Source organism: Schistocerca americana, chromosome 3, assembly GCF_021461395.2.
Source record: "Schistocerca americana isolate TAMUIC-IGC-003095 chromosome 3, iqSchAmer2.1, whole genome shotgun sequence".
In the NCBI taxonomy this organism is placed as follows: Eukaryota; Metazoa; Arthropoda; class Insecta; order Orthoptera; family Acrididae; genus Schistocerca; species Schistocerca americana.
Window position 1 is genome coordinate 839,925,066 of NC_060121.1, and position 288,358 is coordinate 840,213,423.

The 288,358-nt window shown below is 39.6% G+C and overlaps 1 protein-coding gene across 3 annotated transcripts; it reads left to right on the forward strand.

Annotated features, from left to right (window-relative positions):
- Window positions 1-64,337: 64,337 nt before the first annotated feature.
- LOC124605477 (nuclear pore complex protein Nup98-Nup96) lies at window positions 64,338-199,940 on the forward strand. 3 transcript variants are annotated; one of them, XM_047137194.1, is made up of 17 exons: window positions 64,338-64,430; window positions 85,329-85,379; window positions 89,512-89,727; window positions 89,952-90,185; window positions 91,925-92,272; window positions 93,290-93,457; window positions 106,977-107,092; window positions 109,627-109,912; window positions 136,843-137,017; window positions 144,492-144,600; window positions 147,932-148,057; window positions 162,275-162,531; window positions 169,384-169,449; window positions 176,535-176,662; window positions 182,656-182,886; window positions 187,982-188,235; window positions 196,851-199,940. In XM_047137194.1, exons 2-17 carry the CDS (start codon window positions 85,352-85,354, stop codon window positions 196,863-196,865), a joined length of 2,757 nt encoding a protein of 918 aa, XP_046993150.1. In that variant the 5' UTR covers window positions 64,338-64,430; window positions 85,329-85,351; the 3' UTR covers window positions 196,866-199,940. The 3 variants fall into 3 exon arrangements, with proteins under 3 accessions (XP_046993150.1, XP_046993152.1, XP_046993151.1); XM_047137196.1 differs by lacking the exon at window positions 169,384-169,449; XM_047137195.1 differs by lacking the exon at window positions 85,329-85,379.
- The last annotated feature ends 88,418 nt before the right edge of the window (window positions 199,941-288,358 follow it).

Consider the following 288,358-nt stretch of genomic DNA (forward strand, 5'->3'; position numbering starts at 1 on the left):
TGCAAGCTCTCTATACCACACGACAAAGTTAAGACCTTTAGTGGATACCTTCTCAATTACATGTGTACGTGGTCTGCAACCAGTGTACTACACTCCTTGACCATGATGGCGCTTTGTATGGGCTCCATTGGACCCATGGATGCCCACGTGAACGTTCCCCAGAACGTAATGGAGCCGCCACCAGCTTGTCTCCGTCCCGCAGTACACGTATCAGGGACCTGTCCGCTGGAAGACGACGGATTCGCGTCCTTCCATCGACATGGTGAACAAGGTACCAGGATTCGTCAGACCATGCAAGGCTCTGCTACTATGCCAACGTCCAGCGTAGATGGTCACGTGCCCAAAATGGTTCAAATGGCTCTGAGCACTATGGGACTTAACTTCTGAGGTCATCAGGCTCCTAGAAATTAGAAATACTTAAACCTAACTAACCTAAGGACATCACACACATCCATGCCCGAGGCAGGATTCGAACCTGCGACTGTAGTGGTCGCGCGGTTCCAGATTGTAGCGCCTAGAACCGTCACGTGCCCATTTCAATCGCAGTAGCCGATGTCATCATGTTAACACTGGCACATGCATGGGTCATTGGCTGCGGGGTCTGATCGTTAGGAGCATTCGGTGCACTGTTTGTTCTGACGTACTTGTACTCTGCTCAGCATTAAAGTCTGACGTTAGTTCCGCCACAGTTCGCCGTCTGCCGTGTTTTACCAGTCTGCCCAGCATATGACGTCCGACATCCGTAATCAGGGGTGGCTGCCCAACCCTATGATGTCTGGACGTGGTTTCGCCTCGAGTGGAAGACACTCAACACAGCACTCCTTGAACTCCCGATAAGTTGTCCAGTTTCTGAAATGCTCCTGCTGCGCCTCCAGGCCATCACAACCTGTCCTTGGTCAAACTCAAATAGATGCGTCTTCCCCATTCTACACGTGAACAGCATGCTAACTGATACTACATTCACCTTTGCCTGTGTCAGACTATAAGTTATTGCTCGCATGGTGACGCTGCTATCTCCTGGATGGGTTTATATCGAAATAGTTCGGTGGCCATAATGTTGTGGCTTATCAGTGTAAGCTAAATTTTGAATGCTATTAAATGTTTCCCATTTTGTACGGTTGGTTGTAAAATACTGTATATAGGAAATAAAACCAGCCTGCCAGCGGCCGCCATTTTGATCCCATTGCAGTTCTGCTCATATGGTGTATTTAGCTATTCAAATGTGTGTGAAATCTTATGGGACTTAACTGCTAAGGTCATCAGTCCCTAAACTGACACACTACTTAACCTAAATTATCCTAAGGACAAACACACACACACCCATTCCCGAGGGAGGACTCGAACCTCCGCCGGGACTAGCCGCACAGTCCATGATTGCAGCGCCTAAGACCGCTCGGCTAATCCCGCGCGGCATTTCTGTTAAAGAAGGACCTCAACTACCTCCTGTATTATTAAGATAGGGCACTAGCTTCAAGCTGAACAAATTATCAGCAACAAAAAATTTGAGCAAAATATGTCAAGAAATATAAGTGGCGATGAAGAAGTTTCCATTCAAAGGCCGCACAGTCCAGAATCGGTATCCCAATCAGGCAAAATCGCCGTGAGCGTTGAGGCAATCATTCCACTAATGCGCCATGTTGAAGATACCCTTTTGGTAAAACACCAAGTCCTGCTGTATGAAGAAGTCTGTAATTTCCTGCTGCACATCCTCATATGACGGAAATCGTCCATCCTCCAAGGCCTTTTTTTAAGGGACCGAAGGTATGGGGAAAGGCTTGGACTGTAGAATGGCTGCTCGGTGGCTGGGGACGTGCATTATCATGGAGCAGCAGTACGGAACTTGGCGCCTCATTCCATAATGGTGATTTTTGACAAACATGCTGCCCCATACACATTCCTCACACTCTGATGGATGTTTACTGATATTTGTACATTGGCAGCCAAGAAAAGAATAACACCACGGTAGTCCTGTTTAGACGCATCTGGTAACAATAATGTCGCCATTAGTTCAGGTTTCCGTATTTACAGAAAGTACATTGGAAAGGCACAAATGCTACACTAATCCCTTGCTTTACATGTCGGTGCTTATATAGACACACCAGAGTCGCGCTTCATTTCATACAAGCCCCAGCATGGCCCAGAAGCGGAAACTTTTGATCGCACTTACATCTTTTTGATGATTTCAAGCATCAGTTTTCATGCCATTTAATAACATCAGTGGTAGTCACATCAGTTCCTGTTACGGTAGCGAGACCAAGTAGACGTAACCAAAATTGGGTCACAAAATATTGTTTTTACAAGTAAAAATCCAAGTTATAGGGCAAGCACCAGAATTGTGGAACAGTTTTCACTAACAAAAAAAATATAAAATAAATTTACTATAACAGACTATTTACCAGAAAAAAACACCGCTTCTCTGGCAGCAAGGTTTATTTACGAAATCAGATTAAAAGCTGTTCTCCAGCGCAGCCTCTTATTGCAGTGTTTTCATTTGCCCTCACTTATTACTGAGGCATTTACGCAGCATGTTATACGCAGGGTGGGCGAAAAAAATTGGTCCGGAAAATATTTCATGCACGTCAAGTAGAAAACTCAAATGTACACAATCTGTTCCATGTGTGAATGGTGTAATTTGAGTTGTCTGCTTAAGGTGCATGAAGTTTGAGGTCGAGTTTTATTTTGCTCAACCTGTACTACATGTGTAGTAATATTGTTGCAGTTTTGCCACAGAATTTTTACTGGAGCAAATTATTGTGCAAAACATAAATGCCTTAGGGGCAATAGGCGTGCAATGAACAATGTCTTCTGTACAGATGCATTACCTCAGAATGAAGCATTGATAATATACTTACTTAACAGGAAGCATCGCACAGATGCATATCTCGACTACATGTTATGTACAGATCACTGTATTTCAATTCTGAACGTGCTGCAAAATGTATACAACAAACATTACTTGACACACATACTGTACATAGTAACTTAATTTGAAATTGTTTAGTGTGATACAGAAACAGCTGTAAAACACTGTGGATTAAAAAAACTAGACAGCCCTGTCCCGATTTCATTTGCATGCCTTTAATGGTCAATATCTTATTGTACTTCTTTGCTCGCTGTAATGATACGCTCAAAGATTATAGAGTAGAAGTCGTAAAGAAAAGGCAAGAAACCGAACGAGAAAAGCGTGCAGCTGTGTTCAAGTCTTTAACATTAAGTGCTGTACGAGTCGAAACAAAACCACATGGCCAGAACTGCCATTTGACAAGATCTTAGCCATTCGCTAATTTCAAACGCTGGCAAGCGTAGAGGAAAAGAACCGCCATATTTACTTTCCCTAACAGAGCTTTACACAATTGTACAATGCAGCACACTCTCCGCCATAGACTGATAGTTTCATGTTCAGGTGCGCTTTTCGTTTTCAAAACAAACTTCCCACGGGCGCTCACCCGCTAAGTAAACAGAATGTGACGTAGCACATCTATGAGTCACTTCTCTACTCGCGTCACAACAAAGAGTGTTCCGGTCCCGCGGCCCGCTACGGTTACGCAAGGCGCATACATGAGGTACCATACGGGAGGTCTGCTGCACTCGAGTGGCCTCTAGCGGCTGTGTAAAAAATGCAAGGTGCGCGTAGCTTGGTTCACTGTTAGCCGCTCTTAATAATGATAACTCGCAAGTAATTTTTCTGAGAATCCTCCTATTCAGAAAGACAAAATTGTCGTTGCAGTATCACACAAACGTTTTTGTAATGTGGGCCACTGTCATTAAGTTTTATTCCATTGTTTCTGCATTCAGCTTCGAAACTTTGGCACAGCGTAAACGCGTTATAATTCATCAAAGAATATTTTATTTCATTTTTCCTCCCTTTCTCGCTGTGTTTGTAGAATTTCTTTTTGTTTGTCGGAAACTAGTACACTCACTGCCTTTTGCTGTTTGGTGATACTTTTCCATTTCTATGATGTTATGCTGTTTACTGAGGTGACAGATGTAATAATACCTCCTAATATCGTGTCGGACAGTTGCGAAAGTGTTGCCGAAGCAGGATTTTGTGCACGAACTGACCTCTCCATTATGTCCCACAAATTTTCTATGGGATTCATGTCGGGCGATCTGGGTGGCAAAATCATTCTCTCGAACTGTCCTGAGTGGTTTTCAAACCAATCGTGAGCATTTGTGGCGCAGTGAAATGGCGCATTGTCATCCATAAAAATCCCATCATTGTTTGGGAACATGAAGTCCATGGATCGCTGCAGATCTTCTCCAAGTAGCGGAACGTAAATAGATCAGAGAACCTCGGCCATTCCATGGAAACACAGCCACACCATTATGGAACCACCACAGCTTACACAGTGCCTTGTTGACAACCTGAGTCCATGGTATCGTGCAGTCTGCGCCATACTCGAACCCTTACCATCAGCTCTTACCAGCTGAAATTTGGACACATCTGATCAGTTCGCGGTTTTCCAGTCGTCTAGAGTCCAACCGATATGTTCACGAGCCCAGGGAAGAGGCTGCAGGCGATGTCGTGCTATTAGCAGAGGCGCTCGTGTTGGTTGTCTGCTGCCATAGCCCGTTAACGCTCAATTTCATATCACTGTCTTAGCGGATACGTTCGTCGTACGTCTCACATTGATTTCTGCGATTATTTCACGTAGTGTTGCTTGTCTATTAGCAGTGACAGCTCTGCGCAAAAGCCATTGTTCTCGGTCATTAAGTGAAGGGCGTCGGTCACTGCCTTGTCCATGGTGAGAGGTAATGCCTGAAATTTGGCATTGTCGACACTCTCTTGGCGCTGTGGACTTCGGAATGTTGAATTGCCAAATGGTTTCCAAAATGGAATGTCCCAGACATCTAGCTACAACTACCATTCCGCGTTCAAACTCTGTTAGTTTCCATCATGCGGTCATAATCACGTCGCATACCTGAGTACAAATGACAGAATGTCTTGCTTAGGCGCTGATCAACAGCATGTACAAGTTTTAAAAAATGTATGACACTGTGCTGTCTGTAAAAATATAATTTTATTTTGCTATCGGTTTCGGTTCTGAACCATCATCAATGGCAGGAAATTTATCACATATGTATTACACGTCATACAAACTTTAAAATAAGTTATCGCAAGAAACTATAATTGTCAAGATAATATAAAATAGAGAATTGCAACAAGATAAAATTCTGATTACACATTGAGACAATGACAAAAAGTGATGAACAGCAAAATAAGTAAAAGAACTTCAAGGTCAAAGATGACAGTAATCTTTGACTTCGAAGTTCCTTGTCTTATTTTGCTACACATCACTTGTTGTCCTTGTCTCAGTGTGCCATCATATTTTTATCTTGTTACAGTTCTCGGTTTTATGTATCTGGACAATTATGGTATCCTGTGATAGCTTACTTTAAAGCATGTATGACATGTAAAAGAGATGGGGCCCCTCCACGCCCGCACCAACGTGGTGACCAAACCAAAAGTTCTACTGTCACCTCCGTAAACATGTTAGTTGTCTAGTAAGTGGATCACAGGATGCTGGGCTGTGATGTTGTCCGTGCGTCTGGGTAAGGCTACGCATTAACACGGTCCATCAGGTGATAGATAGTGGATGAAACGCGAGTGAGGGTAGCGATTTGAAGAGCAGAGGGAAAAAAGTGTCATGGCTCGTGCCGTGGGAAAAAAACCTCTGCGAGAGTGGGATGGGTAGTAAGAGCAATAGTGGCTTACTAGCTGCGATAGCTCATGCAAGGTTGGATTTGTTAGTATAGGTATCATGCATCATTACCGTGACAAGCGATGGCGATGTGTCCCAGCTGCTGCAGCTGCTACATTCCTGGAACAATCAAGATCGTTATACAGTAGTGGGAGATCGGCCATAGATCATCTCACTGTGTGGGGGATGTGTGGAGCTTGTTTGCATGCAGTGTACGGTACGGCTTCCCTGTGTGGTGCCAGTTATTCGACAGTGTATTTCAGCTGGATATCCAGTAATGGCGTCTGATTAACAGGGGCTCGCCTGTGCCGTTATGTTTGCGTATGCTTGGCCATAGATGTTATGTCCTTACAAGTATGTCTTTTGGTCTTTTATGTTTCCATCTATGGTTGAGGTCGTAGTTCCCCAGATTCAGAATAAACGGGTTCTGCGAATGTCTGGAGTTTCTGTATAGTCTTGTGGTGAGTTTGTGGATTACCTCCGTGAGAGTCTCAAGTCGGTATTCCCGGTGAAGGTCCGCGATGCGTGTGTATCGTGGAGCATTGCTTATGATTTTGAGTACTTTGTTTTGTATGAGCTGCAGACGGCGCAGGCGTGTAGGCGCAGCGTATCCCCAGACAGGAGCTGCGTAAGTCATCAGGGGTCGGATAAGTGTCATGTACATGGACCTCGACACCCTTCTGTTCAGTGTGCTACGCCTGTTGAGCATAGGATAGAGCTGTTTGAGCCTCGCGCTAGTTCGGTTGGTCATGTGTTGTATTTGGTCCCCCCAGAGTAATTTCCGGTCCAGCCAGACACCGAGGTATTTGACTTTCTCGCGGAAACGTATTGGACGTGCATGTAGAGTTATTGGTCTGCAGTAACGGTGTTTGCGCAGTTGCTTCGGTCTTCTAGTGAACAGAACGGCTTCGCACTTGTCGACGTTTACTGTAACACGCCATTTCTCCAACTAAGGCTCGGCCACTCTGAGTGCAGTCTGTAGGCGTGACGTAATGTTTGATGGTTTCCAATCTTGCGCAAGGATGGCTGTGTCATCCGCGTAGATTGCCATCATTGTGTTGTGTGTGGTTGGGAGATCGTTTATGTAGAGGTTAAACAGTAGGGGCCCTAGGATGCTTCCCTGGGGTACTCCCGCGTGTATACCGTGTCGTGTTGATTGTTTTCCCTGCACGTCAGTGTTGAAACTCCTGACTGTGAGGTATGAGTGTATTAGACGCAGCAGCCCGTCGGGGAATCCCGCGTCGCTGAGTTTGCGGATGAGGCCGTTGTGCCATAGACGGTCGAAAGCCTTTTCGATGTCCAGGAACACTGGCCCTGTAGCTTTGTTTATGTTGACGCCATGTGTTATATGTTCAACGACCCGTAGGAGTTGTTGTGTTGTGGAGTGGTGATTCCTAAAGCCGAATTGCTCCGGTCTCAGGATGTCATTTGTTATGCAGTGCCTAGTGATGCGTTTGAGAATCACCTTCTCAACAATCTTACTGAGCGAGCTCAGAAGGCTGATGGGTCGGCAATTTTGTGGGAGGCTGTGGTCTTTCCCCGGCTTCCTGAACATCAGGACCTTGGCCGTCTTCCAAAAGGCGGGGAAGTGTTGGTGTTTTAGTATGGCATTTGTTATGTGTGTTAGGTACTCAGTTGCTTTATCCGTGAACTCCTGGAGGACACGGTTTTGAATGCCATCATGACCAGGGGCTTTCCTAGCAGCGGAATGCATTATAGCCCAGGAGACTTCGGCTGTGCTAGCATGTCGAATGTCGTCGCGCGATGGTTGGGCTAGAATGCGTGTAACCTCTTGGTCAGTACCAAGTGTGAACACTGGATCTGATGGTACCAGGTTCGGTGTGAATGACGCTGCGAGTGTTCGAGCCATTAGTTCTGCTTTCTCTTCCGCTGAGTATGCAGGTCCGTCAGGCCCTTGAAGCGTTGGGGTGTATATTTTCTCCCTGGTGAAGTGTCGGGCTAGCTGCCACACGCCAGGTCGTGCGGTGTCCAGCCCTTCGAGTTTTTGATTCCACTGTTGTGTTCTGTGTATTTGTATTTTATCGTGTATGATGCCCTGTAATCTGTTAATGTGCCGTTTGAAGTACGGACGCCTGGTGCGCTGCCATTGTCTCCTGAGGCGATTTCTCATTGAGATTAGGTCCAGGATTTCCTGGGGCAGGGCCGCACTGCGTTCTTGTGAGGTGCGATCAGGTATGGTGCCTGCCATTGCGTCCCGGACGGCGTTAGTGAGGGTTTCTACTGCCTCGTCAATTTGTGCTGTTTCGTTAATTTCGTGTATAGGTGGGATGTGGCTATCAAGCGTTTGCTTGAACAATGTCCAATTCGCACGCCCGTAGTCCAACATCTTGCGTTGTTCCGTGTGCTGCAGTGTTTCCTCAATGTATAGTATTACAGGTTGGTGGTTTGAGGGCAGATCGTTTTCAACGGCAACGTTGAGTGTCGCTGTAATGCCCTTGATGAGGGCCATGTCTATCACGTCTGGCCTGTGTACCCTCTGATAGGGAATGTGCGTCGGTTCAGTCGGCGCTAGTATAATGTAGTTTCTGCCTAGCGAATGTTCGTACAGTTTTTTGCCGTTGGGATTTCGTATGCGTGAATTCCATTCTGGGTGTTTTGCGTTCAGATCTCCAGCGACTATTACTCGCGGTGAAATGTCGAGTAATGTGCTGATATCGCGTGTTGAGATGCCTACAGGGCTGTTGTATACCGATATCAGTGTGGTGTAGGCTCCGTTGAACTTGACTCTGACGGCCGTAGCCTCGATTTTTTCCAGTTCAGGGAGCTCTATGTTTGTTTGCTCAATGTCTTTGCAGTTCCACCTGCCACGGCGTCGCCCGGTCGGTCGGTACGATAGACACAATAGCCAGGAAAGTTTAATTGTTTGTGCGGTTTAAGTTTAGTCTCGCTCAGTAGCGCGACAAGGATTCCCTTGCGCTCCATGGACGCGGCAAATTCTGCCCTTTTGTTGTGGATCGAGTCTGCATTCCAGAACAGGATCTGTGATAGTGTATGCGGGTCTGCGTTATGGGCCGGGTGTGGCATGTTATTCATGTAAGAGTGTGAAAGAGTGTTGTGATGGCAGTGTGTATGACAGCCCAGTATTGCCCGGGTTCGGCGCTCATGAGCTGGGTGATGAGTGTAGTGACGGCCGTCAGCACCTTGGTAAGGATTTGAACGGTCGTGTGTCGGGGGAATAGTGTTTCCAGTATTCCGCCAGGTGGTGTGTTGGTGTTGGGTGTAGCAGTCTAAGGTGCTGTTGTGGTGTTAGCGACCGCTTGTGCGGGTATTGGTGTGTTGTTAGGAGCGGCATTTGTGCTTTGTGACAGAGGTTGTGGCGCCTGTGTTACTTCCGTGGTGAGGGGGATGGTAGTGTGAGTTACAGTCTCGGTGTCTTGTTGACTGTTTTCTTGTGTGTTGCTGTTCTGTTGCTGCTGTGTGGCTTGTTGTGGTGATTTCGTGTTCCCCGCCCTGTGTTTGCGTGTACGTCTATTCCTCCTCTGGGCTTGGGGTTCTGAGGGTTCTTGTGTGGGTGTGTTTTCCTGTATATGGTGCGTTTCTTCGGAGCACGTGATTTCCGGGAGTGGGGTCGTGTTGTTTGGGGGCATAGGTGTTGGTACCGATGCTTGTTGGGTTTCAGGTGTTGCCTGTGGCTGTTGTGTGGCTGTTGCAGCGGTTGTTTCACGTGTGTGTGTAGGGCGCTGAGGTTCCGCAGCCTGTGCCGTTCCGCCAGGGCGTGCAACCGTGGCAAACGTTACGCCGTTCCTTACTGGGTTCGGCGCTGACCTTGGACGTGGTATGTCGTACAGTACCCTACTTTTGTCTTGTTTTCGCTTCAGCGCCTGTTTGTATGAGTTGCACTGTCTGAAGTTCGCCGCATGGGGCCCACCGCAGTTGGCACAGCGTCGCTGGTTTGGCTGTGTTTGTGTGCAAGTGTTGGATCTGTGATTGCCAGCGCATCCGCGGCAGCGAGTTGCCAGGCCGCAGCGGAGGGCCGAGTGGCCGAACCGCTGGCAGTTGTTGCATTGTTGGGGGACGTTGGGTGGTTCGTAAAGTTCTACACGTACGTCCATCCGCAGAAAGCTCTTTATCTGCAGGATGGCGCGGGAATCAGCCGAGTCGGCTAACTCAACCATGTGGTGTGGTAACGGTGCGTGTGTACGGCACCCTGTCATCCGGGAGGCACTTTTACAGTCGAATCCCAGATAACGAAGGGCCGCATGCACTGTCTCGTTGGGGGTACTGGGATCCACTCCCTTGATCGCGTACTGCTGCGTTCTCTCGTCCAGCGTTCTGTACGTGTAATGTTCGATCTTCCGATCTTCGAGGAAGGTCAGAAGATCTTTATATTCGTTGTCTGTGGCAACATACAGTGAGGCCCTATCCCCCGAGCACTTTGCATGTAATGTGCTGTTTATGTGCCTTGCCGCGAATGCAGTGTTAAGGGCACTAAGGTTCCCATAGTTTTGTATAACAACTGGGGGGAAACCAGTCTTGTGTTGTGTATGACATGTGATACATCTGTGATAAATTTCCTGCCAGTGATGATGGTTCAGAAACGAAACCAGCAACAAAATAAAACAACAGACAGCACGGCGTTATACATTATAAAAATACAAAGGACAGCTCCACGAATGCACAGTCTTTTGTATATTGTGTACGCCATGTTACCGGCATTTGTATATGTGCATGTCGCTATCCCGTGACATTTTTCATCTCATTGTATGTTCAGAATAGTGTGGCTTGGTGGTTCAGTGGTACTAGATCTCTTCTGTGACGCCTCATTTCTCACCTCGAGACTTCGTGTTACCCGGACATAAACACGGAGTTCAGGCATTTGCAGATGACGTCAGTGTCATCCTTGCTGGCAGAGATCTTTGTCTCAAACAACCGCTGATACAGGAATGTGAAGAGTATAGTGGCGCCACCCTCAGTAGGCAAAAACTCAGCCCTACTCCAGGTGGATCATGAACGAGTCATGCACCAATCGCACTGGCTCCAAAATGTCACTGTCTGTAAACATCTGGCTTTATACATCTCAGCCAGACACAAGGATATGTTACATAACAACTGTATGAGCAAAATGCAGACCGTTTGGTTAACCTTACGTGAGCACCATCTGAGTCATTTTGACAGATTGTAAATGGCCCATGTCATTAACACCTATTCTTTACTTGAGCTGACTCCGTCTCATCAGTATATCCCATCCTGATCAACATGAGGAAACAAATTGCGGCAGCCACTGCTTGGGCAGTGTGGTCGTCTAACATCTATGAGTTACCCTATCTAACGACCACCACACCCATATCCGAAGGCGGTTGGGCTGCACAATCCTCTAATCCATTTCAATATTATTTACTCCAGCTACTAGAAATTCTGTAACTAAAATCTCGTCCGGTGCTTCTAGGCCAGTCGACATGCCTCCGTCAGTACTCATGCCTGAAGCAGAATCCCCACTGTGTTATGTGCAGTCGTATTTCATTATGGCAAGTCACATGGAGGAGGAATTCTTGCACCGTTCCACAGATTTATTATACCATCACGGATTTCAGCATCCTCCAGTACACCCACTTTACAGAAGACACCCATCGACAGACTAGAGCAAAATCTGGCGAAACATTCCTCAAAAATTCCCACCGTTAGATGTCAAATCTATATGGTTGTATGTAATCTATGGGAAGGTTCCAACTAGAGTGAAGTTGCCCAACATCAATCTAACACCAAATCATCCCTGCAGAAAGTGTCAGTTGTAGGATATCCTCTCACATAGATTCATTTGTTCAGATCAAAATGCAGTTTGGTCTTGGACAAAGAATAAACTGGCTTTAGAAACCAGAACGAGCCCAGCACCACTGACTTGAATGTCATTCTCCAAGCGAATCGGCACATGTTCCCAGAGACAAAACAGCGGTTGTATATTTGGTACGTACCTCCTCATTTCACGCACCACTCGGTTACCATAGTTACTTCGGACATATTGTACTGCCACTATTATCTGCAATAGCAACTTTGTGTCATACGACAAAGGTGTGACATAAAATATTTTGAGCAGTTCCATAAGTTTTTTATCATCTATTTTGGTCTGCATTGACGAAGAATACAAGTTGGAATTCCCGACTACGCTCTTGGAGTGCTAATGGTCGGTTCTGGTCCAGAACGAATATCAGAACGCCGGAGAAGGTACTTTTCTGTTTAATTTTTTTTTTCCATTTTCAACATGAAGAATTTTAATTTCCAGAGTTAGGATGAAATAAAGAAAAAGAAGAGGAGAAAAAACGTAAAAATACCATGGAAGAATATGGCGTGACAAACTAACAAAAGAAGACAATTTTGGAAGAGACAGGATGAGCTATAAGGGGAGATGGGAGGCCCAATCAAAGAAATAAATGGTTAAGTTGCACACATGGAATTGAAAGATTCGATCCTCAGTCACGATTATGTTTTTTACACGTCACTTATCGTTTCGTTTACCTCGGGTACCCTTTGTTAAAGTGATAAACGGCGAGTTCCACCACGGTTCGGAATCCAAATCAAATTGTAGGAAGCAATGGTACATCACCTCCAATAGAACCATGCAAAACATAGACGTGCTCTGAAATTTATTCAGAAGGAGGGGGGGGGGGGGGGGAGGGAGGGCGAAGGCAGCACTCTAAAATTACCATGTTTTTATGTAAATGCGGTGGTCAGTTTAGGGATGCGTCATACCACAATAACTAAATTTAATAGTTGACATAAAAAACTTCTTATGTCCCCGAGAAATGTTCATTATCCGTGATATATAAGACTTATGCCATGAATAAAAATTCTGCATTCCGAATCTAGACGCTGGGGAGGCAACTAACCCCTCTTGCTCCATACCTCCCTTCCTTACAGACGCCTACGATGCTTAGTCAAATACTGTACTGTTTAAGTTTATGGCTTCACCTTTACGTTCATAATATAAAAACTTGTTCTTACTGCATCTTCAATTGTCATGGTCAAGCTATATGATAGTCTTATCTGCAGCAATATCTAATCTATGAAATGTTTCGCTGTTAACGTTAGAAAGCACTCACTGATCAAAATGTTAACGAGATCAGACAGGACATTACACGTGAGCTAGAGATTAGCTTTTAATTCTGTCTGATATCATATCAAATATTTTCAGATTTATCATGCAATGGCACATGCTACACAGGTGCTATGTAGTTCTTACCTTCATAAGTCAAAACATGAAAGAACAATTTTTACACCAGTATACTAGCTCACAAACAGAAAAAGGAATAATAATTAATTGCTCTTAACACAGTGTGCTTGCCTTGAACGGGAAACTTTACTTCTCCGATGTGTCACCTGGATACAGCAACATTAGAAAAGAGTTTTGGAAAAAAAAAATTTGCCTCTCTCAAGAAGAAGATTGTCCACCTGTGAAACAGTCGCAGGAGGAGAATATTTGAAGTGAATCGCAAATATGTTCAAGAGAATTCGACAAGGCATTAGACTGTCCAACGCTGTGGCGGAGTACATCCATGTTGTACTATTTCAAGGAACCGAGGTGTTAGGAGCATTATAGTCCATAAAAGGGAAGGAAAAGAACCACAGTTTCCACCACCACGTTGGGTGACAAAACATTGACAGTCTCGTACCTGTACTTTGAAAGACTATTTTACATTTCCATGAAGGTGTAGATGTCACCGTCAAACCATTAGCAGAATATTCGCATGTTTCAGGTTCTTTTCTGTCTCAATTGCCCGAATGAGAGATGTACAATGAGGCACCTTTAGAGCTACGTCAGGTGCTGATAACGCTGCCTAATACGAATGCACTGCACCTTCGTGTCTTTCACAATGGTCACTCAGTATCTGACAATATTCGCGCCTCTTGTACATCCTGCCAGGCCTGGCAATAACACTAAACACAAAAAACACTAAAGCACTCCAGTGTCAGTTCTGCCTGTCTCAGAGAATTCCAATTCTTCTCATTTGCATACGCATGGATGGTGTCTACCATGTACTTACATGAAGTTGCATTGACATCAGATCATGTCTTCTAGGTGCTTTACTTTTTTTGTCAGACATTATGTAATGACAGTACCTTGCATACGGTATATATCTAAAGCTACCTTGCCTTTGTCAAAAAGGTATGTAAGACCTAAGTAGGACAATTCATGACCATGAGACAAGAAGTGTGCACATAATTAATGTGTCATATGCTAGGCTGGCAAAGACCCATAACAGTTACTAATATCTTTGTCTTGTTTACCCCACCAAATTATGTGAAAAGTCTACACAATACTAATAAATAATTTAAAATTAGTTTTGCCAATTAGATGAAAAGTAAAGGATTTTACACTGTTCAAGAGCTCCTAAGTGTGTGACAGATGACACATTTCTTGTGAGAATGATCTACACTGACGAAAAAAAATCACATTACCAAGAAGGCATTGTGCGACATAAATGAAAGTTGGTAGGCGTGTTTCTGGAAGATGACGTCTTTTCACATTTCGCGCCAATCGCATAAGAGAGGCACTAATAGCGCCACTGTGAAGGTGCAAGTCAGGTTTGTTTAGCTATCCGCTGTAACAGTCGTGAAGGTTTGTTACCATTGACATTGGATATGGTGAGTTGCAAGAATGCCTTTAAGGTGACAAAGACGTCAATGTCGACACCTGATTGAGTTTGAACGATGTCGTGTAATAGGGCTACAAGGAACTCAATGTGCCTTCTGCGATATTGCAGAAAGACTCGGCAGGAATGTACCGACTGGACATGATACTGGCAACGGTTGTCACAAGACCATGCTATCCCAAGAAGACTGGGCTTCGGACGCCACTTGGCACTACCGAGAGGGAAGACCGTCGTCGTGTTCAGCGTACGGATGTGGCGCACCGTACTGCTTCTGCAGCAGCAGCTGGAGCGGCAGTTGGCACCACACTGACACAACGAACTATTACAAACCGGTTACTCCTAGGAACTCCGAGCCAGTCGCCCTGAAGCGTGCCTTTCACTGACCCCGAACCACCGCCATTTGCGACTTCGGTGGTGTCAAGCGAAAGCTCATTGGATGGCAGGGTTGTGTTTTCTGACAGAAGCTAGTTCTGTCTCTGTGCCAGTGATGGCCGTGTGTTGGTTAGGGGGAAGCCAATTGAGTGCCTGCAAACAACCTGTCTGCGTGCTGGACACACTGGACCTACATCTGGAGTTACAGTCTGGGGTGCAATTTTGTATGACAGCAAGAGCACTCTCGTGGTTACACCACGCACCCTGCCTCCAAATTTGTTCGTCAGTCTGATGATTCGACCTGTTGTGCTGTCATTCATGAACAGCATTCCAGGGAGTGTTGTTGTAACCCAGCATGCTGTACAGGGTATCAGCATCTTATTTTGGCCCATTCGATCACCAGATCTGCCTCCAATCGAGCACATATGGGACATCAATGGTGGTTAACTCCAGAGTCACCCACAAACAGCATTAACCGCCTCTGTATTGACAGACCAAGTGCAACTGGCATGGAACTCCATCCCACAAACTGATATCCAACATCTGTACTACACAGTTCATGCACGTTTGCATGCTTGCTCAAATGGTTCAAATGGCTCTGAGCACTATGGAAATTAACATCTGAGATCATCAGTCCCCTAGAACTTAGAACTACTTAAACCTAACTAACCTAAGGATATCACACACATCCATGCCTGAGGCATGATTCGAACCTGCGACCGTAGCGGTGGCGCGGTTCCAGACTGAAGAGCCTAGAACCGCTCGGCCACAGCGGCCGGCTTGCATGCTTGCGTTCAACATACTGGCTGTTACAGTGGTTATTAAAGTACCAGCATTTCACATTTGCACTGGCTTTTCTCGCGCTTACATTATTGTGTGATCCTGCAATGTTAATCACTTAAATGTGTGTTCCCGAAATTTCATTACTGTGTATTAATTATGTTTTGGTGTTGCGATTTTTTTTCCATTAGTATATAAATAACCAACAGACTTTAATTTATAAACAAATATGTCACGCTCTGTAACGATTTTATTACTGTCTTGTACTTATTGTCATTTACCTGTATAATTCTTTGTTTTCGTCATTCACCCAACTTTGTGCACTTATATTATAATTGCTCTACTCTTTAATTATTTACTGTTATTGTCATTTTCGTAATAATGCCATGTATCTATCTATCTTTGATTATTTTCTTGTACTTAGAGACAGTCACCTAAGTCTTTTTGTTTAACTTTTGACGACACCGACTGCATGTTAAGATGCTCAAAAATGAATAAAGCATTTGTATTTATACACTCCTGGAAATTGAAATAAGAACACCGTGAATTCATTGTCCCAGGAAGGGGAAACTTTATTGACACATTCCTGGGGTCAGATACATCACATGATCACACTGACAGAACCACAGGCACATAGACACAGGCAACAGAGCATGTACAATGTCGGCACTAGTACAGTGTATATCCACCTTTCGCAGCAATGCAGGCTGCTATTCTCCCATGGAGACGATCGTAGAGATGCTGGATGTAGTCCTGTGGAACGGCTTGCCATGCCATTTCCACCTGGCGCCTCAGTTGGACCAGCGTTCGTGCTGGACGTGCAGACCGCGTGAGACGACGCTTCATCCAGTCCCAAACATGCTCAATGGGGGACAGATCCGGATATCTTGCTGGCCAGGGTAGTTGACTTACACCTTCTAGAGCACGTTGGGTGGCACGGGATACATGCGGACGTGCATTGTCCTGTTGGAACAGCAAGTTCCCTTGCCGGTCTAGGAATGGTAGAACGATGGGTTCGATGACGGTTTGGATGTACCGTGCACTATTCAGTGTCCCCTCGACGATCACCAGTGGTGTACGGCCAGTGTAGGAGATCGCTCCCCACACCATGATGCCGGGTGTTGGCCCTGTGTGCCTCGGTCGTATGCAGTCCTGATTGTGGCGCTCACCTGCACGGCGCCAAACACGCATACGACCATCATTGGCACCAAGGCAGAAGCGACTCTCATCGCTGAAGACGACACGTCTCCATTCGTCCCTCCATTCACGCCTGTCGCGACACCACTGGAGGCGGGCTGCACGATGTTGGGGCGTGAGCGGAAGACGGCCTAACGGTGTGCGGGACCGTAGCCCAGCTTCATGGAGACGGTTGCGAATGGTCCTCGCCGATACCCCAGGAGCAACAGTGTCCCTAATTTGCTGGGAAGTGGCGGTGCGGTCCCCTACGGCACTGCGTAGGATCCTACGGTCTTGGCGTGCATCCGTGCGTCGCTGTGGTCCGGTCCCAGGTCGACGGGCACGTGCACCTTCCGCCGACCACTGGCGACAACATCGATGTACTGTGGAGACCTCACGCCCCACGTGTTGAGCAATTCGGCGGTACGTCCACCCGGCCTCCCGCATGCCCACTATACGCCCTCGCTCAAAGTCCGTCAACTGCACATACGGTTCACGTCCACGCTGTCGCGGCATGCTACCAGTGTTAAAGACTGCGATGGAGCTCCGTATGCCACGGCAAACTGGCTGACACTGACGGCGGCGGTGTACAAATGCAGCGCAGCTAGCGCCATTCGACGGCCAACACCGCGGTTCCTGGTGTGTCCGCTGTTCCGTGCGTGTGATCATTGCTTGTACAGCCCTCTCACAGTGTCCGGAGCAAGTATGGTGGGTCTGACACACCGGTGTCGATGTGTTCTTTTTTCCATTTCCAGGAGTGTATTTGGATCTTTCAAGCGATGGCGAACCTTCAGTCGAGAATTCTAGAAGCACACCAGCTTTAAAAAATTCCATTGATGTTAATCCTTTGTAAGGGTACATATACAGACTGAAGCGATGGATGAAAATTTGTACCAAGGTCGGGATTCGAACACAAATCTCCTCTTCACTAGGCAGACGTACTAACCTCTTCGCCAGCTTCGCACAGTAGCTTGGCACAACTTCACGACTTACCCTGGCATGCCTCATTCCAAATTCCCATTCTCACCTCACACCACTTGGTATTCCCCCTTAACTCAAACAGCATTGCAGAGGCTCCCCAACAACATTGAACGAAATGGGAGATACCGATTGAAACAAATTTTCATTTGTTGCTTCAGTCTGCATATATTAATTATAGATGTTAGGGACCTGAAAAGGCCTCTAGAACCACGTACTTTCATTTGACCATTGTGTAGGGACCGTCAGCACTATTGTTCAGTGACTGTGTGGAATAATTCCTTGATGGTGTGACTGTAGTCGGTTATAACTTCATAATCATCGTATTCCAGCAGCCGTCCACACATAGAGAAATTGACTGTGATTGGAGGCTGCAAAGATTCTTTTAATAACTTCATATCTCAACGTTACTGCTTCTAAGTAAATTAAATGCAAATATCTTCAATTTTAAATTTACTTTAATAACCTTTCCTAGTTACTTATATCCCTTGAAGACAAAAGAAACCGATGTCTTACAGCCGTTAACATACCTCTCGCGTCGTGTATTTTCTTCATTCACTCATAACGTTATCACTATCACGCAAGGGACCTTATTGGCATCAGAGTTCACATCACAAACCATTTGCATATGATTTTACAATTTCTGTCGGTGTGATCACTCCCAAGTGAAACATCACATTGATAGTACAGAAATCATATCCAATTACACTGTTGCAGTTATGAGGGTACATTATCAGTCCCATACTTAAACTACACTTGCGTGGAGCATTAAAATAATGGGGAATAATAACAACACACGTAACGTCTCACTAAATCATTGTGATGCCTTTTGTTACCATTTTATTATACTACATCCATTCAAATGTGGTGCCATTAGTTCTGCTTTTATTACACTAAATCCATTTCTCGAAAATCTCTCTCGGAAAGCTAATAGGTGTGATTCAATTACGGTACTGGAAATACACTTTGACGCAAAACGAACGTGAACTGTACGCAAGGAGAAACTTTATACTAAGCTGTCAGTTTCCTCATTACACCCCCAGTCAGTAACCAGTAACACCTTTCCTGCTGCCATGTCTTCTTTCATTTTCATTTAGCAAACGAAATTATACTGTGGGGCAGCTCTTCTGGTGCGCAACCTTCATATGGCAAGTAATAGTTGTTAAGACAATTTCAGAACTAAAGATACTAACAATTTCTTTCCTGTTTTTCGAAGCCTGTCTCCTGGAATAGAAGTTTTGCCTTGCAGAAGCACTGTGATGGCATGAACCCAAACAAAAATTACCAATACTTGCTAATTAACGTTTGTATGTATAACGTAGAAGAATTTTCTGACAGTATGGATTAAATTTACTTGTATTGTAATCTAACTTTTGACGTCTAGCTTAAAAGTCTGCTTGCAAAACTAACGACGTCCATTCCAATAATCGTTGACAGAGTACTAATTAAGATAATCTTTTCTATTGATTGTCGTGAAAATACAATGGCGATCAACAATGACGCCGCAGAAAGACTGGTACTTTATCTGTGATACTTTGGAAAAGTGTCTAACGGAAGAGGAGAAAGATTGTTCAAATCAGATAGGGACACCAACCAATGACATGGTTCGCAAGTGTCACAATGCTCAAGTAAATGAAGGTCCAGGAATCGCCGGTGTTGGGAAATAGAGCTCACTTCGATAAGAACGAGACAGAAGGGACGCTGTCACTGTGCTAGATAGCAAATGCCATTGAGGCATCTCAAAAAGTGATTTTATTACTGTGGTATCGTTTCAAAACTAAGATATATATTTGAATATTCTAAGAAGTATGCGGCAAAGTATTATTCGGACAACAACAGCCTGAGACGATTGCTGTCTCTCGCTCACATTCCCTCGAAACAGATAGGAACCTTAAATGTAGTCAGATTTGCACAAATCAACACCTGGTAGAATATAAATGCAAACCGTCTGCAATTTTCCTCATGAAGGTAGCTTCTATGCGTTTAGGCCTATAACACATCTGGCTAGCAACTTCAAAACTTTGCCCAGAGCAAAATGGCGTATGAATTCATAAAGAAGACAGCTGTATTGCTCTCGACCGAACGTCTCAAAACCGCTATGCTTACATCTGCATGAAGCGAGGAAGGACCTGAATCATGCAGTATCCCAATTTGTAGGTCATTTCGATGCGATAGAAGTCCGATGTTGGACTGCACGAGAATACTCGTCGGTCATGGTCTAAGTCGACTACGTCTGAGCACCACTAGGAAGGATCACCGTTTTGCGCTCCAAGTACATCGTAATCCTGTCACATCTGCGCCGGCCATCTGAGAACAAGTAATGGACAATATTCTGTGTCATCTCACACCATTGATCGGAGACAAGCAGGAGCAGGACTGCAAAATTACCGTTCTTGCATAAGCTGACATTAACACCACAACACTAACGGCTGTGTTTGGAGTGTTGCCATGACTGGGAAGCATGGACTACTGCTGAATGGCGTCGCACTGCGTTCAGCGATGAATCGCGATTCTGCACACTCTGGACGACCGCCGTCAGCGAGTATGGTGGCGGCCTGAGGAGACATCTGGTTATGACAATATTTTAGAGAGGCACAGTGGTGTTAACTGCTGGCGTCATGGTGTGGGGAGCCGTTGGATGCGACTTCAGGTCATGCTGGCGGTAAAACGGTACGTCGTGGACATTCTGCGTCTCCATGTGACAGTTTCGTGGTGCCAATTTTCAACAGGACAATGCTCTTCCACAATGGCACTTGCCTCTATGAAGCGCCTGCGTGAAGTTAAGGTACTCCCATGAGCAGGAATACCTTCAGGGCTGTTCCCAATAAAACATATGTGGGGCCATCATGGATGTAAACTCTGTCCCAGTAGCAGTATCCAAGATAGCAAGGGCCAATTACAGCAGTTGTGTGCCAGCAAGCCTTGGGAGATGATAGTGTCCTTATGAACCCTTTCCAACAAAACTAGTCCATGCATCCAGGCCAGAGGTGGTCCAACGTCGTAATGATAAGTAGGCTCATAGTACTAACTACTCTCTAAATTTGACTGCGGTAACATCATAAAAACTCTACCTTTGAAGTTTCATTCGGAGACGACATGCTGATGTGACGATATTCCTTTACTCTCATAACATGACATACAGCACATCCGCACAGGACAATCTTCTAAACGGACTTTTCTGGAGTCCACCCACATATTCCACTCTCGTCAGAGGCGTTATTCGTACTGGTGTCCCCACAAGACGTTATTCAGAGAAAACAACTTTTTTCTGAAGTGATTCTTGAGTTTCTCCCGGCGTATTTGATAGTCAAAATATCCACGGGTGTGCTGCCGGTCTATAGTGTCCAACGGGCACGGTAAAATATAGACGCTCTGTCGACATTGCCCCATATTCGTCTGGCCATATTAATCCACTTAGACATCATGGTGGAGAGTAGACGTCACTGGCTTTGCTGATGCTCGAAAAGTTACAAAACCTATGTTAAAAGACGCATCAGAAAAAGGACATTTTGCTTACATTATAGTTATTACCGTTGAAAACTTCAATTTAAGAATATACCGAAAGCAACATAAAAATTCACTGAAAATTAGTTTTAGCATGACAGTAAGACTGTCGTTTACAAGCACTCGTCGCCTATGCACCCCACTTCTGCCATCATCCGCTTTGCTGCAGCATTATCTTCTACTGGCTACAGCGCAAGTCAACTGAGAAAACGGTCGTGTCGGTATTGCTTGGTAAGTCGGTATTCCCATCGTGCCTCGTCCGAAATGTTAATCCTGTTTAGGACTGGGCAACACAGTTGGTAGGGAAGGAAATAGCCGGTTGGCCTCTGTGAGAGGCAGTCCTGACCTACTTTCCCTCACTACGAAAGGCAGCAACTGGAAGTGACTGAAATGATTTCAACAAGGAATGCTTAACACCCAACATTATGCAGAACCTGTCTCAAATATTACTCTGCTGGCCCATAGCGAATTGCACTCACAAAGAGGCCAATTCTTAGGACAGAGACTGAGAAAGGGTGACACTGTTCGTCTGCTTTGAAATGAAACTATAAATATTTACAAATCTCGTGCCCACGCTACGACACAAATAGTCCCTCAACAATACACTTATGAATTCGTCAACAGTGCCACTAAGGCAACGACTACTAGCCCTGCCTGGCTTCTTCTAACTAATTCCGACTTCTTCTTACTTCTGCCCATTATTGCACTTCGTTCACTCGTCACTCTTCTATACTACTCTGGGAGCGTTCTGCTCCTCAGGATTGTTCGGACTTCCAATTCGCCTCTGCCATCCCGTACATGATGTGATGCCGAAGACATGTCGCCACCTGATTGACTCTGATTGTGCACTATCCTCGATATTTTTCCAGATGCTGAGTGGAGGGAGAGAGGTATATTTCATTACATGGTCACGCTCTGCATCCTAATCCTGTCACTGGCTTCTCGTGACGTAAAAATGTCCCTTCCAAAGATTGAAAAACCATGCTGGCAACGGCAACAGTCGAGCATCTTCTGTACTGAGATAAATCAGGACAACACAGGCAACATGATATCTTGCGTTATCTTGATTACAGAAAACGTCAAGTAGACCTGGAAGGTAGGGCACAGCCACTGGCCTTAACACGTCAGAAATGTAACTGCTGCGGCCCTGATCAATGGCTATACTACGCAAAGACGACTGTGTTGTGTACCCAGAGAAATCAGATACCATCACGCTGCGTGTTGGGTCTGTTTGATGATGACAAACGCAGTCTGGCAACACAGAGCGTGACGGTGCGGTGGCTAGGCCAATGGAGTCGCATTCGGAAGGAAATGTTCCTTTACAAACGTAAATCCAGGAGAACTGCCCTAATTTAATCCTCATACCATTGAAAAGGTGAGTGAAATAAGTGTTAGTGTCAATGGTGCTGAGAAACAACTGAAATCGTTAAAATTGTACAAAGCTCCAGGGCCCAATAGAATCCCTGTCAGATTCTATACTGAATTTTCGGCTGAATTAGCCCTTTTTTAAAACTGTAGTTAGGAGAAAGCACAGGTCACACCTGTTTGCAAGAAGGTTTGTGGATGTGGTCCACAAAACTGCCGTCCAGTATCCTTGACTGATTTGTTGTAGACTCTTAGAATATACTCTGAGCTCAAACACACAGAGATGTCACGAACAGAATGACTTCCTCCATGCCAGCCAACATGGATTCCGAAAACATCGCTCATATGAACGAATTCGCACTTTTCTCACATGGCATATTGAAAGCTGTGGATCAAAGAAGTCAAGTGGATGCAGTATTTCTTGATTTCCGAAAAGCATTTGCCTCAGTACCACATCAGTCCTTATTATCAAAAGTGTGATCATATGGGCATCAAGCGAAATTTGTGACTGGATTGAGGACCTTTTGGCAGGGAGGACACAGCAAGTTATGTTGGATGGAGAGCCACCGTGAGATGTAGAAGTAACTTAGGGTGTACCTCAAGGAAGTGTGTTAAGACCCTTGCTGTTCAGCTTTCGACTAGTTGCTGACGCGCTTCTTTGACAGAATCGAGGCAAGCACCCTGCTATTTTTTTCAGAAGATTTTACAGAAACTATTAGGTAAATAAATTTCGTTTTTGAATTACCTGTAGCTCGACATATCAGATTCATGATAAAGTGTCCATCATTTCGTTAGTGGTCATAGTTATTGTAATATTTGCTTTTAAGCAAGACACCATAAAAAATTCAAAGAAGTTCACAAAGAAAAATGGGAATCGCTATGATTTTGTGTTTGGTGTATTGATTATTGTTTTACACTCAGGTTGAGGTCTCCATCTGTCACCAGTCGAGAAAATTGATTTTATGTAGCGCACTCATTTCCGATTGCGAGCACCAGGGATAAAGTCAGAATTAAATTTCCATAACATTCCTCATAGCTCAAAAACAGTTTGATATATCAAAAAGAGATTTAGGCAAATGATAGTATGCAAAGAAGAGAGTGTTTTGACATATGGATCATATGCAGGACTTATCTACTACGGTATTTAACTAACTACAGATTTTTTCAATGAAACAATTTAATTTTTAAGGGCCATCGAAATCTTGTGAAACTAGAATTGCTGTGGATTTTGGGACAATGTGAAACGTCCCCTTTGAACAATTATACATGACTGTGCTTAACCTGACACACAATATTTTTAGCGCAACGCAATCTGACTTTCAAAATTCTCTACAAAAGAATGGCCCTGACTAACATTAAACTATACCTTTCACAAATCACTTACCTCACAAAAATCTTCGCTGCTCAAGCTACTGCAATACAGCGAGTGCCACTACTGCCAGCTAAATAAAAGATTCAAACTACGGAAGGCACTAACTACTGATAGGGATAGTTAGCAAATGAAAGATGTTAATAGAAAACAAACAATGTATTTACCTTGATATCATCATATATAAATATAGCAGTTCATGACAAATTTCAAAACTCCGCCATCTCTCTCCCCACATCCACCACTGCTGGCGGCTCACCTCCAACTGCGCAACGCTACGCGCTGTTCACATCCAGCTGCCGCTGCCCAACACTACAATGGCAGACAACAATGCAAACTACCCACAGACTGCACACAGCACAGCCAGTGATTTTTCATACAGAGGTGGCGTTACCAATAAAAAAAACCTAAACAGCCTACTTACATAGCCCCCATGCTCCCCACAAAAAATTTTACAAATTGGATTGGGCAGTGGCCAATACAGATTTGAAAAAAATTTTTCATAATTACAATAACAAAGAAATCAAATGCACACACTTATTGATACAATGTTGGTCAAAAGCTAAAATTTTTTCACAGTCTATAAAGACAGTCCTGATTCATCACAGTAAAATTACAGTGTTTTTCCTTTTTTTTCAAAGTCTGAACAGTAAAAGATAATGCACACAGAAGTAGTGGATTTCCATGCAGTCTTGAAGAAGTAGTGTCCTTCCATCAGAAAGACAGTGCTGACTCTTGACATGCTGACAGGTAATGGGCCACAACAGAGCAAACCCACAGCAGAGTCAGTCGAAATTTTGAAGAGTATTGGTAGGTAGGTCATCACAGAGCAGACCCACTGTAGTCCTGGTAGAGATTACGGTATTGGTGGTCCATCAGAGTCGCAGACCCACTGCAGTCCTTGCAGAAATAATGGTACTGGTGAGTCAGCAAAGGTGTAGACCCACTGTAGTCCTAGTAGAAATAATGGTATTGGTGGGCCACCAGAGGTGCAGACCCACTGTAGTCCTTGTAGAAATGTCCAGCAGCCATCTGTTGCGATTGTGCAGGTGCACATTCACCATCGAAGAGTCTTGCGGAGAACATAGCAAGTCCATAAACCACCACTTGTGCACTCACAAAGTTTTTGGAATTGTCCTTAGAACCAGCAATGCTGTTATCCAGTCCCTTGCTGAATTAGTAACACACGTGCAAACACTAACAGTCCCAACTTCTCACATATTGTCCATATACTATGACCAACAGAAACGTGTGCAGTGAAATGTAACTCACAAGTTACTTAATTTGATGAACTGGTGTCAAGTACAATTTTATAACATGAGAATAAAATTACAAAGATACAGAAAACATCATTGAAACATAATAATACAGATAACATTTGTAGATAATAGGGGCTTTACAAAAGAATAGAAATAAACATATACATCAATGTTACCGGAATTATGACAGGAGTACATACATAAAAGATCGGAATAACTTTCGAAACATCAACTTCACACATGAGCATTAACACAAAACAGAATAAATAATGTCTAACATCTTTACAAAGTAAATAACATATTATTAATGCCAATTATATTCGAGGATAACAGTATTCCTCATCATAGTGAATGTAGCTTAGTATTAGAAAAATTCTACAATATAAGTCTTATCAGATAAACATATAAATACAGGAAAAACATAAATACCCAAGGGTACACAAACATATAGCGGAATAATACAAGGAAAGGACAGGGTTTGTTTTACTGCAGTATTTTGCAAACAAAACTTTCTTTACTTCTCGGAGATCTCCCTTCGTTCTTCATTATTTCCAAAAGTCCTATCTATACCTGCTTTGTGTACTTTTCTCGTATAGCCTCTCAGTGCATTTCTTCAAATTCATCGCAACTCATTCTCTTATAGGCTACCCCCTCTTAAGCTAACTTAAATCTACTGAGCTCAGATGCTAAACTAAGGGACGAGGCAATGCAGCAGCACAAAACAAGTAACACAAACAGCAATGACCAAAAAAATGGAAAATTGCAAATCAAGCTACAGTAAATCTAAATTAACAGAAAAAATGCAAAATTACAACTAATATGAGCCAATGTGCAGCAACAAGAAAAGCTTAACAGAGTAATACAAAGTCAAATTCAGTAACACTATGCCTGGCAAACAGCAGCAGTAAATGCTATGACGTATACCTAAGCATGACAAAGCTCAAGCATAAAAAATATTACAGTAAAAACAACAATGCAGATAAGGGAAATGTATATTCACATCTTAATGTCTATGTAATTAAAGTGGTGCACCACAACAACTTATTGTAAAAGAAATATTACCATGTACTTGAAAAGAATATTATGTGTGCAGTTACTGTTACTAGTCCCTTCTTATTGTTCTTTCCTTTCCAAGTGCTCCTTTTTTGAAGAATGTGGATCACAAAATTATTATTTAACAGATCTGTTGACAGAAAGTGTTCACATTAGCAAATGCATTTAATTTTATTTTATGAAACCAATGCTGCAACACAGCTGGAAAACAGATGTCAAATGAAATAAGCAATTACGCAAACCAAAGCATAAAAACATCATTCAATAGCTATGTGGCATTTCGTAAGTCAGTAGCTCTCAACTCTCGTAGAAAGACACTTGTCATTATTGGGTTTGCAGGTGTAAGAATATTTCCCATCAATTCATAAGCATTTCAGTAAATATCATAAATTAAGAGCACAGTGTAATCATATGTTTTCAAGTTCGACCGTGTCGTTTTTGCGATGTTTTCTACAAAGGAATGTCAGAAGCGAGGTTAATGGCCTCCCTTTTTTTTCTACCTGTGCCGCTGAAAGGCTAATGGCTTTTTTTCAGGCGGCTGTCGCCCAGGTGGGTGCCCGCGACGCATTACGTGCAGGTGGTCACTTAACTTTCTTACGGAAATATTTACGACAGCAGTTTCCGCTACAGTGACATAAAAATATTTCACAGGTCAAGAATTAGCGTTGCAAATCTGTAGAAAGAAAATCCTATAAATATAAGTGTCCAAATAAAATATTCGTCAGCATTGTGATACAGTCACACATTTACACACATTTCATAACTCTTAAAGTACGATTCTTGGTTTCCAACATACTTCTTATTCCTCATATACGGTAGCATCATCTTATTGATCATAAACATATCTCAACAGCATAATACACATTGTCGTCGTAATAATAACATCATAACACCTCAGTCAACTCTCAAAATCGTTGTAGCTTCCTCCAATAATTTCAAAACCTAAAAAAATTCTCTGCTCATTTCAATAGTGTCATCTACCTCAAACGTACTTTAAAAATCATGATCTCATACCAAATACATCATTCAAAGCTCTCATAGCATCACAATGGGTCCGAAAAAATATGAACAGTTTACAAAGTACAGACAAAATACAGTTTCATAAGTGTGAAGTTACCCAACTGTGTAATTGCGTAAACATGTGTCACTGATGTAATAAAAAAAAGTTTATCTCTCAGTTAAATGATCAGATAGCTGTGTAATTTATGTTTCAGAGAAATATGGTACCGATGTGTAAAGTTGTATAAGCAAATACCATATTAGCTAGGGTTCCTTGTGGTTGCCACACACATGGTACACAAAGTAAGCGTGTACCCCCCTGAGGATTAATGTAATTATACCCTCAGGTGTTACAGATTACAGCAATGGAATGAAATGTATCACGGAAAACTTTCTTTGTAATTAAAAAAATCTTTAAAAATAAATGTTTTAAGTACAAAATTAATCACTCAAATACGTGTACTGTAGCGCTAAATGTGCGTCTTGTTGCAACATAATCTGTGTGGAAGTGTCGTAGTTATCGTCCTCCGAAAGCTAAGTTCTGCAGAAGTCAATGTACTTACCTCATAATACACAAAAGTGAAATGCTTTGCGTATAAATGTCTTAGTTATTACGCTTATTGCCGTGATGAAGAAAGTACTGTACTGTAACGTATTGTTGTGCTACGGAAAAGGCAGTCTCATTGTAGCTATACTACAAAAGTTACTACTAAAACCTGTTTTACTTTCCAGAATAAAACAGAAAACTGTGCAGATATAAAACAGAAACACTGCAAAAGCAACATTGTAAATTTTCACTCATTAGTAGCGTCGTGATAAAACCGTGTAGTTGTCACATAAACTAACCACTGTGTCGTCTGGTATCTCACAGAAAGTACTTTAAACCCAGAATGTATTTTCAAGTAAACCAAAATGTTGCATTAAAATCTCATTAGCAGTACTGGTAAATGTTCTAAGTATGTGAGCCTTATAGTCGTTACGTAATCGTGCAACTAACAAGCAAGAATGTACAAATACAACACTGTGTCGTCTGTTCACTATAACAATGCATTCGTAATTTCTGTTTAAAAATGTTCCCTAGGTTCTAGACTGGATATTTAACTTCAAACATAGTTGTATGTTAACAGTTTCTTAAGTCTGACACAGCATACTAGTAATGTAAAGTGAAAAGTTATATGGCAAAGACAAAGTTAAAAAGCAGATTATCTTTCAATAAACGGTTTTACATGTGAAATGTGGTGTAAACCTTTACTCTTCCTAGTACGCAGAGTTTCAACTTTAACGCAATTATCATGTGGTATACGTCGGATTCTGTAAGGTCCATTGTAAACTAGAAATAATTTGTGACTCAAGTGCTTCTTCTTATGTGACAATGAATGAGCTTTAATGAGAACTTTCTGACCAATATACAATTTCTTTACATTTGCTTTACCGTGTAGTTTTCTCCTTTTGTCTGCTGCAGATTTTATATTTTTAAGAGCCAAATCAATTATGTCTTTGTGTCGAAGTTTACGTGTATTTGGGAAAGGTACAAGCTCTCTGATTCTGTTCGGTGGTTCTTCATTCTTTAGTACAAGAGTAGGTGGTAAAGCAGTGGAATCATGAGGCATTTCATTCAGCACATTTTGAAATAAGTGTAAATATCTGTCCCAATGCTGATGCTTTCTGTGACAATAAAGTCTGCAAAGCTTATTGATTTCTTTCATAATCCGTTCAGACGGGTTACAATGTGGTGAGTACAATGAAATAAAAACAGGTTTGATTTTATGATTCCGAAGCATGCGTGACCAAACAGCAGATCTGAATTGAGGTCCGTTATCTGAAATGACTTTGCTAACGTGTCCAACTTCACGTAAGAAATTTTTAACAAAGGCGTTGGATACAGATCGTCCAGTGGCTTTTACGTAACGGAGTGAAAGAAACAAATTTTGAAGTAAGTTCAACGGCGACTAAAACGTACGAAAATCCATTAGATGTTCTGACAAGCGGTCCCAAGAGATCAACAGCAGCAAATTCTTTTAATTTAGAAGGAATAATAGGAAATAACGGAGCATGATGTGAGACAGTAGATGGTTTCGCCTTTTGACAAAGTTTACAAATAGACAAGACTCTTCGAATTCTCTTTTCCATATTGTTAAAATAACAAGTCGTTCGAAGAATATGATAACATTTTCGTGGACCAAAATGTGCGTAGCTGAAATGAATGTACCAAATGAGCTTATTAACAAAATCGTCTGGAATGCAAAGTACCCATAGCTTGTCATCAACACTGCAGCGTTTGAAGAGTATGTTGTTTCTAACCAGGTAATAATGCTGAATCTGTGTGTGTGTCTTTTCATGCCATTTGCTCTTGATGTCTTTCCAAATCGGATCTTTATCTTGTTCATGAGCAATGTCCTTTAAAGATGTGGTGATGAAGTTTTCAAAGGCGACTTTCTGAATGTAAAGAATACTGAAATTTTTCTCGAGGTTGCCTTCTGTGTTACTTTTCTCAAGCCCAGCCGGTGCGCGTGACAGTGCGTCCGCAACAATGTTCTCCTTGCCGGGAATGTAGACTATTGTGAAGCGGAATTCTTGCAGAAACAATGCCCAACGTTTTAACCTGTCATGATTTAATTTTGAAGACATAAGAAATTGTAATGCACGATGACCACTGTATACTTTTACGTGCTTACCAGAAAGAAAGAAACGGAATTTGTTAAATGCCCAAACGATAGCCAAAGCTTCTAATTCAGTAACGGAATAATTTTTTTCAGATTTTGTTAGCACTCGGCTAGCAAAAGCAATGGTTTTCTGAACGGTAGTGTCATTTTCTATGGCTTCTTGAAATAAATGGGCACCAAGACCGACTTTAGAAGAATCCGTGCTAAGGCAGAAATCTTGTGACAGATCGGGATGAGCTAGTATTGGCGCGTTAAGTAGCGATTCTTTCAAAGAATTGAATTCCAACTGTGCTTGTTCGTCCCAGTTCCAAATAGTATTTTTTCCAGTGAGAGAACAAAGTTTTGGTGTAACAAGAATTTGCATATTCAGAAAACGACGGTAAAAATTTACGAGACCTAGAAAACTGCGGACTTGTCTTTTTGTAGATGGAACTGGAATGGCTCTGATTGCTTCTAACTTTTCAGGATCCGGCTGAATGCCTTCAGAAGAAATAATATGTCCCAAAAACTTCACTTTTGTCCTACCGAATTCAGACTTTTCCAAGTTAACTGTAATTCCAGATTCTGCAAAAATATGTAACACGCTGTTGAGGATGCGATTGTGTTGTTCCCATGAGGCTTCTGCTACCAGAATATCGCCTACATATAAGGTGATATGACGTTTTAAGAATTCAGGTAATATGGAATTTAGCCCGCGAATGAATGCTGCTGAAGAAATGTTCAAACCAAAAGGAAGTTTCCGAAACTGATAACAAACGCCGAAACAAAGGAAAGCTGTGTATTTTCTACATTCTGGATGAAGTTCGATCTGATAAAAGCTGGATCTGAGATCAATGGAAGACAACACTTTTACACCATTAAAATTTTGAAGAAGTTCTTCCATCGTCTGCGGCCTGTCTGTTTCAGGAATAATGATAGTATTGATTTGTCTCGAATCTAAGACAAGCCTGATCGATCCATTTTTCTTCTCAACAACATGTAACGGATTGTTGTATGAGCTTACTGCAGGCTCAATAATGCCCTCGTCAAGCATAGATTGTATTTCTGTTCTAACACGGTCCCTATAATGTGCTGGAATTACGTATGGTCTAACACAAAATTTAGTATGCTCATGAACAAGAAATTGGTATTGAAATCCCTTGATTGTTCCTGTTTTGTGAGTAAAAACTGTGGAATGTGCTTGTAAAATCTCAAAAAGGTCCTGCCTATCAGTGTCATTACAATTCTCAATTGTTTGAATTTTATTCTGAATTAACGTATTAGTGTCAAATGCGCCGTCGATATCATCCCTGTCAGTACTTGCAGAATGATTGTTAGCGTCAAGTTCCGTCGAAAATTCCGAACTGTTGTCTAACAGGAGGTAAAGCCGATTAATTTCTTCGTCATGGTTTGAGAGCCAATCTTCAAATTTCAAAGCTACTGACTTACCTTCTTTTTCTAAAGTTATTTCAGCATCGTGAAAGTTTAAGATTGCTTTGTATTCATTCAAAAAGTCTACTCCCAGTATAATTTCCGTCGACAATAATGGAACAATAAGAAAGTTCATAGAGAAGCTGTGGCTTTGACAAAAGAATTCTAAGTTGGTTTGTTGGCGTACATCTACACTTTTTCCAAAGATTGCACCTTGTAATTTAATCTTACGTAACGGAAGTGTGGGGCAATCGTTCGATTTGTTGCATTTGCTAAAGGCTGTTTCACTGATTACTGAAATGGGACTGCCAGAGTCAAGTACTGCCGTAATTTTTACGTCATTTACTGTAATGTGAATCACAGGATATGCAATGTTGTTATGTTTTACGTCGTGTTCTTGGAGTAAGATGTCCCTAATGTCTTCCATTTTTACGTAATTACTAGCTACGGCAGCTGCGTCGTCAGTTTCATAAGTACGTTTTGTGGCAGCCAGCGGTGTGAGTCATTGCCTATGGTCTCTTTGTTGGCGCGCGTCGTTATTGGGATTTGGAGACCTAACTTCTACAAATTCACCGTGACGAGAAGGCCCTGCTCTGTTTGAATCCCGCCAGTTCTGATGCAATTCAGGTCTGTCGTTACGATCACATCGTCTGTCGTCATGTCGGTAGTTCCTGTAGTTTCTTTCTTGTCGGTTAAGTGGTGGAGAATTTCTCCCTGAATCGTAACTGCGCGCTGGACCGTTGCGTCTAAAGTTATTCTGTCTCCCGTAATAATAATTATTTTCGTTCCCATATTGTCTGTTTCTCTGATTGTCTCTGTGATAGTCACTACCGCGGAGAGGTGATCTTTCCCTGTAATTATTACTACTCTGCCAACGGTTGTCGTACGGGTGGTGTCTATTTTGGTCACGATTTGCGTTGTAAGAATAGACCTGTCGTATCCAGTTATTGTTTCTGTCGTCACGGAATTGTGACGGAAGTGACCTGTAGTGATTGTTTTCCTGTTTTCGCATCCCGCGACTGTCTGTGTCAATTTCCAGTTCTTGTAACAGTCCCTGAAAAGCCTCAATGTCTTCTTTACAACGTCCTGCTAAAATAATATGTCGTAAATGTTCAGGCAATTTGAGTAAGCAAATGCGGATGAGTTCTGAGGGGCTGTATGGGTTTGAAAGATACTGATTCTTATGCAACATGTCTTCAAAATATTTCACAAGACTGGAAAATTCAGATTGTTCGAAATGTTTCATCATTATGATGCCATGTTTTACTCGGTCTTGTGTGGCTTGAGACCAATATGCTGAGAGGAAGGCATGGTAAAACTCTCCTTCACTGTGGCAATCGTGAATTACCGATCGCATTCTTACAGCTGGTTCATTCTCCAAGTAGCCACACATAAATTCTAATCTGTGTTCTAACGACCAGTTGGGAGGAAAACAATGAGAGAATTGATGGAGCCATGCTTGTGGATGAATGTCGTTGCCAGAATTCTTAAATGTTTTGAATTTACGTGTAGTAATGAACAGCTTATAGTCAAAATCGTCATGTCGGCGAGTCGCATGTCGGTCATTGTTACTTCGTTTCGGCGGTTCCATCTCAAAATCCAATGCGCCTTGCCAATTTCTTTCATAATTTCCGAAGTGTCCTGTGTTATTATTTTGTGGTTGTTCCGTATTTCTATGTCCCTCTTCCCGTATTGGAGCGCGAGTGTCCTCTGAAATACGTAATTCTTGTATTACCTGCGTCAACTGATCTTGTACTTCCCGGATTTCTCTTTTGTACTGTGTATTGATTTGATTTTGATTTTGTTTGAATTTTCTTATTTGTTCATACTCTTCTTGTCAGTGAAGGCTACGGGTCTTGTGTCATTCAGATCATCATCTACCTTTGTAGATAAGTTAGTGACCTGATCCGAAAGTTCGGCTACTTTCTCCGATAGTGTACTTATTTCCTCCATGTGTCTTTCTGAACCAATTTTCAGGGTATCTACTGTGTCCTTTAAGTTTTCCTGAGTTCTTGCAAGTTGCGTAACCGAATCGGTAGATGTAACTGAGTCAATTTTAGCTTGCAAGGTCTCATGATTTTCATGAACAATAGTTTGCAGTTCTTTTATGGCTGCTTCGTGATTCTGTAATACATTTTCATGACGCGAAAAAATAGGTTGGAAATGCTCACAAATTTGTGTTTTTACGTCATTACAGACCTTTTGACATTTCGATTCGATGTTATGTAACTCAGTGGTTAAATCTTCACGTGTTTGTTCAAGTGTAGTGTCTAACTTTTGAAGATTTTGTTCCATTGTGTCTAACTTTTTGAGATTTTGTTCCACTGTGTCTAACTTTTTGAGATTTTGTTCCACTGTGTTTAACTTTTTAAGATTTTGTCCCATTTGTCTCTGATTTTGTTCCATTTGTTGCATTAATTGCAATAATAATGTATTAGTGTCTGGAATCTGTTTCTCTACGCTTTTCGGCAGTGCATTTGCACCGGCAACATTCACATTTTGACAAGCAGAAAATGCGTCTTGACTTATTTGAGAAAACGGTGATAACCCAAAACCTGAATCTAGAGTATTTGCGAAATTGTGTCCTGTCATTTCGGATTCCTGAGGCGAGCTGTTGCCGACCGATCGATCGATAATATTTCCCTGTTCACTACCTGTTTCACTGTCTACACCATTGTTTGCAGCCCGCTCCATTTCCCTATGCACAATTACCAAATTACTACTTTGAACATCAGTTAATTCATTACTCGGTGGCGCTAACACACTGCTTTCATTTTCACTGTCATTTCTCAGTTTACTTTGGAGCCTAGTATTACGTTTTTAACACGCCATTATTGTCACAATATTTCACACGACAACACAGAAAAGCACAATTTGAAGAGCAAAAATAAGAGAACACATTAACATAACACTGAAAATAATATCTAGTTAATTGCAGCTGCGAAATACTTGGTGCAAATCTACATGCATGCTACAACTGTTTTACTGTACAACAATGAAAGACTGCAACTACAAAGGAGAATTTCTCTACAATTACGCGCTAGCAATAAACAAAATCTACACTAATTACACAAACTACAACAAAAAATCAGAAGATTCCAGTGAGGTATCCTCGGCTAAGGGTCGACATATGAAACGTCCCCTTTGAACAATTATACATGACTGTGCTTAACCTGACACACAATATTTTTAGCGCAACGCAATCTGACTTTCAAAATTCCCTACAAAAGAATGGCCCTGACTAACATTAAACTATACCTTTCACAAATCACTTACCTCACAAAAATCTTCGCTGCTCAAGCTACTGCAATACAGCGAGTGCCACTACTGCCAGCTAAATAAAAGATTCAAACTACGGAAGGCACTAACTACTGATAGGGATAGTTAGCAAATGAAAGATGTTAATAGAAAACAAACAATGTATTTACCTTGATATCATCATATATAAATATAGCAGTTCATGACAAATTTCAAAACTCCGCCATCTCTCTCCCCACATCCACCACTGCTGGCGGCTCACCTCCAACTGCGCAACGCTACGCGCTGTTCACATCCAGCTGCCGCTGCCCAACACTACAATGGCAGACAACAATGCAAACTACCCACAGACTGCACACAGCACAGCCAGTGATTTTTCATACAGAGGTGGCGTTACCAATAAAAAAACCTAAACAGCCTACTTACAAATGTAAGTGGAGGCATTACACATTTATTTTAGTACCAAGGATGTGCTTTTTCATGAGCTATTGACCCTACTCGTCCCCAGTTTCTCACTTAATAAATTCAATAAACCACTGTCTCTGGATTATGTCGCGATTCCGTTTGCGCAATATATCAGTGAGGTGGCAGCATGTAAACTCCAATGCTTTTTGACGAAATAAGCAGATTTTAACTTGGTAACAAGAGAAACACAGGTTTTACTAAAAATTCGCCACTCATGGTGCATCTCGGAAAATTACATGTGTTTAACAAGTCAGGCGATAATAAATTAATGCTTTTATTGCGTTTTTAGCGGAATTCTTTTTAGATACTAACCAAAGCAAAAGTGACAATAGATCTTTGTGGATGGTCATCATGCAAGTGCGGGCGTGGGAGGGTCTTCACATAATATTTACAGAAAAATTTGAGCATAGGCTTCATTTTAGAACGGCACTTCCCTCCAGCACTCAGCATTTCCCCCACAGTGCGTTGACAGCCCACCCTCAATCCCCCACCACTACCACTCTCCCCGCAATTGCTCAGTTGCTGCCGGCCGTGTGGCCGAGCGGTTCTAGGCGCTTCAGTCCGGAACCGCGCTGCTGCTGCGGTCGCAGGTTCGAATCCTCCCTGCCTCGGGCATGCATGTGTGTGATGTCCTTAGGTTAGTTAGGTTTAAGTAGTTGTAAGTCTAGGGGACAGATGATAAGTTCCATAGTGCTTAGAGCCATTTAGAGCTCAGTTGCTGTACACATTGTTCCGAAATCTGCAATGCTTACAGTTGATACTATTAAAATTTATAACTGGGACATTCTTTCATGAACACCTTGTATGTATTTCATCTCAGGCTCCAATCACTCAGGTCATGGCGTTGTGTAGCTCTTCTGAACCACTTGATTCAGTATTTGCATGGCAGTCATGGGACCCGCTCAACATGAGAAGTAATTTCGGAGAACGACGAAATGCAGCCTTGAGCTCGCTACTGTCGTATTTCGACCTGTGCTTGTAGAAATTTTTCTTTCTCACCCAACGCTTAATGCCATCTTCTCACAAACAAACATTATTCAAAGGAAATGGAAATGAAGTCCCAGAGCATAGGGGAATGATGCGGGAGACCCGCACCGCCGTACTAGGCAAGGTGCTAGAGGAGGTGGCTTGCCGTTGCGTTCCTCCAACCATAATGGAGATGAATGATGAAGACGACACAACACCACCCAGTCATCTCGAGGCGGGAGAAAATCACTGACCCCACCGGGAATCAAACCCAGGACCCCGTGCTCGGGAAGCGAGAACGCTACCGCGAGACCACGAGCGGCGGACCATTATTCAAATGCGACTTCTGAATGAGGAACAAGCCATGTAATCTTTTCTCACAGAGAGAATGTGGACAACTTCTAACTACCTTGTGCGGTTGCACTGAAATGCTAATCATTCGCACTTCCGTTTTGACAAATGTCACCAGCACTTTCATGGTGTAGCAGTTTTAATGGCCAGTAGCGTATAATGGTCTTGTAGTGACATGTTAAAACATTCAGACACATTAGAAAAATAAAAGAATCCAGGACAAAACTGTAGATAGTTTCCTTCATACAGTGGAAGCGGATGTACCAGTAACACGCAAACACAGACGTTTCGATATTAAACATTAATTTGGAAATTTGTGGTGAGGTTCTATGGGACCAAAATGCTGAGGTCATCGCTCGCTAGACTTTCACACTACTTAATCTAACTTAAACTAACTTACGCTAAACAACATACACACCCATGCCCGAAGGAGGTCTCGAACCACCGACGGGGGGAGCCGCGCGAACCGTGACAAATCGCCCCTAGACCGCGCGGCTACCCGACGCGGGTAAACATTAATCTGAGATTGCAAATACAAAAGTGTCCGTCACATTGCATTAATCAGGAGGAACCACCAGATCGAGGCACTGGCGCTCCACTCCGCTCCTCAGCTGTGTTTGTCAGCAATGTTACACTGCGCAAAAAAAAAAAAATATCATTTTTTCTAAAACCCGTAATTGCCCCCCATTCCGACGTAAAAGTTTGAAATCTGGCTCAAAGATGCCTGTAGCCTTCCTCCGTAATGGTGCAAAAGCGTGGAGCCCTGCAACGTTACCCTCAGGTGCGGGGACGCTTCAGACAGCAAGGTGTAGACAAGTACGAAGAAAAGAGAAAAGCACACAAGTTCAGGGGAGCTGTAAGGTGGTCAGTGGTGTCACACTGGCACCAATTCTCATCACAATTCTGCCCAAAGCCACTGTATACGTGTCACATGACAAGGTCCTCACATCCCACTTACCTCCATTTATCTCCTTTTTTTACGTCGCTGAAATGGGGGTCAGAACTCATCACACACCATTCAAATCATGCGGTTTTATTATAAGTGACCTAGGAAAACATTTCAGACACACTGCCGCTCAGAATCTCTGCTGACTGTACCTGTCAGAAACTTTGACACCAGGTTAGCCTGCAGGCTGGTTTGACGCCTGAAGGTAGTCAAACCGCACACAAGTGTGTCAAAGGGGTTGCCTAACCCTCAGGTGCTAGAGCAGCCACCAGGCTGATTTGGTGGCGAAGTTTCTAGCAGATACATTGGTAATGTGTACAATAAAGTTTGGTGGGGGGATCGATGATGTTGCTGAAGAGAGGGGGGGGGGGGGGTCTAAGAGGGACGCTTTGCCATTTTATTCATGCACATATTGATATTACGCCTCCGCGTGATCAGACCACAGAAGGGTGGAAAACAGGAGATTTGAAAAACGCAAGTACGAGGTTTGTCCGGAAAATACGTATAAAAGTTGAATAATAACTTTATTTTACAATTATTCAGGTATTACAATATGGTCTCCTTCAAAGTACTCGCCCTGAGACGCGATACACTTCTGCCAACGCCGTTTGAACTGTTGATAACATTGCTGAAAGTCTTCAGTTGTGATGTTGTTCAGTTACCGTGTCGTTTCTGCCTTGATGCCTTCCACATCTCCCAAATGCCGCCCCCAATGCACCATTTTGCATATCGGGAACATGAAGAAGTCACACGGGGCTAAATCGAGTGAATAAGGCGGGTGGTCTGTCACGGTGATTGAGCTTCGGGCCAAAAACTCGCGCACAACGAGCGACGTGTGAGCGGGCGCATTGTCGTGATGAAGGATCCACCTACCCCCTTTTACCAACTCCGGTCGAACTGGGGCCACACGAGCTCTGATACGTGTCAGAACTTCAACGTAAAAATTTCCGTTCACTCTCTGGCCGGGAGGGACAAATTCCTTGTGAACAATGCCCCTAGAATCAAAGAAAACAATCAACATTGTCTTCACATTGGACCTTGATTTTCGCGACTTTTTTGCTCTCGGTTCTCCTGCTAGTTTCCATTCCTTGCTTTGAGATTTGAGCTCCACATCGAATTCGTAAAACCAGGACTCGTCTCCAGTGATGACTCGGTTGAGAAAGTCCCCCCGTTCCTCTGCTTCCAACCAATCCTCACAGCACTCAACCATCTTTGCTTTCTGTTCTGGCGTCAAGAGCTTCGGTACGATTTTCGCACACAATTTCTTCATTTCAAGTTTTTGTGTCAGGATTTCGTGAACGATTGTTTTGGGGATTGACAGCTAGTCAGCAATCATTCTGACTGTCAATCTACGGTCTTTAAGAACACAAGCCCGAATTCGTTCAACATTTGCATCGGAACGCGATATCGACGGGCGTCCTGGGCGAGGGTCATCGTTCACATCTTCTCGGCCATCCCGGAACCTTTTTAACCACTTGTTCACGGTTGGTTCATTCAGAGAATTGTCTCCGTAAACCTGTTTCAAACACTCAAAAATCTCACGGCCATTCTTGCCTAGCTTTGCAAGAAACTTGATGTTGACGTGCTGTTCCTCAATCAGAGAGAGCTCCATGCCGACGGCAGGTGAAAAAGGGTAACTGTCAACAAGCTGCCGCACACTCCCACCTTCACGCAGAGTGCTCTGTCTCGAACTGAGCGTTGATGGGATTGATTACAGCAGTAGTCCCACCTGGCGGTGACTGCAACTTGTAACATAAAGACATTATTCAACTTTTATACGTATTTTCCGGGCAAACCTCGTACCATGTAATCACGTTCACATTTCGACGAATGGTTTTGAACGGTCTCAAGAGGTTCCAACCTGTCAACGAGAGCAAAAACTGCAGTCACACTGCAGTCGAAAGTGGTGCGATCATGTCAAATGGGGATGTGGCCTCACAATGCCCTTAGAGAAGTGTTGAAACATCTGGGGGTGTTAGCAGTGTCAGAGGATGTCAAGAACATCTTCCTGTTGCTCATCACACTGCGAACTGTCGTTTTCGACCAGGAAATGTGTCGGAATCAACGAGCCAGGGGCCTTTTATGCCGCCACCTGAGGCCTTTTCGTGTCGATTCTGAAGGGCAGTGTGGCTGGAACGTTTTCCATGACCAACCATTAGAAAACCGAGTGATTTCAAGGCTGGGTGTCGCGGTTCTGACCTCAACGCAGAGATGTCAAAAGAAGGGGTGAAATGTGGTTAAAAGGGGCTGTGACGGCCTTCTCATCGTGTGACACGTCCATGGTGGAGTTGAGCAGAGTTGTGGTGAGATTTGGTGCCATTGTGATATCATAAGCCCAACTTACAGTTGGGGCCTTTTTTTCGCATGTGTAGCCACCTTGCTGTTTGAAGCGTCCTTGAGCCCGAGGATGACACCACAGGGCGCCACATTTTTCCACAGTTAAGGAAGGCTGCAAACATCGTTGACCCAAATTTCAAATGAATGTGTCGCAATTGGATGCAATTATAGTGTTTCGAAATATTGATACTTTAATACTGTTGTGTACTGTATTTTACGCGATATTCCCATTGAGACCCCTTCTCGCCTCTTACCCCAGAGTGTGGAGCACTGGAAGACGTGGTAGGAGGTCGACATCTTCGAGGAATGGGGGTGCTGGTCGTCGTCATTGACTGTTGCCTGGATATCACGTACAGGTGGTATAGCGAGTTGTGGTGGGAGGCGATTTCGTCGGTCGTAGCGTGAGGTAGTGGTGGCTGGAGGTAACCCCCAAACGGAGTGGTGACTTCTTAGTATCATAAATGGTGTTGTGGGGTCCAAAAGGATACCGCTCAATTTTATCCATGAAATATTTATTTATAAACTCCTTATTTGCCTCTGTTACAACACAAAACTTCAGTTAAACTAAAAAAAATCTCTATAAAAATCACAAAAGGAAAAAACGTTTATGCAACACCACTTAACATTGAAATGAAATGCATGTGAACATATGTTGTAAGATGCCTGAGAATTGTGAACCATTCTATCGAAAATCCAAGAAATCGCTGCTGCAGGGTCATTTTTCTTCCTCTCAACTCTGCTAGTTACGTCATCAAATCTTAGGCAGTAAAGCAATATCAGCACTCTCTTCATGGATAGTGTGGTGCGGAAAATATCTCTTCCAGTGCCGTCTGTTGCAAACATAGACTCCAGATTTTCATGATTAGATTTGAAAATGGCACTGAAGTATAATAATCCAAATAGTGCCCTAAGTTCATTGACATTCATGTCTCGTAGTTGTGTGCGCTGATGATCAGAAAATTTTAATCGATATGAAGAAATTTTCACATTGGTATGACTCACAATTTCTTCTAACATATCTCTGGTAAACAAATACTCCCACGCTTCCAATGGATTGCATAAGTCTCCCAATCGGCTTGCGGGGCCTTTCAGTGTAGGAACTTTTATTATCAAGTTGTGGGCTGGTGTTCTCACATTCCTTTGAGGTTCTAGAGTGGACCACTTACACCTATTTCTGCCATAGAAACTACACTCCTGGAAATTGAAATAAGAACACCGTGAATTCATTGTCCCAGGAAGGGGAAACTTTATTGACACATTCCTGGGGTCAGATACATCACATGATCACACTGACAGAACCACAGGCACATAGACACAGGCAACAGAGCATGCACAATGTCGGCACTAGTACAGTGTATATCCACCTTTCGCAGCAATGCAGGCTGCTATTCTCCCATGGAGACGATCGTAGAGATGCTGGATGTAGTCCTGTGGAACGGCTTGCCATGCCATTTCCACCTGACGCCTCAGTTGGACCAGCGTTCGTGCTGGACGTGCAGACCGCGTGAGACGACGCTTCATCCAGTCCCAAACATCCTCAATGGGGGACAGATCCGGAGATCTTGCTGGCCAGGGTAGTTGACTTACACCTTCTAGAGCACGTTGGGTGGCACGGGATACATGTGGACGTGCATTGTCCTGTTGGAACAGCAAGTTCCCTTGCCGGTCTAGGAATGGTAGAACGATGGGTTCGATGACGGTTTGGATGTACCGTGCACTATTCAGTGTCCCCTCGACGATCACCAGTGGTGTACGGCCAGTGTAGGAGATCGCTCCCCACACCATGATGCCGGGTGTTGGCCCTGTGTGCCTCGGTCGTGTGCAGTCCTGATTGTGGCGCTCACCTGCACGGCGCCAAACACGCATACGACCATCATTGGCACCAAGGCAGAAGCGACTTTCATCGCTGAAGACGACACGTCTCCATTCGTCCCTCCATTCACGCCTGTCGCGACACCACTGGAGGCGGGCTGCACGATGTTGGGGCGTGAGCGGGAGACGGCCTAACGGTGTGCGGGACCGTAGCCCAGCTTCATGGAGACGGTTGCGAATGGTCCTCGCCGATACCCCAGGAGCAACAGTGTCCCTAATTTGCTGGGAAGTGGCGGTGCGGTCCCCTATGGCACTGCGTAGGATCCTAAGGTCTTGGCGTGCATCCGTGCGTCGCTGCGGTCCGGTCCCAGGTCGACGGGCACGTGCACCTTCCGCCGACCACTGGCGACAACATCGATGTACTGTGAAGACCTCACGCCCCACGTGTTGAGCAATTCGGCGGTACGTCCACCCGGCCTCCAGCATGCCCACTATACGCCCTCGCTCAAAGTCCGTCAACTGCACATACGGTTCACGTCCACGCTGTCGCGGCATGCTACCAGTGTTAAAGACTGCGATGAAGCTCCGTATGCCACGGCAAACTGGCTGACACTGACGGCGGCGGTGTACAAACGCTGCGCAGCTAGCGCCATTCGACGGCCAACACCGCGGTTCCTGGTGTGTCCGCTGTGCCGTGCGTGTGATCATTGCTTGTACAGCCCTCTCGCAGTGTCCGGAGCAAGTATGGTGGGTCTGACACACCGGTGTCAATGTGTTCTTTTTTCCATTTCCAGGAGTGTAGATAATTCCCCTCTATGTTTATTTTCCTCTAATTTATCTGATTCACTAGAGTCGCGACTTTGTTCTGAAGCAGTCTCATGTTCACTGTTGTAAGAAGGGTCATTTTCATCGTCCAGATCATTTGCATCACTACCCTCTTCTCCTTCTTCTAATTCTTCTACGTTTTTTCTCACGAAGCCTGGAAAACATGGATCGAGCACTGACATACGTGAATGAGAGCTCGAAGCCATAGTAACACTGCAAATAAATGAAAACACTCACTAAGCCTAAAAATAAAATGACATTTCGTTGATAAGTAAACTTTTGACATAGGGCAAACAGAAGCACTTACGGTGTCGTGGGGTCATTAATGGCACCACCCAAACTTTACAGCTGTGCACTGAGAAAGAGAACAACTCGACAATGCTGCTAGTTCGTCAGGAGATTCACTATCAACTGCCGAGAAGGTATGTAGAACCGCCAACAATAGAATGACCAACAGAGGAAATTGCACGTGTGTACAGTTTGACTGTTATCAAAAAGGACCCCACATCTCCGTTTGAGGGTTAATACTGAATCTACTGTTGACAGTGATGGATTGTTTGTGGACGGTGGTGAGGTGGTGGTGTAGCTGCAGCTGATGAGCTGCTTAGAGACGTAGCTGTCATGCAGTGCTTAATTTCTAAACTTTTAGGTGCTGGAACGCGCCTCATTCAACCACTCCCCCCCCCCCCCCCCTCCCTCCCCCCGCCGGCCACAGAGAGAGACTTGTGTTAAGACTTACAAGAGAAATAATTTTTTAGAAAATACTGTTCTGACATTCAGGTTTTTTAAACATAATATCTTACAATCAAAAACATAACACCACAAGGTTCCAATATAAACAACAGCAGCCACCGCCTGCCGCCGTACCAGTGTCACTTTGCTCCATAGTTCTGCTTCATACGTATTGGCGCAAGTCGGTAGTCTTCGTGACTATGACATCATGTTTTCAAATGCTGCCAGCCGCAACGTTCGAACAGTTGCTTTGTAGCTGCTATATGAACGTGTGTTCAGTATTAATCAATAAGGCATTGTCCGCCCCCGGTACGCCGTCACGGTAGCTCAGCGTGTTTGGTCAGAGGGCTGGTTCGCCGCTGTGAAGGAAAAAAAAAAAAAAAAAAAAAAACCAACAGAGTGAAAGGATCAACAACGAACTTAGACGGATGTCATGTGACGTCCGCAACGACCAAACACAACGATCAACAACGAACCGGCACGGTAACTCAGCGTGTTTGGTCAGAGGGCTAGCTGCCCTCTGTAATAAAAAGACGGAGTTAATGGATCAACAACGAACTGACATGGGTGTCTTTCGACGTCCGCCCCGAGCTGATACAACGAACGAAAACGAACAAAATGAGATTAAAGCCGGCATGGTAGCTCAGCGTGTTCGGTCAGAGAGCTGGTTGGTCTCTGTAATAAAAAAACTGAGTGAAACGATCAACAAACGACGCAAAAAAAAGGTAGCTGAGTGGTCAGCGCTACAGACTGTCAATCCTAAGGGCCCGGGATCGATTCCCGGCTGGGTCGGGGATTTTCTCCGCTCAGTGACTAGGTGTTGTGTTGTCCTAATCACCATCATTTCATCCCCATCGACGCGCCGGTCACCGAAGTGGCGTCAAATCGAAAGACTTGCACCAGGCGAGCGGTCTACCCGACGGGAGGCCTTCGTCACACACCATTATTATAATAAGGCATTTAGCGGTTAATGACGATGAAGATATTCCTGCTCCATCTGGGTCTCGTACAATTCCGATTTCCTGCGTCTTCACGAAACGTTAATTCCATGTGCATTTTGTACCATAGCAGCTGATCGTTGCGTCGCGCCTGAGTTGATAACAATGCAAGATAAAGATAAACATTCCCCCCTCCTCACCTCGAGGCTGCCGTAATCTTCTTCAGTCAGATTTTGTCATTTGAAACTTTCACGATAGTGAGTGAAAAAGAAATCACAAGTTTTATTTATACAGGTATTAAATAAATTCGCTTCTAAATGTAAAATGTAACTAATAGAATAAAAGATGTCTAAGACTTACTTTTACACTCGTAAAATAATTAAGTAGTTTCTATGTTACTAACCAAAGAGAAAGGTCTTTACCATTTAATTAACATGAGAGACTACGTGTAAAAATTGAACAGAAAAACCACTATTGTTGTTTGTAACTTTTGGCGGCGTTGACACAACTCTACTCCACGGCGCCGCTGACCGGGCCAAGCAGTGGGTCGCCGCATATGAACAATCGGCACGTAACTTTAGCATAGTGGTAACAATGGCGGCAGCATCAAAGCTGGTCGCGGCGGCGTTCAAACCGCTCACAGGAACAGCAGCACACGTTGCCAGTGCTGGCACACTGATCCGTGCCTTTTGAATGCTCGGGCGCGCACAGAACCTCTTCTCGGTGGTGTCGTGGAGAGGCGTTTTGCACTTAACTCAGGAAGTCAGTTCCGTCTCATTCTTCCTGCACCTACTGATTACTTCTCTGTAATCGAACTAAAATATGAGGCGCGCTTGAAAACGCCAGTGAAACTTGTTTAGCATTGTAATTTGGAAAGTAATTCTGAATCTATACGGAATGTATGCCTAACTGCTGTTGTGACGCTGCTCGACGCCAAAACATGGTAATCAACTATTGTCAGTACTGTCTACCAAATGGCTCAATAAACATTACCTTTTGTTCTGCTCGCGCTATTGAGTATACATTATTGTAAACACAGAACACAGGCTATTATGACCCCGCAGCAATTAGTTTAGATAAAATTATTTCTTTAACAAAAGTGTAATGCAGTTACGTTAAAGTATGCCTGACCATAAAATACGCACCAACGGGTATTGTTTCTAAACGAAAACAATAGTTGTGGAAAATGCCATGTAATTTAAATACTTCAATATCTTGCTTCCCGCAGTGAGCATAAACAGAGAAATGCTTTCTCTGTCTATAGCACAGATTCACACAAAAATAATGTACTCAAATATATACAGAAATTAATTGCTGGAAATCAATTATGAAAATTCAAGGATCGTGGATTTTGTTGTTAGCAACAGCAATTAAAGACCAGTTTTATTCAGAACTAACCACTAAACTGGGAAATTCTGTGACGCTATACATTACGTTATAATAATCAGAAAATGATATAACTCGTCATAGAGACGAAAGATTTGTTCTTTGCTATAAGCCCATACTGTCTTTTAACAGAGAAAAACGTATTTCATGAGTAGCCGCTGCAAACTGATTATTTATTTATTAAACACAAACAATCAAAAGGGACCTGTTGTCATAAATGTTAACAGGTAGAATATATCTTGTAGGAAATGCAATCAACGCATTTGCGACCTTGATTGAAATGGTCGACTTCGGTGTGAAGCTGATTTTAATTTAACTGAGGCTCAACTTGTCTTGGGTATACTGTACGTGCGCACACACACACATAAAAACACACACACACACACACGCAGTACCTCCTGCCTGTCACATCACGTTGGCGACCCATTGTCACGTTCACTTGTGCTGGCGCAGCGGCATATTATAGTTACGTTGTGATTTAATACACGTGGGGGGAGGTCGCTGGGAGGTGCTGGAACGCGTTCCGGCCAAAATTAAGCCCTGCTGTCAGGATGATTGCGGGTTCACCTACCAGGGAATACATGAGAACACCACTGCAAAATCCAGAATTGTCAGTAGGCAGAACTTTCGGACGAGGCTCGTATCGATTGTCGTGGTCACCGAGTTCGGGGTCTCACGTGTGGTTTCCACCCAGAGGTTCATGTCAACCAGTTTGACCGCGACTTCGTCTGGTTGAAAGTTGTGTCGGAAAAGTCTTTTGTGATAAGGTTACGCCCCATCCCCCACACTTTCATGTTGGCCATTCAACTGTCACCCCTGCTTTGGTTAGTATCTAAAAAGAAATTCGCCGAAAATGCGGTGATTTATTTTCGCCTGGCTTCTTGATCGTGTGCAACTTTCAGAGAAACAGCATGAGAGGCGAATTTTGAGTAAAACCTACACATTTCTCTGGTTGCCATGTTAAAATTTGCTTCTTTTGCCAAAACACAGCAGAGTTTACACAGTGTCCCCTCGCTAACATGTGCAGATGCAGTAGCAAAATAATTCGGAAAAAGTGGTTAAGTTTATTAAGTGAGGAACTGAGGAAAGGTAAGGTTAGTAACATCAGACGCAAAATCATAGCTAACTATATTTTTCGTTGCAAACTTTTTCGAACGCGCAGTGTCACTTCTACGTAAATATCACAATAACTGTGACCATTAGCAAAATGATGGAGGCGTCATCATCAACTTGACATATCAAGCTATAAGTAAAGCCAAACTGTTTTTTCCGAATAGTTTCTGTAAAATCGGCTGAGAAGGATTGCGTGCCCCTCGATTATGTCATGGCCGACCAGCCGACACACACCTCCCCTTCCGAACAATGAACCATGCAGACTATGAATGAACTCGCCCAGCGCTTCGGACGAAAACTGGTCACTGCACATTGGCCACAATGTCCCGTGTGGGCTTTGCTTATGTATTCGCACTTCCTGCTATGGTGAACTAGCAACAAACATTTTAGATTGTGTATTAGCATCAAGAGCTATGCTATGAAATTGAAGAGGAAGAATTAATGATAGATGGTGCTTCATCAATAATGCTTGACGAAATTAACAGACAAAGAAAGCATCGTACTTGTCACTGGTTGACCGAAACATTCTATAGAACACGTGGCGGGAATGACATGTAGTGCGAGCTGAATTTGGAAGATGGTTCTGGCTTTCATAACTTTACTAGGATGTCGCTGTCAGATTTTGAAATGTTAAGGAATATTATAGGGCCAGCTGTATCAAAGAAAGACACACATTTTAGAAAATCAATTCCTGTGAAGATGTTGCTGTTACTCTTTGGCTTTCGGCGACAGGAGAGTCCTAGCAAAGTCTTCCATATTTATTCCACTTTCAAAGCCAGCCAAATCTCAAATAGTTCCTGCAGTCTGTGAAGTAATTGTTGAAGGGCTGAAGGATTGTGTATAGGTAATTCAGTTAGGTTAACAGCACTGAGAAATATATGTGATTATATACTTATTTTCATTTTCATATTAAAACTAATTTACGTTCTTATTTTAAATAAAGATAATTTTTTCAGCCTCAGCGTCTTTAAGACATCCATCGTATGTGACAGGGGAATATGAAGTTCGTAACCTTACGAGTAAGTGGGCGAGTTATTCACCCACCTAGGCCTGCTATTGAGGAGAGATGATTTTGTTGCACGGCTGAATGCTGGTGAGCCCAGGGCACAAGGTACGCCACGGCCACCCTGGCCAGTTGACCGTTTCCACCCCAGCCAAGGTCAGGTGCAGAGACAATCAATGAGTCGCAGCAGACAGGTAAATCCCAGAGCAGGGAATTTAAGTAGTTGATGTTCACATTGCCTTTGTGCTGAATACGCTCCAAGAAATGTTGGAGTGTCAGATACTCTTAAAGATATCAATAACTCCATCAAATATTAGCATATTGTGCTATAGCTATCATCCCTGAAAGCTACTACCTGTATCTATTTTATTTATTGATTTATGACGTCTTATACAACTTTTTCATTATGCAAATCTTTGTCAGCACATCAAATTCTCTACTTTTGCACAGCAAATGAATGCAGCATGAATACCTCATATTTTGTCATACTTTGTAGTTATTTAATTCGTAGTTTACTATTTTGCCAGTAACGTTATTTAAATGTCAATGCAAGTGCGACTAAGAAACTGTGCTAATTTAGAAGTGGTCAATCGCATATGTTAATGGAAACCACCTTTGTAAAGGAATGCCAAAAGACACTTCTGACAAGCAGGCCAAATAATTGTTTACACTATATTTAACGACAATTCGTTGTCATTTAACACGAGCACTCGTGCTCAAGAATGCTGGCTTATTTATTTATGAACCAACTATTACTTATATTTATTGTAAATGGTCTAAATATAGCTGAATGTTTATAACATTTATTTTATTTAAATATCGTACTAATATATTAGTTTAGTGTGGGAAAGTGGTCAAGTGAGTCAAATCATGTCTGTAGAGCTTGAGAACGATATACTTTGGATGGGGATGGCCTTCAGCCAACGATAGTTCGATAGTGGTGGAAAACTGCTGGTGTTGAGTGTAGATTTAGTCAGTTAGTTAGTTACTTATGTGTTCCATTGATCAATCTCATGGTAACAGTTATGATGTGAAGCGTTTCAAGTGCATAAGAAATGCACACATTAATGAAGGTTTTTTTTTAAAAAAAAAGCTTAAATTTTTAGTTACCTGCCCCATGCCCTTAAATGCCATCATGTAAAATACATATATTATATCTATAGATTTATTAACTCCTATTCAAAAATTCATCTATGGTATAGAAGGAGTTGTCAAGGAGATATGGTTTCAATTTATTGTTCCATCTGGTACTTTATCAAAGAGTTTTACAGCAGCATATTTTACCCCTTTCTGGGCCAAAGATAGGTTAAGTAGAGAACAGCGCAAGTCTTTCTTTCTTCTGGCATTGTAATCATGAATGTCACTGTTCTTTTTAAACTGATCCATGTTGTTGAGAACAAATTTCATTACTGAGTAAATGTACTGTGAGGCTGTTGTAAGAATTCCTAACCTTTTAAAGAGATGCCTACAAGATGTGCGACTACTAGCCACACACATTATTCTAAGTACTTTCTTTTGAGCAGTGAATTCTTTTTGCCTAAGAGTTGAGTTATCCCAAAATATTATTCTGTATGACATCAGAGAGTGAAAATATGCAAAGTATGTTAGGTTGTTAATTTCTATGTCCTCAAAATTAGCAATTATTTTGATTGCAAAAGTTTCTGAACCTAGTCGCTTTAGGAGATCCAAAATATGAATTTTCCAATTAAGATTCTCATCTATATTTACACCTAAAAACTTAGTCATCTCTACTCTGGCTATTTACTTCTGTTGATATGTTATATTTATTGATGGAACTGTACTCCTTGTGGTAGAAAATTGGAAGAACTGTGTTTTTTCAAAGTTCAGAGAGAGCCCATTCGCAGAAAACCAAAGACATTATTTGCATCACTCTCTATTGCAGTTTCTTTCACTGGATTAATAATTATGCTTGTATCTCAGCAAACAGTGTCAGTTTATCTTCTTGTTTCAGATAAGAAGGGAAGTCATTCACATATATCAAGAACAGAAGGGGACCTGTGATCAAATCCTGTGGAACACCTAATGTAATTTCATCCCAGTTAGATGAAGTGGAAAACTTCGTTAAATCACTTAAACCATGTAAAGGAACTTTTTGATTCCTGTTCTGTAGATATGACTTAAACCACTCATATGCTGTTCTATTTATACCATAGAATTGTAATTTCTGTAACATAATGTCAAGGTTCACACAATCAAACACTTTGGGTAAGTCACAGAAAATTCCTATTGGTGACATTTTACTGTCTAAAGATTCTGTTATGTGGGCTGTGAAATTGTATATTGCTGTCTCAGTGGAACAGCATTTTTGAAATTCAAGCTGTGATTTGCTAAGTATCCCATTACTGTTGAGTTGACTAACTACTCTTGAGTACATTACCCTCCCGGCAATTTTTGAAAATGCTGCGAGCAAGGATACTGGCCAGTAATTATTGACATCTGTGGTGTCCCCTCTTTTGTAGAGAGGCTTGACAAAAGCATATTTTAACCTATCTGGAAAATACCTTGAGTTAGTGATATATTACAGATGTGACTCAGAACAACAGCTGTAGCTGCTCCATATTGTTTTAATATCTCGTTGGGGATGTCATCTACTCCAACAGAATATTTATTTTTCAAAGATTTAATGATTGTCCTTATTTCACAAGAGGTTGTTAGAGGAAAATTAATCTGATTAGGATTTATCAAAACTGACTCTTCCATGTACTGCATGGCTTTTTCTTTTGAACTACTCTCACCAATTTTTTCACCTGTACTTAAGGAAGGGCTGTTAAATACGTTAGCTACTTGTGTACTTTTGGTTAAGATAGTTTCATTATCTTTAATAGGAATACTATCTACCCCAGTGGTTGCTTTTCCCGTCTCTCTTCTAACGCCATTCCACACTGATTTGATTTTATTGCCTGAGGTGTTAATTTTATCTCTAACATACATAATTTTTGACTTTCTGACAATTTTTCTCAGTAGGATACAATAATTTTTGTAGTGTAAAATTACTTCTGGGTCTTTACTTATTCTTTGTGCCTCATATAATTTTCTTTTCCTTTCTGAAGACACTTTAATACCTTTAGTGATCCGAGGTTTCTTTGAAAACTGTTTGTTGTTACATTTAGTAATTTTTTAGGGCAACAGTGTTTAAAAAGGGATATAAATTTATCATGAAATATGCTACATTTATCATTGGCATTTGGTTCATTATAATATATATCACCCCAATTAACATTTCTTAAACTTTCTCTCAAGTGCTCTACAGATACTGGGTTGACCAGCCTTACACTTTCACTTAATGGTTTCTGAACTGTACACCCTGCTAAGCTTTGTTAAGTTAATCAGTTGTGCATTATGGTCTGATAATCCATTTATCACAGGGAAAGCATGTGTTAGTTTTACATCCTCATGCTGCATAAATACATTATCTATTACAGGGCTACTGTCTTGAGCTATACATGTATGGATATTGATCACTGATTCTAAGTTATATGACATCAATAATACTTCTAACTCACTTTTCCTACCAAAATTGCTTTGAAAGTTTACATTGAAATCACCACAGATTAATAACTTGTTCTGGGATTTTTTGAGAGAAGAGCTCTAGGGAGCGATTCTGGACATTTTTATGCAAGTTCTAGAAGGAGGCAGGCCTGACTGTGGTAATGAGTGGTATTCGATTGTCCTGAATTGTTCCAGTTTAGGACTATTAACTTTGGCTGCTTGATTTTTGGAACTGAGAATAGACACAGTATGAGTTACTATTCTGTGAATCGCATGAATATCTATTATCTAATAACTGTTTTGAACTCATGAATATTTCGTGTATTGTGAGCACGAAATGGACTTAGTTTTAGCGTATCTTTGATGACTACTTAGTATGGGAATTTTGCTACCATTCTCGTAACGCTCTGAACGTAACTCTACTGCATTTGAAAAGCGTTTTTTCTGTCTGTATTTTAACTGAATATTGTAGAACCACTTGCCATTTATTTGAGATGCTTTTCTTGAATAAACTGTGGTATCGATAGCTGCAATGCCATGGCGTAGGTACAAGTTATTAGGTTGGCACTACAACACAGACACCGATGACAGCGCCCTCTAGCCGGCGCTGGTGCAGCTCTATGAGCGCCGCTCCAGATTCTGCCCATTTGATTCCAAGTAGACGACCAAGTAACATCGTTTCTATTTCATAGTGGGCGAGCCACTACAGATTTTGCCTTTGTAACTTCTGGCCAATGTTAAGAGTTGATTGATGTACGGGTTTGCACCTGCGTGCTCATCTCAGCCAAAGTTAAGTATTATCAGTTGTATATATTCATACACCAATAAAAGAGCTATAACCTACACACAGTACCGAAGCATTTCACCTTTTCCTGCTCCTACTCACTTCCTACATTCGGCCTACCCTTCAGTTTACAGGTGCAGACCCACGTGCCACCTTCCAAGTGGGATACAAAATAAACATTATTCAGAATAATCCTCTGTTGTCATCATCAATTACAGACGTTAGAATAGAACCCTTTTTATTAAATTATTCATTTATCTTTTATTTTATATATCTGTGTACTTTATTAACTCACAATTCTAGCAAACACATAGACTATTTGACTGCAGGATCACAGCTACAGGTTATTATTTGCAGCGAATTAGCTGTGGAGCATGACAGGAGATGTGCGCGGCTCGACTCTATGACTACATCGAGCTATTTTTTTTTTTTTTTAAACAGAGCCTTGCATAGCGCCAGTCAGTATTAGGCAAAGTGGTGAGTGATTTGCTCGTTTGGGATGCTGTTTGGAAGAACAGACACTGAGCAATAACCGTTAGGTACTGTCGCAGGTTAAAGTTGATGATCCCCCTGCCCCATCCACATTTACTGCTCCCTGTTGCCTCCTAAGAGCATTCAGTTTGGTCTCATATAGTGTATCACAATTTTTTTCCGACCACCGCTCTTTCGTAGTTTAGAAGCTCCCATAGTTTGGTGGCAACAAATTGTCCAAACTCACATGCTGAGACTTGTTGTTGTTGTTGCTCAGCACATACTGCAACATTTCTGAGGTCTTGTTTAATAAACAGGGTCTTACACCCCCTCCTCCCTCGTGGCCCGTTTTTGTGAAGGTGGCGTACTTTCCCTTTCATCTTTATTTGCAGCTCTTCTACATCTTCTGCAGGTTGTGGTATCTCTTGTGGAACCTGAAGTCAAATTTACTTTTTTCACATGTCAGCGACTGAAGATGAATGACATGCAGAAAAAAGTGTGTCCAGCCATGTAGTCCACTTCCTCCACTGACAGTAGCAATTGATGGGAAACATGTTGTCCTACAGCGCCCTGTTGCTAGTAGGAGAGAATTTTAGGATTGCAAAGGGCTATTATCATTGTGTTGCTGTTGCTGATGTTAACTACAGCTTCTTATATGCTGATGTCGATTGTCGAAGATGGATTTCAGATGGAGCAGTTTCTAAGAATGCCTAGAGGCGCATAGAGCTATAAGTGAACCTAATTCACAAAAACACACAATTTGCCGCTACCCTATGTATTTCGGGCAGATGATGGTTTTCTGTTACAGAAAAACATAATCAAGCCATATCCAGGGAGGCACACAAAAAAGAATTTTTAATTACCAACTGTGAAGGGCAAGGATGATAGTGAAAAATACTTTTAGAGTTACGGCCTCATTGTTTTGTGTGTTACAAAGACAATTTTTTTGAGGAGAAATGCCGAATCAATGATCTATTACAGCCAACAAGGGAGCTTCGATTATTACTGGCAACATACAGGTGAAGTGATCTCAGGTGCATGGAGACGACAATATGCTGCTGCATCACCTATTTCTGCACTCGCAAATACACCATGGAGAACTTCAAACACATACAAAAAAATATGTGACGAATTTGCAAAATAGTTTGTAAATCCATCTCGATCTACACCATTGCAAAATAAATACAGCTAAAAACTGTTGTAGAGGACTGCATAAAAATAAACATAAGCAAGCAAAACCTTATTTATCACTTCAACTGTGTCTCTTGTTTCGTTTGGCTCCTGAATATCGTTCAGGAAACTCATACTTCGAAAAGCAAATCACTTCGACTTGCAAACAAAATCTCTGCCACTCCCAGATCTCTTAGTTTCGTCAGTTTTACGTTTCTCGTGTCTATGCTGCGAGGTTTCACAATATCCCCACTTGATAGGTATCAGTGCACACAAGAATATCTGGACTATATGTCATGTAAACATCGCCGTACTTATTTTCTGAACTTCCTGAAAAGTATACAACAAACATTGTTTGACACATACATTATACATAGTAACTCCATTGGAAATTGTTTAGTGTGGCATAGAAATAGCTATAAAATATTGTGGATTAAAAAAGTCTTCAGTACTGTTCTGATTACTTTTGCGTGCCTTTTCTGTGTTTTATCTTATTTTATTTCCTTGTTCATTGTAATGAGACGCTAACTGTCCATAGAATACACTATATGCAAGCGTATCAACGAAAAACTCGAGCATCTAAGTTAACAACAATATTATCTATGTGTCGAAATAAAACAATGTGGCGAAAAGTGCCACTTGGCGAAACTTCAGCCAATCACTAACTACAAAAGACGGCAAATGTGGAGGATAAGAACCACTATTCTTTCCATACACAGTGCTTCAACACAGTTTACAACTAAAACTAACAGTCGTGAAACACTATAAGGCAAACAAATGCAACTTTTTGGCAGCAGTAGTAATGCTAAAACTCCAAGCAACTATCCTGCAGTAACAGAAGAATGACTCAACACATAATGAGAAATTTATATTTTTAATACTGTTATTTGCAGATTTCCTAGACAATAAACGTGGCAGAGATTTTTGTGATACTGGAACATAGCTGACTTTCTTTCGACAATGAAATTTATATGGTTTAGCAGTATGATATTAATTAGAATAAAATCTGCCAAAAACAAACCTTCATGAATAATTAAACAGACGTGTTTCGAGTGCTGCAGTCGCAGGACACTGAAACATCTTAAATACATTAATTTATTAGTATGCTCATGGAATATGCTACAAAACTTAATAGTTCCACTTTCTGCCACAATGTGAAAATATGACACTGTAAGCAGTCAGAATGTGGTGTAGGTGTATGAAAAGGGGAGATACGATCAAACACATGATGTGGTACTGGTGCGTTCATTAGGATACGATCACAAGTTACAACATGTGTTCCATATGGTTTCCTGCCTCAGCAACAGGCTGCGTCCGTAACACGGCACGATCGACTGGTGCTTGCAGCATATCCAGTGTAATCAGAGCGAAGACCAAACATCACGAAATTTCCCAAACATCACGAAATTGCCTAGAGATGACGCAGCCGTTTCCAAATTTTTCTGGAATCAAATCTTTCACCTGTCAAGCGGTGTTGTCCCATCTTGTATGAAAATATTGGTCTGGAAGCAGCTGCATTCTTGCAAAGCTGGAATCATGTGTTGCACAGGGAGATCCTTATAACATGCAGAGAATGTAGACGGTCGTGAAATCACACCACACAGCCACATAAACTGAATGCAGTGTATGTTCCTGCGCAATATGTGGTGGAGCTGAAGCCCATATGCAACAGTTCTGTGCACTCGCGGCACTGTGTGTAGTAAAATGTGTCGTGTTTGTCCAAAGAGTATTCCCCAGCCACATGTCATCCATTTCCAGGTGTTGCAACAAATGAATGGCCAAGTCATGGGATTGTAGCCTATCTTGGGGCATAATTTGGTGCACAATGTGATTCTTATAGGGATACCAGTATAATATGTGCCGCAAGTCCTTTTGAACTGTTGACTATGAAAGAGACAATTGCCATAACACAGCCTGAGCACTGGCTGCAGATTTTGAGGTATGTATTGCATTGTCGTCTACACCTACAGCAACTTCATCATCAGGTACCATGGAAATGGGCTACCTCTCTTTCCTTGCTGCACTTGTTTCTTCAAATTTCTTGATAATATTCTTTAGCTCATTTATTAACATGGGGCCTCTTCTCCTCAGCTGTTTCTGTTGGTGAGATTTCCACAGTGAAGCACTGCTACTGCTGCTGTTCTCATACAAGAACTTTCAAGTAGTGTACAGTGTTTATTCTCAATAGCTATTGCATTTCACTCTTTAACCAACAGTCATTTCACACAAACAATCAACATGTGACATCAAGTGACAAACATCATATTGACATCAAAACAGGACACTTTACATTCTGAGTGCTTATAGCGCCATATCTTCGTCTGGTGGCAGAAAATGGAACTATTAATTTTTTCAGCATATTCTGTGAGTGCACAAGTAATGTACATACCTATGACATTTCAGCATCGTGTGATGTGTACAGCCCCACACTGCACCACTCAGAACACCATCAGATCAGTTATAATCACATGGTACATCGGTTTACACCATGAGGAATAACCAATCAGAAACTCAGTTCTGCAACGTAATGTCAAATAAACTGCTTAGGACAGTAAGCAGTGATCTAACAGAGGTTCATAACTTAGCTACAGCACAGGCCTACCTCCAAATGCTGTGCACTTGAAGTATAGCAACACATTCTAGACCTCTTAGACCTATTTGTCCTTACATATGATGCAGTTGTGCTTATGATACACTCCCATATGTGTTTCTAATTGAACCCTGCATGACTACAATGACACTTAAAAAGGAGTCAATGTACCATTCAAGAAAGAACAAACTGATGTGGTAAAATGAAATATATTGTCTGTACATACGTTACAAGATTTATGCAAAGTTGACTATAGCACCTACCAGAACTCAGGAAGCTTAGAAGACTGTAACTAATTCCAACTGCCAAGACAAATCCGCCCTACCAAATTAGCTACTCACACATAACCTTACAATCATTTTGTTGCTCTGCCTTGTGGAACTTTAATACAAACTGTCAGAATGGTTTTGGAATTTGCCGGCAGTAAGACACTTGATTTCTGCGAGACACAAGCTACGCTAACCCCACAGTGACGACTAGATGGCAATCATCAATAATCTATAGCAATGCGGTGCCAGAATACAAATGTATATTTAGCCTCATTCACCTTACCAACATTTGGATGAGTCATGACATATGACATGCCACAAGCATTGTGCAGTTAATCTATCTTTTTTAAGTCTGTAGATATTGTCATATCTATTATATTGCCACATTTCAGTACAAATAAGAAAATACAATTAAACCAATATCCCACCTGCTGCTTGTGTTAACATACAATAATAAAATCTGAGAAATGACCTTTTACCAGACGTGTTTAAGCCCAAACGGAACTGATTTCAAGTATATTTGTGTGCTAGTTATGTACTTTATGATACTTTTCGCTGATTATACTTCGTTTCGTGAGTTCCTTTACAGATTTCAGATGAACCCATTCAAAACTAGGTTTACTCTTTACATTCTTGGACTGTAGCTGCTCTTTATTGTTATAAAAACCCTTTTATCCTTCTTCTTCATTATACGCCTTGTGTGTACCTTTGATGTTTTATCTATCCTGTTTCCCAGGTATCAAAATGTGTACATCTCTTAAAATTTACCTTTCATGGTTGTAACATTTAGTCCTCCAACAAGTCCACCAGTGACACTTTTTTCTTATTTATGTTCACATCTTAGCCTACAGGTAGGGCACGTTCCATTTCATTTAGCACAAAACCAAGTTCCTGTTCACTTTCAGCTGACACCCTGCATCATCAATGAATCAATGCTAATTTTCTGTCTCTGACAAACTTCTGTCATTTTCTTTTCAAAGTACAATATAAACATCAGCAGTGACAACGAAATTGCCTATAATACTTTTCCAGATTTTGACTTCTTACACAAATCACTCAATACAGACTATTCTAATTCGCTTTGAAGAAAGAGGGTGGGTTTCATCTCTCTATGTTATACAGGGTGTTACAAAAAGGTACAGCCAAACTTTCAGGAAACATTCCCCACACACAAATAAAGAAAAGATGTTATGTGGACATGTGTCCGGAAACGCTTAATTTCTATGTTAGAGCTCAATTTAGTTTCGTCAGTACGTACTGTACTTCTTCGATTCATCGCCAGTTGACCCAATTGAAGGAAGGTAATGTTGACTTCGGTGCTTGTGTTGACATGCGACTCATTGCTCTACAGTTCTAGCATCAAGCACATCAGTACGTAGCATCAACAGGTTAGTGTTCATCACGAACGTGGTTTTGCAGTCAGTGCAATGTTTACAAATGCGGAGTTGGCAGATGCCCATTTGATGTATGGATTATCACGGGGCAATAGCCATGGCGCGGTACGTTTGCATCGAGACAGATTTCCAGAACGAAGGTGTCCCGACAGGAAGACGTTCGAAGCAATTGATCAGCGTCTTAGGGAGCTCGGAACATTCCAGCCTATGACTCGCGACTGGGGAAGACCTAGAACGACGAGGATACCTGCAATGGGTGAGGCAATTCTTCGTGCAGTTGACGATAACCCTAATGTCAGCGTCAGAGAAGTTGCTGTTGTACAAGGTAACGTTGACCACGTCACTGTATGGAGAGTGCTACGGGAGAACCAGTTGTTTCCGTGCCATGTACAGCGTGTGCAGGCACTATCAGCAGAGGATTGGTCTCCACAGGTACACTTCTGCGAATGGTTCATCCAACAATGTGTCAATCCTCATTTCGGTGCAAATGTTGTCTTTACAGATGAGGCTTCATTCCAAAGTGATCAAATTGTAAATTTTCACAATCAACATGTGTGGGCTGACGAGAATCCGCATGCAATTGTGCAATCACGTCATCAACACAGATTTTCTGTGAACGTTTGGGCAGGCATTGTTGGTGATGCCTTGATTGGGCCCCATGTTCTTTCACCTACACTCAATGGCCTCAATGGAGCACGTTATTATGGTTTCATATGGGATACTCTACCTGTGCTGCTAGAACACGTGCCTTTACAAGTACGACACAACATGTGGTTCATGCACGATGGAGCTCCTGCACATTTCAGTTGAAGTGTTCGTATGCTTCTCAGCAACAGATTCGGTGACCGATGGATTGGTAGAGGCGGACCAATTCCATGGCCTCCACGCTCTCCTGACCTCAACCTTCTTGACTTTCATTTATGGGGGCATTTGAAAGCTGTTGTCTGTGAAACCCCGGTACCAAATGTAGAGACTTTTCGTGCTCGTATGGTGGACGGCTGTGATACAATACGCCATTCTCCAGGGCTGCATCAGCGCATCAGGGATTCCATGCGACGGAGGGTGGATGCATGTATCCTCGTTAACGGAGGACGTTTTGAACATTTCCTGTAAGAAAGTGTTTGAAGTCACGCTGGTACGTTCTGCCGCTGTGTGTTTCCATGCCATGATTAATGTGATTTGAAGAGAAGTAATAAAACGAGCTCTAACATGGAAAGTAAGCGTTTCCGGACACATGTCCACTTAACATACTTTCTTTCTTTGTGTGTGAGGAATGTTTCCTGAAAGTTTGGCTGTACCTTTTTGTAACACTCTGTAGATACCACAATGGTTAAAAAAGGTATTTCATCTCATATTATAATACGAGTTTACAAATTTATAGCGCCACAATAAGATCGGGAATACTGGTACTTCATTTGCATTTTGAATGTGCTTCTCCACTCAGTATACACAATTGTTTTGCAGCGTTTTTATAAATGACAGCCGCTTGGCGGTATTGCAGTAGCGAAGTTGCAGGAAAGCAGTGGGTGTTTCATGACTCTTTGCCTTGAGCTTCGTCATAAGCCAGTTATATACAGGAGAGTGAAACTCATACATAGACTTTCTGTAACACGACCTTGGTTCGTTGTTAGACCACCTGGAGCACTGCAAGTTTATCCTTTCTCACGTCGTTTTGTTATTAGGGTGATTTAAAGTCTCGTATATTTGTTTTCGTTTCGTTGATGGGAGGAGCTGGTTTCATCGTACCATGTTCCTGATTCCGACTTCTTGTGTGTATTCTTTCTGAATTGCATTTTGTAATGTTGCTCAGTTTCTGCTTGATTTTTGCTCACATTCGTAATATTGAGTGTAGTAAATGATTTCATATTTGTTTTTGTTTCATATAAAACAGAAGCTGGTTTCGTCACATGGTGCTTTGTTCTTGTTTATGAATCCATGTGTGATCTGCTCGATTTAAATACATTGTAAGTATATTGTCTGTACTCTATGTTTTTGCATGTTTTCCGACTTTCTCGAATTTTATGGAGAACCCTATGTTAACAGCTTCTGCAGATTTGGTATGCAACTTTGACCATTGTAACTGTGCTTAGAACGATGTTGCTCCTTGCCACTGAGTATGCTTTATAGTCTTAGTGACTAGAGCGTTCTTTCTTGCAAATACTAAAAATATAACAGGAGTTACCAAATTGTGTTTCACATCATTACAGGTACTGCAAACAATACATTTTAGCAGAAATCAATGTGCTCATCCTCCTACACCAGTGAAAATCAAAGTTCTCCATTAAATGAGAGAAAGTACGGAAAACAAGTGCGAACAAAAATAAAGTAGAATGTGGGCAATATACTTACACCATATTTAAATCAAACTGGATTCATAATCAGGGACATATATTCGTTAAGTCCACAGAACACCATGTGATGAAACCAGTTTCTGTTTTCTGTGAAACAAAAACAAATACAGACCAATGTACTTCACTCAATATTGCAGATGCGAGCAAAAATAGAACAGAATATGAGCAACATACTGACAGTCCAATGCAGGGACTGACATACACGCAAATGGTCTTAAACTGGAACACTAATGCGAAGAAACCAGCTACTGCATCATGTAATGTCAGATGTTTCTAGTTTGGAGATGTATTAAAATGCAACTATTTCACTTGATAATGATCACAACGTCGAAATTGCAGTATTGGGTTTTACAAATAAACTATTTTATAGTCTAAAGGCGATCACGATGTCATTTATAAAACTCCACATGAATGTGAACCCCAGCTATTCTTAGTTTTTGATTGAGATTTCTAGATTATCTTACTTTGCAGGGTCACAAAAACGATTCCAGCCATATACAGGGTTATTACAAATGATTGAAGCGATTTCACAGCTCTACAATAACTTTATTATTTGAGATATTTTCACAATGCTTTGCACACACATACAAAAACTCAAAAAGTTTTTTTAGGCATTCACAAATGTTCGATATGTGCCCCTTTAGTGATTCGGCAGACATCAAGCCGATAATCAAGTTCCTCCCACACTCGGCGCAGCATGTCCCCATCAATGAGTTCGAAAGCATTGTTGATGCGAGCTCGCAGTTCTGGCACGTTTCTTGGTAGAGGAGGTTAAAACACTGAATCTTTCACATAACCCCACAGAAAGAAATCGCATGGGGTTAAGTTGGGAGAGCGTGGAGGCCATGACATGAATTGCTGATCATGATCTCCACCACGACCGATCCATCGGTTTTCCAATCTCCTGTTTAAGAAATGCCGAACATCATGATGGAAGTGCGGTGGAGCACCATCTTGTTGCAAGATGAAGTCGGCGCTGTCGGTCTCCAGTTGTGGCATGAGCCAATTTTCCAGCATGTCCAGATACACATGTCCTGTAACGTTTTTTTTGCAGAAGAAAAAGGGGCCATAAACTTTAAACTGTGAGATTGCACAAAACACGTTAACTTTTGGTGAATTGCGAATTTGCTGCCCGAATGCGTGAGGATTCTCTACCGCCCAGATTCGCACATTGTGTCTGTTCACTTCACCATTATGCAAAAATGTTGCTTCATCACTGAAAACAAGTTTCGCACTGAATGCATCCTCTTCCATGAGCTGTTGCAACCGCGCCGAAAATTCAAAGCGTTTGACTTTGTCATCGGGTGTCAGGGCTTGTAGCAATTGTAAACGGTAAGGCTTCTGCTTTAGCCTTTTCCGTAAGATTTTCCAAACCGTCGGCTGTGGTACGTTTAGCTCCCTGCTTGCTTTATTCGTCTACTTCCGCGGGCTACGCGTGAAACTTGCCCGCACGCGCTCAACCGTTTCTTCGCTCACTGCAGGCCGACCCGTTGATTTCCCCTTACAGAGGCATCAAGAAGCTTTAAACTGCGCATATAATCGCCGAATGGAGTTAGCAGTTGGTGGATCTTTGTTGAACTTCGTCCTGAAGTGTCGTTGCACTGTTATGACTGACTGATGTGACTGCATTTCAAGCACGACATACGCTTTCTCGGCTCCTGTCGCCATTTTGTCTCACTGCGCTCTCGACCGCTCTGGCGGCAGAAACCTGAAGTGCGGCTTCAGCCTAACAAAACTTTATGAGTTTTTCTACGTATCTGTAATGTGTCGTGACCATATGTCAATAAATGGAGCTACAGTGAATTTATGAAATCGCTTCAATCATTTGTAATAGCCCTGTACTTTACCACTAGCCTGTAAGGCCCACCTGTAAAGTACAAACGGAAAATGTTATCTAATACTCGAATTTCGCAACGCAAGAATATTGATTTTCGCGCCATATTTGCTGCACTCGGAATTTAATGTCAGGCAACTAGAAGCGCTACTGTATTTCTCTGCTCCCATTAACACCAACAGTGCAGTACTTATATTTTGGTGTTCTGTGGTTGAACAATGCAGCGCACTCTGCGTCGCAGAGTGGAAGTTTGATTCTCATAACGATTTCTGTTTACAAAACAAAGTTTCTCCGTAACACGGGCACGTTACGTAAACACGATGTGACGCACCACGTCGACGTGTCACTTCTATTCGCGTCACAAGAAAGGTGCTTCCGGTTCCGCGGGCCGCCGCGCTTGCGCAAGACGACGTGTCCTGATCTCGCCCCGTTGAAGGGCTGTGTGAATGCTGCCATTTGAAATACATTGTGGAATGTTTTGACATTACATTCCGTTCCGTCAAGTGTGAATAGATCGATATAGCAAAAAATATTCAAGTCGTCGTTTGATCATAGTAACGTGTCACGGAAACAAATCAATCAATAAAATAAAGATTAAGAAGAAAAAAGCGCAAAATCCAGTGCTATACATGAGTGAGTGCGGCAAAATTAGTTTTAAGTTCCGGTATAGGTGGCACTCCATCAACATCAACGTCAGAAATTTTGTCTCGTTAAACACTGACGTCCGGTTCTTTTAATGGTCTTTGTGAATTCCGCTGTTTGTAGTGCACTATGAAAGTTTTTGACGTTCCGTTCGGTTATGTAGGAATCGCCCTTTGTTACCGAAAACGATGAGGTTGCCTAATAGGTGGATGGAATGCTAAGCGATCTGAAGATGTATATTAAATTTTATTTGTTTTTAATTTTTCTCGTCTTTCGAAATATTGTAAGTTATGTTGACGGCAAGTAAAATATATGTTGTTTTGTTTCACCGATGAACAGTCATGTTTCATTGTTAAAAATTTATTCCTGGTCATAAGTGACAGAAGTGTGAACTAAATTGTTTCAGTGGAGTCATGCGTGCTTTTGTTAACGATGCACGATGAAGACGATAGATATTCGAAATATGAAAGTATAAGAAGTGAATCTAACTGCGAGGTTCGGAACTGAAGACTACTAAAACCAGTGACATGGTATGGAGTAGGCTTATTCAGTAACTTTTTTCTATTTTTGTAATACTTATGAAAGGGAATGGAAACAGCACTCTGGAAATAATATCAATCGCTTTGTTATAATACTACAGTCGAATAGTTTAATGTAGAAAGAACCCGAACGAGCCTTTGGTAATAATGTTTAATCATTGCTTCTGATAATGAAGAACATTGTATCAGAAGTTTCATAAGCAGCTTCATTTTTGTAGCAATTTGATAGTATGGTAAAAATGAAAAATAATAGACTTTATTTCATGGAACCACGCTTGGACAAACAATGAATTATTTAACAATATTCCTTTTCCTTCTCATCGTACGTTTACCTGTTAATGAAATTACAGTGTACCGGCCTTAAACTATTATCTACAATACTTTTTTCGTATAGATTTCGGTTTTGAGACTGGAAATTTGAATTTGTGACTAGCCCTGTATTTGCGTTCCAATAATGCCGGAATCACGGTACTTAGATGAATTACTAGAAAGTTTTATGCACCAAATGCATAGTCACTTCTCATTTTTTAATGTAGTAGCTTAATTACTGATAGTGTTCTAAGTTGCCGTACTTTGTAATGAACATAGCAACTAATACTGTCGATTGTTGAGTTGAATTCATGAACAATGTCTTTTGGTATCAGTTATTAATTTAACATATTGTTGGAACGACTTAACTTCCAAACGAAAGACTATTTTTATTTGAGAATCCAGAACCAGAAGTTATTTTTTCAAGAAAATTAGTAGTAACATAGAATGTATATGATGAATAAAACTGCCCATGAAATCATTTACAACATACATTTAGATAACACTGTAGCACTGCTTATTTTTGTTGGTATATAGGCATCGGGCGTTTCAGTAATAACGGATCGAATCATAACGGCTATCTTTGAGGTGCTGTCACTGAGGTGTTGTGCACCATCCCCTATTTGGCATTTTGCGATTAGAGGGAGTTGTATAGTATAATTATTCTAATCAGTCAATGCCAAGGGTTCACATCCGCGAAATATCGTTTTGGAGGGCTTGAATATATTGTACACAAAATACTTAGTGATACAGCTTTCAAGAGGTCATTTATTCTGCAGGTAGCGTGCTTCCGAAATCATTTGTTGTATTATATCCATGTGCCTTTGACACAGCGTCAGCAATATCATGGCTCGTGGGCCGCGAGACGTACTGATATGAGCTTTCCCGAGCTGCTGCAGGAGGGGGCAATTGAGAAAGTCAAACTCCCTAGAGAACTATTGTTAAGATAAGTAAATACTTGCCGAAGGTACCATAACACTTGACGTATTGCTATTAAATGCATATTATATTGTGGTAGTGCAGAATGACACAATAGTATGTAATTTCCTGTATTTATGGTGCAAGACCGAGCGTTCGTTTTATAAGGTTGGCAGTACTGTGCGTTTCGCATATAGCCTTGACTGTTTACTGACTCTACGCAGTGGATTGAAAGGTTTTGTGTTTACGTTGGTGGAGAAGTAAATCGATTTCAATGTTTGGTGAGTACCGAATTATTTTTTTTATGTGGTACTTTGTTTACGTCATTTAATAACATATCGAACACGGAGTTACCGTTTTAACCCTCGCCACATTCGAATTGTTTTCTGACCTCCAGTTAACATGTCTAGAAGACATTTGAAGTGGCGTGTGCATAAATGCTATTGCGGTTGATTCAGTGTTTAAACTTCTTACTTACCCTGAATTGGCATTATATGTGTAGTTACGCCCCACTGAAGACTTACGGCCCTACGTTGCACGTATTAAAAATGTCCAGTTAAGTATTAGTTGTCGGGTAACTCGTGTCCTACAATTTTAGGGGTTGTGGAAGTATGTTTTTGGAGCAAGGCACAAATAATTTAGCACTACCAATATATTACTACTTTGCCGTGCCCAGCATATATGTGATGCAAATGAACCGAAAATGCCTGAATTCTTTCACGGACGCCAGGTTTCAAAATATGATCCAGTGCAAGAGTATCTTAGTTTCCGTTTGTAATATCAGTTGAGTTGCCCATTATCGAAAACACACACACGCGGTTAAATCATTAACATTGAATTGCAAGATCTTTCATATGAATACCTGGTTGCTGTGTTACCTTGTTTGCGTTGTTTCTCTCTACATTTCATCTCTAATTTTAAAAGCGACGGCCCCCTCTAAACTGCTAGTGCGGAATTGTGAGGGCAGTATCTATTTATTTTAAGTAAATTGTCGAACTGCCTAGTTGAGTTTTACAACACCATCAACAAAAAATTGCTTGTCACTGTGCACTATTTCACATTTAACCATATATTGAATTCAAAGCTTCAACATTGAACACTGTCCATTCTTACTGATGAAGGGTCACCAATGTGCTATCGCTTTTGTGTATTTTTACATGTGCATGTTGTAAGTTCAGGTGGTCCCATTGAGCACAGGCAACAAAAGATTTACAGTATTTGCTCTAGTTTTCCTCTATATTGTTTGTAATGATATTGCACAGGTACTTTTTTACTGGCTGGAATATGATTTCCAGAATCCTTCCTACTTTTGCTTCTTGCCAGAGAGCTATTCGTTTCTGGACCTATCACATTGGCTTCTGATGTTCCTAATATCTCTGTTTATTCAAATTTGTGATATGGAACCACTGACTTGGCCGAGGTGGGATTATTTATGTGCCTTTATGGTATAGATAGCCATATTGTGTGTACATCCACAACAGAGGGGTATCTGCAGAGTGGCAAGACAAACATCAGGTTCCTGAAGAGGGGCAGCAGCTTTTTTGATAGTTGCAGGGGCAACAGTGTGGCTGATAGACTGATTTGGCCTTGGAACATAAGCCAATGGGGCCGTCCTGTTCTGGTACGGGTGATTGCTGAAACAAGGGGAAACTACAGCTCTTATTTTTCCTTAGGGCATGCAGGTTTACTATATGGCTAAATCATGGTGACATGCTCATGGGGAAAAAATATTCTGGAGGTAAAATAGCCCCACATTCTGATATCCAGGCTGGAACTACCCAGGAGTATGTGTCACCAGGAAAAATAAAACGGCATTCTACAGGTCTGAAAGTGGAATGATAGATCCCTTATTTGGGGAAGCAGAATGGAAAAGTTAATAAGAGAAATGGGTAGGTTCAAGTTAGTTATAAGGGAATTAATGGTTTTTTTTTTTTTTTTTTTTTTTTTTTTTTTTTTTTTTTTTTGGTGGCAGGAGGAACAGGTAGGTGCAGGGTAATAACTACAAAATCAGATGGGGGTAATTGAATTTTATTTGATTCTTTAGGATGACATGGTCTACAGTAAATGTAACATAGAACATGTCAAAAACAGAAAGCATTTATTATCATGTACTTCCTTGCCATATCTCTTATGTTTGATCATAATTGACTATGAATAATAATATATAAAAATTTAATGCAATAAGTACTTTTCAAAAGTGTAAAATTCCTTTTCCACCAGGTAGTATTTGAGGCTCTTTGGAAAATGGGTGTCATATACACTCATGCATGTTTTTAGGCAGACTTCTTAGTAATTTGATATCTGAGTACTGAGGTTCTTTTTCAGGCGTTGTCAATCGGTGGAGTATGCTTTGTATGTCAGTCTTCCTCTGTGTGTTGTGAGTGTGTACACTCTAGCTTTGTAATCCACTCTGCGGTGTATTTTGTGATGTGTATTATTGTTTTATGTATGTCCCAAGTTCTAAAAGTTAAGATGCTTAGATTTTTGAAGCAGTTTCTGTATGTTTTAAAAGTCTTTCTTCTTAAAATGATCATGATTGCTTATTTTGTAATGTGAAAAATATATATATATTTTTTTGAATATGAATTTCCGCACACTCTCTCTCCATACTGCAGGTATGGTTCAAAGAGTATGTACAGAAGCTGTTTGTCTGCATACTGTGATAGCTGAATCATTATGAATGTTGTTGTTGTGGTCTTCAGTCCAGAGACTGGTTTAATGCAGCTCTCCATGCTACTCTATCCTGTGCAAGCTTCTTCATCTCCTAGTACCTACTGCAACCTACATCCTTTTGAATCTGTTTAGTGTATTCATCTCTTGGTCTCCCTCTACAATTTTTACCCTCTACACTGCCCTCCAATACTAAATTGGTGATCCCTTGATGCCTCAGAATATGCCCTACCAGCCAGTCCCTTCTTATTGTCAAATTGTGCCACAAATTTCTCCTTTCTCCAGTTCCGTTCAATACCCCCACATTAGTTATGTGATCTACCCATCTAATCTTCAGTATTCTTCTGTTGCACCACATTTCGAAAGCTCCTATTCTCTTCTTGTCCAAACTATTTATCGTCCACGTGTCACTTCCATACATGGTTACACGCCATACAAATACTTTCAGAAACGGCTTCCTGATACTTAAATCTATACTCGGTGTTAACAAATGTATCTTCTTCAGAAACGCTTTCCTTGCCATTGCCAGTCTACATTTTATATCCTCTCTACTTCGACCATCATCAGTTATTTTGCTCCCCAAATAGCAAAACTCCTTTACTACTTTAAGTGTCTCATTTTCTAATCTAATTCCGGCAGCATCACCTGATTTAATTCAACTACATTCCATTATCATCGTTTTGCTTTTGTTGATGTTCATCTTATATCATCCTTTCAAGACACTGTCCATTCCATTCAACTGCTGTTCCAAGTCCTTTCTACATCTACATCTACATTGATACTCCGCAAGCCATCCAACGGTGTGTGGCGGAGGGCACTTTACGTGCCACTGTCATTACCTCCCTTTCCTGTTCCAGTCGCGTATGGTTCGCGGGAAGAACGACTGTCTGAAAGCCTCCGTGCGCGCTCTAATCTCTCTAATTTTACATTCGTGATCTCCTCGGGAAGCATAAGTAGGGGGAAGCAATATATTCGATACCTCATCCAGAAACGCACCCTCTCGAAACCTGGCGAGCAAGCTACACCGCGATGCAGAGCGCCTCTCTTGCAGAGTCTGCCACTTGAGTTTATTAAACATCTCCGTAACGCTATCACGGTTACCAAATAACCCAGTGACGAAACGCGCCGCTCTTCTTTGGATCTTCTCTATCTCCTCCGTCAACCCGACCTGGTACGGATCCCACACTGATGAGCAATACTCAAGTATAGGTCGAACGAGTGTTTTGTAAGCCACCTCCTTTGTTGATGGACTACATTTTCTAAGCACTCTCCCAATGAATCTCAACCTGGTACCCGCCTTACCAACAATTAGTTTTATATGATCATTCCACTTCAAATCGTTCCGTACGCATACTCCCAGATATTTTACAGAAGTAACTGCTACCAGTGTTTGTTCCGCTATCATATAATCATACAATAAAGGATCCTTCTTTCTATGTATTCGCAATACATTACATTTGTCTATGTTAAGGGTCAGTTGCCACTCCCTGCACCAAGTGCCTATCCGCTGCAGATCTTCCTGTATTTCGCTACAATTTTCTAATGCAGCAACTTCTCTGTATACTACAGCATCATCCGCGAAAAGCCGCATGGAACTTCCGACACTATCTACTAAGTCATTTATATATATTGTGAAAAGCAATGGTCCCATAACACTCCCCTGTGGCACGCCTTTGCTGTCTCTGACAGAATTACAATGTCATCGGTGAACCTCAAAGTTTTTATTTCTTCTCCCTGGATTTTAATACCTACTCCAAATTTTTCTTTTGTTTCCTTTACTGCTTTGTCAATATACAGATTGAATAACATTGGGGATAGGCTACAACTCTGTTCACTCCCTTCCCAACCACTGCTTCCCTTTCATGCCCCTCGACTCTTGGCACTAGGAGCAGGCAAAGTCATTAAAATGTATGCATAAAGTATCCAGCAAACATCAGTGTGAAGTGGCCATGAATAAGTTGAGGAAGGGCCACTTGGACTCATGAACTTAACTTTTGCATCTCTGTGTTCTTCACTTATCTCTAGAATTTTTCCAAGCCACTACTGGTTATCGTAGATGGCTGTGACAAATGTTTCTTCTTTAATTGTGTTAGAGGCAGAGTTTTGAATTCCAAGAGGAATTTGGATGAGTTTAGTAGATAATGAAACACGCTATATCAGCAACTTGTTTTCATTCAGTGGTTTGAAAAAATGATTCACTCTTGCCGCTGGGATGCTAGAACCAGTCTCATATCGTTTTTGTGACATGTATGTGAACTTTGTTATCTCCTCTGTTGTGACATAAAAGGTTCCTATTCCTGGAACATGAGTTTTGGCAAATGTAAACAGATCTTTGGGACTTAAGTGTGACTGTCATATGGACACTGTAAACTTGCTCTTATTGCTAAACGTTTAATAGTACCACCAACTCCATCACGTGCATTTTTGTCTTGACTAGTAGAAAAAAAATTCCAATCTGCAGTTACTCCATGATCTTGCTTGTGATGGCACAAATTTAAAAAGTTATTAATGTTTTTATATTGTGCAGAACTGCAATCACTGAAGTACGTAACATGCTGGATGTGTGTTAATTGTTCCAGTATATAAGTGAGAGCAGTTTTCTGGAAAACATAGAATGTGTTTGTATCATGCTGCAAACAGTCACTTATACAACACGGTGACATTGACTTGATGCAGTCATCTGTTTTAAAGTACACCACAAAAAGATGAAGGGTGACTTGAATGTTCTGTCAGTGAAATCCTTGTGCAGCATCCTGAAGCAAACAGATACGGTTCTCTGCTAAATCCACTATGATGATGCATGTAGCATCAGGGAGGGTTTCTTTGCTTGATTTGAAGTAGTGACTGAGATTTTGATACATAATGACGTATTAAGTTTTGAAGTTTTTGCATGAGATGCTCAACAAATTCATTGGTTGTCTTCATTAATGTCTCCAGTGTAGGTCGATCAGTTTGGATCCATTGTTTGAATACAAAATTTTCACAGTATTGTAAGGACTCCATCTCCATTTAAAAATTGCGCAGTTCATGTTTTTCAGGACACCGAGAACAGCGATGAAGCATGCACTCCTCGTTTTCCAGATTGCACACAAGTTTCTGTAGAAGTTCAATGTATGGTTCTTTCACATGTGCAGCATGCATTAACAGTTTTACGTTTTGGTGATATGTGCTTAAACATACGTTATGCATTCCACGACTGCTTACAGTAACAAATTCTTTTGGCCTAAGTTCACAATATTTAGTGAAACCAATTTTATCTTCAGGGTATTTTTCTGTGAAAGCTAAGTATCTGTGAAAGCTAAGTATACATCTTTCAGATTTCGTAAAATTAGTCTTTTTGTCTTATAAACTCTTCTGCCATTCTGTGAAGGGGCAGACAGACAGTCTTTTTTATTAGCAGAAATGCGACTTATACATCTTCACAGTAAAAATTCTGGACACGTTTTTCCCCATCCTTATCTATTCTATTTCCCACTTTATAACTCCCTTTTGACAAAATACCATCTTCTTTTAGCAATACCCTCGATTTCTTTACAATGTATTCGCTAGTGTTAAAAAATATTTGTATTGTTTCTTTACTCCATGAAGCTGGTGCTAAGGTAAGTATTTGCATTAAAATATTAGTCTGTACATTCAGCACTGCCAGTTTCTTCCGACACATTTTTCACTGGAACATGTAGCACTTCTGATGCTGTTCGCTGGAATTTTAAAGCTAAGCGACGAGACTTGGATCTAATGTACTCCGGAAGCCTGTCTTCTGCTCTCTTGGTAACATAAAATGGTGAAATTTCAAGTAATTCACAACTTTCATTAAGTTTTTGAAGATCTGTATATGGATCTGGTGTATATTCTTGATCTTCAACTTCACATTCATCCATCTGCCATAGGGATACAATGTCCTTACGGCATGTTATGCACAGCTTGGTACCTGGGATAAGTCCAAGGGTTTTATATTTCCTTGCCATAATTAAAGAAATAGGTTTCAAAGATTTCTTTGCAGTCTTTTTACCATGCTTCTTGAAAGGGTCACAGCAAATTCTTTGTCTATCTTCAAATGTTCCCAAATAGAGCCTTTTGTGAGAAAAACAAACATGCTCAATATTTTCACAGGTGCTTCTTAGCTTCAATAATTCAATATCAGCTTGATTCAGGCTTGACATGGCCTATCTATTAAATCTAGCTCTTCAGTGTTATTGCTTTTCTTCTGACACAAAAACTTAACATTTGTTTTCCATTGTTATTTTTTAATCAGCTGTGTATGTTGCAGAAAACAACTGAATGGTTTGAAATGTTTTCTTGTTCTCTAATTATTCAAAAATGTACTATGAAGAATTGTAAGGGGGAAATGAGGAGTTGATGACCACTTAATTAAGTGATCCCTAATATTCACATTATGGAACAACTTTGTATTACAGTCGGACCCCTCGATATGTAAAACCCCTCAATATGATATTCTAAAACCCCTCAACTTGATAGTGTGAGGTATTTTATGACGGTCAATCAGATGCTACTATAGGAGCGTAGTAAGATTCATAATACATAAAACCCCCTATTGTGGAATTGAATTCTGTTTATTATAATTTGTTTTATTTGAGTTATCGTATGTAAGTAATAAATTTTATGTAAATAAAGAAAATATTTTTTTTGTTTAAATGCTGTGAAAATGTGTAAAACACTTATAACCTTAAAATGTTGTATTGATAATGTCTTAACAGCCTTTAAAATGAAATACCTTAAAATTAATTTTCAACTGTCAATAACAAAATCAATGACAAAAGTAATTAATAATTATTTATTTATTGCTTGGTTATATATTGTTAAAATTGAGTGGATTAATGATTGGTTTGAAGGTAATATATATTTCAAGTATACAAATTACGTTTAAAAATAAATTAATATACAAATCTTGATTTTTTTTTTTTTTAAATTTATAATTAAATTGATGATATCATACAGTGAATAAATAATAATTTAAAGAGTAATAACTAATTATAAAAAACCTTTAAAATGGAGTTATAAATATGACTAAATTTTAATGTAATGTATTTTTTAATGAATTATCATTGATCATAATATATTCTCGTATGCAACAAAATTATTTATTATTAATAAATAATAATAATATTTATATGAATATCATTTCTAATGATAATTGATATAAAAAACATGTGAAAAAATGTTTTTCACTCATTATAATATTTGATTAATAAAAATCACGAAAACATCTGATAACAAGCCACAATTAAACAAAGCATATACTGCAACAAGCATCTAGGTTATAATATGATTGGGTGGTCAAGTGTCACTTCATAAAAATTACACAACATCAGAGGGCACTGTAATATGTTGAAAAAATTCAACCCATTGCGCTTATGGAAGTTAAATTAAGTCTCCCTGGTTATAAGTTACTGCACAACTATGCATGGATTGGATGAATTCTTTATCTTTTTAATTTCAGTCGTTCCTTTTCACCATCTCATAGAGAGGATCTATTTCCCGAACGTTATCATATTGAGAGGTTCGACTATACTTTCATATAACTTACCAGACAGAATGTAAGAAGCACAAAATCAAGACAAAACATTCCTTCAGATATATAAAGTGCATAGGCACACACAAACATCACACACACACAGCCTTTGTTGCATTTGAGTGTTGCTGCTAGACTGAATTTTTCATTGTTGTTTCATGTATTGTTGATTAGCTATTTGAAGCAACTAATTATTACAGCATTATTGAAAAGTATAAGATCTAACAATAAAGGAAAAACACCCTTTTGATTTATTTTTATGTTGAAAAGTATGGCAGTAGTAATTATTTGAAACAAAATTTGAGATGGTGAAACTTGTGATTCTGCAGAAAAAATTCCTGAAATTTGGAAAAAAAGGTGAGAAATTACATTAATTACAAATTTTCAAACATGTGTTGCTTAGACACAGCACTTTAATGATTTTTATATTATGGCTCAATTCTTTTACTTTCCAGTGACACCAAATGAAATAAAATTGATTCATAAATAAAAATGGTTACGAACTTACACGGCACTTTGTGTCTCAACACCAGTTGGTAGAAGGGGCCCACATTTCAGAATGGTCTCCTAATTGCAATTTTGGTCAAAAAATTCCACAAAACAATATTTTAACCCTAACTCATTATGTACATTCTTACACCAAATTTTCAGAAAAATCTGTGACATAAGGGCAATGGCCTCTGGGTGATTTCACTTGAAATTACTCTGTTGCATAAATATGATTGCCAACTCCTCTGTTTTGCCTTGAGTACAATAGTTTCCCAATTTTAGTATCAGTACTTCTTGGTCTGTGGTGTCAAATGCTCTGGAGAGGTCCAGAAACATTGCAGTTAAAACTTCTTTTTCATCTAAGGACTGTGTAATGTATTCTGTCAGATTGGCAGTTGCTGAGTCTGTAGATTTATCCTTTCTGAAACCATGCTGTTATGGTACAAGAATGTTCTCTTTGTGTTGGAAAATCAACAAATGTATTACATGTAAGCATTTCCAGGATTTTTGAGAAACCTGATATCAAATGGGTCTGTAGCTGTTAGGGCCATCCTTATCCCCTTTCTTGTACATTGGCACCACCCAGCTTATCTTCAGATTTTCAGGAAAAATTCTGTTTGTGAAAGAGCTGTTGGCTGTGTCCAGCAATGGTCTGATTATTTGCTCCCTTGCTAGTTTTATTATGTGATTCAATATTGCATCACCACCACCTGATTTTTTGGACTTCAGTTGGTGCACAGTTTTTCTCAGGTTATCTTCTGTTTTAGTATCAAGAATATGGTTCAGCTTTTTTAAATACATCAATAACCTTCTTTTTAGTATGATTTCATTCCAGTTTTAAGTTCTATACCACGTTTCTATAGTTACCATTGAGTACTTTAGCTATTTCTATACCATGTGTAACCCTATTTTCATTGACATGATCTGTTTTTTTTCTTTCACCAGTTACATTCCAGTCTGACTGTATGTTGTTTTTTGAGTTTATTATGGTGGTAATTGCCCCTTGCTTAGTCCTCTCTTCTGATCTTTCTGTACTTCTTTTTACTATTGTATGATTTTCCACTTTGCCCCTCTGCCTCAGAACCTGCAACTTCGTATGCAGTTTGGTTATTTCACTGGTAATCCTCTGTATTTGATCCTGCAGCTGTGTTATGTCATTCCTTTGGGAAAGTGCTATATTAAACTCATATTTAATTGTTGCAATAAATGAATCATACTTTTTGTTTACATTCTGCACCTGTAAGGTTTCATTCCAGGTTTCCCTACTTAACCCATGCAATATCAATGAGGAGGTGGGTTACTTTATGCCCACCTTTTGAAAATATTGCAATATTGTTAGATACTTCATATTTTAAAATGTCAAAAAAACTGTTTTTAAAGAGTTCTTTGACCAGATTCCAGAATTTTTTTAAATTTTAACCAAAAAATTTTAGTCTCAGTGAATGTCATTTTTTGCAGTAAATGTTGTATTCAGTATTTTCAGTTTCAGGACCATACTAACACGTCAATATTTTTTTAAAAAGTATGTTGTGAGTAAATGTTAACAACAATTGAAATTTTTTGAGGTCGCAAAGTACCTGCCCCCTCCTCGCCACTTGGTAATGCGCATTAAGGAAAAGGTGTTGGTATTGGTAAGGTTAATATTGTTCTAAATATGTTAATATTTTGCCCTCTGATGGTCCTGATTTCTTTGGTTGTTCATTTTGAGTCTAATACTATGTCATTACTTCTGCAGAAGCAATCAGCTGTCCATGATGATCAGATATGTCCGTTTAGGCTACATGTGACTCATACTTACACCTACTATCATCAGTAATGATGTTATTAATAACTGTTTTTAAGAAGTCACTGTTGTTGGTGCAGATATTGTTGCCTTCACGTTATATTCTAATGAAAATTCTTCAAAATCTTGTCTTACTTTTGAGAATTTTCACACGTCAATATTGGAGTCTTCACATGTAACAATCATTTTTTCTTCATATTCATTTTCAGTAAGGTACCAACTTTTTTTTTCAGAATGATTCCATTCTTGCCACATGATGATTTGTACACCCAAAACACTAACACACTCTAAAGTCATCAGTCTTTTTGTCTAGCTTTGGGTAATCTGACATGTTTATTGTTTACAGCCTTTGGTTTAGATATACAGAAGTAACCTTTGGTTTCAAGTAGTGCAGTTCATGACATAAGTTCATGGCTTGTAGAAAATAAACTAATGCTCAATCACAGTAAGACTCAGTTTTTACAGTTTCTTACACCAATTCAACAAAACCCGACATTTTAATTTCGCGGAATGGGTAGGCCTATATGATTTGTGAAACTGAACAGTTCAAATTTCTTGGTGCTCAGATAGACAGTAAACTGTCTTGGAAAGCCCACATTCAGGATATTTTTAAAGACTTAATGCTGCCACTTTTACTATTCAAACGGTTTCTGGAGTAAGTGATCGTTTGACACGAAAATTAGTGTACTTTGCTTATTTTCATTTGTATGTGTCTTACGGTATTTTATTGTGGGGTAACACTTCCCATTGTCAAAGGATATTTTTGGCTCGGAAACAGGCAGTTCAGGCAATAAGTGGTATGAATTTGTGAACCTCTTGTTGACCCCTGTAGACTAGTCTGGGTATTCTGACATTGGCCTCTATGTATATATATTCTTTCCTGTCATTTCTTGTTAACAATACCACCTTATTCCCAAGAATTAACAGCTTTCACTCATCTGGTAGAATTTTGCACAGAGCATCATGTGTAACACTGGGGCTAAGAATTGTGAAAGAAAGAGCCCTGTATGTGGAACAGACCTGGAGACCACAATTTGTAGGCTGTGAACTTTAGATTAAAACTGAAGAAACTGCTGAAAGATGTGGTTAGTTAAAGGAACCAGTCATTGTCGAGAGTTTAAAAGTGAGCATGAGACAATGATTGAATAGGTAAAGAGACAAGGCATAGTAGAAATCGTTTGATATTACTGGAGGTACTGAATTTAATTGGTAAAGCATGTATAATTAGGGAAAAGATAGATACTGCCTATAAAAAAAAAAGGCCTTCGGAGGAAAGAGAAGCAGTTGTATGAATATCAGCATCTCAGACAGAAAACCACTACTAAGCAAACAAGAGAAATGAAAGGTGGAAGGAATATATAGAGGGGCTTTGCAAGGAAACAAACTTGAAGGCAATATTATAGAAAAGGAAAAGGATGTAGATGCAGGTGAGATGGAAGATATAATACTGCAAGAAGAATTTCACAGAACACTGAAAGTCCTATGTCGAAATAAGGCACCTGCAACAGATGACATTCCCTCCGAACTATGTATCCTTCGGAGAGTTAGCCATGATGAAACTGTTACACCCATTGCACACTATGTGACGCATGTGAAGTACCATTAGACTTAAAGTAAAATGTAATAATTTCAGTTTCTGAGAAAGCAGATGCTGCCAGTTGTGAATATTATTGAAATATCTGTTTAATAACTCATGGTTGCAAAATAGTGACGTGAATTATTTGCAGAAGAATGGAAAAACTGGTAGAAGCCGACTTCGGGAAAGGTCGTGCAGCAATGATGAAACTGCGACTTCTTAAAAAATAGGTTACAGAAAGGCAAATCTGCATTTATAGCATTTGTACACTTAGAGAAAGCTAGTAATGATGTTCACTGGTTCCACTCTTTGAAATTCTGAAAGTATCTGGGTAAAAAACAAGAAGCGAAAGATTATTTAAAACTTGTACAGAAACCAGATGGTAGTTACATATGTTAAATGATATGAAAGGGAACTAGTGGTTTAGAAGAGTGAGAAAGGGTTGGAGCGTATTCCTGATTATGTTCATTGTGTACATTGAGTGGGCAGTAATGGAAACCAGACAAAAATTTGGAGATTGTAATAAAGTTTGGGGAGCAGGAATAAGGCTTTGATCTTTGCTGATGACATTGTAATTCTGTCAGAGACAATGAAGGACTTGGAAGACCAGTTGAATGGAATGAACAGTGTCTTGAAAGTAGGATATAAGATGAACACCAATAAAAGCAAAGAAAGGTTAATGGAATGTTTTTGAACTAATTTGGGTGATGCTTTGGGAATTAGATTATGAAATGTAACATTAAAAGTAGTAGATGAGTTTTGCTATTTAGGCAGTAGAATAACTTACGGTTACTGAAGTAGATAGGATATAAAATGTAGACTGGCAGTGCTAGAAGAGAGTTTCTGAAGAAGTGAAATTTGTTAACATTGATTATATTCTATATGTTAGGAAGTCTCTTCTGAAGGTATTTGTATGGAGCATAGCATACGTTTGTATGTGAAACGTGGATGATAAGCAGTTCAGACAAGAAGAGGAAACAAACTTTTGAAATGTGGTGCTACAGAATAATACCGAAGAGCAGATGGATGTAACTAATGATGAGGTACTGAATAGAACTGTGGAGAAAAGGAATTTATGGCACAGTGTGACTAAAAGAAGGTGTTGGTTGATAAGACATGTCCTGAGACATCAAAGAATCATAATTTAGTATTAGAGGAAAGTGTGGCGGATAAAAATTGTAGATTGAGAAGAAGAGATGAATACAGTAAATAGGTTCAAATGGGTGTAGGATATAAAAGTTATTTTGGAGATGATGAGGCTTCCACAGGATAGAGTAGAGTGGAGAGGTTCCCCAGAAAAGTCTTTAGACTGAAGACAGCAATGATACACATGTTAGGCTTCTGAATCACTTTGATAGTTTTCACTTAAAATGAGTGAAACTATGGTTGAGTGAGACTAGTGGACACTGGAATGTGTCAGCTATGTTAGAAGAATACTTCAGGAACCATATGCTAGACAGAAAATCATATAACCAAAATGCCATCTGAAAAATGCTTTTCTTTTAACTCATCTTTGTTTATTTTCTGTCCACAACTTTCCATTGACATTCTCTCTCTCTCTCTCTCTCTCTCTCTCTCTCTCTCTCTCTCTCTCTCTTTCTCTTTCTCCTCGCCCTCCCCCCCCCCCCCTTTTTTTTAATTTTTCTTTTTACGCAGATATTAACTTGTTTATTTTGTGTCAGTATGACAGATACATGGATTCATCTGTTTCCTTTTTGGAAAAAACTTTTATATGGTTAGTCATGTGGTAGCTCCCCTATGTGTTTTATGAAATTAACATACTGTATATGTGGATAATATGCACAAAAATATTCATCAGTGATTTGTCCCTGTAACATAGCTTTCCTTTCCCTTCCCTTCCCTTCCCTTCCCTTGAAATCTGGATTGTGATGGCGGAGTAATCTATTACATAGTCAGAGATTTAGGGTAGGTAAAAAAGTGGTAGTGCGATGTGTGTTTGCAAAACCAACAAATGTGCATAAGAAATATGGATAATGGTATCTGATTGACCTGTGGCATAGGCAAAGGTCTACATTGGCTCAATATTTTAATGCATTTTCTCTTAAAATTACCAAATACTGTGAGGGAATGGGCTGTCAGAAAAGTATTATTATACCCAAGTTTCTGATGAGGGTTTTGGTGCACATTGTGTAGATACATTACACATTGACTGTGAAGGACTTAGAGTGGGCAAATGTGCTGCGGAATTCTTACTTCCAAAGTGCACATTAACTTCTTGTGGTTGGGGTTCACAACCATGCAGAATATTGTAAAGTTTGTCATATTCTTCAGCATTTGGGCCATTTTTAAATGGTACTGCCAAATCTTTTGCAGTACCACTTGAAAATGGCCCAAAGGCTGTAACTGCAATTGTGAATTACATAATCTCTTCAGTCAATGGTGAATACGAAATTAAAAAAAAATAAATACATTTTGTACAACAGCCTTAACATGTCAGAATTTGTGGGAGCTGTTTTGGATAACTTGATTTAAGACCTTCTTTCATCTGCAGATTATTCACAAGGGTCTGTTATCAGATATGTAAAATATCTTTTGGGTTATTCCACTGTTGTGGTTGTGACATTTTGTCACATTTTTCACATGTAACATTATATTTATTTGTACTTCAGGTGTCAGAGTAAGGCTAACTTTAATTTAGTGAATAGAATAGTATGTAATTAAGTTCCTGTAAAAATTTTAGCTCTTAATTTTACACTCAACCTGCTAAAAAAATCGTGAAGTGAAGTGTTGCGGGTATGACGAAACTTTACCCTTCATTTGCACATAGCCATGTTCTTTAATTATTTTGTCTTCCACTTCTGAATCATGATGGTTGATAATTTTTCACACAGTGAAGAAAGGAGTAATAAAATACAAGATATGAACATTTCTTTCCTCCATGTTGCGGGTGTGACACACAGATACATCAATATTATTGAGTGAGACTTTAAAACAAAACAGCAAGAAAATTCTTTAATTATTATGTTAAAATGATAAAAACTCAAACAAGAGAGTACTAGACCTATTTCAATACTGCTGACAAACAAATTGTCCCCTGTTATGCAACAGCTGGGGTGGATTTACTTTCTGGGAGATGTAACGTGTGCGTGGGGCACACAATACTCATTAAAGCCTGTACTATGGTAAGTGAGTGGGGTTCACCTTACGAGACAGGATTTTTGTATAGATATTGACCGCGTGTACCTGAATGGTGGCAAATCAGACTTACACCCACTCTGTAATAACAATGATACGTCAAATAAGTCCGAAATGCAACTGCACGTCAGGACGGACAAGAAATGACACAGAAGATGCTACCAATTTGTTAATAATACGGTCGCCAGCCTAATTAGGCATTAACTGAGTTTCTTTCCTGTACGAGTTGGTGTATATTCATGCAAACCAACACGTAGTAACACTGCATAATATAGCAAATTTTAGAACCAGAAAATCTATTGAACTGATAGTTTCACGTTCTGTACTGATATGGAAAAACCATAAATACATAACACTACACTATAATGTATACTACAAAACTTCGTACTGTCTATTGATCTGATTAAAATCGGGCATAGGTTACCCTAGAAGCAGCACTTTCGAGTCACACACACAATGTCAATTTTGTTAAAGATAAAAACACTGATAAATCTTGGATTTTATATTGACTTTAACTTTTGCTGGTCAAATCAATTTAGAGCACTTCAGAATTCAAATGAATAAAAAAGGGGGGGGGAGGGGACCCTGAAACTGTTATGATTACTGTATCAAAAAAATTGATTATTGAAACCATTATGCGCTCAAGATTTCCAGTATATGAGTTACTACTCTTTTTATCTTATTTCCTGCTTATTTAAATACCTTTTTATCTGTCTCGAAGTAATTAAACTTCATTACTAAATCAATATTAAAGTTATCTTCCAACTTTGTCAGACCTTCGTTATTCATTTACTGGTTCATTAACAAAACAGTTCTTTAAACACCATTCTTACATAGTTAGGTCTGCAAGTAATTATTATTAACACAAAATTTAATTTTTCATTTCGGGACACTTGGATTGCACAACATTTGGAAAGGACCCTATCTAGGTTAGTTGTGAGGATAATTAAATAATAGGAAAGTTCTGGTAAAATTTAAGTTGTTATTGAACAGTATGGAACAAAAGTAACACTGGTCCATACAAATACAGTACCAAAAGTTTCAACCTGTTTGTATCGATGCGGCGGTTGGCGGGCGGCGAGATGGCGAGGCATAGAGCACACATACAACCACAGCTATGGCTCTTGACGTACCGGCACTTTATTTCTTCATAGCGTCGCAGTACTTTTCCGTTTTGTGCCTATGGAATTTTGCCATGCTGTATGGGCGTTGGAACGGCATACCCGAGGCTCAATGAAACTATGTCTTCCAGGAGAGCCTCCTCAATCCAGAACGTGTTGCTCAGACCAATGCCAAACTCCAACTACAACTGCTGAGCCCGTTGTGCCGTGCAGTGCCCGTGCGCATTTTCCCGCGCTCGCCTGCCATCCACCTTTTACCGCTCCCTTACAGACAGGGTATTCACCCAAGGTTTTGCATTCTACATATCCTAACACATTGCCTACGTATGGACCAGACGCACAGTTACAATTTCAAACATGTTACAACAGTTTCAACATTTGTTACCTTTCAATTCTATTACAATATTGCTTGACATTTGACATAAACATTAATATTCACATTGAAAATTGTTTACAGTTTTCTTAACACAATGGCATGAAACAAGAAAACAAATGAAATCAGAACATCAATTACTCAAGTTTAACGAACAATCAGATGGAAAAAAATATTATTTATATGTACAATAGTACAACGTCGTCGTTGTTACAGAGATTACTGAAATATTTTCCGAAGATATGTCTTCTTTTGTGGGCCAAATCCAGCATTTCCCACTGGGTTGTATACTTCAGCAAGACCTGCTCAGCTTGTTCATCAACTTGAATAACTTCAGCAAAGTATTTCTTCTTCAAACACAACTTTCCAGTGACAGTCAACTCCGACAGTACAAAATCTCCTATAGTAAGTTTCAAAGATTCTTCATTATCAATTGTGTGCATTTTCATGGTTATGAAGTGATATCACTGTTGTAATCTCTTGGGCAGATGTAGCAGAAACCCTTATAACTCTCTCTTTAACTGCTATAATGCAATGGAGTTTGTGCAATCCTGGGGAATAGGCTGTACGCCTTTCCAACGATTATCCAACCTAGCCATTGCTGGATTAATTTCTTCAGATGATAAGTAGAAGGTTGTAATCCCTTTCAGTTTCTCCTTGACGCATTTGTAAAATCATAAGGAGTGTTAATAGTAATCCTCCATGATTTTTACAGTTCTCCACACTGTTCTTTTCACGGTACCACCAATGCCATCAACTGCACCTTTACTGTGAGAACTGGAAAAAAAAAAAAAAAAAAAAAAAAAACCCAGTCACCAGTAATGCCAAAGTCAGCTTGTAAATATGTAACATTTAATAATGTGAAGCGATTCTTGAATTGTGCTGTGCAACCATCGGAGAAAATCTTGACTCTTTGAAGATAAGGAAATTCTCTCTTTAGGTCCTGAAAAAGCAGCTTAAGCATTGTCCAAACTGAATATTTATTGTGGGACAAGTCATCCCTAACAATGGCATAGCTGCGTATGGTGCCATATTTAATCCAGGCCACAGCTGTAAATATAGTTGTCTATTGTTGGTGCCAGTGAGCACTCTGGATCTCTTCCTGACAAAGAGAAGTATAATTTTCAACATAGTCAACCTGCAAAACCAAATTGTGGTTACTGAAGTTTACTTTTGCATCCTCAAAGTACTTTGATTGCTTCTTCTTAACACAACAGTGCAGTTTGAATCCCAGAAGCTGTTTTTCTATTTCTTTAATTGCATTCAAAGCTGTCCCAACTGTTTCTATACACTGAGGGCGACCTTCAACATCTTTCCATTGAGTCCATTCAAGCTCATTGTTCAGTTCTTCTTCATCAACAAGGCTCTGCGCATTTAAAGTGTTACACTTTTCGCCGTCACTGGACATACACCTATAATTTTCTGTGTCACAAACAAGAATGCTAACTAAATCTCGTGTTCTACTTGGAAATGTACTGGTTTCTCTTGCAACGCTTTCAACCAAATACTGTATGTTTGTGTGGTATCGACAAATACACACATTATGTGGCATAAATGATACAGGGTATACAAAAGGTGGGCGAAGAGAGAAGAATTTTGATTTTTTTTAAATCTAACACTCTGGATATTCAAGAATAAATTGTTCATATGCTTCAGATATTGTCATCATCATATAGCACTTCTGTTTCAGTTCTCATTCTCCAATTTCAGGATTCTTGACACTAACCACATTTTTTCTTCCGGGTTCTTTTCGGCTTATGTCGTCACAAAGGTAGAAGTTCTTAATTTTATTTTCTGTATCTGCACTGAGAAACTTACTCCCTTTCTTGTACATATCTTTTTTTAATTTATTTGAAACTTCAGGCAGCTCATCGTTAAACAGCTTTGCCACTACATCCTTTAGTTTCCTTGGGGTGCATGGTAAGCTTTTATTCACCTAGTTTACCGCCTTCCCAAGTGATCTTTTGGAACTACATGGTTTATAGGGCGACAAAATGCAAGATGAAGTGGGAGTTTAAGCAGAAATTTTATTCTTTTCTCGATGCCTCCGTTGTCTTTCCCTATCTTGCATATGTTTAAGTTTTTTTGATCATCCTGCAAGGCAGCTTTATTTTTTTTTCTCTCCGTAACTTACTTCTTTTGCGTTCATTTTCTAACATTGCCTGATACTGAATTGGAGATTGCTTCAGTTTTTCTCTAAAGTTGCGGCACCTTTCAGTGGATGACTTGCTTGTCCTATAATAAATTACAAGAATAATACTTTCAGATGGTTGATAATAATAACAACAATCACAACAATAATATCAACAATAACAATAACTATGTCTGTTGTTACAGTAAAATTTCCTGTCACAAAGTTCTGGTATCACGGTAACAGCTCTAACAGTTTGATATATCAAACCCGAAACACGTTTCTTGACATGATAGTGTTCCTACAAAAAAATATTATAATTCATAGTTGTAGCCCATGTAACTAACCTCACTTTTACAAACTTTCAACTTTACATAACATGAAACTAAACTGATTAACAAATAAATGTCTATTTCTGTGTTGCGGGTGTGACAGAAATTTCGTTTTTTTTTTTTTTTTTTAAGATTCAGAGCTTATTTTCCTGTATTATAAATGTAAAACCACAGTTACAGCTTCACAATTATCCAGAGAGTATATGCACAACACATGGACATTCAACTTCAAAGACACTAGTCTGTAGGGCTGCCAACATTTCACATTAAATTTTACAATTTTTTCCTTGACACTAAGAGTAAGTTTGTAACTGTTTTACACCTTTCAGGCCAGGATATAATGAAAACTGGGATTAGTTTCTGCTTCCTTGACCTTTTGGCTACGGAAAGATATGCCACACTTTAAGATCTTTTAAACTTTATTTTTTATTATGAAGGCTCCTTTCACATGGAATGACTCTCTTGTATTAATGAGAGATACTGTGAATGTACAGGTTAGGCAGATGTGCATGTTGACATACTGGATTCAGATTTGGTTAAATAATCTAAATTGCTTCTTTTACATCTACCCATCTCAAGACAAGCAAATGTATAGTACACTGCCTACCATAATGCAGTTTTCATTCCTTCAGTGTTATAGCAAATGCAAGATTCAGTGTGGTGTTCATCATCCTTATGACCTCATAAAGCCATTGCATGTCAGAATAAAGGTGTTAAAATGGAAGAAAACTCTACTGAAATTATGGTTGCCAATACTGATGTAGACAACCTTTATTGCTCACTACATGCATAAATATGTCTTCTATGTAAGACATTACAGGAATTTTAGCTCACCATTTTGTTAACTAATTCAATGAATTTCCATCCTTCCTGAAGCAGAAAGTAGTTTCGAAACGAAAACTGCGCAGAAATTAAAGTGTAGCACTGCTGCTCTGAATGAGAGAAAAGGTGAAAAATGAGAGTTACTTGATGTTAAAACAATTTTATTTGAGTTCCCATCTGTGAAGTTCAGACCTCGAAAGTACCAATCATATTGAAATATAAAGATGTCTTCATGAGAGACTAGTGAGTCAAATGAAAGGGAGCTTTAGTGTTGACTGCTGACATATATACTAATAGTTTTTAATGATGTATGCAATTTGTTGGGAGGAAGTGTTGAAACTGCTGAAGGCAGACAGAAGAAAGACCAGTGTTTGGAATACACTGCAATAAGAGAATTTTAATTCAAACAATCTCATGATTAAAAGAATATATTTTCCTTGGATGGGAGAAGAAAAATAATGAATAAAGACAGGTATTTCCAATGGATCATGTGTTGCAGACTTGTGCAAAATGAAGAGAAAGTAACCAGATCAAAACTGAAGGTTGTATTAAACCAGAGTAAAAACCAGAAGGTGACAGTCTTAGTCTTGGCCTTGTAGTACTCTGGCTTGAAGAAATTGTTTGCAGATGCTAATTCGTATGCCAGTGTTAATAGTTACCAGAATCATTATTATGTATTAGTCAAATCAGAAGGGCAGATGCTGAGGCGACCATTACTTTCATAGGGAGCAGGGAGGGAAAAATTATAGAATTCTTAAGCCCATTAATTTCTTAAAAAAAAGAACATATCTGTTGTCATCTTTTGTGTTATTGCCATTCTATAGATTCAGTATGTGGCCAAGTCTGATTTGCATCTCTCAGCTCTTACTTTTAGCAGGCTGTTTTCAGATTTAATTGTTAGTAACCATGGAAAACATTGTTTCATTAATCAAAATTTCGGGCATTTGCAAGTGCTTGAAAGTATGTCTGCAAAAGTGAAAGATCCAGCATATCATGAAAATGTGTTAGTGATTCTGATACAGCTTTGTGCAATAATATATCTTAGAATGAGATGCTGTGGATGTAGTTACAAGGAAATTAATTTATTTTCTACAAAAGCTTCACAAGATGTTGAGAACATTTATGATCCTCAGTATCTGCCAGGTTAGGATGTTTTACTTTCTATTGGTCTTTCAAACTGTGATCTCTCTTTTTAGGATATTGATAAGAAGAAGAAGAAATGTTCCAGAATATAAAACCAACTTTTGGTGAGTCTATTATTTGCATTTTGTAGTGGGATCAGTTCTTAGTGAATAGCACTTGGGTGCAATGAGTTTGTTTATCTCATGTGATTTTGTAACTCTCCTGAACCATGTATATATACCTTTATGATGCACATTATTTTACTATGGACGAATGTCTTGTGATATAGTGTGGACTGTCTTACTTGTTGAAATAGCTGTACTTATATACATTAAAGAGGGATAAGTGAAGTGCCAGGAATTCATTGGGTTGGTGAATTGCAATTTCCAGGTAGACACAAATTGAAAGATGTGCAGCCAGGGAAAAGATCCATAAAATTATAGGAATAAGTGGCAGGCTAATGCGACCTCAGGTTAAGACTAGAAAAAGCGCACTGTTAAGGTGTAAATTAATAGTGCATTGCGTTTGCAGCAAGAGTGATTATAATTCTTGAGAGCTTAACGAAGTTCTGCAGAGAAAGCATTTGTTACGTCAAAAAATTAAGACCTGTATTATGACAAGAAGTGAGCACAGAACATGAGTGCAAGGTATGTAAGTGAAATTAGAGGTAATGTTTAGCCCTCTCATGTGAAAGTTGATATATGAAGTGTAGCAGCGCACAGTCCCTTTAAACTTCATTACATCATAAGCCATGAAAGCTATTGTCAGTTGTTTGTATCACAAAAGAGCTGGACCATGCTGTGGATGATTAACCGGTATGCAGATAGTCACGTGTGGCTATGGTGTCCGTGGTTGCTAAATAGTTCCTTGAAGTATTTCAAATCGTCTTTGTAATATGTTTTACTTTATTATACATGTTTTGTTTTATTCATTTAAAACACCAAAAAAATGTTTTAAATGAATAAAATGAAATGCATGCAGTAAACTGCATAGTAGTTGCAGAGGCAGATTTGAAATACAATATCTTATTTTTACGTAACATTGTTATTGTCTCCATTGAGCTGATTGAAGCAGTGATGAAAATTAGATCATCGTATTGCTTATCTGGAAGGAGTCTCCAGAATAAGCCACCAGCAGCTACACACGTACATAAACTGATTCACTGTGCCACGCAGAGTGAAGAATACTTCTTAGTTATGCTTTTCTCTGGTCCATTTATGAATGGATAATTTGAAGAACAACTATATGATTTCTCAGGTGACGTGGTCTCTTCTTATTTTGCTCTCATGGTTCTTAGTGAAATGCGTAGTTGAGACAGTAGACACAAAATTTGTACCTGTTGTCTTCTTTGTTTTATGATCTCTTTCATTTCTACAGTTGTAGTTATACAAGTTATATGGTTTATTGCCGTCTTTTGTGACTGTAACAAAAGTCTTATTAAGACCAGACACATTTTTAGTGGTCACTGTAACAATGTGGCTTTCCTTAAACTTTTTTGTGCTAAGATCATGAACAGTTCTCATGCTTTCACTTGCAGGGTGAAAGCATGCAAACTGTTCATGATACTAGCAAACAAAATTGTAAGAAAAGCCATTTTGTTATAGTGGCCATTGGAGATACTTTAAAATAGGAGCAATCTGATGAATTCCAGACCCCGTACCACTGATATCGATTTGTATTAGTATTTTGGAACATATACTGTGTACTGATATTATGAATTACCTTACAGGTAATTTTCTATTGACACATAATTAGCACTTATTCTTATTACTAAGAATGAAAGGAAAGGAGAGAGGCATGGTTTTGTTTTACTAGCATTCCAACTTGCTGTGCCAAAGAATGACATGTGTTGCTGACAGCTGCTTATCATTTATAATATAACATTATAAATGATAAGCAGCTGTCAGCAACACACGTCCTTCTTTGCCACATCATGCCCCCCCCCCCTCTCTCTCTCTCTCTCTCTCTCTCTCTCTCTCTCTCTCTCTCTCTCACACACACACACACACACACACACACACACACACACACACACAAGTATAAATAATATCATCGCTTTGTAATCTAACACTCTGTAATCCACATCAAATCTCTAAATATTATTGAAGAAAGATAACAAAATTATCACTGAATGTGTTTCTTGACGATAAATGTATTAAATGTTCAAGCTTTTTCAGTGGAAAAAGAGAGAACGAAAGCTTTATTGTCAGTGTAGTACCATTTGAGAGGCAGGCTATGGTTTTCTGTTCTGCTCCTTTCTTTATCTACTTGCGTATGACTGCATTGCTATGAACATAAAATTGACTTCATTAAAGATGTAAGAAGTTATATTTACAATCAAATTGATTCCTTCCCCGATAACTCTCCCCTAACTCTCAAGCAGCTTTTTCATTCTGGTTACCCAACCACTAAAGAAGCAGTGTTGCAATACATCTTTTCTAGTACAAAATATCAACTTAAAATATATATATAAATGCCTGGACATTTATGAATCTTGGCCATTTGCCCAGGCATCTATTTTGCCCATTTGCCTTGACTTATAAATGCCCTGGCATTTTACACCACTAGATGACTATCAGATAGGGTTGATGGAGGACATTCAAAAAGTCTAAAGAAGGGAAGCTTGTTTCATATTATTGCGAAATAGGAGAAACAATGATGGATTTGATAAGCAAGTTTGGGGTGGTAGTCGATTAAAACAAAGGCCTTTTTCGTTGGGGTGAGATCTTTTCACAAAATTTCTGTGGTATCGTGTATCGATACCACCCCATTGCCATTCTACAGTAAGTAATGGAATAGCAAGTTTCCGTTTGATGGTGATAGACATCTTGTGGGAGCTGGCAGATCCAGTGGAGCATGCCTGCCGAGCCGCAGCTCTGCAGTTAAAGTGTCCTCTGCTGCCACAATATAGGATAGCCAGAGGCAGTGGCTCATCCCCACTCACACTCAAGAGCCACGTCGCTGCACAAAGATACACAGATGCCGCATAGTTGTGGCTCCATCTTCACTGTTGTTGCTGTTGTATGAGCTGTACTTTAGTTCTTGCTGCTATTTGTATTATGTCTTTGTTTGTTTGGAGAAGTACAAGTTAAGTAAATCTTCTATTTTCTGTGTTACTTGTTCACTAATCATTTCTGCTCCTGTCCACCTTTTCTAAGATGCCAGTTGCTGCATCACTCTGTAGCCCACCTCTTCTTACCGTTAATATGAAGTCGTACACAGCAATTTTGATCACTAAATTTCTCCCCTGAATGCGAAAATATTTTGTTGCAGCTGGCCTATATAGGGGTGTTCATTCTTCCCACACGCTGTTAGAGAGTGGAACACTAGAGAAGTAGTCTGAAGGTGGTTTGAAGAATCATCTCACAGGCATTTAAGTTCAAATTGCAGAATAGTCATGAATATGAAGTGAAATGAGTTTAGTCTTAATAAGACTAACTACAGATGCAAAAGATGTTATTAACGTATATAATTTGTCAAAATTTCTTTCTCCCCGTGATTATTATTCAGAATCCATGACCGTCTATGTAAAACCAAAGTTAGGTCTTGTCTACATGTTCAAAATTACTGCAGCCTTTCTTATTGAATTCTTGTACTGGTAACTGAATGGTTTACTGCGACAAATTGTGAAACCTCTGAACAATGTGTACTTCGTTATTTATACAGATATTTGATGCATTGCTGGTTTCTATGCCTGATCGTCTTTCTTTCTCACAACCATTATTTTTGTACTAGAAGCTGATCAGTTCACACTGACACCAAAGCTTAGGAAGTCGATCACCACTTGCTGAAGTAAATTTTTACAATTGTATGAGACAAAGAAAAAAAATAAATATATTGTTTTGTGGGAGATACATGCTGTGTATTCGTGGGAAAGTTTTTATCAAGGAATATGAAGTACTGGAAAACACAACTAATGTTAACCAAGCAGCTGATAAATATATGGAACTACATAGCAGTTTATAATGGCTCACTTTGTGACTGAAAGAGCACAAAGACTTATCAAAGTGCTTAGCTTGAAAAGAGCGCAGCTGAACTGTAGAATTGATATTGTTTTGTGGATTTGTTTTGAATCTTCTCCTTGACTCTTTATTGAGTGTTTATTGAGTGTGGGTGATGGAACATTTTCTTGTAAAATTTTTCCTTTGGCCACAAAATACCAAATGAAAAGGTTGTATGGTAAGCTGTGTAAAATAAGGGACCAAGATGATTTGTGAGAGTCATGCTGAGCTGAAATGCTTCAATTTTGTTCCATAGGCAGTGGTGGCTTCAGCAGCGGCACAACGGCGACGCCTTTTGGGCAGTCCCCGTTTGGCAAACCAGCTGGCGGTGGGTTTGCCACCCCTGCATTTGGTTCTACGCCATCCTCATTGTTTGGCAGTACTGCAACATCTGCTGGAGGTGGTGTGTTTGGTGCTGCAACAACTACCCCTGTATTTGGCCAGGCTGCTACCACACAGTCCACAGGATTTGGTAAGTTGGTGAAATTATCTCGGGTCCATACATTATTATAATTTGGAAGCTGTATATTTAATACTTAGTACAATACAGACAAGTATTTCTTTTCTTTTCGTGGTTATTTTGTGGCTGTGAAGATGATTTTTGTGTTATAATGTATAAAATTTGTCTGCCTGACTAAAATTTCCAAGTTTTAAATAGATGAAAAAGAGAAAAATGTGCTGTTGCTTTCACTTTAGGTTTTGGAGCAAATACTACAGGTACTACAAACCTCTTTGGCAGTCCACAAACATCTGTGGGTGGGACTGGTCTTTTCGGTTCCACATCATCTTCTGCATTTGGTCAGAATAAACCAACAGCATTTGGTGGCTTTGGTACATCAACAGGCACCACAGGGGGTGGGTTGTTCGGACAGACACAACCCAGCCTCTTTTCACAGCCTGCGTCTACTGGGAACACCCTCTTCAGTTCAGGTAAATAAGGAATGGTCGAAGACTGATATTGTTTGCCTTCTTGTTGTTTTGTCCTCTCTCACTGAGCCTTGATTATTCATACATCTGTTCTCTTATCTATCATGCTGGTAGTAGTTGTGAAATTGTGAATATCTTGGTACCATCAGTGTGCATTAAAATATTTCTTAGATCTGAAACTCATAGCCAAAATTTGAATCAAAAGTTCAAGGATAAACGAGGCAGCTGTGCCCGTAGAAATTATAGTGTTTTAAATAGAATAATTTGTGCAATCTTGTCATGTTATACAAAGTTCCCACTTAGGACAATCGAGGAGAAAGTGGAGATTGCCAGTACAGTAATCGGCAAAAAAGGAGGAGGTGGAAAATAAATTAATAAATCATGTGGCTAGCTAAAGAAATGCACAAGCTAAAGGTTGAAACAAATGTCATTATTCTATGCTAATTTTTTTGCTTATGCTTTGTTTCTTTGTATTGACCTGAGGTTCTGAATGATATCATCTTTGTGCTTCATCCCTAAATACTTCAATCTGTCATGATTCACTTTCTTACGAGCATAGTGAACCAATTTTTAGTTCCAAACTTGGATCAGTATTTAACTGTTCTTGGATTAATACTTAATTACTTTCCATTGTTTGTAGTCTTATTTCAGTATGTAAAACCTTCATGTTCAGTTAGTATAAACTTTAGGACATTATCTTGTTTAGATTTTCATAGATTACAAATGCTTGGAAGGAATTGTTTCCGGCTTTCATACACCATGTGTCCTATGAATTAGGAAAGTAAGGATAGTGGTGTTATTTTTCTGCATTCCCCATTGCATTTCATTCTCTTCTGATTGATTCTTTACAGAGTATAAGATTTCTTTTCTTTTTTTATACTCACATGTCATTATTTGTTCATGTGTATCATTCACATATTAGTCATCTGAATTTTACTGACTTTTGATTGTGCATTCTATTCACTCCATTAAAAAGGCCCTTCCCCAGTTTAAGTTTTCTTTGTTCAAGAAACATGCCTTCTCTTCTTGTCTCATTTTATTTGTTGGGCACATTTTGCCATTGGTGCTATGTTTGCTTCATTCCCTCAACACCTCAAGTATTCTAGTCTCTTGCTTCTTAGCTCAGGAACATCCTCAGTTTCTGTTTTAATGTTGCAGTTATAGGAATTATCAAAGCCCTTTGATTCGCTTTCACGAGATTATACATGCATTTTATCTCCGGAACCTGTGACTTTTTTTTACAGTTGTGGATTAGCTATATTGATTTTCATAGATTACATTTTTGTGTTTATTTGTGGTGTGCAGGGATAAATATCAACAAGAAATGGTAATCCCATGTCTAAATTTCATTGGAATGATTGCTTTATATTTACTTCAGTTAAGTTAACTATTTTAGCATACCTAATTTGTCTTCACAATTATAGTATGCCAGTCTTTGTGGAACTTGATTCATGCTTTCTGTAGTCTCCCAAAACTCCTTTTTGAAGAAATTTATCAATTATAAAATTTAATGATACTTTAGCTCTTATACCGACAAATTTGTCTTCTTTACAGGCTTCACATTCAGCATGGTGTAACAAACAGAAAATATATGGTGATAATAAGCAAAATCATCTGTTGCCGTAATATTAATTTAAATGTCGGCTAAGTGTTTTAACAAGACAGTCCCATGTTTTCTTTATTGTGTTCTAATTACTGTTGTAGATGCCTCATTTTTTTTCATTATGAACTGTAATTTGCAGGGTTTGGCAGTTCAACTTCAAATACTGGAACTGCCATGGTGAAGTTTACTCCTGTTACTGGTTCTGATACCATGATGAAAGGTGGAGTAACTCAAACCATCAACACGAGGCATCATTGTATCACATTTATGAAGGAGTATGAGAACAAAAGCTTGGAGGAACTGCGTTATGAAGATTACATAGCAGGTCGTAAAGGTCCTCAAGGCACTGGAACAGGTGTAGCAACTGGCGGTGGGCTCTTCCAGCAGCCAGGAACAGCCTGGGGAAATGCCGGCGCAACAGCTGCAGGAACAGGCATATTTGGGTCCCAGACTGACAAGCCATCCCTCTTCTCTGCTCCGTCTACAGGTACCTTTTTGATCAGACACCCATCAGCTGATGACTGTTGTGCTTCTGCAGTCACAGATTTTGTAACTTGAAGAGACACGCTCTTGATGTTCTGTTCTAATTCCAGTGTAGTGTACAAGATTTTTCCTTAGGCCAAGTGTCATAATTGTAGCAATTTGTGACATCTTGTCTCTCACATGTGTACTTGCGTGTCCCACTCTGAAATTAAAGTAGTTAGTAAGAGGGAGGTAAGTCTTAATGAGATTTAATCAGGCAGGGACCACGCTACATTGTGGGTGAATTGTTATATAAATACGTATACACTCAGAAGGCCACTTAACATTGCACAGTGGAATACATTTTGTACCAGTATTAGTGATTTTCTGCCTTTATTCATTATCATATGGAGAGGAGGGAAAAAATCTCTATTGTGTTTTTTGTCTCCGAATATATGTTACCTACCTATCAAGATTTCTGCATAGAACATACAATGAAAGCTGCAGAATTGTCTTAGGTCTTCCTTGGCTATCGTTTCACAGATTTACCCAGCAAGGTTTCACTAGAACAATATCACCTTTTTGAAAAGAATATTTTCTCACCATTTCGTCAGGGCTATACTCGCCCTTTTTATGAGTCTATCAGTCTATGCCTGAATTCATTTGATGTCTGTTTTCGTACCTTATTCATAAGTGTGCTAAATACTGAGCAGTACAGGAGAATTGCACACTTCAACCTCCTGTGTGTGGTTTCATTTACAGATACATGCACTTTCTTAGAACCCTCCCACTGAATTAGTCTTTTGTTTGCCTTCCCCTACTACTGGTTTTAAATGTTTATTTTATTTCATATTGCTTTTTAGTGATTGTGAGACCCACAATTAAAGACAGCTGCTATTTATTATACCAAGTGGAAGCAGTGTAAAATTTCTCTCTCTCTCACTCACTCACACACACACACACACACACACACACACACACACACACACACACACACACATTTTTAGTATTGCTGATCACAATATCTTCCTTTCGTTTGCAGGTTTCGGTACTGGTACAGGTATTTTTGGTGCCCAACCAGCACAGCAGACTGGACTCTTCGGCAAACCAACAGGTTTTGGTGCTGCTACTACTAGCTCGGGAACAGGTTTTGGATTTAATACCACCACCAGCTCAAATCCATTTGTATCCCAGTCAAAACCATTTGGCTGTGAGTATATTTAATTTTTTGCAGATATCTTGCAATGTAAGAACTGATGGGCAGTGACATATTTGTAATCTGGCCAAATGTATTTTTTTCTTACTATGTATTCATGTAGATACCTCTAGACAGATTTAATTTTAACAACACTTACTACAGGACTGGCTGTTCATAATTGCCATTCCTATGTGTGCCTCCAAAGTATTTTTCTGACTCTCAGGCTCTGGTAGCTCCTGTCCTTATGCTGCCTTTGTGTGTCATTGAGACACTCTGCCCACATTCGTGTACTAGTCTTACTACATATTAAATTATAAATGGCTAGTAGCATATATAAATCATATTTCCTGTCTGACTATGTAAACATATTTGGTGATTCTCATAACAGACTGACTTGAGACATCTTGAAGTATAAAACAATTTGTAAGGCTCTTTGCTGTTTGTCAGTGGTAACAAGATACACTAGCTCCAATTTGGAATGGCTTTTTTTTAAACATCTTTGTTTGGCAGTGAATGCTTTGTTTACAGTTCATAAAGGCTTACATGACTGAGGGCCATAGGCTCTTTCACTTATATGTGGTTAGGCTGTACACTGAATTTCATAAGTTGCCACATACCTGTTGGGAATAAATTGTTGTTTTATTATTGACCATGTCCGTTCATCATTGCATACATTCCACAAATCTTTCCTCTGGTAGGACACATGCATAAGTAATGGGCTGGCATAGTGGTGTTATTTGTGCCAGAAATTTAAATTCCCATCTGATCTGTTGCACGGTACTAGTATAATTTTTTAAGAGAACGATACATCCTGTAGATGTCTTAAGATTGCAAGGATAGCTTTACTCATTGTTATTGTAAATATATCCATGTTTTATGCATCCATGTAAAAATTTCCTGGTCACTCAGCTCCCTGATTTTAAATATTTAGCAGTTTGTGAAGACTTTGGGCTGCTAATATTTTAAGCCTGCCATCATTAAATACAGTGAGCATTAACACTGTAGGGCTATTGTTAAATGCAGTGTTTTATTTTACTCTGTTGTGTTTGGGCTGGTTGTACTAGAATGAGTGGTTTAGCAGGTACTGGTCTTGCAAATCCTTCAAAAGAGAGATTACAATCCACAGGAACAATAGATGTTAGGTGCAAAACTTGATACATGTATTTGTAGCTACCTTACATGATGGGGCAGGGTTTGTTTGTGTGCTCTTATCATCCACAAAGCAGTCAATATGATAAGCATATTTGCTACTATTACCTGCAGCCCCTGTCTTTGTATACATTGTTTTAGGAAGTCATTTCTGGGGTTCAGGATGGGTGTGTAGCTCTTGTGGAAGACATATATTGTGAACTCCCATTGCTATTAAACTACTCTTTTACTACCAGAGTATTCTCTAGCTCTTTCACTACAATAGAATGGGTTTACTTTGGATAGTTCCATTTTTTTAAGTCGCATGGTGCAACCTAGTTTTGGCACAAAAGATATTTCACATTCAAAAGTGAGCCATTCACAACGTGTTGTTTTAATTTACAAATATCATGTGAACAACTATTTAAAAAGCTCATGATTGCTTGTCACACAGCATTTCTACTTGAACAGCACATGTGATCTGCCAGTAGATTTGCTGATTTGACAACATTCCCTTGTTTGAAAGGGTTAGCTGCATAAATCGAACCACTCAGAAAAACAGGTTTTTGCTTTGTAGTGTGCATATTCAATCAGCTTTTACTAGTATTTTGGTGGTAAGGGAGCAAACGATTTATTTACAAGCTCAAACCGAGGTTTTCTCTCTTTGCAAACTTCGTACTGTTGATAAGAATACCTAACGTGTATTAAGACAATGGGAAGTCCAGGATGGAATAACAATATTACGAAAATATAGATTGCTACACACCACTAAGAGGAAACATTGAGTAACAGACAGGGACAACAAAAAGACTGCTGCACGTGCCCGAGACACTGGTCGTGGAAGAAGGCCCTTGGCCTACAACTTAAATGTGTAGCAGTCATTTCGGTGTGCCTATTTGAAAATCTAGTCTCCTTTATATGATGAATAGCAGTCAATACTTTATAGTATTATTGTTAAGATCTATTAAACAGGCATTGTTACCAAGAAGAGTGAACTATAGAGAAATGTAGGGTTTGTGATGAAAACTCAGGATTACCTGGTTCTTAATCCTCCATTGCTTGTGTGGAGATGTTTGTCACTATTTTGTCTGACTGGGCTGGAGTGAATTGGTGCCATTTTCAGTACCTTTCCGTTAACTCTCCTTCCATTAAATTCAGTCATCATTGGCTTTCAGTTACGCAGGGTTTCATCATTTATAAAATGTTATTATAGCTTGGAGGACTCTGCTCATCTGCACAAGCACTACTGTTGGAATCTGAAACAAAGTAGATGTGAGTGTTACTTTACTGCTTTCCTATGTTCGGACTAACTTTCATGTGCATGATTTTAGGCTTATTGAAACTACTTGCAATTAATTTGCTTTGTACCTAGAACGTTTACCTACAAGAAGCTAATATTACCTGCACTTTAGTTATGGAATAAATGTCAAAGGTGAAAAAAACTTAGATCAAAATTTAGCAGAGCTCCTGATGTATGCTGGAATGGTTCCATGAGCTGAGAACAAGAATTTTGTACATGAAAGTGGTCATGATTTGGGAACGAAACAAGAAGTGTCAGAAAATCATGAATGTCAGCCACAGGAAGAAGTAATTTAAGAGGATGTGTTTCTCGTAGGAAAAATAGAATAGCTAAATGGAGGAAAAGTACGAGGCATGTTTTTTTAAGGAAGGTCCATTTGAACATAAGTACACAATGATAGGTTATTTTCAAAAAGTAAATTTATTTCCAGAAACTACATACTTCACTCTATTTTTCGACATAGTTGCCAAGTTTGTTGAAACACGTATCGTACCTCTCAACCAATTTTAAAATACCCTCTTCATAAAAACTTGCCGCCCGCTCTGATAACCTAGAGTTCACTGCCATTTTTCATGTTGTTATCATTGTAACGGTTACTACTGAGGTGTTGTTTGAGGTGGAGGAACAGATGGTAATCGTTTGGCGCAAGATCAGGACTGTAGGGTGGGTGGTCTAAAACTTCCCAGCCAAAACTGTCCAGTAAATCACGGGTCTGATCTGCCGTGTGAGGTCTTGCATTGTCGTGCAAAAGGACAATTCCCTTTGCCAGCATGCCACGTCTTTTGTTTTGAATCGCTCTGCGTAGCTTTCTCAGGGTTTGGCAGTAGGCTTCTGCATTGATAGTGGTTCCTCACTGCATGAAGTCGACCAACCATGCCTATCCCAAAACACCGACGCCACGATTTTGTGCTGGGACGGAGTCTGTTTGGCCTTCCCCTTTACAGGCAAGTGTGTGTGTGTGTGTGTGTGTGTCTTCATTCCATGCTCTGTTGCTTTGATACGGGCATGATATGCAAAACTCGTTTTGTGAAACCCATGTTTCGTCTCCAGTTACGATCTGACTCAAGAAGCCATCACCTTCTTCGTGATAATGAGTCAAGAACTTCATCGCACACACAAATCTTTGGTTTTTGTGGTCCTCTGTTAGGAGTTTTGGGACCCAACGGGAGCACAGTTTCCTAAACTTTAGGTGTTCAGAAACAACATTGTAAAGCACTGATTTCGACACGTTAGGGAATTCGTTTGAGATACCTGTTATTGTGAAGTGCCTCTTCTAACGAATCCTCGCTTCAACTGAAGCCACCAAATAGTCTGTAACCAATGAAGGGCGAAGGGAGCAGTCCTCATCATGCACGTTGTCATGGCCATGTTTGGATTTCGTACCCACTTACGTACATGGCTTTTACTCATAACAGTATCACTGTACACTTCACAGTGAATTTCTGCAGCAGACTGGTTCCTTGCTGACAAAAACCATATCACTGAGTGAACCTCACACGCAAAGGGCGAGTTGATTGTCTTAGATATTTTGAAAGCACAGAACAAAGCTGTACAGGTTAGCTACAGAGCTGAAACTGAGCACAGTTGTTCCGAGGCATGCCGGTACCCGATGCACGAGCTCGTTGCTGTATGCGTGTGAACTATTAGTGTCTACAACAGAAAGGATCTTGCATAAAAAACACGCCTCATAAATGTCCTGTCAATGTTAGAACAAGGTCTTCTGATATTATTAGGCATTTTCCTGTATCCAAAAATGAAGAAGGTGTAACAAGACAGAAATAGATACTATGAAGTTACTTTTGGTTGAAAATGTGAGATCCGTTTATTGCAACATGTACTAATACTGACATCAATGAAGTTCATTGTAACTTTTCTAAGGAAAGGAATATTAAAGAAACAGATGTTAAAGAGGTCAGAGTAAACTGTGGTATCTGAACCGGGTGGCAATTTCGTGGAGAGGGGCCAAATTCATATTCTTGAGGAAAAAACCTTTTACAAAGCACCTAGCATCCAGCGCACGTCGGTCTATCGATTATTCATATTATTTTGAAACGTGCCCCTACCGGTTATTCGACATTTTTGAACACATTCTAACTTGATTTCTGAACGAATTATAAGTTTATTTTTGAATGCGTGCGTGGTGCATGTGATGTCTGCCAGGGGAATCCTCTTCACATCTAGACATGGACTTTCCTGCAGACAAAACAGGACGGGGCTATACGAGCTGAGCGGAATAAAGCCAAACCGGTGAATGCCAACTGCTGCTTGTTTATGTGGTTGATTCGGTTTGCAAATGTGCAGCATTGTTATAATTACTAGCAAAATCCATAGTCAGACTACCAGAGTGGAAATAAACGACTAACAGGAATAACAAGTAAGAAAGATTACGTATTATCTTCTCGGTGTATCCAAGAAAGTGAAATTCAGACAGAAAATTTTTAGCCAGCTACACTTGACAGGACCAGTTGTAGTCCCTGGCTAGCAGCCGCTTAAGTTCCATTCTGGGAGTAGCACGGAAAACGCATTGTATGAACACGTAATAATGCCTAACCAGAGAATAACCACTTGATAACTTAACCGGTGATTGTGGCAGGGTTAGTAAAGTTAACAGGAGAATGAGTTTAGACAGTGGTAGGAATAGTTACAGAATTAGTGATGACAAGACTGTTAGAACGAGGAAGGAGAAGAAACAGGGACATCACACAAATTATTGAAGTATATGACAATTCCAAATTTATACAAGAATTTCATACTACTACTTTTCAGTCTCGTGCATGAGAAACTGGATTGTATGAATGAAATGTGAAACTATTTCCTAACATAAAGCTTTTTGATTGTAGTAGGCCAAATAGGTAGTTCGTATTGGTACTTCGTGAATTATATTGTCATACTATAAAAATGATCATTATTGCCGAAACAGTCTCGCTTATTTGGTGTGTGTTACAGTTGTTGCAATATTAGAAATGCCTATTTTGTTTTATCCAGCACACAGTGACAAAATAGACGTAATCAGATTGAGAAACCACACCTGTCTTGGGTACTATTTGTATTAACACCTTTTTCAGTATTAGACGACGATATTTTGATTTTTCATGTAGCAAAACGTTTGGCGAACTTTGATCTGGTGATAGTCCTTTCGCAGATAGGAAAGCACGCCATGTAAAGCTCTAGCAAGATTAGAGAGAGAAATCGCTAGGACCTAAGAATTGAAAAAATGCATACTGTCTTGCCTGTCTCTTGTCTTTCCTGGTTTTGGGTACCCTATATTTAATTTTATGTCACACAGAAGATCAAGCTATTAGCTAATAGGCAATAAAGAGTCCAAATTTTATGGAGTTCTTGTTCTCCCGGTTACAAATAATCACATCCAGTATTAATTGTGATTTTATTTTTAAGTGGGGGCAAGATGTCAAACCGGCCGACTGGGGGCAGGAGGGGCTCTACAAGACATTTTAATTTCCACTTTCCTGAAATAGTTTGATGGAATCCGTTACACGTTTGAGTTCAACAGAGCAAAGGAATGTTGTTTGAAGAGGCGTGGGACTGCATTGCGGCACACTTAAAACCAAATAACATCTCTTACATTTCCTCGAAAATATATGTTTTATGTATCAGACTCTTCAGAAAGATGTGCGCTACAAAATTAGTTATTTTTGAAAAGTCGTTTTTTAATTTTTGACGTTCTGGTGTGCAGAGCAGTCGTGAGTTATAGTCGGGGGAAGGGGGGGGGGGGGTTGTAGTCTCCATGTGACCAGTGTTTACATTTAGTGATTTTTCTGTTTGCTCTTCATTTAGTGCTCTCACGTCAAATGAAAACAAGATGGATTTCTGTGGCTGGGAGCCATCAAGTGAATTAAAATACATTAACATAATTACGGAAGGCTAAAATATTTTACTAGTTTCAGATTTTATTTTATTTCCACCTTTCTGACAATCGAGCATTAATCGCCGTGCAGAACAATAAAGTTATTTTTGTCGGTTTGCTAAAGAAATTGGGCTTTTATTAACCTTTACTGCTAAGTAAATTTATTTGAAACGAAGTATTTAATTCCACACCATTGGCTAGTTTCAACTTTTCGCTGCATTTGAAGTGCACATTTTCATCTTCCAGCATATATGGCATTATGCCATAATAAAGAACCAAACATGAGATAATACAGTACTGGTACTCCAAGAAAATTTATGTCCCAAAAACCACACTGAAAAGCTTAATATCAGGTCGAGGCCTACGTCATTGGGAATGTGGACATACGAATGTGCGCTTTAAGGCAAACTGTGCATTTTAGTATGGTTCATGAAATTCCGACACTCTTGGACTATCCTCTTATGTCTTGTTTCTTTTATGACATAATTAAGATCTTTTAATGTTTTACACATACGAACATACAGGCTTCCTACATCACTGTAGCTGCGCAAGGGGTTGTGACACCTCTTATCCAGGTAGTGGGAAAATATTGGGAATTGTTGTTCGAAAAGTGTTATTTTCAAAGTAAATTTCCGTTTACACAAGATGAAGTACGTGCAACAATGTATGATGAATTTCTTAAATTGCAGAGCGCTTGTTCTCATTTAAAAATCAACTCTTTGGTGACAAACCATTTAGAAGAATTTAGAGCCCAGAAGATCAGAGATTTAAGTTGGTATTAAAAATTTTACTTGCATATTTGTGTGACGTATCTTAAAGTGTAACATGCGCTAAACAGATCAACATTATATGTGAAAGATTAGCTTCTGTTGTAGCTTATAAATCTCGGAGACAAATATTATATGCAAAAGCTTTTGTTTTCTTGTAGCAACACTATGTATATTAACTTAAACCATTAACTTTTCCTGTTGGTGGAATTCGAATTTATAATTTCGTAATACGAAAATATTCAGCGTACATGTTGCTGCACATCAAAGATCTTTCCAAAACGTGTTTTCCCCCCCTGAGTTTTGTTTTCTAAAGTGCCGAGAAATTCTACGCTGCTGTATAAAACAATATCTGTTCAAAGGATTGATAAGCTTTACAGTTCTGACAGAAAGAATACTGTCACTTAACATGGAAAAAGTGTATTTTCATCTGGGAGAAAATGTATTTTTAACCTGGAGGTCTGGGAAAAATCCAGAAATTTTTTTTCTTTCTTCGTGTATACACCCTGATATGTCAAATATACATTGCAAATAAGGCTAAAAAGTAATATCCACCACATGCTATTAGGAAACCTGTTAAATACCGCATAGCAAAAATTGCTGAAGAAGAGGCTTGCCTAAATGCACACGAAGTTTAGGCTCATATCCTGAAACAACATGTTGCGCTGTATAAGAGAGAGCGTCGTACCGGTTAAGCTTATCTCCCATTGCTGACTTTGAGGACAGATTTCTTGCCATGTGCTAGGCAGCTCTCAAAGTGTTCCCAAAAATGGACACTTTTCGAAATGTCTCCTCATTGAGCAATGTGCAATTAAGAGATTTCAAATTGCAGAAAGTCTCAATTTCCTCAAGGAGATTGAGATATCTGCCTTTTTCTTCCTGTGCCGCAATTTAAACTGCGATGTCAAGTGAGGAGGAGCATGACCCGTATCAATCAAATATGCCGCAAAGTTGAATCTGTTGGTAATATCTTTCCCATCCAGTGCAACATGCTCACGATATCCTACTTAAAGTTTTCTACCTGTCTGCCCCACATAAATTACATTATAATTGGCACACTGTAATGTGTAACCATCTGACTCTTGGAAAAAATTAAATTTATGAATATTATTAATTAACTATTTACAGAGCGTATCTTCAGTTGAAAATGACACCCACACCTAATTTTTCGAAAATCATAACAATTCTAGTACTAAAAATCCCAGGGTAAATTAAAGTAAAAATTTTTTTCCTGTGCATTACTGTTTGTAACTGGGACACGTTTCCTGCTCAGTGGTCTTCATTGTTTTGTTATAAATATTTCTCACAATATCATCATGGTACTTATTCACTCTAGCTATGTACAATATAGCTTGAAATCCAGTTCTGAAATTGGATTCTGACAATGGTAATCTAAGCATTATGATGAGACATCTAAAAATTTAGGCAGTCATTTGTTTGTAGTACTTATATCTTAACGTGCTTTGTGTCCCTCTTTGTCTTTTTCTTGTGCCTTTGTCCCACACCAGTGCAGGAACGGCATGGTTATGAACAGATTTGGCATGGTTAGTTAAAGGGGTGGCTGAATGCACTTTTCACCACCTTATTACCCCGGACTGGAATAAGTGCACCCCAGCTGTAAGTGTGTGTGTGTGTGTGTGTGTGTGTGTGTGTGTGTGTGTTGTTACTCATGTGGAAGTGAGTGAAAGTTTTCTAAATGTTTGCGAATTGTGTAACTGATGTGGGACATGGGTTCCATCCTTTGTATTCAGCAAGTGGGGTGTGTGAAAAGTGCCTGAAAACCACATTCAGGCAAGATGGCAAACAGACCCTCATCGTTAATCTGCTGGGTGGATATATCCAGGGCCAGCATGCGCCCCCCCCCCCCCCCCTTTCCCCTCAATCCTGGAAGTGGCACTTGCAACACCCATGACTATCTGAATGGGTGTGCTTTGTCTTCCTCACATCTCAGAAAATGATGTGAAGTATTGTTATAGGAGTAAAATAAAAAAGAGTATCAAGACTTCAAGGAATTATTGTTAAATGCAGAAAGGAATCGCAGGTGAGTATACATAAATCCATAAGTTTTCTAGTGCATATTTTCTTGTGGGAAATATATTGAAATAGAACTGGAGGTAACAAGCCTATTGGCCATCTCATTCCACTTTCTTCATCTTTATCCTTGCAGGAATTTTTGCAACTAATGTTTCTGCTTTTAATATATTAGTAATTTGATATTGTAATGTTCCATAACACCACCACTTTGCGGTACTGTACTTTCAGCAAATTGTATTTATTTAATATCTTTAGATATCACAACACCTCCTGTCCTTGAGATCTAAGGGGTAAAATTCATGTGATGACATACATTTGATTTTGTTCATGAGATCTATCATTGTGTCTTATTAAACAGTGGAAAGTCCAGGTTGAAACAACAATATGAAAAGGAGTAGATTGCTACTCACATCGTAGAGGAGGCCATTGAGTTGCAGACAGATACAGTCAAGATTAGGTTGCTGCTGCGCATCTACGTCATGCATTCTCCGACAACCAGTGAGCATTCAGTACTGTTCTCAGCATACCGCAGTGAATGTTGTAGCCATCATTAAGAGTTGTCATGAGTGACGGTGGTGGTAATTGACAATCAAATGACAGACATAATGTGCAGTATACGCATTTCCTTCAAGTGCTTAGTGCATTTATGTGCTTACTGCACCTGTCACCTAAAACTGGCAACAATATAATCCCTGCCCATGTCTCGAGCTGTGCGATCCGCCATCATTCGTGGATTGGTCTATAGTAAATTCTCAAATCCATAACTCTTCCGGATCTACATACCTTGTGGTCATTGATTTGTCCAGTCTTTCAGAACTGTGGCTTCATGTAACATTTTATATGATTTTTTTTCAACATTATAAAGAACAAACAAAGTTTGCATGATATTTATTTTTTTTATTATTCAGCACAAAATAAAAACTTTTACACCACTTCAGTACTATGTTGTCAGTGTTGTCATCATACCACTGTGTTTTTTTTAGAATTAAATTGCTCTGCAATTGTTTCTCTCATCAATTTGCTAGTATCTACCCTAATTCACTGAAAAATCTTCAGAACTGGCCACTACAGCTGCTTCCAGTTGAAGCTGCCGGTTTTGTTATTGTGGCTTTTGACATCATTCTTAGAGCATCAACCAACCCTTCATCAGAATTACAGAATACTTTATGACTCGTAATTTGTACAATTGACATACATAGGCGCACAGTTAACATGTCATATAGTCTTTGACCAAAATTTGGTCACTTGCTATCCATTTTCTGCTGCTTGATGGAGGTCTTCTGCGCTACAGACGGCTGGAATGTTTAACACTGAAGCATTTGCTGGACAGTCTGGACTTCTCCACAATCACACTTAATATTGTTTTCTCTGCTGTAGCCCCACCTTGCCAGATTAAGCCTTGATACACCCTCTCCTGATCTCAGCCTATTCAGAGATTTCCAGGTCATCCATTCCTCATCATGCCCTGGAGCCAGAGTTTCAGAAACATTTTTTCCAACCAGAGGGAAAGGAGGTCTTCTTCCTTCAAAGCTGACACTTATGTTTCCAGCAGTAGTAGTAAGTATTGTTGATGTTCTAAGGAACACTTCCTTGATCTCAATTGCTGTGAATGCGATTTTTGCCCTTACAGGGGATGGGTTTGTTCTTGTTCAACTTTCTTTCATTCCTAATTCGCTGCAGTTTCTCTTTGAATAGGAGGTGATGCTACACCTACAAGGTGGTAAATCCATTTGACATGAGTAGATTTCAGACAACCTGGTATAATTGTGCAGGTGTTATTGAAGAGTTATTCTACCTGTTCGGCATGTGATGAACTATACCAAACAGGACAAGTGTACTCTGCTTCAGAATAGACTAATGAAAGTGCAGAGATTTGAATGGTTTCAGGGTGACTCTCCTACTGTGATCCAGCCAATTTTCTTAACAGATTGTTTTTGGACGGAACTTTCAACTCGTGATTCATGTAGTTTCTCTTGGAAGTGAGAGGTATGTCCAGCATCACTCCTAGGTATTTTGGAGTGTAGCAGTGTTGTAATTCAACTCCTGACCATAGTTTCATCAACTAATGACTAGCTTTCTTAGGTCTCAAATGAAAAGCACACACTTGAGTCTTTAGGTGTTTGCTTTAAGCTGATTTGTGGTATAATATCTTGATCTTCAAGCAGATCAAAATGAAATTGGAAGATGTTTACGGACTATGGGTTCTTTTGCGTGCAAATCATGGATAGAAGGGCTAAAAAAGAAAATCGCTGTAAAAAGCTTGAATATCACCTAAAGAGGTAAAGGAAATAATCAACTCTTTGAAGAACAAGAAGTCTCTGGGGAAAGACGGAATCATAGGAGAAGTATGGAAATTAAATAACAGTAATCTCCCACAAGCAACCCACAGAATTATATCAAATATTTTGGAAACTGAACAAATACCTGCAGAATGGAAATGCGCATTAATTCACCCTCTCCACGAAAAAGGTGCAAAAACTGATCCAAATAATTACAGGGAAATTGCATTGCCCCCTGTAATATACAAAATTCTTTCAAACGCTCTGTTGAACAGGCTAGAGGAACAAGTGGACGAGTTAATAGCGGAGTATCAGGCAGGGTTTTGCAAAGGTCGATCTTGCATCGAACAGATATGGAACTTAAAAACAATTTTGCAAATTAGAAGATGTAGAAATACTGTGGTAACTTTTGTCGATTTTAAAAAGGCTTATGATTCAATAGATGGACAAACGTTATTTCACACCTTAGAGTAGTTCAGGATTGACAGGAAAACAAGGTCAATTATTCAACAGGCATTAACAGATACAGCCTCCAAAGTTAAATTCGTGGGAGAAACATCAGAAGCATTTCATATTCATATTGGTGTTCGCCAGGGAGATGGAATGTCCCCCCCTTCTGTTTAACATGGTGCTGGAAAAAATTACGAGGACATGGGAAAAGGAAATAAAAGGAATTCAGCTTGGGATTAAAAAAGAGCAGAGAATTAGGGTGAAGTGTCTGGCTTTTGCGGATGATCTTACCATTCTAATGAACAAGAGAGGGGAAGCCAGACTTGCATTGGAAAAACTGCACAAAATCTCACAGAAAACCGGGCTACAAATCTCCTACGAGAAAACACAGTATATGGAAAACAAACCTATAGATAATCTCCCCATTATTACTCAATACGGAAAAGTGCCACAAGTTGCCCACTTCAGATATCTGGGAGAGATAAGCCAACCATCAGGACTGAACTCAACAGACAAGAAAGATAGAATCTCCAGATTACAAAAAGCGTATAAGTTTACTTGGAATCACTGTAATAAGAAATCTATTTCTGTCAGTGCGAAACTAAGGCATTACAGCACAGTAGTCCTACCAGGAGCACTTTATGCTGCAGAAACTACAGTGATTCTTGGTCATACTAAGATCAGAGAGATTGAAAAGCAGGAAAGAAAAATTCTGAGGAAAATATATGGACCAGTGTTCTGGGAAGGAATTTGGATGAAGAGGCCAACTAGAGAGATTTACAAAGACATAGAAACAATAACAGACACCATTAGAAAGAGAAGGATGAAATTTTATGGACGTATCAGCAGGATGAATAAAAGCAGGCTCATAAGACAAATCTTTTAGATAGTAAACAAGAGCAAAAACAAGACAAAGTGGATGACTGAAGCAGAAGAAGACATTAAAGAACTGGGGATCACACAAGACAACATAAACAACAGAGAACAGTTTAGAAATATCATACAGAAACACACACTTAAACAAGAACATACCGAGAACAGAACGGGGAAAAGATGGTTGGAAGAACGTGAGAGAGAACACAGTGAACGTATGAAGAGAATTTGGGAAGAACGAAGAAAGAAGAAGAAATCATGGCTACTCAAGTTCAATCAGTTAATATTGATTAAAAAATTGTCTTGTAACTGAAGCAAGTTAAGTGTACCAAGGTTGAGCAGTGCTATTATTTGTGGGGTTAGTTCGCAGAAGCTATCCACCATAAAACCCATTGTGTCAGTACAGTTGTTCCAATGGACAATAAATGTCAATAATACTGAGGATAATTTCTAAAGGGGAATCCAAATGCAAAAATCTGAATCTCGCGAAGAATGCTGATCAGTAGATAGAAGTGAAAAGGTTGATATGGAAGAGATGGGAAACTTTGTTATAGCCAAAAGTGTCTGTTGTGGTACAGCAGCAACAATGTTTATTGCACAAAAAATTAGGTTATGATGCACAAAGAGTTTTCCTTTTGGAACAGTCAATTAGGTATAGGTGTATTGCTAGTGCTTTCAGTAAGTCTCTCTCTCTCTCTCTCTCTCTCTCTCTCCGTCTCTCTCTCTCGTGTGTGTGTGTGTGTGTGTGTGTGTGTGTGTGTGTGTGTCTACAAGCATGTATTTTTCATGCAAATGTTTGCCATCTTATAGACAAATTGGAAATTTGTTATTACAGCTGTTGCTCCACAAACTGGTTTATTTGGCACTGCTACCTCACAGCCATCCACAGGATTTGGAACTCCAGCAGCTACTGGTTTTGGAGCCTTCGGAACACAGCAGAATCAAGGACAGGTAATACTTGAAGTTAACGGAAGAGTGTATGAAGTTTAGTAAATAAATTGTTACAACTTGACAATACACTATGAAATAAATGGTGTCTACCAACTTCCATCTACGTTTATAGACAGAATTATAAATTGTTAAGTACAGAGGGTTATAATATAGGCAGTTCTTATTCGCATATGTCTTTACAAAAAATATTCATGCTTTATATCGGAGATTTACCATTGCCTTTGTGCACAGTCCAGCAGAATAAACAGAATAAAGTCCAGTGTGCATGGTGCTCTGTTTGGCATCTCCTCTATTGTCAATGCAGTAAATGCAGTAGATATAGTCTTATACACTGTGGGTGTAGTGGGGTGAGGCATCATTGAACATGAACAACGAGTCCTATGTTGTCCAGTTCGTTTATCAGTCACTCACTCAGCAGTATCAGATTATCAGATACTTTATATATACCACCCATACCCTATTATAAAAAGTACAGAAGAATGATATGGTTATTTCACATACTGCACTGCAACCTAACTTGCTGAGGGCTTCTGTAGTAAATTCATAGTAGTGGAGGCTATCTTTGGCCCAATAATGCAAATTCTTTCCATTGGCCTTACAGCCTCATCACAAAACAGTATATTGGATAAAATGTACAACCGCTTTGCATCTTCTTGCAGAGTGAAGCAGATAGTATTTATTGAAGTACAAGAATCTTATTTCTTTCCACAAAATGTTAAATTTACAATAAAACAGGTACATAAAGATAAGGCACTTGCAATCAGCAGCAGCAGCACCAGCAGTGGCAAAAAGATTTAGTATTTGCAAGAATAAAAGTACCGTTTACCTTAAACAGCACTGGTAATCTGGTCACTATACATGAAATGATGTCCATTGTGTAAATTTTAGTAAAGCACGTTCACTAATGTTTACTCCGACGTACTTATTACGTGGTCACTCAGGCAGCAGAAGCTTACTAATGTTTACTCCGACATTTTTATTATGTGATCACTCAGGCAGCAGAAGCTTGGGAACTCGCACCTCTCAGATAGCCAGTTTCCAGGGTTGTCATCCAGAATGTGCTTCACAGACTGAATGAAAGATTGGGCCACTGGCATCGCAAAGTCACTAAGTGCGGGTCCATTGAATCCAACTAAGCGGTCTTAGCCAGATGGTAAAGACAGAGTCAGACTTTCTATTTTCCCGGGCTGCAGACTTCGTTTTCAGCTAACATTACAACAGACATGAAGTGAAGTGCCAATTCATTGCAATCTCATTTACTGCACACAGATAACAACAATTTGATGAAAAGCATATAATAAGACTGTTATTGTCCTGTAAGTTTCAATTACAAACACATTATTATTGCAGATATTGGCAGATAACTTGTGTATATCCACAACGGCACGTGATTTTATCCACAAAGTAACAAGTACTGCTGATATCTGCATTCACATAGACCACTAGTCACAGGGCTGTTTTGATCATTAACACACTGGATTTTCCTAGACTTCCCTGTGCTAATGTTTAAAAAAATTGAATGCTCTGAAGGCTGAGTTGCATTAAGTTACCTGCTTATTTTTTTCTTTACCTGAGTAGAATAATGTTACAAAAATAATTCTTGCCAGGGCCATTGAGGTAAACTCCACGGCATGTGTGAAATCATCTTCCAATATTAGAAGTTAGAATTGTCTTGTGATTCACAGTGTGAAAGCTACAACTTTAATTGATGAAATTTGTCTTCCTACATGGAACTTGTACCAAACACCAATATGCTCAATTGACTTTTTTTTTAAATTTTCAGTCATACTCGACACTTTTAAATTTCTACAGCCTTTCGAAATGAGATTGGTTGGGTTTGGTGGCAATATTTCACTGTAAGTAATATTAACCACCAAATATTCGCCCTGGAAAGTAACGTCTATTCCTGGCATGCTGCCCTCCCCTTCCCTCCCACACTTAAGTGATGAGTGGATGTGTACTTTCACTTTATTCAGTTGCATGATAAGCTTTTGTAATTCAACAATATCATGAAAAGGATAGTTGCTACCTATCCTATAGTGGAGATGTCAGGCTGCAGATAGACACAACAAAAAGACTGACAGAAAATGAGCTTTCGCCCAACAAGGCCTTCGTTGGAGATAGAACACGCCCCCCCCCCCCCACGCGCGCGCACACGCGCACACGCGCACACGCACACACACACACACACACACACACACACACACACACACACACACACACGGTAGTGTCAATCTTCTTAAAAATATTAGGAACTGTGTGTGCCTTTCTTTTGTGTCAAATTTTGATGATTAAAACAATTTTTCCTGTCACCATTCAGACAGGCTAGTTTTGGTATAAGCATCACTTCACTTTTACTGCTAGCCTCATAACAGATGTTTGTTGTGTGTGATGAAAAATATTTGCTACAAAACTAATGATTTTAGATTGAATTGTGATTGAATTCGTAGCAGGTTCCATGTATTTATTAGTGAATTTTTCTGCCGTAAGTATCAGTTTTTAAAATAGTTCAATTTACTTTTGTTTTCTTTTAGGGTATTGGCATCTTCAGTCAGAACAAGGCTCCATTTAATACTGCTCCTACAAGCACTGGCTTTTCATTTGGTCAAAATACAACTCAGTCAAATCTCTTTGCAAAACCTGCTGTGCAAACTTTCGGGGGGTTTGGCACATCAACATCCAATTTTGGTAATGCTGGCAGTACAGGACTTTTTAACAACACCAGCACTACGGGATCTACACCTCTATTTGGCCAGGGCAACACTTTCAAGCCCAGTACAACAGGATTTGGATTTCCAACATCTACAAGTAACACACTAGGTGAGTTTGGTGTGAATAATATGCATGCAGTAATTGCTTGGAAATGAAACTGCTGATGTTTATTAACTGACAGTATCACCGTCTATTATTTGTGAGTTGTAATCCAAACTGGACTTGTATGTTGCCTTATTAAAATGTGGAAACCTGCCAACTTTTATGGTTTATCTGTAAAATTTCTAGAAATTGCAGCATTTTATGGGTTTACAGATGGACGGTGTCATTTTACGACTTTTTGGACAAAAATTTTAAACATTTTCATTCGATTATCACCCCACTTCCGTACAGTCGATTGTTTGTGTGGGCCAAAGGCAAGTCTACTATAGTCAATAACTCGTTCTGTGATATGATTGGCACTTTTAACTGTCTGATATTTGTGTCGTCATTGGAATTGAATTTAAAGCTGGGTTGACAGTTCTTCCATATGAATCTTACGTGTCGACAGGTTCTGCATCACAAATTCTTTGTTCCGCTCTGTTCACTTGTGATTTAACCCATATTCTTTGACCACATGTGTACTAACTGCTTTTGTTCCACGTGTGTGTGTGTGTGTGTGTGTGTGTGTGTGTGTGTTTTACTATGTGCATATTCTTTGATCAGAAGGTTGACATTGTGTTCATTCAGTCGTTTAAGACTTTGTGTGCTTTGACATTTTTCAATGAAGTGTTTGATTGCCTTGCATATTTCTGTAACAATTTTATGAGACGTTCAGTGATCCAGGTTCCTTTCAGTGTTTAAATATGTATCGAGATATTTGTTCTTGGACATTGTCATACACTGTATTCCTATTGTAAGTTTCATGAATAAATCCAACAAGAAACAGTACTTCCAGACATTTAAAGAATCCTATTCTGTTGATTTTCCATGCATTCTAAAATCCAGAAAGGAAGAAACATTTGCCTTTTGCGGGGTATGTGAGTGCGATATTAATATTGCACATGGTGGAAGACACAATTTAAATGATGATGTTAAGTGCATAAGTTATGTTAAATCAAAGGAAGATAACAAGAAAATCACTGCTTTTGCCAAGTTTGGAGACATTGGCAGTTATGTAATTAGGGCCGAGTCTTCTGTTTACATCCATTTTGGTAGAATACAATGTGCCCGTAAGTGTTGGTGATCATGTTGGTGCTTTATTTAAGAAGATATTTCCCACATCAGAAGTTGCAAAGAAATATAGCTGTTGTCGCAGGAAAATGACATGCATTGTAAATAAAATGCAAAAAAATGCATGATATGAAGTTGTCAAGTGCCTTCAGAACGGACCATTTTCTTTGGCAACAGATGGAATTAATGATATGAGTGCCATGTTGTAACCTGTTGTTACATTCTATGACATTCTGCAGGAAAATGTAGTGAGCACTATGCTATCCATACCAGCATTAGATGGGGACTCAACAGGGCGAAACATAGGTAACTTGATGTTATCTCAGCTTAATTCTCATAACATACCAATTGAAAACTGTGTGTCTTTCTGCTCTGACAGTGCTCCTATTATGATAGGACACACAAATGAGATTTCAGCAGTTCTGAAGCAAGTTCAACCAGATATTGCCATCATAGGTTGCAGTTGCCATCTGATTAATCTAGCAGCTGAGGAAGGTGCTGGAAGATTAATACTTAAAGTGGATGAGATCCTATTGATATGTTTTATTTTTTAGAGAAGAGTGTGAAAAGAAAAGAACTCAGAAATTTCAGAACTTTCACAATAAAGGGGCAAAGAAAATTCTTAGGCATGTATGTATTAAGTCGTTATCTTTAGGCAGATGTTTGAATAGACTATTGGAGCAGTGGAATCCATTTCCTTCTTCCTTCAAGGAGGAAGTAATATTGTGTAACCAAAACATTTCCACAATCATTCAGAATACCTTGAGTTGAACAAAGTGGATCCAAAGAGTATCAGAAGGAGAGAATTCTTGATTTTGCTTCTACACATGCCCATAAAAGAATAGCATAGTCTTTCAAACGTAGCAAACCCATTGTAAGAAGTAAGACTTCTGCTACAACACGGGAGGAAAAATGGTTCGTGTTCCTGTCTTCAAACTTGAACAATGCCTTTTGCACTTTTCTTCATCTGACTATACCCGTGTTTGACAAATTAAATGTTACCTTACCTGTGTTTGTCAAATTGAATGTTGCCCTTCAGACTTCTTCCCCACAAGTTCACTGTTTATGAGAACTTCTAATGGATTTGCTAAAGCAGTTGTTCGCCAAGTTTTTTAAGTTCAAAATCGAGAAAAGCTTCTCATTGATTGAAGTTGAGCACAACATGATTCAAAATCAAAGAAGTGATGATGGATTAGTTGTTGGCATTCAGAGTTCGAACATAGTAAATGATCTCCAGGATACAGATAAATCCCTTTTCTTTTCTTCAGTGAGAAACTTTGTTTGTACTGCCTGTGACTAACACATCATCCTTGAGTGGAAACTTGTTGATGATGCAAAGCATGCTCAGGTTGCTAGGTTAGACAAAATGAAAGATGCACAGTTTCCTTCCATTCATTTTTTCTTGGAAAAGTGTTCTATCATGTTATGCAAGGAAGAGAATCAAATTATAGATGAGGTGGTGAATGAGCTTCAGAGCTCTTCAGGTAAATGATACTTTGGCTGCAAATGATTCCAGTTGGACACAAATATCAAGAATTCTTGGAACCGATCTCTAGAGCAATGCTGTCTATTCTCACCATACCCCCATACCAATGCAGAATGTAAACGTGTTTTCAGAAAAGAAAAAGGGAACAGAGTTCAGATCATCCATGTCCAATTAATCTCTGGAGTCTACTTCTATTTTGAAGACCAGGAGTTCTGGTCCCTGTCATGACAAACCATTTTCTCAAGACTTTTTATAGGAAGCTAAAAAGGCTACAACAATGACTTTGAAATCAAACTAGACAGTAATTTGCAGTGTGTATTATATTATTTCTTGCCCGTGTTAAATTAAACAAGTTTTATTGTGTAAAGCCTTTTTCAATTATTGTATATCTGCTTATTTTGTCAAGGAAGTCATGTTATGTACACTCAAAACCAATATTCACAACACCTGCTGCTATTTAACGTGGATTTCTTCTTGATTATTATGTTCTTCTACAAATCATTGGCCTATGATGCAAGGAGATGGAATTCCATTGAAGTATCCTGTTTAAAGGATTAATTATTGTATTTTGTAGCCCAGAAGTATTATTATTTTCATCAAGTCTGGGTATGTTGAAAATCATTAGATTTCTTGGCGTGCATGAGTTTGACTGATAGACCTTATCAAAAGTTGGCAGGTATGCATGTGATACTAGATACCTTGCCACAGTTTTACCACATCTGATAAGCTTACATATCTGATGACAGTTAAATCATTTAGATCCAAAGAACATCAAACTTCATCTGATATTGCATAAAATGCAGCCATAACATTTTATACCGACAATGTGTCACCATGTATACTATTGAAATTTGAAATTGCCAATTTCTGCTGAGATTTTAAGATTATGTTATAGTTTGAGGTTACAATATTTCTCAGATATATTATTATTTCATCCATATCCATACCGTCAAAGTGTATGGCAGAAGGTAACAAAACCAGATTACCGTATTTACCTGGCTGTAAGACAAGATCTTTTTCTGCAAATTCGCCATCAGAAAATATAGGATCGTCTTACATTCGCAGATTAGATTATTGCTGCCGAGGTCACTTTTATGTTGCGTAATAGGATTAATATAGTGGTCATCTTACACTTAAAGATGAAGCTTTGGCAATTGAATTGTTGTGTAGATTCAGTTTGAAGAATTTGGAGTGATTGGAGGAGGTTCGGTGAAATCAGCTTAGCCGAACAGTATGACAAACATGGGGAGAGGCATTGTGAGGGGCAGCAAATTTCATTGTGCTGCCAGCCATGGGAGTGTATAGCACATCATGAATGTCAGCCACATTTAAACTGCAGTTTTCTTGAATCTGTATCTACTCGAACTGAATTGACTTTAAAAATGGACAAATACTTGACAGTAGGGCACATTTCTACAGGATTATAATTATTTTCGCTTTGGATTATAATTATTCACGTATGGGGTCAATAGGACCACGTGAGGTACAATCTATCAATTTTGCTTTTGATGGTTGGCCTTCCTTTGTGTCCAAATTTGTTTCATGCTTTCGGAATGAAGTCCTTTTCTTTCATCAGACCATGGTGTTTCAGTCTGTTTGCTAATTTCCCTCTGACCAGCTTTGGAAGCAAATATCTTTTGCCTGAATAATTTCTCTATCTGTAACATATGCCTGAGTTATAGTGGATTTGTTAAGATTCTCCTTAATCGCAGTGATACATTTAATTGGCTCTGTTTTCACCTTACTTATGTTTTCATAGAATTCTGCTATTTCTTTTGTCAGCCTAGTGGGTGCCATTCCTTTAATGTGCCCGTAAAATTTAAGTATTCGTTTTCTCATGTCACCATGTATGTCCGTATATTCTTCTATTTCCTTATTACTTCTCGGCCTGTAAGTTTCTCAATCAGTAATTTTGGGGCCTAAAATTTTCCAAATCATCTTTCTATCTTTCTTTTCAATTTCTTCAGTATCCCTCTTTCTATTTAAAATTAAAGTTTTTGCTCCATAAAGACTTTCAGGTTTGATTACAGAGCTATAATGCCTAAGTTGACTGAATTTAGGAAGTGATTTTTTATTGTAAATACTGTGTGTTAATCTGGATGCAGTTGTAATTTTTTGACAGCAGTCTTTGTTTGCAGCCTTTTCCAGACCGTTTTCTTGTATGATTTCCCCCAAATATTTAAGCTGAGGAACCCTTTTTATTTTTCCATGTTTTGTGTTCAGAAACTTTGGTGCTTGTTTGTTGCATGTCATATATTCCGTTTCTTCGAATGATATTTGCAGTCCTACTTTGGCCGCAACTTCTTTAAGAATTTCAGTTTGTTTTTTGAGCTGTGGTAATATCCCTAGTTAAAATTGCCATATCATCTGCAAAGGCGAGAAAATTTTTTCCAATATTACCGCTGCTTGATTGATTGATCTGTATTTTGACTTGACTCTCGCCATTCTTAATCACCTTTTCCAAAACACAGTTAAACATTAATGGGAAGAGTCCGTCTCCCTGTCATAACGCCAATCATTATATCGAATGGTTCAGAAATTCCTTCTTAGAATTAACTTTAGAACCAGTGTCAGTTAATGTTTCCTTAATCAGTGTTAGAATTATATTATCTAGCCCTTGCTTCTTTAAAATTTGGAAAAGAGATTCATGTTCGTCTGAGTTGTAGGCCTTTTTAAAATCCGCAGATGTCCACACAACATGTTGTTGTTGTGGTCTTCAGTCCTGAGACTGGTTTGATGCAGCTCTCCATGGTACTCTATTCTGTGCAAGCTTCTTCATCACCCAGTACCTACTGCAACCTACATCCTTCTGAATCTGCTTAGTGTATTCATCTCTTGGTCTCCCTCTACGATTTTTACCCTCCATGCTGCCCTCCAATGCTAAATTTGTGAGCCCTTGATGCCTCAAAACATGTCCTACCAACCGATCCCTTCTTCTAGTCAAACTGTGCCACAAACTTCTCTTCTCCCCAATCCTATTCAATACCTCCTCATTAGTTACGTGATCTACCCACCTTATCTTCAGCATTCATCTGTAGCACCACATTTCGAAAGCTTCTATTCTCTTCTTGTCCAAACTAGTTATCGTCCATGTTTCACTTCCATACATGGCTACACTCCATACAAATACTTTCAGAAACGACTTCCTGACACTTAAATCTATGTTTGATGTTAACAAATTTCTCTTCTTCAGGAACGATTTCCTTGCCATTGCCAGTCTACATTTTATATCCTCTCTACTTCGACCATCATCAGTTATTTTACTACCTAAATAGCAAAACTCCTTTACTACTTTAAGTGTCTCATTTCCTAATCTAATTCCCTCAGCATCACCCGATTTAATTTGACTACATTCCATTATCCTCGTTTTGCTTTTGTTGATGTTCATCTTATATCCTCCTTTCAAGACACTGTCCATTCCGTTCAACTGCTCTTCCAAGTCCTTTGCTGTCTCTGACAGAATTACAATGTCATCGGCGAACCTCAAAGTTTTTATTTCTTCTCCATGGATTTTAATACCTACTCCAAATTTTTCTTTTGTTTCCTTTACTGCTTGCTCAATATACAGGTTGAATAACATCGGGGAGAGGCTACAACCCTGTCTCACTCCTTTCCCAACCACTGCTTCCCTTTCATGCCCCTCGACTCTTATAACTGCCATCTGATTTCTGTACAAATTGTAAATAGCCTTTCGCTCCCTGTATTTTATACCTGCCACCTTCAGAATTTGAAAGAGAGTATTCCAGTTAACATTGTCAAAAGCTTTCCCTAAGTCTACAAATGCTAGAAACGTAGGTTTGCCTTTTCTTAATCTTTCTTCTAAGATAAGTCGTAAGGTTAGTATTGCCTCACGTGTTCCAACATTTCTACGGAATCCAAACTGATCTTCCTCGAGGTCCGTTTCTACCAGTTTCTCCATTCATCTGTAAAGAATCCGCGTTAGTATTTTGCAGCTGTGACTTATTAAACTGATAGTTCGGTAATTTTCACATCTGTCAACACCTGCTTTCTTTGGGATTGGAATTATTATATTCTTCTTGAAGTCTGAGGGTATTTCACCTGTCTCATACATCTTGCTCACCAGATGGTAGAGTTTTGTCATGACTGGCTCTCCCAAGGCCGTCAGTAGTTCTAATGGAATGTTGTCTACACCTGGGGCCTTGTTTCGACTCAGGTCTTTCAGTGCTCTGTCAAACTCTTCACGCAGTATCTTATCTCCCATTTCGTCTTCATCTACATCCTCTTCCATTTCAATAATATTGTCCTCAAGTACATCGCCCTTGTATAAACCCTCTATATACTCCTTCCACCTTTCTGCCTTCCCTTCTTTGCTTAGAACTGGGTTGCCATCTGAGCTCTTGATATTCATACAAGTGGTTCTCTTCTCTCCAAAGGTCTCTTTAATTTTCCTGTAGGCAGTATCTATCTTACCCCTAGTGAGACAAGCCTCTACATCCTTACATTTGTCCTCTAGCCATCCCTGCTTAGCCATTTTGCACTTCCTGTCGATCTCATTTTAGAGACGTTTGTATTTCTTTTTGCCTGCTACATTTACTGCATTTTTATATTTTCTCCTTTCATCAATTAAATTCAATATTTCTTCTGTTACCCAAGGATTTCTACTAGCCCTCGTCTTTTTACCTACTTGATCCTCTGCTGCCTTCGCTACTTCACCCCTCAAAGCTACCCATTCTTCTTCTACTGTATTTCTTTCCCCCATTCCTGTCAATTGTTCCCTTATGCTCTCCCTGAAACTCTGTACAACCTCTGGTTCTTTCAGTTTATCCAGGTCCCATCTCCTTAGATTCCCACCTTTTTGCAGTTTCTTCAGTTTCAATCTGCAGTTCATAACCAATAGATTGTGGTCAGAATCCACATCTGCCCCTGGAAATGTCTTACAATTTAAAAGCTGGTTCCTAAATCTCTGTCTTACCATTATATAATCTATCTGATACCTACTAGTATCTCCAGGATTCTTCCAGGTATACAACCTTCTTTTATGACTCTTGAACCAAGTGTTAGCTATGATTAAGTTATGCTCTGTGCAAAATTCTACAAGGCGGCTTCCTCTTTCATTTCTTCCCCCCAATCCATATTCACCTACTATGTTTCCTTCTCTCCCTTTTCCTACTGACGAATTCCAGTCACCCATGACTATTAAATTTTCGTCTCCCTTCACTACCTGAATAATTTCTTTTATCTCGTCATACATTTCATCTATTTCTTCATCATCTGCAGAGCTAGTTGGCATATAAACTTGTACTACTGTAGTAGGCATGGGCTTTGTGTCTATCTTGGCCACAATAATGCGTTCACTATGCTGTTTGTAGTAGCTAACCCGCACTCCTATTTTTTTTATTCATTATTAAACCCACTCCTGCATTACCCCTATTTGATTTTGTATTTATAACCCTGTAATCACCTGACCAAAAGTCTTGTTCCTCCTGCCACCGAACTTCACTAATTCCCACTATATCTAACTTTAACCTATCCATTTCCCTTTTTAAATTTTCTAACCTACCTGCCCGATTAAGGGATCTGACATTCCACGCTCCGATCCGTAGAACACCAGTTTTCTTTCTCCTGATAACGACGTCCTCTTGAGTAGTCCCCGCCCGGAGATCCGAATGGGGGACTATTTTACCTCCGAAATATTTTACCCAAGAGGACGCCATCATCATTTAATCATACAGTAAAGCTGCATGTCCTCGGGAAAAATTACGGCTGTAGTTTCCCCTTGCTTTCAGCCGTTCGCAGTACCAGCACAGCAAGGCCGTTTTGGTTATTGTTACAAGGCCAGATCAGTCAATCATCCAGACTGTTGCCCCTGCAACTACTGAAAAGGCTGCTGCCCCTCTTCAGGAACCACATGTTTGTCTGGCCTCTCAACAGATACCCCTCCGTTGTGGTTGCACCTACGGTACGGCCATCTGTATCCTTGAGGCACGCAAGCCTCCCCACCAGTGGCAAGGTCCATGGTTCATGGGGGGGCATACAACATTGTTACCAGAAATATTTTGGTGTGTAAGGATTAGTTTTACATTAAGGATTTGTTCTGGACAGGATCGTTTTGGTCCAAGTCTGCTTGGTATTTTCCAATTTTAGGTTCTAACTGTTCTTGGGGTCGATCAAGTAAACACTACGAGAGAATTTTGTATGTGACCGGGAGAAGAGAGATTCCTTGGTAATTAACATCAGTTCTATCCCCTTTTTTATGCAACGGATGAATTAAGGCAGTTTTCCAGTCCTCGTGTATTTTCTCAGTTTACCATGTATGTCCTCTTGGTTGAGTGATCTCTTTGATAGCATTTGGACCAGCTGATTTTAGTAATTCTGCAGTTATACCATCTTCTCCGAATGCTCTACTGTTTTTAAGTGTCTTAACTTGTTTAATTAATTCAATTTTGTCAGGTTCTTTAGAGTTAGGGTTGGTGTTACCAGTTTGCTGTGGTTGGAATTTATTTGCTGGTTCTGGGCAGTTCAGTAGTTTTTCAAAATAAATAGCAAATACCTTACAATTTTCCTGGTTGTTAAGATCCAAACAGCCATTTTGATTTTGGAAGCAGAGACTTTGAGGTTGATAACCAGTTAGTTTTGTTTTGAATGCTTTATAAAAGTTTATTGTATTGTTCTTTTGGAAGTCTTTTTCGGTTTCTAAAAGTTGGGCGTTTTCAGTTTCTTTTAGTCTCTCGGATTAATTTAGATGTTTCTTTTCTTACTGTTATGTATTCTTACTGTTGTACGTATTTTCAGTTTTGTTGCTATTCCAATTATTGAATGCCTCACGTCTAGACTTAACTGCTGTTTCACAATCCCCTTTCCACCTAGGGTGTTTTTGTTTCTCTTGAAGCGGAATTAAATTTTATGCTGTTGTAATGAACTTTTCATTTAGGCTTTGCCAATTGTTGGATTGTTTCTTATCAGGTTCACTTGTTAGAGTTGGGGTTATTTCAGCAGTGTCAAATTTTGGTATAACATTTTTTATTTTGAAGAGTTTTTGATGTTGAAGTTTTACTTTTATTCACATTAAATAATGGTCAGAATCTTTATTAGCCATGTTCCTAACTTTGGCATTTAAAATTTCTTTGTAGTTAGGGTATGAAATTGCTACATGATCGATTTCAAATTGCCAGCCGCGGAGGCCGTGCGGTTCTAGGCGCTGCAGTCCGGAACCGCGGGACTGCTACGGTCGCAGGTTCGAATCCTGCCTCGGGCATGGATGTTTGTGATGTCCTTAGGTTAGTTAGGTTTAAGTAGTTCTAAGTTCTAGGGGACTGATGACCTAAGATGTTAAGTCCCATAGTGCTCAGAGCCATTTGAACCATTTTTCAATTTGAAATTCCCAATAAATGTATTGGGTGCCCGCCAAGTTTTTTGTTTTGAAGGATTCTTTTTAAAATGTATTGGCATGATTTTAAGATTAAAATTTTTGCATGTTTCAGCAAGTTTTTGGACATTTTAGTTTGTTGATTTATGTGCAGGAAATCCACCCACCATTTTCTTATACTTTTTCTCTTTACCTAATTGAGCATTAAAATAACCCATTAAAATTTTAACATTGTTTGAGGGAATTTTCAAGGTGATGCTTTCTAACGTTTCCCACGCTTCATTAACTATTTCAGTTTTTTTATGTTTATCCTTTTTGATTGATTAAAGTGTATACCTTATTTGCACATTTAAGAGAAGTTGTCATTAGTCTGTTATTAATGGGTTTTACCTCAGTTACTGAATTTAAAATATTTTTAGACTGCAAAAGCAGCTCCCAGATGTGGTGTATTATTAAGTATCCTTTTATCAGTTTTATTTTTAACAAGATGATAATTGCAGTGATTGATGGTGTTATTGTCCGTCATTCATGTTTCTTGAAGTGCCAAAATTTGAATCTTCTGTTCTTTTAATGTATCTCCCAATTTATGAAGTTTACTTGGTTGCAAAAATGTTTGATGTTAAGTGTTGCAAAAAATGAATTTGTTTTGGTTTTAAGTTGACCAGAGGACTCAAGACTTCCTTTGTTGAATCACACTGCATTTTAACCTGGCTGCCCCAGAATCTGAAAGACCAGTTCCACCAGTAATATTGGTGGTAGATTGGCTACCTTATATTATTATAATATTGCGATTATCAAAATGGTCCATGATGATTGCTCCTGGAATCAGATGGGGTTGAGTAGGCTCATTTAGTGAACTCGAGTGTTAAGACTGGAAGGGTTAGTTTCAGAATATAAACTTCAGCCGCACCAGTGATGAACACACACTGACCACTTCGCCGCTTGCTACAAGAGAGAGGCAAAGTGGATTTGGTTTTATTTTTCCTTGGTCTGGGACCGCTTATTCTGTATTCGCCACCTGTGACCCATCCAATACCCTTGGCTAGGTCATCTTCTTAGACATTTAGTTACAATGTCTTGAAGCCTGGAGGAGAAGAATTAATACTAACAAGATACATTCTCATGAAACACTTGAAACACAGCACAACAAAGGAAATTGGAGCTTCAACTATGATGCTAAAGCTGCTACTGCTCCTACAGCATTGTTGATTTTCAAGATTGGCTTCAGTGTCAACCTGAAGTGGTAAGATTTCTGCCAGTTCATATGTAGAGAACTTCGAGGACAATGTCTTTTCATTCAGTTAGTGACCCTCCCACAACATTTGGTACTTGTAGTCAACATTGTTAAGTGTACCTAATTATTGGAAAAGGCATGAGTTCAGACGAACATAAACTGCAGTATTTTGAAAAGTGTTCAACAAAATCGTAGGACAACACGTGGATATGTTGCCCTAATAACAATTTGGTGCAACATGAGTAATTCCAAACATTAATTTTGATCAGGTAGTTGAATTTGTTACTCATTAAGAAACTGCAATTTTAGTGAAGTTTAGTCATATAAGTAAATGTCACCATACCTAAAATGGGCAATAGTTTTTTATACTAATTTGGTCAGTTTGAATTTTAACTTGTGTAACAGTTAATGATATGTGTATGGATGATAATGGTCATTACTTATGTGGGAGCTCAGTTGAATATGCAAGCTGTCACAAAACTTGATTGCTAAATTACCATTATATTTAACATATTACGAATATTTAAATTGAAAAGAGATTAATTTATTATTTCACACAATATGGTGATAATTACATAGCTTGACCTCGTGGAAATATTCAGTGTTCCTGAGTTTAATAACCACTTTTTTCCAAATAGCCACAATTCATCACCAAAAACATAATATTTAAGTATAAAAGACATCAGAAGTAACTACAATATACTAAGGCAACACGGAAATACAATAGCTTAGAAAGTAATACATGAAATTACTGAACATACAGAACGAGTAATATATTTAACTGAAATGATAAATCACTATAGTTTGCCAGATTCAGTAATTTCAAAAGTTAATAAACCTTATTTTCAGAAGTTAATGAAGATCAGTGTTGTAAAAAAGTGCATAAGGACTTCGATGAAGCAGCCGGAATGGCTTGTGCTGACTCCTTACATTCGCCTCCACTGGTGTCAGTAGACGACAGACTGCACTCACCAAAAACCAGTGATCAGTGAAGTGCCTGCCGGACAAGGTACCACTGTATTCTCCTAGCACTCTGCTGATTACTTCTGCCAGAGGTAGAGCTTAGATTGCCACACTTTATGGCCACCACACACACCAAACCATCGATCGAGCAGTCTCTTCTTCTGCTCCAACATCTTCTTCCATCTCCCAGCTGCGCTCTTGGCAGCTCGTCTTGCACTACACCACGTGGCTCGTGTCTTCATGTGCTGCACTTTGCTAGAGTAGCCTACGTGTGGACAGCAGGATTTTGTCCTGCGTCCAGTGTAAGTGTCTTGTCATGGTACAGTTAGCGAGAGGAGTGCTATCGTGTCTTCTGCGCTGACTTGCCGAGCTATGTTCCCTCGAGGGGCTTCCCTTGACTGCAGCTGTACCAAGCCTGATATTGGATGCCTGGTACATCCCCCCAGTATCAGCACCCAGAGTACTGTGTGCAATGTGTTGTGAATAGTGTGGTGAAGTGCAGCGTACCCAAGGAGTACCAGGCGGGTTTATTACTGTTCCATCCCCAGCCATTTTGGCAGCTCTTTCGCACCAAGCACACCACAGAAGTTAGTCTCCCTGCCCTGCCCGACGCTGCTGAACAAAATATTATGAACCATTGATTGTCCACCCCATTCAAAGACTCCACCATGAGCAAGGACCCCCTTGATTAAGAGGTAATAACTCATTAAACTTTATTGTAATTGCTAGCTTTTAGGAATAATATCTCCAAACCAGCTCATATGCCTCTACCAGCATGCCCCATTATTTATTGTTGTCTTTATTAATTAGCATGTCTCTATTGACATGTATGACCATTAGGAGCATAGAAGGGAACGTAAATCATTCCTCCACTGGTGACCACCTCTTAACCAAAGTGCCGAGTCTCATAACCAAAACATACTGGTTTTTCTTTTTTATTATTCTAATTAGCCCACCGCCATGTGATCACAAAATCAGTTCCTGTTAGCTGGGCTCGACGCATCCTGCTTGCGCCTCCACTAGCCCCGTGCCTCCTCAATTCCCATCCCACATTGCTCCATGTGTGCCCTCCCTCCACATGCACCACTGCTCTGTCCTCACATGCGTTCCACCTTGTGCACCCATACCCCCAACCCATGCCATCTCTCCATGCGCAGCACTGCTCACCTCCACACATGCTCTCCCTTTGTGTTCACCACCATGTACCTTCGCGCCCCACCTGCAGCTGACAGCCATGTGCCCCGACAAGTCATAGTTTTACCATGTGGCATGCTGAGTCCTCCTATCCACAGCAACACACAGCAGAGATTATATTGTAGGCCTGACTATCAGCACTACAGAACTGCTTGACCCGGCTGACCACTGAAATACAATGCTCAGCAAGCAGGCCCCTAACTTATACCAGATTCTGTTGTGCTTGAGCTCTGAGATTGCAGCACTTACCACCAGCTTCACCCGCTTGCACGTCACACATCTGCCGCCAGGTGCTGACCACCCTCACCCATATGAAAACAGTCACCCCTGCTGGCACATTTCTAACTGCCCCCCCCCCCCCCCCACACCCCCGCACCCTCGATGACAACTGTGAAATAGGCACGGCTTGTTGGTACCACCAGAGGTTTGGTAAGAATACCACCAACTGCAGAACTCTTGTGTTCCTGGTACCAAAAGCCTGACAGTCATTACCAGTAGGTGTGTTCAGTTTCTGTACCACTTCACAGTGCCAACTCATATGGGATTTGAATGATACTAGTTCCCCTGTCCACTACCTCATTGACATCAGCTTTGATTTATCCATATTTCCCCCTCCCCCTCTCTCCTCATCACCGCTGCCAACAACTCGGCCATCCCTACTTATGGGGTGCAATACCTGCTTGCTTGATTTAGGCTTTCAGTGCAAACTTCTGTGGACCTTCGTGGTTACAGAAATTATTGACCCTATTCTGGATGCCAACTTCCTTGTTTATTACTGTCTACTGGCTGACGTAGTGAAGTATCGTTTAGTTGATGGCACCTCCAGTAGGTCATTTGCTGCAGCACACATCCTGCCGTGTGTTTTTCTGTGAAACAGCTGGTCTTTTCAGGCCCAAATGCTCAGCTCCTTGCAGGACTCCCGCTCATCATCCAGCCATCTTGCACTCCCTGGAATTTTCAGTATGGCACTCTGCATTACATCGCAGCTACCCCTATGCCCCTGGTTTTCTGCTGTGCCAGCCCCCTCACAAGCACAAAATCACAAAGGAGTTCGAAGAGCTGGTCATTGCCGACATATTTGCCCTTCCAAAACCCCTGGGCTCCAGCTCTTCACCTCACCCCCAAGAAGGATGGTTCTCGGCACCCGTGCAGCGATTACTGTAAACTCAATGCCTGCACCATCCCTGATCAGTGTCCTGTCCCACTAACCTGCTCTTCAGTAAGATTGATTATGCCAAAGCCTGCACACAAATCCCAGTCACCCTATAGGACATTGAGCAAAACAGCCATCCTGCAACAATGCGTGCATGTCTGGCAACTGCTCACCTTCTTTTCATCCAAGCTATCAGATGCACGACACCACTGGGGCGCAGATGATTGCGAGCTGCTTGTGTGCCATGGAGTTGTCCTTTCTTCCTGACCTTTACAGATGACTGCACCCTTGCCTCTGGTTTTTGCAGGAAAGATAGACCAGATCTCATCCCGACAGCTTAAGCTACAGGAATAGATTACACAATTGACTACTGCCATCCGGCGTGTTGCTGGCATCGATAACATTGTGGCAGATTGTGTTGGCTGCTGCTAAAGAGGGTGATCCGGATATAGTCCACATCCTTCAGAATGCTAACTTTGGTCTCAATCTCCAGCTAAGATCTCTACCCTGCTCTGACCGTAAGGTCTGATGTGATGTCCTTCACAACCTGATGGTTCCAATGATCGCCCCCACCCCGTTCTCCCTCCTGTCTTCCGAAAACCGGCATTTAACTGCATCTGCGGCTATGCACACCTAAGCATCCATGCTAACGCCACCCTAATGAAACAGCACTTTGTTTGGCCAGGCATTCAATGTGATTGCAGAAACTGGGTCCAGTCCTGTGTTTGGTGGCAGTGCTCCAAGGTTGGACAGCACAATCACTCTCTTGCCCCTTCGGCCACCTTCACTCCAACCCCCACAACTCTGGCTCAGGCATGAACACTTTGACATTTTTGGTTCACTACCCTCCTCCAATGGATGTCAATACCTGCTGACAATTACCGACAGATTTATGCACTGGCCAGAGGCCACTCGTATCATCTACATTATACCCTGCAAGCCACCTTATGGAGTGTGGCAGAGGATACCTTGGACCAATAACTGAGCTTTGCAACCCTTTTCTACTAGCGAATAGTGCAAGGAAAAATGATTGTTGGTAAGCCTCTGTATTGGCTCCAACTTCTTGAATTTTCTCGTTTTGGTCATTAAGCGAGATGTATGTGGGGGGGAAATAATATGTTGTCTGATGCCTCCTGGAAAGTGTTCTCTTGAAATTTCAAAAGTAAATGTCTCCATATTGCACAGTGCCTCTCTTGTAATGTGTGCCAATTGGGCATTTCTATAACACTCTCCCACCAGCTAAACAATCCCGTTACGAAACACGCCACTCTTTGTTGGATCTTTCCTATCTCTTTTATCAGTCTTACCTCTTAGGGATCCCAGATAGATAAAAGTACTCAAGAATCGGTCAGGCAAGCGCCTTATAAGCCACTTCCTTCATGGATTAGTTACTGTTCCTGAAGATTCTTCCTATGAATCTGAGTCTGGCATCTGCTTTCCCTGCTATTACTTTTATGCAGTCATTCCACTTCAGTTACTCGTAGATATTTTACGTTACATACTGTTTCCAACAGTTTGTTATCAATAGTGTAGCTATACAATAGTGGATTTCTTTTCCCATATATGCACAGTATGTTAAATTTATTTACGTTCAGGATCAACTGCCAGAGCCTGCACCATTCATTGATTCTCTGGAGGTCATTCTGCAAATCGTTATTATCTTCTGGCAACCACATCATCTGCGAACAGCCTTAAAGAACAACCAACTCTATTAAATTGTTTATATATATTGTGGGCACTAATATTCCTATTGCACTTCCTTGGGGTACTCCATGAATCACTTTTACATCTGTCGACTGATCGACCTCCTGTACGTTGTCATCGTGACCCGGGTGCGATAACCTTCTACCCTCTCCTTGCACATGTGCAGTAATTTTCGGACAAGACATCCAGAACAGTGTCACACAAATCCCTGTCTCTGGCATCAGTTTTGATAGCATGATACTTCTGATATATACCTGGCAAGTTGAAGTCCTCCTCTATTACAACATCGTGATCAGGAAAACTATTAACAGTATTCTGCAAATTCCGTCTGAAGCCCATTACCACAAGAGCTCCTGACCCAGGCAGTCTATAAATGCATCAGATTACTATTTTTGACCTATCTTTGATACTTTGACTTCACCCAGATTAATTCACAATTGGAATCCGTGATAACGTCACTAGATTTTATCGAATTCTTTCTCCAATAAGCACGCCACTACTATTGGTGACTAACCCATCATTATAATAAGTATTCCAATCTGAACTTAGGATTTTTCATTAACATCTGGTTTCAACCCTTACAGCCATTACAGCCATTACTGCATTACAAACTTCTGTAAGCGATGCTAATTCTGGGACCTTTTCTCGGATGCTCCTGCAATTTACTAAAATCATGTTAGCCTTTTCTATTTCTGATCTGTGATAATGAACATTCTCTGAGGACATTGTGTCTTATTTATGAAGCAAATCGTCTTTGATCCCAAGGTAGGGTTTCAAATGCCTGACACTTCAATCGAAACTGTGGCGGCAGCCTTCAGACGGACCTGGGTGTCCTGCTTTGGATGCCCCTGTGACATCGCCACAGATCATGGGTGCCAGTTTCCCTCGGCTCTCTTCCGATCTGTGACAGCCAGCCGTGGCTCCAGCTTCCACTATGCCACCAGCTACCTTCCTGCAGCTAATGGCATGGTGGAGCAATTCCACTCCACATTTCAAGCTGCCATTACATGCCATTCTTCCAAATGGTCTGCTGCCCTACCCCCAGTACTTCTAGGCCTGCGGATCACACGCGAAACCGACCTGCTAGCCGACTGCTAGCTCTCTAGTCACATGACGTGCACGTGTGCCCTCTTGTGACGGGCTATGAACTTCCACAATCTGGTCGGAACCACATATCATTACACAGGCAATGATATTACCCTCCTGTCACTGGTTTGTGCAGTCCAGACGCCAGCTCGTTTCTTTTTGAATGCCCCTTATAGTTGTAAAAGGCACCCTCTGTCATATACCATATTGGGGCTGGTGGAGTATGTATGTAGATGTAGAGACATGAGTGGCCAGCACCACACATGAAACTGACTGTGCTATGAGCATGAAACGTATCTCCTTGTTTTCGTTTGTTGTGTAAAGGTGCCCCCCCCCCCCCCCCACACACACACACACATCCCATATGGCCTCATCCCATCACTTACACCTGTTGCCTTGACTAAATTTATTACAGTTTGAAAAATCAGGACCTTAATAATGAAAAATCCAGTATAGAATAATCACATTAGGAAAACAGTAGATTCATACTCACCATATAACAGAGATGTTGAGTCGCAGACAGGCACAACAAAAATACTATTAAACACACAAAGTTTCAGCCAGAAGACCTTCTTTAGAAAGAGACAACATACACCCACACATTCACGCAAAAACAGCTCACAGATACATGACCACTGTCTCTGGCTGTTGAGGCGAGACTGCAAGCAACTGTACATGCTGGGAGAAGCAATCTGGAGCAGTGACAGTAAGGAGGCGGCTGGGGCAGGTAGGAAGAGGGAGAGCAGAGTATGGGTGAGAGATGGTAGAGTGCTGTTTGTGGGAGCATTTGGGGACTAAGTTAAGAGGGTATTGCAGCTAGGTGCAATCATTAGGTTAGGCGGAGGGCAGGGTGGCGGTGGTAAAGGAGAGAAGTAAAAAGACTGTGGGTGTGTTTATGGAACAGAAGGCTGTGGAGTGGGAGCAGGAATAGGTGGGTGAAGGAGTATGACTAACAAAGGTTGAGGCCAGGAGAGTTAAGAGAAAGTAGCATAAATTGCAGGGAGAGTTCCCACCTGTGCAGTTCAGAAAGGTTGGTGTTGGTAGGAAGGATACAAATGGCACAGTCAGTGAAGCAGTTATTAGACTGAAGAACGTTGTGATGGGCTTAGCAACTGGGTGGTCCGGTTGTGTCTTGGCTACAATTTGTCAATGGTCATTCATGTGGACAGACAGCTTCCTGGGTGTCATGCTCATACAGAACAAAGCACAGTGGTTGCAGCTTAGCTTGTAGACACGTGACTGATTTCACTGGTAGCCCTGCCTTTGATGGGATGGATGACACTTGTGACCAGACTGGAGCAGATGGTGGTGGTAGGATCTATGGGACCAGTCCTGCATCTAGGTCTATTACAGTGCTATGAGCCATGAGGCAAGGGGTTGGGAGCAAGGGTTTTAGGGATGGATGAGGATATTGTGTATGCCCAGTGGGCGGCAAAATACCACTATGGGGGAGGGGGGGAAGGATGGTGGGTAGTGGTATTCCGCCACTCACCGAACCTACACAATATCTTCATCCGTCCCTACACAACACTTGCTCCCAACCCCTGGCCTCATGGCTCATATTGCTGTAATAGACGTAGATGCAAGACCTGTCCCATCAATGCTACCACCACCACCACCTACTCCAGTCCAGTCACAAGTGTCACCTATCCCAGCAAAGGCAGGGCTATCTGTGAAACCATACATGTGATCTACAAGCTAAGGTGCAGCCACTGTGCTTTGTTCTGTGTGGGCATAACAAACAATCAGCAAGCTGTCTGCCTGCGTGAATGGCCATCGACAAACTGTGGCGCAAGAAGCACCTGGACCACACAGTTGCTGAGCATGCTGCCCATCACATTCTTCATTTTAATCATTGCTTCACATCCTGTGCCATCTGGATTCTTCCTACCAACACCAGCAGTTCTGAATTGTGCAGGTGGGAACCCTCCTTGCAATTTATTCTACTTTCTATAACCTTCCTGGTAATAACCTTCATTAGTCATTGTCCTTCACTCACCAATTTCCTTCCCTGTTCCCACTGCACAGCCTTCTATTCCACAAGCTCACCCACAGTCGTTTTACTTCTCTCCTTTTTTACCGCCACCCCGCCCTCTGTCTAACCTCCTGATTGCACCTAGCTGCCCTACCCTGTCTCAGCCTAGTCCCTGTTTGCTCCCACAAACAACACTCCACCATCCACCATCTGTACTCTGATCTCTCTGCCTCTTCCTGCCTCAGCCTTCTCCTTGCTCCCACCAGTCAGATTGCGTCTCCCATCATGCGCAGTTGCTCGCAGTCTGGCCTTGGCAGTCATAGACAGTGGCCATGTGTGTGTGTGTGTGTGTGTGTGTGTGTGTGTGTGTGTGTGTGTGTGTGTGTGTTTGCGTGAATCTGGCTGAAAACTTGCATAGTCTCTTTGTTGTCCCGTCTGTGACTCAACATCTCCACTATATGCTGAGTAGCAACATATCCTTTTTATGATATTGTAATTAAATTATAATAATTTAAGTGCTATTAATCAGGCATTGAAAGTGCAGCACAATCAGTAGCATTGGCCCAACATTTGTCTTTCAACTATTGTTACCATGTAGTGAAGCTGTTTGCTTATTAACAGCATTGCTGCCGTGGATGTTGTTCTGGCATTGTTAATGGGGTCTTTTGATGGTAGGTTTTAGGTGGAGGACCCTTATTAAACATTTTCATTTTGGGTAAGAAGTGCATCATATTCACATTAATCCTGTGGGTTTGTGGAGGTGTGCTGATCACAATTGAATCAGCTTGGCAGATTAACGAAGGAGGCCAATGTGCTGGCCAGCCTGGATGTGGTTTTTAAGCGGTTTCACACATCTGACTAAGTGAATATCAGGGGGTCCTCAGTTGCACGATACGCTAACATTTTGAAAACTTTCTCACACTCACATGTAGAGCAGTAGACACTAAACAGATAGGGTACACATTTGATCCTGTGAAGATGTGGGATAAAGGCTGGGAAGAAGAACAATAAATGTTATGCGTGTTCCCCTTGTCACTTTCAGAGAAGGGAAATGGGGAGTGGTGCAAAATGGGATCAGAATACTATTATTTGTACTTGTAGCTTAATTTAAATTTGTGTTGAGCTCAAATATTAAAAGTTCCTTCCTTGTAGAAGGCACATACTGATACCTGAGGTAGACCAGAAATCACTAAATACTATTTTTTCACACAGTGCTCAATATTCAGCTCTACAGGTGGAACACAATATTTAATAACAGAACTAAATCTTTATTTGATTGCAAAGATTAGGAGAAAGTTGAAGAAAACATATTGTTGGTCTGATTTCTTTGCTTGGGGGTGGGTTATTATTCCTTATGCTCGTGACCAAGGAGCTGCAAAGGAAAATAAAAGTGTGAGAATGGCAGTGGCAGATAGAAGCTCTGCTCCGTGTAGCAGGGTTTACCCTATGTGAAAGGTGTTCTACCTATCAGGAAATCTGAAAACGAGTCTTAAGTCAGGCCTACCAAGTAAAAGGTTTTCCACTCCATGGCATGATGCTGTAGCAACCAATATGTACAGTGAGGAGGAGAAAACAGTCTAGGTTGTGTTGAAATTACGGTTTATTTAATCACCAATGATATGTGCTTCGCCTAATTCAAGACATCTTCAGATTGGCTTACATTTAAAAAAAAATCGAATTAGAAAGGCTTGACCCTACCTTGAGATTGGATGCAGTTAGAAAAATTAAAAATAGGACTACTGACAAATGTTGATAACTAAGTATATCAATGATAAAACACCTGCAAAAAATTGCCCTCATCATGTGCAAGAAAGTTGATTGAGGCAAATATATGATCCTGTCATGTATTAAAAGCATAACATAACCTTGACATAAACAGAATGAATTTAAAAAGAGGCAAAAACAGCAGCTGGTGATTCTCATGAAATTGTGGTGCGCAGAGTGAAGGCCTGTACAGTCTGTCAGATGGTAAACATGCTGGAAGCATCGTTTTACATCCTGTGACCACATACACAATACTGAATGTCAAGGCACTTCAGGCCTGTGGTGAGTGTGCTTTGACCACAGTACCGTATTTACTCGAATCTGAGCTCCCCTTGAATCTAAGCCGCACCAGAAAAATGAGACTCTAAATGAAGGGAAAAAAAATTTCCCGAATCTAAGCTGCACCTGAAATTTGAGACTCGAAATTCGAGGGGAGAGAAAAGTTTTAGGCCGCATCTCCAAATCGAAACAAAGTTGGTCCATTGTAATATGAGACACAATTTAGGTCGAATGAATGACGATACAGCTACAGTAGTTTGGTTCGAGTCGTAAGCTTAGCAGTTAAGCTTTACCAGGTAGCCGTTGCTATGCGTCAGGCGCTCAGTCCGTATTTATACGGATACCCTTCCTTTTTCACGTGCTTCGTCTGGTTTGAATTGATTGCTTATTTTTCTTCATCTGATAAGCGCCGTTTTCTTTGTTATAGGTGTTTACGTCACTCTAAGCTGAAAATTCATTACTGTACTATGTCATGCATTGTTTGTTGCATTCTGATAGTGCGTGTTTACTGCCTGTCACCGCTCGCGGCATGGCTTGCTTTTGTGCGCGCTACTGCCGCTTAAAAGAAAAAAGAAAGAGAGGAATCGTCTCATTAACGAAGCAATGGCAAGAGACTGTTATTTGTTGTTACTTACACTGCTGCTTTCTTTGATAATGAACAACAAGAACCAAATAATAGACTGCATATGATAGAAGATGTTCTGAACGAGAGTTTAGCGAAAATTTTTCTCCGTTTGAAAATCTTTGCAGACGCGTCTTTTAGTACATTACATTCTGCACAGAAATTAGTCATTTTAGATTTCATAATCTAGTCAGTTGTCGTGCTTCATTTCTGACTGTATCACTATTAGGCATAAGAATAATATGAATATAAACATGACATGATATGTATATTCTTCCGCGTTTGCTGTTGTGTCACTCTAGTTTCGTAGTTTATTAGGCAGACAGGATTTAACTGAGATAGCAGCAAACACGAAACAATACATGGCAAAATGTTTATATTTGTATTATTCTTATGGTGAAGAGAATACTACATGTGATTCATAATTCATAAAAGTTCCTATTAGCAACCATATCTTCTCACAGGTAGGAAAAAATTCAGAATGTAGAGTTGGCCATATTGACAAGTAGAGTTGGCCATATTGACAAACATCCCAAACAGTCTTGCAAGTTGCTGTCGGATTTTCGTAGTACATTGAAATGCTGCTACATTCGAAGATGAACAATACGGAATTTGTATTTACTTCGTTAGATAATGTATGAAAATGCAGTGTTCGAAACTCGGGGTGGAGAAAAAAGCTCATCTTCCACATTTTTCTTAATTTATTTAGTGAAGCAGACGATTTGGTGCCAGTATTTATCTTTGTGCCTACAAAGCATGCCTGTGTAGCGCTACATATATTCGACGGCAGAAGTTAGTAGTGGCGGCACCCACCAACATTTTTCAGAACTTCCGCTTGCTTTGTAATCGATTCTAAGCCGCAGGCGGTTTTTTGGATTACAAAATCCGGAAAAAAAGTGCGGCTTAGATTCGAGTAAATACGGGATAGTGTTAGCTCACTGTGAGTTATGAAGTGTTATTTTTAAGAAAACTATTTACAAATTTTTACTAATAACTAGCCACATCATGTTGAAATAAAGAGTTTGGAGAACATACGTTATTTACAGCAAGAATTTTATTTGTAAACATGTGTAAAAGTGGAAATACAGTAAGTTAAAATTATGTGAAGGTAACTAAGGACATAGTCATTGGGAATTTCTCACCAAAAAACAGACACTAGATAAAAACAGAAGATAAATACTAGGTGCAAATGGTCATATAGTATAGAAGCTGGTCCTTATGTTAAATGTGTTAAATTATAGTGCTGAAACAAGGGCACACAATTTAAAATCTTTCATAAAGTTATGGTAAAAACAAACTACTATATAATAAATTAATGAAATTGAGAGATGTAGCCTAGGGACATTTATATCATGAATGCTTTTTCTATCAAAACAGCAGAAGAATGGATACAAAGTACAGTTAGAATGGGTACACAGTACAGTTAGAATTGTGTATGGAAGGGCACACACCATAGAAACTAGTCCATGAATAAAACTATTTAAATGCGCACATAGATTTAGATATAGATTCATGGGGCTGTCTTCTAGCGCTGATAAACAGGCACACAGAATTAATCCTGGATTACTCTGAAATAGTGTAATTGGTGCTAGAGGCCAGACGTGTATAATTGATGCTAGGGTCCTGACATATGCAGAACATAAGATTGACAGGACTTGCATAGTGCAGTATGAGAGAATGAGAACTAGTCAAGTAAGTGGCAGAACTAATCAAATGGAAGTGAGAATGGATGAACACTGAGTAAGCTAACAATGCTGCTTTTGTGCACACATTATTAAGCAAGTATCTTGTAGCATCAAGCAGTACAAACTTAGCTTTTTTAAATGTGTGATTCACTGAAGAGCCAAAGAAACTGGTACACTTGCCTAATATCGTGTAGGACTGCCACGGGCATGCAGAGGTGCTGCAACATGACGTGTCACGGTCTCAACTAATGCCTGAAGTGCTGGAGGGAATTGACACCATGAACCCTGTAGCGAAACCCAGAGATGTGTTCCTGGAGCCCCTCTGTAGCAGTTCTGGATTTGTTGGGTGTTGCATTGCTCTGCTGGAATTGCCCAAGTCCATCAGAATGCATAATGGACATGAGTGGATGCAGGTGATTAGACAGGGTGCTTACATTTCACCTGGCAGAGTCATATTCAGACTTATCAGGGATCACATATCACTCCAACTGCACACACCCCATACCATTACAGAGCCTCCACCAGCTTGGACAGTCCCCTGCTGACATGCAGGGTCCTTGGATTGATGAGGTTTACTCCATACCTGTACACGTCCATCCGCTCGATACAATTTGAAATGATATTCGTCCAACCAGGCAACCTGTTTCCAGTCATCACTAGTCCAATGTCAGTGTTGATGGGCTCAGGCAAGGTATAAAGCTTTGTGTCATGCAGTCATCACGGGTACACAAGTGGGCCTTCAGCTCCGAAAGCTCATGTCAATGGTATTTTGTTGAATGGTTCACATACTGACACTTGTTGATGGCCCATCATTGAAATCTGTTGCAGTTTGTGGAAGGGTAGTGCTTCTGTCACATTGAACAATTCTCTTCAGTTGTCATTGGTCCCGTTCTTGCAATATCTTTTTCTGGCCAGAGCAATTTCAGAGATTTGATGTTTTACCGGATTCCTGATATTCACGGTACATTTGTGAAATGGTCATACTGAAAAATCCACATTTCATTGCTATCTCTGAGATGCTGTGTCCCATTACTCGTCCGCTGACTATGACACCACATTCAGACTTGCTTAAATCTTGATAAACCACCATTGTAGCAGCAATAATGGATCTACCAACTGTGCCAGACAGTTGTTGTCTTACAAAGGCGTTGCTGACTGCAGCACCATATATCCGTATTTGAATACACAAGCCTATACCAGTTTCTTTGGCACTTCAGTGTAGCTAGAATGTTTGAGATACCACTGAGTGAGCAGCCATCACCACTGAACAGGAGTATCTTAAATACATAGCCATGAAAAATGGCTATAGTAGCTTTGGTGTAACAAAGATTTATGAAGCTAAAATGTCCAAAGTCCATACAAGATCCCTGCCAGATTCTTCAATAATGGATGCAAACTACATATGTTTGCCATATTTGGGGAATTTTTCGTATGATACAGCCAAATTATTTCATGAGAGAAACACATGGATACTCTTCTCAGCAGATACTATCATTGAGGCCAAATATTTGTGGAATCAGCAGCTGAAAAGAGACAGATACTTCAGATTTGGTGCATATTTGCTTGAGTTTGGTAAATGTAATGTTGTGTATATTGGCTAAACTGGCTGGACTTTTAAGGCCTGATTTCAAGAGCACTTGCTAAATAAAGGAGGCCAAGTAAAACATAATTCAGCATTCGTCTATCATTTAAAAACAACTACTCACCACACTCCAGTTCTACAGAATTTGAAAATCCTACATAAACTTAATATGCTCAAGGAAAAAGATCGTAAAGCATGCAGGAGGAACAAACAAATGTCTCCTAAATGATCGGCTTTTTAGTACAAACAAAGTGTCTTTTGATGCTGTAAGATCCTTGCTTAATAATGTGGAACAAAATTTATGATGCCACGTTATCCGATAGTATTGTCCTGTACCAGCAGAGAAACACTAATTGCCCCAAAGCAGCGTTGTTAGCTTACTCAGTGTTCATCCATTGTCAGTTCCATAAAAATTACCCTTATACGTATTTGACTAGTATCCATTCTCTCATATTGTACTATGCAAGTCCTGTCAATCTTTTGTTTTATATATGTCTGCCTCTAGTGCCTCTTATACCATTTCAGCGTAAACCAGGATTTAATTTGTGAGCCTCCGTATCAGCACTACAAGTCGTCCGGATGAATCTATATCTAGATCTGTGTGCTCCTGTCTTTATATTGCCAATTATCTGGCATTTAAATACTGTAGTTTGTTTTTAGCATAACTTTATTCAGGATTTTAATTTATGTGCCTTTGCATCGGCACTGTCATTAGACGTACAGACCATTTGCATTTAGTATTTATCTTCTGTTTTTATCTATTTTCTGTTTTTTTGATAAGAAATTCCCAATGACTTTATGCCCTTAGTTAGCTTTACATAATTTTAGCTTACTGTATTTCAGCTTTAAAAACATTTTTACTATGTAAACTCTTGCTGTGAATAACATACATTCTCCAGACACTGTTTCAATGTGATGTTGTTAGTTATTTACAAAAGTATCTAAATAATATTCTTAAAAATAACACTTCATGTTTTGTGTATGTTGTCGCAGGATTTAGAATAATGCTTCTGGCATGTTTACTCTTTGACCGATTGTATGGATCTGATCCTCCCTGGACCACATTGTGTGGTAATTACTTCACATCACTTTCCATGTTTTTTTTCCCCTCCTTCATTTTATGGACTATAACTTTCATGGAAATGACCAATTGCAATTCTTGCCCTTTCTTAAATTCACGCCATTCATCATTCATTTTAAGATTATCATATGCTATGCTTTTAATACATGACAGGAGCGTATACATGCCTAACCTAATTTTATTGCACATAATGTGGGCAATTTATTTTTGCTGGTGTTCCATCACTGATATCAACATCTGGAACTGCAATTTTTAATTTTGCTAATTTCATCCAGTCCCAAGGTAGGGTTTGTATTTTAATGTAGGCCAGTCTGAAGATTGCCGAATTAGGTGAAACATGCATCATTCATAATTAAATAAACAGTAATTTAACATCACAAATAAGCCAGTTTTCTTCTCCTCAAGCTTACCAGGTAGTTCTAAACAGTAATAAATTTTTTTACCTAGCAAATATAACAATATAAAATAATATGACACACACACACACACACACACACACACACACACACACACACACACCTCTCTCTCTCTCTCTGTCTGTGTGTGTGTGTGTGTGTGTGTGTGTGTGTGTGTGTGGGGGGGGGGGGGGGTGGGGGGGTGGGGGGGGTGTTCGGCAAAGGCCTTTTGTGTGTTGCCTTGTTGGCCGATCTTGTTTAGGATTTGAGAGATGTGTATAATTTTTGTGTTGCAGGTACTGGTCTAGGTCTTGGGACGGGACAGTCTCTATTTGGACAGTCAACCAAACCGACAGGTCTGTTTGGTTCTGGCACAGGCACATTTGGATCTTCTGGTTTTGGCAGCAACACTGGCATTGGACTTGGATCAGCATTGTCTAATCCTCTGCTTGGTGGTGCCAACAATACAAAGTAAGTAGCATTGTGAGTTACTTCTAATTCACGGGTTAGTTGACTCCTGTATTTGTCAAAATATGAAAGATCTTTAACACAGCCACTGAAATGCCAAGTGCAACTTTTTTCCCGATATGCTGAAGATCTGTTTGATGCAACTGAAGAAATTGTGTAGAAATAAAAAGTATTAGCTTCTGTCCCAGAATAATGTTAAAGGGGAATGTGTGTGTAAGTATGTTAAATATAAACTATGTGATCAAAAGTATCCAGATACCCCCAAAAACATATGCTTTTCATATTAGGTGTATTGCACTGCCAGGTACTCCATATCAGCGACCTTAGTAGCCATTAGACATTGTGAGAGAGCAGAATGGGGCACTCCGCGGAACTCAACGGACTTCGAACATGGTTAGGTGATTGGGTGTCACTTGGGTCATACATCTGTATGAGCGATTTCCACACTCGTAAACATCCATAGGTACCAGAATGAGATTTTCACTCTGCAGCAGTGTGTGCACTGATATGAACCTTCCTGGCAGATTAAAACTGTGTGCCGGACCGAGACTCTAACTCAGGACCTTTGCCTTTCATGGTCAAGTGCTCTAGAGCACTTGCCCGTGAAAGGCAAAGGTCCCAAATTCGAGTCTCAGTCCGACAAGCAATTTTAATCTGCCACGAAGTTTCATCCATAGGTCCACTGTGTCCGATGTGGTAGTGAAGTGGAAACGTGAAGGGACACGTACAGCACAAAAGCGTACAGGCTGACCTCGTCTGTTGAGTGACAGAGACCGCTGTCAGTTGAGGAGGATCATAATGTGTAATAGGCAGACATGTATCCAGATCATCACACAGGAATTCCAAACTGCATCAGGATCCACTGCAAGTACTATTACAATTAGGTGGGAGGTGAGAAAACTTGGATTTCATGGTCGAGCGGCTGCTCATAAGCCACACATCACACCGGTAAATGCCAAATGACGCCTTGCTTGTTGTAGGGAGCATAAACATTTGAAGATTGAACAGTGGAAAAATGTTGTGCGGAGTGATGAATCACGGTGCACAAAGTGGTGATCCTATGGCAGAGTGTGGGTATAGTGAATGTCCGGTGAAAGTCATCTGCCAGCCTGTGTAGTGCTCACAGTAAAATTTGGAGGCAGTAGTGTTATGGTGTCATTGCACTACACGATTGTGTTGTTAAAAAAAGTTGTATTGCATGTAACTGATACCCTCCAGTGGTACATTGAATTGAATTTTACAAAAGCACATTCAGTGTGTGGTATACATAGTGCACCACTGTTGTTGGTCCAGTTTCTTCTTATGCTCTTGGGTGAGATCCTAGGAGAACTGCATTATTTAAGCCTGAATGAGTCTTTGTTTTACTCTCGTTATTATGTGACCTGTGTGTGTGTGTGTGTGTGTGTGTTGTGGAAGGGGGATAGTCATGTCTTTTCCCTCTTGAAAAGTGTATCTGTGTCTTCTGAGAGTCCATATTTGAACTCATCCCTTTTTTTAAGCTTCAGGTAATACCATTTTTTAAGGATCTAAGACCAAGGGATCATATTCAACAATGAGTTTGATGGCAGCTTTGTAAGAATCTTTCTTAAGATATATTAATAAGAGAATGTGAAGATGTGCTCCCTGCCCCCACCCCACCTTCCCTCCCACACACAGACTTTGTAACTTTTGACCCAGCTAATTCATTACCACGTGGACGTAATAGAGTATGAAACTATCTCACATTTGTGTGTTAAATAACTTGATATATTTCTTTGCCACAGAGATGCTCAATTCTAACGTACTATTCATTTTTCCTAGTGACATTGTACGGCCAGAAATAAGTGCTGGTGGGTATATTTACCTCCATGGAATCCAAAAGTGTTCTTTTAAGACTTGAGATACTCTCATCTCTTATTTTGTTTTGTGAGGTGTTATTGCCAGTTTTTTCTCTACAGAACCACCTCATTTGCGATCTTATCAGTTCACCTAGTTTTCAGCATCCCTTTGTAACAGTACATCTTAAAATTGTAGATTTGTTCTTTTTATGGGTTTTGCCAGTAGTGTAAAGTTAAATGGGTGAACAAAATTGAAGGGCTGAGAGCCAGAGGGGGCCAATGCCACTTAAGAAACTGGGAAAAAATGACCTAAAGTTAAGTACATCAGATAATGTATTGAATCCAAATTATTTAAAACTATTAACATTATTATGTAAAGTAAACATTGGTGTATTAATATGTGCAGCGCAAAAAAAACCAAATGTCTTATCCTGCAAATAGTAGTAAAAAAATAGTACATATTTCAGAATCTTGGAGTTGGTCCACTATGGTTCTAAGCTTTTCTTGTCAAACAAGAAAATGCATAAGTGGGCCCTCTCCAAACTACCTCTTGCTGCTTAATTTTTAGTCTACGCATTCTGGAAAAAAATTAGGTGAAATTGTTGGAATATAAGGTAACAAAGACACCAGATCTTCATATTTAGTTTTACTTATTTTAATTGTTCCTTATAAGCTGGCGGTAGATCTTAAGTGGAAGGAACAGCAGATATAATCTTCAGTGTTTCAGCCCCTCTTCACTGGCAAAATGTCAAGAATTTTCCAGTATTCTGTTTCATTTAGTGAATAGCGGAATTTAATTTTCCTGGGATCCATATGCTTCAAATCTCATCTATTTAATTTTAAACCATTGCATGTTTTCACCATCTACAGTTTCCTTGTGGAATGAAAATTTTCATTTTGTATTACCTTTGATCATGTAGCCCTAGATTGTACATCCGGAATTTTATTTGTAAAAATGAACATTATTAGGAAGAAGAGGAAGCAGTAATGTGTGTTCATGTCAAAAGTTATAGCACACACAACACCAATATTTTTAGGATTTTAAAGGTCTAATGCATGTCCCTTTGTGCTTTCTCTGCACACCACTTAGGCTGCTCTGATTCAACCTTTAAACGAGAAGCCTCTCCCCTCCTCCCTGACTTCATTAACTCTAATTCGAATATAAACAGAGCATATACCACCTTCTTCTTCTTATTCTTCTTCTTCTTTAAATAAATTGAACTTAGTATGAAATAAACTCTTGGAACACAAATAATTAACAGGATTAACTTTTTTCCTTGCACATAAGATTCATACATTTTGTTCATGGATAGTTCATGTGATAAATACCAGCATTTATTGTTATCTACATGACTGTAATGACTTGTCTCACTTGGGAAACATTTGATATGTTCACCACAAATTCAATGCTGCTATCAGATATCTTGTTTTTTGACTTGTGTTTACCATGTTTATCCTGCAGAGCAACTGGAGGAATAGAACTCTGCTGCTTTGATAGTATTCTTGAAAATAAAATACCTGCATAACTAAATAACATATTGGTAATACCATTTAATATAATCACAGATGAAACTTGACTGTAAGCCAGTGTCTGGCTTTTGAAGCAGTTGTTAAATTCCATGACAGATATTCCATATTGAAATAATTGTTGTTTATAAATTTTTAGTCATCAAAATATTTGTAAATTTATGGTATTTGCCTTTAATTTGAGGTAATAAACATGTGGCTTTTGTTTATGATATTCTTCTGAATTAGTAATTCCATAAGCTCTCTTTTGTATTCGTTACATGAACTATTCCTGAAAAATGTGCATTTTGCTGGTCAAAATTACCAGTGGACCAGAATGTACCGTGCACATTTCATTCGCATTGCCCAAACATTCTAAATATTGCAAGCCGCATTGACGGTCTTGTCTGTGTGTGTTTTGACTTACTTTTGACTCTAATTTCTTTTCCTTTTTCTAGTATTTTTTGTCCACTGGTTACTGTTTCGCAGAAGTTTCCTTGTTTTCATAGCTATTTCACTATTTTCTTATACATCTGTCATATTGAATGTTTACATCGTGTGGTATGTGATTGGCTGCTTGTATATGGCCCACTACAGCTCTAAAGGAAACTGTAATTTAATTGATAGTTGTGTTACTCTTTTGTTTTATCACATTATGAGGGATTTTGACCAAACCAACCTTTTTGTGAAGTACGTAATTCAGATACTGTCCACAGGCGGACTCTGCTCCAAAAAACACGAAAACTGAATTTGGCCACTGTGGCTCTCAGCCCTAGTTCATTCTAAGTGACAGTCACAGTCAAATGCTGTAAGCAGAAAACTCCTCAAGTTTTAATCCTGTTGAAATTAAGTGGGGTTGACTTAGAAAACATATAGAGCTAGGTCATTACCTCTCATGACTGCCACAGTCAGAGATCCTATTTTGAGGAGTGGCAGTATGTAACTTAGGTACTTCTCAGTAATCTCATTGAACTTATCCTGAACAGATGATAGTAGTAGTGATTGTTAAAATGAATGTATAATAGTGCAGTTGTCCCTCTTGGTGGGAATTACGGAATCAAGAAATACCAAGAATCTGAATTGACACATCCCAGCATCTTACATTAAATTTCTAATACTTACAGTCTGTTACTATACAACAGAGTGAATTACAGCGTTATCTCCACATATTGGTCTCCCTAATCTTTTGATCAGTGTATATTACTTGTCATGATTATCGAGGTGGCTGTAGCTGTTCAAAGACTGGGTTGTTGCAGTTCTCCACCCTACTCTGTTCTGTGTAAACACTTAATCTTGGTGTAACTGCTGTGACCATCACCAAGTCGATCATTACTTGATGGTTTAGGATGTATCTTGTCAACTGATCCCTTCATTTAGTGAAGTTGAACCATAAATTTTATTTTTTTCATTGGTTTGTTTCAGTACCTATTCATTAATTATCTGATCTGTCCACATAATCACTAGCATTCCCTCTGTGCTATTCTAGTCTATTATATTCTTGTTGCAACTGTTTGTTGTCTACCTTTCATTTTCGTACAAGGCTGCACTCCAGTCTAGACATGTCAAAAAAATTTTAACATTTGAATTTATATTCAATGTTAATGAAATTCCTGTCTTTCAGAAATACATTTCATGCTGTGGGCAGTTTGCATTTTATATCCCTTCTCCTTCAGCCATTGTAAGTTATTTTATTCCCCAAATAAGAAAACTGCTGTACCGCTTTTAGTGTCTCATTTTGTTTTTTAGATGTTGCCAACTGATATTTTCTGTGACTTATCAAAACCATTTGATTGCGCAGTTCACAGTATTCTAGAGAAGCTAAAATATTATGCTATCAGAGACATTGCTGGTAGTTGGTTTTTATCCTTCCTAACTTACAGCGTGCAGAGTGTTGCATTAAGAAAGTAAGTGTAGAAAATTAAACAGCATATTCAGAATGAGTAGTAATCATCTATTATGTACCATGGGCATCAATATTTCGTCTGCTTTTGTTCCTGTTACTGATAAATGATCTTCTATCAATATTCAAGAAGCATAAATAGTTCTTTTGTGTACAAAAATTAAATTGTTTATGAGTGAAGTTCACAATATTTCCAAAACCACCAACTGCTAGTCACCGATATTTTGTGCCTGATGCTACCTTTGATTCTTCAGCTAATGTGCACTTTATTGGCAGTGCAATGGTAGCTGTTGCAGTTGTAGAGGTAAGAGTGTTTGAAGTGGTCGCCACTGCATCTTCTTTTTCTTTCAAATCAGTGTGTTTTTCCAAGGAAAAAAATTAAAGACTGTTCTATCAGTATTATGGAAAGGATAGATGCTACTCACCATATATAGCGGAGATGCAGAGGCGCAGATACACACAACAAAAAGACTGCCAGAAAGTGAGTTTTTGGCCAACAAGACATTGGTCAGATATGCCCCCCCCCCCCCACCACCACCACCCCTCCCTGCAAGCACGGTCTCTGGCTGCTGAGGCTGGTCTGGCCTCAGCAGCCAGAGACTGTGGTTGTGTGTGTGTATGTGTGTGTGTGTGTGTGTGTGTGTGTGTGTGTGTTTATTTCCTACTAAGGCCTTGTTGGCCGAAAGCTCACTATCTGACAGTCTTTTCATTGTGCGTATCTGCAACTCTGCATTTCCGCTATATGATGAGTAGCAGCTATCCTCTTTAGAATATTGTTACATTCCATCCTGGCTTTTCCATTGTTCATGACTGGTATATAATATTTTCAAGCTTCTGCAAACAATTTTCTTGAATGTTAATGGATGTTTTTGGATATTCTATAATATTTTTGATGTTCTAGAAAGCAGCTTACAAATGGCATGTATCACATTGATCAGCACTGTCTGCAAATAGACTATCACTGAATATAGGTAAAATGCAATACATTCTTTCTGGTACTACTTGAGGCCTGACCACACCGTTAGAAATAATGCACGAGGGTAAATTAATAAATAAAAAAATATTAAAATTTATTAAAAGATGGAAAATCCGGGATGGAATAATGACAGTGTTATGAAAAGGGTAAATCGCTACTCACCGTATAGAGGAGATATTGAGTCACAGACAAGTACAACAAAAAGGCTGCTATTCACTCCAGCTTTCTGCCAAAATGTTTCCTTTGAAAATAGAAAACAACACACACACACACACACACACACACATACATACACACACATTCATGCAGTCACAACTCTCACACACATGAGCACTGTCTCTGGGCAATGAGTCTGGCTACAGTGACTGGAGACATTGGTCATGTGTGTGAGCTGTGCTTGCATGAATGAATGTGTGTGTGTGTGTGTGTGTGTGTGTGTGTGTGTGTGTGTGTGTTTGTTGTTGTTGTTGTTGTTGTTTTTTTTATTTTTTTATTTAGAAGATGGTCTTTTGGCTGGAAGCTCACATGTATTTGTCTGTGACTCAATGTCTCCTCTACATGGTGAGTAGCAATCTATCCTTTTCATAATATTGTTGTTATTCCATTCTGAATTTTTTTAATTGTTTCATTTTAGTTTTCCTTCTTAGTATTGTAGATGCTAGAAGTTGTAGTATTGGGTAGTAGACTCTTTTAGCATTTTGGATTCTCATTTTCACTTGTATGCGTCTTGGATTTTGTTTGCCAGTCATTGCACCCAGAAATTTGAACTGTTCGGTGCTTTTGGACTTGTGTTTGCCGATTATTATTAGATGCAATTAGTTGTCTTGTTTTGTCCTTATTTGTGAATTATCATGCCTTTTGTTTCCTAAATGTTACTTTTAGGCTACATATTTTGTATTATGGATAATATTGTTTTTACTATTTTAATTCACTAATACCTTGTAGTATCATATTCTGGGGTTACTCATCATTGATGGAAAAAACTGTTTGTTGCACAGAAGCGTGTAATAAAGATAATATGTAGTTTCCACTGTAGAATCTCATTCAACTGGTTTTCCAAGTGCTTTGCTTTCTCTGACAGAATTAGTGTCATTGCAAACCTCAAAGTATTAACTTTTCCTCCCTAAGAATTAATACATTTTCCAACTTTCTCCTTAGTTTCCTTCACAGCTTACTCAATGTAGTGATTGAACTACATTAGGAATAGGCTACAACTGTTTTGGGGTAAGAGTGTGGAAAGGGGTTTTGCTGTACTGTTAATTTACAATTTTATTGCAGTTTCGGGCAAACACCAGCTGCACGGGAGTTTCCAGATCTTCAGGATAAGATACTGGCTTTAACACAGATGCCGTATGGTAATCAGCCACTGTTCAGAAACACAATGCCGGTAAGTATTATTGCTTATGTTGTTGTTATTGTTTTCTGTAGTGTTGTGTTGGAAAGGGTGGAAGGAAATTAACTAATAAAGTCTGCAAGTGTGACATACAGGGTGTCCAGAAAAGGACTCCCTGATTTCAAAATTAAATATCTCGAAAACAAAGATTGATAGAGGAATGCAGTAAACGGTTTGTTTATTTTGAAAGCTGTAAGAAGTTTATACAGAAGTTTGAAATAATAGTTACAAAAGCTGCTTTACCTTTGAGGGGCAGACTTGCAAACAGATAAGGGTATAGCCATGGGAGCCAGGATGGCTTTGTTGTGTGCCAACCTTTTAGTGGGTCGCTTGAAAGAAGCCTTTCTGGGATCCATAAGCCGTCAGCGCCTGCTTTAGTTTAGATACCTTGATGACATCTGTGCCGTATAAGTCATGATGAGGCTGACCTGTTAAATTGGGATCTCTTAACGGGTTCTTCCAATTAAATTTCCCATGGTCCTATTCTGAAATCATGCCACTTTCCTTGATGTTGACTTCATCCTGACTGAGGATCAACTACACACTTCTCTTCATATTAAACCTACTAACAAACAACAGTACTTACATTTTGACAGTTTCCATCCTTTCCATGTTAAACAATCCTTCCTGTACAGCCTTGGCATTTGAGGCAAATGTATTTGTTGAGGTGCAAACTATATGCAGCAATACACCATCATTCTCATCTCTGCCTGTACTGGTCATAATTACCCCGCCAGTCTAGTTTAAAAGCAGATTTCCCAGACTATCACATCCAATTCATGTATTGCTGATCCCTCCAAAAAACAATTTAGGAGTACACCTCTTGTCACTCAGTTTTATCCTTGTCTTGAGTATATTAATCAGCTACTTAGACAAGGCTATGACTTTCTAAAATTGTGCCCTGAAATCAGTCCCACTGTGTCAGACATTTTGCCTTCCTCACCAAGAATAGATTTTTGCCCCCCCACCCACCCTCAAGAAAATCAAAAGGAGAGCCAAGTGTGAAACAATACGTGTCCTGTACCAGCTTTTATGTAAACACTGTTTGGCCTCTTACATTGTCATGACTACCACCAAGATAATGGGCATAGACAAAAGGAGTATATGGGCAGCACACACTATCTTGTTGCAGAGCATGCTGTACAACATGATAGTCACGACCTTGGTGCTTGTTTCACCACACACGCCATCTGGATTCTTCCTCCAGACACCAGTTTCTCATACTTGGCAGGTGGGAACTGGCGTTACATGTCCTTGGATGTCGCCATCTACTGTACTGGCCGTAGTTTGTTAATTTGTTCCGTCTCAGCATTTATTCTTAGCAGTAACAATTCCTTTCTTCCCTATTCTTTAATTTTCTATATCTTGTACTTTCTGACCTGTCTCTTTCTCTCCTCCCCAGCTCTACCACATACAGTGCACTTAACTTTAAACTCTTAAAACTCGTGCATGATGTTTTGTCAGTAATCACTGTCTTGTGTATCACCATATGTTCTAGCTTTTAAGCTCTCAGGTTTTGAAACCTCATTTGGTGCAGTCCCCTACAATCAGTCTTTCCATTTCATCCCATCCCATCCCATCCCGTGACTTGGGGTTCTGGGCGACTCTTCCGAACTCTGCTCATTTCCTAAATCTCACCAGTCCTTTTCCTTCAGCCTTCATCCTTCCCCCTCAGCCCTTCTGCCAGAAGGAGCCAGTACCTTTGTGTGCTTTCTCCTGCCGCTGCTTGCTGAGTAGATTTTTTGTCAAGCCAGTTACATTATATTTTCAAAAATTCATTATTTTCGTTGATAAGTTTAATAATTTTGATATTCTGGGGCAATTCCTTGGTGAGAAAGATAGCATTTGTTTTTACAGAACTTTGTAGTAAGCATGACTTACGGTGTCCATTGTAGAGCTCTTGTAGACACTTCTATAAACAGTTGGATATATTGACAACAGGTGCAATGTACATTTACTCCATTGTAAAGTTTGTTGTTAGCTATGAATTACAAGTCAAATTCAATAACATTTGTAAATATAATATCGCCCTGAGCTGCTGGAGTTTGAGGTCATGTGTGCACGACGTGTGCTTGCTTGTGTGTATGGATGGTGTGTGTTCCTCTGCTTCTCTTTTGCTGATGAAGGCTGCGGCCGAAAGCTTTGGGTAAGTGTCTTTTAATTGTGCCTGTCCACAATTTCAAGTGTCGTCTTTATGGTAAGTAGCAATTTATCTTTTCCTACATTGTTAATACTAGATGGAGATAGAAGTTACAATATCCATCGCTCAATCTTAAGTGTGCCACAGAAACAAGTGAGGTATTCAACCATAAAAAATTCTGACCATGTACTCTGGGATGTGAAGAATCTAACTGATCGTAAAATTAATTTCCAACACAAACTGAATACACGGCTTAAGACTGATTTACATAATCATCTCGATTATGTAAATGGGCGGCATATTGCCATATTTTTTGCTGAGAATGTGTGTTACTTATGTAAGCTTATTCATTCCACATCATAATGAGAAGTGCAGTTATCATCCAAGGGACGTGCAAATAATCAGTTAACCAAAGACATTTTTCTTAATTGTTTCATGAACCAGTGGGTAATTCAGTTGGTGGATCATGACCTGTATAAGGTATAGCTGTGTGTAGGAGGTATAGATAACAATAAACATTAAAAATTGAAGTGCTGTAAGAAAAAAATTCAGTAGTAGTGAACTGGAAATGTGTTGTTTCTTAATAGATGCCAATTTTACTGAAACAAAAAAGAGAACAAATTGTGCTCTTCAGCTCTCAATGTGAACACAGTTATTCAGAGCAAAATGGAGTTCATTTTGCTCTTTGCAAAATAAACTTTGTGTTGTTATGTAAATATTTATTCAGAATGTTATGTGGGGGTTAAGATTCCAGAAAAACGGACTTTTTTAAGGACAGGTTGAACTATCTTAATTTGCGAACGAGGTAAATGGTGGTGACTTCAAACCTCAGCCGTATTAAGAAAATTGTCTCCAACTTCTTCCTGAATAACTCTCATACGCGCAAATTGTCATTTGGTTCTAGGTGCTTTTATCATCATTTCTGTGCCCAGACTAAAAATTATGTTTTACCTATTCTGTGTGTATGCACTTCTGAAAGGGTGAACAAAAGATATTCATCTAGCAGCTGATCTGCTAAAAGAAAAAACGGTGGAGAGAAACTGCACAGTTTCAAACCTTAGAGAAGCTGTATTTTTCTACTGTAACTCTGTTTCCCCGATTTATGTTTGGTAAAGGAATCCATTATATTGTTAACATTTGTGTTGCTCTATAGTGAAATGTCATTATTTGATTTTTGTTTTGCAGGCCACTGGAAAAGCTGATGAAATTTTGAAGCCTATAAAGCACAACCCAGAACGTGAGGCACAGTTTAATCAATTCAAGGTTGGAGGAGCAAACAAAATACGTGTTAGACCTTGGGGCCAGGCTAAGGTAAGCCATGTGTTTGTTTAAAGAAGTCATTTGTTTGTTTCTGACCCCTGTTGACCTACCCCACAGTACCGTGTGCATGTGCGTGCATGCTTACGTGTGTGTGTGTGTGTGTGTGTGTGTGTGTGTGTGTGTGTGTGTGGTGATAGCTTTAGCTGTAGTGCAAAGGACAAACGGAAAAATTTCAAATTCAAGAATCAGTTAGAAAAGTCAATGTGAGTAAATGATGAAAGTCTGGAACTTTTTGTGGCCATTGTCATTGAAGGTAAAATCTGAGTTGTTAGGCCACAACATATATCTTCTACATGATCGATATTTCAACACCTCAGTCGGGGATTTTTTTTCAGGATCTTGTGGTGTTCACAGTTAACTGATCCTTGGATCACTTTCTTCATCATCATCATCATCATCATCATCATCTTCTTCTTCTTCTTCTTCTTCTTCTTCTCTGTTCAACTAATGGTGAACACCACAAGATCCTGATGAAGATCCCAGCAGAGAGGTCAAAATGTCGATTATGTAAATGAAATATAACACTACCTAATAACCTAGAAGGTTTTACCTTTAGTAAATAATTCTTTTACCTTTAGTAAATAATTTGTTGTTATTGTTTTGTAGAAGTTTTGTGGTTGGTTGTTTATATTGGGGAATTTATGTTCACATCAGCAAACTAATGTGGCCATTTATGTTTAAAGCTTGCAGACTTTCACTGTTTTGACTGGTAAGAGTATTAAGAGGAGCCGGAGGTGCCTATGCTGCCCATGTTAAAATCACTAAGTTTGAGGAACATTTATGAATAAACTACCAAAGAGAAAAATTTGAATTTTTTTTTTACATATAGAGTGGTTTAGTATTGCAGTTATGACAGAGGGATTTTGGAGTATCTATTCTAGTTTCCTTCCAATTATTTTTTTTATTAATGACCCAAATTTTTTTTACAACTAATTGCTTTATAATTAAACTGAAATGAAACTACTGAACATATTGCCAAATGGCTGTGTTACAATGTAAGTTTGACCACTAGGAGTGCTGTATAAAAATTTCATCTCTTTAGCTTGAGTGGATTTTGAGGAAATGTTCCTTATATTCGAAAAATTCTAATTTACGGGAAATGGCTATCAAAGTTTCTCAATACATTCCTGCACTACAGGATGGATTATCAGGGTCTTCTTCATGCTCCAAAAGCTTCCTCTTCTGTCTTCTTTTCTGGCCTGTTGTTCCATCATACTTCATATGCCTTTCTCTTCTTTCTGCTCCTCTTATCCTTTCTCTGTCAATATTTCTTAGTGCTCGTACAGTGTTCACCCCAGCTGTAAATCCTAATGCCTTCAGAACTTCACACTGTTCCCTTGGTTGTAGGTTGCTATTGCATCATAAATGCCAAAGTGCAGTGTTTTTATGCTTACAAACACCCTTTTAGGAATCACTTTCCAAATCAAATTGTTTACGCTCTCATTAGGATTCTGCGTCTTTCCATGTAGACATTTGTGTAACAATTCTGGCTGTGCTAAGTCATGAAAAATTGGTTTTTTTGCGTTTATCACAGCTACTGGCAAACCATGTTTGTGATCATAGTCCTATTTTGCATTATATTTGCACCAGGAATCTTTTGGGCACAGGCTGTGTTGAGGGTATTCATTGGAAGAGGCAGTATGAAGGAACAATGCCCACACTGCTTTTCGCATGTCACTAACATTACTAGTATTTTGCCTTATAGCATACCCATAGTATCTCTGTAGACGTTCAATCACCTCATCAGTAAGCCTGCCTCTCCCTCCTATTGTCTTTCCATCACAGAGCTTACTTGAACCCAAAGTTTGTTTGAGCCTTCGAAGCCGTGCACCCATACGCTTTTGCACATGCCCAGTGCATTCCAACTTTTCAACTACAAATTCATTTCCATATGGTTTCAGTTCCTCTATAGTCTTGAAACCTTTGGAGTCACCATCCCCAAGGTAGTATTTGTACCTAAAGTTGTATCTGGGAACTGAACGTTCAAAAATTCGTTTAACTCCATCCACTTCCATTGCTCCACTTGATCCACTAAAATTTGCCTCACAGGTCCCACTGTGCTCTCCTTCGATTTTATTTTTGCACCTACAATGTTTTGATAATATTGCAACATCTATCACTTTTGCACTATCACCACAAGTAGCAGTTACAACCCCATTCAGGGATTTATGACCCCTCTTTTGCCAGGAACCATCTAATGCCACTACCAAATCCCTAGAACCACAGTTCATTTCTACAGATTCCTCCACTGCTTCCTTCATGGTTTTCAAAGCCACATCTTCAACAGAGGATCCTACCAGTTCACAGTAGTACCCAAATTTGCTTGGAGGCGATGGCAAGTTCATAATACCACAAAACAGTTTACCAGCAGCAGACCCTTTTCCAATGGATCAAAGACCATACACAAGTCGAACATTCACATCAAACACTCTAGATCGTCCATTTTCACCAAAGAGACTGGCATGTGAATTGTAGAAAGTCACTTGATACTTGCAACATGCATAGATTATCTTCATCTCACAAGCTAAACCAAAGTGCTTTGTTATCTCTAGTCCCACTCCTACACTTGAACACATTTTGCACAGAACACTTTCTTTCTGCACAGAAGATAATAATCCAATATTCAGTACTTCGTTAATATCATCACTGTGACTAACATATTCACGAAATCTGTCATTTCCACCAGTCAGCTTCTTGCTAGAAGATGTCACACGGCTATGGCCGCCCATGTGTTGCTTAGCAGAAGAACGCACTGTTTCAGTAATTGTAGTATCGCAACTTGGTATAAGTGTTAAGTTTCTTTTCTCTACGTTCTTCCTCTTCTTATATACACGGTTACTAAAACGTGGCATCGTAACCAGAACAACGCTTTACACAAGAAGTATAATACTACCAACAACAGGCGCAACACTGAACTAATTAGAAACGGTAAACAGCAAAGAGACGATGTTCCACGCTCTTAGCGCTTCAGTTGTCACAGAAAACAATGTAGCCAACCCTTGCACACTCGCTGTATGCGTAACATAAGGCGTTGTATGCGTAACAGGCCGAGAAAATCCCAAGCAGTTCGCCAGGAAGTCACGAGAGGGTGTTAGAGGCATTCAGCGGCCGCCCATTTCCTCTGCAGGCGTGGGGGAAAATGGTAATAACTCCACTTCTAGGGCGAATAGAACAATAATTCGAAGTTTACATTAAAGAGGAATGTTCCAATTAATTTTCGGTAGGGGGGGGGGGGGGGGGAAATCGTAATTTTTTTGGATTTGACCACCTCCGGCTCCCCTTAAATGTCATCGTCCTAATTTATGTTCTGCTTTCTAATTACACTGTTTCTGCTTTTACGAAATATAACACATTTCTGTTATGTAACTTTCGTGTTGTTTAAATGCATATATATTTTTAAATTAATTGAAGAGGATGAATATGCCTCGGGAAGGGGGAAGGGAGGGAGGGAGGCGTGTGTGTGGGTGTTTTTTCCTGTAAAAACTAATGCTTGTGGGATTTGATAAAGAGCAAATACACTCCTGGAAATGGAAAAAAGAACACATCGACACCTGTGTGTCAGACCCACCATACTTGCTCCGGACACTGCGAGAGGGCTGTACAAGCAATGATCACACGCACGGCACAGCGAACACACCAGGAACCGCGGTGTTGGCCGTCGAATGGCGCTAGCTGCGCAGCATTTGTGCACCGCCGCCGTCAGTGTCAGCCAGTTTGCCGTGGCATACGGAGCTCCATCGCAGTCTTTAACACTGGTAGCATGCCACGACAGCGTGGACGTGAACCGTATGTGCAGTTGACGGACTTTGAGTGAGGGCGTATAGTGGGCATGCGGGAGGCCGGGTGGACGTACCGCCGAATTGCTCAACACGTGGGGCGTGAGGTCTCCACAGTACATCGATGTTGTCGCCAGTGATCGGCGGAAGGTGCACGTGCCCGTCGACCTGGGACCGGACCGCAGCGACGCACGGATGCACGCCAAGACCGTAGGATCCTACGCAGTGCCGTAGGGGACCGCACCGCCACTTCCCAGCAAATTAGGGACACTGTTGCTCCTGGGGTATCGGCGAGGACCATTCGCAACCGTCTCCATGAAGCTGGGCTACGGTCCCGCACACCGTTAGGCCGTCTTCCGCTCACGCCCCAACATCGTGCAGCCCGCCTCCAGTGGTGTCGCGACAGGCGTGAATGGAGGGACGAATGGAGACGTGTCGTCTTCAGCGATGAGAGTCGCTTCTGCCTTGGTGCCAATGATGGTCGTATGCGTGTTTGGCGCCGTGCAGGTGAGCGCCACAATCAGGACTGCATACGACCGAGGCACACAGGGCCAACACCCGGCATCATGGTGTGGGGAGCCATCTCCTACACTGGCCGTACACCACTGGTGATCGTCGAGGGGACACTGAATAGTGCACGGTACATCCAAACCGTCATCGAACTCATCGTTCTACCATTCCTAGACCGGCAAGGGAACTTGCTGTTCCAACAGGACAATGCACGTCGGCATGTATCCCGTGCCACCCAACGTGGTCTAGAAGGTGTAAGTCAACTACCCTGGCCAGCAAGATCTCCGGATCTGTCCCCCATTGAGCATGTTTGGGACTGGATGAAGCGTCGTCTCACGCGGTCTGCACGTCCAGCACGAACGCTGGTCCAACTGAGGCGCCAGGTGGAAATGGCATGGCAAGCCGTTCCACAGGACTACATCCAGCATCTCTACGATCGTCTCCATGGGAGAATAGCAGCCTGCATTGCTGCGAAAGGTGGATATACACTGTACTAGTGCCGACATTGTGCATGCTCTGTTGCCTGTGTCTATGTGCCTGTGGTTCTGTCAGTGTGATCATGTGATGTATCTGACCCCAGGAATGTGTCAATAAAGTTTCCCCTTCCTGGGACAATGAATTCACGGTGTTCTTATTTCAATTTCCAGGAGTGTAGTTAAAACAGTGTAACATAGGATAAAGGTTCTGAACTCCTTCAGGTTTGTTCAACTGCCTAACGTCTGATAAAACAGTGAAATCCCACGTTTACACTTTCCAAGGTAATTTAAAAAAATGGTGTGAAACGTGGGGAAAATGTAAAATGTGTAAAATAATGTTAAGCTGTAAAAGTTACATGTAGGATACCACCTTGCGCTTTATGTATATGCACATAACAGACATCAAAAGGCTTGTCAGAGACTTTTTTATTATCTAATAAAACTGCTGATGTGGGGAGTAGGAATGTTTGACTCAATTTCATATGTCATAATCGATGTTTTGAAAGTCTGCAGCTGTCATTCATTATTTAAATAATGAAATACTGCATTAGTTACCTAGTTTTTCAGGCTTAGCATGAACATTTTGAGAATTTTTTCTCATTGTCAAGTGCAAATATGTAAATAAGTATTTTGTATATGGTGTTTGAATAAGTGTTATTCTATGAGTCGTCTTTTGAGGTTATCAAGTACTGTGCCTCGTCAGTTATGTAGAAAACCACACGTATGCAAACTGTCACTCACATTGTTTGTTTGTGTAACAGCACAAAAAATACATAGCTACATAAATATTGCACTTGACAGTGAGAATAAATTCTCGAAACACGTTTTGCTCAGCATGAATAAAACACGTAATCGACACTATGTTTAACCCTTTTAGTGCCAAATACGATCTGATCGTGATCCAGATTTTCGGCGAAAAATGTCAGTAACGATCTGATCGTGATGCCCTTCTCATTCATTTTTTCCGCACTTGAAGGCAAAGTTGTTAGTATTTCCTAGCCAAGACGCAGAAGGAAGGTCGAAGGCACAGCATATTGATCTTCTTTCCGATTGTCAGTGCGATATTTTGAGTAAAATAAACTTCTCTGCTGTTGTTTATTTACCGAGTATTTCACGACAGCATGGCGTCATCAAGTAAGAAGTTGCGGTTCGATACGAGTGATTTAGACAATCATATGATAAGTAGTGGAAGTGAAGATGGATTTGCAGAAAGTGAATCAGATTATGAGATGTCCAGTGGAGAAGAGGACTCGTCGTTTTCTTCTTCAAGTGATGATTGTGCGTCAGCAAATGACGACATCGACGACCCCACACAACTGAATTATAGTGCAAATACTTTTGTTGAAATAACGGATGAGGCATCAGATAATCTGCCCCCTCCAAGTTTTGTGTATGCAGAAGTACCAGGCCCTAAACATATACCAGGAAACGCCACACCAATTGATTTTTTTCAATTTGTTCTTCTCGCAGCAGCTTCTTACGATTATGGTGACTGAGACTAACAGATATGCTCACCAGGTGATTCAGTCAACGCATTTATTGCCAAATTCGAGAATCAAACAGTGGCAACCAACAACCGTAACAGAAATGAGGGCTTTTATAGCTGTGATTTTTAATATGGGCCTGATAAAAAAACCGACGATTTTTAGTTATTGGTCAACTGATGCAAACCTGTTGACACTGTGGTTTTCACAAATGTTTTCACGCAACAGGTTTCAGTTGTTGCTGCGCTGCTTACATTTTGTAGACAATTCGAAACTTCACCCTCCTGGTCACCCATTATATGATCCAACAGCCAAATTTCAAGTGTTGGTGGATATTGCCAACAATGTTTTCTGTCGCTACTAAACTCCACACCAGCAACTGAGTGTTGATGAAAGTCTTGTTGGGACAAAGGCACACTCACAGCTAATCCAGTACCTTCCCAATAAACATCATCACAGATGGGGAGTCAAATTTTGGACGCTGTGTGATTCAGTAGTAAATTACTGCCTAGGGTTTTATCCATACCGTGGTGCAAAAAGTGATGATTGCGAAAACGAAATAAAAGAGAATGGCCTGGGATACGTAGTCATCATGAAACTACTAGTTCTTGGGAGCTACATGCAAAAAGGTTACCATGTGTTTTGCGATAACTTTTTTACATCTATTCCTCTGGTGGAAAAGCTGTATTCAGTCGGCACTTATCTAACGGGAACAATTAGAAGAAATAGAAAATTCCTGCCACATGATCTTCTGTCGAATTATGCTGTAGGTCAGCTAAAGTTTTTCAAGAAATCTTTTATACTTCTCTGTGGCTTCAGACAGAAGAAATCACAGAGAAATCCAGTCCTCCTTGTGAGTGCATCATCCTGTGCTACATCATCAGAAAAGACAGTTCGCAATAGACAGTCAGTCAAGAAACCAGATGTACCGTATTTACTCGAGTCTAAGCCGCACTCGAATCTAAGCTGCACCTGAAAAATGAGACTCGAAATCAAGGAAAAAAAAAAAAATTCCCGAATCTAAGCCGCACCTGAAATTTGAGACTCGAAATTCAAGGGGAGAGAAAAGCTTTAGGCAGCGTCTCCAAATCAAAACAAAGTTGGTCCACTGTAATATGAGACAATGTAGGTCGAATGAATGACGATACAGCTACAGTAGTTTGGTTCGAGTCGTAAGCTTAGCAGTTAAGCTTTACCAGGTAGCCATTGCTATGCATCAGGCGCTCCGTCCGTATTTATACGGGTACCCTTCCTTTTTCACATGCTTCGTCTGGTTTGAATTGATTGCTTATTTTTCTTTGATCTGATAAGTGCAGTTTTCTTTGTTATAGGTGTTTACGTCACTCTACGCTGAAAATGCATTACTGTACTGTGTCATGCATTGTTTGTCGTACTCTGATACTGCGTATTTACGGCCTGTCGCCGATCGCGGCATGGCTTGCTTTTGAGCGCGCTACCGCCGCTTACAAATAAAAAAAAGGAAAAGAGAGAGAGAGAGAGAGAGAGAGAGAGGAATCATCTCATTAGCGAAACAATGGCAAGAGACTGCTACTTGTTGTTACTCACACTGCTGCTTTCTTTGATAATGATTAACAAGAACCAAATAATAGACTGCGTATGATAGAAGATGTTCTGAACGAGAGTTTAGCGAAAATTTTTCTCCGTTTGAAAATCTTTACAGGCGCCTCTTTAGTACATTGCATTCTGCACAGAAATTAGTCATCTTAGATTTAAAAATCTAGCCAATTGCCTCGCTTCATTTCTGACTGTATCACTGTTTAGCATAAGAATAATACGAATATAAACATGACATGATATGTTCATTCTTCCGCGTTTGCTGTTGTCTCACTCTAGTTTTGTGGTTTATTACACAGACAGGATTTAAATGAGATAGTAGCAAACACGAAACAATACATGGCAAAATGTTTATATTCGTATTATTCTTATGGTGAAGAGAATACTGCATGTGATTCACAATTTATAAAAGTTCGTATTAGCAACCATCTCTTCTCACAGATACGAAAAAATTCAGAACGTAGAGTTGGCCATATTGACAAACATCCTAAACATTCTTGCCAGTCGGGTTTTCGTAGTACATTGAAATGCTGCTACATTCGAAGATGAACAATACGGAATTAGTATTTACTTCGTTGGATAATGTATGAAAATGCAGTGGTCGAAACTCGGCGCGGAGAAAAAAAAGCTTGTCTTCCACATCATTATTATTATTATTATTATTATTATTATTATTATATATATATATTTTTTTTTTTACTGACGCAGAGGTTTTGACGCCAGTATTTATCTTTGTGCCTACAAAGCATGCTTGTGTAGCGCTACATATATTCGACGGCAGAACTAAGTTGTGGCGGCACCCACCGACATTTTTAAGAACTTCCGCTTGCTTTGCACTTGATTCTAAGCCGCAGGCGGTTTTTTTGGATTACAAAAACCGGAAAAAAAGTGCGGCTTAGATTCGAGTAAATACGGTAATTTTTGAATATAATAAGTATATGGGTGGCATTGACTCATCTGATATGATGGCATACTGCTATTTAGATGAGAGGAGGACTGTTAAGATGTGGAAGAAGGTAGTGTTCAGCATAATTGCCAGGATGTTGCTGAATGCATATGTTTTGTATAAGGAAAGCCTAAACCCCAGTGACAAACCACTGACACCGCTGAAGTTTAACTGCATAGTCATTTGCAAACTTTCTCAATAGCGGTTTCAGGAAGGACTGCAACCACAAGTGCAATAGATATAAATGTACCTGCTCCAACAGTATATGGTGTAGAGACTCTTCTGGGGAGAAAGGAACGCTACTGTAGTGTTTGTTCTACAAAGGATAAGAAGCGGCGTTCACGAACTGTATGTGTTTGTTGCAAGAAAGGACTGCATCCTTCAAGTGTTGGTCAGCATGTGTGCAAGTAGTTGTCATAACTGCAACCTCACATTGTCAGTGATTTATGACTGAAGAACTGAGAACACGTTCAGAGCAACACAATTTTTTTTGTAATGTTATGTTCTTTTTAATTTTTTCCTTAGTGAAATAAAAATTTTTGTATTCCTTTATGATGATTTTGTTAAGGAAATTACAGAGATTCCATATATACCTGAAGTGTCTCAGAGTAAACTGAAATCAAAGTTTTGATTTTTTTCGATAAACCTCATCATTAAAATAATTTTTTCTCCAAAAATATGTTCTTTGACAATTTGTATTGCACATATTACTGCAGCCAGCAGTACTCCCTAAAGATTAAAAAAAATTGCATTCCTTTAGGCATTAGTTTAGGTTTTATTGCAAGTATGGCAGAGGTCTGCATTTTACTGTAAAATCGCATGGCACTTTTAACATGATCTTTTGAGAAAACGTCTGGCACTAAAAAGGTTAAACTAAAAAACATTTGAGCAACGCAAAGTGAATGACTGTGTCAATTAGCTCTCCAAGTGGCCATGCTAAATATGGTTTGATGAAGGTGTCACGATGATCACAACAATCATGAAACTGTGTTTGTGCAATGGAGACAGTTTGGAAATGGTTGTGATTGGTCATGATATCTTCATTCAAATGAACCTAGTTACTCACATCAGCCACCATGCCAAGTAGAGCTTGGCAGCGGCGGGAGATATGGCACGAATTGTTCCAACTTTGACACGTTTACCAGTTCAAATCTGCTGGGTAGAGTGTCCTGGTGTCAAGAAACTTAACCACGTAATATTTATAAACACTACTGGACGGCCAACATAATGGCAGCGTCATTTTTTCTCCACAAACATTTTTTTTGTAATGCATAAATCACAGGAAAATTATAAATATATTGAGGCAAAATCAGGTGCAAATTAACATTGTGGGCATAGGAAATTGTAAATGGTGGGAAAGCATTGTTTCCGGGAATGTAAAAGCGAGGTTATACTATGTGAAGTGGGATGTCCTTATCACTGGAATTTTTCCATTTGAGTAGAAATGTTTTACAGAAGTTATTTTACCCTAAGGACTAGAAATGGTACAGACATTCTCTTCATAGCACCTACTTCTTCAAGCACTTCATCCATAAGTTCACTGGGCACATCACCCTTTGCTAAACCCTTTTTGGCTCCCTCACCTGTTCATAGTGTAGGCCTAGCCAATGTAATAGTTCCATCCATACAGCAAGATGATATCTTGGATTCAAGGACAGAATTGCATGCCATACGTCAAAAGCAGCCTTTCAAAGACAAGTCCATTTACACTCCTAGAAGTCTTGTAGATTTGTTACACAAAACTGTTCAAAGTGCCACAAAATCAACTTTCACTCACACTGCAAGAAAAGTCAGTCTTCATTTGAGACAGCTTTATTTTGGAGAAGTGTTAATAAATGAAACGATTGCCTGTTGGCTGAAGGAAGCCAAACAGAAGAAACAGGGAAAAAAGGGGTACAAGGCCAGCAAGAAGAGAAATGAAGATGAGGAGCAATTGCAGTGCACGATGACTATGAACTTATGACCAGGATCAGATTATTCTGTCCCAACTCAATCTTCAATTAAAGCTGGAGCATATGTACCAGTCAGTTAGCTCTCAAAATGGAAATCTGTCAGCTACTGTGGTGTGAGAGGTGAAGCACCAGGAAATCAAAGTTATGGTCTGCAAATCTGTGGACAGAATTGAGCACAGCCAGAGGATGTATTTGATGTTAATATGAACAACATTTTAGCAATTTTGCCGGAAGTAGCTCTCCAAAAATGAGGATACTGAATGAAATACTTTTTCAAAACTCCATTGATGTCTCTGAGGCTATGCCATATATTTTTGTGTGTATGTGAACTAACAAGGAACATTTTACCTACTTCTTCCATTTTAATATTATTTGATAGATTCCTTACATAACTTGCTTATTTTATGATTTTCCTACACATTGATTGGGGATAGCTGTAAACACTGTTACAATCACTCAGGAAAATGTTTATGGTTTACTGTTATCTCTGCTGACAAACTGTTACCCAGTCCACACTTTGAGATTGCAGTTTCCGTTTACACCTGACCTAAAAGGGTAAATATAAACGCATGGGTAAATGCGAACTTGATGTCAGGTAGAATCAATATATTAATTAATCCAGGAGCAGAGTTTGTATTTTAGTCATATTAGGTTGTAAAATTACAAAAATAACTGATTTAAATTAAGCAAGCTAGTAATTGCTGAAAGTCACAGTCAGAACTTTTTAGACTGTTTCCAATTATCCCACTTGACCAACCCTGTTACCGTATTTGCTCGAATCTAAGCTGCACTTTTTTTCCGGTGTTTGTAACCCAAAAAACTGCCTGCGGCTTAGAATCAAGTGCAGAGTAAGCGAAAGTTCTGTAAAATGTTGGTAGGTGCCACCACAATTAAGTTCTGCCTTCGAATATATGTAGCGCTACAGAGGCATGCCTTGCAGGCACAGAGATAAATACTGGCACCAAAACCTCTGCATCAGTAAATAAATTTAAAAAAAAAAGGTGGAAGAAGAGATTTTTTTTCCGCCCCGAGTTTCGACCACTGCATTTTCATACATTATCCAACGAAGTAAATACAAATTCCGTATTGTTCATCTTCGAATGTAGCAGCCTTTCAATGTACTACGAAAATACGACTGGCAAGACTGTTTGTGATGTTTGTCAGTATGGCCAACTCTACATTCTGAATTTTTTCCTACTTGTGACGAGATGGTTGCTAATAGGAACTTTTATGAATTGTGAGTCACATGCAGTATTCTTTTCACCATAAGAATAATACGAATATAAACATTTTGCCATGTATTTTTTCGTGTTTGCTGCTATCTCATTTAAATCCTGTCTGCCTAATAAACTACGAAACTAGAGTGAGAAGAATATATATATAATGCCATGTTTATATTCGTATTATTCTTATGCTGAATAGTGATACAGTCAGAAATGAAGCACGACAACTGACTATATTTTTAAATCTAAGATGACTAATTTCTGTGCAGAATATAAAGTATTAAAGAGGCGTCTGCAAAGATTTTCAAACGGAGAAAAGTTTTCGCTAAACTCTCCTTCACAACATCTTCTATCACTCGCAGTCTATTATTTGGTTCATGTTGATTATTCTCAAAGAAAGCAGCAGTGTAAGTAACAACAAATAGCAGTCTCTTGCCATTGTTTCGCTAATGAGACGATTCCCCTCTCTCTCTCTCTCTCTCTCTCTCTCTCTCTCTCTCTCTCTCTCTCTCTCTTTGTCCTTCTTCTTCTCTCTCTTTTTTTTTTTAAAAAAGATTGCGAAGCGGCGGTAGCGCACACAAAAGTAAGCCATGCCGCGAGCGGTGACAGGTCGTAAACACTCATTATCAAAATGCGACAAACAATGCATGACACAGTACAATAATGCATTTTCAGCTTAGAGTGATGTAAACACCTATAACAAAGAGAACGGCACTTATCAGATCAAAGAAAAATAAGCAGTCAATTCAAACCAGACAAAGCTCGTGATAAAGGAAGGGTACCCGTATAAATACGGCCGGAGCGCCTGACGCATAGCAATGGCTACCTGGTAAAGCTTAACTGCTAAGCTTAAGACTCAAACCAAACTACTGTAGCTGTATCGTCATTCTTTCGACCTAAATTGTGTCTCATATTACAATGGACCAACTTTGTTTCGATTTGGAGGTGCGGCCTAAAACTTCTCTCTCCCCTTGAATTTAGAGTCTCAAATTTCAGGTGCGGCTTAGATTTGGGAAATATTTTTTCCCTTGATTTCGAGTCTCATTTTCCAGGTGCAGCTTAGATTCGAGTGCAGCTTAGATTGGAGTAAATACGGTATGTACTGACTTCCACCTAACGATACCTCAGTCTGCACACACCTTGTTCATTGTCTTTATAAAATTATTTTCTTTAAGAACAATTACTGCTGCTTATAATGTGCATGCAATTGTTAATCTTAAATGCTTAAGCAGTTTGAACCCAACGCAATTACAATACACAGTGAATGTCCATCTGGCAAAAACTGGGCACTCTGATTGTTGTGGTATCCTTACAGTACATTATTACACAAACTCCCTCTAGGCCTTTTTCTGTGTAAATCATTAATAAATTTCAGTCCATATTGCAACTCTTCATTGTTTACAACTGTTCTGGAGATAAATTTCCATCCTTTTTTTCTTGTCGTGTTCAGACCCATACAAAACTACAGTATGAACACTACGTTTGCTGTCCCTTCAGTTGATGCAATGTGTGTAATTGTGGATTCTGATTGAATCTCTTTAGGTGAAATTATTATTAGTGACATGTCTTTAACATTTTACCTGTATTATTAACACAGAGAAGTAGTTCCACAGTGTGCAGACAAATATTCAACATGAGAAAAATTGAATTTTGACAACCAATGAGAAGTCATTGTACACCAGTGATATGTGTTGTATTTGAAGACTATGATGCAAGGTGTGTTAAATGTGCAGTTGCTGAAGTATAGCAGGTTAGCCCAAATCTTTATGGTGTGCGGTGCTCTTGGTATTTTTAACCATTTTTAACGCAATTTGAAGTTATTTTTTCCTCAGCATTGATGAATTTTCAGTTTCTGTATCAGAAAAAGTAACTAGATTACACTATTATTTTGTGACTTGCCTCAATGGCTTTCTTATGCTCTCCACATGGGAGGCTATAAAGAGTACAGGGTTCATCATCATTGAAAATTGAGTAGTCATAGCACAGCCAACTGCAAAACATTTAAATAAGATAATTTTTCTTTTTTGTTTCAGGCACTACTACAATTAGTAATTAATTAGCAACAGACATTCACCACTCACTCACTCATACCCTCCCCAACATTTCACTGCAGTTTTAATCCATAAGTTTTGTTTGATACATAATGTCTTTCCCCCACCCTCCTTCCCCCCACATTTTACTGCAACTTTAGTCCATAAGTGTTGTTTGATCCATAACGTTACATGATACGTGTTCTTAACAGTAATATGTTTTGAACTTTTTACAGAAGTCACTTTTTGAAGGACTGGATGATGATTCTGGAAACTTGTCATTTACACTTCGACCATCACCAAAAAGATTGTTGCTGAGTGAGAAATTGCTTGAGACACAAGTGACGTCCACAACAGAGCATGGACCTCTTTTTGACAGATCAGGAAATGATAATGTTGGTAACAGATCAGACAGACATTCTGATGTTGGCTCACCTATTATCACTGCGGGAAATCGTGATAGTTCCAGTTCAGACAAGGAAAATGTACCCCGGTAATTATAATTTTTAATTTTAATTAAAGCTTATGCACTTAAGTAGCTATCATTTCTGCAGTCCATGAGTGATCACTCATCCAAATTCAGCAAACGTTGTTACACAAAACAAACCTAGTTTGGAATTTACCATCTATTTGCTCAAGTGCTATTATTTTTCTGAAGCTATGCTCTGAAAGGAGGCCTTTCCACCTGATACAATTCTGGAACTGGAAAGAGTCACTTTTCATCACCTTTCCAGGTTGGACAATATTGACCAGATTCTATACCATTAATGATAATCCTTTCTTCCAAATGTGATTTGCATTTTCTTGCCTGACGTTGCAAAACTTGTTATAAGCACCCTACTGCTGCAGTCCCACCACTGGTAAACTGTTTCATCTCCTGTGAGGCAGTCCACAAACAGCTATGTTCTTGGATCTCACAGTAACCCCACAACCTCAATATTCAGAAGAAACAACCAAATATTTGTGATAACAAAGATGATGATTCCACACCTGTGCCATCAGGATGATGGCGATGATTAAAAATAATGATGCTATAGACAGGCTTAGTAAACTAATGTAAACCTGAATGAGATTTTCACTCTGCAGCGGAGTGTGCGCTGATATGAAACTTCCTGGCAGATTAAAACTGTGTGCCCGACGGAGACTCGAACTCGGGACCTTTGCCTTTCGCGGGCAAGTGCTCTACCATCTGAGCTACCGAAGCACGACTCACGCCCGGTACTCACAGCTTTACTTCTGCTAGTATCTCGTCTCCTACCTTCCAAACTTTACAGAAGCTCTGCTGCGAAACTTGCAGACCTAGTACTCCTGAAAGAAAGGATATTGCGGAGACACGGCTTAGCCACAGCCTGGGGGATGTTTCCAGAATGTGAGTCGTGCTTCGGTAGCTCAGATGGTAGAGCACTTGCCCACGAAAGGCAAAGGTCCCGAGTTCGAGTCTCGGTCGGGCACACAGTTTTAATCTGCCAGGAAGTTTCATAACAGCGCACACTCCGCTGCAGAGTAAAAATCTCATTCTGGAAACATCCCCCAGGCTGTGGCTAAGCCATGTCTCCGCAATATCCTTTCTTTCAGGAGTGCTAGTTCTGCAAGGTTCGCAGGAGAGCTGTAAAGTTTGGAAGGTAGGAGACGAGATACTGGCAGAAATAAAGCTGTGAGTACCGGGCGTGAGTCGTGCTTCGGTAGCTCAGATGGTAGAGCACTTGCCCGCGAAAGGCAAAGGTCCCGAGTTCGAGTCTCGGTCGGGCACACAGTTTTAATCTGCCAGGAAGTTTCATTAGTGTAAACCTTTTCTTTTGGTTTATTTTGTTTCTCTTTGCATTATCAAAATGTTCACAATCAATAAATGGTACAAAATTTACAATAGGTGCAATGTTAACATTTTAGACATATCCTTTACACCAATAAAAGTTTATGATTTTAGCTAGTCAGAATGTGTTAACAAATAAAAAAAATATGGGGTCATCTTATATCCAGAACATACTAAGGCAAAGATGGTAGTAAGGATGAAGGGTCATGGTTTTTGCTGTTATTTCATAATAATCTGTTGAAAAGTCTGGAATTAGTTGTGGCTCAGAACTTTGTAGATGGAAACTTGCTTTAGAGTGAGTGCTTGCTTGTTGTCACCCATCTGGGCTCAACATGCATTCATATCTCCTATTTTGGACACCTAGTGATTGAGACAGGGAAGGTTTTGTCGCTCGTGACATTGAGTTTAATTAGCTTATAAAGTTTGTTTGATTTGTTTAATCTGCATATTTAAACACTGCTGCCAGGTGAGAATGATAATGGTAAACAAAATTGCTGGTTACTAGACTAGATACAGAATTATTGGTGCATGTGCTGAGCAGTGAACTGAATCAAGACACAATCTGATTGTTTTGTTTCCAAAATTATTTACTTGCACTTTTGTGAAATTTTTATTTATTTATTTATTTATTTTTTAATTGTGATTCATGCTATCTCCCAAATCATCTGCAACATAATCTTTCTCATTGTCATGAGAACTCGTCAATTTCACATCACCTGGATGCTATTGAGCCTGCAGAAATTTCCCATTGAAAAGATCCTCAAAAAGGACAAAATACACGTTTCCAGCATATGCACACATGTAGTGAAGAATGCTAAGATCACATTTTTCATGGTATAATTCAGAAATGCTTTAACTAGTAGATCTTATAAAAGAACAAATTATGCAGGCCAGGTTGTAACTTTCAGGAAGGCCAACAGTGCCCAAGTTTTTCAGATGATGTACCCAAAGTGTTAATGGCGAAAGCAAGGAGGATTGCTGAGACACAAAATTTCTAGCTTTATTGTAATATCTGCTTCTAAATTATTGGCATTCCTCAGTTTCCAATCAACCAGATAAGGCCAGAGCAGGGTAGGAGACCATAGTATGTTGAAAAGTAGAGGACATCGAAATAAGCAAAATTTACTGGATATCCCTGGATTGGAAATGCAACATTATGGAGCTATGACCATAAAACAGAAGCCAATAGTGGCAAGCATATGGAAGTATGTGCATTTAAACCAACTTACCCAGCTAATAACTGTTAGTAATAAGGACGGTTGTTTCAGCTAAATAGTCGAAGCCAGGCAATCTTTGAATTCCCATCTAGGCTGATTGTTAGGTGCAAATTTTCTGTGATAAAGCTCAATTATTAAATCAACTACTCTATTATCTTATTAATAGAATTTGCTTTACTTTGGGAACAGCACTGCGGTAAGACAGTACACACATGATACTGTAAGGAGCAATATTATTAATAATTGAATGACCCAAGTTTTAATGAACTTCTATGCTAACAAGTATAGTACATCAATAAGTGTGAAGAAAGACAGTAGTAAAAAAGAAAACAAATTTTAAACCATCATTGACAAATGCTCAAAATTGCGTCACAGAATTGTCATTGTTGAAGAAATGATTGGCATACCCCGTTGAAAATTGCTGGCATGTTGCACATGATTATCGTGACCTCAAAAATTTTTGCAGCCAGCTCTTCATGTGTGTTGATCCATGCCTGGTAGATGTGGATTTTCAAAAAAAACCTCACAACGGAACCTCCCCATCACATCCTGTGAGATTTAATGGTAAGATGACCCATTGAATAGCTCATCTAAAGCTGAACACTGGTAAAGCATGAAAGCAGGAAGAAGGCGTACTGAACTACAAAAAAGCAAAATACAGACAATGGACGATCCAAGCTTAAGCAGTGCAACATTGAGGAGACTTATAGGAGCTATGGTTAAGTGGTGATGGTGTTGGACTATGAAGCAGTCGAGCCAGGTTCTAAATACCTTGTGCCACTTATTTTTATTATTATTTTTTCACAACTTTATTAACTGTTCGTCCAGTCATTGACATGTTTGATCTCCTTCTGTAGTCTTGGAAGTTGTCATACTATACATTGGTAATAAAATATAACTCATGTGGTAAGAAGACATTACCGTCGCAAGTAAATGTGATGAATAGTAAGAGCAGGTGAGATACCACATAGATGTCTCTCAGAAATGAAAACAACAAATAAACGGATGTGAACTGTGTTACAACAAAGGAATTCAAGAGCTAAATCTTCCAAAATGGAATGCAACTTCAAAAACATTAAAAACATATGTTTTGACAGAGCATAGAGGAACTATGTGATTTTGAAGCTGTTAAATTCGTTGTTGCAGCTTATGTAACAAATTATTTTGTATTCATCATTTCCTTGAGTGACCACATTCACATTTGTATGAACACCTAAACCAGGTGAGAAGACATATCTCACTCACTCACTCACTCACCAGGTGTACGAATTAGGTGTGTCGATAATCGATAAGAGATTCCTATGTTATGACACACACATTGTCATGAATGCTGTGTTTGACACACCAGATATGTTTTCTGGTGAAGGATTTGGTTGGCTTGTCACCTTGTCATCAAACGTTTGCGGTTCCTATTAGAAAGCCACTTTCTTTTGGCTGCTAATAAATAAAACAGTTGTGCACTATCAACTTTCATTATACCTCTCCCTTACCTACACCTCGCTGTTGCAAACGGTCACTACACCACAACACAGACACAAGTGTGAATTTAAAAAAAAAAAAAAAAGAGAGAGAGAGAGAGAGAGAGAGAGAGAGAGAGAGAGAGAGAGAGAGAGAGAGAGAGCTTTGAACACGGCTTGCCAGTTTTGCAATCCAAATCCAATACCATGACCACTTAACCACGACATTGTCACTTCTCTTCTTAGCTCAATGTTGCACTTGGTAAGCTTGGACCGTTCACTGTTTCTATTTTGGTTATTTTCGCAGTTCAGTATACCTTCCTCCTGTTCATGCTTGATCTGTGTTCACTTTTCGACAAGTTGTCCACTGGGCCCTCTTATCACTAAATCTGAGAGGGGTGCGATAGGGAGTTTCCCTTGTCAGTAAAAAAGCTATATCTGGTAATCAGGGTGGCCACTGTTGGGATGTGTCGTCCCCAAACCTGCCTCCAAACATCTTATTGAAATGTTACTTACCGTATTTACTCGAATCTAAGCCGCACCTGAAAAATGAGACTCGAAATCAAGGGAAAAAAAAATTTCCTGAATCTAAGCCGCACCTGAAATTTGTGACTCGCAATTCAAGGGGAGAGGGAAGTTTTAGATTGCACCTCCAAATCGAAACAAAGTTGGTCCATTGTAACATGAGAGACAATTTAGGTCGAATGGATGAAGATACAGTTACAGTAGTTTGGTTCTAGTCATAAGCTTAGCAGTTCAGCTTTACCAGGTAGCCATTGCTATGCGTCAGGTGCTCAGTCTGTATTTATACGGGTACCCTTCCTTTTTCACGTGCTTCGTCTGGTTTCAATCTATTGCTTATTTTGCTTTGATCTGATATGTGCCGTTCTCTTTGTTATAGGTGTTTACATCACTCTAAGCTGAAAATGCATTATTGTACTGTGTCATGCATTGTTTGTCGCATTCTAATAGTGAGTGTTAACGACCTGTCGCTGCTCGTGGCATGGCTTGCTTTTGTGCGTGCTACCGCCGCTTACAATAAAAAAAGAAAGGAATTGTCTCAGTGAAACAATGGCAAGAAACTGCTATTTGTTGTTACTTACACTACTGATTTCTTTGATAATGATCAACAAGAACCAAATAATAGACTGCGTATGATAGAAGATGTTCTGAACGAGAGTTTAGCGAAAAATTTTCTCCGTTTGAAAATCTTTGCAGGTGCCTCTTTTAGTACATTACATTCTGCACAGAAATTAGGATCATCTTAGATTTCAAAATCTAGTCAGTTGTCGTGCTTCATTTCTGACTGTATCACTATTAGGCATAAGAATAATACGAATATAAACATGGCATTATATGTATATTCTTCCGCGTTTGCTGTTGTCTCACTCTAGTTTCGTAGTTTATTAGGCAGACATAATTTAAATGAGATAGCAGCAAACACAAAAGAATACGTGACGTAATGTTTACATTCTTCTATCTTTTCTTTTAATTTATTTACTGACGCAGAGGTTTTGGTGTCAGTATTTATTTTTGTGCCTGCAAAGCATGCCTGTGTAGCGCTACATATATTCGATGGCAGAAGTCAGTTGTGGCGGCACCTACCAACATTTTCCAGAACTTCCGCTTACTTTGCACTCGATTCTAAGCCGCAGGCAGTTTTTTGGATAGCAAAAATTGGAAAAAAAGTGTGGCTTAGCTTCGAGTAAATACGGTAACTGCCAGAGCAATTCCACTTGCAAAAATTGTACAAATTTTGTTTTGAGTTGCCCAAAGTCTTGGAATTTTTTCTCATGCCTTCTCCCTGGGGTATGGAACATTTTCTGGTTTGAATATGGAACTGATGTTTTTAAACAAAAATTAAATCTAGGAAGAATCATGTATGCAGTATATGTGATTGAATTCTCTTGCATTGAGGAGTTTAGGGAACTGAAATACCAGAGCCAGTGATCACCGTGTATCATGGAAATACTTCTCTTCTGTCAATCTGCTGGAGCCTTCCAACCCTGTCAGAAGAAAAGTGCATCGTTTCTCTTTGTGGCAGGTATTCTCATGAGATTCCAGTCATCGTGTTTTTCCCAGTACGTAATTCTAGTGACATATTAAGCACTTTTTATGGCCCTCAAAAGATATGAAAAAATAAAGCAACTCTTGCTCTGCATCAAACAGTATGGTTTCTTCATTTCTTTGCTTTTCGATTAGTGCGTACACAATATAGTGTATCTAATGCAGAATGTAAATCTTCAGTAACACAATTCATATTCTGGCCAAACTAGTGTCTGTGATAAGGCTGGTAAGTCTCATTTGTCAGACTGACACTTTGAATGTGCTACTCTTGCCAGAACCAGCTGAAACCTGCCTTTTCCTCTTAGCTGCTACGCCCCACTCTCCTCTGCTTTTGATACATTAGCAGGAGTACGCTGACAGTACATGTATCCACAGAGGGCTGTTTGGACAGGTTTCCTATAACATGTAACATTCCTAATCTCATGATGTTACAGCTTTCTGTTCCTCACGTGTATCTCTCATTCTGCCCTTAATGTGACAGCTCAGGGCCCTTACCAGTTTCTTTTGTATGGAAATCTGTTTGAGATACTTAACGTGCACTGATGTGTAAACATTGTAGTTCGTCAATATGTAAGTCATTTCTCTTCAAAACTTTTGGTTATTTTTCAGATAATGTGCATCTTGCCTGGTGTATATGTTCAGCATGATTATAGATCAGCCAAAAGAATTGTCTGCATTTAAGTGAACGATTAATACTCATTCCCATGTGTTATAATGGTATTTGAAATGTTAGGTTTTTTCGTGTTTGTTAGTGTATGATGTAGTACTAACAATAACACACATTTTTCTTTCAGATTAATTAATACCAATGTGAATGTTGCTGAAACTCCCAATAGAAGCAGTTCATTGGATAGAGAAAGGTAATGAGCTGTAGATTCACAAGAAAATTATTACATTGAAGTCATCAGTTTTACATGCATTTTTACTTTTGTCTTTCATCTTAAAAAGTTAAAATTTTGAAAGTTTTGCTCCCTTAGAACATGTAGCTGTCATAGCAGCATCTGAAGAACTTCTGTACTTTGTGAAACAGAAGCGAACTTACTTTATATAGTAATGGGTGAAGAATATGCTATTTCAGAAAGGCTATAAAAATATATTATAGAACTTATATTGTAGACATGCTGTTAATATCCAATAGCCAAACAACTTTGTGCAGGGGGTGTTATTGGAAGGTAATCTGCTGATCTACAACTTCCACTTGTAAAGACTTTAGGCATAATGTCTTGAGAACTTAAGTGACAGAACATCAGACACTAATCTCGATATAGTCCAGGTCACTTTGTCATTATTGGCATAATCCGTATCACTTCAGGCAGGGGCATAGTCTCGGATGTTATTGAATTAAACATATGTTAAAATTCAGGAGTAAGTAAGAAACACACATTTTTGTGTTTTCTCCAAAAAATTCCTGCCCCAAGATACAGGCCTCCAAAGATGACACTGCGAACACCATTTTGAAGATGTAAATTTTGGAAAAAAATTTAAAACGCTGTATCTCTGGAACAGTTCTAGATATTTTTTTTTATTTTTTTTATTTGAAAGATACTTTCTTTATGATTACAATGGCATCCTTCGTTTGGACATATCCGTCAAAGTTCCTTTACTGTCGCCTTTTGAATTTTTTAAATAATTTACAGCAATTTTTTTTTTCAAAAATGCCATTGCAGGAAAGTTTGATTTCTTTTCTGTTGATTAGTACCATGTGGTACTATATTGTCTGTAAAGGAGAGCTTCCACTGTTAAGTTGGACAGGTTTTGTTTTATAAAAATCATTTTTTTTAAAACTTTAAAGGGTAATGTGTGTCTTCACTGAAGTTGTTTCGTACTAATTTCTTTGTTACAATGTTTATTTGTATTGTCTTTGTTGTTGCAGTTATTTCTTTTCACTTTCATTGTTGCAGATATTTCTTTTCACTTTGTTGTAGTTTCTTGTCAGTTTCTTTGTCATGGTTGTTTATTTCACGTTTCTGTATTGTAGTTGTTCAGTGCTAATTTTTGTACTGAAGAGGCTTCTAAGCACTCTGAGACCATCCACCGAGTTCTGTGCTTTCATAAGGAATTTGCCAGCTGACACAGTTGCAGTGTGTTTTGTGAAAAGGATTGTTTGAAATGTCTTGTGAACTATTTGCATATCCATAAAAGAGTGATATATAAGACAAAAACTGACTTTGTTCAGGTTGGGAATAAGTGTTCTCATTTAAAGACTCTGAAAGTGAAGATGTTTCCAGTACGACTTTTTGTGTTTTAAATTTTTTGACTGCATAACAACGATGATAGTATGTGAACAAGGTGAAGCCTCCCATGGTGCAGATGTTGCAGATTTTGCATCTACAGAGGAAGAATTAAATACCCTGAACCAGTCAACTACAGAGGTAGGTGTTAGTCCGGTTAAGAAACTGTGGTCAGTGAAGTCAAGTCATAAGCTCTATGCATCAAGAAAGAACAGAGAAATTGCTAAAGCTATGGATGAATAAACTGCAGCAAAACTGACCAAAATTCCAACTTCAGAAGAAAATGAACCAAAGCACTCTTGCACCTCTTGCCAGGAATTTTTCACAAATATCAATTCAGCTGTTGAATATTTGCATCCTACAGTGAAAAGGTGCAAGTCTTAACTATTATTCCAGAGACATTTACAAAGAAAGCAATATTGAACCACATTCCATCGGTATCATAGTACATGGTAGACAAATCAAGAAATGTGAGGTCTGTAAAAGAAGTCCTTGGAAGGTCAGATCCCTATTATAGTCATCCTGTAGGAGCAGCTCAAGTTCAAATAGTGCAGTCGTTTTATCTGGAAGATAAATGGGACTGTTCTTGCCACAGTGCCAACAAAAAAAGACACTATAACTAACAGTTGAAGGTCAAAAAGTTGTGAAAGTGAAGAAGTACAGGACTCACAGTAGTAAAGAAACTTCCGCAATTTATAAGTGCAACTATACAACTTCACATATTGGAAGATTAAAATTTTATGCACTATGACCTAAGTGGGTAGTTCCACACCCACCTAGAGATGTCTGTTCGTGTATGTACTGCGCGAATTTTTAACTTTGTGTGGTAACTTCGTGTGGTAACTTCGAAGAACTTACTGGGGCACTTGACATATGACACCTTGGTTGGGTGTAAGAAGTCATTGGTCCTCTGTGACGTAAAGTGAGATACTTGTTTGTTTCAAGAATATAGTGACTGCCCTGGAAAGGGAGGACTGTATTTACAGACACTTGGCCCGGAAGACATAGCAGATAACTCTTCAGAAATTACATATGTGACATGGGAGGAAAATAAACTAATTAAGAAAACTGTTGCCTTTGACAGTTTCATTGATGACCTTGTTAAATGCTCAGGGAAAGCAGTAACACACCAGCATCTGAAGAAATTGCAACAACCCATTTCAGAAGTGAAAGGGTGTGTACAGGCTGAAGAATTATGTTTAGTGCTTCCCTGTGATTTTGTTGAGAACTGGTCTGCAATTCTCCCATGAGAAGTACAAGGGTATCATTGGAGTAATGACCAGGTTTCAATTTTTGCAGGAGTGACATTTTCAAAACAAGACCACAAGTGTTGCAGTTGTAAGTGATGACACAGGACCTGACTCAGCACATGCTTTGCTAGCAATGTGCAAAATTCTTCAACTGCAAACGGGTAGAAAGATCATCATTATTTTTGATGGTGCTCCTAGTCATTTTAAAATTCGTCACAGCTGTTTGAATTGAGTAAGTTGCTTGTGCCAACTGACTGGGTATACAGTGCTACTGGTCACAGGAAGGAGCCTTGTGATGGTTTAGGGGCCTGCTGAAGCACCACGCTACAAAACATAATCTTTCCAGACCAAATACAGCTGCAATGCAGAATGCTGAGGATTTTATGAGAGTTGTGAAATCTTACATATCCACAGCCCTCATTCTTTTGTCCAAAGATGAAATCGAAGAAATCCGTGAGCAGAAAAAAGAAGACTGGTGCAAACGAACTACTCCTGTGAAAGAAATTCGGAAGACGCATTTGTGGACTCAAAGTGGTGGGTGAACTCATATTGCACACACTTTAAAGAGCCAGAAAGAAGAAATTTTGTTCGTTCGGCCAACACCTCGGTAACAGTAGGATAATATTCAGATTCATAACCTGAGAAGATAGATTGTAGCGTGTGTTTATGACTGTGACTGGTGGATTGCAAAGATTATAGACACCAGTTATGAGTTAAACGAAATTGTAGTAAACCTTTTGCTACCACATGGACCAGCTGCTGGATATAGGTTTCCAGCTAAAGGACAGCAACAATGTCATCAGTGCTTACTTCCTGTTCACAGTGTTTGAAGATTGTACGTGCTCCAGTCCCTATTGGTTCAACAGGATGGCATCACTCTATATCAAAGGAAGATACTGAAGCAGTGGAACACATTTTTAGTCCATTGAGTGGCTAATTTGAGCACAAAACAGAGTGCACAGAAGTTGTATAAATTGATACCTTTAAGTCTTTGGACCTTTCACATACATTTTGGAATCATTTAAATGCTTGAAAAATGAGTCTCTTACTCATCTTCAAAACCAAAATTATGGTAAATAAGGCTAGGTTTTGATTCTTATGTGACTGTTACATGTGATGATAAAACAGGTTTTATGTATTGCAAAAATTTCAATTTTTTATAAAACCCATTCAACCTTAAAGTGGAAGCTCTCCTTTTCAGGGAATGTAGAACTATATGGTACCAATAAAAAATATATATATTTTATGGATTGGCATTTTTGAAAAATTTTTTTTCATGAATTATAAAGTAAGTTCAGAACACTATAGTAAAAGAACTTTGACAGATAAGTCCAAATGGAGGATTTCTTTGTAATTATAAAGCAGTTATCTTTCAAATGAAAAAAGAGTATGCGCGGTGTCATCTTTGGAGGGTTATATCTCAGAACAGAAACTTTTTGGAGAAAACAAAACGTGTGTTCCTTACTTCATTTTAACATATGCTAAATCCCTAGCCTGTGTGAGTTGGTATGGACTATGCCTATTTAATATTTTATTTTCTGGTAACCAGTTGAAGATATGCCGTCTTCAGACAAGTTTGTTGTTGCAGTGATAGTGCAGATGACATTGAAGTAGCAATGCCCAGTATAGGGCATTTCTGCCTGAATGTTGCCTGCACTATCACTGCAATAATAGTGTTGTGTAAAAGTGGCATAACTTAAAACTGGTTACCGCAAAATAATAAAATAATGAAAAATTGTTTTAGACTTTGTCATTGTTAGTGCCTCCCCATTAAGTTTGGAAGGGAAATAAATATTCGATTTTGACATTTACCCTCTTAGCTTAACTAAACACAATAGTTTGCACAGCAGTACTGTAATTCCCTGGTCTGGCTGCTGCTAGTCCCTCTCCAATGGTTTGAGGCAACACACAGTGTTGCAGGGAGTCTTACTATTTGTTCTCAGATGACACGTGCAGATAAGAAGGGGTTACAATGTACTTAGTGCACAATATGGCAACCGTCCCATGTGGTGGTCTTAGGTGGTAGCCGGAACCTAGACAATCTTTTTATGAGCCATGTGGAGGAAACCTTCACAGCCTCCCAAAACCCGAAACCAAGGTTCGTTGATGATACCTTTATGACCTGTACTCACGGCTAAGCCATACTACCCTCATTCTTCTACAACTTCAACACTTATACTTCCACCAGCTTCATCTGGTCCTCATAAACCCAACTTCCCATCTTCCTGGACATTGACCTGGACCTCTCTGATGGCTCCATTTACACCTCCGAACTTACACTATGTGATCAAAATCATACGGACACCCCCAAAAACATAATTTTTTTTTAATATTAGGTGCATTGTGCAGGTACTCCATATCAGTGACCTCAGGAGTCATTAGACATCATGAGACAGCAGTATGGGGTACTCCGCGGAACTCGTGGACTTCGAACGTGGTCAGGTGATTGGGTGTCACTTGCGTCGTACATCTGGATGCAAGATTTCCACACTCTTAACATCCCTAGGTCCACTGTTTCTGATGTGACAGTGAAGTGGAAACGTGCAGGGGCACATATAGGCCGATCTTGTCTGTTGACTGACAGAGACTGCTGACAAAGGAATTCCAAACTGTGTGAGGATCCACTGCAAGTATTATGACACGTAGGCGGGAGGTGAGAAAACTCGGATTGCATGGTACAGCGGCTGCTCATAAGCCACACATCACACCGGTAAATGCCAAACGATGCCTCGCTTTGTGTAAGAGTGTAAACATCGGACAATTGAACAGTGGAAAAACGTTGTGTGGAGTGATGCATCAGGACACACAATGTGCTGATCCGATGGCAGGGTCTGGGTACGACGAATGCCTGGTGAACGTCATCTGCCAGTCTGTATAGTGCCCACAGTAAAATTCGGGGGCTGTGGTGTTATGGTGTGGTTGTGTTTTTCATGGAGGGGGCCTTGCACCCCGTGTTGTTTTGCGTGGCACGTTCACAGCACAGGCCTACATTGATGTTGAGCACCTTCTTGCTCCCACTGTTAAATAGCAATTTGGGGATGGCGATTGCATCTTTCAACACGATCAAGCAGCTGTTCGTAATGCATGCCCTGTGGCGGAGTGGTTACATGACAATAACGTCCGTGTAATGGACTGGCTTGCACAGACTCCTGACCTGAATCCTATAGAACACCTTAGGGATGTTTTGGAACGCCAACTTCGTGCCAGTCCTCACCGACCAACATTGATACCCTTCCTAATTGCAGCACTCTATGTAGAACGGGCTGCCATTCCCCAAGAAACCTTCCAGCACCTGATTGATCATATGCCTGCGAGAGTGGAAGCTGTCATCAGGGTTAAGGGTGGGCCAACACCATATTGAATTCCAGCATTACCAAAGGAGGGCGCCATGAACTTGTTAGTCATTTTAAGCCAGGTGTCCCGATACTTTTGATCTCACAGTTTATTAAACCCACTAACCACCAACAATAACTGTATTTTGACAACTATCATCCTTTCCACATCAAAAAAATCCCTAGAGTATGATCTTGCCATCAGTAGAGGTTATATCTATAGTGATGAGAACTACGCAGAGGCAGTCACTACCATCCCCTCCGAAACCTAATCTGCAAACAGATTTCCTGTGCCGTACACTCATACACTCCTTATCCTCCCAGCATCCCCAAGAATCAACTACACAGGAGTGCCCCCACTAGCCACCCAATATCACCCTGGACTAGAACAAATTAACCATGTTATTAGTTGGGTTTTAATTGTCTATCATTGTTTCCTGAAATGAGGGACATTCAATGCAAGATTATTCCCACCCCTCCTAGAGTGATATTCTGTCACCCAACTAATCTACACAACATCCTAGTCCATCCCTATGCCACTCCAACTCCCATCTTATTGCCTTGGGGATTCATATCCCTGTAGAAGACCCGGATACAAGACCTGCCCAATCCATCCATCCAGCACTTCGTTCTCTACGTCTATAAATGTACTCTGCAAGCCACTTTACAATTCATGGGCAGGGTTCAAATCTCCGAGTGACTTTGGAGAATTGGATTGGTTTTTGTGATAAGCTTATGGTGAATGCTGGTATTATTCCTTTAAAAAGGTGACTGGCAGTTTCTGTCCCCTCCTTGGCCAGTCCGAGCTGGTGCTCAGTCTCTGTTGACCTCATCATCAGCTAGACTAACATTTCATTCCTTATTTCCTCTCCAAACTAAAATCCAGATCTGATGATTCACTACTATGTAAACTTGTATGTGCAGTACTCAAAATCAATACATTATATTTGGTGTGGTAATGTTACTTCTTTACAACATTTTGGAATAGAAAATATCAGTCAACAAAATTGCCCCCCCCCGGTATATTGTACATTTCTCCCTAAATCGCCTTAAGTGTTAACGTGCCGTTTGGAGATACTGTTTTACACAACTGTGTAAAAAGAAATAAATAACTTGGAATCTTGTTATTTAGCACTCCTGTTCGGCCACGGAATAGTGCAGAAATGGAAGCAAGAGAACAACAGCCAGTGGAGCCATTGAGTGATAGGTTGCAACAGTCTTCTATATCTGCAGGGACTGGAGCTAATGAAGAATTACCTGGTATGTATTATGCTTGTAATGATTAACATTAAGTGTTTCATAGTTGTTAATTCCTCGTGTACTGGTTAAGAACTAGTAATTTTTAAGAGCTGTAAATAAGTGCTATATGGTCTTTCCTGTATTGAAGTGTTTGTTTAGAGCATTTTTGTAAAGTATGTTGATTTATGTTAATTAATTTGCTAAAAATAATAGTGATGTATAGCAGGGCAACCGAAACATGTCACTTAAAGGTAATTCGACAGACACCATAATGTTGGCAGTATGATTGATAAACAAATGAGGAATGTGAGATGTGGCAGCTTCTGAACCATTCCAACATTAATTATCCCCTGTAGCTATTCGTGTGTATGCATTGTGAGCAAGTGTGTGACCATTTGCTTCTGTATAGTTGTGTTATGTCACTGCTTGACTAAAGTCTTTGTTTATTGAAAAATGGCATCAAAGAGACGTCATTTACCTAGTGATAATCTATTGTGTTGTGGATTTCCTTTAAATAGTCAGGCTACGAAGGACGTGTGAGTTTCACCAACAAGAAAAAGAATTTTTTGTTGTTCATGAGCATCCATCAGTTCCTGCTGATAAAGTTTTAGGGCATACCTTGACAACTCTAGGACTCAATAAAAGTACTGTAATAAAGAAAGGGGTGCTGTTTCAAGACTTAAGAGACACTGTAGTAAATCATGTGTAGCAAAACCCCTGTGGGCAAAACTGTATTTTTCAGTACCTGTGGGGGAGGAGCCTTGCCTGTTTGCAGACCCCAATTTATCCAAAACCGATGCAATTTGTTGGCATGTTTATGGACATTATAGTAGGAAAGAATACCCCTCAATAACAGAGGTGTTACCAGGTATAGGCTTCCACTTTAAAAAGTTAGATGGACAAAAACTGTTGTGTGAAAAAGCTCATGTTGTTGTGGTTCATTATATCCTCTTACATAAAATTGTAGGTACGGATTTCCTTTCAATTATATGATTAAGGAAATGTGGTTAAGCTCTGCAGAAGCAGTTGATAAGTTGTGGACAGTTGATACACCGAATAGCAACAGTCATCAGCCAACATGAAGAGGAGCCTGGTTGATTGCTGCTGATGTAGGTTCTTCAAACGAGTATGTGCATGAAGAACTTTTAGTTTTTCAGTCAAGAAAACATGTGACTATGATGAGGGCCTGGACCACCCACGATTTCTGCAGTGGTTAAAAATTTTTTGCTCCAGTTCAGTGTTCAGGCAATATTTGTAATGGATAATGCATGTTACCTTTCAGTGATATCAGATAAAACTCCTACAAATAATGACAACAGGGTAACTGTTGCAGTGGTTGCTGGTGCAAGACGTTGCTGTGGATGTGGGTCTGACAGAGCTGCTGTTATATTCACTTGTGAGGCAAAGTAAGCCTGTGATGCCTACGTATGTTGTGGATGAAGTTACAAGGGAACAGGGTCAAATAGTTATTAGTCTACCACCTTATCACTCCCATTTCAACCCAATAGAATTGGTTGGGAGTGATGTTAAGACCTACATTAGAAATAATAAGAAGTCTTTTACCATAACAGAGGCAGAAAGCCTATCACGTGAAGGTCTTACAGTTGTAGATGCCACCTGATGGAGGAAGAAAGTAGACCATATTGATAAGCTTATGAGATAAGCAAGGACTACAGATGATGATATAAATGACAATGAACAATTAATGATTTGCGGTTCTGGCGCTGCAGTCCGGAACCGCGGGACTGCTACGGTCGCAGGTTCGAATCCTGCCTCGGGCATGGGTGTGTGTGATGTCCTTAGGTTAGTTAGGTTTAAGTAGTTCTAAGTTCTAGGGGACTTATGACCTAAGATGTTGAGTCCCATAGTGCTCAGAGCCATTTGAAGCAATTAATGATTTCTCATGATGATGATGACTGTTTTCTCACCAATTCAGATGATGGTAGAGAACTGGATGAACTTGCACCATTGACTTTGTAAATTGGATAATGTAAATGTTTCCAGAATTAATTATTTCACTCTGCAGCAGAGTATGTACCTGTTTTATAATTGTTGATAGTGTGTTCTTTGTTATGCTTAGGTTTATATTATTATGTGACATATACAATAACAATTTGGAACAACTTCTCATGGACACTGTCATTAACTTCGGTTTTTATGTATTTATTTCACAGTTTCATCTGTTATCAAACTCTTTTTCTTGTTAGCTATTTTCTCCATAATCCAAAATAGGCTCTTTGTTATACGTACATATACATTATTATGTGATGGCTTATACACAGGTGATTGCAATATACATTTACAAAATATATTTGGGGGATATCAGTGCTGCTGTGTGCGGAGGCTATTGATTGTAACCATGCAAATGCAGTACAGCCAACTACACACGCACTGTCAGTTGACATGTTTCAGCGGTTGACATGTTTCAGCGGCCCAGGTATACCTACTGGCATGAACTAAATGTTTAATTTAGGTGAAAGGTACATCATCTTAAAATCCTTTTTGCTATAGTTTACAGTTCCAACAAATGTTATTAATTCACATGCTTTGAGACACATACATTGTGTGTATAAAGAACAGTATTATGAAAAGGATAGATTGCTACCCACCATATAGAGGAGACATTGAGTCACAGGCAGGCACAATGAAAATACTGCTGTAGAATAAAGCTTTCAGACAAAAGGCGTCCTTTTGAAGTAGAAAAACGCACTCCTTCCCACGAGCACAACTTACGCCCGCACACACACACACACACACACACACACACACACACACACACACACACACACACGCACGCACGTCCATGACCACTTTCTCTGTATCTACATCTATGTTGTTGTTGTTGTCATCGGTCTTCCGTCCTGAGAGTGATTTGCTGCAGCTCTCCATGCTACTCTATCCTGTGCAAGCTTCTTCATCTTCCAGTACTTACTGCAACCTACATCCTTTTGAATCTGCTTAGTGTATTCATCTCTTGGTCTCCCTCTACGATTTTTACCCTCCACACTGCCCTCCAATCTATGTATAGATAGTTAAATGCTGTACATAAGTTACATTTTCCTGTTGTAAGGAGACTGTGATTGCCTTGCCAATCATGGTTTTTTGTTTAGCATTGAGTAAATCAATTTCCTTCCTTCATGTGCTGCCAGGTGGAGACTGCTTAGCTCTTGAACTGATTAGTTACTTTAGTCACAAGGATATGTCTTAGGAAGGAGTTGTTGTTCCGAAACTGGTTATACTTGAAAAAACTTCTCTATTCCTGACTGCTTAAAAAAGAGAGAGAGAGAGAGGGGTTATGGGTACGTTGGTTGGTAGTTTTAAAATTTTGAGCTCCAAATATGTTATATTTAAAAGATTATTGTAAATTATCTTCCAGATTTACACTTCATCAACCTTGTTTTTAAGATAAAATTAAACAATGGAAGCTCTATGTAGGAAAAGCTAGATTGCTACTTACTATAAAGAAGACACATTAAGCTGCAGACAGGCACAATTAAGACACGTAAACAAAGCAAGAGACACAAACATTAATTGGTATTGGAACACTAAATTTGCACTAATAAAGTAGATAATCTAAGGCATTAAATAATAATTCTAATTGAAATACTACTTCGGGAGCACACTCATTCCACGAATAAAACAGCATTTGGCGTGCTTATTACTTCAGAAAAGTGTTTTCAGAAAAGCAGCTGATGGAGGGTAGGATCCAGACGGCTCAAGTTGTGAAACAGCCACTAAAATCAAACGTGTTATGTTCAGCTGGATGTTGTGCCACAGGGTGGTCCACTCTGCACTTGGCCACAGTGCGGCGGCAGCCGTTCATCCTGGTGGGCAACTGGTTGGTAGTCATACCAATTAAAAAGCTGTGCAGTGAAAGGAGCAGAGCTGGTATATGACATATGCTTGTGCAGATGGCCTGGCCTCTGGGGTGGGATAAGTCTGTGACAGGACTGGGATAGCAAGTGCTATGTGTGGGGGGGGGGGGGGGGGGGAGATTGGGCAAGTGGGTCTTCCACAGGGATGGGCTAGGATGTTGTGAAGGTTAAGTGGGTGACAGAACACCACTTTAGAAAGGGTGCGAAGGATCTTGGGTGGGATGTCCCTCATTTCGGGGCATTATGATAGATTATCAAGGCCCTGATGAATTATGTAATTTAGTTGTTCCAGTCCAGACAGGTATTGGGTGACAAAGGGGGCACTTCTTTAAAGCTGGTTTTTGGGGATGTGTGGGGCTTGGCTCCAAAAATTATTCCCATCATCATCATATGATAACCTACTGCCCCACACCCTCCACCCAACAGTTTTCGCCCCCCCTCTGTCCTATAACCTGCTCTCAATTTATGTCCCCTTGCCCTCATTGTGCTTGCTCTCTGCCAGTGCACCCACCGGAGTCTTCTCCTCTCTGATCCTCTCCTTATCCACATCCTCCTCTCCCCCCCCCCCCCCCCCCCCCCCAAAAAAAAAGAAAAAAAAAAAAACCACACACACACACACACACACACACACACACACACACACACACACAGTGTCCTGACACTGCCCCTGGCAGCCTTGTCCCATTGTCTTCAGGTCCCTGCATGCTGTGTGATCTTCTTCCCCCCCCCACCCCCCACCCCCCCCCCCCCCCCCCCCCTTCACTGTCCCACAATCAGAAGTGGGATTGCTGCTTTCATACAACACAACAGTTACAGTCCAACTGGAGTGGTGTGAGGTGTGTCTGCTTGTGTGAATGTGTGTGCTTTTTTTTCCTTTGCCTTCTGAAAAAGGCTTTGGCTGAAATCTTAGTGTGTAACAGTCTTTCCATTGTGCCTGTCTGTAACTAGTGTCATCTTTATATTGAGTAGCAGCCTATCCTTTTCATAGCTGTCAATGTTAATATTAGAGTGCAGCACTGTACTTTTCAGTTTTTATTTATTCAAAAGACCGAAACTACGTTTCTTGGTTTAATCTTTGTTTTAACTAGCTATCATCTGATAATTAGTTTCTGTCTTGACACAGTTTTTGTGAATTTTATATTTATATTGGGAATACCAATTTAATATACATGTATGTATGTGTCTCCATAACTTTACAAGTGTCATTGTAACGTTAATTCTTTTTTCTGTTTGTTTCTCAAGATTACAACTGTTTGTCCTTGCTTGTCTTGTGTGAATTGTAACTGGCAAACTGTGTTGCGGGCCAGCACACACAACAGTTATTCTCCTAGGGTTCATACTTTGTCTAGCCTTTGGATATTAATGAGTTAAACTTTGTAATGATGTTGTTGTGGTTAACACTGCCCTTAGATACCAATTAAAGTGTAAACATGGTAGGTTTTTAATTCATTTTGTGATTTAATACTTTTATCAAAATGTATATTTAAATTTTGTCAGGTGATTTTCACATTAACTGAAGGATAGTTTTTAAATTTGCTACAGCAGATCTGAAAACTGTTGTTAGTCAACTGAAACTAGTTATTGTGTAGTATTACATTTTATTCTGATGAAGACTATTAAAATTTTTAATGTGTAAAATAATACTTACGATGTTCATATAGTCACCCTTCTACATTGTTTGAACAGTTGAATGGCATAAAGCCACTTCATCTACCAAGGAATACCTAATGTAATGTAGGAATGATATAGTGACAAATATTTGAAATTGTTTCCAAAATATGGGACTTCATTAGACTATAAGCTCCATCAAATAACTGTAGATTAATTCAGAATGTGTAAATCATAATAATATCTGCTTTGAAAAACTGTATTTACAGCAATCAGCATAAATGTGGAACAGTGCAACTTCTGATCTCCCTTCGCTGTCTTTGCTCAGGTCTTTGTAATAATGTGGCATGGTTTTTGCACGAACTTGGACATTTGTTAAAGAGAAATTGTGGTACAACCTAGGAGAGTTTGTCTGCTGGGGAATGGTTGCTTGTTCTTGTATGAGTTTCAAGGGAATGGTTGCCTACCTCATATGATTTATAGGGGAGTGGTTCTTTCTGTTTGATTTAATACTTCACAAACTTGTTACAGGAGAGAGGAATAATGATGCAGAAACAGGTGGTCCTGTGGAACAGCACCCTGCAAGAATTGTCTTGACACGTGCTGGATATTATACAATTCCCTCACTAGATGAACTGGCAAGTTGTGTTGAGTCTGATGGTAGCTGTATTGTTGATAACTTTACTGTTGGGCGAGAAGGTTATGGGAACGTCTTCTTCCCAGATCAGATGGATGTTGCGGGTCTCAATTTAGATGAAATAGGTAAGTATTTCATTGGAAAAGTTGACTTATTCTTCATGAGGCTGTGTTTGCTTCAGCATTAAGAAACTCTTCTTTTAAGTGACCTGCTGCTGGAAAAGTTTGGAATGGCCTTTTATTTCCATTGGTAAAAATAAATGTTGCATATTGCTTCATTATCAATACTGAATGTAACAGGAAACAGAACTGATTTTGTTCAGCCAGGTACAGTCATAAGAAAACAAAAGTAAAGAAGATAAACACTTTCCCACTTGATGGACACCAAAAAACCGTACAAAAGATTCCATTGCAAATACTACAGTTCCCTCTCATTGTCAGCTTGCATGATGCATTGTTTATGAATCTGTTGGCCCTCATAACAGTGGCCAACAGTGAAAATGTAACTGGTATGAAGTGTGTGTTTGTTTATTATATTGACGACACTGGTAATGAAAATGGCAGCTTCCACAGTAAAGGGTGGGCATTTAATTGTATTTATATTTTATTAGCATTCATTGTCAAACCCTTCCCACATAGGTTTGAAAATCCCAATAATGGCAGACAGAGTGATGAAGTTTCACGCAACAACAGCTGTGTCTTTTTGGTACTATTTTTAGGCTGGGCTCCTAGCAAGAAGAGAAGGAGAAGGGGAAGGGGAAGAGAGGAACAGAACATGTTTCATTTAAGCATAGATTCAATCTGTACAAGCTGTGTTCTGTTTGTGTGCTGGGTGAACATTTTACTGAAGTGTAGTTAGTGCGTGTGAGCACTGCAATTCCTGTGGTTCAATTTGCGTCACAAATGCTTAAATAGTGCTGACAACTTTCACTTCGTTTGCAGACAGGCTACATGGAAATCGCAATGGAGGCCAGTCACGCCATGTATTAGGAAGGCATACAGACTGTACTTTGGCTGTGAAATTGGGGACAAGGACAAGTTTTATTCGTGTTTGAATTGTAAAAGATCTTCCATGGGCTTTTTAACCCATGCTCTGGGGAGAACCATCAAACCATGTGAATGAGAAAAGAACTTAGTATTTTATAGTGATGTACAGGGACTAAAGGCAGCTATGGGCATTGATTAAAAAAGTGATTAGTGGAGATCATTCATCGACTCCTCCATTGTAAGTCTCAAGTGTGTACTACTGCATAATGGCAATGTGTTACCATTGATTCCGATTGCGTATGCACATTACATGAAAGAAAGAAATGATAAGATGAAACAATTGGCATTGCTATTGAACTGTGATGTGTTTGAATGATAGATTTCTGAGGGTCTGAACGTAATAGGCGTATTATGTGGACTACAACATGGCTACACCAAATTCTGTTGCATCCCGCATCTCTGGGACAGCCATGCCAAAACACTTCATTATAAAGAGAAAGATTTGTCTAAGATGCAGTCTCTTGAACCAGAATCCCTCAATATTATGCATGAAACACTTGTCAAATCCAGTAACATAATTCTCCTTGCCCTTCATGTAAAATTGGGCCTAGTGAAAAAAATTAAGGCCATGGACAAAACTGGAAAAGCATTTGTCTGTGCAAGAAATTTCCATATGTCAGCGAGGCTAGAATAAAAGAGGGAATTTTCATGGGTCTCCAGATAAGCAAACTGTACAAAAATGAGCATTCCAACACCATCTTGACAGATGTTAAAAAGTTAGTATGGGATACCTTTGTTCAAGTGTAACAAACTTGGGGCATAACTTCAAAACAAGAGCTAATCTTGCATTTTCATTATCAGTGCACCCAAAAACATAAAGATCATCTTTTTTCATGCCAGTTATAGAAAAAAGTAAAATTTTGTTGACTAATGGTCCCTCATGGGAAAGGATGATCGCAAACCACTGGTTTTAGCATGGCCTATGCATTCTCAGTGCAGTTAAGATGTGGAGTGTGTGGAGGCCATTCCTTCCACCTGATTCTGTGCTTTATCAGTAAAGTATTTGCAAGATTGTGACGGTGGTGGCACACATTGCCATCCATCAGCTTGAATTGCAATCCAATACACCCACCAAATGGAGCCACAATGCACACAAGGATGTGATCCTAGTTCTTTACACTCCAAAACATGGCTGAACCGTCTTGATATGTGTGGCGGTCTACAATACAGTTAGGTTGTAAAAGTAGCTCTTGTTGCCCCACCACACATGAATATCAGTATTGTCAGGGTTGAGAGTGATGCAGATCTCATCAGAAAAGAGTACTTTATCACACTGCTGCCTAGTCCACTGCAAGTGGTTTCATGCACATGTGACAGAAAGGCACCCCCCCCCCCTCCTCCTCCTCCTCCTCCTCCTCCTCCTCCTCCTCCTCCTCACCTTCCAGTCTTGATATACAGGAAGAGCTGCGAGTGGAGTCTGTTTCATATCATTTGTGTTAACATCTGCACTTCTGTGGCTGTTTGCACTGCTGCCGTGTAGAGGGTTTCTGCTTGCTGTTAAATGCACATATCGGTCCTTAAAACCTATTCCATTTTCGTCCACAGCCATTTCTGTGATGATCTTCAGCCAATCGTGTCACTAGAAACTTGTTCCAGATGGTGGAGACATCACTTTGATTCACGGCAACATTCACTGCATTGTCCACTAGTCTCATTCCCTTCACCATTAGAGCGTCTATAAATAGTTTCTGATCATACATTGTTGTTATCTGAACCATTCTAAAGCAACACAACCATTGTAATGACACACGGCATTAGCACTACAGTCTTTACAGGTGAAACAGTTGCCGTAGATTGCATGTACTGCACCCTCGTGGTAGAGAAAAGGACTGTTTCTGATAGAATTACATTACAAACAAACTAATGTATTGATACAGTGGCGGTCGAAATAATAGAGCCACCTCTATTGACGAGATTAAGAACTAGGATATCTATTAGTTCGCGAAATCGCCACGAGTGCCGTGTTGTCAGTCCCTTGTAGACAACATCAGGGAAGACGTTGCTGTTATCTTTAGTCGTCCGAAAGGAAGCGTTTGAGCTAGACGTGTGAAAAGAGGCATAAAGGTAAGAATCTTATGGGTCAAAATAATAGAGCCGCTTTACACATGTGCCTTTAAATTGATTTTTATGCAGTTGTTTTGTATGTAAATTGACGTGTGGTTTTGTTTACATTCGTCTAGATGGGCAGAGCAAAGCATACCAGTGAAGATGAGCGTATAGTAATGTTCCGGATGTTCAAAAGTGGGATGTCCATGAATAAAATAGCCAATGTCTTGCACGTTTCGCGAAAACGAGTCCAGAACGCCATGAGACGGTCAAAACAAACAAAGCCGCAGGTGGAGAACAGGGGGCGACCTCGTGTAACTACTCCTCGCGTAGACAGACTCATCACTAGGGAAGTGAAGAAAGACCCATTTTTGTCAACACCACGACTGAAAGCCATTTTGTTTAGCGACGAACATGATGTTCAACCATTAACCTCAACGATTCAAAGACGACTGAGATCTGCAAAATTGAATGGGCGCATTGCAAGAAAGAAGCCACATGTTTCACAAGCTAATGTTCGGAAAAGGTTAGCCTTTGCCCGGAGAAATGAACAAAAACCTAATACTTGGTGGAGGAACATCCTTTGGTCCGATGAATCCAAGTTTAATAGGTTTGCCTCAGACGGAAAAGTCTATGTGCGCCGCCCACCAAACCAGGAATTTAATCCCAAGTACACTTTAAAAACTGTGAAATACGGTGGCGGAAGTGTTATGGTATGGGGATGTTTTTCGTGGTACGGCATTGGTCCAATACACCGTATCAACGGCATAATGAACGCAGAAATGTACAAAGACATCTTGGCAAATGTGATGCTGCCTTATGCTGAAGAGGAAATGCCGCTGAAATGGAAATTTCAGCACGATAACGATCCAAAGCATACTGCAAGGATCATAAGGCAGTTTGTTCAAGAGCACAATATCGAAGTATTAGAGTGGCCACCTCAGTCCCCTGACGCATCACCCATTGAGAACTTATGGGAGATCTTAGACAAGAGAATTGACCGCTCAAAAGCTACATCGTCAGAAAAACTGTGGGAAGAAATCCAGAGAGCCTGGTATGCGATCAGTAGTGACGAATGCAGGCGTTTAGTAGACTCTATGGGTAAGAGGTGCAGGGCAATCCTCAAAAATAAGGGTTACCCCACGAAGTACTAATGCAGTCCTATGCAAAAAAGACTGTTCCTGTACGTTTCATAAGACTGAGATCAAGTACAATATATTTGTTTCAATTGGCTCTATTTTTTTGACCCTGTGGTCTGGTATTCTTTTGAATATTATCGATTATTACTGATTATTTTGTGTTGTGTTATCGATATAACTGACTATAGTACAATGTGACTCGGTTGTAATGGTTTCCATCATAGTTCAAACATGTCAAGTAATAAATGTGCACTTTATTCCAAACCTTTGCCAGGTGGCTCTATTATTTTGACCGCCACTGTATATTTCTGAATCAGAACAGCATTCAATATTAAAATTTCCTCAGTATGCAGCATTTATTTTGGCCACTGTATTTCCAGGTAAAGGTTGTAATAATTGTGTAATATGAGTCCAAGAAATGTGTTGTTTCTGTAATGACACCAAAGCTAAAGCTTTGGTTGCTAGTTATCTAATAGCGAAATAATTCTGCTGCAAAAATGTTTGCAGCCTTTTGGCTGAACGAAACACACATATTTAGTTCAGGAAATGCTTTCTGAGGATGACCTTTTGATGACCAGAATTTAAATACAATTAGGAAAAAAATACTGTTAATGTAGTGCAGTGTTTGAACATATTCCAGGAATTTGTACAGAATGAAAGGAAACAGTTGCATTGGGCACTTTACTGTATACCTAATTTTCATTATTTGAAAGCATGAGGCAGTAATTTCTAAAAATGGCTTCTTCACTCATTGGCTTAAGAAGTAAGAAATAATGAAGGGAATGCATTCTCTTGGATTAAATACGTTGTTCTAGACTAATGAATACCACATTTAACAGAAAATTCATTAACGTTGGAGTATTCTGTGAGCGTCATTTCTGTGAATCAAATGAATCTCCAGATTTAGTTTTGTGCGAGATTGAAAGAGATGTTCAAAATATATTTTTGAGTTCGCTTTATGTGATGATTGCCTTTACTGAATATTTCAGTACATTTTCGCCATAAGGAAGTACTGCTTTACCCTGATGATAATGTCAAGCCGCCTTTTGGTGAGGGACTGAACCGGCGTGCTCAAGTGACTTTGGATCGTGTGTGGCCTCAAGACAAGTCCAGCCATGAGCTAATACGTGATCCAGACACTCTTGTTGCTCTTGGGTTCGAAGAGAAACTAAGGCGTGTTTGCTCTCGCATGGGCGCTAGATTTGTCGAATATCGTCCACAAACTGGGTCTTGGGTGTTCAAGGTATGTATAAATATTGATTCTAGGAAGTGTTCGTGTTTTTTTTACTTCTCATGATTGTGTATCATTGTATCATATAAATGTAGTGTTGCTTGTTTATAGTTATTTTTGTGACATCAGAATGAATTAATTTATTGTTTCTGTGTACATATTAATTACATATTGTTTACTTTACAATACGAGGATTGTAAAATTTTACAGAACTTCAAATTTTGCTTCTTTTCATGTCATATATCTTACTGACGACTGTTAATTAAAAAATTTGTTAAACTCATTACATTTCTAATAGATGAATCTGCACTGGTTATTGTTCATAAATTATTGCAAAGTTCAGATATGAGCCATTAAAATTCAACAACACTATGTAAAGGATAGATTGCTCCTCACCACATAGAGGAGGTGCTGAATCACAGACAAGCCCAAAAAATGTTGTCTGTACACACATTATAGTATTCTTTTTCTGTTTGTCTGTCTTTGACTTGATGCCCCCAGTTTGTGATGAGTAGCGATCTTTCCTCTTTCTATTGCTGTTATTCCATCCAGGATTTTCCATTGTTTAGTCATTAGAATTCTGTACACTAGTGTCACTGAAGCTTAATGTTTTGTGTTGATCCATCAAACATGGAAGTATTTGGTTCTGTTGTCATACCATAAGACTATAATGCAAATTACTGACTGCGGAAAGTCAGTATCGCTATAACTTATACAGAAGAGGAAGATTAAATGTGAAAGAGCCTTTTTGTAGAAACATTTTATTTTTTATACTGGATTGAAACTTAGATTTGGCTCGAGAAGTTAGTATAAGCTCCAAGTTTGACAATGTGACAAATAAGGGAAATTAAACTTTGGAAACCACTCACCAACTGCATTTCTTCAGATGTGAAGACATTTCTTTGATGGGCTAAATCTCACTATGCCAATATCTTTTACTTTCCAGTGTTGCTGTGATACTGTTATTCCCCGTACTTTCATTTTTATTTCTTTTAAAATCCATAATTCCTTCATAGCATATCTACAATTCTTGAAAGTAATTTTAATCAATTTATTTTATCCTTGAAATGAATACCTTGGCAAGTCTGTAAACAGTCATTGTTGATATTGCCACTTATTGTAATCTTTCTTTGAAGAGACCTGGTTCCTCATAGGAGATGTCAGCTGCATTTTCTCTCTTGTTTCAGCAGGTACTTCAAATATCATTTTTGCAGTGTATGGCTGGAGCTAGCCCATACAAATACTGCTTATCGTGTCACTCATGCCATGGCCGGAGTCAACGGAAAGTGACGATTTGTTTCCAGTTACAAATAAAATGATTTTTTAAAGTGGAATTTTACGTAACAGTGTGATAGAGCAGTCCCAAATAAGTTGAGTGTGATATTTCTTTTATCGATATGTATTAAGAGTGACAGTAAAATTAGAATAACCAGTGTTCCAGTAGCAACTGAACAGTGCTGCATGGTAGTAACAATCAATGCAGGCCAGGATGGTACTGTTGCTGCTGGAGCACTGGTTATTCTTAATGTTTTACTGCCCCTGTTAATACGTATTAATACCACACTTATTACACTAGGGACTGCTCTATCAAAAGGGTGTGTAAAATTCCACTTTCAAAACCATTTTGTTTGTAATGGGTAAACAGATGCTTTCTATTGACACTGCACGTTGCTTGAAAGACATAACCGAGCAGTATTTGTTTGGGCAGGCTCCAGTTACACACTGTCAAAATGAAATTGGAAATATTTGCCAAAACACCAGAGAAAATGTGTATGACGACTCGTAGGAGGGACACACTGTATATCGTACTCCTGTAATTTACCTTATTATCTGTCCACTATTGTCATTTTAATAGGTGAACCTACTCACTGACTTTATTACATAAATTGAGAGGAAATTCTACTGTAGGATTCAATGTATTTAATTTCAAATTCTTGCCAAATTTTGAGAGAATGGCATAGTTCAGATACAATTTTACGTTGTTTTATTCTGCTCTCACATTGATGACATCTGTCTCCTCTGCATGGAAGAAGACAACTACTGATCATATTGTGAGTATACATGCTAAGAGTACTGATGCTTCGGCTTAGGTATGTGTATGTGTAGGTGCTTTGATATAAATATTCTTAGTAGGAAGTGCAAAGTTTGTCACATCAAACTGCAGTAAAATTGCCTTCATTGTACCTCATCAACAGAAATGAGAAGCAATTTAAACCCTGAAATATGTTTCCCATTATGTGGGAGAAGAAAAATGTACTGATGGACAGGAACAGACAAACAAAACAATAAGAACAGATGATTCCCTTATGATTATTTGACTTGAGCAGCAGCTTCCCCAGCAACAACCAAAATAAATTGCCAAAATTTGTCATTGGCTTTGTCATTCAGTCAACTACATTTGAGTAGTGTATATGTGTGTCACTACCTACCACAATAGTACTCATATATATGCCTGCTAACTCTACGGATGAAGAAGGAATTGGACAAATATGTAATGACGTAAAAGAAATTATTCAATATTTTCAGACAGAAATTTAGTAGGAAATGGAATTTGATAGTAGGGACAAGAGGAGAAGGAAAAGTAGTAGAACACGGACTAGGAGAAAAGAATAAGAAGGAAAACTAACAAGTAGAAGTTTGTCCAGAACACAAGTTGATGCTTGCTATCACACTTAGTTTAGATATCGTGAAAGAGACATGGAGACACTGGAAGGTTCCACACAGATAGAGATTTTGAAGTGAAAAATATTTCAGTGGGCAAATATGCGCTCTGATCATAATTTACTAGTTATGAACTGCAGGACAAAGTCTGAGAAGTAGCAGAAAGTCAGCAAATTTTGGAAATTGGATCTGGATAAGTTCAAACGACCAGAAGTTGTTGAGAGTTTCAAAGAGAGCATTAGGTAACAATTGACTGAAATACGTGAAAGAAATATAAGAAAAGATAAATAGGTAGCTTTGAAAGATCAAAGAGCGAAGGCATCAGAGGAACAATAGGCATATCTTAGTACACTGTCTACATTCAGGTTGCATCTTCTTGTGTGGAGTCAATTCTGCATACTGCTGGAATATCATCAGAATTAAGAGAAGGGTAATAGACTGCAGTTGAATTCAGTTTTGTGATACTGAGGGAGTTAATTCAGGAAATGAGACACTGGAAATAGTAAAGTTTTGCTATTTGAGCAGCAAAATAACTGACATTAGCAGAAGTAAGGAGTGTATAAAATCCAGACTTGAAATAGCAAGAAAACCTTCCCTGAAAAAGAAAAATGTTTGGGTGACAGGTATAAATTTTAAATGTTCAGAAGCATTTGTTTTTGAAAGCATTTGTCTGGAGTGTAGCCTTAACAGTAGTGAAACTAGGATGTTTACTGAAAATGCAAGAGAAAAATAGAAAGGATTTGAAATATGGTGCTACTGAAGAATGCTGAATATTAAGTGATTAGATTGGATAACTAATTATGAGGGAGGACATTAATTTATTTCACAACTAGACTGAAATAAGAAATTGGTTGATAGGACATGTTGTGAGGCATCAACGGATAGTAAATTAGGTATTGGGGAGGCTGTGTGTGTGTGTGTGTGTGTGTGTGTGTGTGTGTGTGTGTGTGTGTGTGTGTGTGTGTGTTAGGGGGTATTGACTGCAGTAAGCCAGTTCTAATGGATGCAGTTTGTAGTATTTACATAGAGATGAAGAGGCATACAAGGTGTAGACAGATGTGGAGAGCTGTGTGAAACCAGTCTTTGGATTGGAGAAGATGTCGACAAAAGCAACAACATATTTTTGAGGAGTGGATGATTCATATTATTGCTGTGAGCCCACCAAGCAACAGCTGCCAACATGACAGACAAATTCCCCCAAAACACTGTTAAGTTACGTTGCTTGATGATAAGGGAAAAGAGAGTAGTGACCTGAAGGTTTAAAACTGTTATGTAGGTAAGCTACCTACTTATTGCACTACAAAAGGAAGAGCTATAAAAGGCCAAGGAGAATTTATGAAATTCATTAATTGCTTCATTCTGTATGAAAAAATAGGGCAGTTTCAAATTTGTTTCTGTCTTTGAAAAATTATACAGTAGTAGTGTTCACATGACCACCCATGAAAGTACTGACTATAGCTGAGTAATTTTCTAAGATATCATCTCTTTGAAAGATAGGACACTGCATTTCAGCTCCACTGCAAAGATGACAGCTGCATTTTGAATGTGTGTACTCCTTAATGTGTAGACATACACACATCAAAGAAAGTTTTGCATCACCTCGGTTCCGAGAGTTACAGAACCTGTACAGAAAATTGGAATAGAGATCAACATAAACATCATTTCCGCCCTTTTTATTGCTCATGAAAACCACACATTGCATATTGTACCCCCATAAAGCGAGACCTTCAGGCGCGACTGCTACGGTCGCAGGTTTGAATCCTGCCTCGGGCATGGATGTGTGTGTGATGTCCTTAGGTTAGTTAGGTTTAAGTAGTTCTAAGTTCTAGGGGACTGATGACCTCAGATGTTAAGTCCCATAGTGCTCAGAGCCATCTGAACCATTTTTTGAGACCTTCAGAGGTGGTGGTCCAGATTGCTGTATAGACCAGTACCACTAACACCCAGTAGAATGCCCTCTTGCATAGATGCATGCCTGTATTCATCATGGCATACTATTCGCAAGTTCATCAAGGCACTGCTGGTCCAGATTGTCCCACTCCTCAGCAGCGACTCGTCGTAGATCCCTCAGAGTGGTTGGTGGGTCACGTCATCCATAAACAGCCCTTTTGAATCTATCCCAGGTATGTTCGATAGGCTTCATGTCGGGAGAACATGCTGGCCACTCTAGTCAAGCGATGTCGTTATTGTGAAGGAAGTCGTCCACAAGATGTGCACGATGGGGGCATGAATTGTCATCCATGAAGACTAATGCCTCACCAATATACTGCCGATATAGTTGCACTGTTGGTCGGAGGATGGCATTCATGTATCGTACAGCCATTACGGCGCCTTCGTTGACCATCAGCGGCGAATGTTGGCCCCCACATAATGCCACCCCTAAATAGCAGAGAACCTGGCTGGTCAGTGTGTCTAAGGCGTTTAGCCTGACCGGGTTGCCTCCAAACATGTCTCCGACAATTGTCTGGTTGAAGGCATATGCGACACTCATCGGTGAAGAGAACGTGATGCCAATCCTGAGCGATCCATTTGGCATGTTGTTGGGCCCATCTGTACAGCACTGCATGGTGTCGTTGCAAAGATGGACCTCGCCATGGACGTCGGGAGTGAAGTTGCACATCATGCTGCCAATTGCGCACAGTTTGAATTGTAACATGACGTCGTGTGGCTGCACGAAAAGCATTATTCAACATGGTGGTGTTGCTGTCAGGGTTGTGTGAAGTATTTCAACAGTTTGGAACCAATCTTCGAATAAGACTTGACTGAACCATCCAGACTTCGACCTGTTATATCTGGTTCCTGGAAGCTGTCCTTGTGTCCAGTATCCCATAGACGTTTGCATTTATAAATGATGTATGCAGGCAGGGTTTCGCCATAGGCTGTATGAGTAAACATCATACCACCTGGTTTAGAAGAGTTAATTTTTCTCTCTGTATAATTGGTTCCTCATTGGAAAATGCAAACTTTTCCACATTGTTCATCAGCTATACTGGCTTTGCTGTAATTTTAGATGTTGGAAGGCCTGTTGACCTCTGGAATCTTTTTCGAGGGTTGCAAAACAGTTCTTAACTGTGTTGATATCAATTAAAAACATAAATAACAGTAAAAAACAGTGTTGAACAGAGAAAATAAAAATTAAGTCATAAAACAGAAAAACATAAAAATGTGTTACCAACTTTTTAAAACTACAGTATCGTTCTCTCATAGCAGAGACATTTCTTAAAATTCTTGTTGACAGCATGGCATTTTGAGGGAAATTGTTTCTGAACTCTTTTGCATTTGGTTGACTTTAGTCAAGATAATGTTTTGTTAATGCCCGAAAGTCAGATTTTGAAAATGGAAATCTCTACTTACATGGTATTCTAATACATGAACAGCAACTAAATTTCTTATTTGCAACTGACTTGGTAAATTACTACAGTGTCTCATAACCAGACAAAATCTTGACTTATGCTCAGAGTCAAAAAATGTTTTTTGAAAGACAACATTTTCGCCTTTGAATGTTGAATGTCAAATTTCAAGCAGAGCAGTAGATTATTGTGGTGGCTGATTCGTAGTTCTTCTCGTGTATCCCTTGTACTAATGCGACGAGTCAAATGTCACGTGATTGTTCGAGCAAGTTCAATACTGTATCGAGTGCTTCAGTGTATAAGGAAATCTCGAACCTCTTAAAGCACATTTGCTCTACCTATCCTTCATAATTCTACAAAATAAATCTGTATGTGACCTCAATAGCCCAAATTTCACCTGTAAAAGTAATACGATCTGTGTCTCAGCCTATTAAACAAAGTAAAAATGTTAAAGTATTTCAATGTGCGAGTGTAAGATGACTCTATACTTTTTGAATGAGAAATTTGGGATGAAACCTGGTCTTATAATCGAGTAAATAAGGTGTATAGGATGTCCCAGGAGGAATGGTCTATATTCAGTGATGTAACAGGAATGATAATTTGAAGGTAAAAAGTGTAGTTAACAGGGGGTATAAAATGGATGTCTTAAGAGCTATGAGCAGTTTGTTTTCAAAACTGTGAAACACCTCTTTTGTTGAATGAGTGCTCATAGCTCTTAAAGTATGTTTTTTGGAGCCAATGTTTACTAGAATTTTTTGTTTTGAAGAAACCTTCATAAACTCCAAAAAACCCAAATTCTGTGTCTGATTACTTGGTTAATTATATCTTCATGATCTGGACACAGAGCCAAGACACCCTAGCCTCATTCCTCAACATCTTCTCTCCCATCTGCTTCATATGGTCCTCCTCAGCCCAACATGCCACCGTACTGGACGTTGACCTCCATCTTTCTATCTTTGTACATTAAATAAATGAAACTAATGACAATAAAATCTTAAATTTGCAAAATACAAATATTTTAACTGTATCTGTTCAGTGAGTGCACGCCACATTCCATCATCATAGAATCATTAGATGTGTAAGTATATTCATTGTTCTGAAATGTAGTACATGCATTTATTGAGACATGCCCTTGAAAACGCAATTTTAAACATAAATATTGGAAAACTATTGTGAACACAAGGGAGGTATTTTTTTATGTAAAATTAGACCGTGTAAACCTACATATACCTGTATACCACAATAAGTAAAATATGCCACTTAGTTGCCACAGTCTACTTTCTGTTTTGACGTGGAGTGGGCCTACATTGAAGTGACTCAAGTACACACACACGACACAAGTCAGTTAAAATTTGATAGCAGTTAAATCTCCACGTCAGTGCAGGCCTTGTACCGAAAATTTTAGATTCAGTCAATAGACAAATACTGTAACTATTATCTGTGCTGGTGACCAAGAGCCATCTAAGACAATTATTCATGACATTGCGTGCCCAAAAGTTTCAGTTGCTGCAACCATCACCGGATTTTTGAATCTGTTGCTTGTCTGTCAGTGGAGAGTGTATACTGAACCACCTGAGAATGACCGGGTCGTTTAAGATACAATCAAGCAGTATCTAATGGATTTAGGCATGATAAACCTAGCTGAATTGACTTGGGCAGAAGCAATCTTCACACCCCTAGAATCCGTTGGTACCAGGGTTGTAGTTGTTGAGTTCAAATTGTGACATTTTTAATGAATCTTGTGATTTAAAGGATGTGTTTACAAACAATTTTAAGTGAAGGGTTTGGAGTTGTCTTTCCGGGTTACATTTTCAAGACCTATCTACCCAGTAAATTTATTTATCTTTGATAGTGAATACAAGCAATTCTGAAAGTGCCAGAGCAGAAGAATGTGAGTGTAATATCAAATTTCTCACCTACCAGTTGAACCCTGTTTCAAAAGTTCCAGAACTTTTTAAAAAAACTTCCGTAACCATAACAGCAAAGGAAAGTAATATCATTGATTGCTGCACCACCAAGATACACGATAGCTGAGAAAGCTTGTGGGAAAGTACGACAGTGGCAGTTATTTCAGTGTTACGTGCAAGTGTCTTGTCTGCAGAATATTGAGCCACAGGATGTGAGAGGCGCTAAATGATTTTACTGAATTTACTCTTGTGAAATCTCAGAGATCTTCGTTGTGTGAACATTTTTGTCATGGATTATTTTTCATTTACTTTTTCTCGTGCAAATGTATACTTTTAATTTTATTATGTTGCTTGCAAGTTGATCTTTGTGCTGTCAGCTTGCAATTCATAATTCTGTTGTCACATTTCAAAACATGATCTTTTAGTGTAAGAGGAATTATTTTCGATCTGTAATGTGATGTTATAACTTCTATTTCACCGACTGGCACCAAAGGACCGAGTTTCTTGTATGTTGTGTGTATAGTAATGTTGTATTAGACATGTCAGATTGTTTCTAAGGATTAGCATTCAGTGTGACTGATTAATTACGTACTTTCCTTCTCCTAGTTTCCTTTATTTGTATATTAAGAGAAGTCATATAAGAAATATTTTATGTGGTGATGCCTTTCACATAGCTTTCTAATGCGGCACATAAAATTTGTCCTTTCAGGTTGATCATTTCTGAGCAGAATTAAAGTGTCAGTTGCAACTTGGAGTTTCAACTAACAAGAAGTATTCAGCAAGCAACTTCTGATGTCTTACAGCATGGAAAATAAATGTATGTAGCAGGATCTCATGCTGTTGGTTACCTTTCCTCCAGCATTAAATCGATATTGCTTTAAAAATTTCCTAAGAAATGTATCCATCCATAAGAGACATATCTAGCATCATGTGAAAGTGCTTAAGAAATTCAGACTTTTATTGTGACTTTCTGATTTTGGTTTTTGAATCAGTTGTTTCTAGCAACTGTGTCATCCCTGTGTTATTCTGAAGCACTGGCAGTAAGGGTCATCAGACTATTTTACAATGCCTTGTGCTTGAGTTCTTGCAGCCTGCACTGTTAATGTGTAACTGAAGTTCTATTAATTTGTGCAGTTTACCTGCTGTTGAATTGTATTATCAATAGTTGATTAGAACATATATAGTTTGTCAGTAATGTATGCATCATTGTCATTTGAAGAATTATTTATTTTTTAAAGAAATTTAATGTGTATTACAGCTTTCCTATTTCTGCTATAGTACAAGGTCAGATAATTTGCTGCCCATAAATGGCTTATCTGTTATCATTGTATTGAAAACAATTGTTTAACACATGGTGAAAATGAAGCATACAGGCACTGACCATTTTACGGACAAAACTTTTATTATTACTGTGTGAATCATTATTTAGGACTGACTTGATACAGATAGAAATTATAATGGTTGTTTCTGAGTATGTTCCTAAGATAAGTGTATTTAAGCTGTACATTGTTGTTATTCAAGTTTGTTTATAATATCTGTTCAAATAACTCATTATTACTGTTAAATAAATCTTTTTTGAAGAACATTTTAGTTAATAGATCACTTCATATAGGTAAATGAGAGAATTCCATGTTTTTCTGTTTTACTGTAGTTTTAAATATGTCTTGTGCAACATAATACAGCTGAGTTAGAATGCACATTGTTGTTTCATTCCTCTTTCATTAATTGTAAATCATTAGCTAAGTTTTGTTCCTGGCATGAGTTTGCTGATTTTATTCTGAGCGACTGAGTGTGTTCACCATTCTGGTATTATGTTCATTTTTAGATAGTTTTTTTTTTTTTTCAGTACCAGATGTGACAGTGTGACAATTTAAAAAACTTATTCACGCCACATAATTTGTGACATGTTTGCATTTCATTTTCATGCTTTCCAGAAGCCGCAGCAATATGAAAATTCTGCTAAAGTGACCTGTGGGTCTTGCAAGTGTACAATTTGAGTAATATTCTTACTTCGGATGTCAAATCTTTGTATATGCGTATACTTTAGTATTATTATTATTATTGTTATTATTATTAATGTTGTTGCTCTTTTGTTAACTGGTCATTTATGGATGACGAGAAACTTAATTTAGCATTCTGACAATTGATTCTCCTGGACCCAGCTTCTTTTCATCAACACAGTGTGTATAGCATTTTATTATTATTATTATTATTATTTTTATTATTTAAATCTGATGTGCAGAGGAATGCTGTTTTCCCGCCGTATTTGGTGCTGTATCTGTACTTCTAAGGATTTGTTTTAGGTGTGACAATCACATGTGGCATCTGTTTGCAACAGCTTTGTTTGCTCACATCTTATCTCTAAAGTGATAGATATCTTCATTCTTCTTTGCAGGTGCTCAGTTTCACCTTTTTAAATCGATGATCTTCACAGATATTTGATTCTTCATTTTGTGTGTGTGTGTGTGTGTGTGTGTGTGTGTGTGTGTGTGTGTGTGTGTGTAAAAGGGAGAAGGAGAGGGAGAGGGAGACTCTGACCGACCTTTAGCTAAAATGTTTCTTTTGTTATGTTTTATGGGTTATTTACAATTTTAATTTAATAAGAACCATTGTATCAGTGGATTTTGTGATATATGAGGATTTTACCAGTTGCTTGGTGCAGCATGTGCATGTTGATGCTATTGAATTCAAAGTTATTTTGTAATTTATTTTTTTTCTGTGTTGTGTGTGTGCTTCAACTCTTATGCATAGAAGGACAGTTATTAAGTAATAATATTACCTTTAGCTTTTCCAGAAAATGTTATTTAGACCCCTGTACTGTTTCTGTAATGAACTTAAACAGTTGCTGAAAAAAAATGCAAGAATTCTATTAATAAGCATAATTACATTGTACATAAGTTAACGAAAAATTATCAATTTTTTTTGTACATATCATTTGGTATTTTCTTATTTGGTGAATGTTCTCCCACCCATATACAGCAATTAATGTGAGTGAAACTAAATTTTTGTTTATGAGCATGCAGTGAAGAATAACTCAACACACCTGGTTTTGAGTTAGCCATTACTTAGTAGTTCATATTTCAGCGTTGCGGATAATATTTTATAAGTTGTTGTGTCGGTGTAACTTGAGCTTTATTGTATCATTGTGTAGTTTAGAATTGAGATAAAAGTAAGTTAAGTAAGTGATGCGTAATGACCTGTTTCATTGGTTGTGTAAAGTAAAAATTAAATTACCTAACTTGGAAGAAGTTAAGTGAATTGCAGTAACAGACCTTTAATAACTCATAATGTATGTAAATATTTTTAAAAAATTGGGCATCAAGGTGGTGTTGCTATTAAGAAACAGGAAGTTTACTACTCATTTTACGTATTGATTAGTTGCAGTAAAATGGTCTGGTTGAAATACCTGTTTGGCTCATTGTTTACTGTACTGTTTTATAAAGCATACAACCATTTCCCCTTCTTCTGAAGTAACTTTACAATTACAAGTTTTCATGTATTTTGCTTGTCTTCTAAATTTTAGTGTAACTTTTAAATTAGTGTGTCTGTGCTGCTCAGTTGATAGCCCAGAAGCAGTGAAAAGAATGTCGTGTGAATACATGCTGAATGTGAGTATTAAAACATTTATCTGTCGACTGCAGAGACAAATTGATGATTTGAAAATTAATAAGTAGAGTAACAGGATGATGTGGTAAAATTTTTTAATGTGTTTATGGTTATTTACATGATAAAAATTATAGATATGGTGTACAGCTGTTTGTATACATACACAAGTAGATAAAGACCTTGTGTTATTCCAGCCCTGAATTAAATTAATTTGTGTGCTTTAAGTGTTGTGAGACTGCAAATATTGATTTCTTTTCCTGTCTTATTCAAAGTATTAAGAAATTACACTCTCTTTCACTAGTGAAGAAGGAGAATAATTCAGTGCTTGATTTGAACTATGGCCCCAGCACTGTCAATGTACAAAAAAGTAGCTCCGATCTAAATTGTGCTACATTTGTGTTAACCATCTCCTCCAAGCGATGGTTATCCAAAAATTGTCTATTGTTGCACATTCATTGTAAACTTTCTTATATTGTTCTTTGTAGGTTATTATAAAGACAAATTTTTATTAATGATTCAGACTAGCTCTGGATGGCAGATAGAAAATAAAAATGATATGATCGTATGGGATTTATTGGCCGGGATATCCCCTTTGGGATTTGGCCGCTGTATTGAAAATCCTTTTTCTTTTTAGTCGATGCCACTTCGGCAATTTGTGTGCCAATGATGATGAAAATGATGATGGACACGCAACACCCGGTCCCCTGCCGGGAATCGAACCCGGGCCGCCTTACGTGGTAGGTGATAATGCTACTGGTGTACTATGGAGGCAGACTATAAAATAGAGAAGCATGGTTAATTCAGTGCTTCTGTGATTGTAATGTAGCTGGTTTTATTACAACTGAGTAGGTGTAGAAGTCTGATGAAACTAACCAGCAAGCATAACAATGTAAAAGTGATTTTTTTTTTGTGATAACAAAACAGTTTAGGTTTTACTGTTACAACCACTGCTGTTTAGTGAAACTTTCAGTTAATTTTATGATTATGCACAGACGTTACAGGCGTTGTGCAGTGTTGCTTATTTAAGCTGGTAATAGAGTACCAATGCTTAGCAAAATTTAAATTATCTGTGAAATAGGCATATTGAGTTTTATGAGTTTCTCTCGTTTTTTAGCTGAGGAACCAAATTTAGTTTTCAGAAATACTAGGTACGAACACACACACACACACACACACACACACACACACACACACACACACACACAAATTACATTGTGCTGGACCTGCACCTCAGCTGGAGTGAGGGGCTGTTTCGGGTGGAATGGGTGAGGGGAGAAAGGAGGCAGGGAGCAAGAGAGGGAGGGCAAACAAAGGTTGGCTGCTGATAGCTGGGAGGAGAGGCAGCAAACACACGAGATAGTAACAGGATAGGAATATGTCACCAGCTCTGGTGAGTTTGTTCACCAAAAGCTTCAGTCCTATGCAAAGGTCTCATCCTCAGGCCCACACCCAAGTTGACTCTTGCTGTACTTGTCAAAGCAATTAATGTGAGTGAACTAAATGTTTGTAAACAGACATGGAGTGAATATTGAAACACTCTTCTCTCTCTCTCTCTCTCTCTCTCTCTCTCTCTCTCTGTGTGTGTGTGTGTGTGTGTGTGTGTGTGTGTGTGTGTGTGTGTGTGTATTTCAGAAGAATCCTTTTGGCTAAAATTAATTTCTCCAGCAGTCTTCTTGTTGTGCCTGTTGGCAACTCAACATCTGCATTATATGGTGAGTAGCAACTACCTACATCCTTGTACCAAACTACTACTCCTTTGAGGACAATGTGTACCAGCAAATCTGTGGCATAGTATAGTCATGGGCACCTGCATAGCACCCTGTTTATAGGCCAACTACAGGAAACCACCTTAGCCACCCAAAATCTCAAAAACCTTGTCTGGTTCATTGGTGGCTATTTTCTGGTTCATTGGTGGCTATTTTCATGACCTAGACCCAGGTCCGAGATACCCTAGCCTAATTCCCCAACACCTTCTTTCCCATCTGCTTCTTCTGGTGGTCCTCATTCCAATGTGCCACATTCCAGGATGTTGACCTCCATCTCTCTGCCTGCTAACCATCAATAGTACAGATGCCATCCCTTCCAAACTTGTATATAGTCTGCCTGCATCATGTCTGCAGTGATGAGAAATCCCTTGCCCAATATGCTGAAGGTCTTACTAGTGCCTTCACAGGAAGGCTCTGTCTCTTCAAACCTAGTCCGTAAACAAGATTTCACTTGCCATGTCCATCATACACACTATAATCAAAGAAGGAAACCCTCCCCCCCCCCCCCTTCCCAAAAAAAAAAAAAAGAAACAAAATTACCTAATATTATTCCTGACTGGAATAATTGAACCCACATTTTTCACCAGGGCTTCAACTATTTAGCATTGTGGCTGAAAATGGGGAACATCCTAATCATAGTCCTTTCCACCCCTCTCAGAGTGATATTCCGCCACCCACCTAATATAATTGATTACATGAATGCTCAGAACTAACAGTACTGGAGCATCACTCTGGAATGACACTAAATGCCTAGTGTAAATTTTCAGCATGAGATCCTTAAAGTGTAAACTTTTTCAGTTGCTTGCACCACATTGTATGTTTATTTCAACACAGAAAAATGTAGACACATACAAATATTAAGAGGCGCCATAAGACAGAGGCTGCTGCGTGCATACATCTTTATTAGACAGGCTTTGTAAGAGTGATTCTTGTGATTAAAAAAAAAGGATGGACAGTGACACAGTTTAATATATTTTAAGCTTAATTACACCGTTGATAGCAAAACAAGATACCATTGTGAGGAAATACATACATCCAGATGAACATTTGGCAGCCATGCTCAATTATCTGGCAACTCTGGTGCACTTCAAAACTTAACAGGTCTCTTTGCAGTATCATTGTGTTATACCACTAACATACTAGGCAGTTGAAGCCACACTAAATGAACAGTTTATAAAGGTAAGTTGACATGTATTTACAAACAATTATTGTACAGCTGTAAGTAAATAATGCATATTTATTAAAAAAAAAGAGTAGCACTTTTTTAAAGTTGTGAACACAGTTTTCACAGGCTTGTTTTTTCATCTCTTTTTTTCTCCCCCTCCACTTCTGTGTAATTATAGAAATTTTTTCTCTTGTTCAAGACATAAAATATCTATAACATTCTGGAGTACTGCAGTGTTAGAACAACTTCTCAACAGTTTCAGGTGAATCGAGAGTTTCCTCCTGGCATTTACTGCCACATTCTAAAAGAGTTTGAAGAGTTGTCCATGTAAATGGTGCTGTTCTACACCAAAGCCTAGTCCATCCTTACATGCCATCCACTCTCAATGACCTTGCACTAATGGGAGATCCTGGTATAAGATCTGTCTGATACAGCCACCCAACACATCCATCACCCGTCTCGTCGCAGGCATATCCTATCCTATTCAGAGACAAGATCACCAGTGAGAAATTGTGTCACATACCAGCATTTGTAATTTCTGCACAGAATATTATGTGGGCATGTCCACCAACCAGCTGTCCACCCAAATGAATTGCCACTACGAAACTGTGGCCAAGAGTAGAGTTGACCACACATTGGTGGGACCTGCTGTTGAGTACGACATTCTAGATATCACTGGCTGCTTCACAATCGATGCCATTTTGATTCTTCCAATCAACCCCATCTTCCATGGATTACTTGGATGGGAGGTGCCCTTGTTATATGGATGTAGTAAACCACCTGATCTCAATCTCTACCAACACCACACCCACCACCACTCCTACCACAGGACACTAACTTCACACATCTCCACCCAAACCCTCTTACTCACAGTGCCCCTTTCGTCTGTTCTATCTCCCCCTCCCTGTCCATTCTGACATATATTGTACCTTGTGAACAAGTTCCCCTGCCTGAAACTAGAAAGAGTGATGTCACTGCCGCTCTTGCCAGTGCCACATTCCTGTCCTGTGCCCCTGCTGCATCACCCTCCCAACTGTCAGCCACCATTCCCCAATCCTCCGTCCCACTTCCCACCTCCTTTTTCCCCTTGCCTACTCACCTGGGTGTAACCCCTCACTACAGTTGAGCTGCAGTGCTGGCACAATGTGCTCAACACATTGTACAAATAAGTTACGGGAATGCAGCCAGCTTACATTGTTGACAACTGCCGATATTTTGACAGGTGACCTCCTTGTCATTTTCAAGGATAAACTGCAGCGAGTAAGTGCTGTGTGAAATTTGAAACCTTGTTTGCAGAGCTGAGCACTTATTCACTGTGCGTGTGTGCGTGTGTGTGTGTGTGTGTGTGTGTGTGTGTGAGAGAGAGAGAGAGAGAGAGAGAGAGAGAGAGAGAGAGAGTGTTGTCACCATTACCCCTCAAATAATTAACATTCCACCAGGACTTTTAACCAGTTAGGATAGTAATAAAGTTGGTGTTGAAAACAAGTTCTGGTTGGTTAAAAACTGTTACTATTTCTTTCCCATCTGTTGTCTTTTTCATTTAGTACTATTACTTTAACTGCTTTTGGAGGTAAGTACACAGTAGCCAAATTAAAAAGATTTTGTTGAAACTCTTCAGATATCGGAATTCTAGATTTGCAGGGTGAGGTGTAGGCTTACTGATGCTCTACATTGGAAAGCCCTGGCAGCTGTAATGGTAAAGTAGAAGTGCTGAAAAATTGTGGCTTCTTAAAGATTTTCATCTTTAAGGTGGTGTTACAAGATTTTAAACATATTAACTTTCTTATAACAGTTTACACTTTCTGCATCTGTTAAAAGAAAATGTTCGGGCGTTAGACTAGGCATGAGGTATTCCTCCCTGAAGAGGTGACTGAAAGAAGTCTCACACGTTTTGGCCCTTACGTGATGGTCCCCTGTCAGGTTTACCTCAATCTTTCTAAATTTTCCCGAAGAGCGAGCCAATTGGGGAAGGGTGCCTCACATGTTGCATGTCCATTGTGCATTGAGATATTTAGCCCACCTCATTGTCACATTGCAGTCCCACTCATTCTCCATCTCTTGGGTGATAACTCCTTCCTGGGTGTGTTTTCCATGCTACACCATGCAATGTTGCCTTAAGTGCTGACGACGACCATGGACATCTTAGCACCTCATATCCAACACGGTAGCCACCCAATTTTCGTGGGGCCACCATGTACCCCGTTGGTTGTAGCCCCTGACAACACAAGGATTCCTCTACTGATGCCTGCGCCATTAACTCCCCATGTATGCCATGGAGTAGATGCCCATCTCCCTGGGGCATCGAGACTTGCGGCAACGGCCACCCTGCCAGGTGGCCCTTGCTGAGGCTGGATGGCGCCCATGGGGATGGCCCCTGGTTGGAGTGGGTGGCATCAGGGCTGATAACACGCCATGAAGTGTTGTACATCTTTTTCTGGTGGTCCGCCACCAGCAGTCTCTAAGTGGGCAAAGTCTAACTTCAATGCTAAGAAATATGACTCCAAATCGTTCCCCTCCCTTGCCACACCATGAGAGGAACGCCAGGCTAAGGATGGTAGTGAAGCTTATTCGCCCCGGTACCTCATATGTATGAGAATTGCTGGGCAATCTGTCATGTCCATGAAGCCTCAGTTATTTGTGGAGTATTTGGAGGACAAGTTTGTGTAGGTGGAGGGCTTGTCCAAAATGTGCTCTGGGTCAGTCTTGATGAAAACAGCATCCTCTGCCAGTTACAGGCATTGCTTGCTTGTGACAAGTTGGGGGATGTTTCTGTTACCATCATGCCCCCATAAGAGCTTAAATATGGTCCAGGGTATTATATTCCACAGGGACCTTGTTTTGCAGTCTGACGATGAGCTGCACACCAATTTAGAGTGGCGAGATGTTCATTTCGTCTGGTGCGCCCATTGGGGTCCGAGGGATAATCAGGTTTCCATCGGTGCCTTCATCTTGGCCTTCGAGGTCAAGGCGATGGTGTATCGCTGTAACATCAAGCCATATATCCCTCTCCTGATGTGGTGCTTTAAGTGATGGAAGTTCAGGCATATGTCTTCCTGCTGTACTTCCAGCATCATATGTTGAGATTGTGGACGTCCATCCCATCCCAATACTCCATGTGCCCTGCCTTCCATCTGCGTCAACAGTGGAGAGCATCATTCTCCTTGTTTGCCAGACTTCAGGATTTTACAGAAAGTGAGGAAAATCATGGAATACAAGACACTGATGCTGAGAGGAAATTTGAGCACCTACATCCTGTGGCTAGGGCCACCTCTTACGCCGCCACTACAAGAACAGTTGTCGCCCCATCAGTTCCTTGCATTCCTGTCGCCTGTCAGAACCAGACGACTACACCTGCCCCCTTGATAGTGGGGGGCACTTCTCTCCCTGGTGCTCCTGCACCACCTACTTTGAGAGCAACCCCCCCCCCCCCCCCCCCCCCCAACCGTCGGGGATATCGGTTCCCACTTCTGAGCCAGAGAAGTGTAAATATTCTTCAGCTACTCTCGCTAGGAAGGGGTCCCTTGGGTCACTCCCTTCCCAGGTTTCTGTTAATGGGAAAGATGACACCCACCAGTGGCTGAAGAGCCCAAAAGCAGCATTTTGTAGGGCTTCACATGTATCCTCAGTCCCGGAGACAGAATCAGTGAAGTCCTCCTCCCAGCCAGCGAAACCCAAGGAGCAACGAGAGAAATCCAAAAAGAAGGTCCCCAAGACCAAGGGAATTGGGGTGGCACCACCACTACCTACAAGCTCTGTGTCTGCGGATGAGTTCGAGATTCTGGCGTCCACAGAGGACCTAGATCTCACTGGACCCTCAGACACAATGGATATAGACTGCTCAAGCAAAAAGTCGATGTCAACAGGTGACCATGAGGTGTAAACTGCCTCATTGAATGTTCCATGCCTTTCCAGTCTCACGAAGATGTCCTCCTCCAGTGGAATTGCGGCGTTTTTTTCCACCGCCTGGCTGAGCTACGGCAACTGTTAAGCTTTACACCTGCTTTCTGCATTGCCTTCCAGGAAACCTGGTTCCTGGCAATGCGGACCTCTGCCCTCTGTGGCTATAAGGGATACTACAGGAACTATAGCGACTATAATCGAGCATCAGGTGGAATTTGCATTTAGGTCCTAAACTCAGTCTGTAGTGAACGACACAGGAAATAATTGTCTGCAATGTATATCTTCCTCCAGATGGTGCAGTATCCCTGATGGTATTAACTGCGCTGATTGACGAACTCCCTAAACCTTGCCTACTTTTGGGAGACTTTAATGCCCATAACCCCTTGTAGGTTGGCACTGTGCTTACTGGCCGAGGCAGAGATGGCGAAACTTTACTGTATTAGTTCGACCTATGCCTCTTAAATACTGGGGCGCCACACATTTCAGTGTGGCTTGTGGTAGTTACTCAGCCATTGATTTATCGATTTGAAGCCCAGGAGTTTTCCCATCTATCCACTGGCGAGCACATGACGACCCTTGCAATGACCACTTCCCGATCTTCCTGTCACTGCCCCAGTGTCAGGCCCACAGACGCATACCCAGATGGGTTTTAAACAAGGCAGACTGGGAAACTTTCACCTCTGCTGTCACCATTGAAACTCCCCCACACGGTAACATCGATGTGATGATTGAGGAGGTGACAACAACAGTCGTTTCTGTGGCAGAAAACACGATCCCTCGCTCTTTAGGGTACCCCTGGTGGTCGCTGAAGCGATTAAGGAACGTCGGCGAGCTCTACAGCAGCATAAGCGGCACGCTTCCCTGGAGCACCTGATAGTCTTTAAACGGCTTCGTGCCCGTGTTCGCCATCTTATCAAACAACGGCAGCAGGAGTGTTGGGAGAGATACGTCTCCACCATTGGGTGCCATACGTCACCTTCCTAAATCTGGACAAAGATCAAACGTGTTTTTGGGTACCAGACCCCAACAGGTGTTCCCAGTGTTAACATAAATGGTGTGTTATCTACCAATGCAAACGCGATTGCCGGGTCCTCTGATGAGCACTATGCTCGAGCCTCTGCATCAGAGTATTACCACCAGCCATTTGCACTCTCAGACGGCGGCTGGAAGGGAAGGTCCTCTCGTTCACTACATGCCGCAGTGAACACCTCAATGCCCTTGCACATTACCCTGACACAGCTCCGGGGCCAGATCGGATCCACAGTCAGATGATTAAACATCTCTCATCTGCCTACAAGCGACATCTGCTCATCATCTTCATCCGGTTCTGGTGCAATGGAGTCTTTCCATCGCAATGGTGGGAGAGCACCATCATTCCAGTGATCAAACCCGGTAAAAACCCACTTGACGTGGATAGCTATCAGCCCATCAACCTCGCCCACCTTTGTAAGCTGCTGGAATGTGTGATGTGTCAGCTGTTGGGTTGGGCTCTGGAGTCACATGGCCTACTGGCTCCATGTCAGGGCGGCTTCCGCCATGGTCGGTCTGCCACAGATAATCTTGTGTCCCTCGAGTCTGCCATCCAAACAGCCTTTTCCAGACGCCAACACTTGGTTGCCGTCATTTTTGATTTACGAAAAGCGTTTGACACGACCTGGCAATATAATATCCTCTCCGAGGCCTGCTCCCGATTTTTATCCAAAATTTCCTGTCGCTTTGTACTTTCCGTGTCCAAGTTGGTGCCTCCCATAGTTTTCCCCATATCCAGGAGAATGGGGTCCTGCGTGGCTCTGTATTGAGTGTTTCTCTATTTTTAGTGGCCATTAATAGTCTAGCAGCAGCTGAAGGGCCCTCTGTCTCACCTTCTCTGTATGCAGATGACTTCTGAATTTCGTACTGCTCCACCAGTACTGGTGTTGCTGAGGGGCGCCTACAGGGAGCCATCCACAAGGCGCAGTCACGGGCTATAGCCCACAGTTTCCAGTTTTCTGCCGCAAAGTCGTGTGTTATGCACTTCTGTTGGCATCGTACCATTCATCTGGTTCCAGGACTTTACGTTAATGATGTTCCACCCACTGCAGTGGAGACAAATCGATTCTTAGGACTGGTTTTCGATGCCCAATTGACTTGGCTTCCTCACCTTCATCAGCTTAAGTGGAAGGGCTAGCAGCACCTCAGTGCCCTCCACTGCCTTAGCAACACCAACTGGAGTGCAGATCGCTCTGCGCTGCTGCAGCTCCACAGAGCACTTGTTCATTCGTGCATTGACTAAAAGTCTGGTGGCCAGCATCCTTGTGGAGGTTGGAGTCCCTTCATTGCAGCTTAGACATGCACAACTGCTGGCCACTGGCCAGTTACGTTGCGCACACATTCGTAGTTCTCATGCGAATCCAAATCACCGTCTCCTTTTCCTACCTACGGTGGTCCATCTCCCACATCGGCGGCCCAGGTCAGGGCTTCCAATTGCAGGTCATGTCCAGTCCCTTTCTTCTGAACTGAGGTCCTTGCCTTTACCACCTGTACTTGAGGTCCAATCACGTACACCTCCATGGTGTACATCTAGTCCGTGGCTTCACCTGGACGTTTCACATGGCCCTAAGGACTCAGTTAACCTGCAGCTCTCTGCTCCCCTTCCTCCTGATTCTTGAGATGTACTGTGGCCATGAAGTGATTTACACTGATGGCTCGATGGCTGATGGTCACGTCGGCTTCGTGTGTGTCCTTGGAGGACATACTGAATAGCATTCCTTGTCCGATGGCTGCAGTGTTTTCACTGCCGATCTGGTGGCTATATCTCGTGCTCTTGAGCACATTAGTTCATGCCCTGGGGAGTCGTTTCTTCTATGCACTGATTCCTTGACCAGCCTACAAGCTATCGACCAGTCCTACCCTCGTAATCCTTTGGTAGCGACCATCTAAGAGTCCATCTATGCCCTGGAATGGTCTGGTCGTTCAGTTGTGTTTATCTTGCCCCCAGGCCACGTCGGAATCCCAGGCAACAAACTTGCTGTCAGGCTACGCGGAAACTGCTTATGGAGATCGGCTTCTCTGCAAATGACCTGTGTTCAGCACTATGCCACTAGGTTTTGCAGCTTTGGGAGACGAAACGGCATAACATCAGCACGCACAAGAAACTACGTGCCATTAAGGAGACAACGAGTGTGTGGCAGTCCTCCATGCGGGCCTCTCGTAGGGATTCTGTTGTTGTCTGCATTAGCCACACTTGGTTGACATACGGCTACCTCCTGCGCCGTGATGGCCCACCTCAGTGTCAGTGCAGTGCCTGGCTGACAGTCGCCCATATCTTATTGAGCTATCCTTCTTTGGCTGCCCTGCGACGGACTCTTCAGTTACTGAGCTTGTTGCCATTAATTTTAGCTGACAGTGCCTCATTGGCTAATTTAGTTTTACATTTTATACTTGATAGTGGGTTTTATCATTTGATCTAAGTCTTAGCATATGCCCTTTGTCCCCCTGTGTTCTCCACTCGAATGGTTTTAGGGTGGATGTTTTAATGTGTCGCAGGGTGGCTGGCTTTTCCTTTTTATTCTCGTGGTTGGCAAGCCACAGTCATCTGCTTTCATGCTTTTATCCCTTCCAGCTGTTTCTTGCTTCTTTCTGTGGTTTTCTTTTCCTGTTTTGTCCATAGTAGTCTTGGTTGTCCTTCTGTCGTTCTTCTGGTTCTTCCTTCCTCCTGTTATTGTGCTGTATGTCTTCTTTCTTTTCTTGTTTCCCTTGTGTAATTATTTTACCAGGAACAAGGAACTGATGACCTCGCAGTTTGGTCCCTTCCTCCCCTTTTAAACCAACCAACCTAGCAGAGAACCCATGTTCAGATCTGGTGATGGGCAGTGGAGTCTTGTGCCTGATTACAATGGTGTCAAGAAGACTGCTGAAGCATCATGGAGGTCAGACCTGGTAAATTTAGGAGTCAGCAGTATGGAGCACCTACAACAGTGGTGTGCCATGTGGCTAAGGAAGTAAGTGCTGATTTGTTATTTTGGTTTTGAGCTTGTTGGGTAGCCCCATTTCCTGTCTTTTTCCTTGATCATTTTCGTATTCTTTGGGTATAATTTGCTCTTGATTAAATTGTAATCATGGGGAAGCAATGTTCAGCTGCTGAGACTATTGAGCAACTTTGGGATCAGGTAGATAAATTACAGATAGAAGTAAATGAGCTCAGAGCAGCAGAGGAAGGACAATCATATCCACAGACCCCTCTTTCCTACTGCACACATGCCCAGGACCCCACAATCGATAAGGGCCCCAGATCACCAAACGATAATCGATATTTATTACCGAAAACATTTACGAGGGCGGTTCAGAAAGTAACCTCCGATTGGTCGTAGTGCGGGTTGTGGGGGGAGTAGCGACGCCATCTGTGCGTTCACGCACTCAACAGGTCAGTCGGCATCAAGCCGTGGTCGAGTGAACGTCGTACCTGCGCTAGCTTACTTTTTGTGGCAGTTTGAAATGTGTGCTGCAATAGAAAACCCCGCCAAATGTGAAGTGCGTGCTGTCATAAGGTTTTTTACAGCCAAAGGATATTCTGCAGCAGCTATTCATCGTGAGCTTTGTGCCGTGTACGGACCAAGAGTTATGAGTGAAGGAGTTGTCCGTGAATGGGTACGTTTATTTAAAAGTGGACCAGAAAACGTTCATGATGAAGAGAGGAGTGGTAGACCATCATTGGTGACTGACGAACTCGTTCAGACAGTTGATGCAAAAGTTCGTGAAAATCGACGTTTCTCAATGTCGGAGTTGTCTACTGGTTTTCCACAGATTTCTAAGACTCTCTTGTTCGAGATAGTGACAGCAAGATTGGGTTACCGTAAGTTCTGTGCACGATGGGTGCCCAAAATTCTTACCGACCACCACAAAACTCAAAGAATGGCCTCTGCATTAGACTTTCTGTCACGTTATGAGGACGAAGGAGAACCATTGTTAAACAGAATCGTGACCGGTGACGAAACCTGGATTAAGTACGTGAACCCTGAGACAAAAGAACAATCAAAGATGTGGACACATTCAAATTCGCCTACCAAACCAAGAAAAGCCTCGCAAGATTTTTCTGCCAGAAAACTGATGGCAACGGTGTTTTGGGATGCCAAAGGGGTGTTGTTGGTTGAATTCATGGAACGTGGTACGACCATTAATCAAGACGTGTGCTGTGAAACAATAAAAAAGTTACGACGGGCTATACAGAACAAACGCCGTGGTATGCTGACTTCCGGTATCGTTTTTTTTGCACGATAACGCCCGTCCTCACTCTGCTCGCAGAACAACGGCCCTTCTTGAGTCCTTCAAGTGGGACGTTATCAACCATCCACCTTACAGCCCAGACCTGGCGCCAAGTGATTATCACCTCTTCATGCATTTGAAGAAATGGCTCGGGTCACAGCAGTTTGATGGCGACGAAGAGCTCAAAGATGCGGTCACAGGCTGGCTCCAGGCACAAGCAGGTAATTTTTATGCAGAAGGAATTTCAAAGCTTGTGAAGAGATACGATAAATGCCTCAATCGCTATGGAGACTAAGTAGAAAAATAGTGCAAAGATGTAGTTGTAAGATGTATATATTAAAATATTTTTATTTAACTTGGTGTATTTTTTTAAATCAACCGGAGGTTACTTTCTGAACGGCCCTTGTACACTCCTGGAAATTGAAATAAGAACACCGTGAATACATTGTCCCAGGAAGGGGAAACTTTATTGACACATTCCTGGGGTCAGATACATCACATGATCACACTGACAGAACCACAGGCACATAGACACAGGCAACAGAGCATGCACAATGTCGGCACTAGTACAGTGTATATCCACCTTTCGCAGCAATGCAGGCTGCTATTCTCCCATGGAGACGATCGTAGAGATGCTGGATGTAGTCCTGTGGAACGGCTTGCCATGCCATTTCCACCTGGTGCCTCAGTTGGACCAGCGTTCGTGCTGGACGTGCTGACCGCGTAAGACGCCGCTTCATCCAATCCCAAACATGCTCAATGGGGGACAGATCCGGAGATCTTGCTGGCCAGGGTAGTTGACTTACACCTTCTAGAGCACGTTGGGTGGCACGGGATACATGCGGACGTGCATTGTCCTGTTGGAACAGCAAGTTCCCTTGCCGGTCTAGGAATAGTAGAACGATGGGTTCGATGACGGTTTGGATGTACCGTGCACTATTCAGTGTCCCCTCGACGATCACCAGTGGTGTACGGCCAGTGTAGGAGATCGCTCCCCACACCATGATGCAGGGTGTTGGCCCTGTGTGCCTCGGTCGTATGCAGTCCTGATTGTGGCGCTCACCTGCACGGCGCCAAACACGCATACGACCATCATTGGCACCAAGGCAGAAGCGACTCTCATCGCTGAAGACGACACGTCTCCATTCGTCCCTCCATTCACGCCTGTCGCGACACCACTGGAGGCGGGCTGCACGATGTTGGGGCGTGAGCGGAAGACGGCCTAACGGTGTGCGGGACCGTAGCCCAGCTTCATGGAGACGGTTGCGAATGGTCCTCGCCGATACCCCAGGAGCAACAGTGTCCCTAATTTGCTGGGAAGTGGCGGTGCGGTCCCCTATGGCACTGCGTAGGATCCTACGGTCTTGGCGTGCATCCGTGCGTCGCTGCAGTCCGGTCCCAGGTCGACGGGCACGTGCACCTTCCGCCGACCACTGGCGACAACATCGATGTACTGTGGAGACCTCACGCCCCACGTGTTGAGCAATTCGGCGGTACGTCCACCCGGCCTCCCGCATGCCCACTATACGCCCTCGCTCAAAGTCCGTCAACTGCACATACGGTTCACGTCCACGCTGTCGCGGCATGCTACCAGTGTTAAAGACTGCGATGGAGCTCCGTATGCCACGGCAAACTGGCTGACACTGACGGCGGCGGTGCACAAATGCTGCGCATCTAACGCCATTCGACGGCCAACACCGCGGTTCCTGGTGTGTCCGCTGTGCCGTGCGTGTGATCATTGCTTGTACAGCCCTCTCGCAGTGTCCGGAGCAAGTATGGTGGGTCTGACACACCGGTGTCAATGTGTTCTTTTTTCCATTTCCAGGAGTGTATTTTGAAAAAATCGAACGATGATGACTGACTACAAGACCTACGTGCTTATTAGTTTTGTGCAGTGCACTGTTCTGCACAGAGTGAATAGCAACGTAAAATTAAACGTGAGTGACTGACTTAAATAAACCAAATCGACGGTCTGGAATTCCCCCTGTATTTGTCTGTGGTGTTGTGACGTTTGTTTTGTTTGTAGTTGTTACTGACTGAGCTCTCGGGTATTCTTTGATTAAATCGTCGTTTGCCTGTTTTGTTTTGTGTTAGTGACTATTTTCGGTGTAAAAATAAGTACTGAATTATAAAATATCGGAACGGTCGTAACGTAGTGGATCTGCAAAGAGGAAAATAGCTGTACTTCAGAAGGAAGTAACTGAAAACTTACCAACTGTAACATCATGTTTTACTACTACTACTACTGGAGCAACGTCTGTATGCAGCAATCAAAAATAAATCTTCCACATGATGAGTCGTGTCGATCACAAATTGGGGGAATTTCTGAATGCTCATTTTCTACACCAATTTCAGGTTTCTATCAATTTAGGAAAAGAGATTGAATCGGAAAGTGACCATCCCTATGACGAAAGTGCAACAACTTCGGTGACTTCACCAACACTGACAGCTGTATCAGTTGAACAAAAGTTTTCCAACCCAGAAGAAATATCAGACGATCCCACAGATTATTTTCATGAAAATTTTACAGAAATTAGTCGCAAAATTTAGATTCGTAAGGGACCTGTATATTTTCAAAATAAAGATTCTGACTTTTCTGAGGAATTTAGAAAGATGATGGTAAATAAGTAACTAGGTATTTCAACAAAGCCTTATTTATTCGCAAGTTAACGAACAGTGAAAGCATCGAAAGAAAATGGTTGTTGTACTCGCCTTCCAGAAACATTGTATTTTGTTTTTAAGCTGCTTATTTAACCCTTCTGATGTAAATCTGTGCTCTCTGAGAGAATATAATGATTGGAAGCACATTAATCGCATAATTTTAACACATGCAAACAGCCCTGCACATAGGCAATCTATGATGAGTTAACATCAAAACAAAGTGGATTATTGGAGAAATGTATTTAAACGGATTGTAGCTGCTATAAAATTTTTGATGTCAAGAGGGTTTCCATTTTGCTGTGACAATGAAATCCTAGGATCTCCCAACAGTGGAAATTATTTGAGATGTGTGGAATCATCGAATGAATCTGATCAATTTCTGGAAGATCACTTACAAAAATTTGGGAATCCTCGAAAACGTAACACTTCTTATTTATCAGCAAATATCTGAAATGAGTTTATTGATGTAACGGGAAAATAGTTCCTAAAAATATTCTAAATGAAGTTAAAAAGTGTTGACATTATGCCCGATCTGTCTCAATTTAACCATCTTAACTTTTAAAATTCGATATGTAAAAGACCATGTTCCTGTTGAAAGTTTACTGAAATTTATACCTATTAATGACCGGAAATCATCATTTACCAGAAACCATCTTGAATTTTTTAGAGAACCATGATATTGCTGTAAGAGATTGCAGAGGACAAAGCTATGACAATGCTTCAAATACGTTGGGGAAGTATACTGTTGTACAATCAAGAACCGAGGAGAAATGTGAATTTGCCACCTTTGTACCATGTGCGGGACATTCAGTAATCTTGGTAGGTGTCTGAGCTGCTGGGTGTATATCAGAGGCAACAAAGTTTTTTGAAATGTGTCCAAAGGAGTACAACTTTTTTGTCGAGCTCTACCCACTGATGGAATATATTGACAGAAAAGTTTGGTTCAAAAAATGTAGATGGATAGCCTGAGCTGATGCAGTAAGGGCCTTGCATGAAGGTCATAAACAAATTATAGAAACTCCGATGTCCATTGCAGAAGATATAGAACAGGCAAGAGAAGCTAGAGACGAAGCCCTTATCTCTGTCCAGAAAAATGGGAAGCTGGAATTTATTATACTAACGGAAATTTGCAAACTAATTTGTTCACTTCACTTGATGATTGTATCATTAACCTCACGGATAAATTTGATGACTTCAAATCGTCTGCCAAAGAAAGAAATCCGGAAACTGATTACAAGAACCTATGTTAAAGACCAAAACATAGCTCACGCCAGAGTTTTTCCTGATGTGTCTGCACCGTCAGTCCACCTGAATGGAAAAGAGAAATTCAAAGTAGAAACCTTTCTTCCCATAATTGACACCCTGAGCGTTCATCTAAAACAGTGATTAAGTTTGTGTGAGAACATTAGTGAATGTTTTGGTTTATTTTTTCGCTTGAAAACTCTGAATTCTGAAGAGCTGAGACAAAGTTGTGAAGAATTTGCTGAATTTTGTTATGTAGACGTTAACGAGCAAGAGTTGGGAACGGAATGTCTGCATTTAACAGATTACTTGAAAACTGTTTATAGTAAAAATGGGGGAACTAATAGTATATTGGAAATGCATCACCTTTTTGAACGAAATAAAATTAAGGCACTTTTCCGAATGTAGAAATTGCATTTAGAATGTGACTCTTCAAGCATTGGGAATCTTTTTAAGCATGAGGGCAACCAACTGCAGTGTGGAATACTCGTCCAAACGTAAAAGAATGAAAAATGAATTAGTAAGTACAGTGCTTCAAGAGAGACTAATTGTTTATCGCTGATGTCCATAAAATGTGATATGCTGAAAAATATAAATTTTGAAGAAGTGATAACGATTTTGCCCATCTCAAATCTAGAAGGGTACCTCTTCAATCAACATAGACTTTTAAGAGCGCGTACCTGTGAATGGTGAGAGAGGTATTTTGTGGGTTATATTATAATATCTATTCATTTGATGTGACTGTAAAGAAATAAAAAGTCTAGAACCTCGCTTATCTACTTTCTTTGTCTGTTCTAACAAAATAGTGATGTTTCAAGGTCATATGGGCCCCATTATCCTAATGTGCTCAGGACCTCCAATGGGTTAAAGATGGCCCTGCATGTCCCAACCCACTCACCGTGGATGGCACTGCTGTGGGATTGGTTACCCCATTTTAAGGAAACAGGGAGAAGATTTTTTATTATTATTTATTTATTTATTTTTTTTTTTTTTGACGATTTGGCTAGAGTTGCCAAATTGTTGGCATGGAGTAAGGAGCATTTATTATGTGTTGCTAGACTGAAGTTAATGGAGGATGCTTGACACATGTTATGGATGATGAGAATCTGAGGGAGTCTAAAAGATTTGATTTTCAGGAAGATTTAATACAGAGATATTGGAAGAACAATAACTTACTAGAGTTTTCGTAAGCAGGATGAATCGATGGAAAGTTTCACTGATTCGTAAAAATCAATGTACGTACCTATGAGCTCACAGGTGATAATGATAGGGCTAAAGCGGTTATTTTGCTTGAAGCAGAGCAGAGGGCTCTTGACTCATTTTTGAGGGTTTTGCAACTGGAAATGTGAAGAAAGCTTTGTTTCGAATTTCGTAAGTGTTTGAGAGAAGCAATGGGTGTTGCATCATCATTAGAGGAAATTAAGTCACTGGCTAGGTCATGTGAATGCCAGACACTGTTTAGTATGGACATAAATTGTTTTCTGTGTGGACGAAATGGTCATGCACAAAGAGACTGCAGACAGCAATGTTGCAGGTACTATAAGAAGTTTGGTCACTCCGATCCTAATGCCATTACAGAAATCAGCAATAATGGAAGTTTCAGTCACAGGGTAGATCTTATGGGTAGCAGTTAAACGGTGCAGGGGCCTGGGTTTCAACTGTGCCATGCTCCCAGTAAGAGTTAGCACATGTAAGAAAGCAGTAGCTAACATTTTCCTGACCAGCTACATAGGGAATAAAATATGTTAAATGTTGTTGGGTGCTGGTTGTCAGGTATCGGTTGCAAGTAAGTGAGTATTTGGGCAAATAGGTTAAGTGCACCACCCTAGACTTTAATTAGCACAGGTGGAGGGTGTGTAAATCCCCTCAGTGCTGGAGTGCTAAAGTTCAAAGGGGGGGGGGGGGAGGAGTTTAAACTTCCAAGTGGATGCAATAGTTCTTCCCATGATTAGCAGTAGGTATGACATTATTCTCGGACTCAATTTCCTGGTTTCTTACGTCTATTGACCTGGGACGGCATACAGTAGAACTTTGTTTGAGCTAGGTTCTGCAGGCTGATTCCTTTTCCTGTTGCAGGGTGTGCCCCATGGCCAGGGGAAACCAATTAAACTGTGTACAAGGTCCCTTAAGGTAAGTATACTGAAAGGTACAGGAGAGGTAGTCTGAGATGATGTTGGTACTGACCTGCCACTGAACTCGTGTATCGTTGAACCCATGATGGGTAACAAAGTACTAGATGCAGTTAGTTGTTTCATATGATATAGTGTGTCCTTTGTTCAGGAGGTAGATGGCACGAATGTGGTGCCTATTAGTATTGATAATTTTGGCCCTGAGGAAGTAAAGTTGCCGCATTGTACCCTGGTTGTGAATTTAGAAGTGTTGAGGATGAACTAGACTCTGAGTTTACAGCAAGTTACAAAGTGGCCAGGAGGGTCTGTCAACTGGTCAGCTCTAAGGAGTAAGGTGGCACGTCTTGAAGTGCAGGATAAGCACCAGTGGAAAAACTGTTGAGTTCATGGAATTATTTAATCTATCAGATCCATTACCTGCAACACCACTTGTTTAGCACCAAATTCGTACTGGGTGTGAAGGACCTATCTACAAACGACCAGATCGAGTTCCAAGGCTTCTACAGCCAAAGGAGGAAGATTTTATAGATCAGTATCTTAGAGATGGCATCATAGAACCTAGTTGTAGTCCTTGGTCTGCTACTATTGTAATCATAAGCAAAATATCACCAGATGGTGGCAAAGCATATAGTTTATGTTGTGACTACCGGTTCCCCAGCCAGAAAATGGTGTCTGATGCATATCCTATGCCTAATTTAACATTGGACAACATGGGTCAGTGTTGGTACTTCATGACACTGGATTTGCGTAGTATTTACCATCAGCTGGAAATGATGCTGGAGGACCAACCCAAAATTGAGTTTTCAACACCGACTGGACACATTGTTTCGCCACATGGCTTTACGCCAGCAACCGTTCAGTGTTTTTTGGATATTGTGTTGCACAGATTATAAACAAAACAGTGCATGGTGTAACTTGACGACATAATCGTGTATGAAAAGCATATTCCAGAATATTTGGAGCAGTTGTGTAAGGTGTTTGATCATCTGCATACAGCACAGTTAAAGTTGAGTTTTTAGAAATGTCATTTTGTACTGCAACAAGTTCAGTATTTGGTTCTCATTATAGGGTAGGATGGTATTTGTACCAATCTGAAGCTAGTTGAGGCCATTCAGAATTTTCCAGCACTCACCAAGGTAAAGGAATTGTAATCTTATCAAATTCTTGTCAGGTTTCCAGCCAGATCAAACTGTCATCTGAGCAGAATATTTCAGCAGTCCACCTGGCTGCGATCATCAGGTGAGAAAAGCTACGCTGCTCTCGCCAATATCTGATTCCACTCGCAAATGACTGCACCTTTATATGCATCAGAAGTAGAACAGCGCATGCGCTAGGTACAGTGTGCACGTGCTCAGAGTTTCCTGCTGCCCCCTGGCGCAAAGAGAGTTTCAGCACCTCCGGTGGCACTGCAACTCTGTTTGCGCCAAACCATGAAAATAGAGTCAAATGTAGATAGATGTAGAGGCAGAATGTAGGGACACATTTTTTTCGCAGAAGGGAGGGGAATGTGGAGGCTCAAATGATTAGAACCAGTAAGTTAAAAGTAGGAGTTTCGCAGTAATGGAGTCAGCTAAAATGTGAAGGACTGTTGGGAGCTAGAAGTTGTATGTGTGTTACATTCTGTTGCACAGCTCGGTGGTATGGTACCATGACACAAGTGGGATAGCAGAGTACCAAGTTAAGCAACATTAAGGAGAACACCGTGTCACTGACCAATGGAGGATGTGACAAGCATCAGCTCACTGCACACCAGGGTATCAACATTGAGGTCGATAATCGGATCAGTTACGCCAGTCGAGTAACACCAGAATATTCCACCGACCTGCTAGGGAAGAAGAACACAGGCATCAGTGGCAGAAAGCTGTATTTAAGGACCTGCAGCTAGCTCATCCTCAGCAAACATTGTAAGGCATTGGGGTGCTGAAGAGTCTGTATCACTAGCACTGCCACCAGTTCAAAGTCATCAGTGTCATCACAGTCATCACAAGAGTCACCATCGTAATGCCAGTCGTCGCCTAGGAGGTGCCAGAGTGATGCTGCACCTTTAGTCATCGCCGCCACAGATGTCAACAGCAGCAGCCACTTGTGATGGGAGTCATTGCCTGGGTTGTTTTGTGGTATGCACTGTCACCATCATCCTGGGATGCTGCCTCCACAGGGTGGTTTGTAATGCTCTACTGGAGTGAGAGAGGGGAGGTGACTATTTTGGATCATAAATTATGGTAATTAAGATGACACATAGGTCATTAAGCAGATCTTAAATAAAGAGAAGTAAGACTGTAAGTGAGCAGTTTTCTTACTTTAGCGTCATAAATTACACTGATCTGTATAAATAAGAATGCTATGTCAAATGACTGGTTTGCTTATGTAAGGAAAACGGTACCCCCTTTGGACCAGAATGGACATGTGGCTATTGCTTAGTAGCTTTCATTGAAGAGTTAAGGATAAAAATATAAAACACTTTCTTCAGGCATAAACAGATTCAAAAATAAATGTGGCACAGTTACAGGCTTCATGAGAGCAAATAAAATGACTTGACCCATAGTGCAAGACAAAGGGATATTCAGAGGTCCAGATGTCTCTTCAGACCATTTCTTATTTGTCTAAAAAGTAGACTACTTAAAACTTTTAAGACTAAGACTTTTAATCTTATAATCAGAAACAAAATATGCTGATATATCATTTAAAATACATTTACTTCAAGAAGAGAGAATCCAATTACTATATCAGAAAGGGCTTGAAGAGTCCCTAGCTTTAAAATCGAAAGTACATAACATCAATCACAAATGCAATAATATGAAGGAAGAAAAGAAAAGGAGGCAAGTTTAAAACCACAGTTGTGAAAAATTAATGAGATATTGAACATCATGTGAAAGGAAAACAATAGAAAGCATTCAAACTAATGAAACATATGAACAAATAAATTAAGGACACTCTTGAAATCAGTACTGTATCTGAGACTAATTGGTTACAGTGCTACAAAACACTATCGACAGCTGTGCAATGTACTCAGGCTGCTTTTGCTGAAGTATATAGGCTTTAGACTTATTAAATCTCGAGGAACTATAACTTATAGCAAGAACAGGAAGACCCATTAAGTGATAACATAATTATAGAACTTATAAAATGTGCACCAAATATTTCACAATTAAGAAACTCGCTTTTAAGAATCTGTGCTGGCAAAGTAGTTACCCACATGAAAAATAGAATATAGCTGAGATCTGCTCAATCTATAAGAAACGAAGTAGACATAAGTGTCAGAGCTACAGAGCTATTGGCGTTCTAAATATGTGCTACAAATTACATGCCCTAATTTTAACAGAATGACTATTGCCAATCACTGAAACTGTATTATCAAGATTTGCAACATTGTTTCCATAAAAGAGTTTTCACTATGTCACAGCTAATAGGGAAGCACTATGAAGTCGATTTACCTGCTTTTCTTGCATCCATTGATTACAAAAATGCATTTGGTACTGTATATCGAAACAAACATCGGGAAATTTTAGAAAACAGAAGCAATGGCGGCTGTAGCACATACTACATAAATGGGCCAGATTATAAAATGGGTGAACCTAGTCTTGATTTCACATGGATAAATACGGAGGTGTAAATACAGTTTAAAACACCAATTTATTACCTTACATAATTCCATCAATAAATTTCCTTGGTTTTTCAAATAAATCAGTACAGATAGGAAATAATTTTTCGTCATTAGTGGTAGTTTTTTTGTTTGGCAAACACATCAGTAGAAAAAAAGAAAATATTTCTTTTAATGGTTTAGTTCAATTATTTTGAAAAATTCCATCACCACTCCCAATTTTGTAATAACGTAATTGTTACCAAACACTTACATCTTGTGTTAGATGATGTCTTATAGAAAATCTAATTAGAGCATCTTTATGTAATTTAATATAACCTTGTAAATTATTTCCTTTACAATAATCATGATGTTGAACAACTGTAATTTCCCTAACTGGTCTCACTATTTATATAAAATAAGACTTACTAGATTTGTAAGAAATAACTTCTAAAATTCGGCGATTAAGAATCCTTACCTGATAGATATTTTAATATCAAATATGAGATGTTTCTCTTTTCTTATTTTTCATATATCCAAATTACATTTTTTACATTTAATATTATGTTTATCATTATGTGATGGGTTAACATAGAGGCAATTCAAATAGGGAATCTTTTGACAAGCTTCACATTTTTTGAATTGGTATCAGTTCCTTGTTTTTCATTGCTACTTATTAATAATAATATTTTCGGATGTTCTTCTCTCGGAAGTCATTGCGAATGATTTTTGTAATCCTATTTAGAATAATTTATTCCACATACTCAAGGAATTCGTTTACTGTAGTAATTTTTTTACATGATATTCAGTCACACATTGTTTGCACATAGTTCTATAACCTTTCTTTTCTATATTTCTGTGAAGTAGAATTATCAGTTGACTACAGAACTTGGGTTTGACACAAGACTGCTCTGGTTGTTGTTGAACCTGCTCCATTAGTATAGAAAAAAATACTAGGAAAATTAAAATCTAATAAATTGTTCAATTGAATGGTGTCGATTGTAGGCCTGATTAATATTAAACTTACATATAATATTAAGGAAGTATTTCTGATTATTGGTGAAAAGAATAGTCAATGGTTTAAACTGAAACAGAATTATGATGTTTTAGAATATTCTATAGAGATCCAATTGTTAAAAATAATGATATAGAAAATAGGCGAAATTTTAAAGATTCCTTAGATGCCAAACAGCGACATACATAATATTGATGTAAAAGCTGTTTTTATAACAATGTGTGGCCTCTATGATTTAGTTATAAGTTCAAAACAATCAACTGCAAAACAATTTTAAAATGGTTTACTCATGAAGTTTTATCTTCAGTTCGAAAATTTGGGGAATATAAAATTAGAAAATAACCAAAAACTTTTTACAAAGATCAGATAAATCATAAAATTTATTGTATAGAACAACTAGAAAAATAAATGCAAAAAGTGAAGAAATTATTAAATTAGAGGATGAATGAACACAAAATTTTACAGAAACAGTTAATGTTCTTCAGAGATAATACAAGAAAGAAATGATGAAAAAAAATGTATTAGTACTTCATGTTGTTACTCAGTTAATGAAAATTTATGAACAACATCTATGCTTTTAAATTTATTTTTAAATGAATGTGAATATACTTATTCAGTAATTGGAACACAACAAAACAGGCAACCGGTGTGGCCGAGCGGTTCTAGGTGCTTCGGTCTGGAACCGCGCGACCGCTACGGTCGCAGGTTCGAATCCTGCCTTGGGCATGGATGTGGGTGATGTCCTTAGGTTAGTTAGGTTTAAGTAGTTCTAAGTTCTAGGGGACTGATGACCTCAGATGTTAAGTCCCATAGTGCTCAGAGCCATTTGAACCACAACAAAACAAATTAAAAAAACAGTTAAGCAAAATCAAAGGAAGACATCCTAATATGAAGAAATGTTAAGACTCAATTATAATCTGAATTCAGTGAATTATATCAATGAATGAGAGAAACTTTAAGAATTATTTGATGGCACAATTCTTTCAATATTTTAAAGGATTACACTCAAGAACAGTTGAATAATGATATAATTATTCTTCATCAAAATTATGTGACTGCATCTAACTATATTGTTAAATAACTTCTCTACACAAAGAACATTTAATTTTTTTAAACATTCATCAATACACTCTTTATAAATAATATAATTACAGTGTGGTTTTACAAATTGATGATTTTCATTCCTTAAGCATATAGAACAATCATTGTCTTCAGATTGTTCTATTATTTTGTACACTTTAGATAATTTTTGAATAAATGATTCGGATAGATTTTGATATTCTAAAACATACTTCCAATTTAATTTATCTTGAAATTCTCTAATAAAATCTTCAGACAACTTTTGATTAATAGATATAACTCTCCAATGTACTCTGTCTTGAAATTCTCTCATAAAATTTTCAGGTAATGTTTTATATTTTGACAAAAGATCCCAATTCAATTTATACTGAATTTCTCTAATAAAATCTACAGGCAAATTTCGTTCTGGTCTCGATATAGTTTTGCAAGATAAATTATCTTGCAATTTTGTTATAAAATCTACAAATAATTCATAATGTCCTGATATTTATTTCTGTCCAAATTCACCAAATGTATCATTATTTTTAATATACTCAGCAATTTTACTTTTATGTGTTTTAATTGTTGTCAAATACAATTTATGTAATTCTTAAATATGTAAATTTTCTAAATTATAATTAATCAATGAAATAAGTGTGTCATTTCCCATTTTAGATTGTTCTTTAATTCATAGTTATTTTGCTTATAGTTTAATTCTTTTACAGTATAAATTTTCGCTTCCTTGGTTTTATTCATTTCATTGTTAATATTATGGTTTAAAAAGAACTACAAGTTGTTGTTTTTTAAGTTTAGAATAACTTTCAAGTCCAATTCTTTGCTCTAGATTTTAATTTGTTAATTTTTACACGATTTTGACTTGCTGTTTATTAAGAAATACTTTTATTAAATTTAAAAAAGATTAAAAAAGTCATTTCCATTTTAAAAAATTACTCCATTCTTTGAAAGATAAAAAGAAATATTAATTACACCAAATTTACTTACTTTTAAGGTATTTCTTAAGGAAATCAGAGTAGGAAAAATCAGACACTGAAGTAAGACTGAGATAGGTCGATTTTGTTGAATTCTTAAACAAAACGAAATTCCATATACAGAAATTAAACATGATAATGTATTAGCTCTAGAATACAACTGTATTTATCTGTTTATCTGTATTATATTGTTTAATATGAAAATATAAAATCTAGTAAAAATTACTTTTAATAAACGGCGACTATTATCAGATCGTCTGTGGTGAATATTTTTGAACTTATTCAGAAAAAGGAATATCAACTAGATTTAATTATGATTTAAAGATATTTACTTTCGATTGTTTGAAGAGAAAATGATATTTTATATTTTCTGCAAGGAATTCCTGAGGGTTAAGAACTACCCTTGACAGATATCAAACAAAAGAAGATGGATTATGTTCAATTTCTGAATCACAGTGTAATTCCATTTACAGAAATAAAATATTATTACAACTTTTGGGATATGAATATAATCAAGATGAAATAAAAGCTTTAGGGCCTGCTTTTTTGGTCAAAAGAAATAGATTTTGCTAACAGTTGAGAATTTTAAACAGGAAAAACATTTTATAGAGTTTTAAAGGAAGGTCAGTGATTGAATACTGTGATCATAGAAATTTGGAAAATGTTAATTTGAGAGATGCTCTGAAGGATAATGTTAAAACTAAATATATAAAAATTATAAAGACTTGTGTAAAGTAGTACTTGTGCTAACTGATAAAGAAAATAATCCATGGTTCAAGGTCAGTGATATGCAGAGATATTGGAATATAATGAAATATATAAAGCATTTCAATATATTTGTGATGAAGATAGTATTACATCAGAAAAATTATACCTGTCCAATTTGGATCTGTTAAAAGACAATGAAAAATCAGCAGTATTTGTTAATGAACCTGGCTTGTATACATTAATTTTAATATCTAAAAAACAAGAAGCCAAGCCATTTAGGAAATGGGTTACACCACAAGTCTTACCACCAATTAGAAAATGTGGGGACTATAAACTACAAAATACAGTTAATTATTTAGAAAATAATGTCGAAGATTTATCAAATAAAGTTGAAAATATCAAAGATAGTAACAGGATTATTTTCAATGTTGCTGGAGATATAATTCAAGGGAAAACGAAATTATTGAAAATCGTGCTACTCCTCCAACTATTAATCGAGATAAACATACTGAATTTGTTTTAATGATGAAAAACCATGTGTAGGCACATCCATATTATAAGAGCTCAAAGTATTTTTATGAATTCTAGATTGAATTAATTACAAGAAGGTTATCCAGAAACAGAAATAATTTTAAGAATCAGAAATCCAAACTAAAGATATCTGTACAATTTAATCAAAGAAAGATTACCAATAATTTCTCAAGGAAATCGTTTAGAAACTAGAAGATATTCTTATAAGAGAAATAATTACTATTAACATACATCATTAAATAATCACATTTTCTTTATTTATGTGAATTATCAGATCCTAAGGATTTAACACAAGCTTTATTTAGTTTTTTTTCTGTTTTCTGTTTTCCGTCTTTCCTTAGTTGCTGTAAAATTCGTGGAGGTATGTTCCGTCTGTGAAACTAATTGAAGGCAGTTTGTATATTGCTATATGTGTTTCATTTTTTTTAATTTGTGAAGCATCTTCAGTGGCGATTTCCAGCACTGAAAGTCTTGCGTGTGGTTATGGAAATGTTTTCGTTATTCCCATCCACATTTGATGGAAATGGGAAGTGCAAGTGATATATGCGATGTGTGAATCAAATGTGGTTGAAAGAACGCCGGAAATCGCCAACTGGAGCATGTAAACTAATGAATACATCTCCAGGACCTGCCCCCATCAGAGGTTCGAGGCCTCCCTCGGGCATGGGTGTGTGTGTTGTCCTTAGCGTAAGTTAGTTTAAGTATATTAAGTAGTGCATGAGCTTAGGGACCGATGACCTCAGCAGTTCGGTTCCATAAGAACTTACCACAAATTTTCAGTTTTTCTCAAGGACTACATGCGAGAGTTAATAGTGCTGGAAATCGCCTCTGAAGATGCTTCACAAATAAAATAAATGAAACGTGTATGTCAAGAAACAGACTACTTTCAGTTAGGTGCATAGACGGAACATATCTCCACGAATTTATTTCCTTTCTTTTTAAAACCTTTTCAACAACATAGATCAGGATACTTTGTTTTCTGTATTTCATACTCATAAAAATTTCCTTTTACTCCTAAACGATTAGAATCTCGTAATTTATGTGTTATTGGATTAGAATGTATAACAGACTCAATTTCACAAATTTCTCTTGACCTGTTAGCAGTATACACTTCATCAAAAATTCATTTAATGTTACTGCATTTAACTTTATCTCCTCTTTTAAATTTCACTTTTTCATTATATATGGCTGTAGTTGGTTTATAATTAATTTCATTTTCTATTGGTTTCATTTTTATAGTTGAATCTTTAGTGTTATTAATCAACAAATTTCGAGACTAGATCAGTCCATTTGTAATTTACCTGTAAGTCAAATTTTTCCACATCTTTTGTTTATGTGTTCTATTATCTTTCAACAACAGATGCTTTTAATTCTGTAAGAGCTGAATAATGATTAATGTTGTATTTTTCATCAATTCTTGGGGGGACACGAGAGAAGCCTCCGCAAAGGACGTGTCATCAATAACACATTTGGGCGTCCCCTGGGCAACGGCTCTAAGCCGGCAGATTCTCTCATACCAGAAGCATCACAGTAGAGCGACATATTGTCTCGAGAAAAACCGGATAGGTTCTTATCAGAACCAGCTTTGACGATCATCTCTGTGAACACAGAAGGTCTTTCGTCTTGCAAGGAACAATTGCTGAGCGAGCTTTGTCAAAAAACCAAATGTGACGTACTCTGCGTGCAAGAAACGCATAGGGACATCCAACACCAACGCCCCAAGGGTCCAGGGATGAAACTAGTAGCAGAAAGTGTGCACGCGTAATACGGGAGTGCCGTGTTCACCAAACCGGACCTCCAAGTGAGGATGGCGGATCACACTGAGGGGAGAGATATCGAGATTATCACGGTGGAATTAGGCAAATACACGGTGACCTCACTGTATAAGCCCCCAAATGTAGACTTCCACTTTGAACCACCAGTAAAAATCGGTAAACAGAAAACGGCTTTCATCATCGGCAATTTCAACAGCCATAGTCAAGTATGCCCCCCATGAACCATGGACCTTGCCGTTGGTGAGGAGGCTTGCATGCCTCAGCGATACAGATATCTGTACCGTAGGTGCAACCACAATGGAGGGGTATCTGTTGAGAGGCCAGACAAATGTGTGCTTCCTGAAGAGGGCCAGCAGCCTTTTCAGTAGTTGCAGGGGCAACAGTCTGGATGATTGACTGATCTGGCCCTGTAACAATAACCAAAACGCCCTTGCTGTGCTGGTACTGCGAATGGCTGAAAGCAAGGGGAAACTACAGCCGTAATTTTTCCCGAGGGCATGCAGCTTTACTGTATGGTTAACTGATGATGGCGTCCTCTTGAGTAAAATATTCTGGAGGTAAAATAGTCCCCCATTCGGATCTCCGGGTGGGGACTACTCAAGAGGATGTTGTTATCAGGAGAAAGAAAACTGGCGTTCTATGGTTCGGAGTGTGGACTGTCAGATCCCTTAATCGGGCAGGTAGGTTAGAAAATTTAAAAAGGGAAATGGATAGGTTAAAATTAGATATAGTGGGAATTAGTGAAGTACGGTGGCAGGAGGAACAAGACTTTTGGTCAGGCGAATACAGGGTTATAAATACAAAATCAAATAAGGGTAATGCAGGAGTAGGTTTAATAATGAATAAAAAAATAGGAGTGCGGGTAAGCTACTACAAACAGCATAGTGAATGCATCATTGTGGCCAAGATAGACACGAAGCCCACACCTACTACAGTAGTACAAGTTTATATGCCAACTAGCTCTGCAGATGACAAAGAAATTGAAGAAATGTATTATGAGATAAAAGAAATTATTCAGATAGTGAAGGGAGACGAAAATTTAATAGTCATGGGTGACTGGAATTCAACAGTAGGAAAAGGGAGAGAAGGAAATGTAGTAGGTGAATATGGATTGGGAATAAGAAATGAAAGAGGAAGCCGCCTGGTAGAATTTTGCACAGAGCACAACTTAATCATAGCTAACACTTGGTTCAAGAATCATAAAAGAAGGTTGTATACATGGAAGAAGCCTGGAGATACTGACAGGTTTCAGATAGATTATATAATGGTAAGACAGAGATTTAGGAACCAGGTTTTAACTTGTAAGACATTTCCAGGAGCAGATGTGGACTCTGACCACAGTCTATTGGTTATGAACTGTAGATTAAAACTGAAGAAACTGCAATAACGTGGCAATTTAAGGAGACGGGACCTGGATAAACTGACTAAACCAGAGGTTGTACAGAGTTTCAGCGAGAGCATAAGGGAACAATTGACAGGAATGGGGGAAAGAAATTCAGTAGAAGAAGAATGGATAGCTTTGAGGGATGAAGTAGTGAAGGCAGGAGAGGATCAAGTAGGTAAAAAGACGAGGGCTACTAGAAATCCTTGGGTAACAGAAGAAATATTGAATTGATGAAAGGAGAAAATATAAAAATGCAGTAAATGAAGCAGGCAAAAAGGAATACAAACGTCTCAAAAATGAGATCATCAGGAGGTGCAAAATGGCCAAGCAGGGATGGCTAGAGGACAAATGTAAGGATGTAGAGACATATCTCACCAGGGATAAGATAGATACTGCCTACAGGAAAGTTAAAGACACCTTTGGAGAAAGGAGAACCACTTGCATGAATATCAAGAGCTTTGATGGAAATCCAGTTCTAAGCAAAGAAGGGAAGGCAGAAAGGTGGAAGGAGTATATAGAGTGTCTATACAAGGACGATGTACTTGAGGACAATATTATGGAAATGGAAGAGGATGTAGATGAACATGAAATGAGAGATATGATACTGCGTCAAGAGTTCGACAGAGCACTGAAAGACCTGAGTCAAAACAAGACCCCAGGAGTAGACAACATTCCATTAGAACTACTGACAACCTTGGGAGAACCAGTCCTGACAAAACTCTACCATCTGGTGAGCAAAATGTATGAGACAGGCGAAATACCCTCAGACTTCAAGAAGAATATAATAATTCCAATCCCAAAGAAAGCAGATGTTGACAGATGTGAAAATTACCGAACTATCAGTTTAATAAGTCACAGCTGCAAAATACTAACGCGAATTCTTTACAGACGAATGGAAGAACTGGTAGAAGCCGACCTCGGGGAAGATCAGTTTGGATTCTGTAGAAATATCGGAACACGTGACACAATACTGACCCTACGACTTACCTTAGAAGCTAGATTATGGAAAGGCAAACCTACGTTTCTAGCATTTGTTGACCTAGAGAAAGCTTTTGACAACATTGACTGGCATACTCTCTTTCAAATTCTGAAGGTGGCAGGGGTAAAATACTGGGAGCGAAAAGTCATTTACAATTCGTACAGAAACCAGATGGCAGTTATAAGAGTCGAGGGACACGAAAGGGTAGCAGTGGTTGGGAAGGGAATGAGACAGGGTTGTAGCCTCTCCCCGATGTTATTCAATCTGTACATTGAGCAAGCCGTGAAGGAAACAAAAGAAAAATTTGGAGTAGGTATCAAAATCCATGGAGAAGAAATAAAAACTTTGAGGTTCGCCGATGACATTGTAATTCTGTCAGAGACAGCAAAGGACTTGGAAGAGCAGTTGAACGGAATGGACAGTGTCTTGAAAGGAGGGTATAAGATCAACAAAAGCAAAACGAGGATAATGGAATGTAGTCGAATTAAGTTGGGTGATGCTGAGGGAATTAGATTAGGAAATGAGACACTTAAAATAGTAAAGGAGTTTTGCTATTTGGTAAGCAAAATAACTGATGATGGTCGAAGTAGAGAGGATATAAAATGTAGACTGGCAATGGCAAGGAAAGCGTTTCTGAAGAAGAGAAATTTGTTAACGTCGAGTATAGATTTAAGTGTCAGGAAGTCGTTTCTGAAAGTATTTGTATGGAGTGTAGCCATGTATGGAAGTGAATCGTGGACAATAAATAGTTTGCACAGGAAGAGAATAGAAGCTTTCGAAATGTGGTACTACAGAAGAATGCTGAAGATTAGATGGGTAGATCAAACAACTAATGAGGAGGTATTGCATGGAATTGGAGAGAAGAGAAATTTGTGGCCCAATTTGACTAGAAGAAGGGATCGGTTGGTAGGACATGTTCTGAGGCATCAAGGGATCACCAATTTAGTATTGGAGGGCAGCGTGGAAGGTAAAAATCGTAGAGGGAGACCCAAGAGATGAATACACTAAGCAGATTCGGAAGGATGTAGGTTGCAGTAGTTACTGGGAGATGAAGAAGCTTTGCACAGGATATAGTAGCATGGAGAGCTGCATCAAACCAGTCTTAGGACTGAAGACCACAACAACAACAGTCACGTATGGGTATATGCACAAGAAGACAAAAACGGTGAAGCCGTTCTGACGTGGGCCGAGTCAAACCACCTGGCACTTATCCACGACAGCAAACTTCCCACATCTTTCAACAGCAGCAGGTATCGCCACGGATGCAACCCGGATCTCCTATTCGTCGGCGAAGAAATAGCACAACAGTGCTTTAAGTCCATCAGCGCCCCCATTCCAAAGACACAACATCGCCCAATAATGTGCCAAATGTTGCCAGTAGTTATACCACGAAGAGTAAAGTTCAGAAGGAGACCTGCTCCCGAGCGTCTATTCGAAGGGGATGCAGAACAAGTTACATACCAGGACTCACCCGGGAAACAGTATCCCTACTGGAAGAGTATCAAATGCTCTTCGAAACAAACCCCTTCAGTGAAGAAACCCTCACCAAAGAAAGAGTTATTGCCTCCCGGATATCAGAAGTGAGAAGGGAGCAATGGACCAAACTGATGGTGGAAACTAATTTTGGCAGAGATAGTCAAAAGGCCTGGAAACTCATGAAACGCCTAGCCAATGACCCCACCAAACCAAATCTACATGCGAACGTCACAGCAAATTGCACACCAGCTTCTCACAAATGGGAAACCACCAAGATACGACAGTCTAAACACAAAAAAGAGGGGCATAGAATGAAACCCCCCTCAGGAGACTGAAGAACTATCCAAGCCATTTACCTTGACGGAACTGGAGAAGGCGATCAGTAAGTGCAAAATGCGGCGAGCAGCCGGCCTTGATGATATATGCGTCAAGCAAATAAAGCATTTTGGACCAGTAACAAGGAAATGGCTAGTCGACATGATGAACAACTGCGTGACATCCTGCAAAATTCCAAAAATCTGGAGAAAATCGCGAGTCATTGCCATCCTAAAACCAGGCAAAGAACGTGACAATCCCAAAAACTACGACCCGATCTCTCTGCTATGCCATATGTACAAGATTTTGGAAAGGATGATACTCCACAGAATCACAGACGCCATCGAGCCCCTCCTGATTCCACAACAAGCAGGCTTCAGACAGGGCAAATGCTGCACGTCACAGGTGCTAAAATTAACTCAACAGATAGAGGATGGGTTCGAGAACAGGAAGATCACTGGGGCTGTCTTCCTAGACCTATCAGCAGCCTATGACACAGTCCACCACCGACTGCTCCTGGGGAAAATATACGCAATGAGTAGGGACTACAGACTAACCTTACTGACTGGAAACCTCTTCCAGAATCGAAGATTCTTCGTGGATTTTCAGAGACAGAGAAGCCGGTGGAGGATACAGAAAAATGGCCTCCCCCCAAGGAAGCGTAGTGGCCTCAACACTTTTTAATATATATACTAATGACCAGCCCCTTCCCCAAGGCACCGAAAGCTTCATATATGCAGATGATTGCGCCATTACCGCTCAAGCAGACAGCTTTGAAATTGTTGAACAGAGTCTGTTAGAAGCCCTCGAACAGCTTGCCACCTGCTATAAGGGGAGCCATCTCAAACTCAACCCAGGGAAAACCCAAACCTGCGCCTTCCACGTAAAGAACAGAACACAAAGTAGCCGCGAGAAACAACATTGTGCACAAACTAACAGGCACTACATGGGGGGGGAGAGCCTGGGATAGTCAGAACCACAGCTCTTGCTTTGTGCTATTCAACAGCGCAGTATGCATGCCCAGTGTGGTACAATTCTAGCCACGCCAAGCAAGTGGACATACCGCTTAATGAATCCTGCCGCATCATCACAGGCTATCTGAGACCAACCACGAATGATAAATGGTACTGCCTGGCAGGCGTGGCACTACCAGATATTAGAAGGAAAGTAGCGGCCAGGAAGGAAAAGACAAAGGCGTTGACCTCACCTGCCCACCCGCTGTACAAACACCAGCCAGCCTGCCGTCGACTAAAATCTAGAAAAAGCTGCCTGCACACAGCAGAAAACATCCTTGGGACACTGCAGCAAGTGAGGCTGGCAATGTGGCGAGAAGAAAACGAGCACCTTGTGGAATGGTTAGTTCCAAACGAAGAACTCCCTCCCGGCCATATGGAAGGATGGACAACATGGAAATCTCTTAATAGGCTGCGCTCTGGTGTCACACGATCCAAAGAGAATATGCGCAAATGGGGCCTCTCAAATGAACTGGCGCTGTGTGATTGTGGACACACTCACGGCCGATTGCCGCTGGGCGGCTGCGCCGGGAGCGGCTGATGCGCACTCCCCGGGCGTTGCCGGGCGACTGGCTGTGGAGCGACCAACCACCTCACGCAGTGTGTGCTGTGCCCAAGCACCGGCACCATGAAGGATTTGATGAATGCCACTCTGGAAGCGCTGGACGTGGCCAGGTTCTGGTCCAAGACTTCATAAAATAAAAAACTACTTGCCCTGCTTATATATCTGTATACTTTTATATTCTTTTTGTATTTGTTATATACTTGATATGTATGTGTTAATCATTCTGATTTTATGTATGATGCTTCTGACACGATTAAATAAAATCAGCCGGCCGAAGTGGCCGCGCGGTTCTGGCGCTGCAGTCTGGAACCGCGAGACCGCTACGGTCGCAGGTTCGAATCCTGCCTCGGGCATGGATGTGTGTGATGACCTTAGGTTAGTTAGGTTTAACTAGTTCTAAGTTCTAGGGGACTAATGACCTCAGCAGTTGAGTCCCATAGTGCTCAGAGCCATTTGAACCATTTGAGCCAAATAAAATCAATTCTTGAAAATTTTTGTTATAAAATTCTTTACCATTATCTGTTTGTAAATGTACTGGATTTCTTTGCTTTAAATTTTTTTTCAAAAGCATGAACTGCATTCTTACCTGCTTCTTCTGTAACTGGAACAGTCCAAGCAAGTTTTGAAAAAACTTCTATAAAAGTTAAAAAATACTTGTATCTTTTATTTATTTTTAAAATGCCTCTCAAATTACCTGAATTAATTTCAACTAGATCTGCTTGCCATAAATCATCAATACCAAGAGAAATTAGGTTTCTTCTTTTAAAATTTTTTCTCATTGGTTTATGTAATTCATTTATAATTTCTTCATGAATATATAGAAATTCACCTACATACGTTTTTCAACAAACTCACTCTTTTTAGTTTTAGATACTGTACAAAGACCTTTGATTCTTTGTCTTCCATTCTTAGTTTTTATTCAGTGAGGATTGTGTGTTTCAGTAAATTTTTTTCCATTTCAAACAGTAGATACGGTTTTCCATTTATATAGCTAAAAATTTAATATGATTTAAAGTATTGTTCCATTCTAACTTCATATTTTGGTTCTACAATAAGATCACCAAACATGAGTAATTCACCTGAACCAGGTACAGTTTAAACTGATTGATTTAGGGATATAAATATTTTATCTTTCATTTTCAAATGTATGTTTCAGTATTTCATCACCCCTAACAACATGTTAGGTATGGTGCTATGTCTGCTTTTGAGAAATAATCTTTCAAAGCTTTTTCTCTTTCCTGTTCTGTAAAGTAATTAGTTAGATCATTTTTAATAAGGTGATAAATTTTTTAAGGAAGTTGTTTAGTAGTGACATAATTGCCGATTTGTGTTACAATAATTGTATATACAGGTTTTGTAACAAGATTGGTTAACTCATTTTCTAATTACTGTTATGTAACTGCATCATAATCATTTATTGGATCTTGTATATCTACTATTCTTCTACCTTTAAAATCAATATATACTTTACTTTAAAATGATATGTAATTTCTTATGAAATTGTTTAGTCAAAATTTTTATTTTTGGACCAATTTTCGCTTCTAATTTATGTTCTGTGTTTTCTGTATTTATTTAACCATTAATTGTGTGACTTTTAGGCTGCATGGTATTTCCAAAAATGTCCATTTTTAGATTCAAAATATCATTAAATTTATAATTATCTGAATACAGTTTTAAAACAAACTGACGCAGCTGACCACAGATTACTTCATCCAAGTTTTGTATTCTCTCGCTATTGTAAGGTAATTCATTTTTCCCAGGTAGTTGATTAGTGTTTTTGGTGTATTACCACCATATGAATCAAAACCGTATTTTACATCTTTATTCTCATAATAACAAATCCAATGAGTACCAGGATGATAAGATGTATCTAAATTTGCTATTCCAGATTCAATTTCTTTGTTCATCTATCATATATACTCCACAAAAGAGTTTAATTTTTTGTTTCTCTAACACAAAATTACTTAATGGATTAGGATACATATAGATTATTTTCTGCAAATTTTATTACTGCACTTCCTTCCTTTTCCATTGCTAAATTATGTCTTCTTTGTTTTTCTAATTTTTTATCACCTTTTTTCTTGTTTATTACTGAATTTGCGATTGCTACAGAACAACCAATGCATAAACTAATAGTTGCTAGATATGGTAATGCAGCTAATAGCAAAGGTAAAAACACACCTTAATATTTTTTTAATCCACAACCTTCTTTCTTTTTGATAGATAGTCAATAATTTTTTCCACAACAGGAATACCTAGTGTAATGAGTAAACTACCAACAGTGTCTTTCTCTCTTTTTCTTTTCTATGCATCAGCTAAAAATTGATCAATACTTTGTAACTGATCATTATTTAGTTTAATTTCAATTCTTTTTGCTTCAGTCTTGCCACTTGGTAGCAATGTATAATCAATGCTGAAGTTATTCGTTTATGCAGATCAAAATTTTTGTAAGGATTAATATTTTTATATTTCTATCCTACTTAAGTCCACAACAGCTTCTTTTAATAGCTTTTACTTACTTTTGTATATTCCCATTCTCAGTTTCCGTTTTTTTCATTTTTATGCTGTTCTGGATAATAATGATAATGTCTTCTGACTTTACATTTCTTTATCTTGATTTCTCGTTTTTTCATGATTGTAAGAATATGTTAAAAGTACATTCAATAAAATTGATTTATCGTAATTTTCTATTTCATTCTACTCTTCAGTCCTGAGTTGTTTCCTTGGTGGAACTACAACAGATTTCATAGGTTCAATTTAAAAGTTCTCAAGTCCTAAATTTGTCATACGAGCTGAAATTGGTCTTTGATTTCTTCTTCTAGCATCATCTTGATGAACAGCCATTCTAACACATAACATTGTTGTTGTAGTTGCAGTATATATTTTCTTGTCAATACTGTTTGTAATCTTGTAGATCGTGCCATGTATTATATGCATTTATATACAATAACTTTTAGTAGCATAAAATATTAATTTTATAATTCCTACCCATTATTGTTTACATCTAAACTCATTCGTAATTTTCATTTTCCAAAGATTAAACCAGGTACTGCAACAGATGCAAGTCTAATTTTGCATGTTTACTAAGTAATCTTTGTTTTGCTGTATCCTGTAGTACTTTATCAGCTTCATGTCTCTTCTGTAGATCTTGACTATCACAGTATGCAATACTGTACTGTTTATGTGCTGCTTCTACTGGATTTTTACCTTGAACTCCTCCAGCAAGTTGTTTATTAAGAGGATTACTCAGACCATAGTACTGGTTGTAGGAAGCGTTAAATTGATATCATCCTGTTCAATTTGATTAATCATCCAGTTTACCAAACGTTTTCCACATTTTTCACTTTTCCAAAATGTGTGTGGTGAATTATTCAAAAACCTAACCCGTTTTGGACTATCGATTATGAAATCATTAAATTTATTTGTTAATATATGTGTTATGCCAACTTCTTGATTACAATAATTTTTATTTCTGGCGACTTCTCCTCCATGAATTACTGCTAATCTGTCGATTAAACCTATAACATCATTCATCCAAACATATTCAACTGGCTTTTTTGTGTATTTCTTTACCTTCAAAAATTTTTTTTACCTTCAACAAATTTTTCATCTGAACTTGAATTTGTGTCAACTATATTTCTCTTCTTAACTTTGGAAAACAGTCATAAACAATTTGTTTTATTGAACCTTTATATTTTTACCTCTACTTGATTTTATGTTATTTGGATTTGAGACAAATCAACCCATATCATCTATAGTAATAAGTTTTTTAGTTAAAAGATTCATTAATCCCTCTGTACCTTCATATTGTTTATGACCAAGAGTTATTTTATCATAACTGAAATTAACTGGTAAATTACCAACATATTTAAATCCACTAATTGGTCTTAATCCCAAAGTCGTATCTTCACAATTGTTGATATATTTTAACACTCTATCTCTTATATTTTTTTACATCAACTTCTTTCATTTTTTAGTAGCAGTTTTTTCCTCGTCGCCATATTTTTTGAGTGCATCTAGTATTTCTGATTCACTTAATGTACAGTCATATTACCAGTATCTCTTTAGGCCAATTGTATAATCACCTAATTGGTGATAAATCTCCAAAATCTTCTGGATGATGATGATATAGAATCATTTGTTTTTAAACATCTCTATTTTCTTCAATAGCTTTTAATACATTATCACCTAATTCTTCTCTCCCTTATGTTATTTGTTTCATAGCATTGGTGACCTTTTTAAATTTTTCGTATTCTGTTCTTGGTTGTTTTCTCCAAAGCTTGAATTGTTCTTTCATTTTTTCAGTTTTGTAACATCCCCTTAGAAAAATTTGTGAATGATTGTGGTGATAAACATCTTACATTATTTGCTTTTCAAACAGCTGAGCAGAACTGAACGTACTCAGGCATTTCGCTGTTTACTTATTCTGATCAACACTAAACTGACACACAATATTTTTAGCACAACACAATCTGGCTTTCAAAAATCCCTACAAAAGAATGACCCTGACTAACAATAACCTATACCTTTCATGAATCACTTACCTCACAAAAATCTTCGTTACTCTTAACTACTGCAATACAGGGAGTGCCACTACTGCCAGCTAAATAAAAGATTCTAACTACTGAAGGGACTAACTTCTGATAGGCATAGTTAGCAAATGAAAGATTTTGATAGAGAACAAACAATGTATTTACCTTAATAGTGTTCAAAAGTCATAATATACATATCAGTTTATGACATCCGGTCTTACAAATTTACTGTCTCTGATGGACGCACGTCCAGATCATCTGCTCTCAAGACTCCGCCATCTCTCTCCCCACATCCACCACTGCTGGTGGCTCACCTCCAACTGCACAACGCTAACCGCTGTTAACATCCAGCTGCCCAACACTACAATAGCAAACAACAATGCAAACCAGCCACAGAGTGGCATTTTCATACAGATTGCTATGTGGCGTTACCAATAGAAAAACCTAAACAGCCTACTTACATAGCCCCCATGCTCCCCACAAAAAAATGTACACATTGTTTTGGGCAGTGGCCAATTCAGATTTGAAAAAATTTTTTCATAATTACAATAACAGATAAATCAAATGCAAACACTTATTGATACAATGTTGGTCAAAAGCTAAAATTTTCTCACAGTCCATAAAGACAGTCCTGATCATTCATCACAGTATTAATTACAGTTTTATGCACAAAGTCTGAGCAGTAAATGAAAATGCACACATAAGTAGTGGATTTCCATGCAGTTTTGAAGAACTAGTGTTGTCCTTCCAACAGAAAGATAATGCTGACTCTTGACATGCAGACAGGTAATGGTCCACAACAGAGCAAACCCACAGCAGAGTCAGTCGAAGTTTTGAAGAAAATTGGTAGGTAGGTCATCACAGAGCAGACCCGCTGTAGTCCTGGTAGAGATTACGACATTGGTGGGCCACAAGAGGTGCAGACCCACTGCAGTCCTTGTAGAGATAATGGTGTTGGTGAGTCATCAAAGGTGTAGACACACTGTAGTCCTTGTAGAGACGGCCAGCAGCCATCTATTGCGACTGTGCAGGTGCACAATCACCATCGAAGAGTCTTGCGGAGAATATAGCAAGTCCATAAACCACCACTTGTGCACTCACTAAGTTTTTGGAATTGTCCTTAGAACCAGCAATGCTGTCAACCAGTCCCTTGCTGAATTATCAACACACATGCAAACACTAACAGTCCCAACTTCTCATCTATTGCGCATATACTATGACCAACAGAAACATGTGCAGTGAAATGTAACTTAATTTGAATAACTAGTGTCTATACAATTATAAATTTACAACATAAGAATACAATTACAAAGGTAAAAAATACATCATTAAAGAACATAACAATACAGATAACATTTGTGGTAATGCAGGCTTTAGAAAAGAATCAAAATAACATATATAACAGTGTTACAGAAATTATGACATAACTAAATACATAAAAGGTCAGAATAACTTTCGAAACATCAGCTTCACACGTGAGCATTAAAACAAAGCAGAATAAATAGTGTCTAAACATCTTTACAAAGTAAATAACATATTATAAATGCAAATTATATTTGAGGATAACAGTATTCCTCATCATAGTGAATGTAGCTGAGTATTAGAAAAATTCTACAGCATAAGTCTTATCAGATAAACACATAAAGACAGGAAAAACACAAATACACAAGGGTACACAAACACATAGTGGAGTAACACAAAAGGAAAGGACAGAGTTCGTTTTCAGTGTAACATTTGGTACTGCAGTCCAACCCAAAACTTCATTCCATAGATCTTTCCTCTTATTTCAACATTTGTTTCCACCAAAAAAATCCTATCCGACCATGCTTTCTGTATTTATATGTTCACATATTTCTTACCTCATTATTTATTTTCCATTATCTTACCTCATCATTTATTTCCAAGAAAATCCTACCTAAACCTGTTGTCCCTAAATCCAACTTTTTTTGTTCATATCCTTTTTCAAAATCCTTTTTTGGCCAAACCATTTTCTTATAGCATCTCAATGCATTTCTTCCAATTCATCACAACTCGTTCTCTTATATAGCCTACCCCAACTTAAGCTAACTTAAATCTACTGAGGTCAAATGCATAAACTAAGGGACGAGGCAATGCAGAAGCACAAAACAATTAACACAAACAGCAATGACAAAAAATGCAAACTGGCAAAGCAAGCAGCAATATATGTAAATTAGCAAAGCAATTGCAACATTACAACTAATATGAGGCAATGAGCAGCAACAAGAAAAATAAATCAGTAGTAAAACTGGCTTAACAAAGTAATACAAAGTGAAATTCAGTAGCGCTATGCCTGGCAAACAGCAGCAACAAATGCAATAACTTATACCTAAATATGACAAAGCTCAGGCAGAAAAAATAGCACAGTGAAAACAACAATGCATATAAGGGAAATTTCTATTCACATCTTAATGTCTATGTAACTAAAGTGTTGCACCACAAAAACTTATTCTACAAAAAATTACCAAGTACTTAAAAAGAAAATTATATATGCAGTTACTGTTATTCGTCCCTTCTTGTTGTTCTTTCCTTTCCAAGTGCTCCTTTTTCGAAGAATGTGGTTCATAAAATTATTATTTAATAGATTTGTTGACAGAAAGTGTTCACATTAGCAAATGCATTTAATTTTATTTTATATAACCAATGCTGCAGCACAGCTTTAAAACCAGATATCAAATGAAATAAGCAACTATGTAAAGTAAAGCTTAAGAACATCATTCAATAGCCATGTGGCATTTCATAAGTCAGTAGAAATTGTCTCAAGTCTCGTAGAAAGACGCTTGTCATAATCAGGTGTGCAGATGTAAGAATATTTCCCATAAATTCATAAGCATATCAGCAAGTAGCACAAAGTACGTGCTCCACAGTATAATCATATGTTTCCAAGTAATAGCGTGTCATATTTGCGATGCTTTCTACAAAGGAATGTCAATAGCAAGGTTAATGGCCTCTTTTTTCTCCACCTAATGGCTTTTTCTTCAGGCAGCTTGCACAGCTGGCCGCTCACAACACATTACATCAAGGTCACTTGGCTTTCTTACCGGAATATTTACAATAGCAGTTCGCACTACAGTGACAGTCTCATATAAAAAATTTCACAGGTTGAGAATTTGCGGTACAAATGTGTAGAAACAAAATCCTATAAATATAACAGTGTCCAAAAAATTTTCGCCGGCATTGTGATACATTCATGCATATACAAACATTTCATAACTCTTAAAGTACGATTCTTGGTTTCCAACATCCTTTTTCACAAATCAGTCACTAACCCCTACTCATTATTCCTTACTTTATCACACACATACATATTCGTTGACACTTGTTCAATATTTCATCATAATAAATACATAGCATAATCAGATTCCTTATATAGCATCAGCTCATTGATCATAAACATACCTCAGCAGCATTATACACATCGTCGTCGTAATAATAACACCTCAGTCAAATCTCAAAAATGTTGTAGCTTTCTACAATAATTACAAAACCTATAAAAAATTCTCTGCTAATTTCAATAGTGTCATCTACCTCAAACATACTTTAAAAATCATGATCCCATACCAAATACATCATTCAAAGCTCTCACAGTATCGCAATGGTTCCGAAAAAATATGAACAGTTCACAAAGTACATACAAAATACAATTAAATAACTGCGTAATTGCATAAACATGTGTCACTGACGTAGTAAAAAATAATGTTTGTCTCTCTCAGTTAAATGATCAGATAGCTGTGTTATTTATGTGTTAGAGAAATATGGTACCGTTGTGTAAAGTTGTATAAGCAAATACCATATTAGCTAGGGCTCCTTGTGCTTGCCAAACACATGGTACACAAAGTAGGCGTGTACCCTCTGAGGATTAATGTAATTATACCCTCAGGTGTTACAGATTACAGCAATAGAATGAAATGTATCATGGAAACCCTTCTTTGTAATTCAAAAATCTTTAAAAATTAATATTTTAAGTAAAAAATTAATCACTCAAATACGTGTACTGCCGCGCTAAATTGTGCGTCTTGTTGTAACATAATCTCTGTCATTACTTAAGGGTAAAAAATGTGCCAAGTGTCGTAATTATCGTCGTCCGCAAGCAAAGTTCTGTGGAAGTCAATGTACTTACCTCGTAGTAAACAAAAGCGAAATGCTATGCGTATAGACATCGTAGTTATTACGTACAGTTCTGTGATCGAGAAAGTACTATACTGTAATGTATTGTTGTGCTACGAAAAAGGCTGTCTCATTGTAGCTATACCACAAAAGTTACTACTAAAATATGTTTTACTTTCCAGAAGAATTAAGAAAAACTGTGCGGATATAAAGCAGATACAGCACAAAAGCAACAATGTAAATTGTGTCACACATTAGTAGCGTAGTGTTATAGTCATGTAGCCGTCAAAGAAACCAAGTGCTAAGTAATCTTTAATCCCACAGAAAGTACTTCAAATAAAGAATGTCTGTTCAAGTAAACCAAAATGTTGCATGAAAATGTCATTAGCAGTATATGTTCTAAGTATGTAAGCCGTATATTCGTTACAACTAAGTTAAAAGGCAGATTATCTTTCAATAAACGGTTTTACATGTGAAATATGGTGTAAACCTTTACTCTTCCTAGTACGCAAAGTTTCAACTTCAATGCAATTATCATGTGCTATACGTCGGATTCTGTAAGGTCCACTGTAAACTAGAAAGAATTTGTGTACTCAAGTGTTTGTTTTTATGTGACAATGAATGAGCTTTAATGAGAACTTTCTGACCAATATATAGTTTCTTTGCATTTGCTTTACCGTGTAGTTTTCTCCTTTTGTCTGCAGCAGAATTTATATTTTTAATAGCCAAATCAATTATGTCTTTGTGTCGAAGTTTACGTGTATTCGGAAAAGGTACAAGCTCTATGATTCTGTTCGGTGGTTCTCCATTCTTCAGTACAAGAATAGGTGGTAAAGCAGTGGAGTCATGGGGCATTTCATTCAGCACATTTTGAAATAAGTGTAAATATCTGTCCCAATGCTGATGCTTTCTGTGACAATAAAGTCTGCAAAGCTTATTAATTTATTTCATAATCCGTCAGACGGGTTACAGTGTGGTGAGTACAATGAAATAAAAACAGGTTTGATTTTATGATTCCGAAGCATGCGTGACCAAACAGCAGACCTGAATTGCGGTCCGCTATCTGAAGTGAGTTTACTGACGTGTCCAGCTTCACGTAAGAAATTTTTAACAAAGGCGTTGGATACAGACCGTCCAGTGGCTTTACGTGATGGTGTGAAGGAAACAAATTTTGAAGTAAGTTCAACAGCGCCTAGAACGTACGAAAATCCATTCGATGTTCTGACAAGGGTTCCCAAGAGATCAACAGCATCAAATTCTTTTAATTTAGAAGGAATGATAGGAAACAACGGAGCATGATGTGAAATGATGGATGGTTTAGCTTTTTGACAAGGTTTACAAACAGACAAGACTCTTTGAATTCTCTTTTCCATATTGTTAAAATAACAAGTCGTCCGAAGAATATGATAACATTTTCGTGGACCAAAATGTACATAGCTGAAATGAATGTACCAAATGAGCTTATTAAGAAAATCGTCAGGAATTCAAAGTACCCATAGCTTGTCATCAACAGTGCAGCGTTTGAACAGTATGTTGTTTCTAACCAGATAATAATGCCGAATCTGTGTGTGTGACGTTTCTTGCCATTTGCTTTTGATGTATTTCGAAATCGGATCTTTATCTTGTTCATGAGCAATGCCCTTTAAAGATGTGGTAATGAAGTTTCCAAAGGCGACTTTCTGAATGTATAGAATACTGAAATTTTTCTCGAGGTTGCCTTCTGTGTTACTTTTCTCTTAAGCCCAGCCGGTGCGCATGACAGTGCGTCCGCAACAATGTTCTGCTTGCCGGGAATGTAGACTATTGTGAAGTGGAATTCTTGCAGAAACAGTGCCCAACGTTTTAACCTCTCATTATTTAATTTTGAAGACATAAGAGATTGTAATGCGATCACTGTATACTTTTACGTGCTTACCAGAAAGAAAGAAACGGAATTTGTTAAATGCCCAAACGATAGCTAAAGCTTCTAATTCAGTAACGGAATAATTTTTTTCAGATTTTGTTAGCACTCGGCTAGCAAAAGCAATGGTTTTCTGAACAGTAGTGTCATTTTCTATGGCTTCTTGAAATAAATGGGCACCAAGACCGACATTAGAAGAATCCGTGACAGATCTGGATGAGCTAGTATTGGCACGTTAAGTAGCGCTTCTTTCAAAGAATTGAATTCCAACTGCGCTTGTTCGTCCCAGTTCCAAATAGTATTTTTTCCAGTGAGAGAACAAAGTTTTGGTGTAACTAGAATTTACACATTCAGAAAACGACGGTAAAAATTTACGAGACCTAGAAAACTGCGGACTTGTTTTTTTTTGTGGATGGAACTGGAATGGCTCTGACTGCTTCTAACTTTTCAGGATCCGGCTAATGCCTTCAGAAGAAATAATATGTCCCAAAAACCTCACCTTTGACCTACCGAATTCAGACTTTTCCAAGTTAACTGTAATTCCAGAGTCTGCAAAAATACTTAACACACTGTTGAGGATGCGATTATATTGTTCCCATGAGGCTTCTGCTATTAGAATATCGTCCACATATAAGGTGATGTGACGTTTTAAGAACTCAGGTAATATGGAATTTAGCCCGCGAATGAGTGCTGCCGAAGAAATGTTCAAACCAAAAGGAAGTTTCCAAAACTGATAACAAACGCCGAAACAAAGGAAAGCTGTGTAGTTTCTACATTCTGGATGAGTTCGATCTGATAAAAGCTGGATCTGAGATCAATGGAAGACAACACTTTTACACCATTAAAATTTTGAAGTAGTTCTTCCAATCTTCGCGGACTCTCTGTTTCACGAATGATGATAGTATTGATTTGTCTCGAATCTAAGACAAGCCTGATCGATCCATTTTTCTTCTCAACAACATGTAATTGATTGTTGTATGAGCTTACTGCAGGCTCAATAATGCCTTCGTCAAGCATAGATTGTATTTCTCTTCTAACACGGTCCCTATAATGTGCTGGAATTACGTGTGTTCTAACACAAAATTTAGTATGCTCACGAACACGAAATTGGCATTGAAATCCCTTGATTGTTCCTGTTTTGTGAGTAAAAACTGTGGAATGTGCTTGTAAAATCTCAAAAATGTCCTGCCTATCAGTGTCATTACAATTCTCAATTGTTTGAATTTTATTCTGAATTAACTCATTAGTATCAAATACGCCATCGATATCATCCCTGTCAGTACTTGCAGAGTGATTGTTAGTGTCAAGTTCCGTCGAAAATTCCGAACTGTTGTGTAACAGGAGGTAAAGCCGATTAATTTCCTCGTCATAGTTTGAGAGCCAATCTTCAAATTTCAAAGCAATTGACTTACCTTTTTTCTCTAAACTTATTTCATCATCATGGAAGTTTAAGATTGCTTTGTATTCATTCAAAAAGTCTACTCCCAATATAATTTCTGTCGACAATAATGGAACAATAAGAAAGCTCATAGAGAAGCTGTGGCGGTTTGTTGGCGTACATCTACACTTTTTTTAACTACTGCTCCTTGTAATTTAGGCTTACGTAACGGAAGTGTGAGGCAATCGTTCGATTTGTTGCATTTGCTAAAGGCTGTTTCACTAATTACTGAAATGGGACTGCCAGAGTCAAGTACTGCCGTAAATTTTACGTCATTTACTGTAATGTGAATCACAGGATATGCAATGTTGTTATGTTTTACGTCGTGTTCCTGGAGTAAGATGTCCCTAATGTCTTCCATTTTTACGTAATTACTAGCCACGGCAGCTACGTCGTCAGCTTAATAAGTACGTTTTGTGGCTGCCAGCGGTATGAGTCATTGCCTATTGTCTCTTTGCTGGCGCGCATCGTTATTGGGATTAGCAGACCTAACTTCTATAAATTCACCTTGTCGAGAGGGCCCTGCCCTGTTTGAATCTCGCCAGTTCTGATGAAATTTAGGTCTGTCGTCATGTCGGTAATTTACATAGTTTCTTTCTAGTCGGTCATGTGGTGGAGAATTTCTCTGTGAATCGTAACTGCGCGCTGGACCGTTGCGTCTGAAGTTATTCTGTCTCCCTTGATAATAATTATTTTCGTTCCTATATTGTCTATTTCTCTGATTGTCTCTGTGATAGTCATTACTGCAGAGAGGTGATCTTTCCCTGTAATTATTATTACTCTGCCAACATTGTCATACGGGTGGTGTCTGTCTTGGTCACGATTTACATTGTAAGAATAGCCATGTCGTGTCCAGTTATTATTTCTGTCATCGCGGAATTGTGACGGATGTGACCTGTAATTGTTGTGCTCCTGTTTTCGCGTTCCGCGATTGTCAGTGTCAATTTCCAATTCTTGTAACAGTCCCTGAAAAGCTTCAATGTCGTCTTTGCAGCGTCCTGCCAAAATAACATGTCGTAAATGTTCAGGCAATTTGATTAAGCAAATGCGGATGAGTTCTGAGGGGCTGTATGGGTTTGAAAGATACTGATTCTTGTGTAACATGTCTTCAAAATATTTGAAAAGACTGGAAAATTCAGATTGTTCGAAATGTTTCATCATTATGATGCTATGTTTTACTCGGTCTTGTGTAGCTTGAGACCAATACGCTGAGAGGAAGGCATGTTAAAATTCTCCATCACTGTGACAATCGTGAATGACCGATCGCATTCTTACAGTAGATTCATTCTCTAAGTAGCCACACATAAATTCTAACCTGTGCTCCAATGACCAGTTGGGAGGAAAACAATGAGAGAATTTATGGAGCCATGCTTGTGGATGAATGTCGTTGCCAGAATTCTTAAACGTTTTGAATTTACGTGTAGTAATGAACAGCTTATAGTCAAAATCATCGTGTCGGCAAGTCGCATATCGGTCATTGTTATGTCGTGTCGGCGGTTCCATCTGAAAATTCGGTTCACCTTGCCAATTTCTTTCATAATTTCCGAAATGCGCTGTGTTATTATTTTGTGGCTTTTCCGTATTTCTAAGTCCCTCTTCCCGTGTTGGAGCGCGAGTGTCCTCTGAAATATGTTATTCTTGTATTACTTGTGCCAACTGATCTTGTACTTCCCGGATTTCTCTTTTGTGTTGCGCATTAATTTGACTCTGATTTTGTTTGAATTTCTTAATTTGTTCATACTCTTCTGTGTCAGTGAGGGCTACAGGTCTTGTGTCCTTCAGATCATCATCTACCTTTGTAGATAAGTTAGTGAACTGATCCGAAAGTTCGGCTACTCTCTCCGATAGTGAACTGATGTCCTCAGTGTGTTTTTCTGAACCAAGTTTCAGCGTGTCCATTTGTGTTGAAATCGTATCTACTGTGTCCCTTAAGTTTTCCTGAGTTTTTGCAAGCTGTGTAACCGAATCAGTAGATGCAACTGAGTCAATTTTAGCTTGCAAGGTGTCGTGATTTTCCATAACAACAGTTTGCAGTTCTTTTATGGCTGCTTCGTTATCCTGTAATGCATTTTCATGACGCAAAAAAATAGGTTGAAAATGCTCACAAATTTGTGTTTTTACTTCATTACAGACTTTTCGTCATTTATATTCGTTTTTAAGTATCTCAGCAGTTAAACCTTCACGTGTTTGTTCAAGCATGGTGTCTAACTTTTGAAGCTGTTGCTGTGACTGTTTTTGATTTTGTTCCATTGCATCTAACTTTTGCTGTGTTTGTCTCTGATTTTGTTCCATTGTCTCTAACTTTTGAAGATTTTGTTCCATTGTGTCTAACTTTTTCTGTGTTTGTCTCTGATTTTGTTTCATTTGTTGGATTAATTGCAATAATAATGTATTAATGTCTGGAATTTGTTCCTCTATGCTTTTCGGTAGTGCATTTACACCGGCAGCATTCACAATTTGAAAAGCAGAAAATGTGTCTTGACTTATTTGAGAAAACGATGAGGACCCAAAACCGGAATCTGCAGTATTTGCAAGATTGTGTCCTGTCATTCTGTATTCCTGAGGCGAGCTGTTGCCGACCGATCGATCGATAATGCTTCCCTGTTCACTAATTGTTTCACTGTCTACACCATTATTCGCCGCCCGCTCCATTTCCCTATGCACAATTACCAAATTACTCTGATGGACGCACGTCCAGATCATCCACTCTCAAAACTCCGCCATCTCTCTCCACACATTCACCACTGCTGGCAGCTCACCTCCAACTGCGCAACGCTATGCGCTGTTAACATCCAGCTGCCCAACACTACAATAGCAAACAACAATGCAAACCAGCCACAGACTGCACACAGCACAGGCAGTGATTTTTATACAGAGCACTACGTGGCGTTACCAATATAAAAACCTAAACAGCCTACTTACAGTTTTCTTTTGGCTTCATTTAGCATTTTTAACAACTCTATGTAGTATTTTGCAAACATTTAACAGAGATTAAAAAACTGTTCAACATTTAATGTTTACATTTAACTTTCTTGTTTAATGTTTCAGTTATGTTTAAGCTTTTTGTTTAATATTTATGAAATGTATTCGATTTCTTAACTTACCTACATTTGGTTTTCTAGTCATGTCTACCATAAAACATCCAAATTGATCATTCCAACATTTACTATATATTTCTTTAAATTCATCAAATTTTAAATCACTTCCAACAAACTCATGATAAATATGATTTAAATTTGTGTCATATTGTCTGTAAATCTTTATACAATTAAGATTATCTTTGTCTAATTGTTTTGGTATTTTTGGGTAAGTTTGAACTGAATAAAATCAATCTATTTCTCCATGTCTTCCACCGGTAAAATATTCTCTAAATGTATTCTGATTTTTCAACAATGAAGTCATCAAATACTACTACTACTAATTTGTCCAGAATTTCATCTAATGGAATAATTTCATCATTATTTTCAATAAAAGTAGCAATTTTTTATAATACTTACCTTCAATTTTTAAAACCTTTTTATAAATACTCGATATCTTGGTTGATGTAATCTTTTAGAATAAACATACTAATGATTAATTTTATCCCAATTCAGCCATCCTGCAGTGAGAATATAATTATCAATCATTAATGTAGTTTTTCCATGTCACTTGGTTCTATGATTGCACATCGAATTTGGTAAAAGTTTACCATTTTACTTTTCGATTTCTGTTTTGGAATTCTTATATTTGTATCCAGTCCATCAATTACTTAAATAAATTATTATTGGTATATTCCAGGTGAGTGAATGATCATCCATTCTTAAATAAATCTAATCCTCCATTAAGAAAAACTTATAAAAATATTACATTAATCGGTTTTTATACAACTTTAAATTTTACATAAAAAAATAATAAACTATATTGCAATGGAGAAACGATAGAAATTCCTGTAGTTCAGTATACTTTAAAAAATTTAGAAAAATTTATTCATTCGAAAAAGCCAAATATTGACACTAAAGCTCATGGAATTTTAAAGAGAGTTACTCTTGAGAGGGATGTTAAGTTGTATATAATATGAAAGAAGATAATATTGCAAGTATGCTCGGATTTAATAATCAGATTATTGAAGCTAATAAAAAGACTGTTGCTAATAATGTTACTAAAATTATTCAATTTGAATTTATTAATATTAATTTTAATCTAGCTGATGGAATGTCTGTTAAACATACTGATCACTTTTTAATTATTGCTTCATTTATACCAAATGCTGAATTTGGTTGACCTACAATTTATGAACCACATTATTCTGTATGTATTCCAGTTCATGATAAAATTCAAGGCTTAGAAATAACTATAACTGATGAAAATGACAATTTGACTGACTTTAATCGCATTCATGTAACAGTTGTTCTAGAAATATCTTAATAAATTTTATCCTTAATAAATCATGTATAAAATCGAGAGTTATCAGTTCTACTCATTCCCTGTGAATGAGAAAAGTAAAAATAATTTAAATGCACCCATCAAGAATGCAGAGATTGAAATAAATGTTGGTGATGGATGGCTTCGTCCAAATCATGCACAATTATACATGAACTGTATAGGTGTTATAGCTGATTCTGATTGGTCAGTTTCAGATTATCCAGCATAAATTGGAAAATCTAATAACAAGTTAATCGATAACTATATGGCAAAACTGTTTGCTTTTGTGGCCATAAAGAAAGGAAAGAATATTTTATTTTTGTATTTGATGATTATAAACAAAGTATGTGGGCTTTGTGATTTAACTGTGATTTTTACAAGCTCTTCTTGGAATAAGGAAAAATCGTAGTAGAATCAATGGAAATTCGCTTACCAGTTGTTAAATATGAACCGAATTACGCGTTAGACCAACAAGAAAATGTTTGGAGAAATCCGAAAATACCGATATATTTTTATGAACTGCAAACTGTAGAAGCTGCAGGATGGAATGGCAACAGTAGAATCTGATATATCTTATTTTGTATTTGTTACATTTCATACAAATCGTAAAAATAATCAATTACTTGGCTTTTCATTATTCGATCATGTTAACCTACTGAATATATACTTTAAAATGGAAGAAACGATATTTTTTCCACAATAGGTGTGGAATATTAATATTCTAAATAATTTTCTCAAAGCATACAATGCATCTCTTGGTTTTAAAAGAGATACGCTACTGAAATTAGACACTGACATAACTCAATATAATTTCATAATGAACAATCCTATCTATGTGATTAACATGACTTGTAGAAATATATCTATAACCTCACACAAAACAACTATGAAACTTTGTGCAACTTTTAATGAAAAAATTCCTTCAGATACTTTAGCTTACGTAACAGCAGGAGGTAACAAAAACTTAACTTACGAAGTACAACACAGAACACTTACTGAAAATTTTTAGCTATATAATAATAAAAAATTAGAAAAGTTATAGGAGTGTTAACTTCATGCTTATATACATTGTCAAAAGATTTAAAATAAAGTTGGAATAAATAAAAACTGAAACATTTAGCATGTCAATAAGAAGATGATATCTAATTTTTTCATTATGTTTTTTTTCAGAATGCTCTATGTATGTAGATTATGTTACCATCTTGAATTTTCAAAATCGATTAGTATTTAGCTGTGAAACTAACAAAAAGATTTTGCCCCTTGTCCCTGGGAGCTATGCTACTCAACGTACTTCCAGTGTTTGGGTAGTCATTTTTCAGAGCCAATGGTTCTATCTGAAAACGCAATCTGAATTCAGTTATCTCTAAAAATAAAAAATTAATAACAAAAACCAGTATAGTAGACGGATTTTACATGTGTTATCTGTACAACTGTTGTATATTACAGGTGTCAACTGTACAGTTAATTCAATTTACATGTTTCAAACTGTACATTAGGTAGAAACTCTGTTAACAGATGGCATTGATGTTTGTTCCATTTAAATTAATAAGGGAACTTCTCAACTTTTAAAATGTAATAATTTTTTACCAATGTTAATCTGAGTATTGTATTTATCATTACATGTTATCTACATTTCACCCCATCAAATAAAATAAAGAAATGTGAAGAAAATAATTTATTTATATTCCAAAATAAACATGAAAATAACTAATTCTGAATCGACTTGTTTCTCGAATACCAACTATACAGGGTGGTCCATTGATCGTGACCGGGCCAAATATCTCACTAAATAAGCATCAAACGAAAAAACTACAAAGAACGAAACTTGTCTAGCTTGAAGGGGGAAACCAGATTTCGCTATGGTTGGCCCACTAGATGGCGCTGCCATAGATCAAACCGAGATCAACTGCGTTTATTTAAATAGGAACCCCCATTTTTTATTACATATTCGTGTAGTACGTAAAAAAATATGAATGTTTTAGTTGGACCATTTTTTTCGCTTTGTGACAGATGGCGCTGTAATAGTCTCAAACATATACCTCACAATTTTAGACAAACAGTTGGTAACAGGTAGGTTTTTAAATTAAAATACAGAACGTAGGAACGTTTGAACATTGTATTTCGGTTTTTCCAATGTGATACATGTACCTTTCTGAACTTATCATTTCTGAGAACGCATGCTTTACAGCATGATTACCTGTAAATACCACATTAATGCAATAAATGCTCAAAATGATGTCCATCAACCTCAATGCATTTGGCAATACGTATAACGACATTCCTCTCAACAGCGAGTAGTTCGCCTTCCGTAATGGTCGCACATGCATTGACAATGCGCTGACGCATTTTGTCAGGCGTTGTCGGTGGATCACGATAGCAAATATCCTTCAACTTTCCCCACAGAAAGAAATCTGGGGACGTCACATCCGGTGATCGTGCGGGCCATGGTATGGTGCTTCGACGACCAATCCACCTGTCATGAAATATGCTATGCAATACCGCTTTAACCGCATGTGAGATATGTGCCGGACATCAATCATGTTGGAAGTACTTCACCATTCTGTCACCCAGTGAAACATCTTGTAGTAACATCGGTAGAACATTACATAGGAAATCAGCATGCATTACACCATTTAGATTGCCATCAATAAAATGGGGGCCAATTGTGGTTCCTCCCATAATGCCGCACCATATATTAAACAGCCAAGGTCGCTGATGTTCCACTTGTCGCAGCCATCGTGGATTTTCTGTTGCCCAATTGTGCATATCATGCCTGTTTACGTTACCGCCGTTGGTGAATGATGCTTCGTCGCTAAATATAACGCATGCAAAAAATCTGTCATTGTCCCATAATTTCTCTTGTGCCCAGTGGCAGAACTGTACCCGACGTTCAATGTCGTCGCCATTCAATTCCTGGTGCATAGAAACATGGTACGAGAGCAATCGAAGCTACGTTTTTGAGATTCCCGATTCTCGAGCAATTTGTCCGCTACCTATGTTCGGATTAGCCTCAACAGCAGCTAAAACACCTATTTGGGCATCATCATTTGTTGCAGGTCGAGGCTGACGTTTCACATGTGGCTGAACACTTCCTGTTTTCTTAAGTAACGTAACTATCCGCGAACGGTCCGGACACTTGGATGATGTCGTCCAGGATACCGAGCAGCATACATAGCACACGCCCGTGGAGCATTTTGATCACAATAACCATACATCAACACGATATCGACCTTTTCCGGAATTGGTAAACGGTTCATTTTAACATGGGTAATGTATCACGAAGCAAATACCGTCGGCACTGGCGGAATGCTACGTGATACCACGTACTTACACGTTTGTGATTATTACAGCGCCATCTATCACAATGCGTTTTTTCGTTTGATGCTTATTTCGTGTGATATTTGGCCTGGTCACTATCAATGGACCATGATCTTCAAATGCACGTGCAAGACTTCACACAAGCATTGACCAAAGGAAGTGCGCATAACCAGAGATCAGTAAAAGACATATGTGTGAAGACATCTTCCATTTGACTTCAGCACACTAGTCTATGTACTTAATAACAGCATGAATAAATGAAGCAGTTCTGTTAATTCAGGAATTAGTCTTCATGTGCTGTGTGGATAGGGTCAAAGGAGTAAAAAAAATACACAAGTTGTGTTAAGGACAATTTGGGTTTGTTTTTCAATTTTTGATAGTGAATTAATTTTTTCTTACATTCACTTTTTATAATAAAATACACTGAACTAGTGAGCCAGTAAAATTTTAATATTGTAGCGGTACCACAGTTTAAGATAGGGAAGTTAGATTTGGTGCAATATTTTGGAGCACAAGTCACAGCCAGGTGCGGGCTGGATTGCAGTAAGTTTCGCTGACCAGCAGCTGCAGACTGGAATGGAGACCACAGGGCCATCGAACCTTTGAAAAGAGTAAACGCAGCGGTTCGCATGTCACAAGCTGTAGGCAGAAGGGGTCCACTGGTGCAACCAGAGTGTGGGGCATACGTGACTTGGAGCGATGTGTTAGTGAAACAGAGGCACGCACCCTAATATAAATAGGTGTTCTTTTCTAACGAGAGGCATTCAAGTGTGGCAGCTCTCCTGGATGGCAGTGCATGTCACACTGCCAGGCTACACACAGCAACAGATGGGGCGACAGTGTCCGGGTCCATGGCAGGTCGTTGGTTCGACTCTCTGAGGCCGACACGGGGTCCACAGCCAGCCAGGGCAGGCCACACTTCGGCTCGCTACTGCAGGCAGTTGTCTCGTCTCCTGACACACGCCGGAGACTTACAAGGCGAGGGCTACAGGTTCGGACGCCGGAACGGGAGCAGTCGTTACCGCTGTGTTTCCAGCTACACCAGCCGAGGAAGAAGCAGCAGCAGGGCTGGCCTACGGCTCCCAGTGGAGCAGCCATCCTGACGTAATTGGAACTCTGCAGCTGGCATACAAGGCCGGCTCAACACAGTGCATTGCACAGGCCGCTGGGGTGCTATCTCAGCAATGCGGGGCCTGTGACGCAGACCAAGGGTGAACGGAGCTCTGTAAAGGAAACAAATAAATCATTGGGAAAGTTCTCGCAGAGTTTTAGTACAGTACCTTCTGGCACCCAACCCATTCTTATTCTTTGTGAGAATGAATTAATTTTTCTTACATCCATCTTTTATAAAAAAATATTAAACTTAATTTCTTAATTCTCCTTTTGTGAGAAAAAAATAATTTTTTATAATAAATGAACATGATAGGAAAAAATATTTATTTTTCTTAATTTTTCTAAGTAATTTTTAATGAAATATACGTTTTTTAAATGAAAATAAGTGAGTTAGACATAAAAAATTATGCCGTAGTAGTTAATTAGTGTAGGTTATGGGTATGTTTTTGCAAGTTAGGGAATGAGTGAGTGAAATGAGCGAGTGAGCTAACTTGCAAAAACTGAGCTACAACCTGCAACAATTAACTACTGGTTTTCTGTATCACTGAGGCACTCAAGGCCCCCCCCCCCCCACCAGTGTCAAGGTCCCTGGGTCATGGGAGGGGAGGAGGGGGAGAAGTATTATTATGATATTAATTAAGGATGTTTGATGTGGCGACTGTGTGTCGGGAAAAAACTCCAAATTACCTGCCCATGGACAGTTCTGATACTTTGTAAGTAGGCTGTTTATGTTTTCTCTATGTAAGTAGGCTGTTTATGTTTTCTTATTGGCAACGTTACGTAGCGCTCAATATGAAAATCACTGGCTGTGCTGTGTGCAGTCTGTGGCTAGTTTGCATTGTTGTCTGCCATTGTAGTGTTGGGCAGCGGCAGCTGGATGTGAACAGCGCGTAGCGTTGGGCAGTTGGAGGTGAGCCGCCAGCAGTGGTGGATGTGGGGAGAGGGATGGCGGAGATTTGTAATTTGTCATGAACTGCTATATTTATATATGATGATATCAAGGTAAATACATTGTTTGTTCTCTATTAATATCTTTCATTTGCTAACTATCCCTATCAGTAGTTAGTGCATTCAGTAGTTTGAATCTTTTATTTAGCTGGCAGTAGTGGCGCTTGCTGTATTGCAGTAGTGGGAGAAACGAAGATTATTGTGAGGTAAGTGATTTGTGAAAGGTATAGTTGAATGTTAGTCAGGGCCATTCTTTTGTAGGGAATTTTGAAAGTCAGATTGCGTTGCGCTAACAAAATATTGTGTGTCAGTTTAAGCACAGTCATGTATAATTGTTCAAAGGGGACGTTTCATATGTCGACCCTTAGCCGAGGATACCTCACTGGAATCTTCTGATTTTTTCTTGTAGTTTGTGTATTTAGTGTAGCTTTTGTTTATTGCTAGCGCGTAATTGTAGAGAGAATCTCCTTTGTAGTTGTAGCCTTTCATTGTTGTACAGTAAAACAGTTGTGGCATGCATGTAGATTTGCACCAAGTATTTCACAGCTACGCTTGCTATTAACTAGATATTATTTTCAGTGCTATGTTAATGTGTTCTCCTATTTTTGCACTTCAAATTGTGCTTTTCTGTGTTATCGTGTGAAATATTGTGACAATTATGGCGTGTGAAAAACGTAACACTAGGCTCCAAACTAAACTGAGAAATAATAGTGACGACGAGCGTAGCTTATCAGCGCCGCAGAGTAATGAATTTACTAATGTTCAAAGTAGTAATTTGGTAACTGTGCACAGGGAAATGGAGCGGGCGTCAAACAATGGCGTGGACAGTGAAACAATTAGTGAAGAGGGAAGCATTATCGATCGATCGGTCGGCAATAGCTCGCCTCAGGAAGCCGAAATGACACGACACGATCTCGCAAATACTGTAGATTCAGGTTTTGGATCCTCACCGTTTTCTCAAATAAGTCAAGACACATTTTCTGCTTGTCAAAATGTGAATGTTTCCGGTGTAAATTCACTGCCGAAAAGCACTGAGGAACATGTTTCAGACACCAATGCATTGTTATTACAATTAATACAACAAATGGGACAAACACAGCAAAAGCTTCAAAAGTTAGACACAGTGGAACAAAATCTTAAAAAGTTAGACACAATGGAACAACACCAGAGACAAACACAGCAACAGTTAGACACAATGGAACAAAATCTTCAAAAGTTAGACACCACACTTGAACAAACACGTGAAGATTTAAATACTGAGTTACATAACATTGAATCGAAATGTCAAAAAGTCTGTAATGACGTAAAAACACAAATTTGTGAGCATTTTCAACCTATTTTTTCGCGGCATGAAAATGCATTACAGAATCACGAAGCAGCCATAAAAGAACTGCAAACCATTGTTCATGAAAATCATGAGACCTTGTGGGCTAAAATTGACTCAGTTGCATCTACCGATTCGGTTAAGCAACTTGCAAAAACTCAGGAAAACTTAAAGGACACAGTAGATTCGATTTCAACACAAATGGACACTCTGAAACTTGGTTCAGAAAAACACAGTGAGGAAATGTGTTCACTATCGGAGAAAGTAGCCGAACTTTCGGATCAGGTCACTAACTTATCTACAAAGGTAGATGATGATCTGAATGACACAAGACCTGTAGCCTTCACTGACACAGAAGAGTATGAACAAATTAGAAAATTCAAACAGAATCAAAATCAAATCAATACACAGTACAAAAGAGAAATCCGGTAAGTACAAGATCAGCTGACACAGGTAATACAAGAATTACGTATTTCAGAGGATACTCGCGCCCCAATACGGGAAGAGGGACACAGAAATACGGAACAGCCACAAAATAATAACACAGGGCATTTCGGAAGTTATGAAAGAAATTGGCAATGTGCACCGAATTTTGAGATGGAACGGCCGACACGACCTAACAATGACCGATATGCGACTCGCCGACATGATGATTTTGACTATAAGCTCTTCATTACTACACGTAAATTCAAAACATTTAAGAATTCTGGCAACGACATTCATCCACAAGCATGGCTCCATCAATTCTCGCATTGTTTTCCTCCCAACTGGTCGTTAGAACACAGATTAGAATTTATGTGTGGCTACTTGGAGAATGAACCAGCTGTAAGAATGCGATCGGTAATTCACGATTGCCACAGTGAAGGAGAGTTTTACCATGCCTTCCTCTCAGCATATTGGTCTCAAGCCACACAAGACCGTGTAAAACATAGCATCATAATGATGAAACGTTTCGAACAATCTGAATTTTCCAGTCTTATGAAATATTTTGAAGACATGTTGCATAAGAATCAGTATCTTTCAAACCCATATAGCCCCTCAGAACTCATCCGCATTTGCTTAATCAAACTACCAGAACATTTACGACATATTATTTTGGCAGGACGTTGCAAAGACGGCATTGAAGCATTTCAGGGACTCTTACAAGAATTAGAAATTGACACTGACAGTCGCCGGATGCGAAAACAGGAAAACAATCACTACAGGTCACATACGTGACAATTCCGTGACGACAGAAACAATAACTGGACACGACAAGGCTATTCTTACAACGCAAATCGTGACCAAAACAGACACCACCCATATGACAACCACTGGCAGAGTAATAATAGTTACAGAGAAAGATCGCATTTCCGTAGTAATGAATATGACAGAGATAACCACAGAAACAGACAATATGGGAACCAAAACAATTATTACCAGGGGAGACAGAATAACTTCAGACGCAACAGTTCAGCGTGGAGTTACGATTCAGGGAGAAATTCTCCACCACGTGACCGACAAGGAAGAAACTACGGAATCTACCGAAATGACGACAGACGATATGATCATAACGACAGACGTCAATTGCATCAGAACTGGCGGGATTCAAACAGAGCAGGGCCCTCTCGGCAAGGCGAATTTGTAGAAGTTAGGTCTCCTAATCCCAATAACGACGCGCGCCAACAAAGAGACAGACAATGACTCGCACAGCAGGCAGCCGCGTGCGCCAGGTGGCTCAGAGAAAAATAACATAGACGCTAACCTTGAGAAAAACTCCAGTATTCTTTACCGACGTATACCGCCTGACAATTGCATTCAAGTTCAAACTCTGAGTACTATGAAGAGTAAAGGTTTACACCACATTTCACATGTAAAACCGTTTATTGAGAGATAATCTGCTTTTTACCTTTGTCTTTGCCATATAACTTTTCACTTTACGTTGCTAGTATGCTTTGTCAGACTTAGAATCTGTTAACATACAACAATGTTTGAAGTTAAATATCCAGTCTAGAACCTAGGGAACATTTTTAAACAGAAATTACGAATGCATTGTTATAGTGAACAGACGACACAGTGTTGTATTTGTACATTCTTGCTTGTTAGTTGCACGATTACGTAACGACTATAAGGCTCACACACTTAGAACATTTACGAGTACTGCTAATGAGATTTTAATGCAACATTTTGGTTTACTTGAAAATATATTCTGGATTTAAAGTACTTTCTGTGAGATACCAGATGACACAGTGGTTAGTTTATGTGACAACTACACGGTTTTATCACGGCGCTACTAATGAGTGACAATTCACAATGTTGCTTTTGCAGTGTATCTGTTTTATATCTGCACAGTTTTCTGAATTCTTCTAGGAAGAAAAACATGTTTTAGTAGTAACTTTTGTGGTATAGCAACAATGAGACAGCCTTTTTCGTGGCATAACAATACGTTACTGTACAGTACTTTCTTCATCACGCCAATAAGCATAATAACTACGATATCTATACGCAAAGCATTTCACTTTTGTTTATCATATGGTAAGTACATTGACTTCTGCAGAACTTAGCTTTCGGAGGACGATAACTACGACACTTCCACAGAGATTATGTTGCGACAAGATGCACAGTTTAGTGCTACAGTACACGCATTTGAGTGATTAATCTTATACTTAAAACACTTATTTTTAAATATTTTTTTAATTACAAAGAAAGTTTTCCGTGATACATTTCATTCCATTGCTGTAATTTGTAACACCTGGGAGTATAATTACATTTATCCTCAGGGGGGTACATGCTTACTTTGTGTACCATGTGTGTGGCAACCACAAGGAACCCTAGCTAATATGGTATTTGCTTATACAACTTTACACATCGGTACCATATTTCTCTAACACACAAATTACACAGCTGTCTGATCATTTAACTGAGAGATAAACATGTTTTTTACTACATCAGTGACAGATGTTTACGTAATTACACAGTTGGATAACTTCACACTTACGAAATTGTATTTTGTCTGTACTGTGTGAACTCTTCATATTTTTTCGGAACCATTGTGATACTATGAGAGCTTTGAATGATGTATTTGGTAAGGGAGCATGATTTTAAAGTACGTTTGAGGTAGATGACACTATTGAAATGAGCAGAGAATTTTTTTAGGTTTTGAAATTATTGCAGAAAGCTACGACGTTTTTGAGATTTGACTGAAGTGTTATGATGTTATTATTACGACGACGATGTGTACTATGCTGTTGAGATATGTTTATGATCAATAAGATGATGCTACCGTATATGAGGAATAAGAAGTATGTTGGAAACCAAGAATCGTACTTTAAGAGTTATGAAATGTGCGTAAATGCGTGACTGTATCACAATGCTGACGAATATTTTATTTGGACACTTATATTTATAGGATTTTCTTTCTACAGATTTGTAACGCAAATTCTTGACCTGTGAAATATTTTTATATGAGACTGACACTGTAGCGGAAACTGCTGTCGTAAATATTTCCGTAAGAAAGTTAAGTGACCACCTGCATATAATGCGTCGTGGGCACCCAGCTGCGCGACAAACGCGTGGAGAACAAGCCATTAGTGCCTTTCAGAGACAGAGGTGGAGAAAAAAAAAAGAAAAAAAAAAGGACCATTAACCTCGCTTCTGACATTCCTTTGTAGAAAGCATCGCAAAAACGACACGGTCGAACTTGAAAACATATGATTACACTGTGCTCTTAATTTATGATATTTACTGAAATGCTTATGAATTGATAGGAAATATTCTTACATCTGCAAACCCGATAATGACAAGTGTCTTTCTACGAGAGTTGAGAGCTACTGACTTACGAAATGCCACATAGCTATTGAATGATGTTTTTATGCTTTGGTTTGCGTAATTGCTTATTTCATTTGACATCTGTTTTCCAGCTGTGTTGCAGCATTGGTTTCATAAAATAAAATTAAATGCATTTGCTAATGTGAACACTTTCTGTCAACGGATCTATTAAATAATAATTTTGTGATCCACATTCTTCAAAAAAGGAGCACTTGGAAAGGAAAGAACAATAAGAAGGGACTAGTAACAGTAACTGCATACATAATATTCTTTTCAAGTACATGGTAATATTTTTTTTACAATAAGTTGTTGTGGTGCACCACTTTAATTACTTAGACATTAAGATGTGAATATACATTTCCCTTACCTGCATTGTTGTTTTTACTGTAATATTTTTTCTGCTTGAGCTATGTCATGTTTAGGTATAAGTTACTGCTGTTTGCCAGGCATAGTGTTATTAAATTTCACTTTGTATTACTCTGTTAATCTAGTTTTACTACTGATTTATTCCCTTGTTTGATGCGCATTGCCTTATATTAGTTGTAATATTGCATTTGCTTTGCTAATTTATGCTGCTTGCTTTGCCATTTGTATTTTTATCATTTCTGTTTGTATTAAGTGTTTTGTGCTGCTGCATTGCCTCGTCCCTTAGTTTAGCATCTGAGCTCAGTAGATTTAAGTTAGCTTAAGAGGGGGTAGACTATATAAGAAACTGACTATGGACAATATGAAAAAGATTTGGGCCAAAATGAGTATTGTACACTGAGAAATAATTATATTGAAAGAAATATGAATAGAATACAGAAAGCATGCTTAGATAGAATTTTTTTGGTGGAAACAAAGGATGAAATAAGAGGAAAGATATATGAAGTTTTGGGTTGGACTGCAGTATCAAATGTTACACTGAAAACGAACCCTGTCCTTTCCTATTGGTGTTATCCCACTATATGTTTGTGTACCCTTGTGTATTTGTTTTCTTCCTGTCTCTGTGTAGTTTCATAGAATTTTTTCTTCTTTTAATATTAAGCTACATTCACTATGATGAGGAATACTGTTATCCTCAAATATAATTGGCATTAATAGTATGTTATTTACTTTGTAAAGATGTTAGACATTATTAATTCTGTTCTCTTTAATGCTCATGTGTGAAGTTGATGTTTCGAAAGTTATTCCGATCTTTTATGTATGTACTCATGTCATAATTCCGGTAACATTGATGTATATGTTTATTTCTATTCTTTTGTAAAGCCCCTATTATCTACAAATGTTATCTGTATTATTATGTTTCAATGATGGTTTCTGTATCTTTGTAATTGTATTCTCATGTTATAAAATTGTACTTGACACCAGTTCATCAAATTAAGTAACTTGTGAGTTACATTTCACTGCACACGTTTCTGTTGGTCATAGTATATGGACAATATGTGAGAAGTTGGGATTGTTAGTGTTTGCACATGTGTTACTAATTCAGCAAGGGACTGGATAACAGCATTGCTGGTTCTAAGGACAATTCCAAAAACTTTGTGAGTGCACAAGTGGTGGTTTATGGACTTGCTGTATTCTCCGCAAGACTCTTCGATGGTGAATGTGCACCTGCACAATCGCAACAGATGGCTGCTGGCCATCTCTACAAGGACTACAGTGGGTCTGCACCTCTGGTGGCCCACCAGTACCATTATTTCTACAAGGACTACAGTGGGTCTACATCTTTGATGATCCATCAATACCATTATTTCTACAAGGACTGCAGTGGGTCTGCACCTTTGATGACCCACCAATACCGTAATCTCTACCAGTACTACAGTGGGTCTGCTCTGTGATGACCTACCCACCAATATTCTTCAAAACTTCGACTGACTCTGCTGTGGGTTTGCTCTGTTGTGGCGCATTACCTGTCTGCATGTCGAGAGTCAGCACTGTCTTTCCGTTGGAAGGACAACACTACTTCTTCAAGACTGCATGGAAATCCACTACTTCTGCGTGCATTTTCTTTTACTGCTCAGACTTTGAGAAAAACACTGCAATTTTACTGTGACGAATGATGAGGACTGTCTTTATGGACTGTGAGAAAATTTTAGCTTTTGACCAACATTGTATCAATAAATGTGTGCATTTGATTTCTTTGTTATTGTAATTATGAAAAATTTTTTTCAAATCTGTATTGGCCACTGCCCAATCCAATTTGTAAAAATTTTTTGTGGGGAACATGGGGGCTATGTAAGTAGGCTGTTTATGTTTTCTCTATGTAAGTAGGCTGCTTATGTTTTCTTATTGGCAACGTTACGTAGCGCTCAATATGAAAATCACTGGCTGTGCTGTGTGCAGTCTGTGGCTAGTTTGCATTGTTGTCTGCCATTGTAGTGTTGGGCAGCGGCAGCTGGATGTGAACAGCGCGTAGCGTTGGGCAGTTGGAGGTGAGCCGCCAGCAGTGGTGGATGTGGGGAGAGGGATGGCGGAGATTTGTAATTTGTCATGAACTGCTATATTTATATATGATGATATCAAGGTAAATACATTGTTTGTTCTCTATTAATATCTTTCATTTGCTAACTATCCCTATCAGTAGTTAGTGCATTCAGTAGTTTGAATCTTTTATTTAGCTGGCAGTAGTGGCGCTCGCTGTATTGCAGTAGCTTGAGCAGCGAAGATTTTTGTGAGGTAAGTGATTTGTGAAAGGTATAGTTGAATGTTAGTCAGGGCCATTCTTTTGTAGGGAATTTTGAAAGTCAGATTGCGTTGCGCTAACAAAATATTGTGTGTCAGTTTAAGCACAGTCATGTATAATTGTTCAAAGGGGACGTTTCAACTTCTTCGCTGAACCTGCGCCTCCCTTAATGAATTTTAGATATTTACTATAGGAGTCTTGTAGAGTCTTCCATTTTGCTCAAACAGCCTCACCTGTCACCCAAGCCACATGCAAATTATTTCATTTCATATGCTGCATTTATCATTAAAAAGTAATAAATTTTTTTTCAAGTATTTGACCACTGGTCATACACACGACATCGTCGCTTTTTCCGCATGGGATAGTCTCCAGCTTAGTCAAATATGTGGTGAAGAGCTGTACAAGTTTCACAGCCACTGTATTTACCTTAATGAGGATGGAATGGTGACAGTTTCCCAACTACACTAGCACCATAGATGTAAAGCATGTTAGAATGAAGTGTCCTAAAACAGTGGCTTGTTTTCAGTTCTCCTGCTTGCGAAACTCGGTGGTTATTGGTGTGAGCAGCTATGGCAGCCACTGTGATAGCACAAGTTTTGGAAACCCTGTATTTTGCCTCAAATTCTTACGAGGAAAATGTATTCTACCTGGGAAACCATTGCTGGTCACAAACATTCCCGTCCCTCATATGCTGACAGGTGATGAATGTCTTAACTACAAACCTATCAGATGGCTCGTTTCCTCAATTAAGAGGCCTTGGAAGATCCTTCAAAAGCAGTTTTCAGTGAACAAATATGCAGAGGCCATCGTGTGATGGATAATACCTTACATATACTCGCACAAGAGTGATTAATCTTTTTCAGGACTATAGACTCACAGTGGAAACTGCACAAGCTGTTGTAAAAGTGGCATATTTGTAGCTTAGTTTGCACTACAATGGCACCACTCGATTGTACAAGTACATTATTATTTCAGCTGAACCGCATTGTATGCTACAATATTCAACCGGTATTATATAATGGAACAGCAAATTCGTTTGATATATACTTGCGTCAGTTTTCTTCCTTGTTGCCTCCTTTTTCATCACATTTTTACAATCACAGTAAAAAAATACATTTGCACGCACCAACTGAATCAGTCTTTTTCTGCCGCCATCCTGCGCGGACTTGTCCTTCACAGACTTTGTAGAAAATCACAACCTGTCAGCTGCACGCCGCGCCGGAAGCAAAGGCTGTATAGCACAGGTGCCCGCCTCCCGTTTCACTGGGACACGCCGATGGCGTAGAGTAACGTGCAAGACAATGTGGGTGCTTGCACAAGTGTTTCGGAGAACCCCGTTCATCGTACATTGTCGAACATGGAGCTCCACAGCAGACGTCCCCTACTTGATTACATGTTGACCCATCGACATGGTCAGTTTTGATTTCAGTGGGCACGGACTCATCGGGATTCGGCACGCCGGCTCTTCGTGGAATCACGTTTTTGCTACACCAGGTCGATGGTCGTCTCAACAAACATCGTAACTGAGGTGAAAAGGACCTCAAAACGTCCAGCGCATCACGGACGCAGGCTGCTAGGAGCAGTATTATGCTACGGGAGACATTCTCCTGTGCTTGCATGGGACCTCTGGTAGTAATCGGACACACATTGACAGATGCGAACCACCTGCATCCCTTCATGCTTGATGTCTTCCCCGACGGCGCTGACCAAGCTGGCTTGATCTAAAACCTATGGAACCCATCTGGGTCGCTGTCACTGTGTATCTAAATTAAGGCCAGTTATTTATGTGAATTACATGACCTGTCCGAGGGCATCTAATGCCAGACACTTCTAAAAACCTACCAACCTACCTACAATATTTTCAAAACGGGGCAAAAACTTGATTGTGGCACCTCCCACCCCCCACCCCCCCCCCCCCCCCCCAAAAAAGGAAAATTAAATCATCGATTTTTCAAAAATATGTTTATTTTGTAGTACACATCTTTCTGAAGAGTTTGATATGTGGAACATATATGTTCGAGGAAATGTAAGACAGGTTATTTTCTCTTAAGTCCAGTGCCACACCTCTTCACACAGCATTCTTCTATCGCATGTCACCTTATTTCAGTGTGTGGAGTTCAAATGTGTATATTCTGTAATGGAAGCTATCAAACCTATATTCAGGACAGTGGAAATTAAAACGTCCTGTTGTGCCTCTCCTACTCCTAATTGGCCTGTTTGACACCCTAATCCACCTTAAAAAGCTTTCAGTTAACACTGTGTGGGATTATTTGTGACCAGGAGAATAAGAACTCTTCCGAAAATTTGCACTCTTTATTGCCTATTAACTAATAACTTTGTCTTTTGTATGGTATAAAATTACATATAGGAAAAGACAATACACAAGCAAGTCAGTACACATTTATCCAATCCTTATGTCCCAGGATTTTTTAATCTCTGATCTTGCTACAGCTTTACACGGTGTGAATTCCTTTCTGCAAAAGAATCTATTACCTCATTAAACTTGGTCAAACGTTTTGCTACATGAAAAATGTCGTTGCCTAATACTGAAAAGCTGTTAATAATAATAGTATCTAAGACTGGTGTGGTTTCTCGATTGGTCTACGTCTATTTTGTCACTGTCTGCTAGTTAAAACTAAATAAGCATTTCTAATGTTCAAATGTGTGTGAAATCTTATGGGACTTAACTGCTAAGATCATCAGTTACTAAGCTTACACACTATTTAACCTAAATTATCATAAGGACAAACACACACACCCATGCCCGAGGGAGGACTCGAATCTCCGCCGGGACCAGCCGCACAGTCCATGACAGCAGCGCCTCAGACCGCTCGGCTAATCCCACGCGGCAAGCATTTCTAATTTTGCAGCAATTGTAACACACGCCAAATAAGCTTGATTGTTTGGCACAAATGGTCATTGTTATTTCCCTCATTTACGTATATAACACGACAGAATATAATTTACTAAGTACCAGTATCATGAGATCGATAAGTAGTAGTAGTAGTAGTAGTACGAAATTTTTATATAAATTTGGAATCGTCATATTCTTCCGCATAATTTGTGTGATGTCCCCATTCTTCTCACTCCTCGTTCTAACACACAATCTAGTCATCACTAATTTGCCATTGTCAAAACTTATTCTCTGGTTCAGTTATCCCGCGTTTACTCTCCGGTTAGGCGTTATTACGTATCCGTACAACGCGTTTTCCGCGCTATTCCAACAGTAGAACTTACGTGGCTGCTAACTGGGGACTGGACAACATGTGGGACGGCGGGTATAAAATAGTAAGACGAGATTTGGGTCGCCATCTTTTTGCGAGAGCCTGGCAACTATTTTTGTGGTCAGCCAGAAAGTGATGGAGAACGTAATGATCATAGTTTCCAGTGTGCACGTCTACATTCTTGTCTAGCCCACTGAAAGAAATGTTTCTACACTCTTTTTGCTTAGCGGGATCAGGACTATGATATAATGGAAATGCCTTGTGGCTATGGCCTCCCGTTGGATAGACCATTCCCTGGTGCAAGTCTTTCTAGTTGACGCCACTTCTGCGACTTGGGTGTCGATGGGGTTGAAAAGATGATGATAAGGACAACACAACACCCAGTCCCTGAGTGGAGAAAATCTCCGACCCAACCGGGAATCGAACCTGGGCCATTAAGCGTGACATTCCATCATGCTGACCACTCAGCTACCAGGGATGGACCGGGCTATGATTATAAATGAAGATTTAGAGTTCTAATTCATACCTATATTTGGTAAAGTTTCACATGCACAACATTCTGAAAGTTATTATGTTCATATTGACAGTAAATCTTTCTATCCTAAGCAGCACTATTAGCAGTTCAGAGACGACCTCTACGGTAAGCTCCTACCAAATTGTCTTTCACCCTGACTACTGATACTCAAATTAAATTCTCGCCACAAAAGTGGAAAATAATTTTTACCACTTGCCACGCGGATTTGTAAATATCACGGATGGCACACTAACAGTTACTTTTGTGAAATCTTAGCGGTCCAGGACAGTGTACAGTCCATGCGAGTTCACTGTCAATTATTACAGAAAATCAGCGTTTTGCAACAGCTCGTCTCTGACGCCATCCGAGGCAGCACGCAATCTTGCGTTTGACAGATGCGGATCTTACAGTGGCTAGGGGTAAAATGAAATCTAGTCTTGCCTCTCGGGCTGTATTTATATGTGTGGTGCAGCGGACGGCCAAGGAAACACCTGCTGTCGTCCGCCTTATCCACAAGGCAGCTGTCTCTAAAACGGCCACTTTCTTGGACACATAATCTTTAACAACCAAGTAATGAATTAATTCAGAATTTTCTTAATTTTTATATGCCTGTTGGTAAGTTGGTTGAAATTATAGAAAAAGTTTCAGCTCGCTTGCATAAAAACTTCGCCTTCTAGAATTTTTAGAGTAGAACTGACAGTACATCTACATCTACATCTATACTCCGCGAGCCACCTTACGGTGTGTGGCGGAGGGTACTTATTGTACCACTATCTGATCCCCCCTTCCCTGTTCCATTCACGAATTGTGCGTGGGAAGAACGACTGCTTGTAAGTCTCCGTATTTGCTCTAATTTCTCGGATCTTTTCGTTGTGATCATTACGCGAGATATATGTGGGCGGTAGTAATATGTTGCCCATCTCTTCCCGGAATGTGCTCTCTCGTAATTTCGATAATAAACCTCTCCGTATTGCGTAACGCCTTTCTTGAAGTGTCCGCCACTGGAGCTTGTTCAGCATCTCCGTAACGCTCTCGCGCTGACTAAATGTCCCCATGACGAATCGCGCTGCTTTTCGCTGGATCATGTCTATCTCTTCTATTAATCCAACCTGATAAGGGTCCCATACTGATGAGCAATACTCAAGAATCGGACGAACAAGCGTTTTGTAAGCTACTTCTTTCGTCGATGAGTCATTATGTCTGAACAATAACTTCAAGAGACCTTGTATTGGTTGTTATTGACAGTACGGTCCTAAAACTTGTTATAGCTCCATCATTTAATAGGTCTTATCATGTGCTAGCATTAAAGTTACAGATACTTAATCTACTACAAATGGGGATGTTTTAGTTAAAAATTTAGATTTCATTAAATTACTCAAAAACTATTAGAGGTAGCTTAATGTGGTCACTTAGTTATTATTTTTAGGTTTAACTGAAGCGTCAAACAAATTTTATGTTTCTAAGTCTAATATTTAGCGCCTTCAATTTTTCTTAAAAATGTGGATTCTGACCACAATTTTTATTTTATCATGTTGAGACTTGCACCAGTTAATTTTGACATACATTGGCACATTATGACCAATTTATAGCTTTCGAGCTTTATTATTTAGCGCTACTTATTTCTTATTTTTTCTTAAAATGGCGAATTTATGAAAACCATTGATCTAATCACTCCAAGACTTGACATTTAAAACACTATTACATTAAAGTATATTTTGACAAAGTTTGAAAAAGCACTTTTAACTTTTAATTTTATTCTTAATTATGGTGTAATACTTGTGCACTATGTGTAGATGCGTTATGAGATGTGGCACTAGTAGCAGTGAACTGCGATAAGTCCCGGCACACTCGCTCGCCTCTGTATCTCACAAACGATACAGCGCTTGTTTCGCTACAAACAGGCACTTCGTATTGTAGCGATCTGGCAAAAATTTTCTGTCAGAATTTCATTTTCTTGGATACACTGAGAAGATAATATGTAATCTTTCTTGTCTGTTGTTCCTGTTAATCTTTATTTCTACTCTGGTAGTCTGAGTCTGTGGATTCGCAAATGATTAATGAGTATAATATATATACAGGGTGTTACAAAAAGGTACGGCCAAACTTTCAGGAAACATTCCTCACACACAAAGGAAGAAAATATGTTATGTGAATATGTGTCCAGAAACGCTTACTTTCCATGTTAGAGCTCATTTTATTCCTTCTCTTCAAATCACATTAATCATGGAATGGAAACACACAGCAACAGAACGTACCAGCGTGACTTCAAACACTTTGTTACAGGAAATGTTCAAACTGTCCTCCGTTAGCGAGGATACATGCATCTACCCTCCGTCACATGGAATCCCTGATGCGCTGATGCAGCCATGGAGAATGGCGTATTGTATCACAGCCGTCCACAATACAAGCACGAAGAGTCTCTCCAATTGGTACCGGGGTTGCGTAGACAAGAGCTTTCAAATGCCCCCATAAATGAAAGTCAAGAGGGTTGAGGTGAGGAGAGCGTGGAGGCCATGGAATTGGTCCGCCTCTACCAATCCATCGGTCACCGAACCTGTTGTTGAGAAGCGTACGAACACTTCGACTGAAATGTGGAGGAGCTCCATCGTGCATGAACCACACGTTATGTCGTACTTGTAGAGGCACATGTTCTAGCAGAACATGTAGAGTATCCCGTATGAAATCATGATAATGTGCCCCATTGAGTGCAGGTGGAAGAACAAACTAAAATGAACTCTAACATGGAAATTAAGTGTTTCGGGACACATGTCCACATAACATCTTTTCTTTATTTGTATGTGAGGAATGTTTCTTGAAAGTTAGGCCGTACCTTTTTGTAACACCCTGTATATATATATATGTTGTTGTTGTTGTGGTCTTCAGTCCTGAGACTGGTTCGATGCAGCTCTCCATGCTACTCTATCCTGTGCAAGCTCTTTCATCTCCCAGTACCTACTGCAACCTACATCCTTCTGAATCTGCTTAGTGTATTCATCTCTTGGTCTCCCTCTACGATTTTTACCCTCCACGCTGCCCTCCAATACTAAATTGGTGATCCCTTGATGCCTCAGAACATGTCCTACCAACCGATCCCTTCTTCTGGTCAAGTTGTGCCACAAACTTCTCTTCTCCCCAATCCTATTCAATACTTCCTCATTAGTTATGTGATCTACCCATCTAATCTTCAGCATTCTTCTGTAGCATCACATTTCGAAAGCTTCTACTCTCTTCTTGTCCAAACTATTTACCGTCCATGTTTCACTTCCATACATGGCTACACTCCATACGAATACTTTCAGAAATGACTTCCTGACACTTAAATCAATACTGGATGTTAACAAATTTCTCTTCTTCAGAAACGCTTTCCTTGCCATTGCCAGCCTACATTTTATATCCTCTCTACTTCGACCATCATCAGTTATTTTGCTCCCCAAATAGCAAAACTCCTTTACTACTTTAAGTGCCTCATTTCCTAATCTAATTCCCTCAGCATCACCCGACTTAATTAGACTACATTCCATTATCCTTGTTTTGCTTTTGTTGATGTTCATCTTATATCCTCCTTTCAAGACACTGTCCATTCCATTCAACTGCTCTTCCAAGTCCTTTGCTGTCTCTGACAGAATTACAATGTCATCGGCGAACCTCAAAGTTTTTATTTCTTCTCCATGAATTTTAATACCTACTCCAAATTTTTCTTTTGTTTCCTTTACTGCTTGCTCAATATACAGATTGAACAACATCGGGGAGAGGCTACAACCCTGTCTTACTCCCTTCCCAACCACTGCTTCCCTTTCATGTCCCTCGACTCTTATAACTGCCATCTGGTTTCTGTACAAATTGTAAATAGCCTTTCGCTCCCTGTATTTTACCCCTGCCACCTTTAGAATTTGAAAGAGAGTATTCCAGTCAACATTGTCAAAAGCTTTCTCTAAGTCTACAAATGCTAGAAACGTAGGTTTGCCTTTCCTTAATCTTTCTTCTAAGATAAGTCGTAAGGTCAGTATTGCCTCATGTGTTCCAGTGTTTCTACAGAATCCAAACTGATCTTCTCCGAGGTCGGCTTCTACTAGTTTTTCCATTCGTCTGTAAAGAATTCGTGTTAGTATTTTGCAGCTGTGACTTATTATACTGATAGTTCGGTAATTTTCACATCTGTCAACACCTGCTTTCTTTGGGATTGGAATTATTATATTCTTCTTGAAGTCTGAGGGTATTTCGCCTGTTTCATACATCTTGGTCACGAGATGGTAAAGTTTTGTCAGGACTGGCTCTCCCACGGCCGTCAGTAGTTCCAATGGAATATTGTCTACTCCGGGGGCCTTGTTTCGACTCAGGTCTTTCAGTGCTCTGTCAAACTCTTCACGCAGTATCATATCTCCCATTTCATCTTCATCTACATCCTCTTCCATTTCCATAATATTGTCCTCAAGTACATCGCCCTCGTATAGAGCCTCTATATACTCCTTCCACCTTTCTGCTTTCCCTTCTTTGCTTAGAACTGGGTTTCCATCTGAGCTCTTGATATTCATACAAGTCGTTCTCTTATCTCCAAAGGTCTCTTTAATTTTCCTGTAGGCAATATCTATCTTACCCCTAATGAGATAGGCCTCTACATCCTTACATTTGTCCTCTAGCCATCCCTGCTTAGCCATTTTGCACTTCCTGTTGATCTCATTTTTGAGACGTTTTGTATTCCTTTTTGCCTGTTTCACTTACTGCATTTTTATATTTTCTCCTTTCATCAATTAAATTCAATATTTCTTCTGTTACCCATGGATTTCTACTAGCCCTCGTCTTTTTACCTACTTGATCCTCTGCTGCCTTCACTACTTCATCCCTCAAAGCTACCCATTCTTCTTCTACTGTATTTATTTCCCCCATTCCTGTCAATTGTTCCATTATGCTCTCCCTGAAACTCTGTACAACCTCTGGTTCTTTCAGTTTATCCAGGTCCCATCTCCTTAAATTCCCACCTTTTTGCAGTTTCTTCAGTTTTAATCTACAGGTCATAACCAATAGATTGTGGTCAGAGTCCACATCTGCCCCAGGAAATGTCTTACAATTTAAAACCTGGTTCCTAAATCTCTGTCTTACCATTATATAATCTATCTGATACCTTTTAGTATCTCCAGGATTCTTCCATGTATACAACCTTCTTTCATGATTCTGAAACCAAGTGTTAGTTATGATTAAGCTGTGCTCTGCGCAAAATTCGACCAGGCGGCTTCCTCTTTCATTTCTGTCCCCCAATCCATATTCACCTACTATGTTTCCTTCTCTCCCATTTCCTACACTCGAATTCCAGTCACCCATGACTATTAAATTTTCGTCTCCTTTCACAATCTGAATAATTTCTTTTATTTCATGATACATTTCTTCAATTTCTTCGTCATCTGCAGAGCTAGTTGGCATATAAACTTGTACTACTGTAGTAGGTGTGGGCTTTGTGTCTATCTTGGCCACAATAATGCGTTCACTATGCTGTTTGTAGTAGCTTACCCGCATTCCTATTTTCCTATTCATTATTAAACCTACTCCTGCATTACCCCTATTTGATTTTGTGTTTATAACCCTGTAGTCACCTGACCAGAAGTCTTGTTCCTCCTGCCACCGAACTTCACTAATTCCCACTATATCTAACTTCAACCTATCCATCTCCCTTTTTAAATTTTCTAACCTACCTGCCCGATTAAGGGATCTGACATTCCACACTCCGATCCGTAGAACGCCAGTTTTCTTTCTCCTGATAACGACATCCTCTTGAGTAGTCCCCGCCCGGAGATCCGAATGGGGGACTATTTTACCTCCGGAATATTTTACCCAAGAGGACGCCATCATCATGTAATCATACAGTAAAGCTGCATGCCCTCGGGAAAAATTACGGCTGTAGTTTCCCCTTGCTTTCAGCTGTTCGCAGTACCAGCACAGCAAGGCCGTTTTGGTTATTGTTACAAGGCCAGATCAGTCAATCATCCAGACTGTTGCCCTTGCAACTACTGAAAAGGCTGCTGCCCCTCTTCAGGAACCACACGTTTGTCTGGCCTCTCAACAGATACCCCTCCGTTGTGGTTGCACCTACGGTACGGCTATCTGTATCGCTGAGGCACGCAAGCCTCCCCACCAACGGCAAGGTCCATGGTTCATGGGGGGTGTATATATATAAGTAATACAATGTAACGAAAACTTGGGTACAGACCATAAAATATTACATAATTAAGCATGTGGTTATTAGTACAGCACTTTTGCTGCTACCAAGTAACTGTTAGTGAGAAGGCAAAATTACTTACAAGGAGCTGTTTTTAATTTAAATAAAACAGCAAGCCATCTGCCAAGCTGACGTGATGGCTGCCTTGACACTGTGATCACAAATCTAGATACTTGGGCTGTGAGATGACTGTAGTTGACCCAGTCATCTCTGACCACAGTGCATTAGTCATGGAACTGTATACAAACAGAGATAATAATCAAAGATCTGTTATCTGGCATACTAATTATGCATTTATGAAAAGGGTCATCGATAAGGCAACATTAAGTGCTTTTAAGACTGCACTATTTGCAGTAGAGTGGTAGTCTTGACTACAAGAAATGGCAGTAATTTAAGTATTTAAGTAATTCAAGTATTTAAAGAGTTCTTCCATATCATCAAAACCAAATTTGACATATTTATCCATAGAAGACCGAAAAATGCCCTGGAAGCATGTCACAGCACAGCCAAAATGGACTCAAAGAAAAAAAAACATTTTATACCAGTGAAGTGAAAAAAATTAAAACGCATTGAACTACTATTACATGATCACTTCAAAACAGAAACAAATCCCAGCGAAAGGGAAGTGTTTTATAGCAAATATTTACGGGCAAAACGGCTTTATAGAAGTGATGTAGAAGAAGCCAAAAAGAAAATCAATGATAGATTCATTGAAGGATCTCGCAAGGCAGCCTGTGACCTGATTAGAGAACACAGGAAGATACCCAAAGCTCACTTAGACTGTTTACTCCAAATGACTAGAATTACTTTATTCACTTTAGGGAAATCACTATAAGTGCAATCCCAGATCTGAATGTAGACCTTGCAGTTGGTATGAGAAATGACAAAAAGGTTCACCATGATGAAATGGAGGAATTACAAAAAATGAAATAGCAAAGACTGTAAAATCTTATAAGCATTCTGATATGATATGTATGGGATGTCTGTCCTCTACACCATTAACTACGAAATTGCTGAACAGTTAAGTGTGTGATTAAGAAGTATTTCTGTGCTGGTGTATTTCTGGACTTTGCATGGGCAGTGCCACTTTATAAAAAGGGTGACCCAGGCTTGGTAGCAAGATTTTTGCTAATCTCAATAATTCTAGTATTCGCTGAAGTCATTGAGATGGAGTGAAAGACCAAACCTCTAATTACATTGAAATTAATGAGCTCATCACAGAAGCACAGCATGGCTTCCAGAAAGGCAAATGAAAAACACAAGCAGCACTAGATATCGTTACTAGGGTCAAGTGCAGTGTTGGAGAAGAAGAATCTTTAGCACTGGCACTTTGTGACTTTAGTAAGGTGTTTCCACCACTTTCCTCACAAGGTGCCTCTACACAATCTCAGTCAATAAGAAATTGGAGGTACTGTTCTGACAATCTTCAACTCTTATTTGGGAAACAGAGAGAAGATTGAATTAGTCCAAGGAGCACTATCATGTGAACATAAGTGGGAATACAGATCACCCCCTCCTGTTCCAACTTTTTGTAAACAATTTAAGCTCTCATGGACAGTACTTGAAATCTGCAGATGACACAACCTCTTACTCGAAAGGTATCAGTGCTAGGAAGGCTCTAGAAGAAGGCTCAGATGTGACAAAGAAATGGTTTGTTCTAAAAGAAAATGAAAAACAAGAAAAAACACAAAAGTTGGTCGCTCAGTGACGAAGGATATGTAGATGTGTAGCGGCTGTGGAACTTCTGGGGTTCATGGTGGACAGGTATGGTTCAAACGCAGGGGGTCATGGGGGTCATGACCCCCCAAAACGCTTTTAGTAGAGGCGTTATTTTTTTTACATATGAGATGTGTTCAAAAAATAACAGGAATATTTCTTTTTTTGGAAATAATTGTGTTTATTCCCCTTACATCAATGCTATTCCGTTTAAAATATACCTCATTAAATATTATACACCTACGCCAGCGATTTTTGCCAATCCTGGTAACACTTCGGGAACTCAGTCTTTGGGAGGGCTTTCTGCTTTCTCAGCGATGCGTTTTGAGTCTCATCTACGCTTAAAAGTCGACGACCCTTAGAGCCTTTCTATAGTTTTTCGAAGCAGAAGAAAGTCAAATGGCGCCAATCCTGGGACAATGGATGTTGTTGCGTCATTATGATGCTTTTCCAAAATATTTCACGAACAAGCAACGAAGTGTGAGCAGGCACATTATCGTTATGCAAAAGCCATTGCTTGCTACGCCACAAATCTGGGTATTACAGCGCTAAATCTGTAAATAATACTCCTTATTGATCGTTCGACGTTTTATCAAGAACTCTTAGAGCACTATGCTGTTAACATATGGACAAAGTGTGGTGTGCGTAACGTTCACATCTGACCGTACTTACTTTTTCGTCGTTGGCCATCCAGAATGCTTTTCCACTGGGACGAATGAGCCTTAGCTTCGACGTCGTATACGTATATCCATTTTTGTCTCGTGTTATGACACGTTTCCGTAGTTCAGCATCGTTGTTGATATCACTAGCGACTCCTGAGCAAATGGCATTCGCCGCCCTTTTGGTTCGTAATTCAACAGTTTTTGAACAAATTATGCTGTCACAATTTTCATAACCAAAATATCTAAAAAAAGTCATAGCACGAACCATATGATACATGAGCGAATCCAGCGTCATCAGTGACTTTTCTTATTGTGATTCGGCGATCGTTCATAAGCATTTCTTTCACTTTTTCCACGACTTCATCTTTCAATGATGTGCTGGGAGTCCTTGGCTCTCGTTGTTTTGAAGGCCTTTACAGCCTTCTTTGAAAGGCTTACTACTCGTAAACGCTTGTTTTACTCATAGCAGACGCTCCAGAAGCGATATTTAACATTTCTAAAACTTTGCTGAATTTTATTCCGTTCTTATATCAAAATGTAATCCAAATTCTGTGATCCATTTTGTACAAAACTAGCAAACCTGACAATGCTTCAGAAATGCTAAATGTCTATGAAATTTTATGTGTGTCCCAATCTCGTTCTCCCCCTCTATTTGTTCATCTCCTCCTGTTCCCTCTCTCTTTGTCCATCAACTCCTCTTCCTCCTCCTCCTCCCCCTCCCACTATCTCCTCCTCTCCCAATCTCTCTCTGTCTCCCCACCTCTGCAGCTGCTGGGCCTGTGAGGATAGTGGCTTCAATAACAATATTTCTTACAGTTTAAAACTCTGAATGGGTAAGACTACAAAATTTCGGATGATTCAGATTCCATAGTACAGTAGTATTCTAATCATAAGTCAATAAGCCATCAATGCACTATTCCTCTTTCCTCCTAAATATGACTGCAATGAAGAAATAAAGAGCACATTGTTGTGAATATAGTTTTGTTTAGTTGTATATAAGGAGAAAGAGCATATGTGGTAGAAACAGTTTGTGTAATGGTTTAAATGCTCTGATAGCTAAGTTAAAACTTACTGCAAGGAAAAACAAAAAAACGAAACCATATATTTTCACAGCAGAGCACTTTCTTTCTCACAGTTGGTTTTGGTAGTAAATTTGTACATGTTTTTTTTTTTTTTTTTAAATTAGCCTATGTCCATCTGAATGTTAGTAGAGTATTTGGTAATAATTTGAAGTAAAATTGTTAAGAATTTTTTGATATTTTTGCTAACCTGTGTTTCCTCTGTATGTATTATGTATATATTTAAAAAATATACAGCCTATATCTGTCCAAATTTTTATTAGAACATCATCTAAAAACTTCAAATAATCTTGTCAAAAGCTTTTCGAGATTTTAGCTAGCAACATTTCCCCTTTATATATAACATAGATATTTACATATCATATATATTCAAAATATGTAGCCCATGTTCATCTGAATTTTTTAGCTTCTTGCTAACAAGACATTTTCATTTTATGTATTATACATATACATTTAGGTACTACATATATGAAGGGAATATATAACCTATGTCCCTCCAAAACTATATTCAATTATCATGTAAAAATTTGAATTGTATGGGTCAAGAACTTTTTGATATTTCTATATATATATATATATATATATATATATATATATATATATACACTTGTAGAACATGCATTTTTCTTTAAAAATCTAAATTTGTCAGGAATCGAAACTAGGGTCATCCGCATGGCAAGACAACACTCTATGACAGAGCCATATATATTGCTGAAACTACTAACTGGGGGACACACCACAATCGATATTTGTTATTTCTTATATTTGTTGTATGTTAAGTTCAGGACTCAGATATCAATAATGCAAAGTGGTTAGATATAACTTGCAAAATTTCTGAAGAAAATCGACTTCAAAGTTTTCTGGCCATCTTTGATAAGCTGATATAAATTCGATTTTTCATGCAGAACTGTGACTGTGTTTTCAAATAATAGTGCATGTTCTACTAAAATTTCTGCGATTCTAACATGCTTAAAGGTGGGAAAAAGTTGGTGGCATTAAAGACTGGTATACAATGGACTGAGTTTCGTTTTAGTCATTATTATTTGCATATTCAGTTCGAATATTTACGTTATTTAAATATAGAATTCATTCACATATCCTAATAAAGACATATCTAACTGTAATTTTTACAAAAAATACATCTTATTATTTTTAATTACATATCACACACAAAAATAAAGTTTTCATTGAAAATATAAGTTCTTAACTACTGATAATTACAAAATAACGCCAATCAAGATTTTTTAAATTAAAAACTAATAAAAATCATTTTTTTCCGTCTATATGTATTTTGCACTTCACAGAAATACTTGTAGAACATGCACAGTTCTTTAAAAATCTAAATCTAATCGAACCCAGGGTTATCTGCATGGCAAGACGCTATGACAGAGACATGTTGGGTGTCGAATAAACAACCTAACTTCAGCTTGTTAAAATGGCCATAAAACGTCAGAGTCGATTTTCTCAAGAATTTCTGTGAGTTGCACAGAACTGCTTTGGTTAATTGAAACTCTGCACCACTAAATGAAATCAAGCGAACATGTACTTGTTAAATAATTCAATCTCTGTATGTCATTAACTGTTATGCTATACTTGTACTAATTTGTTCTTTTATTATTATGCTGTCTATGCTAAATTGTTATTATAGTGCACTGCTTGTATGGTTTTCACTGTGTGACATTGCCACTGTCAATCCTTAGGTATAGTAATAAATGGCAGTACTGTATGGTAGATAGTACTATATGAACATCTCCATAATGAAGACAAAAGCAATGGCCTTTTTTTTAGGACACCAATTAACACAAGTTAAGATCAAAACTGATAAAAATATCATAGAGAAGTTAATACATTTAAATATTTAGAGTGTAGTATTATGTATTGGACAAATAATGAAACACAAAATAAATTAGACCTTTTCAGCTATTTCTGTAAAACTATACGCCGAACATTGGGAAGAAAATTCCCAGAGATACTCTACTGAAGTTCTATACAGCTACATCCGCACTATCGATGTGAAAACTGGACCCTTAAGAAGAGAGATGGCAGGAAAATAAAACATGTGGAATGAGCTTCCCTAAATAGGTGGCTAGACTTACTTCAATGAATAAAAAGAGAACTGTTGACATTCTAGCCGAGCTAAATACAAAAACATAACTGACACAATAAAACAATATTAGTTAAGATAAACCATATGCGACATGCAAGAATTGCTAAAACCACAAAACAGCATAAACCGTGAGGCGTAAGATCTTTAGTAAGGCGAATGAAGGAGACAGGATGGACTGGAAGGTGCAACTGCTGATGTAGATGATAATGTCTGATTTTGACATATTAACTGACCTACTTATGCCATTTCTGACATCTTGATTTTTGTATATCAACAGCCTCCTGCCATTTTTTAAATTAATATACACTAAATCTGCCACAGTGCATAGAGCGGGGGGAGGAAGAAATGGATGGGGGAGGGCTTGAACTTGACCTTGACATAGACCGTGAGAGGGGACGGGTTAGGGGATTGAAACCGCATGTTACTTATATAGAGGGGTTCCCAGTTTCCGGACCAGAAAACCCTTACTTCCACAACATTCTTCTCCAGTTACTTCAGTCTCCCGTGTCCAATATCTTATGTATCGGCTCTATGATTGCCTTTTCCCATCTTTCAGGTAAGTTCTTTGAGTCCAAATCTGAAAAATAAGTTTGTTCATGTGGTCTGCCATCTTGTTGCATCCTCACCATATCATCTCGGCTGCTTTCCCGTCCTTTCCTGGCGTCTAACTATTCTGTAGCTCGCTTGTAGCCTGTATGATCTCCTTTTGCGTATGTCCCAATTCCAGCTCTTCTTCACGTTGTTCACAGTTCAGCAAGTCGTGGAAGTATTCTGCATGCATACAAGAACACTCTTTTATACTGATGGCAGTTCTCCTTTCTTGTCTCTTATAAACAGTTCTCTCCCTCCATACCCTGCCATATTATTTTTGAATTTCCTGAAAAAGTGTCTCTGGCTGTACACAGCATACAGACCTGAAAATTACTCGTAAATCACCGAAATAACGCGGTACACTGTTTGTAAAGTTGTCTTCGATTTGCTTCACCTCCTGCTTCTTCCTCTGCCTTTTGGTTCATGTTATTGTTGTGGCAGCTTCCTTCGTTATTATTAGGAAAACTTTCCATTTTTCCGGATTCTTCGTGCTGCTCCAGTCCCTCCAGACTTTTCTGCAGTTCTCTAAAGCTTCCTCACAGTCCACGTTTCATCATCAGCGAGTCTCTCTTTTCTACCTTTCGACACAGTCCTGCCTGCCTCCACGTCATTTCTCCCTAATCATTGTAGGTTTGTGTTTCAATTCCTTCCTCATATTCGGTAGCTTGACATCACCTTAATTTGTTCATGTCTATCTTGATGTTTCCTGTTGCTTTATTCGTCTCTGATTATCTGCCGCTGAATGGAATCCACCTAACTACTAATAATTCATATTGGACGGATCTTCAGCTTTAACACTTAAGAATGAGAAACTTTGCAAGCTTTCGTCTAGAAACGTTTATAATCAAGTAAATAGAGCTCATCAGTTCCCGGACTTCCAGCAGCGTCAGGTGCTTAAAATCCCAAGAGCTGTCGACCGAGTTCTCCTTGGCTGTTGTCAAGCGGTAAATGAACGCCGTGTCAGAGTGGCCTCGCCGTTACATAGCCGCATTGCTGGCTGTGACGTCAGTGATGCTCAATTCCTCGCCAAATGTGGTACTGTTTTCGACCCATGTACTTTGCGCAAGCTTCAACCTCATGACGGCCGGGTCCCAGGCTGTACTGAATGGCAAACCGCAGTCCCAATTGATGGTGTTTTCAGATATTTTAACTTATACCGCTTCCTTTATGACGCTATCCGAAAATCCCTTAGTCTTCATTATAACAGATGTTTTGTCGAAATGAATTCGTTGTCGATTTTCTAAAGCGTGTTCTGCCACGGCTGATTTATGGGACTAGAGCAAGTGAAATTTATTCAAGGTGGCGGATCCAATATGGCGGATCCAAGATGGTGGCGATTGATATGGCAATGTCGCAATGGCGTCATGGCGGGAGGTTCAAATTTTGGCGGGAAGATAGGTCAGTTGCGCTACCTCCACTAACCTAACCCTGTTGCCTCCCCCCTCCCCTCCCCCAGAAAATGGTGGAAAGTTCAAATTCCAGCAGGACAATGCAACACACCACAGCTACCTCCACTAACTTAAGGAAATGGCGGGAAAATAGGTCACTTGGGTTACCTCCAGTAACACGTCATTCGACCGCCACCTCTTCCTAGGAATTGGCTGGGAGAGGACTCACCCTGTGCTGGATAGGTTGGACATAAGTCTTTATTTAAACAGTCTTTATTTAAACAATGTGAGCCAGTAGCTACATCCAGTGTGCCCACCATGAGGTCTGGAGTCCAACTGACCTAGTACACAGTCCCTCAGGTGACATAATCCAAAATGGCGATCTAAGGGGGGAAAATGGCTGTAAAGGTCTCAGCAGCCTGCACTGGACTGCTGGAGAGAGAGAGGAAGGAGTGTACTTTATTTATTTTGGAACAATTTATTTAGGGAAGAATTTCATGCAGCTCATTTATTACACTGATACAAAACACTCGCTCTGATGTGCTTGGGGTCAAAATACACAGTTTACAGACCGGCAAACCACTCGTAGGAGTGGCCGAGCGGTTCTAGGCGCTACAGTCTGGAGCCGCGCAACTGCTACGGTCGCAGGTTCGAATCCTGCCTCGGGCATGGATGTGTGTGATGTCCTTAGGTTGTTGTTGTTGTTGTTGTGGTCTTCAGTCCTGAGACTGGTTTGATGCAGCTCTCCATGCTACTCTATCCTGTGCAAGCTTTTTCATCTCCCAGTACCTACTGCAACCTACATCCTTCTGAATCTGCTTAGTGTATTCATCTCTTGGTCTCCCTCTACGATTTTTACCCTCCACGCTGCCCTCCAATACTAAATTGGTGATCCCTTGATGCCTCAGAACATGTCCTACCAACCGATCCCTTCTTCTGGTCAAGTTGTGCCACAAACTTCTCTTCTCCCCAATCCTATTCAATACTTCCTCATTAGTTACGTGATCTACCCATCTAATCTTCAGCATTCTTCTGTAGCACCACATTTCGAAAGCTTCTATTCTCTTCTTGTCCAAACTATTTATCGTCCATGTTTCACTTCCATACATGGCTACACTCCATACGAATACTTTCAGAAATGACTTCCTGACACTTAAATCAATACTGGATGTTAACAAATTTCTCTTCTTCAGAAACGCTTTCCTTGCCATTGCCAGCCTACATTTTATATCCTCTCTACTTCGACCATCATCAGTTATTTTGCTCCCCAAATAGCAAAACTCCTTTACTACTTTAAGTGCCTCATTTCCTAATCTAATTCCCTCAGCATCACGCGACTTAATTAGACTACATTCCATTATCCTTGTTTTGCTTTTGTTGATGTTCATCTTATATCCTCCTTTCAAGACACTGTCCATTCCATTCAACTGCTCTTCCAAGTCCTTTGCTGTCTCTGACAGAATTACAATGTCATCGGCGAACCTCAAAGTTTTTATTTCTTCTCCATGAATTTTAATACCTACTCCGAATTTTTCTTTTGTTTCCTTTACTGCTTGCTCAATATACAGATTGAACAACATCGGGGAGAGGCTACAACCCTGTCTTACTCCCTTCCCAACCACTGCTTCCCTTTCATGTCCCTCGACTCTTATAACTGCCATCTGGTTTCTGTACAAATTGTAAATAGCCTTTTGCTCCCTGTATTTTACCCCTGCCACCTTTAGAATTTGAAAGAGAGTATTCCAGTCAACATTGTCAAAAGCTTTCTCTAAGTCTACAAATGCTAGAAACGTAGGTTTGCCTTTCCTTAATCTTTCTTCTAAGATAAGTCGTAAGGTCAGTATTGCCTCACGTGTTCCAGTGTTTCTACGGAATCCAAACTGATCTTCCCCGAGGTTGGCTTCTACTAGTTTTTCCATTCGTCTGTAAAGAATTCGTGTTAGTATTTTGCAGCTGTGACTTATTAAGCTGATAGTTCGGTAATTTTCACATCTGTCAACACCTGCTTTCTTTGGGATTGGAATTATTATATTCTTCTTGAAGTCTGAGGGTATTTCGCCTGTTTCATACATCTTGCTCACCAGATGGTAGAGTTTTGTCAGGACTGGCTCTCCCAAGGCCGTCAGTAGTTCCAATGGAATATTGTCTACTCCGGGGGCCTTGTTTCGACTCAGGTCTTTCAGTGCTCTGTCAAACTCTTCACGCAGTATCGTATCTCCCATTTCATCTTCATCTACATCCTCTTCCATTTCCATAATATTGTCCTCAAGTACATCGCCCTTGTATAGACCCTCTATATACTCCTTCCACCTTTCTGCTTTCCCTTCTTTGCTTAGAACTGGGTTTCCATCTGAGCTCTTGATATTCATACAAGTCGTTCTCTTATCTCCAAAGATCTCTTTAATTTTCTTGTAGGCGGTATCTATCTTACCTCTAGTGAGATAGGCCTCTACATCCTTACATTTGTCCTCTAGCCATCCCTGCTTAGCCATTTTGCACTTCCTGTCGATCTCATTTTTGAGACGTTTGTATTCCTTTTTGCCTGTTTCACTTACTGCATTTTTATATTTTCTCCTTTCATCAATTAAATTCAATATTTCTTTTGTTACCCAAGGATTTCTACTAGCCCTCGTCTTTTTACCTACTTGATCCTCTGCTGCCTTCACTACTTCATCCCTCAAAGCTACCCATTCTTCTTCTACTGTATTTATTTCCCCCATTCCTGTCAATTGCTCCCTTATGCTCTCCCTGAATCTCTGTACAACCTCTGGTTCTTTTAGTTTATCCAGGTCCCATCTCCTTAAATTCCCACCTTTTTGCAGTTTCTTCAGTTTTAATCTACAGGTCATAACCAATAGATTGTGGTCAGAGACCACATCTGCCCCTGGAAATGTCTTACAATTTAAAACCTGGTTCCTAAATCTCTGTCTTACCATTATATAATCTATCTGATACCTTTTAGTATCTCCAGGGTTCTTCCATGTATACAACCTTCTTTCATGATTCTTAAACCAAGTGTTAGTTATGATTATGTTGTGCTCTGTGCAAAATTCGACCAGGCGGCTTCCTCTTTCATTTCTGTCCCCCAATCCATATTCACCTACTATGTTTCCTTCTCTCCCTTTTCCTACACTCGAATTCCAGTCACCCATGACTATTAAATTTTCGTCTCCCTTCACAATCTGAATAATTTCTTTTATTTCATCATACATTTCTTCAATTTCTTCGTCATCTGCAGAGCTAGTTGGCATATAAACTTGTACTACTGTAGTAGGTGTGGGCTTTGTGTCTATCTTGGCCACAATAATGCGTTCACTATGCTGTTTGTAGTAGCTTACCCGCATTCCTATTTTTTTTATTCATTATTAAACCTACTCCTGCATTACCCCTATTTGATTTTGTGTTTATAACCCTGTAGTCACCTGACCAGAAGTCTTGTTCCTCCTGCCACCGAACTTCACTAATTCCCACTATATCTAACTTTAACCTTTCCATTTCCCTTTTTAAATTTTCTAACCTACCTGCCCGGTTAAGGGATCTAACATTCCACGCTCCGATCCGTAGAATGCCAGTATTCTTTCTCCTGATAACGACATCCTCTTGAGTAGTCCCCGCCCGGAGATCCGAATGGGGGACTATTTTACCTCCGGAATATTTTACCCAAGAGGACGCCATCATCATGTAATCATACAGTAAAGCTGCATGCCCTCGGGAAAAATTACGGCTGTAGTTTCCCCTTGCTTTCAGCCGTTCGCAGTACCAGCACAGCAAGGCCGTTTTGGTTATTGTTACAAGGCCAGATCAGTCAATCATCCAGACTGTTGCCCTTGCAACTACTGAAAAGGCTGCTGCCCCTCTTCAGGAACCACACGTTTGTCTGGCCTCTCAACAGATACCCCTCCGTTGTGGTTGCACCTACGGTACGGCTATCTGTATCGCTGAGGCACGCAAGCCTCCCCACCAACGGCAAGGTCCATGGTTCATGGGGGTGGAGTCCTTAGGTTAGTTAGGTTTAAGTAGTTCTAAGTTCTAGGGGACTGATTACCTCAGCAGTTAAGTCCCATAGTGCTCAGAGCCATTTGAACCATTTTTGAAAACCACTCGTAAACTGTCGAAATAGTGCAGTACACTGGTGTACAAACACGCAAACAACTCGTAAATTACCAAAATAATGCAGTACACAGCATACAGACCTGAAACTCGTAAATCACCGAAATAATGCAGTACACTCATGTGCAGACACGAAAACAACTCGTAAATTCTAAAAAAATAATGGATGTAAGAGACTCTACAAACACGCTCACAACGCTTAAACATCCAAAAATAATGCACTCTACAAACACTCATTGCACATAAAAACCGCTTTCGAACTATCGTCACCCGCAACTATCAGAGGCTTGAACGCGCGCACGCACAGACGCCGCCATAAGCCACTGCCGGTTACAAGTCAGCGCCAGATTTCGAGCCATCACTCTTACGCTGCTGCTGCCTACTGCAAGCAGGTGAAAGTCACGTCTATTTTCGAGTATACTGTTAGAGTTCTTCAAGAGTTATACTAACATCACAGGTCTATGTAAATAAGAGCCAAGTCACCCTCTGGGCCACGCCCATGTGTTATCTATTGCTGGTGCGAAACTTCTCTACCTATGGATACTGACATCACAGGTCGCGCTATAGAAATCTGTTCCAATACTTCCCAGACTAGCACAGGGTACATTGTTCTTAGCGATCCTAACGGGAAATACGAGCTGCGTCTAGCTGTGCAAGCATTTACGTTCCAAGCGTGGCTGACACAGTGTCGCAAAGTGTTCATGTGGCAACTCACCATCAAGAAGGTTCTCAATGTTATACTGACGTCACATGGCTATGTAAATAAGTGCCAAGTCGACTTCTTGGAAACTGTAAGGTGCTGCAGAAATAGTTAACGGTCACTTTTTTAAGAGCTTTCATGATGTCTCAGTTTGTCTGCAAGGAAATTCTGGTCCTAACCGGAGCTGTTAACGAAAATAGCCCAGAATAACACCGAATGCTTTCTCCCTGGTGACTCTAATGGGACACCTCGTCGATTACTTATCAGCCCAATTCTTGGAATTGGTAAAGTGTCACAGAAATAGTTAACTATTGCTTTTGTTGTAGCCTTTGTGACGTCTTAGCTTGTCTGAACCGGAATTCTTGTCCTAACAGGACCTGTTAACGGAAATAGCCCAGAATAACACCGATTGCATTCTTCCTGATGGTCCTAACCAGGCTCACGTGTTAACCTTTCCAGAAATCGTAATATCCTGTTTTCAACATACGTCTCAGAAACGGTAAACTTCTCACCGCTGAAAGACTTCATCATGTATTTGCACGCTTGCGAAAACACCGTTAATCATAAAACCATTCTTGTTACACTACTGGTCATTAAAACTGCTACACCAAGAAGAAATGCAGATGATAAACGGGTATTCATTGGACAAACATATTATACTAGATCTGACATGTGATTACATTTTCACGCAGTTTGGGTGCATAGATCCTGAGAAATCAGTACCCAGAACAACCACCTCTCGCGGTAATTACGGCCTCGGTACGCCTGGGCATTGAGTCAAACAGAGCTTGGATAGCGTGTACAGGTACAGCTGCCCATGCAGCTTCAACACGATACCACAGTTCATCAAGAGTAGTGGCTGGCGTATTGTGACGGGCCAGTTGCTTGGCCACCATTGACCAGACGTTTTCAATTGGTGAGAGATCTGGAGAATGTGCTGACCAGGGCAGCAGTCGAACATTTTCTGTATCCTGATAGGCCCGTACAGGACGTGCAACATGCGGTCGTGAATTATCCTGCTGAATGTAGGGTTTCGCAGGGATCGAAAGAAGGGTAGAGCCACGGGACGTAACACATCTGAAATGTAACGTCCACTGTTCAAAGTGCCGTCAACGCGAACAAGAGGTGATCGAGACGTATAACCAATGGAACCCCATACCATCACGCCTGGTGATACGCCAGTATGGCAATGACGAATACATGCTTCCAATGTGCGTTCACCGCGATGTCGCCAAACACGGATGCGACCATCATGCTGCTGTAAACGGAACCTCGATTCATCCGAAAAAATGACATTTTGCCATTCGTGCACCCAGGTTCGTCGTTGAGTACACCATCGCAGGCTCTCCTGTCTGTGATGCAGCGTCAAGGGTAACCGCAGCCATGGTCTCCGAGCTGATAATCCATGCTGCTGCAAACGTCGTCGAAGTGTTCGTGCAGATGGTTATTGTCTTGCAAACGTCCCAATCTGTTGACTCAGGGATCGAGACGTGGCTGCACGATCCGTTACAGCCATGCGGATGAGATGCCTGTCATCTCGACTGCTAGTGATACGAGGCCATTGGGATCCAGCACGGCGTTCCATATTCTGCTAACAGTAATTGGATCTCGAACCAGCGCGAGCAGCAATGTCAACTGCTGTTTGTGTATGAGAAATCGGTTGGAAACTTCCTCATGTCAGGACCTTGTAGGTGTCGCCACCGGCCCCAACCTTGTGTGAATGCTCTGAAAAGCTAATCATTTGCATATCACAGCATCTTCTTCCTGTCGGTTATATTTCGCGTCTGTAGCACGTCATCTTCGTGGTGTAGCAATTTTAATGGCCAGTAGTATATTTGGAGAGTGAGAGATGATGGTCGCATCAAGCCCTTCCAGAAATAGTGACGTTCCATAAAAGCTTCTCATTGGCTGAATATTCAAATGAAGCTCTCTCATTGGTCACATCGGTCTATCTATAAACTCACATTCCCGGCGGGGTCAGGGATTTTCTCTGCTTCGTGACTGGGTGTTGTGTGATGTCCTTAGGTTAGTTAGGTTTCTACATCTACATTTATACTCCGCAAGCCACCCAACGGTCTGTGGCGGAGGGCACTTTACGTGCCACTGTCATTACCTCCCTTTCCTGTTCCAGTCGCGTATGGTTCGCGGGAAGAACGACTGTCTGAAAGCCTCCGTGCGCGCTCGAATCTCTCTAATTTTACGTTCGTGATCTCCTCGGGAGGTATACGTAGGGGGAAGCAATATATTCGATACCTCATCCAGAAACGCACCCTCTCGAAACCTGGCGAGCAAGCTACACCGCGATGCAGAGCGCCTCTCTTGCAGAGTCTGCCACTTGAGTTTATTAAACATCTCCGTAACGCTATCACGGTTACCAAATAACCCTGTGACGAAACGCGCCGCTCTTCTTTGGATCTTCTCTATCTCCTCCGTCAAACCGATCTGGTAGGGATCCCACACTGATGAGCAATACTCAAGTATAGGTCGAACGAGTGTTTTGTAAGCCACCTCCTTTGTTGATGGACTACATTTTCTAAGCACTCTCCCAATGAATCTCAACCTGGTACCCGCCTTACCAACAATTAATTTTATATGATCATTCCACTTCAAATCGTTCCGCACGCATACTCCCAGATATTTTACAGAAGTAACTGCTACCAGTGTTTGTTCCGCTATCATATAATCATACAATAAAGGATCCTTCTTTCTATGCATTCGCAATACATTACGTTTGTCTATGTTAAGGGACAGTTGCCACTCCCTGAACCAAGTGCCTATCCGCTGCAGATCTTCCTGCATTTCGCTACAATTTTCTAATGCTGCAACTTCTCTGTATACTACAGCATCATCCGCGAAAAGCCGCATGGAACTTCCGACACTATCTACTAGGTCATTTATATTTATTGTGAAAAGCAATGGTCCCATAACACTCCCCTGTGGCACGCCAGAGGTTATTTTAACGTCTGTAGACGTCTCTCCATTGATAACAACATGCTGTGTTCCGTTTGCTAAAAACTCTCCAATCCAGCCACACAGCTGGTCTGATATTCCGTAGGCTCTTACTTTGTTTATCAGGCGACAGTGCGGAACTGTATCGAACGCCTTCCGGAAGTCAAGAAAAATTGCATCTACCTGGGAGCCTGTATCTAATATTTTCTGGGTCTCATGAACAAATAAAGCGAGTTGGGTCTTACACGATCGCTGTTTCCGGAATCCATGTTGATTCCTATATAGTAGATTCTGGGTTT

Coding starts and splice junctions, on each gene's coding strand:
- LOC124605477 (XM_047137194.1), top strand. CDS start 85,352: ATGTTCCAGAATATAAAACCAACTTTTG. Junction 92,273..93,289: donor CTTCTCTGCTCCGTCTACAG/GTACCTTTTTGA, acceptor TTTCGTTTGCAG/GTTTCGGTACTGGTACAGGT. Junction 137,018..144,491: donor GGTGGTGCCAACAATACAAA/GTAAGTAGCATT, acceptor ATTTTATTGCAG/TTTCGGGCAAACACCAGCTG.